Genomic DNA, 274,404 nt, shown 5'->3' with positions numbered 1-274,404 from the left:
GAAAAGACGATTTCAAAAGGCGATCTGTGAGAATCCGACCGTTGGATCATCGTATAATTGTGAAAGGACGATTTCAAAAGGCGATCCGTGAGAATCCGACCGTTGGATCATCGTATAATTGTGAAACAACGATTCCAAAAGGCGATCCGTGAGAAGCCGACCGTTGGATCATCATATAATTGTGAAAAGACGATTCAAAAGGCAATCCATGAGGGTGGTTCATTTACGATCCGAATTTTATTATTTTACATTTAATCGTGACATTCTAGCTATTCATGTATCTACTGTTGCCTCAAAGTCGGCATTTAGTACTGGTGGACGGATTGTGAGCCCGCATAGGAACCGACTTCACTCAAACACAGTGGAGGCTTTAATGTGTGCTCGTGATTGGATGTGGAGTGAGATACGAGATGCTCCTAGCACATTAGAGGATGATGTTGATGTTGATGAGGAGTCTTGCCATGATATTGATGATGATCTTACTCTGCTTCAGAGGATGCAGGGCGACATTGATACACCCAGAGGAAGAGCACACTTTTCACCTTTATTTTAGTATATAGGATTTAGATATTAGAATTCTCATTTTGTAATTTTTTTCTTCTAATCATTGAAGTATATTTAGAAGATACTTATTCATTTTCATTATCTGAGTCGGTGTTGAAAAATAAATTTAATTTTATTTACTAACTTAACACTAAAGTAGAAATATTCAGATAAAAAAAAAACAATAATGTAGTGGTAGATGTTTGTAGCAAGTATAAAGAAAAAAAATTATAAATAAATAAAAAAAATTGCCCATATTGAAAACGGGTGAATGTTTGTAGTGGTAGAAAATTAGAAATATTAAGATTAAAGAAAAACAATAAAGTTGTAATAAGTATTGGTAAAAAAAAATAATAGTAGCAAGTATTTAAAAAAAAAAAAAACTGCCAATATTAAAAATGGGAAAATGGGTGGGTATGAGTTTTACCAATTTAGAAATGTATGGGTAAATACCCACACCCGCGAATTATTTGATGGGTATTACCCGCGAATTATTATTGGGTGGGTAATACCCAATGTATACAAATGCCATCCCTAAAGCCAATTTTATTGTTGCAAACTTGCAAAGTTATTCACCACCATGCATATAGGCTCTCAGCATTAGGATTCTGCTGGATTTATAAAGGGAATAGCAAAAGCAAAGTAAACTTTATGTTTTGAGTTGGTAGTTTAAAAAAAAAAGGTGTCCATTAAGTAATTGGGTATGTGTGAATAAAATTTCTCAATAAGGTATAATATTAAAAATTAGGGATTATGATGAAATAAAAGAGAATTAAAACATAACTCGAAATTAACACAGTGAAACCTTTTGATTCCATAATATATTGGATTTCATGATCCCCTGAGCCCCTCACAACACCGCACGGCACAGCCAAATGCTTCAAATGGGAAAAGAGCATATGGCCCCCTTGCCTTTAAAAGGCAATACCCCAGAAGTCCAGAACAGTCAAAACAAATCAAATCAAACACCTTCACAGAACTATTTTTGATTGATGGCCGACATCCAACAAGGATGCATCAAATCACAGAAACAGACCCCTACCCCTACCTCACCTCATCTCTCAAAGTTCAAAGACAGCAATAAAGCACCCCAAGCATCCCATCAAAATGTAGGGTTGCAAAGACATCAATAAGACAGTAACCCAGAACCAACCCCATCCAAGAACCACAAAAATATTGAAAACCCAATTATAAAAGAAATGAAAGAAAGGAAAAGCACAGAATTGAATAGGTAATTACAGCAAACCAGCTTTGACATTGTAGCCCCCTTTATGGGTCTTTTTCATCCTTTTTTTTTTTTTGGGTTCTTTTTCATCCTTTGCTTTCTACTTTTTTCAGCTGTTTCTGATCAACCCCAGATCATGACTGTGAAGTAATTGTAATTATACAACACCCTTTACACCAAACTGACAACTACTAGCTGATCACGGTTTCTCTAGCAGAATCACTTCCTGAGCTCCAATCGGCTGGTGAGAAATCTCGTGGCCTTGTAGACTTCACATTGTCTTCCTTCTCTTGCAAGATTTCGTAGATTGAACACACATCTTCCTGAGGCATAACAGTGATAACACATATTTATCAGAATCCAATCCTCATTTAATCGATACAAAACTTTTAAGTGTTAAAAAACACTCACAATTTCCAAAAGCTTCAGAGTTGGGAAGGACTTTATCTTTGCTTCCAGTCCTGCTCTCGTTAATTGGTGATCATATGCCATTATGGTGGCGGCAGCTGCTAAGACAGATGGTCGATGTTGCATTACATTTATCACTGCATTGAAGAACAGAGATAATTACATATGACTTTTCTAAACCAACCAAGAGAGTTAATCGAATAAGAACCAATGATAGATTGTTCATGGGAATTAAGTAATACCTCGGGTAAGATAGATGAGGAATCCTTCAATGATATTGTATTTTGTTTCTAGTGGATATTCCTTGTTGAAGTGGAACCTTTTGATGAAGTAATCAATAAAAGCAAATGGAGTTATTGGATCCATCCTCCATTTTAATGTGGACAACACCGCAAGCTCCATTTGGCTAATCCATCTCCTTTCAATTATGCAATCTTCAACTTTATACTCTGATAGTAATGGATTTCTTTGCTCCTCCATTTTTGCAGCCAAAGATAAGCAAGCCACAGAAAGTGTTCTGAGCCAAGTTGTTTTATTGCCCTGCAAAACTTAACCTTGAATAACTATCACATTACTTCCATAAAAGATTTATACTTTTGCTGGAATAATAATTAAGAAAACTACCTTGAAGGACCGCTTGGAAATGAACTGGTCAAAGTACATAATGGATAAAAATGCTGTTCGGAATTGAAATCCATGAACCGCTCTGTTCTGAATCAAAGACCAAATAAATTGAAGCATTAATCAATATATCTAGTAGTACTTTCCATCAAATATATAAGAAATGGTTTGAGACTAACTAACTTTGAGAATCCATTTAATGGCTTGCAACCGGTCATCTCTGAACTCAATCCATTTGACAAATCCTTCATCATTATTTTTGAATCCAAAATCAATCTCCTTCTCAAGTAAAACTCTAACGTGCTCTTCTTGCAATGCAGGATCATAGTAGATGTCAATGGTATTATGCGATGTGTCGTCATCGACCACCTCTGACTTACTTGCCAAAAAGGCAGGATTTTCTTCGCAAGAAAAGTCGGTTAAGAAATGATCGCCTTCCATGGTTTTCTGTTCAAGATATATATACTTTCTCAGATATTACATCCACACAGAGAATCTAGAGGAAGAAGAATCAGATATAGCCTTATGAATGCGAGATTTGGAGAGAGAAAACAGGGCTGACCACCAGGACTGAATAGATAGTTGAAACAGAGAGAAATGTGGAGGTGGAGGTGGAGGTGGAGGTGGAGACGAAAGAAAGAAGTGGGGAGATAGTTTAGCAAGAGAAATGACACCGTTTTAACGGTTATGGATTCGATAAAGGAAACTGGCGTTTGTTTTGTTGGGTATTATCGTGTGAGTGAAATTGTGGTAATCAAAGACTTAAGTTTGACTGAGAAAGAGGACCTTTTGTTGAAGGGCACGAGGCCACAGAACCTGAAAGTCTCTCATGGGCTCCGTACACGGGGCTGTAGCTGTACCCGATCGGGCATAGGGATGGTAATGGGGCGGGTTGGGGATGGGGATCACAATACCATCCCCATCTCTGGGGTCATTTTATACCCCCATCCCCGCCCCAATCCCCAATAAAAATATATTGGGGATTCCCCGTCCCCATCCCCATTGGGGACTAAACCTCCAAATCCGCCCCAAATCCCCAATAAGAATTTAATAAATAAAATAATTTTTTCTCATATTGTCTTTTTTAAAATCAAAATCTACAACAAATAAATTTAAAATATGATTAAATTCATAAATCATAATTTAGTAAGTGCAAAAGTCAAAACACCATTAAAGTAAAAGTATAGTCATTAAAGTAAAGTAGTAAATGTATATATTTGTGATTTATATTATAAAAAATAAATTAAAAATTATATATAAGTTAAATATATGTATATATTATTAGGGCGGGTTTGGGGATGGGGATCACAATACCATCCCCGCCCCATCCCCAATCTTAGATAGCGGGGATTGGGGATCTCCATCCCCATTCCCCATTTGTCCCCGAATTTTCCCCCCATTAGGGGCTGGTATCCAATGGAGCTCCGCCCCGCTGGGGATTTTTGTCATCCCTAATCGGGCACATATATGATTGGAGACTTCATCAATTATTATTATTATTATTTTCGAAATTTTGTTGAAGAAAATTTTTAAAAAAAATCCAGATTGTGATACTTTTCTCAGAAGTGGAACCTTGAATAGATCATTATAAGTTGTTAAGACGCGAGTAACAAAGACTCGTATGAGCATGGTTATTAACTATTAAGCCGTAAAAGGGTGATTTAATTTGTTTTATAATTTAGATGCGTGATAATTCATTAACGTAGTTAGACCCACACAGATATTTGGAGTTCTACAGTTGCTCAAAGTGGTTTGTGTTTGTTATAGTTGATTATCAACTAGACCTCAACAAGCAAGGAGTCGAGAACTGTTGTTGGTGCTTTGAAAAATTCTGACACAGAACACCCCACAAAACACCAAGTGCTGGAATTTCAGTGCGCATAGTATCAAGTCAGGAGGAGCTAGGGTATGAATGAGCTGTGATTCGCAATGGTTTCATTGACCCAAATCCCCTATTCAAACTTGCTGCTACAGACATTATAAGAGAATGCCGGTGTGCTGACACGGGTGCTTGCCATTTGCCACAAAACCGGACTCTGTTTGCTATGATCTTGAGTAAAGCTGTCGTGCCACATCTTTCATTTGGCCAGCTAATAAGATATTATCATTAGATAGGTGTATACGTATTCTACGTAGTTCAATAATAAGTTAAATGTTACACATGACATAAGTGTCTCATTTAAGATTGTTCTCTAAGAAGTGCCATTAAATTTAGCAGCGGATAGAGATCAAGTATGGGTTTCTCAATAGTCTTTTGTGGGACTTTGGAATTGATTGCATTATGGGGTCTGTTGGCAACCATATATCAAGGAGCAGTATCCGACAAGAAGATGAATATACAACAAGCACTAGGGCTTCTCGTGCTGTATGATTCAAGCTTTCACTCATGGACCCTTTGCCCTGTGTCACATACATCGTCTAGACATTACATTTCAAGGTCGCATTGCCTTAAAATTCAGCTATCTACTCAATGATTCTGCCACTACTGCTCATGTGCTTGGCTGGGCTGGTCTCTATTTATAGTCCGGTTTACCGAATTTGTTCCCTCCTAGCATCCCCATTTTTGAGCCCATGTCCACCGTTGTACACACGTATTTCAATGTTGAAGACTCTGGAGAATAATGAATCCATACTTAAGCTAACACAAAATGAAAAGATCAAACAATGATAAGTTAGATGTAATCTATGAAGTATCAAGTGAATGATGTTTATTTCAATAATTGTAATAGTTTATCTGTATTATTAATATTTTTTTTTTTTTATAACAATTTTAAGTTTTTAACAAAGTAATTCAATGAATCTTCACGAAGATGTCTTTATAAAATCAGTCATTTATAAAGTCAACACTTTTATTATGAATTCTTAACATTTTGTAACACTTTGCAAGCCGCAAGGATTAACCAAGAAGTAAGTTCGATTGAATCTTCTCTCACTTTCTAGTTTGGAATAGATAGACGGCCTTCATTTCCATGTCTAATCCAAGCGAAGCTACCAACTTCCCGGAAAGTTCAAGACTTTCCAGTTTGATTCAACCACGCCTCTGTTCCACCGCTTCCTCCAATCACGTATCCCCTTCAAAATCCACGTGTCTCATTCCTAACCGCACCAATCTCCCAACTGCCACGTGCCCCTCCACGCCCAAAAAAATAACCTAGTCCTTCACGCCCAAAAAATCCCCGCACTACTTACCAAAAAAAATAAAATTCCCCCCCACTGACGCGTGCCCGCCATCCACCACCTACCGCCAAAACCACTATCGGACTATCGCTTCCAATCAACGGTCGGCGATCGGCCACGTAATACACCACACGATTCCGTAGAGTAGATATCCGAATATTCCATACCACCCAATAAACTTCGAATAAACATTAAGACCGTGTAGATTGAAATTCATCACATGTTGTTGTTCGAGCCTGTCTCGTCTCATACGTAACAACCCCTCCTCTCCTTGTTCCCCAATTTCGTACTCCAGCCTCTATTTTTACCCTAAATTTCTCCGATCCAAATCTTTTAATGGCTAAATTGTCCCTACGATTTTCAGATTCATCGAACTTCAATCTCATACCCAATCGATTCGATTCTGCCGCCTCCGATCTCATACCTTGTTCTCGGAAAACCTCTCGTTCTCAGATTCTTAGTCGGCCTTGTAGCTCTTTTTGACATAGCTCGGAATTTAGTCTCTTACATTTTCGACAAACTTCGAGGACCTCACAGAAGTTCCAGATGGGGAAGCGTGAGTCATTTTTCTTCTCTCTGACCTTCTCTGTGGTTAATTAGGGTTTCATTGATTCTGCCGATTTTGCTTTTGTTTTTGTTTAATTGCTTGATTTGATTGTAGTTTGGACGCTTCATATCTCAAATTTGTGTTCAATTTCACTAGTTTTGAATTTATTGCTGATTGAATTGGTTGCCGGAGTTCAATTTTGCTTGTTGCTATAGAATTGTGGTGGTTGAGTTTAGTTTGATTGGGCAGGGAATAATCAACGTAAGAATGCGGCGGTGATGTTGGATAGCGATGACGATAATAGTAGCGTGAGTTCAACGTCGACGATGCGCTCTGACCTTGTGTTTGCGCCAGGAAATGATGAAGTGCAAGTCGACAAGGATAGCTTGCTTGACCAAGCTCTCGATGCTCTCTATGAGAAGAGGTACCAATTTTTTTAGCATTTCATTTTCTATCATTAATGTTTGTGTTATTTGGCTGGTGATAATTAGATTAAGGGTGACAAAGCTGGTTACGTTGTTCCCGGTTTTGCTTATACATGGTACTTTGTGTATGAAGGGGTTCCACTAGGGAAAAAGCTCTGGCTTCAATTGTGGAAGCGTTTAATAGCAGCTTGCAGCATGAGTTTGTGGAAAAGAAGTAAGTACCTGTGTTGGATTGTTTGCTGACACAATGTTGATTTATATCTGCTGGATTGTTATAGACTTTTCAGGTCCTATAAACTTAATTTGTTTATCCTCAGATTTGCCACTTTATTGCATCAGTGTCTGAATTGCATTAAGAAGGGTTCGTCTAAAGAGATATGCTTGGCATCTCATGTGATTGGTCAGTCCCTTTAGCCCCTTTTGATCTGTGCTCAGTCTCAAACATGTTCTAGTTATCAAGTTCAGTTTTCAATCTTTTCTTCTGTTTATAGGATTGCTGGCTTTGACTGTTGGTTGTGGGGACAATGCTAATGAAATGCTTGAAGAATCCTTACCTGTGATTTCGCAGGCTTTCAAATCTGGATCTGAATCCACAAAGACAATAGCGGTATCTATGATCTCTTTAGGCTTTAATTGTAAGGAATTTCTAGTGTGGAATTTTCCATTTTAGTGAAGAAAGAATTTGGTTTATGATTGCAGTTGCTGGAGTGTTTAGCTATCATCACTTTCGTTGGTGGTAATGACCCAGAGCAAACAGAAAAATCAATGCAAGTTATGTGGCAAGTGGTTCATCCAAAACTGAAATCAAACGTATGTGTATTTATGTTCCAGTCTTTATGTTTTATTTTTCATAGAGTAGTTCTCAGTGGGAGCTTGTTTATCCATTGTTGTTTATGTATTGGATGAATAAAGTATCATGATTTGATTTTTCTCCCATCTCTTTCTTTTCAGGTGGTTGCAGTTAAACCTTCAGCGGCTGTAATAACTACGATGGTGTTTGCATGGTCCTTTCTTCTTACCACTGTAGATGGATGGAAATTTAATCCCAAAGATTGGCAGGAGTGAGTACAATCTCAGTCTTAGGTTGATGTTATTATTCGATACTATATTTAAGGATTCTTAGACAATTCATTCTCTTTACAACATCCAATCTACATTCCAATTTATGATATAGATTTTGATCACTGTCAACACTCTGCAACAAAATTGGAAGGCCTGTATAGTGTGGACACAATTATTGGATAGATACTATTAATGGTTCCTGATTAAGCCGTCTAAACAGACCCCTTTCTTTTGTGGTTAAAAATGCAGGTCCATATCATATTTGTCTAGTCTTCTAGACAAGGATGACCGCTCTGTGCGGATAGCTGCTGGTGAAGCTCTGGCATTAATTTTTGAAATAGGAAGCTTAGAGAAGTTCTCTGTTGGCACAAAAAGTTCTGATGATGGCTCAACTGAAGAAGGAAATAAGCCTCGAGAGTATGTACATATACAAGGATTGAAAGCAAAGATTATTAATCAAGCCAGAGACCTTTCAGCTGAGGCAGGTGGCAAAAGTGCTGCTAAGAAAGATCTTACCAACCAGCGGAACATGTTTCGGGATATCTTGGAATACTTTGAGGTGCTTCTTCATTTTTTTTGTTTTTTTTTTCATTTACTGTAGATGGATATAATATGCTCATCCTGTATGGTGACCATATTCTTCAATATCAGGATGATTATTCTCCTGAAATTTCAATTAAGATCGGTAGTGATTCACTACAGACATCAACATGGTCGCAGCTGATACAGGTCCCTTCTTCTCGTCCCTCTTTTCTTATATCAACTTTTTGCTTCCAGACTTCTATTTGCTTGATAGTTTCAACTCATTGATGCTTTTCCAATTTTCAACTCATTGATGCTTTTCCAATTTGGAAATTACTGTAGTTGAACTTTTTGAAGCACTTTCTTGGAGGAGGGTTTATAAAGCACATGCAGGTTGGTTTTGTTGCCTATTGATACAGCTTCCTTTTCATTCTTTCTATGACATTCATTCATATCTGTTGTCGAGTAATCTGTTCAGCTAAGCAAATGCTAATGAGATAAATCTAATTTTTGGAAACAGGAAAACGAACTCCTTCAGGATGTCTTAGGGTTCACTCCAAAGAAAAAGTGTGTGGATTTTGAAAATCGTCTATCTGGTAGTGAAAAGGTTTGTTATAATCCAGTAGGAATCATTCTGTATCGGCTGTATTGTGGTTTAATGGATCTGCTACTAATTTTATATTCTTAAGCTTTTTGGTTGGTGTTCTTCCTGTTAATAATATATGTGGTTGCTTTTTACAGAGGATGTTTAGGTCACCAAACTCAGCTCTCAACAAAGCAAGGACCCAGCAACTTAATAAGCAGAGGATGTTATCGGCGGTATGTTTTCGTCACTGCTAGAATACATGCTTTATGCCTGTGCTTGAACACCTGCATTGATGTTCCTTGGATGATCTATACAAACACATCTGACGTCCAGTTTTAGGGTGCACATATCTATGCTAGTGGTTACTTGTACTTTGTTTCTTAGTTTTGTTTCTCTGTTTTCTCAGGGTAAAAATATTGGCCGCTTTGCAGCTAATGTGGGGGATGATGTGTAGTTCTGGATGGTGGAAGCCTGGAATTATTCTGGTCAGAAAATTTAGATAGCATCTCATTAAAATTAGTCTGTGGGTAAGTTATACACCATGATTTGTGACATTAAAGATTTTGTATGGAGAAGTCCAAAATTAAATTGAATGGTTATTTTTTGTGCACAACATGGTGCGTGTGTTGGTTCATCCCTTTGATCTTTGAATAGTTTGAGAAGTAGCTGTTAACATTTGCAGGAGCCTTTGAGAAAATAAAAATAAATTGTACATTTGGCGAAGTTTTATTTGCCAGTATAAGCTTCTCATGAGAAAATATGGACACAGCCCACAAGGAATTGGGACACCAACCGGCCCAGAATGAGGGCTGGGTAGTAGAGCTAACGATAGGACAGGTGGGTTTAGGCGAGTCTCTCATCAGAGCTATGCCCCTAGGTGGGCCGAATTTAGGCCGAGAACATTTTACATTAGATTGAAGGCTGGGCCAGACCAAGAACCCAATTAGGGACGGTTTGGGTCAGGCCGGGTTTAGGCCCAGAAAGTGTCCAGTATAGTGAACGTTTGGGCCAAGTGGGCAGGGTTTAGGTTCAGAAACCGTCCAATCAGATCAAAATTTTTGACCTAGTGGGCCGGATACAGGCCCAGAACGTGTAAGAGCGAAGTTTGGGCTAAGGGGGCTGGGTTTAGCCCTAGAAAGTGGCTTTGTGGAGGGAAGGTTAAAAGGGCTGCGGCACAAGAAACTAATAAATAGAATCAGAGCCCATAGGGCCGTGGCACAAGAAACTAATACAAAGAATCAGAGCCCAAAGCTCTAGGAACACAAACACCAGCTAAATCATACAGCAAACATTGTGAAAATTGAGCCGAAGGGGCATTCAGCAAACAATGTGAAAATTGTGCCGAAGGGGCATTAAGTGTACTCACTTTAAGCAGCGAATGCTATCTTTAGCGACGACATCTGCAACTGTTTTTCTCTCTGTTTGAGAAAGAAAAGAACAGTCGGAGCTCAGGGCAAAGGCAAAAAAAACAGAAAAACACAAATCCTAACTGAAAGCAACGCTTTCAAACAGAAAGATAAAATGTGAAACTCTTTCAAACAGAAGAATAAAAAGTATAACTATTTGAAACAGAAAAATATTTACTTTTTTCAAACAAAACCAAGAAAACAAGACTACTACAGCCAGTTGACAAGCTACTGCTTTTTGTGCAACTTTTGGAAACAGTTGATATATCAAAATCTGATCCTTTGTATATTATGTAGTTGTGGGATTCCTGAGAATTTTGTCAATATTACCTCGCGACTTGCATTTTGCAGGGAATTACAATCTCAGTATAAAAGAAGAGAAACCAACCTAGAGGCGCCCCCGAGACGGTCTCATGCTATTATCAGAGTAGCTCTATCTAGAGACCACGCAAACTAGAAAAGTGCTTATTCATGGCTCGGTCCTTCCTGTAATTATTACTCCTCCCTCCTCCCCCACCTCTCCTCCCTCTTCCCCTCTGATTCCCTACATTTTCTCTTCCTTCTACTTCAGAAACACTAGTTTGCTTGTTATCTTGCTCCTCACCTGAGTCACCTTGACTTCTTTCTCCTCCTCCTCTTCCCCGGCCTCTGGAATTCCGAATGTACCCTCTCCCTCTCCCTTCTGTCCGAGAATTATCAAAGTGCTTATCTTGCTCCTCACTTGAGTCGCCTTGACTTCTTTCACCTCCTCCTCTTCCCAGGCCTCTGGAATTCCGAATGTACCCTCTCCCTCTGCCTTCTGTCTGAGAAAAGTGCTTATCTTGCTCCTCAATTCTCCTTTCTCCTCCTCCTCCTCCTCCTCTGCCCCAGCCCCTGGAATTCTGATTATACCCTTTCCCTCTACCTTCACTCTGAGAAATATCTACATGACTATCTTGCTGCTCAGAGTACTCTGTCAGCTTCTTAACTGCACCAAGTGGAAGATTGCCGCCACGACCAAGACCATGAATCAGTTCTTTTTGTGCTTCAGTAATTAACGATGCCTCACCCACATTTGCAACTGCAACTGAACCTGCTACTTTGTAACTATAATTCTTGCCATCTTTGACATAATATTGGGGATTCCGTCTGGAACCCCATTTTGAACTAGTAGCATTCTGAGATGAACTTTCAGTTCGTGTCTCCCAAGGTTTCCCAATATTTGAACTGCTTTTTTCACCGAACGACTCAATTTCCCCTGCTCCTGAATCCGCAACACTCAGTCCTAGATCATCAAAAGAGTCATCATACTCATCTTCATACTCAAATTGCGAAACAAGGGCAGCAGTTTTTGCTGAATACTTTTCGTTTTTGTCATCAAGTGTATCAGAATCAGGCAAGTCAGCTTTAGACTTCCTAACAAATCTTCCCTGTGAAGATGATGATGAAACTGAAGGGACCCCATTTTGTTGAACCCTAATGGCAGCCACTGTATTAGTAGTGGTGGATGCTGTAGGTTCAACTAGTATTCCTTTCCCTTTATCATTCCTACTAACAGTAGCACTTCTGGGTTTTGGTATTGTCTCTAATTTAGTATCTAAGGACAGCAGGTCTTCATGAAGAGTTCCTTCAAGAATCATTTGAATCACTTCCTCGGGATTCTGGTTGTATGCTTCAAGACAGGCAGCTAAGAACCCTTTTCCATAATCAGGGAAGAGATCCTTCACTTGACTAATCTTGGACTCCTTAATTGCAACATCTTCATCCACCGCTACCTTGTTTGTTAAAGGGGTTGTTGCATTGGTGTGCAACTTACCAATGACCTTCTGAGTACACAGCAGTATTCCAGACACATACCCCAACTGCTCATCATCCATGATTATCCATCCTGCATGAACAAAGCTGAAAAAATATAATTTCCTTCTTCAAGCACTTGGTTGATGAGGTAAATCTAGTATGGTAGGTAAGTTCTATCTAAAAAGATTTGTGCATCAATTCAACTCAAACAGGAAAATTTACTACGAAGCTTCAATTTCAGCACTTTTATTCCCAGATGTTCTCAATATCTAGAAACGGACTACAAGATATAAAAGGAGGATATAAAAAGGCGGACAACAAATACATATTATATATTCCTCCATATTTTTTCAGGTTTAAAATTTATTAAGTATTCTGTCCTATCTATACATTTCCCAAGAACTATTGTTATTACTGACATCTATCACCTATCACCTATTTTCTTTTTCGTTTTCTTCTAAGCAATTATCACCTATTTATTCAAAACCAATGTACCTTATGATATGTACCCAACGTCTACATTTATACATCTATAACCTAGCAATTGGAAAATTTCAGCTCAGTACCTACAAGTAAATCAAGCTGTAAAAGCATATAATTGCTTACCGTGATTTTGTAAATTCTCCACTTTGCCCATAATATTGAAGTTCTTCTCAACATTTTGAAGAAATGTTTCCCTATTCTGGTTTTCTTGAGCACATACTGAAATTCCATTAATCTCTCTCAACAGTTGAACCAAAATGTCCGCTCTAATATAAGGATCCTCTAGTTTAGCTGGGAACATCTCTGCAGCAGCAGGAATGGAGAGATTATCTTTGAATACCTCATCACTTAGATAGCATGAGTCCAACAGTTTCCATCCAAACTTGACAATTCTCATTGATAACATCTTCAAACTTATAGCAACATTTGACACCATTTTATGTTCTCCAGCTGCCAAAATTATTTGGAACCCACGCTGCAAAGATGGAAGTAATGAATCATGCAACCTTGCTAGAGTGCTTAGTAATTCCTCGTTCCCATAACTGCATACACATAGAACAAAATTTACTACTTCAAACATGCTGAAATCCTTATCAGATACTCGACCGTGAACAGCCAAACTAGTTTAAGACACCTGATTGTGAACCCAACAAGCCAATTCCATGGGATAACTCAAATTCCCCATGCATCTACAGGAACTTACTGCAGACTGCACCTACTACTATTCTTTCTCAGACCAAAAGTTTTGAAAATCCAATACCAAACAAGGTACCTTATCTCAACAGGGCACAAGAAGAATATTGCGGATGGTTTGTATGCAGTTAGAAAAGCATCCATGGATACAATTGCATCGTTTATGAAGTCCATAACCTACCAAAAAAGAAGACAATATCTCAGTTCAAGTACCAGAGCAACCAACCATCAGATGTCCAAAAGTAGGAAACATAAATAGCAAGGATCCACAAGAAATAGAAGAGATCCGATGTCCATAGTGTAGCTATAAACTTGTTTAAATAGAACTTCCATATATAACATTGCATGTTACATTTATACAGTATGAAGCATGATACATCCAGTAAATGCCACTCTTTACTGAAAAATCTCTTGAACAAGTTGGAAGAAAAGAATTAAGATATTAATCGGAGAGGGATAAAGGAATTGATTGATCAATAAAACAAGACAAAGCAACTTACCTCCAGTAAATCAGCAAGAAGACGGCTGGATCCGTGTTCTCCAGGATTTCCAGACAGAAAAAGGGCCTGTGCATGATATTAGGAAAATCCTTTCTGTCATGTATCCAAAATGCAAGCAAAACACCTTATTGAAAATTTACTTACAAATCCAACCACAAAAATAAAAATAACAAAAGAACTATCAAATTGATAGACAGACAATTTGGATCAGCCTACGTGTCCTGACTCCTTTAAGTGGTCATTCGTAAAAACCAATGACCAACCCTTAGGCTGCAATTATATTTGGGGCTATTGCATGGAACGTAAATTAAAAAAATATGAATTGTGGTATAATTGGATTTTGGAAGACTACCTCTAATGCCGTGCTACTACGTTGATACATTGTTTGTACAATGCTCAGAAAATGTGATGCCACAGCAGTCAAATTGTCACGGATTGTAGCATGGGCTGTCACTGCATTGCCAACCTGAAAGACATGATAAAATGAGAAAGGGTAAGAGAGTGTGTAGCAAAGATATAGGCCACTATTTATAAAAAAATGCTTACCAGCACTCTCGTCAAATCTTCATTTTCATGACTATATATAGCACATATGTCGAGCAACTTAGGCAAGTCAAGCAACTTCTTCTCCTGCAAAAGAGCTACATATGGAATTAGTGAATAAGTATTATCAGGACACAATATAAGTGACAATAAGACAGTAAACAACACCCTCAGTCATTGAACAAGTGATCGCATTGATTGCCAGTATGAAACAAGTACACCTCGAAGTACTCACAAACTGTACCGTCTCCTTGATAAATTACCTGGTGTGTATTTCTATTAGACCGCATCTCCTAGAAGCAGGAAATCGATAGAGTAATACACTATATGAATTATTATGTCAATGGAACTGTAACACTATTACATCATTTATAATTTTACAGAGACGAGAGACACACCTTCATGGTCTTTAGGACTGAGACTATCAGCAGCCCGAGCACCAGGATCCCTGCTAGAAGATCTGCAATAGGATGAAAAATATGAAAAACAACATACCAGTGTGATTTCAATATACCAGTGATAGATTACAAAGCTGAAGCTAAACTTACATTCGATACAATACCATAAAAACGCGGCGGCTCAGTTCTAATTCCCCTACAATGACCCCTGCCACCATGTCCTTGGCTCCGCGATGAGGGAAATCATACCACCTGCTACGAAACTGTAGGAAGCTCTCCAAAAATTCATGCAGGGAAGTATCACTAGCCACTGACAGTAATGAGAACCGAGAATAACAGCAGCCAGAGATCAATAAACAGAAATGAAATGCTAACACTTGTTTCATCAAATTGTGATAAGACGACTCCATCATTACCTTGTCTCCAAAATTCCTTAGGGTTTAGCTTGAGCAATCGAGAAAGCTCTCTATTGAGAAGATCGACGACTCTCTGAGACTCCACGGCGTCCAATCCACCTTCGTCGGCGCCGAGGCCAGCGGCAACAGCCTCATCTTGGGGCAAGTAATTCACGAAATTGCCCTTGGTCGACACCCACTCGCCTCTCTCTCCCATCCGAACCCTACTACTTGTACTACTGCTACTCGCCGGCGGCGCAGAAGCAGCGACGCTTGAAGCTTCGGCATTGGACGGCTGGGACAGCGATTGCCGGAGGGAGGCGGAGAGCGTGGGATTTGGGGATTTAGGGCTTCTGGGACGATTCTGGTCTTGATTTTTGGGGACGAAGACCTTTTGGGTTTTGGTGAAACCCTTGCTTCCTCCGGCTTGCCTATTAGTGTTGCCCTGAGGGTTCCGGTGACTCGACATGGCCTAGAAGATCCCGATCGAATTTCAAGAGCTGAGAGGAGGAGGAGGAGGAGGAGTGAGATTTTTTATGTATTGGTTTTCCTTTCCTGCACTGACTTCCTCGGGGTTCAGGTTAGCCTCTTCTTTTGGGCTTCAGCGTTCTCGGGCCTTAACAACATTAATGTGATTTGTGTGGCCCATTCTGCATCCTCAGCTTTGCCCATGCATACTAGCAAAGCTAACGATGCTCGTACTAATGCAAGCAAGGTTAAAACTTTCAATTGAAAGATGTCTTAATTCCATGTTTTACCAATAATCCTCTTTTATAGGGTAAAATTTACTTTTCCAAATGCCATATAATCCTCTTACAATTTATTAGAAAAATGGGAAAACAGTCAATTATTAACTAGAATAGTAAAAGAACTGGGTTGCACGACCAAAGGAAAGGAACTGGGTTAGGGGCTTAAAACCTTAAAAAGAAAAAAAGGGAGTGTACATTCAACAAACCACTTTATGCTTAAACCGCAAAAGCTCCACATGATTTTTATGCTGGTTTCTGTACTGTGTATGATATAGAAATAAATCTCTTGCCTGCATTTCCCTCAAACCAGAGCAGCAGAAAACTGAAACTCAACTACAATAAAAAGCATAACAATTAGTTTCTTTTTTCATTGGACTACCACTGCAAACACAGAATACCCACCCATATCCTAAACTCAGATCATACCCACTCAAAATTCGTTTCTTTAGGTAATATTAAAGCAATGAGGCAATCAGGTTGACAAGGCGCAATAGAGAGCATAGAGCAAGTCTCTTCCGAGTATGGAAGTATGAAGAGAAGTCTGGCCCACATGGAATTCACCGCTGGGATCTTGATCACTCCAGAGCAGTCCCTCTGCTTCAAGTATGACAAGAAATCCTGAAACTGAAGAGCAGTATTGTAAGACTTGAGATGTTTCCAAAGTTTAGGGCTTCAGTTTCAACAGATTAACATGTGTCAACTACACTTTGTGTTCTGTAGTATACATGTACAATATATAATTATGAAGCTCAAAGATCTTCATCTTACAACATGACTTGCCATTCACTGCTCAGATAACTGAATGACTGACATTTAGAAAGGCACGCTCGAAATTGCTCGAGTCTCAAGATGTAAAGATTGGGATGTTTACTTACTTAGATTGCACTGAGATTATAAATTAGTTTTTGCTTCATATATCTAAATCTTGAACTATTTATGCATAAGTTATGTAATTCAGTTAAGAGATTATTCATAGCAACACTTCATCAGTTATGTAATTCAGTTAAATAGTACAATCACTTTATCAAGGTAATAGTTAGAGAAATCTCTAAGGGAAAAAAATCAGCTGCCATCCTACAGAGCTACAAGACCAAAAATGAGAAGAGAGGAACTTACCCCTTTCTGATCAGCTGCAGAAGATGGGATCAATCGACACACTTCCCTCTGCAACAAATATTAAAGAAAAGACGGTGCAGAAATTTCAGAAAGGGAAAGAAGAAAATAATTAAATGTTAATATGAAGAAACTTGGTCTGCCATCAATTAAGTCGGTTAGTATAGAAAGGGGATTAATTTTTCTCCTTTTGAAATGTACCAGTCCAAGGTAAATTACTGAACTTTCCCATTTTCTTCTCCACAAGTCCATTAGTCTGATACAATTTTAAACTGAATTGTTGTATTTTCATTCAGTTGGATCAAGCTCTATAAGCCATTAGTATCAAAAATCTAGTTAACATGGATTTCCCACATTGTTTTACCATATATTATCTATCGTGTCGGTCAAAAGTATTGTGTTGGTCATCTTATAAAAAGTGTGTATTTAAGTAGTCCAAGAAGATGGGGACAGAATACAAATTACCATATGAGAGAGAGAGAGAGAGAGAGAGAGAGCAGCATAAAAATATTCAAGAACTTACCTTATGTGGTGGGGTGCTAGTAAATGTTGACTTCACATGCCGAAAATCTGTACGCTTGGTCATGTCTAACTTAAGAGGCCATCTGCAACAATGAGACATAAAATTTATTAACAGATATCCGTATATTTGCAATCATTACTGAAATCCAGAAAGCAAACTAGGTAAAATAAAAGAGGTGATTCCTTACTCTATAGGTTCAGAAGTGGCATTGGAATATTTGCAAATATCAGAATCCACTCTATATGCATTAACTGTACTGTAATGAACACCACTCTTACACAATGTTCCCTGCCACTGATATTGTGAGGGTTGTCCAGAAGTTTCCACAACAGATGGTTCTGAAACAGCCACAGGAGGGGAGGGGAACAAGGTGGAGGGGGAACAAAAGGTGGCTGTGATTGAGGCAAAGGCGGTGGGGGTGGGGACAACGGAGGTGGCATTTCAGGTAGAGGAGGTGGCAGAGATGATAATGGTGGTGGTGCTATGGGTACTGAAAACATACGGTCAAATTGCTGCACTGGAGCTCCCTGTATTTGTGCAAGTGGAGTCACAGAAGCAGGAATGAAGGGAGGTACAATAGCATTACCATGAAAATTGTTGGGGACTACACCTGGTGAGATTGGGTTCAAAGGACGATTGTGACTTGAACCCCGTGGATCCCAAGAACTATTTGGAGGGAGGTAAACAGGTCGCATAAATGGAGATGAGGAAATTTGTGGAGGAGGTGGAGCTGAGGGTATCTGTGTTGGTACAGGAATGCATGGAATGCTCCCTGGTGCAGAATGCAGCTCCATTCCAGGTTTTGAATACAACCACCTAGGTTCATTGGCATGAGAAGCAACGTGACCACCTAGAGTAAAATCATTGAATAAATTCCATTAGTATCAAAGGAAATAGAGGACATTAATTTCAATGAAAGTTATATGAAAAGGTGATCACCTCCTTGTGTAGAATTCACAGCTAAGTTACTGTCATAACCATCAACTCTTCTGGTGCCAGCTTCAAGCATCTCCGTAGAGCCAGTGACAGCTCTGTTTGACTGAAACATATATCCACTTTGTACCGAATTCCCCTGATTCTCAGATTTTACTCTAGGGGATACAAGCTCCATTGAGTGGCTCTCATGCTTTACTGCAAATGGGGTAGCAGCAGTATTAGACATGTTTCCCTGGTTGCTTCTGATGTCAACATGGGTAGGGGTAGGTACAGATCTGGCACCATCAATGTGAGATACTACATTAAGTGATCCAGCACCATATGGTGTCCTGTGGTTACTCCTTTCCTTGCGATGCTGTCTGAGATGTGCCATCACAGCAGCAGCTTCTTCAGGAGTATCAAATTCCATCAGTACCGCACCTTCATTGCTGAAATCAGTGACCGAGTATGGAGTCTTGCGAAGCACCTTCCTTGATTCGTGAAGAATCTCATCCTTGGCCCATTGACTTGAAACATTTCCAACATAAACATGACAACTAGAACCAACTGCAACACCATTCATAGCACCTCTAGTTCCCAGTCCTGTATCCATAAACTTTATGCACCAAGGAAAATGCCTGCGCGTATATTCACGAGCCTTTATGGCATCAAGAATGTTTCTATACTCAACTACGGCAAATCCTTTATGAGGAAAGAAAAAAAAATGTTCCATGGCACCAAACCTCTCTAACTGAAACCTTACATGGGCTTCAGATACATCAGAACCAAAAAAGCCCAGCCAGAGCTGTTTAGAAGCTGAGAAAATGTCCATGGCTGCAATATCCCCATCAGAATACCAAACAATTTGAGTCTTGGGGGACACATATGACGACACAGGATGACATTTGGGAGATTCAAAAGAACTGTTTGCACCTCCACTTGAAGATCTCATGGAAGGTGAACCAAAATCCAAATTTGTATCTTTGTTCTTCTCAATATGAAAGTGGTTTCTCCCATCAAACGAATTACTCCTGAAGCTTAATGGAGACCTTGTGACAGGTGAAGGCATCTGGTGGTTCACTACGTCCCTGGGCATGGAAGACCTGCCATGTGACATATCTCCATGCTCCCTAATCTCAAAGTCCATGGGCCTTGCACCGCCACTATCCTGATTGGAACCCGTTGAGTGACTATTAGCTTCAAGAGGCATTACAGAGCTACGAGCTTTCATATGTTGACCTGACACTCTATCAGAATAAACATCACTGCCAGTTTCATGTAGGTTAGAGAACCTAGACACCAGATATGGTCGATTGATAAATCTCGATGGATCAGAATCATCCTCATCACTGTCTGCTCGATTACCTTCTACGTCCATTACATCTATAAAAGATTTAAAGGCACCCTCCAAAGCAGATTTAAAATCTGAAATAGATGGCAATCTACATAACTTCTTATATTTTGAGAGCATCCAACCTTGCAATAATGGATCTTTACTAAGAACCTGCATGTTTAGAAAAAGACAAGCTCAAACTACTAGTCAACAGGAAAATAAAAAGGAGTTGAATGCCTTATCTTCAAGCAAATACTTGAGATTTTTTCATCAATGATCAGCAAGAAATACAGGGGATAATCTATATACAAATGTGAAAACCCCCTATTAACAGGTGTCTACTCCTAAATACAAATCCTTCTATGTGTTTCTTGGTTTAAAATTTCCCTGGCAATACATCAACTAATTTGAACTCAACAAGCCCTTTAATATTATTGTATTGAACTTCACTCTGGTTACAATTTTAGAAACACAAATGGAAACAAGAAAACATGTGAATTCATTATTATGTACCAATGTGCTACTATCAAACACAAAAGCAGATCTATCGCTGCAAAACTAACAAGAAAATGTGACTGATTTTTTCTTCAATAGCTAGCAAATGTTAAAGAGTTATATGTACATTCTCACAAATCAAGCTACTACAGTTCAGAATCCAATGCACCATAATATATATAGCAGACATCCATTCAACTGAAGGGAAACAAGGAATTACCAGTCCTAACAAGCAGCTATTTGAAACTGAAATCGTATCTTCAAAGACGTTGTTTCCATCTGATGCTAGCTGCTCAGAGCTAATATCATTGCCTCTGTTGCTTGTTTCAACAAAAGTTGTACTTGTTTTAGATTCATCACTAGTTTTGCTCAAATGATGCCCGCCATCCTTATCGAGTTTGCTTGTTATTTGACTTAGAAAATACTGCCCTTTAAGAACTCCCTCTGATGAGGTGGATTTCAAGAGTTCAAAGCAGGCTGCAAGTGAGTCTTTAGGATAACAAAAGAAAATCCACAGTAAACAAAGAGCACGTAACTGGGATAACTTAGTCACCGAAGATTCATTTCCATCAGAAAACTTCTCCTTTAGCTGAAGAAAGATATCAGCAGAACCTTGCATTCTCACAGTCTCTTTACCAACAATCAGAAAGACATCCTTCCCCTCAAAGGACGATATAAAGAAGGTAAGCACATTCTGAAAAACGCCGGAGCAAATACCACGAATGACAGAGGATGTTGACGCCACCGAGGAAGCAGTGCAACAAATATCCGATAGACCAAGAATACAGGATTTCGCAGTCTGGAATGCAAAGCCATTAGTATCCTCTCCTCTATTTATCAGCCCCGCACTCCAGTTATGCATATTGACAACAACTCTTGCCGCGGCTTCAAGAGCAGTGGGGCATTTCGAAGCATATCTAGGAATGAGATCAGCCACAATGCGTTGTACACTCGTACAACCTGTGAAGTTAGCCTGATGATTAACACAGTGAACACAAAAATTTACAATCTAACACTATGAAGGTCACTTATCAATCTCAATTTCTTTCAGTAAAAACCTAAATCATGAAAACTCGCTGATACTGAACTGAGAATTATCACTATCCCCTTTCTTTCTTTCTTTCTTTTTGATAAGAATTATCACTATCTTCTTTAATAGAAAAGAAATTAATGGAAACAATCAGGGGCAAAAGAGTAAAACTGAAACTGACCTCTGGAGGCGGTGATGAGGGAGAGATAGGCTTGCTCAAGATCGGCGGTGAGAGCAGTGTCCTTCTTGGAGAGGCAGAACTTAATCCGCTTATAGCAGTCGTAAACGCCTCGAATCTCGTCGCGGTGTCTACGTTTCCTGAGAATTTCGTCCTGGGAGAGAGATTCTGGAGCTGCCGCGCTCAGCCGTTGGGCTAGGGATTGTGGCGGTGGTGGCGGAGATGGTGGCGGCGATGAGGATGGTGGCTCTGCTTCGGCTTCGTGCAGCCTTCGCTTCTTCGGGGGCTGCTCTGCGGAGGCCATGGAGGGAGAGAGACGGCGTCGTTCTGAGGATTTATCAAATAGCGACGACTGAGGTCGGCCGGTTCGGACTGCACCTTCTGAATAATTACTAATCCCCCATTGGTAAGGACTGTCCTACGTGGCTTTATTATTTTGTTGAAATTGTTTTTTGTGTAGAAATGAGGAAAGAAAGAAAAACATTTTTTTTCTTTTAGTAAGTGGAGCAAGAAGTAAACTTATCATTTTTGAATCAAAAATAATAATAATTATACTTAGAATTTAGTCTGAGGTATAAAGAATGATGGGTAATAATTACACTAGTAATATCACTTGATTCAGCTTCATTACTAAGTTAGACTTGTCATAATTTTCTCTTAATTTTTTGAGTTCGTTATTGGTATCTTTTTTATGTTCTCACTTGTCTGACAGTTAAAAGGTATTAACTAAAAAAGCTTGAATGAACAAGCAAGAAGTATCCAATGACCAATTGGAAGTGCACAAAAATAACCCCAATAAAAAGATTTAAAGTTAATTGGATCCCATGCTCGATCTTCCGTTTTGAAATATCAAATACAATAGTAATGATTAGGAAAAAAAAATACTTTGAAGCCTCAATTAATCGTAGTAGGGCTAGCCCCTGAGCCGGCTGCCTCTCATCTAAGAAGAATGATAGTAACTTAGTGGTTATACAAAAAACAATTTACTTATTTATTGAAGAATAATTCTACAATCTTGACATGAGAATTTGAGGATATCATGCCTAAATATAGAAAACCTTTACGTCAAAAAATTCAGTCTATTTATCATCGCCAATTTAAAGGTGAAAAACGAAATTAACTCATTAGCAAAAAGAATTACTCCAAACTTTAAAGTAAGATAGATGTGCATTTAAAGAATATGACGAACTCGAATCTTTGGTACATCCGCTTAGACACAAATTTTTTCTTGTTCTCTCATGTACTTAGAACTAGTAACTAGACTATAACTATAAGCATATATGGAACTTCGTTCAAATTGTTTGGCTCCAAAATCAGTTGGCTTGCAAACTGTCTCTTTTGAGCGTGTGCGCAGGTGTGCCAGCACCGTGGGGTGCAGTCGTCGGCGGAGTCCCTTGACCTGACTTCTTCTTCAAGCGTTGTGGACGAGGAGAGCACCAACCTCGCCACAAGGTTCTTCTCTAGCCTTCTAAGAAAGGACTTCTTGCCTTACGGATAAGGACTTTGGATGTGATCTCTTAGCGTCACCGAATCGATACTCAACGTTGTAGGCTGAGCAGAGCAACCACTGGGAAGTTTGGAGAAAGCACGGGTTTTGCTAAAGCGTGACTTTAGCTTCGCTGGGTTGCGAGGGCGTTACCCTTGCTTCGCTGGTTGTATCGGTGGCAGTGGTACTGGCAGTCGGCTCGCGAGGAGACTAGGACTAGAAGTACGGTCGCCGGGTTGATATGGTGATGCTGACAGTCAGCTCGCGGGGAGACTAGGACTGGCGTGCGGTCACCGGGTTTCAACGAGGTTGAAGGTTTGCTCCGGGGAGGCTTTGTAATCGCTGGGATTGATTGATTTGAGAGAGGTCCTTCTTTTGTCCTTGAAACCTAGTATTTATAACTAGGGTTTCGACTGCTCCTTGCCATAGAAGGATTATTGATTGAAGTTTCCTATTCAATCTCTGCTACTTGACTCCAATAAGGTTTCGTTTTCCTTATGGATTACGGAATGGGCGAAGCTGTAACCCAAACCCAAGCAGGCTTATTTTTGGGCCACAGGCCGAATGCTAAATCCACCAAAAGATCTTGCCAAAATTACTTTTGGGCTCAAACACAAATCATTATTAAACATTTTTTTCATATTTTTTTTATGCTGTTATATGATAAACAAAGATACCTTACTATTACTAATTCTTCCTCATGTTTGATTTTTCCATCTCTAATGACCAACCATTGTAAAGTCGAAGATGCATGTTTGCACATACATTTTTTCATAACCGCGTATTAATAAACAATTAGAGGGAATAGCTGGAAAGCCTGCAGGCAGCTGATGACATCCAACGAACATATGATTTAAGATTTTTTTTTTTTTTTAAGTATGATTTTAGATCCTTATCAGATCAAAAGATTATCATACCCAATATTAGATGCTCTCAAATATAAGTATAGATATATTTGACCATATAATTATTGATTAATTTGTATTTGGTTCCCAAGGGTCTTCTCTGTAAAGTCCATAGCCAAGAGTACATCATGGTGCATTTAGAATCAGAGATCAGACGTGTTCATATATTAAATAACTGAGGATTCTCCTCGTGATAGAAACTGGAGCTTATTTAATTCAACTCATTACAAGTTAGGAATTTAAATTAATATACATTTAATTCTTTTTTTGTTCTTCTCTGCTATATATTGATAATTATCAATTAGAAAGGGAATGGGAAAAAAAAAATACAGCATCTTGTTGCTGTGTCATAGAAGTGGAGACATCTTATGCAGGTCGAGACCGATATCCATTCCGTTATAAGCAATAGGAGCATACATCCACATGTCATCGGAGCTCAAAAGCTGCATATATGCACGAATCCAAAATCAGTAACTATTGAAGCAAGAAAACAAGTTTAGATTTATTAAAAAAAAATTGTTGCACTAAGTCTCACCTTGATCTGGAGCTGTAAAAACTTGACATAATGGACTGCCTCTTCCAGCATTGTGCTGATGTCAACCTTTGTTCCATTAGGGACAAGATTCTGCAAGACTCTCAATCGCTCGTTGATTCTCTCCCTTCGTTTCTGCAAGATTCGAATCGAAACAAGATTTGTGAGAAACTTTACGTATACACGTGTTTTTGTTTTTGCAAGATTTGAGATGAAATGTGTAATAACGTACCCTAGCATAGAGACTCTGGGGATCAGTAGCAGACCCTCTATTGGCTCTTGTCTTGCCATTCAAGTTAAGGGCTGATGATGATTTGGGGTCTGAAATTTCTCCTGCCCCATTGGTTTCTTGAGAAGCATTGTCATCCTCAGAGCTGTTATAAGAGCTAGAGCTCTGTCTGTCCACTCCTGTGTTACTCTCGTCTTCATCTTTCACCTTCAGATCTGAGTTAGCCTTTTGGCCCTTCTTTGACCTCGCATTGCTCTTCTTAGTTTTCTGTAGCAATAATTGAGAAAGTTGACAATTAGAACCACAGCTTCATAAACAGAACCAATATATATAAGTCATTGATTATAAAAACTTCGAATGATCAATGCTTACATCTTTCGACAAACGGGGTTTCTTCTTTGGATTACTCTCAGATGCATCTTTAGTGTTGGATTTCTCTGCCGCCGCATCATGCATCCTCTTGAGTTGCAGTTCCTTTGGTGGTTGACTGTCATCTGAAAAGCCCATTCTGCCACTGCCGGAATATTCAGTGTTACAGACAGCTCCTTCCATCCCAATGTCACTAAATGAGGGGATGAATGACCCAAAATTGCTCTCAGTATTACCAGTCATAGAAACATCAACGGATGTAGAGATGTCATTACTCATTGGGGTATGGCAAGAGTTACCACCAAAGTAGTAATTCTCCGGGTTCAGAATGGCAGTAAAAATGCCACTGCTAGCACTATAACCAGAATTATTTTCTTGAGGAAGATAGTGCATATTAGAGCTGAGAGAGTCTAAAGAATGAAAGAAGCTCTGATTGAACCTGTTCAATCCCATTTCATCACCAGCTTCAGGATTGGGGAAAAGGGTGGTTGGGGTTTCAAAATTGAATCCCTCATTGTGTTGGAAAGGAAATGAACCTTCCTGACCAAGAAAATGCGGTGTGAAATCTAGCTCTTGATCTTCGTTAGAGAACAATCTGCTGAAGCACTCCCATTGATCTCCCTCAGCAAAAACACCAAGAGACTCCATTAATATGTATGAGTGTGTATGTGTATAGTGCTATAAGCCTATGGGTGTGAGAAGCTCGATTAATTGCACTGAGGACAAGCAAAGGACTGGACACATATATATACCCAATTAGCACCCCAGAAGCCCTACACAGGAATGTTAGCAAGTGATTGACTTCATTTCTTAATTCCCTAAAGCCCTAATCATTGATGATGGGGGAAGGTCCTCATTCTCTGCAACTGATTTCAGGAGTCCACTGTGGGGCCCTCATACCTTGCAAGTCACAACTCAGAGATGGGTCCCATTTGGCCCAGTTCATGCAATGATAGTATTAAAATAAGCAGAAACCTTCAATGAGATTAAAACACCTAAGACCAGTTGAAGCTCCCATAATTATGAGGGAAAACTGGAAAAGGGTCTAAACCAAATGATTGAAGGTCAGTTAACCGTGATTAGCGTTAATCTTTAAAATGTGATAATGTTGTTAATAACAAAGGCTAGCTGATTGGTCAGGAACAAAGGCTAGCTGATTAAGACGGATGGACTTCGAGTACACAGCATGCGCAAAGATGAAGATTAAAACACTGGCATTGTGTTGGAACTGTGAGAACGTGGATGGTCTAATTGAATAAATTAAAGGCTGAGGAATTGTTTTGGAATAAAGAAAATGATGGGAGAGGTCGGCAACATCGTGGGGCTGAGTCTGACATTTGTTTAAGCTCCGACAAGGTAACCGCAAAACTCGTTCTTGGTCTTCTTCCTCAAGACCTTAACCTAACAATTGTTTCGGATCCGAGCTCTGCAACTCAAGAGTATCAACCATTAACAATTATACAATCCGAGAAGGTTAAATATCTTGTAAGTACTGTTTACAACTCATCTATAGTACCATATTCTATGTATTTAAAAAGTCAGTCCTCCCATATAATAGAATTATCATTTGCCCTAGGCCAATGGCGGATCCAGGATTGGAACCTTGGACGGGCTGGATTTCTTAAACAAAAAAAAAAAAAAATTATATATATATATATATATATTATGGAGAATCTCGACAGTGCGAGAGAATTTTATAAATTTAAAAAAAATGTACATCTAGTCAGGGGGGGACGTAGTGAGCCTTACCCCTCAAATGCATATCTATACAAAAATAAAAAACAAAATCAACAACAAAATAAACGTGCAATGCAATACAAGAACCTAAACTAACTAAATCTAACTGTACGAGTTCCACAAGCTTCAAACTCTTTGATCACCGATTCATTGTCAATAGATTCAGCATATTCCTTCTCAATGTGAAGGACCATACAATCACCAAGAAACTCATCCTCCATCTTGTTTCTAAGTTTATTCTTAATGATGTTCATAGCTGAAAATGCCCTTTCAGTGGTCGCCGTAGAAACAGGAATAGTCAAAACTAGACAAATCAATCTATAAAGCATAGGGAAAAATTATGACTTCCTTGTTTGAACCAACATTCTGCACAAATCAGAAATGGATTCCAAATTCTGGAACTTTGGATCACTACGCATATCCTTCTCATAATATGCACACTCTAATTCTAGAGCAAACATTTCACTATCAACAAAATCTTCAGGATAATACTTCTTTGCAAGATTGCATGCACCTTCAGTTTTAAAATTACTGAAGTTATCACGAGGATCCAAGGTTGAACTAAGTATAAGAAGTTCAGATGTTTGGTCTAAGAATCTTCTATTCAACTCACTCAACTGAAAATCAACTAAAGCATTGAAGACATCTATATGGTAATGATGCTCAACTGTAATGAAATCTCTTTGTTGGCAACGACGATCTGTACCATCCTTATAACGAGCATTCATATCATGCATATCAATATCATGTTTTTCACAAAAAGTTTCAACATTTCTTACCAAGTCATCCCAGCCTTCTTCTCTCATCTCTTGAAGAAATGATTTTGTACGTCCAACAAACTTCATAACATGTACGAAGTCAAGAGATTTTCGTTGCAATGTCTGACAAAGAACTTCAGTAATTTTCATCAATTTGTGCATTAGAAGCAAGCAGAACACAAAATCAAAAGACCTCATAGCTTTAAGAACAGCCACAGCTTCTCCTTGCAATTCCAAGGGTCCTTGATCAATCATATAATTAAGACTTTTTTTTGGTTGAACTAAACAATTCAATCAAACTCTTAATTGAACGAAAATGTGAGCTCCAACGTGTAGCAGCAGCTCGTTGCAAAGTACAAACTTGATTAGCACCAGTACCTGTTTGAAGTTGGCCACAAGCTACCAAATCTGCAATTTCTTCCTCTCTCACAGCTTTTAATGCAGAATGACGCTTAGCAGAAGAATCAACAAAATTCACAATTAAACTTAAAGTTGAAAAAAATTGCCAAATCTCCGGCACCCTTTTAGCTGTAGCATTCAATGACAATTGCAAGCGGTGAGCAAAACAATGCACATAATAAGCATAAGGACACTCTTCAAGAAACAATGCTTGTAACCCATTATAAATACCTCTCATATTGCTAGCACCATCATATCCTTGACCACGCATATTTCTCACTTGAAGATTGTACATAGTAAGTACTTTAGAAATCTCATCTTTAAGAGTTTGTGAGGTAGTGTTAGGAACACTCACAATCTTAAAAAATCATTCTCGAATAATACCTTGACAATCAACAAACCTCAAAATAATGGCCATTTGTTCCTTACTAGATATATCTACTGCTTCATCAACAAGAATACAATATTTGGAATCTCCAACTTCTTCACGTATCTTGTTCCTCACTTTATTACCAAGAATATTTAGAAGTTGCTTTTGAATTGATGGACTAATGTACTTGGCATTTCCGGGAGCATTTCCCAAAACAACTCTCTCAACCTCAATACTCATTCTTGAAAAAGACACTACTAGAATAATGCTAATAGACATCATGTCTTTAAAATCAGTTAGGATTTCAACTGATGTAAATTGTGTTTATAACATCGGTTCTAAAAAATCTGATTTCTATAAAATAATTAACATCGGTTCTTATGCTGAACTGATGTCTATACTTTTCAAACAAAATTTTAAAAAAACGCGGAAATGTACTAAGTCAAAAATTAAGGAAGCGGGAGCAAAATTTTAACTCCCTCCCAACACTTAGTCTTTCCACGACTGATTGACTAGCTAGGTTTTCCTCTATTTTTCCCCACACCGGCGGCGATACAGAAACACCGCGACCGATCGTCCTCTTTCACCCACACCACGACCGATCGTCCTCTTTCCCTACACCGCACCGATCGTCCTCTTTCCCTACACCGCGATCGTCCTCTTTCCCCAGTCCAGTAACCGACGACCTCTTTCGCCTTCTCTGGCTCCGATGGCTTGATTTCCTCCTCCTTGGCCGCCTCCTTCTCTCTCATCTCTCGTCTGAAATCCAGCGAATCTCCCAATTGCTGAGATCGAGAAGCCGAAGCCGGAGCTGCAGTGGCCGTCTGTCCTTTCTCTTTCCACGGGCCTCCCCTTCTCAGCCCCTCTCTTCGACCGTCGAGGCAGCGACGGCCATCGCTCTCATCGACGGTAATTTGCTTGAATCTATAGTTTTCTGGGTTTGTGATTTCATAAATTTGATTCATGCTTGTGCTCTCTTTAATTCTGATTCAATTTTCGTTACCCATATAACGGTTGGAAATAAGATTAGACTTTTGTATTTTTCTGAATGTGATTTTAGGCACTTCTGAGGCAATCACGGCTATTAAGGAGCAAGAGAAGCAAATTAACGATTTTAGACAACATTGGTGGGATTATAAGACCTTCAAGGTACTTATCTAAGCTTCGACTAGTACTGAGTTGCTGGATTTTCAGTCCAGTGAACTTTAATAAGATATTTGGTGCTGTGTTTCAGATTGACGTTGTTATTGGGTCCACCGAGCTCCGGCAAGACGACGCTACTATTGGGAGTATTGGCTCTCGCCGGACGCCTTGGAACTGGTCTTCAGGTAGTGGTTTATCTTGCATACTCATGACCAAGGGATCTTACTGGTTGGCCCTTCCGTTTTTAATTCATTGTATGAAAAAGTTTATGGGGAAGCTTGAATATGAAAGCTCCATCTTACTCAATCAAAGTTTAGTTTCTCTGCAAATGTACGGGGCAGGATCTTACTGATCTTTGTACCACTTTCTTTTCCTTCTATTGTTGTTTTGGTTGCCGAAAATGTTGAAATCAGATATTATGTCGAAAGAAAATTTATCAATTTTCAAGAAACTACTAATATCCTAACTTGGTTCTTTGGACAGCTCTGAGAGGATTGGATCTGTGGACTGGCTTTTTTCACCTTGAGGCAAATTAAAGCTCCCACTAATAACTTTGATCCTGTAAACAACATTGGGGAAGGCAGTTTTGGTTGTGTCGACAAGGTACTGTAGTTTTCATTTACCATCTCTGATTATAGGCCTTGATTTCATAATGATTGAAAATTGAATAACCTGTTTAATGCAGGGCATCTTATTGGATGGCATTACAATTGCAGTTATAAAGAGAAAATCATTTAATTAAACAGTAATTTTCGTTCTTTACTCAGAAATCAAGCAAATTAGAGAAAATGAGAAAGAGAGTGGTTTTGGTTTTTGATTGATTAGTCAAACACAAGCTTGGCACTCGGCCTTTGAAAACATAAATTTTGATATTGTCAGCTTTGTTGTTTCTAATTCAGCTAAGCAACTAGAAATGATTTGAATTAAGGTGTTTATATATGTATGGGGGATTTTGTGTTTGAGAATCCAGAGGATACTTTGCAGTCATGGCACATTGATGGTTATAGTTTTAAATGTTCATGGGTGAATCAACTTTTCTATTTCAAAAGTTCAGATTAACTATTTTCGCTGTTTGTTAAGTTTCTTAAACAATATGGTTTTGATATGGACTGTATGGATAGTGGAGATTGGATATGAGCAAGCAGATTAAGATACAATTTGCAGGACACTATTTCACATTGCATTGTTTAAATAAACTCAACTATTCTTAACATGACAAAAAATTTTTGGCAAACTTCAGTAGTAGTTGTCTTAATAACCATGTGTTTATGGTTCATTTTACTGTGACTTTTCTAACCTCAATTTGACATTTCACAGGTCTATCCAAATTCATGGACTGCAATTTACGTACCTTTGGACAATGTGGGAACGTGGAATGTGAGATATGCGAATTGAGCCCGACAGTACTTAGGCAGTCCTGCAAATTTAACTTTTCTCAATCATTTACTTTTAATATTTCTGTTTAGGATGATCTTAGCATATCATGAAGACCAATGCTGTGATAAGGGTTCTCTCATGCAATGTAATTTGGAATCAAGGTAGTTACATCTGTCTCTTACATATATTTATAAATTGTTTGTTACTTAACTCTAGTGTTTTTTATAAGCTCAGTGCAACTTCATTCTATTTTTATTCTTATTTTTTTAAGCGTGTTATTGGGGCTGTACTGTAAGTCATGAGCTTATCTGAGTACTTTACTGGTTAGTGCTGCTTCTCAAATCTCAACTATATGTAGGATAGCAGTGCATTTAATTTTAGGAAGTCCCAGCTATGATGCATTAGCCAAACATATTACTTCTATGCACATCAAACATATTTTTTGTGCCTCCTTGATATGTTGATATGTATTACTGTGGATATTTACTGGGGATTTTTGGCAGGAAAATTATTGGCAGGATATTTGTCTACTTATTGGTGTACCATAGAGTCCTATCGATCTCTTTAAGGGTTTGCATGTGTTTACTTACACATGTTATTGATCTGACTATTGTGTACTGGCCGGCTGCAGGGTTGGAGAGGTGTGGAAAGAGTTGCAGGTTGAGATGGATAAACTATTTGAGACCAGAACTTAAGAGAGGCTGAAATCTGAGAACCACACACAATGAAAGGAAGACATTGAAGATCAGCAGCTCTCCACTTGTTAATAGTTTCCAAAGTTAGTGATAGGTAAACAATTTTACTAGTTTTTGTTCAAGTGTTTGAGACTGAGAGGAATTTATAGTACTTGCATTGATCTTTTCCCCTTTGACGTATATGTTATAATAATGTTATAACAATTCAGACTTTAAAAATAAAAAACAATTCCATTTAGCTTAGCTTGGATAGTACTGTACCTCATCTCAACGGAATTTATGCTTCTGAAGGATGGTTCATGAGGTTGATGGAGGGAAACAGGCAATTTGTCACAAGAGACCCAGAAAAGGCTCACTTATTTTATCTTCCTTACAGCATGCGCCAATTGGAGTTGAAGCTTTATGTACCTGGTTCACATCAAATTAAACCACTGGCAATATTCCTCAGAGACTATGTGAACATGATTGCTGGGAAGTATCCTTTCTGGAATCGCACACATGGGACAAATCATTTTCTTGTTGCTTGCCATGACTGGGTTGGTAATCTTTGATCCTTGTTATTTCCTTGTTACTGTCCCACGAAGAGTACCAAATTCCTGATGATCTGTTGTACTGTTTTGTATGTCTTTAAATATTATGTGTGGATTGTAGTAATTGATCTAGAAAGTTGAAATACAAAATTAGCATTTTTTTTTCCCATCTTTTATTGCATATGTTCCTTGAAATTCTCACTTTATGGTCTGATTAGAAATGTCTGTTTGTAATTTGAGAATGATTTTAAAATTAAATATCATTCAGCCTATAGCTGTTTCATATGAAGAGCAACATATACAAGTTCATGCAGCTGTTATACAGTTGTTTCATGGTTAGTGTCCCGAGTTCTTTGAACTGAAACATGGATGAATATTTTCTGGGATGACGGGGTTGGATGCCAAACTGAAAATTCTTACTGCAGGTATGCTTTTAATGATAAATTTAAACCCAGTTTGTCTTTCTGCCTAAGTTTATGTAGAGTATGGTTTCCTGTTTCTTTTAAGTTTTGTTTTGGATTCTGATTTTGGGTCTTTTTGATGCAGCAAATCTGATATAATTAAAGAGCATAAAGGTGAGGCTAGGGGCGATTAAGAAGAAGAGGAACGCTGTGCTGAAGTATCTGAAGAATAATGTTGCTGTTCTTCTCAAGCCTTCATATTAATGTATATGGAGGGTTACGTTTCATGGCTCATTAGTTTTAATGTATATGATGTGTCAATTTTATCATTGTTTTGCTTGGCCTTAATAGAAATTAATACATTCCCTAATATTTAAAGTACATTTGAATTTCATGTTATTTGTGGATCAACTTTCTAGTACCAAATACAGCAGGAAAGGGATATGAAAAAAACATCAGTTACTTATGAAGAACTGATGTCAGAAAACACAAATTACATCAGTTTGAAAACAAAAACTGATGTCAGAAAAGAGAAAATACATCAGTTTGGAAACCAAAACCGATGTCAAGAATGAGAAAATACATCAGTTACCAAACAAAAACCGATGTCTAGCATTACTATGAACATCGATATATAAACAAAAATGATGTCTAGTATAAATATAGACATCAACATATAAACAAAAACCGATGTCTAGCATTACTATGGACATCGATATATAAACAAAACCGATGTCTAGATTACTATGGACATCGATATATAAACAAAAACCGATGTCTGGTATAACAATGGACATCGATATATAAACAAAACCGATGTGTAAAATAAGTATGGACATCGATATATAAAGAAAAACCGATGTCTAGAATAACTATGGACATCGATATATAAACAAAACCGATGTCTAGCATAAATATGGACATCAGTTCAAACTATACTATAGAATATAGATTGAATGTCTAGTGAAATATTATGTACCAAACACACGAAAAGCTTATGAACCACAAGAAAAAATTTATGAGAACCGATGTCTAAAATATTATTAGACATCGTTTCTAAATCAGAAACGATGTTAAAATGGATAATTGTATTGTTAGACCTATATTTCATTAAGCATCTAATGCCAAAATATGAAGGTTTGGCAATAGCTAAACACACCAAAATGGTGATCACATTAATGTTTTTACATCGGTTCTGGACCTTAAACCGATGTCTCGTTGTAAAATAGACATCAGTTGTGAACCGATGTCTTAGTTTTGGCGATCTTTAACATCGCCCACTAAGACATCGGATTTTTTTTTTTTTAACATCAGTTGTGAACTGATGTCTATGAACTTTATCCTAGTAGTGAGATTTTATGACTTCTCTAAAATATCCCGCATTCAATGAGTTTTCAGTTTCATCATGGCCTCTAAAAGCAGCTCCTTGATTAGCTAGCAATCTTACACTTTCTATTGAAGCCTTAAGCCTCAATCGATTGTCCTCTATATCCTTACTAGATTTTGATTGAAAAATTGTTTCAATTTGTTTGGTAGGATTTCTTAATAAATCCCATTTTTGCATTGCAGCATGATGGGGAGAATTAAGGCCTCCTACATGCTTCGTCAACACATTATCACCACCACAAACCCTCTTCCAAGCCTTAAACCCATCAACAGTGAATGCTGTATGCTGAGAATCTTCAGTGTCAAATAGAAAACAAGGGAAGCAATACGCCCTATCAAGAGCAATTGAATATTCAAGCCATGGATTGTCCTTGAACCAAGAAAACTGAAATCTACGTTGTTGACTCCCTTGTTCAGTGAATGGAAATTCTAACTCAGGTTGAAATGGACCCAATAAAGCATAGGTTTTTCGAATACTATCACGCTCATTGACTGGATATTTCCATATGGCACAACGTAATACAGGATCACGTTCAAGAGCGTTGATATTATTTTGTGGTTTAGGAATGGAAGGTTGGGTTTCAACATCAATATTTGGAGAGGATATGGAAGGTTCAGAAACCACATTTGAACTTGAAGACTCAACATTTGTTCTTTTAAACCATAAGTCAATGAATTTTGATCGCTTCGCTTTTGGCTCATGATTTGACATTTTACTCTAACACCTATAAATTAAGAAATTAACTTTGAATTAACTACTTTTCATAATAACTAATTTAACAAAAATAAAAAACCACAATATAAATTATATGCACTAATGCACAATGAACTGAAAAGAAAACCCACTGAGGCACTGACCTGTTTGCTGCAGAAACTCAATTGCTGCAGAAACCCACTAATGCCATATTTGCTGCAGAAACTCATATTTGCTGCAGAAACTCAATTGCACAATTTTAAGTAAACCTACTGAGGCACTGACCTGTTTAAGTATTGAAATCAAATAAGCAATTAAACCCACAACAATTGCACATTTGCACAGCAGAAACTCATATTTGCATTTAAACAATTAAACCCAACACATCACATTTAAGTCGAGGGAACTGCAAAAGTGCAGAACCCAGAAATTGCAGAACCCAGAAATTGCATAACCAAGAAGACGGAGAGAAATCAGAGCTGCATACCAGATTTAAGTCGAGTGAACTGCAGAAGTGCAGAACCCCGAAATTGCAGAACCCAGAAATTGCAGACCAAGAAGACGGAGAGAAATCAGAGCTGCATACCAGATTTCCAGACCAAGAGACAACCTTCATTCTTCAATCCATGAAATCATCAATCCAATACAACCTACGAAATTGAATTTCACATCAATCCTTAACCCTAGAAATTGCCCCAAATTGGATTGATTCAATTAAACAAAATCTTACATTCAATTAAACGAAATTGATGTCTTGATCTCTGAGACTTGAAGTGGAGAAGCCGAGCTCTGCTAGAGTTTAGAGGAGGAGGACTGGAGGAGGCGACGAACTGGAGAAGGAATCGAATACGAATTGGAGAGGTCGACTGAACTGGACGACTGGAGTTGGGAGTGGGTTTAGGACGGGACGGGCTTGAGCTGGACCATACCTAATAAAAAAATAATAAAAAGTATATATCTAATTTTTTTTTTAGGCCCAAAATTTTCGGACGGGCTGGAGCCCGCCCAAGTCAGTATGTAGATCCGCCAGTGCCCTAGGCAGTACAATCACAAAGGAAGGCAATAACACGCCCTCAATACACCAGTCTTAGCTTGCCAAGTTATTTATTTCTCTGTTTCTTTAAGGCATATCATCAAGCATCACTCGCCCTTACAGTCTCTATTCATTTTCGGGTTTCATTTTCTTGGAGTATTTGTTGGGTATATATTGTTTCTCCTTGAACATATTAAGTATCACGCCTCTACATTCTAAAACCATAATACTAAACAAGATTTCACCCGATAATGGTACAATTAACGGCTAGGTTGTCAGGATTGTCAAATAAGAAAACATTTTTCTCCCGAGTAATGCTAAAGGGACCACATGCAAATCATAATTTGTAATAACCAATGCATCCCACAACTCTTCAAGTATACATCATTTAATCAGCTAGCATAATCCAAATAATTAACTATGATCGATCCTATAGCATTATTATTAGCATCATATCCTTGATCCAAGAGCTTAAATTAACATGTGCTCTGTTCACGTAGTAGATCGAACAGAGTAATCAATAAACAGCAACCCAAAATGGATTCTGCAATTTACACACAACGATATGTTGGGATTCGACTAGTTGTATAGGCTTTACTGCTATAACATTAATTTGCTTGCATGTGTGTCGTTCGATGCAATCCCTCTAGCCTAATATAGAGCCATAATAAACACGTACGTACCCAACTGTCGTTTCTGTATTCTGCCGAGTCTTGCGGTTTCAGTCTATATTAGTTCCCACGCGTCAGAAAGAGATTATTTTTGCAAGTTTTCTAATCATATTATGTACTCCATCTGTTCCACGAAAGTTCGATAAGGTCTTCGTTGTTATTCATTGTTTGCAAAATTTGGCACCGGCCATTGCACGACCTTTGGAAGAACAAAAGAAAACCATAAAAACACAGCAAAGGAATAAAATCTATACGAGGCATATTTCGAGCTCCCTTAAAATCTGATTTTATTCCTTAACTGAAGAAATGAAACTCTGGCTAATACATTCATCGCCTCTTCGCACGATTTTAGGGTTAGTTTAGGGTTTGGGGCTCTGCGATTTCTGCATTGTAATAGGAAATGACAACTCATCCATATACATACCAAACTCAAGGAAAATTCTGTAATACATACTCGTATGTCATACACACATTTATAAATGTGACAATAAATTTGTTGTCAGAGTTATAAAGTTGAGTCATATTTTGTGTCATTTTAGTTTTATTAGTAGTAATTACACCACTTATGACTTTGTTACTTGTTTTGAACAAATTCGTTGTTAATGTCGTAATTTTTGTTTAATTATATGTAAATAGTGTAAATGAATATGGTAATTTTGTTCTCAATGTTGTCATTTTGATTCATATAAGTTGTAATTTTTGTTCAAATAAATGTAAAATGAGTGTATGATAAACATCACAGTACCATACCTTTGTCTCCCAAACTCAAACTAAACTAAATTAAGTTCATGGTTTTGTCTCAACCACCTACCTCAAGCCACGTGACCCTTTTCATAACCATAACTTCATTTTTTTTTTTTTTATCAATACCATAACTTCATTTTGATTGTCATTAGGTTTGCAAGACAAATGCATGCATAAGCTTTCTTATTTGTACGTGTAAACCCAGTCGACTTAATAGGTACATTTATATGATGGATATTTTACTATATTTCGGAACATGGTAGAAATTTTCGATAGAAGTATTGGAGATATGTAATGTCAAACTAGCTTGTATATAAGTTTTATCGATTCTGTAATCAGTTAGAAGCTAGCCACAAGGATAATGAAGAATCAGCGACCTAAACAGCACTTTTAATGACCTAAACCCTAATGTCCCTCACCTACTTAGCACCGACCCTTCTAAACTAATCACTAAAAGATAAGCCTCGTTGGCTTAAAGCATTGCTTTCTTACTTCTATGCTGAACTAGCTTTCGCGCATTAACTATAGCATTTAGAAGTCATAAACTGCAACCACGTAGACTAAACTAAACTAATCTCATGGTTTGGACTCTCGAGCCACGTGAATTACGTGATTCTTTTGGTAGCCATACTTCCATTTGCTCGATATTAATCTTACGAAAGACTAATAATGTTGAAGAATTCACGAGCTCTCTGATTTATCGTAAGCTTGATAATGTTAAAGAGAGAGACTAAAATGTTGATTGAGAAACTAATATATATTGTTTTCCGTTCGATCTTATTTTTTCTTCTTTAATTTCATAAGATGGTTGATTCGAATTTAAAACCTCATAAAGTTATTTATTTTGATCACACACATGTGTGTGTCTATATATATATATATATATATATATATATATATATATGAGGATTATATACGTACCTCCCAAACAAAACAAAAAAGTCAAGAAAAAGAGAGTTAGACGTCAACACTTGAGCCCTACACCTAATCACATTATTAAGGAATATATGATGCCCTAATCCCTTTAAACTAATCACATAGAGCAAGCGAGTACTATAATCATTTTTCTATATGATCTTTCCCACATTAACTATATATAGAATTTCTGGAAAGAAACATCTCATATTTATATTGGAATAATTGTGATTTGTGAGTAGCATATATATGAGTTAATATGATTTCATGAACTGTACATCAAGGACTCAGATATATATAATTTATTTTGGTTTTTCTATGACACACTTGTTTATTTTTAATTTCAGTATTAATCGAAACATTTGAAGTGTTTTCACGCCTTCATGGAGATCAAAAAATTATTTGATTGGTTCCAGCGTCCACGTCAGAATAAAGTCAGAAAGAATGTACACAAGGAATAGTTTAATGTTGGCTGGTTGACTCCCATGCATCATACCATTAATTAAACCTATTGGTGGTTTCTCCAAACGTGTAAGTCCAAAGCATTGCACATCGCTTCTCAATTATGTAAGAGATGCACCAGAACAGTTTCTTAATCTTGCTTCTTTATCTTAACATGTCATGGTTATGATTTCCCCCATCTAATTTGCATTGATTGAGCACTTTATTAAGAATACGAAGAGCATTTTGCCAATGAGGCAGGAATATATATTATTCAGCCAGTCTCTAATGAATTAGATTAGCTGGTTAAGTGTTTCACTTGCTTTCGCATAAATTTTAATTAAAGAGTTTATGAATTATAGAAGCATTTCATAATAAAAACAAGTTGATGCAACGGAGTCATTTCAGCCCAGACTTTTCATTATTTTTCACAGTTGCATTATATATAGCGAGGCCCGATCACAGGCGGACGTTCGCACTATCACTAAAGTGCAGACGTCGACATTGCAGCATCTTTCAGGCTGCAACAGTGGCCGGGGCTTGTTGGACGGAGGCCAGAGGTATCCCAAACCGCTTCTAGGCAGTGATCGAGGTCGGAGGAGATCGAGGTTGAAGATTCTGGGCAGCGACCTCACCTACAACTGCAAGGTTATGGGCAGCACTGCAACCTGGTCACCGACGACTCCACCCGACTGCAACTAGACTGATCCGTCCAACCCCTGGCCTTTTTCAGGCAAGCAGCGCTACACCATCGCAACCTCAGCAGAGCAGAAGCATCGATGTCTGCACTATAGCGATAGTGTGTGTTAGGATGTGATGAGAATTAATTAGGAAAGGCAAGTCCTAGTTGGACTTGGTTAGTATTCCTAATTGGACATGGTTGATGTCAAAGTTTATTCCTATCAGGAATAGGATCTTTTCTCCTGTACAAGAATGTTTGGTTTTCCTACTACCAATTGGATTATAATTGGGGTGCCTATATATAGAGGGCATAGGTAGTAAACCCAAGGTATGGTCGGTGCATGCGATCATCAACAAGAGAGTGTATATCCCTTGGGTAAAGGAGCAGAGATGTCAAGAGTGAATACAACTCTTGGGTGAGAGTGAGTTCTTGGGAAATTCTATGAGTGTGGGTGTACAAGGGTTATGGGTTTGGGTTATGGTGATTTAGCTCAATTGTATCTTGTACTGTAATTATTCTCATAGTGAAGAACAGGTATCTCTCGGGAGGACGTAGGCATAGATTTATGCTGAACCTCGTTAAATCTTGGTGTTCTCTTATTGCTTGTCTTGTGGTTTGTTACTTTTCTATCGGTCTACTCTGTGACCCTTAACGGGAGGGATTCTAATTTCCTTAACAATGCGGACGTCCGATTCTGAACGGCTTCCTATATATATATTATATATACACACACACAAGGAAGTATAAAGTATGTTGAAAGGTACACGGTGAAAAGTTTTCTCCTTTGTAAAAAATATTTGATGTGTTTCAGAACATCACCAAATAGCTGAGCAGAACTGCATACAAAATAAGTGCTTTCCATTTTCGATATCGCGAGATTAAAAACAGGAAAGCAAAGAAAACTAGACAATACTAGATGAGGTCATAATAGCTAGAATTGACCACTTAATTGCCACAACAGAAACGAGGCACATCAGAAAAGAAAGATAACCAACTCCCAGAAGAGACCAAGGTTGGCAATAGCAGATGCTATCGCATTGCATATTATCTAAACATGCTTCAACTCACAACCCCAATTTCTGTAAGGGAGGTTCTAATAGACTGATGAGTTCGTCCCTCCTACTTGGAGGTGAAATACCACGTGGTGAATCATCACATGAGGAAAGCATGAGAAACTATTGCTTTGGTGAATGGTGATCCATTAATTGAAGAAGGCTATATCTACACGGTAGAGATATAGGATGGAGCAGGAATTTGTTGAAATGAAGAAACAAAGTCATGGCAGTAAGGTGGTGGGTGCCCTCTTTGAATAAGAAAGAGACATGGGTTAGAGCACCCACTACTTAATGACGAAATTGTGTTATCTCAGTGGTTAGAGCACCCACTAACTAATGACAAAGTAATGGGTTCGAGTCACCATGGGGGTAGGAGTGAAATCTTTTGATCCTCTTTAAAGAAAGAAAAAAAATAAAAAATAAAAAAAAGAATAAGGAAGAGACATGCAATTAATATTGCATGAAAACATTGAACGTGAAATATGGAGGCTAGGGCTTAAAAGTTTTTGATGTTTTCACACCACAACATGCCATGAAGCAATGTCGATATATATAATGTCATTAGATACGAGAACAAAGGCTTCCGAGCTTGTCTAATCAAGGTATCCAAACTCATTCAAGTATTTGAGAGTTTGATAAAGTCAGGGAGTTTGTGGAGTCCACCATTTGTGAGTAGAGACAATTGCTACACTTGGTGAGAGAGATTTGGAGAAAAAATGCTTCAATTAAGTGAGAGAGAGACAGAGAATACATTTTGAGATAATATCAAGAGAGAGAGTTTTACCATTGAAAAATTATAACATGGTCTCGAATTATGGTACACGTGGTGATTCGAGTTGATGTCATTTGTCCACATAATTTATAGTAATTTTTTATTGGTTATCGTAATTTAATTTTTTTTTCACCCCTCTGTAATATCCCCACTAAATTCAAATAATATGATTGGCATAAACCATCACATGACAATGCCACGTGGTAGTCCGAGACTATAGAGTAATTACTCTTTACCACTTTTGTGAAGTTTAGTCACACTGTGAGATTGTTCATTAGGGTTGGGCACGAGCTAGGCTCGACTGAGGACCTGCTGAGCTCAAGACCAGACATAAAAATTCAGGCCGGGTTCTGTTTGTGTAGTTAACAAGGAAGGGACCGACTACAACCCGAACCGCGAAAGATTAGGCCAATTTTATCATGTTTTTAGTCCAATCTGTTACAGAAAAGACAGTTCAATTTGTACTAATCAGCGTCTTTCTCGAGGAACATGGTGGAGAGGCAATTTCCGCCTTTGACTTTTTGAAGGTGTAGACATGTTGAGTCACTAATTACTTATGCATTTATGCCCCAAAACTATATCAATTGATGTGTCTTCCATGCTATTTCACCCCCTTTAATTCATTTCCTTTTATTTGTAGGAATCCATGCATTGAGAAGAAAATGATCAAATGGGCTTTGAAATGTGGAGATTTTAAGTTAGAAGAAGAAGATATGGAATTTGGGCGAAAAACACAAATTGGATTTTCCTGCAACTTTTCCGGCGACGTTTCCGGCCAACTTTCCAACGAGCCGCCACTCATGGAGGACCTTTTTTCCAGCCAAGGAGGACCATGGTTGTGAGAATCTCCCACCATTTGAAATTCAAACATCTCTCTACACCTTGTCTAGTTGTCCTTTTTGTCACCTTATAATTTTGGGACCATTTGGGGGACACAATGGTGTAAGGGCATCTCTTGCAATCTTGGGGCCAAAGGGACATAGATGATCAAAAGAGGCCAAGAACCTTATCTTCATCATCTCTTCAACCATTCATCAATTCTAACTTCATTTGAGCTCCATCTTCTCTCCACAACTCCACCCCCCTCATATCCAAACACCAAAACTCCATCTCCACCACTTCCACCACCTATCAATTCCACAATCATCTCACCACTACAAACCATCAGTAGCTACTCAAGGATTCATCATATCTACACCATTAAGGAGTTTGAGGATCAAGAAGGAGGAGACAACCACCACAACATCACACCATAACATGGAGACCCATCTCTACCACCACTTCCACTACCGTCAATAGTCACTTCTCACTCTCTATCTCTCTGTAATTACTTGATGTCTTGTAGTATGTTAAAGCTTGTTTATTTAGTTATGAGTAAGTAGTATGTTAAAGCTTGTTTATTTAGTTATGAGTAAGTAGTGAACTTGTTGGGGCTAGGGTTGAAAGCCCTAGCCAACCTTGCTTGTAATTGATGTTTTGTTTATGATTTGATGAAATTCATGTTGTCACCTTCATAGGCTATATCAAAAGTTGAATGCATTTAGTTAGACCTAATCAATTTGAGTTAATGTGTTTGCAAAGACATGAAGTTTTTGCTAGAAATTGATTACCTTTAGGCAAAAAAAATCATGAAAGCACATCATGTGTGCGTGTGAGGGTAGTGAGCTAAAATAACCTAGAGATGGGATTGGTTTGCTTGCTTGGTTACCTAAACTCTAAGCTTTATGCATTTAGGGACAAAAGATTGAAACCTATCCGGTAATTGAATTTGTCTCTAGGTAGTTAGCTCTATACTTATCCGGTTAGAGTTAATAAAATGAAAGGAGCTTAGGCCTTAGTAGTCTTATCCAGATGCTAATAAGGTAATTGGACAATAGGTTTAGCATCATTCATATTAAATTGCATTGTTGCATCAATGGAGGTTAGTGGTAGAAAATTCAAACCCTAACTCTCATCCATTTTTCTACGACCTTAGCTAAACTGGTCTTAGTTTACCTTCTTTGCATTTAGTTTAGTCAATCAACCAGTTACTCAAACAAACAAACAAACATTCACTATCCATTTGTGCATAACATCATTCACTTGCCATAACCTGTAATGAGCTTTGGTTTTGTGAACTTGTAAATTGTTCTTTCTATTTTTCCTTAAGTTTTCTCTAGCTAGAAAAGGATTTGCCAATCCTCGTGGATTCAACATCCTTACTTAATCTAGGCCATATTCTATAACTTGGCCCTTATACTTGAGGGTGGCTTTAATGCTAACAAGACATATTTGACTCGATCCAACTTGAATGCACACCCAATCTTGCCATCCTCAAGCTGCTGGAACATGTGGATCCATGAGCGGAGGCGACGAAGGAGATGGTCAATTGATCGGCGATGGGTGGTGGTGGTGAGGCCAAGACGACTTCCTCTTGAAATTGCTCAAAGGCTCACTCAAATGCGCTGCGCTACGATGCATTGGGAGAGACGGCGAGGAGGCCCAAAACGTGTCAGAGATTTCGTCCGCCGGAAACGCTGAATCATAGCCGGTGCGGTGTGTCTTCGTCTCTCCGAAAAGAAAGATAGAAGTAGAGATGTGGTGCGGTCTTGTGGATGAGTGAAAGTGTAAAACTGAGAAAGTGAAATGAAGTCTATTTATATGAGAGAGGGGTAAGGTGTGGATGTGCCAAGAGTCAGGTTTTTCGGATTTTGCAAAATATAAAATTAAAGATTCAAACCAGACCCTTTTTTTTGTTAGACCTGAACCGAACAAAAAAACAATCCTTAACAGGAAAAACCAAACCGAACTAGCTGATACATGCCGGTTTTTCAGTCTTCCGATCAATCTTTTTTGCCCTACCCTACTTGTAATTCCATTATTTTACAATTTAAAAAGAGAAAAATACTACTGCTCCGAGGAAGTAAGCACATTTATCGAATCTTGTCAATATTGTGTCTTCTTTTATTTATCTATTGCTATTTTCACAAGTCACACAAGGTGAAAAAAATTAGATTCTAAGATGGCTTTGTATTACGACGGCTTCTTTCCCACCACAGACAGGCAGACAACCATAAGCTACTACCAAGGATGACAATGAGGAACATGAGGTAAAAGTAAAACCTGCATGGTAGCAATAAAACTTAAGCCTATGAAAAACCCCAAAGCTCGACTAATTGAAAGATTCTTATATAGGGCAAACGTACCACGTGGCGGTGAGGCATCCCAATCAAACTCCAAAAAATTTTAATTATGTTCCGAAACGAGGATAATATAAAATACTCAAAACACCTCATTGCATGTTCACTGATTGGACAGCCCTACCAGCCACGCGGTACGTTTGCTCTATGTAAAAATTTCTCATGATAACAAGGCACTCATAGAACCCACCCACTGTCCCTCTGGACTTTGATTGCCCAATCACATTCTAACACCGAAAAAGAGAGACAGAAAGCTCCTTTGAGTAAAAACTCATGTACCCATCTGTTAACAAGTAATTTCTCAGTGATCATTATCCCATTATGTAATGATATATAAGCAACAACTATGTTCTGCTCAGCAACCACCTAAACAAGTAAAAAGTCAGCATAATCACTTCGTAGTAATATTACGGTTATTAGCACACTTACAAAAGCAATAACAGAAAAACGAGTTACTTATTTATGCTCAATACATGCCATCTACCAAGTTTTCTCAGCTCTTCAACCATCAAGTGTAAACAAATCCTTTATAATCAGCCATAGGTGCAGCCCTGCTAAAAATCTCTTTTGAAACTCTACAGCTCCAATAAAAGCTTCAAAGAATCCAAGAACTCAAATGGCAAAGAGCATCAATTCCATCACAATCATGCTCCAGGTGCATTGACAAGAACAAATAACGGATTGTCTCCCAATCGTTCCCGACCCTGAAACACGCCATACAAGAAAATCAGCACTTAATTAATGAAGAAAGTAAGCATCAAGAATGAATAAAATATGCGTCTTCTTGTTACTTGTAGGGGTAATGATATAAAACAAATTACAAAGTAGCTTGATGGCCAACAACATCAACTTTGGAGTAATGATACAGGATCAATGTTCAGTTTTCTATAATATACACAATGCAAGAGCCAGAACATGATGTTAGAAAATTCTACTAGTTACTTCCTGAAAATCATCCACTTCGGTCTATAATAAGCGCAGAGGAAAGCCATAATAATTTGTCTGCAACTAAATGCTGAATAGTAAGGGAGCCTCAATTATCCCAAAAATAATCAAGGATGAGTGTTTCTAGTACTGTGCGTGCAAAGTCATATTGATACCTTTAGCTCTGGCAGTGCAATTACACAGGCACACTCAACCACCTTCACCCCAACACGTTCTGCAACAAGAAATCAAGACTTTGAGTCACAAAACATGAATCTTTTAGCTACAAATTTGTAACATTACACTGCTATGTTACACAAACCAGCTAATGGGTGTGGCAGTATGACTTAAAAGGATATCAGAACAGTGCATTATAATTCCCATTATCACCATGCTGTCACACCCTTGTCTCTTAATAAGTTGTTATCAAATTCAAACAAATGAAGGCTGTTGAATCAAAAGATGGTTCCATTCTTCCACAAGTCTTAAATGAGAGTAATTTTAAATCGTAACGCCTTGGTTTACTTTCCTTTCTGTCTGGTAGACATGCAAGTAATGAGGCAAACTTTTGTGCTGAAAATCTCACTTTAAGTCAATATTTTTTAATTGCTTGTGCGCCCAACTATCTAATACTAATAGCCACCCCTTCTCCCCACACTGGTTTTTGGCCCCTCATTTTTGTAAGACAAGTAGACAACTAGGTTCCCACTTGACATAGGAGGAAAAGAATTGTAGGGCTGAGACCATTTGTTAGAAATAATAGCAGGCGATAAACAATTTAAAATAAAATAAAACTCATGCTTTGATACACACCAAGTAGCCTGATTGCAGCACCCAAAGTTCCTCCAGTTGCAATGAGATCATCAATGATCAAGGCACGTTCTCCTGCTTCTACAGCTCCCACATGCATTTCCATCGTGTCTGTTCCATACTCCAAAGAGTACTCTTCAGAAATAACCTTCCCTGGCACAATCAAAATATAAGCATTATACGTAATTGCGAGAATTATAGTCATTGAAAGCACCAAATGCTTGCTGGGTAAATAATATATATCTAGCACATTAAGAATCACATTGTTGTGATTTCATCAACAATTAGTGATTAAAACACCACAAGATATAAGAGCAATGCTTATGCAAAAAAAAAAAATAATAATAATAATAAATAAATAAAATTTACACATGTTTTAAGTATTTGTTGATATTTATTCACTGTATTGTTTTGAAACCGAGATAAATCTAGCTTTTGATGCCCAGGTATTTCTTATGCACAGGTCAGATTTAACTACTTTCTCCTATTTTTGTCTCCAAAGTTGAAACAGGGCCTTATTAGACCTAGATTACAAAGATAAGTGGCTATTGAGCTCGTAGTGTCATTCATATGGTTTGAAAATGTTGCTGTTCTCCTTGTATTATCAAGAGTGAAAGGAAACTGCATCCCAAGAACATAACTACTCACTTCCCCTTCATCATAATTTCACAATTAAAGTGGCCTATATTTCCATTGCATAGCTGAAAGGTAACCTTAGTTGAATCAGGCTGAACAAAGAATCTTATCATAGATATTTTCGGTCAGACTTTATTTAAAACACTCTATGCCCGTAATTCATTGACGAATTTTTTTCTTCTCTTCATGGAGCTAAAGTGGAATAATAAGTTATCCCGCTCTGCCAGTAAGTCAGTTGCTAAGCAAGGTTTCACTAGTGCACATGACCTTCTGAAAGCAAAGGAAACTAGTGGGATTTGAGAGGGAAAGAAAAGAAAAGTGTGAATCAACATACCAGGCAACTTATTCGGCTTTCTCATAGGTACAAATTTAGCCCCAATGGCCAATGCAATAGGAGGGCCAAAAATAAAACCTCTAGCTTCAATACCTGCATAATGCCATCCATAAAACTCAAGATAATAAACATCGACCAAAATACAGTAGATACACCAAACATAGCCACTAAAACCGTAACAACCCCCTAAACTACGATTGTGAGACATCCCATGCAACAATGCTAAATACTAAAATTTGGATTTGGTTGAACTGCAAACAACCAACTAACTTTTCTTCTAAAATGATAAACTTACAGTAGAATCTCATAAACTAACATAGGTCTTGCCACAACTCAAGTGGCTAACCAAAACTGAGTGAATGAACTACTGATTCAAGTAAAAAATACGTAAACTAGCTACAAGTGAAAGATCATGTTGTAAGATTTAAGTTACCTGCAACAACAGAGATTTCTTTGTCTTTGTACCTCTCAACAAACAAATCAATGGTATCCTTGAAAGCCTGGGTATCCAGAAGTAAGGTAGTAATATCTTGGAACATAATCCCTGCCATAAAAACCACAATGAATCCTCTATTTCACAACCAAAAGTCCATTAAAACCCAAAACTACCCAGTACCCAGATTACAAATTGGATCATACTCAACTATTAACCCAAAACCGATCAAACCCACCAAATGAAAAGACCAGTCTTCTTCTTCTTTTTTTTTTGAATAAGAAAAGACCAGTCTTACTTGCATCTAAAAAAACCAAACTAAAATGTTGAACAAAAATGAGAACAAAGAAAGAGATTAAGAGTACCTGGCTTGGGAAAGTCGGGTATGACTCTGATTGCAGAGGCAATTTTCGCTAGGCGATGATCTTGAGCGTCTTCGGCGGCCATCTCTTGAAATTTCAGAGAGTCACTATCACTCACTAAACCACACAATTAGACACAAGCGCAAAAATAGAGAGGCCTATAAACTACACTGGACTCTGAAATTGCTTTTAGTTTTATTTGATAAATTAAAAAACACCCACCAACCCCAAAATAAATTTCATGACCAAATTGCCCATTGCTATTTTTCCCGGAATTTCTTTCCCTACTATAACCCTCCAAAATTTTCTCAACAAAAAAAAGGAAAAAAAGGATTTTTCTCTAAAATCTCCAACACATCTATAATCAAACATGATACACACAATCAATCAATAGCAGAGCTCACCGGTGCAGCGAGGAGAAGCGAGGGTGGACCGGTAATTTGGGAATGCAACTAAGGGAGAATGAGATTTGGTTTTAAACGGAGTTGCTGCGACAGTGGGAGAGGTGGTGCTGGTGATGAAGGATGGCGAGGAAGCCAACGAGTTTGACCAGAGACGAATTGAGACGGTGGTGCGCAGCAGCATCATTAGGTCCTACTCGATCGGCTGAAATATTGAAATTAAGAAGGGTGGTGGTGCAGTGTAAGAAAGTGGGAGATAGATCGTGGCGGGTAAAATTTAGGGTCACGCAAGTTGGACACGATGATCGCAGGGGCATTTTGGTCTATTTGATAACTACCTAAACTGTGCAAAGAGATTTTTTTAGGTTAACTACATGGAATAAAGTGAGCTGGAAAAAGATGAAAAGCGTGTGGATCAACTATCACAATAGTTGGGCGGTTTTTGTTTACACCTTTTTTTTTTTAAGGGAAAAAAACAGGTCTTAATAGGTGCAATTGGCCTGTTCTTATGTCACGCCCTAATTCTTTTTCTTCTTGTTCATGATGGCCCATGTCATGCCTCCTTAATTTCTCTCAAGAGACAAGACGTCGTGATTCATGTTGGACCTTTTTTTTTTTTGGGATACAAATTCTTGTGAGATAATCATGATATTTACCATAAGTGGAGGATTAGTAGGAGCTGGTGAAAGCAATAGCTCGAACTAAACCATTTATTGAAACATTAAGGGACTCGAAAGTCTCTAGGCGATTTGTTGTTATGGCGAAGGGCAATAATTTCGAGCAATTGTCTTAAGGAAGACTAAAACATGCCGATTAAGAAAGATAACATACCAAATGGCACTTCAGCGAAAATTTTCTAAATCCGCCACTAGAACGCAATCCTAGTTCATCTTTGTTTGGGCCTCAAATGTTCTGGATCATTGGGCTTAGTTGACCTCTACATAAAAAAATAAAAAAAAGATCATCATAAGCCAATTTTTGACTGAATTGTCCAATTGCCCACTAGGCCCAAAACCCACAAGGAGGTCACTGCACTGACGTGTGCAAAGACGAAACTGCATATGCCGCCTTTTTTTGTGAATGTGAACGTATCCAAACGACCTGCTGCTTCCTGCAAACTTCTTCTTCCAAAATCCAAATGCAAAGCTCACGGAATCAGATACTTCCAACCACACTCCACGACTTCTCTTCTCTTATATTTATCAGTTCGTATATTTTTTCTTTCTTTATTTTCCCATCAGCTTCTCACTGCTTATCGGTCATAAATAAAATCATTAATTTAATCATACGTATTTATTTTTCATTGGAATACCAAGTCCAAGGAATAAAGTAACCTCACATGTTTTTCATTTCCATTTCGTCTTCTTCTTAGGGGGGAGTACCTGGAGGGCTATACATGTATTACTTATAATATGAAAAATGAAACCGTGCGTGTTATGGAAGGTACAGGCGGATTAAGTAGAATAGTAGAAGTATTAGTACCATGTAAACTGCGTGCTAAAATTAGTTGACGGAATCCTATATTCGTATGTAAGCAATGACTTCAGATATGTATATATGCGTACTCATCGGCTAATTCCGAATTCTATCTTGTCTCGAAACCTAGCTTGCTTCTCTTTTATTCTCTTGTTGATCATCATATTCTCAATAATGAAAAATAAAACTCACAAGTATCTTTAAATAGTTGCTAAGTAGCATCTCTTAACAACATGCAAATTGCTATACAAAGCTAAGCTAGATATAAACCGGCGCCGTATATACCATGACATATGTTGCTTCCAACTCAAGAAATGTTGTGCTTTCTTATATCCGTTTTCCTCATCTTTAACCCAAAATAACACATTCGTTAGATCCTATAATTTTTCTTATTTGAATTTGGTGCATAATGTACCTTTTACTATAGCTTAGCTCAATGGATATAGGCAGAATATTTAACTCAAAAACTAGCTAAAGACTAAAAAGAGTGTGCACAGAAAACAAGGTAAAATTTAAGGGTGATGATTTTTAATCTCCACTTTGTCATATATTATATCACTTATACTTATTTTTGTATAATTCAAAGTGGACCGCAAGGGATAAACCTGAGTGCCTAAATCAATCAATCTCTAAATCACTTTTTTATGAGGATCTTAAAAGGAAAACTACAGTAATCATCCATCCAAACTGTGAATTAGTGAAATCAATATTCAAGCTATCTCTCACTGTTTTCAATTTTTGTTTTTGTATATATAAAAATCATTATAAATTATCAGGATTCACTATCGGAGAGCATGTTGTTGCTTATAATAATTTGAGTGGCAAAAAGACAGCAATTGTCTCTAACAAAGCGAGAGAGAATCCTGTCATCGAAAAAAAAAAAGTGAGAGAGAATCTTGAGAGGCCATATGGCAGCTCCTTCTTGTCCTTTTGGACGGGGTGAAGTGTCAGTTTTGAATCCTATGCAAGTCCACGTAATTCCTTAGGGGATAAGGCTTCCACTCTTTTCCAGTAAACAAGCCATCCCTTTTGAACGTAATCGGTGAATCACTCTCACCCAATTCAAACACAAGCACAGTAAAACTTCCAAATTACAGCATAACATAATTAATATCAGACATTTGTTCCCAATTTACCACAACTATTAAAAGTCAGGCTCAGGCTCATTCATATATGTTGACCACGTCCTGAACAGATTAGGTCAAATTCCATCAGATATTGACCCCGAAGACTAAATAATAATCTGATTTACTGATTACAGTAAATTATGGGCTTGGTAAAAATTAAACAAAAATCTCGGCGTTGATAGCAGCAACTAGTCAGCAGACAGCAATACCCCCAAACTTTGCCTTTGATTACTTCACTGATGATCTGTGATTAGATCAGTCGGCGGGGGGCACGCGTCGTTTCCGAAGATGCTGAAGCATATGTTCCTCTCATCTTTCTAGCTAATTAACGAAAGCCAGCCATAGAAGAAAAGCCAGCCAACCCTCTGAATGGAGAGTCAAACGGATAAGAAGAAGACGTAGAAGAAGGAAGAAGAAATCAACTTGAACAGTTTTTAATGCACGATGACTAGTACAACTGAACTCTCTCCTACTTCGAAGAACCACTCGCTCTTTCTAGAAGTATCAAGTGTGATCATACAAATATCGTCAATCTATATTTGGAGGTGTGACGCAATCGTGAAAGCAAATGTATAGTTAGTGAAAGACCTTTCAATTTTGGGTGAGGCTGCGAAAACGTGTGCATTGAATTTGAGCACAGTAATGGGTATGATTTTATTCATCACAATTAGCAAACTAACTGTTTAGCAATATTTAATGTGATTAACTTATTGAACAACAATAACAAAAATTAACGTGATTACAGATTTTTTTTTTTTTGTCAAACAACGTGATTACAGATGAGTTGTGTACATCATTATTGTTTACAATTTATTAATATATGTTTTAGCTGCAAACTTTTATAGAAGACTCTCGAGTTTGGTTTAAAAATTATGTGTAAGAAAAATAAATTATCTAATTCAATGGCAGTGCTTAATTTTGAATGAAAGTATTTTATATTAGACTAATTTGATTTGAAAACTCAAGTCACTAAAGGCAAACATAAGCAAATGGTGTGCCTAATATTAGGCTGCCCAAACTACCCCACTCCCTCTCAAGTCTCAACCACTAGTTTGAAGCACAGTATCCTCCACCACCACTAACCCAAACCTCCCATGTGATCATCGACATGGCTAAGCTTGCCCTTAATTATCCAATAGAATACTTTAACACATTCATGCATGACGTAACAGTATACCCAACTCCGCCAAAAGAAAAAGAAAATCCCAACCGACTATACAGCGTGTGAAGTGAGCTAAGGAAAAGTCCCTGTGATTCCTGTGAATCAGTGAAAGTTTGAGATCACAAAACGCCGGTGGCTCCGCGTGAAACATCTATAGCGTAAAATAGTAAAATTTTAGAATAAAAAATCGTTAAATTTATTGTAATTGACAATATAGTCTATGAAATTGTTTAATGTTACGAAAAAAATTAACTAATTAAACGACTCACAACGCTGAAATTTTGATCGTTCGAAGAATTATAAAACACTCTAACTGGGCTGCTACTGTACTTGGAAAAAAAAAAAACACTCGGCTGCTAGTCTGTTACTGTATTATATCAGCTATTGGAATCAGAGCCGGCTGTGGACTGACGACCGGACCGCGTTTATTTGGAAAAATGCATTAGATTTGACTTTGAAGATGTCTATGGTCTGGGCCCCAGGAACTTTTGTTTTGAGTTAAAAAGGGTGAAAACCCACCCTCTAATAACACTTCCACTCTTTGACCGACTTCGTTTTTTTTGGTCATCCTTGGCCACCAAGAAAAGTAAAACGTGGCATACAGCCGCATACTCACTAACTTTGGTAAGTCTTTAATTTCGTAATATAGGAAAAATAATAATTGTTTAATAGTACACTTGGCCAAGGAGGACACTGCTACTACTTTCCTACCACTTGTCACGCAACTTCCAACTCTCCTCCCTTATAAACACCCCATTCTCTCCATTTCTCCTCACTCTCACTCAAACCAATCCATCCTCCCTCCTCTCTCTCTCTGTCTCTCTCCCTCTCTCTCATTCACAGAATACTCGACACTATTATCTCTCTCTCTCTCTCTCTCTCTCTCAGTGTTTTCAACAAGCAAACCAATTTCACTAGCAATTTGTTATGGCCCTCGAAGCTCTTAACTCTCCGACTGCCGCCGGCCAAGGCTTCCACTACGACGAGCCCAAGCTCCAGTACTCGGAGCCATGGACCAAGCGCAAGCGCTCCAAGCGTCCACGAAGCGTAGAGCAGACTCAAGTCTCTGAGGAGGAGTATCTCGCTCTCTGCCTCATCATGCTCGCTCGCGGTGGTCACAGCGGAGGACCCATCACCGCCGCCGCTTCACACCGCAGTCAGTCTCCGGTTCCAAGTGTTTCTCCTGTCATTGAACAGGCCACGTCAGCACCGGCCAAGGAGAATCAGCTGCTCAGTTACAAGTGCTCTGTTTGTGACAAGTCTTTTCCCTCGTACCAGGCTCTGGGTGGACACAAGGCCAGCCACAGGAAGGGCTCTTCCGCCGTCACCGGAGGCGAAGGACCCTCCACGTCATCCACCACCACCACCACATCCGCCGCCACCGTCTCCAACGCCTCCGGTAGGTCCCACGAGTGCTCCATCTGCCACAAGTCTTTCCCCACCGGCCAGGCCTTGGGCGGACACAAGCGGTGCCACTACGAGGGCGGCGCCACCGCCACCAGGTCCGCCGCAACCACCAGCGCCGTGACCACCTCGGAGGGAGTGGGGTCTACCACTCACACCGTCAGCCAGAGCCACCAACACCGCGAAGCGTTTGATCTGAACTTACCGGCCTTCCCGGAGCCGTTGTCAAGGAATTTCTTCCTCTCCGGCGACGACGAGGTGGAGAGCCCACATCCGACGAAGAAGCCCCGTCTATTCATGACCCCTAAAGTTGAGATATCACTCAATTAGGGCCGGTCACGATGACGACACCTATAGAAATTAATTAGGAAATTATAATTTTCATTATTATTAGCGTGTATTTTTCTTTTTTTGGTTGGAATTCAATTTGTTTGTTATGTACATACTATTATTTAGCTTCCTATTGAAGTACTTGGAAATTCAATTGATTTTTTTCCTACATCAAAAAAGACCAATTCATTAATTTCGCTTTTCTCATTACATAATTTCCGCATTATACAAATACGACTAGCATGGTCATCAATGTCGCCGAGAAACCGCGGCGAGTTGGAGTTCACTCCATCGACATGTTGGTGACATTTCACGAAGACAGTGCAGGCCAAAGTGCGTGTTATGTTTTCGATCTCTTTAGTAACCGACTAACTGAAAAATGGTACAGAGCACACTTCTTTTAGTAGTAGTACCCACACCGGCACACCGAGTGGCATTGTCCAGCTACAACCCATGAGGTTCACGCGATATTTACAAGTCGGCGATTTTTTCTTTTTTTCATTTTCTTAATTTCGATTCAGAATATTGGCTAGTGTGAATCGGATAAGAAGATAGGTTCGGGCATTATTTTGGTTTTGTGTTCGCGTGTGGAACTGGTGGGAATAGATTTGGGAGGACAGGTGTGCTTACTTGAGCTCGATCAATTTAGGGTTTGGTTTTGAGCCAGATGCTTTGCACCGGGACAGCCTGACACGTGTAACGGTACGGCCGTCTAAAATGACACGAACCAGTAAACCACCGCCAATGCAACACGGAACGCTGAGGAACGTTCACCATGTGTTAAAAAGGTAAATTGCATGCCACGCTTCATCTCCATCTTTCTCTACTCCGTTCCAAATATTCTCCTACTCGATTCCATTGCCTGTGAGTTTTATATGTTCGAATGTTCGATTAACTGATCCAAGTAAAAAAATTTAACCTTTAGGTGAAAGGGAAGCTTAATTGCAAAGTAACCAGTGGGAAACATTCTCTATTCTTCTGGTATATTGTATTGTGTTCTTACTGGGGCGACCTGGCGATTCTGGTAAGAGTAGTCAATGTTGATATTAGTTCTTGAAAAGTCTAGATACAGCTCGACGAGACTGACCTTTTCTACAACTGAGGTAGTCAACAGCGGGGGGTTGCATATGCAAAACTAAGATATAACAGAGAAGGTTCTCTGAGCTTAGCTGACTAGCCCTAGCTCCCTGTAATGTAATGTAATGTTCTGAGAAATTTAAGCAAAAGATTTACGCGGTTTAGGAGAAGTTTTTGGACAAATGAAAGGAAAATGTACGTAGAGCAAGTTTCCAATATTGAGGAGTAACTTTCGGTAAAGATTACTTGAGTAACATGATCAAGGCAAATAAAGTTGCTTGCATGGAACATGAACATTTTTAGGTGAAAGAGGAATTTAAGAAGAAGAAGAAAAATCAAGAATGATAAGTAGGTAAGACAAGTAACATTTGCGTGTACGTATAGGAGAATGTAATATTTAACATCTATAACCCTGGATGCATCCTTCCGAAATTCAGGGGATTAAGTTGGACATTGAACATAGATAAGCTTGTTTCAAGGCTTTAGGCAATGCTATGACCACGTAATAGAATACGCTGAGTCTCACATTAGATATATGCAAGTTGGTCCCAACATGATACTATGGTGAGGGATATTATCATCCATTTTTATTGTAAATTTTTTTATTCTTCTCATGTTTGGAGCTAAAACAACACTTAGTCGATCAACGATTTAATTTTCATACAAAACGGAATAAATTTAACTAAAATTGTGACAATTGGTGTGAATTTAAATATCAACCACTACACCACTATATTTCAATTTGGAATTTAGTTCGCCTGCACCTTCCTGTAATCGTTTTGGTGAAATTGTGAAAAGATTCCACGCACCTTGGATATTTGATACTAAACAATAAAGAAGTCAGTCAACTCTTTTTTTTTTTGGGTGGCCAAAAGTCAGTCAACTAGCTGAGCTAGTATTATTCAGCAAGTATGCACACTTGAAGAGTCTGTAACCGCGTAGGAATGGGATTGCATAGACTCGATCATCCTCTCACAAAGTCTTGACCGTGGCCAATGTACTGGGGCGGAAGGCACGCATGCAATTACCCTTTAGTACATTTCATACCTCACAAGTTCACATTTTGGCACTAAAATACACTAATTAACTTGTTAATTAATTGAATTCTAACCTTATCATAGTGTTATCATCCATATCATGCGCATTTTATCAGTACTATTGTAAACTACTTTTAGTTAACGTATTGTATCCATCAGCAAAACAAAGCACAAGTACCCCACATCTCCAAAAGGTTTAAAGCCATTCTACCTCTCTCTCATCTGTTCCTATCCCACTTAACAGTCCTCACTATTAGAGATTACATTACATATAGTACTGGCATGGCAACACCGGTATTAGGTCCTTGTCCAATCCATCACGCAATCAAGAGAGCTAACTGTTTAATTAAGTTTATATGGAACTCCAATAGATAATACTAAGCTAACTACTAGCTAGAGTAGACTGATGAGTTATTAGTTGGTCGGCAACTAATTTTGCAACTATAGAGATAAAAGTAGACCCCTTGGCCTTTCTATGATAATGGCTTAAGCAACCAGAGACTGATCAATCCCTACATATACAACAGCTAAACAAATAATGCCCACCTAATCAGTTAATGCTGCCTACATACAGTGGAAATTTGATCGACCACACTAATCTGCAGACCAGTCATTTTAACTATATGTATGTGGTACACTACCAACCAAAATTAATGGACGACATGTGCAGTGCTCATATTACATGCAAACTCCGGAAAAAAATTTCTTAATATGCATATATGTATATATATAAATCTAAACATTATGCTGCTTATTTCTAAAACGAACACAAAATCTAAATTATGAGTACGATCTCACTACTTATTTTCTATAAGGATACTTGGGGTGGACGTATTCAAACTGCAGCCAAAGAACTGATTCTTCGAAGAAGCTTCTGGTGGTCAGGTTCTGTGTATCACTCGACTCTACAGTTGGGTGCTTGGTTCTTATTCGGTAGGCAGAGCTAGCACACCAAATCCCACCACAACTCCAAAACCCTAAACCAGTTTCTTTGCAAGTTGGGAACTCTGTCGACCACAATTCACTACTGGCTTTACTACCTAATGCTTTTCCGAAATGACAAATTAGCTACACCTTCGCCTTCTATCTACGTTTTTTTTAACCGACCTGGACCACTGATACGTAGTGGCTTATGCTCGATGAGTTGCATGCCAACATTTTTAATGGAAATGGAGCTTTCATCTTTGACATGACACGTGGCTTCCCCAGCCACCACCTAAAATGCTTCCCCACTTATGAGTGAAGCTCCATGCCCCGTACGGTAGCTATATGCTATGTTTGTTCTATTCTATATTACTGCTGCGCTCTTGTGTGAGTTGTGTGTCACCGGATTATACTAATTTAGCGTATACGGCGATCATTTGGAAGAAGAAGACATTACACATGCTTAGTATTGTACAATAGATAATGATGGTGGTAGATATGATCAAGAAGATTAATAAGTTTATCGTGCTTATTGTTTTTTCACATGTAATCCATATGGTGGTGGTTGTTGAAATCTACTGGGTTAATATTTAAGGACTGCGACAGGCATTACTGTCGGCCGCAATGAAAAACATGGAACTGGTGTCAAATTCTCCATTATCTATTTATGAGGTCCAAGTTCCAGTCCAGAGCAGTTGGTGGGAAATATAATTCTTTTGCATAACGCGGCCCGGTCCATATTAGCCCAATCCATAAAACCAAGGCTGGGTCCATTGTCTGCAAAACCCCAGCAAGCAAAGATTTTCAAGTTGGTCAAAGCCCAATTCAAAATTTCAAAGAAAAATAAAAGTAAAATTACAACCCTCAAAATTAGACTATAGACAATTAGACAAGGACCAAACCTAATGGCCCTTCTCTTCTCTTTCTTTCTAGGAAGCAGGCTCTAGTTGATTCTTTCAAGTACACACACAGAATTAAAAAAAACTTGGGCATCAAGTATCATTTCCAGTGAGCTTCCCTAGGTCCATTGCGGTCACAAGTATTGAGGAATTGTGAAAGAAACCACATATCCCACTTTGTAACCTTCCTAACAATCCTGTGGCAAAAAAGGACTCTTTCATAAACAAAAGCCCTTGTTGTGTGGTTATAAACCTTCTAAATTTAGACACTTGCAATTAATTTAAAACTCAATTATTCTTGTAAGAAACTCCCCTTAATATATTGCTTATGAGCTAAGCATTTTAGTCTTTGGCGAATACAGACTTTGAGAAAAATATCACAAGTGTCTTCATCTAATCTAATCTTAATTTCACTTTCTTTTTTTCTAATAATAATATTGCAAGTGTGATTAAAACTATATGCATGATTAGTAGATTCATCGAACGCACAATTTATAATCTAATAATTCAGAACAAACTCTACTCTTGACAAATACTGTTCACTAAAAAAATATAGAAAACCTGAAATTTAATTTTCTTTCGGTTTCGTTTACGTACACATTTTTGCATCTAATAAATAATTCATGTAAGTTTAAATCAACCTAAAACCTCTAGGGTAAACGAATAGCACCTGGATTATATAAGTCACGTTAACACTGTAACAGACTTGGTTCACAGTCTATGAGTCTAGTAATGTGAACCCTAACAGCTGCGCCGAGTTCGTAATGCGCACCCAAACCCAACCCCCAAGATTTGAGTCCAAAAACCAGCTTAAAAGCAAGAGAATCCAACGGCCAAAACCCCGAAAAGTCCCGCGATTCAACGGCTGGATCGAGGTCGCGGAAACACGGAGCCGCTCTGTCTCGCCCAGAGTTTGGAAGATATTCCCTCGACAAGACAAACCCACCCTCACGTGGGTCCCCCAGAAAAAAAAGTCCCCACCGTCTAAAATCACAACCGCTTAAACTCAACCATGGTTAACTCCACCTTGCTCTCCACGCTCTATACTCTCTACTTCTCCAGTCTCTTCCATTCTATTTTCGCTTCATTCCCTGGATTACTAACCCAAGTTTCCAGAGCACACACTCTCTCTCTCTCTCCTCTCTCTTACTCTCTTTCTCTCTCAAACAAAGCCAAAGCCAAATCAATAAAGAGGATAAGTCAAAGATATAATTGATCACTGACCGGAGAGAGATCGGACGGTAAAGATGAGCTGCAATGGTTGCCGAGTCCTCCGAAAGGGGTGCAGTGAGACATGCATACTGAGGTCGTGCCTCCGTTTGATCGATTGTCCCGAATCCCAAGGCAACGCCACCTTGTTCCTCGCCAAGTTTTTCGGCCGCAGCGATCTCTTGTCCTTCATCTCCGCCGTGCCTGAAAATCAACGCCCTGGTAGTTTATTATTTTTCTTTTTTCTTTCAAAAATTTAAGAAGAAATCGAGAATAATGTGGAGAAATGAATTTGATTTTGCCTTTTTTTGTTTCGTTTGTTAGCTCTTTTTCAGTCTCTGCTTTTCGAAGCATGCGGCCGTACGGTGAATCCGGTGAGCGGAGCGGTGGGGCTTCTGTCAAGCGGGAACTGGCACGTGTGCCACGCGGCGGTCCAGGCGGTGTTATCCGGCGGCGTTTTAAGGCCGTTACCGGCGATTTCGACGCCAAAGCTGGAAGAATCCTCCGTCACTTTCGATAGAGGCGCATGCGGAATACAAGACCTCCACTACACATCCGTACCGTCCATGTTCTACGACGACGTGGAACGTAGCCAGCCGTTGGATGTGGCGCTGTCGCTGAAGCCGAATCTCGCGGCCGCGGCGGCCGGTGGAAGAGGACGAGCGAGGGGGAGGAGTTGCGCGATCGAGCGATCAATGAGAGATACGGTGTCGTTTAATTCCGAAGATTCGATCATGACTACGAGCGCCGGCGGTGGTGATTCGAACGGCGATCGCAAGCTTCTGAATCTTTTTGTTTGAGCAACTCAGATTCTGTGGAAAGCTATAACGTCATCATATATAGAGTGAGAGAGAGAGAGAGAGTTATTTTGTTGAGCTATGATAACAGTGGTTAATCAAACTGGTAAGGTCTAGAAGAGAGTAATGTAATAAGAGGGAAAATGGTAATCGGAGCCCTTCAGTTTTCTTTTTCTTTTTTTTGGTTGAATTTTCCGGTGAAACTCTCTCTTCAATTTTTATTTTCAACTTTTTTCGTTTATTTTACGTTGGGAGTTGTTGATAATGATGATGACGTGTCGTGATTGTCTGACGTGTCGTGATTGTCTGTTTCCTATAGGGCCTTGGCAGTTACTAGTGTTTGTCCTGGCCGTACATCGTCCAAATAGGGCGTCTGAGAATTACATTACATTACACTAGTCATGATCACCTGGTTACCTACTGACCAAATATTATTTGGTCAGTCACCGTTCGATTGACATCGGACGGTTGACAGCTAAGTGATGAAATCTGAGATGAGAGCTGTCAACCGTCTGATCTCAATCGAACGGTGACTGACCAAGTGATATTTGGTCAGTAGGTGACCATGTAAACGGGGCCGTACATTACACTGGTTTTGAGTGGTAGCTGTAGATGGAGACGCATTGTGTACTGTTGTTTGTACATTATCCGTTGGATTAAATTACCATCATAAGATTGACTCTTGTGGTGCTTTATCCTAATCCTTTGAATTTGGGATGGGTTTACATTAGTGGGAGAACTTGTGGAAGTAGGTAAACTTTCATAATTTGCAAATATCTAAGAAGCACTGATACAGGTACAAGTATCTGGATATGATAGGATCAGATACGTGGATATACGACAAATCTTAAATCTAATAGGATACGGGTACATGAATAATTCATCAATTATATATATATATATATATATATAGAAAAACTCAACAACAACAACAAAAATACATAAACAAAGTACTAATTTATACTCAATTCAGAATTCAGAAGCCAACATATTCACCGATTGAAATGTGTACACACAAGCAATCTCCATGTATCTTTCAATACCAAGTATTTAAACTCCGGATATATATATATTATATATATAGAACTTTGCTCAGGTGCCGATATCCGCACCGAAGCAAAAAGGTACGGATTTGACATTTTTTCCCACTTTCCAAACATATTTTCACATCTTAACCGTTCAATTTTTAGTTCCTAATGTATAGATCATCTCTACAAAATTTCAGCCAATTTGGTGATCGGTAAGGTATTCAAAACTGCAATTTACACGAACGGACCAAATCTGTCGAACCGGAACCGTTCGTATTTATAATGGTAAATTGCAGTTTTGGATGCCTTAACGATCACCAAATTGGCTGAAATTTTGCAGAGATGATCTATACATTAGGATCTAAAAACTGAACGGCTAAGATGTGAAAATATGATCGGAAAGTGGAGAAAAACTGGAAATCCGCACTGAAGCAAAGCGTGCGGATGTCTGCACCCAAGAAGGGCCGTATGTATATATATATATATATATATATATATATATATATATATATACAGATCCTATCCAGAGCGGAGCTCCGCTTTGAAAATTAACGTGTGAAGTTCGAGTTTTGGGTCACTTTTCGATCGCATATCCACATCTCGACCGTTCAGTTTTTAGGTACTAGTGTATAGATCATCTCTGCAAATTTTCAGCCAAATTGATGATCGTTAAGGTATCTAACTCGCTTAAACCAATGGACGAACTGAATCTGTCAACCTGAACCGTACTAGCTTTAAGGAAGTTATCAATGCCTTAATGATCATCATTTTAGCTGAAAATTTGCAGAGATTATCTATACACTAGTACCTAAAAACTAAACGGTCGAGATGTGGATATGCCACCGAAAAGTGACCAAAAACTTGAACTTCACACGTTAATTTCAAAGCGGAGCTCTGCTCTGGATATGATCTATATATATATATATATATATATATAACGTACTTGAAGCAAAAAACAAATATGAGAAGAAACTCCAAGCTTTAAGCAAATCGGCTGTAGAACAAACATACCCAAATTGAAGCATTCAACTGATTGAAGAACAAATATGAGAAGAAGACTAGAAGTTGCAAAATAAATGTACCCAAAGCGAATCGAAGAAGAGAAGAGCAGCTGAGCAGAAGAGAAGAGACGAAGAGCAGGAGAAATCGGCTAGAAACTGAAGCTCCAAGCTTCAAGCGAATAGAAGAAGAGAAGTCTTGAGCCGAGAAGGTTGCGACTTGCGAAGAAGAACAGACGAAAAGAGATGAAGAGCAGGAGAAATCTAAGATTAGGTCTCTGTCCATGATCTGGGTTTGTTTGTTTTTTTTTTTTTTTAAAGGGTAAAAAGTCAGTATTACCCCTATGTATCCGATTTATTTACATACTTACGTATCGACATAGGATACAGACGCATCCAAATCTGAATACGCGTATCGTACCCGGATCCCGAATCGGTACGAGATACGAAGCCAATTTCATGTAGCCGTGCATCATAGGCAAATATACTCAAAGGAGTGTTTTACTTTAAGGTTCCGTTTGGTTCATCCATGAACATCTTAAGAAAGTTATTTCTTTATATTTTCATCGAGAAGGGAAATTAAGATTCCTACTAATTTATTTGGTAATAGTAAGGAATAGAATCAATAACTAATAATACAATATAATGAAAGAAAAATGGTTTGTTTATATGATTATTTTAGTCATACAAATATTGTAATAAATACTAAAAAATGTAGTTAATGTTGGAAAATGATTCCTTAAGAGAATTAAATGATTCATTTTTCTCCTTATTTTTTTCTTGCAAGAGGAACCATTTTCCTAACCTTGCACTTATCAAATATGGGAAAGTAAGCTTTCTCTTTCCTGAGCTTAAAATCCGTGAAACAAATATGGTGCATGTGTGACTATAATTTGTAATCTCGTGTCAAAGAAAATGGTTGATGAAGAGAGTTTTATTCATCACAAAATTACAATGAACTTCAACTTCTTAGTGCGATGTCATAACATTGTCAAATACTTATAACGATACAATAAGTCTCATTAAATAATGAAATAGATGTACAATTTAGATATAATGTCAAACAATTGACAGTTCATCTACATATTATACCACAAGTTTGAATGTAATTAGTGACCATCTCACTTAGAAATTAAAATATTTGAAACGAAAAGTGGTCATACATACGAGTGATTATTGTATAGTTTGGGACTATCATGTATCATTGTGGTTTTGATCTCTAGGACCCCAACACATGCATGTGGACCAATTACCATCAAGGCAAGGCACAAAGACTAATAAGATTATCCGAGACCTCAAGATTGTCTCGAGTCCATGGACATGTGATTGTAGTCAAGGACTTCTAAATAAGTTTTCCATACTTCTTCCTCTGTATCTACAGCATTTATAATATCAGCATAGATATAGAAACCCTATTTATTGGTCAGAGACACTCTTTAATTTTTGATCTGCTAGCTTGTACTTAGCAAGCTACGATGATGGAACAAATCACTGATGACCCCTTAAGTTCTGGGCAAGTGCATCGACCCAGTTTCACATGAATGCAGTAAGTTGCAGTGATAAACGCATCCCTACACTGTACAGATTACAGTAAAGGCATTTGTTTTATTGAGGTCATCGATAGCCATAGTGGAACCAAATTCCAGGCAAAACACTAGGGTTCAAAAAGGCACATGAAGTATTTGACCCAATTGTCTCATGGTGGCCAAGCAAAAAAAGCACGAAGGGAATTCATAGACCGAGAATTGAAGCATATGGAAAATGAAAGATGTGGGTCCCGGCCTAAATTGTTACTTTCCGAATCGGAAAAGGTAGAGATGGATGGTGCGGTGCACGTCAGCCCCATCCACGGCCACAGTGCTCCTCCATAGGAAGTGGGTTCCACGGCATCGCCACCACCCAAAATGCCCTTTTTTTTCTTTCTTTTTTATTTCTTTGTTGCTTTTTCGTAACATAGTAGAATGACGTTGCAATTGCAAGGGCAAAAGGCAAACACTTTGTAACACTTGTTTCTAATCCATTCGCTTCGCCTCGCCGCGTCTCTCAAAGATGCTGTGGGTCCCTCCTCTTCCACTACTACTACTACTAATTAACTTGAGAAATTCTTAGATCCCAATCAAAATTAATTAATTTTTTTTTACAGATCTCGAAATTAATTTTTTTTTTTAAATAAAGCAACATATTCAAAACACTCTTCACTCTCCTGCAAATGTCCTACCGCCACGTGGTATGGCTGTCCTATCTAAGAATCTCTCAATTAACTTAACCATGGTTGCCGCTGCGACTGCGATTTGCTGCTTTAATTTAAGATGCACCTGTGCGATTTGCAAATCTTGGGAGAAATTTAGAAGGCACCTTTTGTCATGCTAAAAACAATCAATATATAAAGATAGATTAGTTTCGCGTAACGATATGCGTATTGGCGCTAGGGCTTAGATAATTGGATGCAAAGCGGTTTAAAAATCAACCACTCAGATGACGATGAAGTAGGTCAGGAATGAACCAACTAAGCACTTCCAACTCTTCCAATGTAAACCAAAACTAGGTTGTCATTATTCTTAAAGATTGTTGCTACAGTATGAACATGAAGCATTGTCTAACCTAGTTTGGTATGACATAGTGTAGATAGGACGAAGGAGGTTAAAATCTCTGTAAGAAAATTCCGAGAAATCCATGTATTAGAAATCAATTCTCAAGTTCTAACTTTGTTGACTAAGCAATGGATCAGAGACTGGAGGCAGTCCTTCCTCACCCCATATTACTCATTCAATAGTTAGAAACCCATGATCTGTTTCCTAGAATATAAACAGAAGGTAAATTGTATGAACACCCATATATAAACATAACTTACATAAACTATCGGACCAAACTAAGTTAAAACCATTGCTACTGATATATTTACATATATATTCCATAGACTTATGGAAGAAGTAGAGGTATACAAATTAATTTGATGTTTGACTACACAATTTCCTGCTACCTATGACGCACGTAATATCAGTTGTTCCGCGTACCTCAAACAAAGGCCTAATTTTGCACCCTGCTGGTTTTCATAAGCCACCACCAAAACCAACCAATTCAATCTCTCTTGTTATCCCTTCGGCTTCTTTGAGGATTCGAAGGTAAAAATGAATAAAGGAAAAAGAATCTGATGTGATGTGATGTTAGCTGTTTAGGCAGTCATACCATATAGCTTTACACTTCTGCTGTGAGGCTTGAAGGTACACGTTCTTGTTGTAGAATATGTGTTCTCAGGCTACATTCCTCAACCTGCTCAGAAAAAGCAATCTTTGTAGATAAGTTAAACTATAATGAGAAAAAGAACAAGAATGTCCTGTAGCAGAATAAGAAAGTTGCACCACTCAACCTTTGCCCTATAATGATAAATTAAACCTCCTCTCCCACAATTAGGCGAAATTTCAGGGTCCTTGTGTTTCAGTTATGATGCTTATGAAGGTGTAATGATTAGTTAGCAATCTGAGGTAAAATTTTCAGTTCGCAGAAGCACAAGTAATATGCTCATACCCCTATTATATTCTTCTATCTGATAGTTTATATCAAGTGGATGGAGATAAGGTCAAGAGGAATATGAAAGAAGGGCCAAAAAAACACAATAATGGTTCTTCCACCGTTAATGTCACATCTACCACTTTGCCTTTTCCCACAACCCACAATCAAGATCTCACTGCAGAATTTATGCATGATTAGCTAGGGCAAGATCACCATCAAAAGAATCAGGAAAAAAAAAACAAAGCTGGTGTGAGGTGTTCTACTTCCTATCAATAGTTTGATTTAGATCTTAAACTGAAACCAATTAACAACAAATACCTGCATGGCTGCAACTGTTGACAATAGATCCCTGCATTGACCAAGCAAAGCATGCTCCTTGACACTTACATTTGCAAGTTCATCCGCCAAAGAGTTCACCTCCCCAACCTATCAGATACAGATGTTTTCAGATCAGTGGCAAAACAAAACTTTCCAAAAGAACATTCAATAGTTGGTCATTAAGGACTTAACACATTGCCATAGATGTGTATTGGCTGCTCTCACAATCAAAGAGGATGTACTAAGAGAGACATAAAACATTTTACACATAAATCGCTTCATGTTTATGGCCACTGACAGAAAAGATTTTGATAAATGAGAAGCTAGAGATCCCTTAGTGATCCTTATTCCTTGATATTTCATTTTATGAAACTCTAAAAGCCCGAACAGGCTGGGTAGTTTCTGAAGTACTCAATTTGGTTGTTGTAGAAGCCACAGTAGCTCAATGGTCACTCTTTAGTCTTTGGAACTCAATTGTATCATCTCACACTACTAGTACTACCAATGCAAGATTTCTTTTCAATCAAGACAACTCTCGGAAGGACTCCAATTGTAGACTGTAGATGTTCTCAAAGAGAGGACCAGTCCTGATAGCCTTTTACTCATTTAACAACCTAATAGTAACTACCCATACAACCATCATCTTCAAGGAAAAACCCCAGTAGGACACTACTAGTAACTACCAACGCAAGATTTCTTTTCAATCAAGACAACCAGAAGGACTCCAATTGTAGACTGTAGATGTTCTCAAAGTGAGGACCAGTCCAGCCTTTTACTCATTTAACAACCCACTAGTAACTACCCATACAACTATCATCTTCAAGGAAAAACCCAGTAGGACTCTAATTGTAGAATGAGGAAGGCCCAACAAGTCCTAAAGATGGCCTTGCATCATGTTAACAACCACCTGTCCACGCTCTATTAAGGTCCTGAGACAAGTAGAGATCTAATAACCATGAAGATGGCAAGGATATAAAGTTTGAGAAAAATCACCTTCGATAATAATAAGCATATTGATGATGCCATTGCCTGCATCACATCAACTGCGGAAGAAATAGCATCCTTCACATTGTGGACATCTGCCTGTACCAATAAAGAATTGGAAAATAAACTGTCACTAGCTATAGGGACAAGCAGGTAAAGAAAGAGGTATGAGAAAGGCACATACCCTTGCTCCATCAACCACTGGAAGACGGAGTGTGCTAGCCCTCAAGGCTTCGATGGCACCGGACAAGGAATTAGAGTAATCCCGATCCATAAGTGAACACTCTTCCAAATATATCATCTGCACCCATGAACCAAAATAAAATTAAAACTTAAGCGTCAATAAAGTACATTGCAAACAAACCACCTTATTCAACAGCAATGCATGACTTCCAGTACAAAAAGTAACATAGAATCTCACAAGGAGAATAAAAAAGAAGATTTCAAGCACCTTATTCAACAGTACAAGCAGTCGCAGACGAAATTTCAAGCCAATGAGATATTGGAGAATAAAAAAGAAGAAGAAAAAACACAGAACTACAGTATTCCTCTACTTAATAATCTAGTAATCCACTTCAGATTGCAAGCCCAGTCCCTCATGGTCAGAAAAAGAAAAACCCAGAGAAATGGGAGGGAGGTGTGAGAGTTGACTGCATGCAAAACTTGGACCAAATGATATTTAAATACCAGAACTTAACAAACCGCTCACATGACAACAAATAGGAAACATTCAAGCAATATCAGGCAAAAGATTCAAACAACTGGAATAAGAACGCGGTCACTGGTCAGAGATCTTACTTGCCCCTGGAGGATGGAAGTTAGCTTCAAATTTTGCCTCAGCAGTTGTAACTCAGTTCTTTTGGCTCTAACAGATTCCCGGAGTTTTGAAGTTGTTACCCACGCATTGTATAAACTTCTCTGATGAAAAGCAGGAATTCCAGTAAGACAACAAAAATTTCAGCTAAAGGATTGATTTATTGAAACAGAAAAATCCAACATCTATAACATAAGTTGTATATCTGCTAAACATTCAAATTTAACACAAACCCGAGCGTTTAAAGGGGTAGTGAGTATCCACAATATTTTAGAATCCTTTCCAACCCAAAATTTTACTGACTATCATCCACTCATAAGTCATAACTATTTCAATTTTCACATGGACGAGGGCGCTAGTATGATAAAAGAAACACAACAAGAGCCTAATACTCTCCCATAGAAATACGCAAAAATACAATGCAGTATCTGACCCGACTATGTCAAACCTGAATCATCGTGTAAACGACCTATCAATATTCAATTATTTTCATGTAAACAAGCTATCAAGCATTCAAGCCAACCCACCCTACAGGTACTCATATCTTATATCTGCAGCCAGATACATTCATTAAATCAGAGCTTTTAGAAGGAAACAGAAAATTAAAATTTTGCCTAGCGACATATATCAAACACTTCTTTATGCAAGAATATGCCTCACATAATAACATATCATTTAATGACAGAGAAAGAAGAAAGCAGAATTGCCTTAAATTCCCTCAGTATTGAAGCATATACTAGTTTTCACAAACCACACAATACACTTCTTTATGCAAGAATATGCTTCACATGATAACCTATTATTTAATGACAGAGAAAGAAGAAAGCAGAATTGCCTTAAATTCCCTCAGCATTGAAGCATATACAAGTTTCCACAAACCACACAACACTAACCTAGTTTCGGTTACAAATCTATATGTACTAGTCCAATTTTGACCATTTCAGAAATAACTGACACTACTGTTATAACAAAACTGAAAGGGGTGCCATAGCAAATAAGTTGCCAAAAACCTGAACTGCAGCCAGACGAATTGCAAAGATAATCATATACAAGAAGCAGAAAAGCATTCAAAGATTCCCATATAAATCAAGGCATAGAGAAACAAGAAAAATATAATGTACAAACTTATGCCATCCAATCTAAGAGAAACATAATAGTTGTATATGTCAAGACAATGGGGCTTAAGTCCAGGAGTCATACCTCTGCATTGGATCTCTGTGCGGCTAGTGCAGCATTAGCTCTTGCATTCACAAAACGCCACTGCAACAGCCGGTTATGTAAGAGCCTCACCACATGTGCATCAACTATCCGATTCTCCCCAACCTTCCCTCTTCGAACATCAGCGGCAAAACTTAAAACCGAAGGCATGTTGCTCAAGTTACTACTTGGCGTAGCTGACACTCCATTCCTTACACGAGAAGGGCTCACTCCCCTCAAAGGGGATGATACAGATGGCCGGCTGAGCTTACTTGGCGATGCAGGCCTAGCAGCTCCACGACTTGGGGATAACTGGCCTCTGCTATTCAAAACACCTCTAGGAGATGACACAGGACTATCAATAGATAATCTATTGGCCTCGTTAACCTTCGGAGAGGCCACAGTTCTTGTTCCATTAGCCTTATACTCGGACTGTCTGCGCAAGAGATTGTTAGTCTCTTGCCAAAACCTCGCCTGAACCACTATCCCTCTAGGACGTGGCGCTTGCCCAACAGCAGCAGAGCAATTAGTGCCACCTCCACCGAGCTCGTGAGGCCCCGAATTGGAACTACCAGAAGACACACTATCAGTATCAGAGGATGCCACAGCTTCAGACTGTGTAACTCTAGCTTCATCAACAGGCTCAGTAGCTTTCACAGAACCCAAATTGCATGAACTAGACCTCAGTCTCCCATCAAGATCATTCCCCAGCGAATTTTGCAATGCCCTAACCACATTGGAACCAGATCCATTCACTTTCTTCCTCTCCACCGTACAATCCAAGCTCCTGGTCATACAAGTGTCCGGCCTCAACCTCGCCGGCCACCGGTACTGCTCCATCGGCCTCGAATTCTCACTCTGATCCGGCCTCGCCGGCGTCGAAGCCTTCCTCCGCTCCGGCGTGCCTTTCCTCGCAGTCGGAGACGGCGCTCGCTTCGCTTTACTCACCTGGAGCGAGTACGACTCGCCCTGAAACGAAACCGATAGACTCCTCGTCGAAGTGGCCAGCAGCTTCTGAGCCGCCGACATTTCACCGCCGCCGGCAGCTCCACTCCCGGTCCTCAAATCCAAAGAATTAGGTCTCGGAGTGACCGGTCTCCTCCTCTCCACCGACTGCGACCGCCTCAGCGTCTGCGGCGTCGGCATCGGACTCGCCGCCCCAGTCCTTGAGACGGCCGGCGAGGGGCACCGTTTCGAATTGGCACAAGTAGACGAAGCCGCGGAGGCGGAGGAAGAAGACGACATGTAGCGGGACGTGACTTCTCGAGACTTGAGGCGGCGAGGAACGACACCATTTTCGGGGTCGGAGGGTAGTAGCGGAGGCCTGGTACCGTTCTGAGGACGACCGGAGGCGGCGGCTTTGGGGTTCAATGTCGTCGAAACAGCAGCTACCATCGCAGAAACTCAGAATTCGATTCAAATCTCATCCTCCAAAAACCCTAATCCCTCTGGAAAAAAATTACTAAATTCCAACAACTTCCACTGCAGACTCCAATTCTAGTGTGTAGCTCTCTCACTCCTCTGTAAAATAAAATGAATAAAAATAAAGCAGGAGCGGAAAAGAGAAAAGTGAAGTCTGAGAGTGTGTGGTGCTTTTGGAAAGAAAGAGCAAGGTGATCGGGTTTAGGGATATATGACCGTTACGACTAAGCCGGCAAGAGACGCCGAGATTTGGGAGCGTAACTGTCGTACTAGCCACCCCGTGTTTGGGCTTTGCAAAAGAACCATTTAAATAAACTTATTAATTTATATATTTTTTTTGTTTTTCTTTTCCGTTTTAGTGTTAATTGATTTGTTGGTTCATCTGTTTTTGAATTTTTCTTTGTTTGATACTTTGATTTGTACACGCTGGGTTTTGGGTGATGGGCACCATGGTATTTATTATTAATAAAAAACTATTACTTGCGCGGCTGGGGGTGTTTTGGTAAATGTAAATAGTGTAGTGAGTTGCGTTGGTGGGGCTAGCTTGGTTACACGTGGCGACGAGTGTTCTTTTCTTACCAAGAGAGAAGAAGGATCGGAATGTTGAATCTTCGAAGAGACGTTACGCGAATCCATTTTTCGATACCAGCTATTCGGAGTTGACCGTTTTAGTTGTCCAAAATCTCTATTTCTAGCTTTTGGATTTTTTTTCTTTTTTTGAGGAAAGAGCTTTTGGATTTTATGATCACTTAATCTATTTTTCTAATCATTATTAATTTTGATGCTTTGTATTATGAATCATTGAATTGGAGTACTGCGATGTGTTAATCATTTTAAGTCTTTCTTTATTTTTTTTCACTAAATTTTTATTGAGTATTTGATCAAAAAAAAAAATTATTGAGTAAAAAATTAGAATTCTCTTATTGTTTCAAAATATTGTAGAGTTTTGAATTAAATTACTTTGATGAATTCATTGAAAGTGTTACTATGTTTTCACGCACTCGTATTTCAAGTTTAATCAGTAGTTTTATCAAAAAATATATCTAATGATTGATAAATATGAAATATTATTGTATTACAATTAAATCTAGCAAATTAACTACTTCAAACTTAAATTTGATATATTTTAAGTTTTTAACTAAAACTTGTAATTAGTATGATTACATTTTTCAATCATAAATACCTTTTAATTGCACATTAGAATAAATTTTCACCACATTTTATTTTATGGCTCTCTCTGGCTTAATAAATTATAGTGACATCTCAAGTATAGAGCTTTCAATGTTGTGCCACTTACAAAAGGGCCTTTTCTTTTCTTTTTCGATTGTGTTACAGGTGGGTGTTATCATAGGCTTGCTTCTCGGTCAGTCTTCATTACCATATCAGTTCTCACTAATTTTGGTTTTTCCAGTATTTCCAAAAGAGAAGGTGAATTATGAAAGGAGATGTCACCAATAATTTGAATCTTATAAAAGTGAAAAGGACAATTACACTCTGCTTTGTGTTTTAGTAACTCTAACTACTCCCTTTGAGTTTATCTTAAGTCACACTATATATTGCATCTTTTTATGCACCAAGCAAAGGATTAGACAATAGATACAACCACCTTCCCTACTCTTGTTAAATTATGTATCTAATTATGATCACTTATATGCCTCTAAATTAACTTTGATTATGTCAATCAGCATTCACCATTTTAAGTAATATATAATACGTTTGAGGCATTTTTTAAATCTAGATTATGATGTAATCACTCACAATTAATTATGCGGATGATTCAGGAGAATTTACCCTAAGATATCTAGCTAGTTGTAGTTTTTATAACAAGTAGCTAGTCAATCAATTAACTCACCTTTAAAGGACTTAACAATGTCAATCTTCAATGTTGTTTAAGAGAACACTATTTGGTGTATAAAGATGGCAATTGACCTTAATATAAAACAAAAAACATGTGTCATAGTTTCACATTAAATTAGCAGTATTAACTTAGTAATTTCTGACTTTATTACTGAAAAATAAAAAGAGAGGTCACTTCCACTCTAAATCCTAAATCCTAAACCTAGCTACTTGCATGTGTGGCATTATAATAAAGATGACATATTTCTATTAAAGATTTATATATGTAACTTTATTTGATGTCATTTTTTTTGTCCACATGCCAAATAACGAGTAATTTCACATTGCTTTTTATCCCAAGTGAAGCTGTTTTAAACTTGGACTTCACTTCCACTCTAAACCCAGCAGGAAGTTTTCACTGCTGTAACTGCAGAAACTATACTGCAAGGCATATGTGCTTGCTTCAAATTTCAATATTTCCACAGCCACAGTATGAACCATTTAATTCACTCAATTATGAATATATCTTACTTCGTCGTAATTTCAATTTGTGGTAGCTCCTTGGTTCAAGCAACCTGGTTACATCAATCTTTCCTTTTTCGATCGCTTATCGAACACTCTAGTGTACGTATGAGCCTAATATATCTTGCTAGCCATGAGAACTAGATCGAGCTGGGGCATCTCTAAAACTAAAAGTCCTAAAGACAGTAACACATGAAAGCATATGAAGAATGATTTACAGGACCACTCCCAATTCAATAAGGTCCCTAAACCTTTTATCATAAACTTTCATATTGGAGCTAATTTTATATATACAGAAGGAAAAAAGATAGAGAGAAATAAATAAGAGGAGAGAGACATAATGATGAACAATAGGGTAGCTATATTATATGCAAAGCAAAGCAAGCATTTGATAATTAATAGAGAAGAGAACGAATGGAGAAATGATGAAAAACTTGCCTAGTAATATGGATGAAGACACAAAAGCTCAACTGGGCGATTGATCATCATCGATCATATCCCTGGCCTAGCCTCCAACTCCTAGTTGTTCATTCTCGATGCATATATGAATTGATTGCTGAGAAAAAGAATAGGTCCCCCTGAATAAATGGGATTCTGAATTTAATTACCATCCACAATATTATTTCTTATTCTGAGTTTGAGAAAATGGAGGAGTAGATCGAAAAACAGAGAGCATCTAAATAATTTTCTGGGATGCTCCGCCCCGGTGTTGTGCTGTTGTGCATGTACTGTCTGCTTCTGCCCCCAGGTCCCTCAATTTTACCTCCGCTTGGCTTTGGACATGTGGCTGTTTTATAGGGTCCCACGTCGCCTTCTCTTTGTTGCACTGTAAGTCTCTACGTGAAGCTTTGGGGTACGTTCTATTCCATATGACGAGGGCTTGATTTGGACACATTGCGATATTATTTCCAAGTCGTGAAAAACTAGGATCTATATGATAAGATTTAGATGTAAACTTAATGACTGAATACTCGTTAGTTTACAAAAAATTAAATACATATTTCATAAATATTTAGAATGTGCTCAGACAACTCCAGATTGATAAAAAGTACAATCTATATGATTAAACTTAATGCATGTATGCTACAATTTTTAAATAGTAAGATGATTGACCTTCTATAGCTCTCAACAGTCTAGAATGTGTTAAGACGACTTTCGATAACCAGTTTGTAAGTGCATAGTATAAACCATAGCTGCAATATCGCCAAGATTAAACATGTCGTTGGACTACAGATCAAATTGATGCAAGTATGCTACAATTTCCGAACTGTAAATTGATTGGCCTACTCTAGCCTCTATGCACATAAACGTAAAAGAGCAGTTAAGACGTACAAATGATATTGAAAATTTGGTATTGCAAGGTTTTCAGAAATTTCTCGAAACCCTGATACTGATTGAATATCCACACTTTAATAGGATGAAAGCCAAAGCAACACTATTATTAGTTTCTCGCATTAACTCCCAAGAGCGACATTCCTACAAACCATTAGAAATCACTCTCATTCATACAAGTTACAGCACTACTAGAAACCTACCAACCTACATTACAGTTCAGCATTACAGCCCTACATCGAGATGAAGTACAGCTTAATTTCTTGACAAATGCTGGCAAATTTGAACTTATTCGGAGTCGGAACGCGTAAGACTTGGTGATTAACTTGATAATCACGACATGATTACTAAGCTTGATTTACTTAACAACTTAGTATTAATAATGCTTCTAAGCTTGATCATGGTAGGCCACCACGCCACGTTGAAAGTTACACAATTAGTTTATCTTGAGGAGGCGAATGATACAGATTTTGCTTTGCTTGGTCCTGTGGCTAGCTTTAATCACTGGCTACAATTTCTTTTTCCAGTGTTTGCAAAGCCAGAAAAGGAGGAGGGTGAGTAGGGAGTAGGGACAACCATTTTTCTTTTGCATCTCTTATCGTGATCTTGACCCTTTCAATCTTTTCTGCCACTTTGCCTCCTAATTCATCCCATAAAGTGAATTTTATAATCTGGGTACTTAATACTTGGTTTAATGAACAACCATAACTAAGTATGGAGTAGAAAAGAGGTTCAGAAAAGGTTTGGGACCATATATAAAATGAGCATCCAAGTTTCACGAACCAGAAATCTTTAGGACCATTATTTAACATTTTGCCTGCAGAAATCTTTGGGATAAAATTAACGATGAAATGCAGATATAGATCAACAATTCAATATCCCAGAGATTCATGCCTCATAGGAAGGCACAAGAAACTCATATGAATATGATCACAACTCGTAAACACGCATAAAAGGGATTACATGCTTCACAGTACGTACTAGTCTGTATTGTCTGCACGGGCATTATACACATAACTAAAATGCATAGAAGCTAATTACTTGTTAAAAGTTAAACAACGACCGGATTGCAGTTAACATCGAGATTAATCCACACTGGAGGAACAAGGTTTGAGCTTGTTAAGGAGAACCACTTGGACTGGGAGAACGAGGAGGCGAAGGCTTTGGATTTGGAATATATGGGATTATAGGTGCGCTGTGCTCGATGGGTCCAGGTTTAATGGAAGCTTTTGAACTTGGAGAAGGATCGATGGGGCGGTAATCATCCAGTTCTACATTGCCTGTGTGCCTGCTGTGCCTGTGATTGTATCCGCTGATCACCTGTAGTTTTTGGAAAGAAATACAAATTACCATGATGTAAAACAATCCTGTCATTGAGTTTCATAACAACTTGTTTTGATATATGTGGGGCTTATGCTGAAGCTATGTAGTGTTCAGATTTCTAATCCAGTACTTAGCATTGCTAAAAGCCTCAAAAGAGCTTTTAGTAGCATTTGGCAGAGATAACTAAACGTGCATTCTGGGTCATGATAGCAGTTTTTAATGTTTCTTGGCTTTACTTTTATAAGTGCCAAAAGTCTAAAAACACTATAGCTAGTAGCATTTGGCAGAAATAACTACAAGTGCTTCCTGGGTTCTGAGAGAGCATGTGCTTCTGCAAGAAGTACTTTCAAGTGTATTTACAGGAAGCACTTGTTCTCTAACAAGCCTATGACAAAAGTGCTCCAAGCAGAAGTGCAATTGAGCACTGTCAAATTGGCTCTATCAAAAGAACTTGGAACAATGACAGTCAATTACAGTTTATGTACCTGGAGCCTCCTGCTTGTACTTATCATTTTCAAACCATCACCGTGGTGGTTGACAAGCATATCTGAAAAAATAAACATGAAGTGATTGTAGTTTCAGCATTTTTGATATTCTGTTTGATTCTAGATCAACCCAAAATGTGATATATCAACTTTTACATACGCTTCATCAATGACTGACAGATCAACTCCAACAGTAGAAATAAATGCAAACCGAATTGTATGTATTATTGGCAAACCGAATTCTATAGAAACATCAATGTAGAAATATCTCAAAATAAAATTGGCATTTTACTAGAAGAAAAATCAGGACAGGATAGAGATATATTGGCTCTGCCACTAATCTAACTCAGCAAGTCAGACCAATATGTACTGGCTTAATCACCAAGATCAGTAAGTGAAAATTATCACCAATGACAATTTAGATCAAAAAAGGAGAAAATTGCTAGCTCCAAAGTAAAAAAATTCAGCAGATCATGCTTGGAACGGTTGCTGTTTTATCCAGGCAATAAGAGAAAAGAACAAATCTATTTAGTTCTGAGCCATTTTTGGATTGTCCCACACAAATGTGGCCTATAATTAACATTTGGGAAATTCCAAAGGAACCAAACAATTTTCTTTCCTATTATAAACAGGTGCAAGAAAAGGCCAAACTCAATCCATCAAGCAATCACATAAAATGGACATATTATACACTGAAATTTATCAGGAAAAAAGTTCCAAGAATCATTAATTACCTGGAAATAAGGAGGCTTTTCTGCTGCTAGAGACACCAAGGAACATTAGCACCAAAAGCAAAACCCCCCACAACCCAGAAACCTTCTTCATAATGCAGAAAATATCAGTAACACTAGCACCAAAGATTTTGCTTTTAAGGATTTTCAGACATTCCCTTCAAGAAACAAAACCCAGGAAAGAGTTATTATAATGGAGCAGGAAAGAGAGAACCGCCGGCGTTCCGGACCAGGCCAACAAAGTCAACCAGTATTTCCGGGGAGATATGTTGAGTCAGGGACTAGCAACTTAAGAAGAGCCGTCTCGCATTTTGTAGTGTGTATATGTTGAAAAATTATTGTTTTTTTCTTTTTTGTTGGGATTTTAATTTTACGCGGTGGTATAGTGGGATGATAATAAAGAAGGTGCATGTGGGTTTCACAGAGCCTTCATTAGTGCTGCTGCTGCTCATTAAGTGCTTCATTTAGTGTTGCATGCAGACCCAGTGCGGAATGAAGAAACCCCAGTGTTATAGGTTGCCGTGGAATGTGAGCTTTTGGGCACGTCGGTTGCATATGGCAGAGCGCCATTTTCTGCGCGCATATCAATTTAATAGTTTGAGCCAACGAAGACCAACATGGGGGTGTAGCTCATATGGTAGAGCGCTCGCTTCGCATGCGAGAGGCACGGGGTTCGATTCCCCGCACCTCCATTTTTGTGCTATACGATAATTCCAATATGGGGGACAACCGGACACTGTGCAAACTCCAAACCCAATTTTTGTCTTTTTTGAAACGCTAAACCTTTTTTTTCTTTAAACATCTACAAGATTACTACCACTCAAGCCAATTCCAGGGGGGTTCAACTTTCAATTTGTGGTATGTATGGTGCGTATTTTATTTTTTGAGACCATGAACATTTTTTGACGTTTTACTGCCACTACTAGAAAAACTAGCCAATGCACATAGATGAAGTCCACACAGATATTCACACGGGTAGAAATCTGTGTGAGAAACACTACAATACATACAAATGTCTGTGTGAAAACTATATTTACACAGTCATCCATGTGAAAAAAATTCTAAAAGTGGGACCGCAAAACATTCACACAGATATCCGTGTGAAATTAAAATTGACACACAAAAATTTGTGTGAATTGTATTTCAAAATAAAACTAAAACAAATTAAATACATAAAATTTAATAAATATATTTGATTTCACACAAATATCTGTGTGAATTTTTTTTTTTCTGCAAATTTCAGTATTTCCTCATTATCTCATAATTGAACACCTCTCTCTCTCTCTCTCTTTGGGGAATTTTTTTTCCCGCAAATTTCAATATTCCTCATTATTTAACTTCAATTTATCAACTTCCTAACTTCTTTTGAATTTTTGAATTTGATTGTTTTTCTCTTTAAAGCATGAGTGGATAGAGTTTAGGTTTTTTATTTTTTATTTTTATGATTGAGTTTAGGTTGGTATATATTATTTGATAAAGAGCTTCATACTTCCTTCTTATCGTTTACTGCTTAGGTTGGTATATATTATCGTTTACTAGTGGCTAAGAAGGGGCTGTAAACAATTGTTGCCAAAGAGGGAAATATCTCTTTGGCTCCTTCAAATTCTGCCGAACAGAGACTCAAAAACTAGGTTGCAGACTATCAAATGCACTTCCAGTCCCTATTTCCATTTCTTCTCTTTTCACTCCAATCACCTATTCCCAGTCTGCCTCTCTCTCCCAACCCCTCCTTTCTCAACCCCCACCGCCAGACTCCTCATCTCCTCCGTCACCACCGCAAGTAAGAGCTATGAGAAGAAAAAAAAGGAGAACTGATGGAAAATGCTCAGATCTCTCTCTCCCTCAGTTAACCTCATATATGAACTCGTGATGCCAAATCCCCAGGTAACATGGGTTTCAATTTTATCTCTTTAATAACTCTTGTAGATCTGCCTGATATTGTTGGTTGTTATAGGATCTTTCAAACCCAGCAGAAAATTGAGCCAAGAAGTTTTGATATTTCTCAACAAATTAAACACACTGTAAGTCTCTCTTTCTCCATCTCTCCCCAATTTACAGTATTGTGATTGCCTTCCTAGATTTTCTGCACTTCTTACTACTTCTCTGATTCAGATTTGTTATTTTTCCCGATTTGGTGCTTGTAGAAGAATCCGTAACAGATCGAAATCAAACCCACTCACTTCGGTTCTGCTTCTAGATTTTGTCAATTTCCTGCTTTTTGGGTACTAGATTTCCGGTCTCGGAAACTTGTATATCAGCTCATGCATTACAGACCTGCGAGTATATCTGTTTTGCTTCTTCTGTGAGATTAGTGTTTGAATCGGACGAGTTGGCTCTGCCCCATGGATTTGGTGGTATTAAGGAATTCAAATGGATCGGAGATTTGGTGGTATTGGTGACAGGAGATGTAGTGGTATTGGGAATTAAAAGGACAATAAATTGAGGGACCAAAAAATAAATATGTAACTGTAAATAATTTAATAAAATTCAATCAAATATATTATATTTGGTACACACGGATCTTTTTGGTCATGGGATATAATTGATGGAGTTGTGATTTAAGTGGGACCCATTAAATGCATTCACACGGATTCAAAAAATCTGTGTGCAAGTAGTATTAGCAACACCAGTAATACGTACGGATTTTTTATCCGTCGTTGTACCGTGTATATTGACACATTCACACGGATGAATCCGTGTGTGATGGGGGGTTTTTCTAGTAGTGTGCATTCCCTCCTGATACAGGAGAATCCGTGTGTGATGGGGGGTTTTTCTAGTAGTGTGCATTCCCTCCTGATACAGGAGAATCCGTGTGTGATGGGGGGTTTTTCTAGTAGTGTGCATTCCCTCCTGATACAGATTACAGTTTCTGAATGGATTTCTGGGCGAGGATAAAGATGGGATACACACACTTTAATCATACTTCGCTCTCATGAGTGTGCCCTTAAACAATGGACTGCCGAAATAAGATTTCCAGTGTTGTTACACTGCCAAAGTGCCAAACTATGGACCAACATCTTCAACAAGAGCCATTCAAAAGCAAATTACACATCAAGCATAGCTCTACAAGCTTACTAATGAATTAATTGAGCCATTCAACAGCAAATTACACATCAAGCTTAGCAACATAAGCTTACTAATGAATTAATTGGACTATAGTAGAAACGTTAATGGTGAATCAGAAGAGATTCAAAGAAAGGTGGTTCCAGCCAAAGATTAGTCTAAGTTACGTGCCAATCCTCACAAGTACTAAAACAGAGTCTTTTACCCAGACATAAAAATATTGCCGCACGGTTCAAATATGAGAATACCATTTAATCAAAGATGGATTTGGCAAATAAACCAAAAAGCTTGATATCAAAATGTTAACATTGGCCCAGTCAAGAACTAATTGCAAAAATTCAGATATACTACATTATGGTCTTGAAAAAGAAACTAAGTAAATGTAATCGCTCCAAACTCCATATCTCGAACAACTTCATGGCCAATGTAGCAGTAGATCAGATGCCCTCACCATTTAACGGTACTGCAGTGAAAATGATTCATCAATATCCATCCATCCGAAGAATCAATAAAAAAAATGACAGATGAAATCAAAGGGCAATAATATTAAACAGGCTGTTCTCTCTATTCTAATTTAATCTATCTTGGGAAAAGGGGACACTTCAGATGCCTGAGTGGCATGCAAAACAAGGGCCAAATCCAAAGAGTACAGGTTTCACACTAAAACAGAATAATCAAGAAGCTCCTTGCAATGCAATTTCTGTTAGGGACAGAAATAATTTACCTTGATGAAGCCAATTTCCTTTGCATTGCTACGGAAGCACTGCCTGCAGCACATCAGTCCGTACTTCCTGATCAACCCATGAGGGTTCCCACACACTCGGCTGTCCAAAGCAATCAAATAGACTCTTATGTCAGAGGTACAAAAACAAAGAAAATTGGTAGCAACTAAAGTATCCTCACTAGGAGGTAAACACTCAAAGATAGAAAGGTATCACAGAACCGTAAACAACAAAGAAAGAAGTACGCAACCTAGCCTTGTGAAATCCATTGTGTCATTATACCAAGTTAGCAAACACGCATTTTAAGTTAATACAATCAAACTCCTATAGTATGACCGAAACTTAAATGCCTAGTAATGTAAAGGATTGCACTAGTGAATATTTGGTCAGAAGACAACATGATTTTTGTCAACAGTGTATAGCATGTATAATCTAACTGTCAAAATGGAAACACTGACCACTTGCACAAAACTAACTACATTACATAATGAAGCATAATCCCAAACCATCGTCACCAAATCAAAATCCATGATCAGCTAGGGAGATTGATTAAAACTTAAATGCTTGGTCTTACTGATAATATTTTAACAGTAACGAAATACAAGATTCAAAAATAATAAAGCACAGAATCACAGAAAATACTGATTAGGCAGATCTCAAACAATTCCAGGGAATTAGAAGGACAAAGATTTGCCGGGAAATTCATACCAAGTGCGAGAACCAGGGCCGTAAGACTTGGGATGCGAGTTCCAGACGTTCGAGTGTCCCATCTTTGAATCTCTGAGAAAGCCGCCTTCAACTCACAGCAGCCGCAAGGAGACACTGAATGTCCAAAACCCTAGTTCATTTTGTGAAGCATTGTATGTTTTTTATAGGTCTTGCAGCGAAACGCGTCGTTTCAATGAGTTTTGCCGCCAGCATGGGTTGGGCTCTGCAGCACGACTCTTTGTAAATCAGGCCCAACTTGATAGATTTCTTTTAAACTTGAGTATGGTTCGGGTTGGGTAAATTATGAACAAGTTCAAGTTTGAGTCAGACTTGGCTTGATTGATTTAACTCATTTTTAAGAACTATTCACGAAACTTATCTAAAAACAAATAGTAAAGGAAAAAAGATTTAGAATTGCAGTTTGTAGATACAATTGTAACAAACCGTCAAGACCTGAAGTCTAAAATTTTGTGATTAAAAAATCAAGTTCTATTGTTCTTTATTGATATTATTGCTATTTATTTTATTTATATAATCTGCTATGTTTTTGTTTGAACTTAGCTTTGCTAACATTTTTTTTTTTTCAATGGAAAAAATTATTAGGAAGGTCTCTCTAAATTTTGCCTTAGGCCTCACTTTGTCACGGGACAGCCCTGAAGCCGCATAATAATATTTATGACGAAACCCTAAGCTGAGGATGAAGATAACATTGATTCCATGACTGTTATGGTAGGAGGTACTGATGCCCCTGGCCGATCCTGATTTTGATCTATCTATTTTGTAATTGCTCGTGGTTGATTGTTATTATTATGTGCCTATTATTACCGGTTCAAGTACTCTATAAATCTATGTTGCTTGTCTGATGTATGGGTTTAGAAATCAGCTAGCTAGGCATCAGTTTGGAATGTCATTTTGCATTTTCGTTCTATCTAAAACCAATATATGTATGAGGTACTACTGATTTGTAGTTGTTTTTTCTGGGACATTTTCGTTGGTGTGATTGATAGCGGGAAACGTGTGAGAGGTTACTAGAGTTGATCAATTTTTATTCGTGTAAGAGGTTGCATTTAGCCAATGTTATACATTAAAATAGTAGTGCAAAAGCTTCTGTCAGCATGAACAGAATCCTGTAAATTTGGCATCAGGAAAATAAACCATTCCAGAACAGCATGTAGATCAACGTGTACGTGCAGTATCCTTCATTATATGTATTATCCTTAATAACAAAATGCCCTTTTATTTCAAGCACGAGATACAAGTTACAAACCTGGATTGACGCTCAACATTTACAGAGACAATAGTACTAGTGGAAAAGAGTCAAACTTACCCCTCAAAATTTTGTAGAGAAAGTATGGATATACATATACACATAAGATTAAGCTTAGTGATTTGATCCCTATACCGGAAGAAGAGACGGCCGACTGACTGACGACTCAAACCGTTTTGATATCTACATATATACGGACGGCTGATTTGATTTGATTCAACAAGCACGGCACATAAGTGGTGTGCGTTTAACCCAATCCAAGAAATTGCAAGAAGGCATCTTCTTCTTCTTCTTCCTTGAGCTTTTTCCCAATCGAATAGTCTCTGGCTCATTTTTGTTGAGTATGTTCCACATCACACGCACGTCCTCATACTCGCAAGCCTTCACATCGTGTCGCAGCTTCGGTAGCCCTATACACACACAAAACTCAATCTCATTTTCCATGCCATAATAATCATAGATCATCAAAGTAACTTAGCAATGGAGATCGTAACTCACCGGTTTTTCGGAGTCCGACGCGGGTGGCGACCCGGTTAAAAGCTCTCCGCATCGGAAACTTCATCTTACGCCACAACGCCATTGATCCGAATCACGAGCTTTGCTTGATAAGAAGCACTTGTAAAAGGAACCACGTACAGAAGAAGCTAGCTGATGATGGAGCAAGTGCTCAATCTTTCTCTCTCTCCTTTGGGAGAGTAGCTTCTTCTTCGTATGGTCCCCCTATCAACGATTTCTGATTTCTCTGTCTGGTCTGGAGAGAAATGAAAAAGAAATCAGAAATCGTTAAAAAAAAATCTGACTTGCTCTCCCGTCTCGCTTAAACTTCAGCTTACTTGATCCCATGATGCGATCACGCAGTCTGGGGTCGACACGTGGCGGTTTGGCTATTGGGTTGCGTCCGGATCCAACGCTCATGTTTCGCGTTTGATTGCGATGGTACGTACCGAGTCTGGGAAAAAAAAGAATTCACGCGTACGTTTCGTGGGCCAATCTTATTGGCAGTTTAGACTTCAGAGTCTTGGAATCGTACGGCCATGTTAAGATATTATTCCTCGATAATACATATACGGGCCTGCTCGCACATGGGTCTGTTTGTGTGGACCCTGGACTTGGTTTCATAGCCCATGAGATATTTCAGGGGGGTGATTATTGCCGTCTCACATTTTGATTTTTCTCTATTTTAGAGAAAAATTTTACTCTAACAAATTCTCAATAAGTCTATGACTATCCCTATCTTAGAGATAGTGTGGAAAGAGAAAACAAAATTCCTAAATTTACAGCAATCTCTAAAATTTTAAAGAAAAATTATTGAGATTTTAGAAATTACTGCAAAATAAAGAATTTGTTGGAATTTGAGAATAAAAACTATGGAAAGTTTTGACATTTGCTTCCCTATAATACAAAACTTATAGAAAATATAAAAATTATAGAAAAGTTGTTGGAGTCGCTCTTAAGAACACTGTTCTCTCCAAGTTTCCGACTTGCTTTAGATACATCAGGTAGCACAGTTTTATATTCATGGATAAACTAGATTAGCTAATATCGAGTAAATCTTCAACTATAGTGAACCTACTCCTCCATAAATGCCTATTTATGTTCACCTATTTGTGATTAGAGGTGAGTTTCTAACGAGGACTATTAAAATAAGGACTTTAAGAGGACTTTTTAATCAATGGTTGTGAGATTTATTTTTTATTTTATTCACATTTCAGCAAATCAACCGTTAGATGTTTATATTCATGAGAAGATTATTTATGCAAATTGTCATCCAAATTGAAAATCGTTAAGACATTCATAATCGTGATTTTTCATTTATTAACATGAAATGTTCAACTTTGACAAATTTGGTTTGTGCATTAATTTGATATAGTTTGGTACCTTAAAGATTAACAACTTGAAAGAAAATCTCTGGAAATGATATACTCATGCATATCTAAACATTTAAAGGTTTATTTGCTAAAATATAATAAAAAAGTGGGTCCCACAACCACTGATTAGAGAGTTCTCATGAAGTTCTCTGCATGGAGTAGTGGCCTATCCATCCTCGATGGAGACTTTACACGGTTGTGGTTCGTCGAGGCCACAACGGGCGTGCCTCAAAGATGGTGATGTGAGTCGTGCTAGGTCTTTGCCAACTCTATTGCATTTGGCCGCGCGATGGGTTTTGAGCAGATAAGATCGGTAGGGTGGATCTGGTTGCTGTGGGACTGTTGTCGAGTTGTTAGAGGGCAAGGTTGATTCTTTCTGATGAGGGACAATGGCCTAACGATCAGGCTTTCTCCAGCAGGAGGAGTTTGTTTAAGGACTTGCAAATCGATTCGGATTTGAGGGGCTCTCTAGATCGATCGATGGACATCTCTTCCTTGTTTGATTTCTTCCAAGCTATGTTGATGGCACGATAGTTTGGCTCAAGAGGGGTTGGTGCTTGGGTGCCCACTTACTTGGATGTCCAGAGCATTCCATATAGATCAGTGCTCCAGTGCCCAAAGCATTTCCAGATGGCATGGGTTTTTGCTGTGTCTGCTTTGTCAAATTTCACTTTGAATTTAGGTCAGATTTGGATATGAATTTAAGACCTAGCTCTCACCCAAATTTGGATATTGGATTTGAGACAGCTGCTCATTTTGTTCTTGTATTGGTTATGGTTCTAAGGAGTTTGTCTGCTAACGTCCAAGTTTCTGACATCCTTGCTTGCTTTCTATCTCTTGGTGAGTAGATCACCTCTCTTAGGTGATCATATTACTGGTTAGGCCGTTAGGGTTACAGTTGCTATTATTTTTACATAGCTCGAGTGACATATGTAATGCAGCGATGTCTTTCGGCATCAAGCCACATCTTAATTATCTTTTATTTTAGATGCGTTTGTGCATCTTGTCATGTTTTTTTTTTTTCAATGTTATTGCATCGTCATATATAATCATTAATTTCATTTAATACAGTGTCATATTTCCATAAAAAGTACATTAGAAAAAAAATGATACGTCAACTCACGATTACTCGAACTAGTTTAACAAGCAAAAGTGCCCAATTAAAACTTTTCCGTATCCTTTTTTATTACCCAGTAGTAAATCGGGGAAAAGGCTCGAGCATCAGACGAGATACCCTTCCTCTCTCTTATAAACGAGTCCGTTTGAAATTGGATTCCGGGAATATCACCAAAATAAAACCAACTTGTATTAAAAATGACATAATCTCAATTAAGAAAATCCGCGGTTGCTCTGCTAGGGCAACGTGGGTTTTGCCGCCATCCTCCACCGGAATCTTCAAAGAATCAAGGTCAAATCCGGTAGCCATGTCTAGGGCTCGAGTCTACGCCGACGTCAACGTTCAGCGCCCTAGAGATTACTGGGATTACGAATCTTTCGTCCTTCAATGGGGGTAAACATAACCTCCTTCCTCTGTTTCAATTGAATCGTTCCTTCATTGTTTTTCTTATCTGTATTATGAATCTTCAATTGAACCTTCTTGTTTTAATTGCTGGGTTAGGGTCATAAATTGAAGCTTTATGATTGCTTTTATGCTTATATTGGTTTCAATGTAAGCATTTGGGATTGCTGAATCAGATCAACTTGTTAATGGTGTTCCTTAAGAATCCAGCTAGAACATGTAATGATATGGATTGTTGCGGGCCTGAGGCTGAATATTATGTTATTGAATATCAATAGTAACGTAATTGTACTGTATTGAATATCAATAGGATTTCTTAGAATTTGTTTGTAATGTCTTTGTTAAGGTGGTTTCTCCTAACTCTTCTTATTATGCTCAGTGTTCAAGATGAATATGAGGTTGTTCGGAAGGTTGGAAGAGGAAAGTACAGTGAGGTCTTCGAGGGTATAAATGTCACCAACAATGAAAAATGCGTGATCAAGATCCTTAAACCAGTCAAGAAAAAGAAGGTGTGTGATTTTTTTTTAAGCTGTATAAATCCTACAGGTATCCATGTGGTGTTTATATGTCTGCCGTATGTGTGTGTGTGTGTGTCAGAGCAAGGTTTTTACCTTTCTGATGTATTGTTACCAAAACATTGGTAAGTAATAATAATTTTTTGGTATTCATGCAGATTAAAAGGGAGATAAAAATATTACAGAATCTTTGTGGAGGTCCAAATATTGTGAAGCTGCTTGATATTGTCAGGGATGAGCTCTCAAAAACTCCTAGTTTAATCTTTGAACATGTCAACAGTACAGATTTCAAAGTGTTGTACCCCACACTGACAGATTACGACATTCGCTACTATATATATGAACTTCTCAAGGTTTCTCTTATCTGCTCCTCTTGCTACATATTCATTGTTTTTTCTATCTACTCTCATCCCCTTCCCTCTTTTTATACTTTGATAATTCTGCTGATGTGTAGAGCATAAATAAAATGGTCTGAGTGTAAAATATCTATTAGCCGCAACTTGTGAATGAACTGCCAGAGATTTCCATACTGAAATGGAGTAATGGACAGATGAACGTAGTTATTGATTAGTTGAGCATTGTGCATATATTTTTACTATGCATAAGGATTACTATGTTATTGGCTGAATATGGTATAACTATGAATGGATTGGTTGATTCCAGTTCATATGAATATATATGAATATGATATATATATGATATATATTCTAAGTTGAAGAGTCTTTTCTTATTCTGGGAACTTTAAGTGCATGGTGGTACAATCAGATTTTTGAAATTGGGGTTACGGATCCTTGGTGTCATCACTGGTTGATATTTGGTATTGTGCCGTTGGACTTGTTCTCTATGTGGAATCTAACCTATGGTTTGGAATATTTTGATCTACTCTTCAATGCATGTTCTTTTAGTTGCAGCAATATTTCTTTTACTTGGAACAATTATCATCATTCTCAGTTCTACTGAATTAGCTGATGCATTCTTCTAATTCAAAAGTGGTCTCGTAATTGCAGGCATTGGATTACTGTCATTCCCAGGGCATAATGCATCGAGATGTGAAGCCTCACAACGTTATGATTGATCACGAGTTGCGGAAACTTCGCCTGATTGATTGGGGTCTTGCTGAATTCTACCATCCTGGCAAAGAATACAATGTCCGAGTAGCTTCAAGGTAGAATTCAATCAAATCCATGAAAATTAGTTTCTCATTAGACTTCTGAAAGACAATATGACTCTGTCTTATAGGGTTTGGATTTGGTTTGGGTTGTATCAACCCATTCCACCCAAACTTTGGAAACTTCGGCAAGAATCTCTGTTAAGTTGAGTAAACCAAGGACATAATTTCTTAACCTGAATAATAGTTGTAGGGATTGTTTACATGGACATGTGCAGTTATTCGTATAAGCTGTAATCAGATTGCAGTTGCTGGGAAGTTAAGTTACTAACCAAAGAGTCAATTTTGCCTGCTGGCGAAAGAGTTTCTAGTTTAAAGATGAACTCTTGTGTTGTTGACTTGCAGATTCTATGTTTTCTTTGAAAAAATTTGACAGATTCAAATGCTGTTTATCAGGCACTATAAAGGGCCTGAGCTCCTTGTTGATTTGCAAGACTATGACTATTCATTAGACATGTGGAGCCTTGGCTGTATGTTTGCAGGAATGGTAAGGGTCATGTTGCCCCGATCTTACTGTGTATCCAAGTTTCTTCTGTTCACCATGATGGATTTCTCTAAACAAAGTATTCTCTTTTCTTGCAGATTTTTCGCAAGGAACAATTCTTTTATGGTCATGACAACCAGGACCAGCTAGTGAAAATCGCTAAGGTAACTTTTGTTTGATCCGTGGCTCAAAGATTTTAATCGTTCACATATATGTGCTTAATGTATCTCAACTTGTCAAAATTGGTTTTGTGTTGCATGATTTAAAAGTCGCCAGAAGATTGTTTAGAATTTTCCTTTGTTATTATTTGGTTTCTTGTGAAACTTTTAAATACTTGAGTAGTTCAACCCATATTGTTGCGACAAGCTAAAATTTTGGCAGAGTTCTCTATATTGTTCTACGTATATAGAGAAGTCAGCATCTGTTGATTGGATCAGAACATTCATTTTAATATGGTTGCAACACTGTAATTTCATAAATAGTCAGAAATAGTAGTGAACTTATGTAGATGAGTTGTTCTTCAGGTTCTTGGAACGGACGAGTTACATGCATACTTGACTAAATATCATCTTGTGCTTGAACCTCAGCTCGAGGCTCTTGTTGGAAGGTATACTTGTCATCTTTATCTTGCAACTGCAATCTAAAATGATCATACCGTGTATTTCCATAGTTTGACAAAATCCAAGGAGTCAAGTGAAGAAAAAGTTGTCTCTAGCAAGATACTGATATGTTATCCCTCTTTTCTTTGGTTTCTCTTTGAATTCTGATTCAGTCACAGCAGGAAGCCGTGGCAAAGATTTATTACTCCAGACAATCGGCATCTTGTTTCTTCAGAGGCAAGTCCATTAAAAATCATCCTCCCAGATTTTTAGAAGATTTACCTTATATTCAGCTGTTGAATTCGTATCTCTTTAGTGATTCTTTGGTCTTTTTTATGACATCCCCAGGCCATCGATTTTCTAGACAAGCTTCTTCGATATGATCATCAGGACAGGCTTACTGCAAGAGAAGCAATGGTATTAGTTAAGATTTGGCTGCTGTTTTTTTGTCATTCCCTTTCTTTTACCTTCCTGTGTTTTAATAAGTGCACACACGCTTACGCATATACACAATTATTTAGATACATAATATTGAATATTGTGATAATATATGTTTATGTTCAGTGGCCGTTCAATGTTACAAAAATTACAAGTTTTGCTAATTCCATGTTTCAGGCACATCCATACTTCTCAGAAGTGAGAAGCGCAGAAATTAGCCGGATGCAGTAACACCAAACTCCTGGAGAATCCTTGGATAAACAAACTTGTATCTATGCAGGAAGTGCCTGGCCATTACATGATATTACTTACCTAGCTTAGGTTCACCGCACCTAAACTTTCCTTATTTATTTTTTAACTGCTTGTATTCCTACTTATTTCGAGTGTGTACAGTAACTTCACTCGTTCAATTCTTTGAATGATTTTTGGGTTTGGATCCGTATATGTGTGCTGTAAATGCTGAAATAAGGAGCTTTTATGACTAAAGGATAGAGATGTTGCTGTTTGGCATAACTGCCTCCCCATTTCCGTGTCTCAAGCGTTCCAGTTGGATCAGCTGGGTGGGGGAGTAGCGAGGGGCTTTGTTTTGCAGTTTGTTTTCCCTGTTTTTGTTTAGTCATCAAACAAAGAATAAGGAGCTTTATGCCTTTAGCCCCCGGAATCTCTGCTTATTGTAATTGACTTGGAACTTACCCAGAAAGCAATGTGGCTTGGAATGGCTTATCTCTCCAGGAGAAGAAGGGTGGCACCGAAGAAAGATAACCATTTGATTGTTTCAAACATCTAGTTGCTATGGTTTGCATATTTTACATTAGGGATTCTGTTTATTCCGTCTGTTATTACTAAATTTCAAGTATAATCAGATTAAGAAACATTCACATATATAACAAATTACACAGAGAGCGTTATGCAGACGAAATCCATTAATCAAAGGATCTTTATGCAGAACATCCTCGGAGGTAATCCGAGTATGATTACAAGAGGTGATGTTAAACACATTTCAGCTACATGTTGTTTCCCTCTCGGGATTGAATTATTTCACTTTTGAAGATGTGGAAAACATGCATAAACATCAGATTTGGGATGCTTTGCCTCTGCATGTTCCCTGCACTTGACCTCAGTTGTGGTGCAGATAAAAGCCTGCATGCATACCTTGCACTGCAATCAAATCAACCACCATCTCAAATTCTCAATCGCATCAGAACCCCATAAGCAAAACATGAAACCACCAAAATGAAATCTTACTCAATCGATAAGATGAGAAGAGGGATTTTACCTGGATTGTCATTGCTTTCTTGTTCGAGTCAAGCTGGCTTCCTGCGCACCAAGAATGAACAAATTAGTTGGTGACCTAGAAATGACTTACCGAGAAAGCAAAGAAACTGAGCTCAAGAACACCAAAGCTGAAAGGGCATGAGGTACCTTTAGCAGGTTTTTGCTTCTCCAAGTTTCTCAGACGAGCTGTCTTCGACTTCTGACCGTTGCCTCCACCCATTTGTTCTCCTCCTCTTGTTCTTTGAAGATTTCCAGCTAACTAGAGACGGATCAGATACAGACCTAGAGTTTTAAGAATGTCAAAGAGGCTGTGACGATAAGAGGGACATATATAATACAATCCTCATCAGTTAGGTGCGAAATATTGGAGCCACGAAAGAAATGCAGATATCAGATCTAACCTGTTTCACACTCTGAAGAGACGATGCTTTCAGCTAGATCAGCTAGCCTAGCTAGTCTAACAAATCTATACCACATATGGTGCTAAGCTAGCACATTATTTATACTTGCACAGCTGTAGCTCACAACAATTTGTGGTAGTTGCATTTGCTTTATTACTTGTACCAGATAAAGTCATAAAACCTAGCACAATCTTAAAGTGGTGGAGCCACGCCGCCACCACCACCCCAGACAGTGGTAGAGCAATAAATGGCTCGAAGGAAAGGAACCATCATCCTTTGTCTTTGTGGCCTGCACAAGTCATATGCACAATGCTCTTTTTCTTCAAGAATCGTTGCAATGAATTTAGTTGGGTATGCGATATTCCAATTTTTCACTTGTTATATTCAAAAGGAAAACTTAAAACAGTGGCCCTAGTAGCAGTAGCACAAATGGTAATTGACGAATTGAACTTTGGCCCATGGGAAAAACACGAATATTTTCTCCAACGATGGTCATAATACACACAGAATTGCGCAACTTGGGGAATAAATTTGGTTAGTGATTGATATTATCTCATTAATATACCGTTAATTGATCGAAATTTGGCCGTAGAGACCATTGTTTAGGGTTTAGGCTGACTTATGCAAGATGGGTTTCGAGGGATAACCGGATAAGCATGCAAGTAGAATTTGGCGGTAAAAACTTATTCACCACAATCAATTTGGATCGGGCTACATCTACTCATGGATTATCAGTTTTCACTATGATAATGTGGATATAAAGGTGGGTTTTTAGTTTTTCACTTGTGGCCTTGGGTCTCGTGAATATTATGTGATGTAGAGCGTAGAGACCAAGGTATGTCGTCACTCCTCGTAACCACAACCTGTTAGTCGCCTCAACCGTTGCCGGCTTGCCGCCACGCCCCACAACACCAACCAAATTCGATTTTCTTGTATAGCACGTTTTTTTTTTAGTGAAAACACCTTTATTCACTATGATATTCTATGAAGATTACATAATAAGAGAATAACCAATGGTGGATATAAATTTCTCACTCTCCTCCTTAAAATCAATCTCAGTTACGGGTCGGTCATCAATATGACATCCATGAGCAAAACGGGTCCAACCCCTAACCACTTTAATCACTTCTTTTTTCGAGCTACAAAATGAGACAAATATTGAGAGTTACGGTAAATTCTCACTGCCAACACGAAAGACAACCATGCCACCCTCTTCAACACTATGTCTTTAAATAGCCAGACCACATGCAAGGATAAACCACCGTTATATTGACAAAAAGAAGGCCACCGATAATACCACATGTAGTCCTCAAAAATAATGTCAAAACAATGACTCATCAATCAACCCAATCCAAGAGTCACCATACCTCTTCGTAACCAATCTCAAGAAGAAAATTACCACCTTTAACACCATGATCCAAAACCACCGAACCATGTGTATGTAGGATCTTTTCCTCATTACCTTGACCACAAAAAAAATACATAAATTCCATGAAATTGATACCATAACCATAGCACCATCATAGTACTAGGACCCCTAAATCCTAAGAGTTTGAAAGGACTAAAACAACTTAAAGAAAAAACTGAACCAAAAAATCAAATCCTAATAGAACCAGCAAAGAAGGAAACAATCACCATTTGTAGAAAAGTCGTCGTTAGACCGCAAAGAGCCACCGCCACCGGATTGTTATTTGCAACAATCACTTTCTCCTGCACTAGATCTGATATCGCACCCCATGACGAAAACACGATGAGATATCCACCACCATCCCAACCAAACCTGCCACCAACAACCCAGCCCCTCACCGTCGAAACCCTACCAAAACCCCTTCGCTGACCATAACACAAAACAAACCTAGAGCAGGAGATCAACAAATCAATCTTCCTAGCTAGCGAGGAAAACTCCAATCAAACATGCTATCGACGCCCCTCGAAACAGATAGTCATCGATCACAATTTCTTCTTCTCCATCATGACAAAACCATCAATCACCCATCCGGCAGCAACCACCACGCATCGGTGAGGTCAGAGGCCCGTGCCGGCATTAGGGCGCCACCCAACATAAAGAAAACTGAAAAAATCAAGACTTTTGTGAAATAGTAAGGTCACCGATAAAGACGGAGGGAATTTTCCTCTCTTAGTTTTAACATTACCTTGTTCACTACATCTTGAGTTATGATCTTGTTTTTCTATCTCGTATTTTCCATTGTTACTTTTTTAATTTTATTTGGAGAATAGCCCCATATGATTGAAGTTGATTCCAACCGAAAAAACTTAAAAGGAATCAAATTAACCATTAACGAGATATTGACCAAAACCAAAATAATATAATTGAATTGTCTATAGTGCTTCAAAGTATTGAAATTTTAGAGTCCGAACCCGTTAGATAAAATCATTAAGAGAGACACACTACAAACATTTGCAATCTAACCATTCTTGATTCTGAAATTTCAATACATCGATATCTCAATATTTCGGACTACTGTTCAAGGGATTGGATATCATTTTCCATAAGTACCATGATATTTAAGGTTAAACCATGAGAACTTTGTCACCCGATTGGTTGATTCTTTGAGTAAAGAAAAAGAGCTCGATTCTTTGAGTGGCTGCAGAGCCCTCCAAGCATACTAGACCGCTAACGTCCAAATCTCCACGTGGCCGATTACGACTTGCAGAAATGCACATGCCTCCATGCACCGCCGTCACTCAATTACAGAACCTGGAATCCAAAACGCAAACCAAAAAAATAAACATCGCAGAAGACAAAATTGACCAAAAAAGAAAGACAAAAAAGCGCAAGCGTTCAATTACCGAACGAAACGTGTCGAACAGAAAAAGTGACGCCGTGTGCAAAGAGGGAAAAAAATAAAAAATAAAAAATATCAGAATATGCTTTGGCTCGGCTCTGCAAATACCCCTTTTCTCTCTGCTAATCCTTTTGATTATTATAACCTCTGTGTTTCTCTTTTGTCTATAAGCTATTATATTCGTCTCCAAACGCTTTTCAATTTCTGTTGGTTTGTTTTGATCGTTCAAATTCGTTATCTGTGATTTGGACTTGTGGTGATTTGATATGGAGCTCGTTCAGGACTTGGTTTGGACCGCCTCGGTGGCCCTGATCCTCTCTTTCTTCGTCGCCAAGCTCGTCGCGATCGCCATGGCGGACCGCGAACCGGAATCGGAGTTCAAGGTCAGTGAGAGTGTCGGCGATGGAGTCGTTATGGAGGAGGTGATATTCGAAGAGAGGCTGAGAGTCGAAGAGGTTTATCAGAGCCAGAGGAGGGTTGAATTCGCCGCAGAAGTGAAGGAGGTTGATCGATTCGAAAGTAAACCGGTTCGTCCGGTCGAGGAAGTCGTCGAATCGGTTCAGCACAGTCAGGGAGGAGAAGAGTCAGCGGCCGTTGAAATTGCAAAGAAATCCGACGACGGCGAGAAGGTGTCGGTTGAGAAACCGAATGACTCTGATCGTCAACGTGGCCGAGATGAGGATCAGGAAATTTCGGAGAATATACTACGGGAAGAAATTGATACGCAATCAGCACCAAACGACGTCGTTACAGCACATTGCAGTGAAGCAGAGGGAAAGATCGAAGCGGTTGAGGTGAAATCGGAAAATTACAGCGATGAAGATGACTGGGAAGGGATTGAGAAGAGTGAGCTGGATGAAGGTTATGCTGCGGCGGTGAAATCTTAGGGAGGATGATTGGCTCCTAGGGCTTTGCTGTTAATCTCAGGCTTCGACCCTTCACACTTCACAGCGTGCAAAGTGGTATAAGAAATTCCTGTTATCCTCACTCTGTTATATATAATTGATTTGTGTAGCTATTCATATGTTTCTGTGTGCTTGTTTACTGCTCTCAATTCTGAAATGATGGAGATAAAAGCTAGTGAAAACAGGAAAGGTAATGTGAACCAAGGTATACAACAAAATTGCCATTCTTTAAGAAGAAAATGTGAATAATGCAGGCAGCGCATGAACCGATATAGCATTACTAGATGAACTAGGTGGTATATTATTTGCTAATGAAATGTGAGAACAAATGTTGTCCAAGCAAAATCTTGGAGAGGTTCTATATAAGGTTAGATGAGAAATAGGTGCCTCTTCGTGCATTTTTGCTTTTGCTTCTTATAGGTTATCGACTTATTGCAGTGTGTATGCCAGAAATTAGTTACGATAGTAGCTTGCATTTTATTAGTTGTGGTATCTTTCAGAAACTTTGTTCTGTTTTACATTGTTGACTGATAACTGAGTAGGAGCAACTAACCAAATGCACCAGTTTGGGTACTAAATTGTTTATTGAGTTTGGATTGTCTCAAAGAGTCAAGCTAGTTTGGAGTTCTGCAAAAAATTTAAGTTGGTTTAGCACATTCCTCTTGGTAATCTTTTTGGCTTTTCCTTGCTACACTTTCTTATCTTGTAAGTCCCCAGTTCTTCATAAATTATGCCTCCATACCTCAAGGATCTTTGCTACAGGATATAAAGAATCTAGCATCCCCTGAATTTTACGTTCTCATTATATTGAAAGAGTCTCCAGCTCCAAGGAGCAGGATTAGTAATATACAGTACTATGAGCAGGTTATAAGTTTGTTTGGTCCAGAAAATTTCAAGACATTGGATTACTGGTGATCCACATCTTGATCGTCCTAACCAGTAACCACAGGTTCAATTCTCCTGAGATTGATTAGCTTTAGTATAATTTAATAAGAGTAATGATCGGCCTCCTAGGAGACTAGAATGAGAGTGTCTTAAACAACTGAAGTGGTAGTTCTATACAACTAGAGTGTAAGGCTGCTTTTGAAATTGTTAAGAGAATCAAAGGAAAAGGGTCTGTGATCCAGAAGACAGGGTGCACAAAGTGAATGCTTAAACATCCCAATCGAGGTCACCACATTCCAAGATGTTCTGTTATCTCTTTCCCTTTGTATGTATCCTCTGAGACACAAGGGAATCATGCTCCAACAGCCTGAGAACTCAACAAATCAGAGATTTTCTGAGTTACCAATGCCCCCACTCATTTCAAGTGTTGTAACTATAGTCTTTTGTTCTATGCATTTATAGTTGTCATCTATCTCACTTGGCACTGTCATTTCCTTCTGGTAGAAGTTTATCCGTTGACATATCTTTTTAAAGTTCTTTAGTTGAACTGTCTCTGCAATTTGTTACATAAGGCGATGCTTATATTAAAGAATGCTTAAGAGAGTTGTACAGTTACGACAAAAAATGGTTGTTGTTCAGACAATGGGTGGCATGTAAGGTTCATTAACTGTGCAATTTACAGGATATATTCAAGTTTTGAACTGTAAGAAAAGTTTGTAGTCTCTGTTATTGAAGGCCTTTGCTATCTCTGTAGTCTGTGCTTAAACATCACAGCTATGCACAGAGATACAAACCAAGTAAGCTATATTACATGTAACTTCAAAAATCATCTTCCAAATTCCCTTTCCTGCTTTTCCTTTCCATATTCGTTTATGCGAACACGACTTATGCTGAAAGCAGGGCAATGAATTTGTATGCAGAAGAGATACGTTTTTAAGTCAAGCACACTGGAAGTGCATAATTCTCATCTCTGCTATATAGTTTTTTTTTGGTCAATTAAGCCGGGGGGATGTTTGGTCCAGGATATGAAACTTGTGGATTACGTTAATATACATGATTACGTGTTCATGGCTGAAGTATGAACTCACTAAGCAGGCTTTGGTACTTGTCAATGCATGAGTGAAATCGTTTAATTTTTGTTTTATATGTAGATTAACAGAACAATTGCACCATTACAGAACATAAATTAATTCATTTTATTGACATGATAAACTGGAAAAGTCATCTTATTCTAGAGAAGATCTTCCTGGACCTAGTTTTTCCTCCCATCATGATCATATCCTCCACCGCCGCCACCACCACCACCACCATACCCTGGACCTGACCCCACGCCCGAGCCCCCCCTTGTCCACTTCCTCCACTACCATTGCCAAAGCCACCACCTCCTCCACCACCTCCACTGCCAAAGCCGCCACCATTACCGAATCCACCACCCCCACTGCCATTGCCAACTCCGCCACCATTTCCATAACCACCACCCAATCCACCACCATTACCAGATCCACCCCCATAACCAGCACCGCCTCCAAAGCCACTGCCACCATCACCACCATTTCCTATACCACCCCCACTGCCAAATCCCCCACTACCACCAGAGCCGAAACCAGAACCGCCCCCATAACCACCAGCTGTCAGTTCTTCGTAGGTAGTCTCTTTACCGCGCCAACTCTGGAGCCCCTTGTCCAGTTCATCTCTATTATAAGACCCTCCCCCGAAACCACCAGCTGTCATTTCTCCATATGTAGTCTCTTTACCGTGCCAATTCTGGAGCCCCTTGTTCAAGTCATTCCCCTTATCTCTCAGAGACCTCCCCGTGGCTTCAACAGATACAAAACTAACCAGCCCCATCGCCAAGAAAATGAGACTCCATGAAACCTCCCTCCTTCCCATGACTTCTCCCGTCACCTTCAAAGAGAGACATGCTTAAGTCAATAATATGAAATACAGAGAGGAAGAGAGAGAGAGAACTACTCACCACTATATGGATCTGTAATGTCTTTAGCCTTCCTTTCTTCTGACTGTGAAGGATCTTGATAGCCGAGAGACCTTTAACCGAAAATGCAAGCTCTACATATGTGCTTTATATATATATATATATATAGGCGGTCCTGAAATCTGAGCTTGGTAAGAGGGAGCAACCCTAAATTTATAATGTGCTACTTTGTTAGGCCCTTGGGGTTCTAAGAGCCGAGCACGAGATTGGCGGGAAGGCATGCTTGCGTGATTAGATGGGAAGCCAATTCTGGTGCGGGGGGAGCTTTGCATGACCGCAGCGCTAACTTGCTGCATGATCTTGCTGCCGCTTGATTTTAAAGAGCTCATGACTAACGCATGTTGGGCTTGGCAAGGGTCATAGCATATTTCTTCCGATTTAGTATGCAATGGGCTCTTGGTCATTCCATATTATTCCTCTTTTATTCCTTTTTCTTTTGTAGTAAGGGCTGGTGATTGCTCATGATTGTATTTATTTATAAACTTTTTTTTTATTTTATTTTATCAAATTATAAACTTCTTAACTTTTTAACGATAATTTGCAATTAAATCTATTTTTAACCATAACTGATTTTAAAGGCTTAAATACTAATAACTGTTAGTTGAAATTATAAATCTTTCTCATACACCGAATCACCGACCTAATGATTGAAATAAAAATCTTCATCAGTACTTATTATGAATATTTTTATTGGAATTTTAATAACAAATAATTTGATTTTGTATGTAACTCCGAAAATTATTCAGTCCACTAATAATGGAAGTTCACTAACGGGTCAACCATCACTAAAATGGGTGATTCCTTTGCCATTGACTTCGTATCTATCTTGTCTATAACTTTTATAACTGGAGCCTAGTCCAATATCAACGAGGAATGAAAAAAATTATCTCGAAAGGTTTTCCGTTAAAGTTTGTCAATTATGTTTTCTCTCTCCACAAATTGATGTTGTGGGAAAAATGTCTATTTACCTAAATTTAAACTACACTAACCCCACTTACCTAAACATCTTATGAGATTGCTCACTTACCCAATAAATTACATATGTTTTTTCCTAATACCCAATTAAGTTTTATTTATTTATTTATTATTTTTTGTTTATTTTTAGGACAATTTTGCCCTCTCTCTCTTTATCACTGAGAGAGAGAGAGAAGCCATCGAAGACTTCGCGGGACTCCCGTCACTGACCGCCGGAATCTGGTGAGTTCCGAGTCGCTTCCTTAGATAAGAATAAGGTGAGTTCTTCTTTGAGAAGTCCTAAGGGCCTATGAAAGCCTAAGACGCGAGTTAGAAGTCTTAGCCTTTTTCTTTTCGTTCTACCCGGACAATTCTTCTACATAGCTATATAAGAGTCTTCTATCTTTCATGCTAGTTATTTATGTCAAAGAAGACGTTAAAGCAAGCTTTTGACAATGAAGTTGCATGACCCTAGAAACCAGCCCTTCGAGCCAAAAGCTACCTCTTTGGGGATCTTCGACAATCTCTGGACAAGTGATCGAAATCCGGCGTCCTCTTTTATTGCCCTCCAGTACAAATTTATTGGGTTTTATTGGGGGTAATAAAAGTTTCTTGTGACCTATAAGATCTCCGACGATCTTTTTAGGAATCTTAGGCAATCTGTGACCGGATCGAGTGCCGTTTTATTGCCTTTAATAATTTTTTTTTTTTTTTGGGGGGGGGGGTAATAAGAGTCTCTGGCGATCTCTGGGGTGATCTATAAGATCTCCGACGACTTCTTTGTGGACCTCCGACAACTTCTAGCCTGTGACCTGATTCCCACGGTCAGTGACCTAATTCCATCAAAGTCTCCAACGACTTTTTAATTATTCGGAGGGCAAACTTGCTTTTTACATATAAATGGGGTAAGGGGGCACACAAATCTTTTAGTGGAGTAAGTGGGCATTTGTTTGACCAAATTTGGGCATTTGGTCAAGAGCCTATTGCTGTGCGCGGTTGATGGCGTTGGAACTCCAAGAAAAAAAAAAAAAAAGCAACACTATCCAAGTGATGGTGGAGCTCGAGGTGGCCGGAGGAGGAAGAACCCGGCTACAAATTGTTTTGTTTTCTCTTCTTCGATATGCCGCCGTAGGGTTTTATTCATATACATGGTTGGTGGCATTGGATCCTGAGGAAGAGAGGAAACCAACCCAAGTGGCTGCGGAGAAAGAACCTGGTTGCAATCCGTTTGGATTCTCTCCTTCGATACGCCACATGGGCAGTTATGGAGGGTGATAGAGCTCGGGCAGCAATTAGACTGGGCTGGACGGTCCTAAATTGAGACCGGTTTCATGATCGAAGGCGGGGGAAAGAGCAGAGCCGGATCACCTATTTTAATGACGGTTGACCCACTGATAAACTTCCGCTGTCAATCGATAGACCAAATACACTCCGATATAACTCATGCGATTGTTTATGATGGTCACGTAGGAATTGAAAACGCGAAGTGACAATCTCACCATGTTATTAGTGGATCCTATGAGGGCTCTTTCAACGGTGCCTCTAATAATAGTTCACGAAAATTTATATTCTCAAACTCTCAAATAATACCATTCATGTAGGTACACCAAAAGGATTGGGGCCTAGGGTACTATGGCATTTTTTTCTTTGTATTCTTCCATTTTCCCATAGCTGGTCTGAAGGTCCAGTGAAAATGGCAATCAACTCGGTGCTGTGTCCATTCGTTGTAGTCGACATGCCTTATTATTATAGCGACAACAACACCAGCTTCACATTCTAAATCTCCATCAGTAAATTACATCATGTCTATTTCAGTTCCCTTTCCCCCAAGTCATACGATTTGGATTGGGATGGAGTCCAGAGAAGTCTACTTATCTGGTTACTCAAACAGGGTCGGCCTTGAAATTCAAAAGCATGGGACAGAAAGTCCATTAGACTAAAATAAAGTTCAATTTTTAAAGACATTAATTATATAACAATTATTAAAGAATGTATATAAGTCGGAGACCTTCGGAAAACAAATTCCCAAGGCGGCCGCCTCACCGCGCAACCCTCATGGCGCCATGAAAACACTTTTATTCAATATAAACACATCACACACATTGGTTGGAATATAATTGAGAGGAGATTAGCTATCAATATTGATAGTGTTCCGTTGTAATCAGGAAACAGCATTCAACATACATACAAAAGAAATTAAGTGAGTGACTTGACTTGTTAAGAACACCTTTGAAATCATTTTGGCCTGTTTAGGTGAGAGAAAATGACATTTGAGCTGCAATCTCATCATAATTATTGTTATTGCTATGCATGTGGCGGTTGCTTCATCCATCAGCCACAGCCCCATTTTCAGTACCATTATGTAATTAAGAAATTAGACCATCACTTAAGTAAAGCTTTTACTTGGAATAATTGCATTGCATGTAGACGTTTTTATAATAATTGTGAACGGTCCATGAAATTTAATTTGGGGGTTTTCCCAAATTAATAAGCAGAAACCGACATGCCAAATTGGCTGAAACAATTGAGGGGTCACAGAAACAAGATTCCGTAACCGACCAACTTTTAGTAGATTGGAGATTCTTGAAGAACTGTATAAGCATCTCTAGCTAGCTTTGCTCTCTGTCACAAACTAGTTCTATCTTTGTTTTTGCTGTTGTTGTTTCTCCTTCACTCACTTGGAAATCAATCATATCTCATCTACAGGCAAGCTATATCATTGCTTTCACACGTTCTTGATTGGTTTGGCCAGAGTATTGACACTAGCAAATCCGTTTTTATCGCCCATTTTGTTGGATCTCTTATGCGTTATTGGTGATCATGTTATTCTAAAGAAAAATATAGGATTGTGTTTCTCATTTTCTTTTAATACTTCTTCTTTGAGGAGTTTGTTTTGCCAAAAGAGTGTATGTATTTACACAAATCGACACTGTAGTATTATGCGCTTGCTTTTTCTTTATGTTTCTTGAAAATATAAAATTTACATAATACTTATTTGGAAGTAAAAGTTATGAAATATGTGCAAGTAATTTTCAAAGCTTTTAAGTTTAGGATTTTCACAAGCCTTAAGAGCATCTCCAACAGTGATAGCTATCTTGATAGCTAAAAGTAGCTAAAATTGGAATATAGCTAGTTGAATATTGAGTTATGCTCCAGCAAATACCTAAATCTCAAGTTAAATTTAACTTTTAGTTAAATTCTCTCTCCTCTCTAGCTAAATATAGCTAGGTCTTTTAGGGAAAGCTAAATTTAGCTTTTGTTTAGCTAGTCTGCTGGAGATCAAACTTAGTCTAAAACTAGTTAAATTTCAAATTTTTTTTGAAATAAGTATTCTGTTGGAGATGCTCTAATCAATTATTCAATGATTGTTTTATTTTTTAAAACAATAAAAACTAATTCATAAAAAGATCTTGTACCTTAAATTAAAGAGAAAATCTATAAAATTACAAAGGTCAGAGATGAGATTCTATATGTTTACCAAAAGCTTCCACTCAACAATTATTAGTAGTGGTAGGGTACCTTCCAGCTAATTGCAACCAAGTAGCAAATAGACTTGGGACTGTGGGAGGAAAGATACAACTCATGCAAGTCTTTTTCTTCCTTTCGTTCATGGTTACACATAAATTATGCTTAATAAACATTATCTCAATCAAATTATTCAATGCTCTTATCAACCTTCGATTAGATCATAGTTCAGTTCACACCAAAATAATCTGATAATAGATTGCATGTCCATGCAAGCTCAGATTCCACGGCCAATATCACTCCATCTCGGTAATTGGTGCATGACTCATCTGAATAAAATTTCCTGGTGAGACTAGAAAAGTTGAAGCCACGATTGTCATCCTCAGCGATTGGCACCATGATAAATGGCTAAGCTAATATTAGTGGGACTTCCACTAAAACTTTCGGTTCAATCAAAAGATTAGTTAAGAAAAAACAAAAAGGTTTAAATATATATTGGATTCAGAAATGCCCGGCCATTTTCAATACGTACAGGGTAGAGAAAGTGATAGAATTCGAACTCTGAACCTTAGATTTAGCGATATGCTTTCCACTAACGGATTCTTCCTCGAAGTTTCTTACTTCCTCTCCTTCCACCCAAACAAATGTTTAGGGGAAGATGAGTCCTTGCCTTCTGAAACACAGTAACAGGTCTATTGTTGAGTAGAGTTTCCAATAATTTTTTCACAATTAGATATTAACTTATAGGAAGTTGCAATTTCGCAAGCAACAGCAAATTCCTAAAACCAGATAAAGTTATGGTGCCAGTTTCTATTGATGTGGATTATGAAATGACAATGACCTGCATAAATGTTGCACAAAGTAACTGCATAGTGAAGATTTTAGGTAGAGGAAGCGTATAGAACACCCCAACCCTTTTCACAAGGCTTTAAATCCATTGCCAGATATGTAATACCCATCCGAAATGTTAGTTTTCAGTTTTCACCAAGTTTAGCACAAATCCACCCACAACAGAATAATGGCAATTGATCATTAATGATTGAAATAAGCATCATTTAGTAATTTACCAGCCTTCTTTTTATGTGTAATCATAGTACCACCAATTATGTAGGTCCCCGTCCATTTTCAGACCTGAAAAATGAGTACAAGAATCAAATTTGCTATTATAAGAGGGTGGTTAAAAAGAAGAGCAAAACTTTGCCAAAAAAAAAGAAGAAGAGCAAAACAACAAGAAAAATCTTGTACCATATAATTGTGCCCCAAGTGGAGAATATTTAAATAGAGAAGTATTTCTAAGAATCTCTCAGTGCCTATATGTGAATTTCACTTCCGTCGGCACTAAGAAATTTGTTCCTGAAACTCATAAGCTCAGGTTTGAACAAGATGAAGAAGGCATCGAAATCCGTGCTGCTGGTAACGCTTATGGTTCTGGTTATCACTCACAACTGTGAGGTGGTAGCAGAAGAGAGTGAGCATGTGAAAAAGACGTACATCATTCACATGGACAAGTCCCAAATACCCGCGAGTTTCGACGACGACCATGTCAACTGGTACGGCTCGTCGTTGAAAGCGGTCTCCGATTCAGCTGACATGCTTTACACGTACAAGACTGTCATCCATGGCTACTCAACAAGGCTAACTGCCGAGGAAGCTGAGCAGCTCGAAAAGCAGCCAGGAATTCTCTCTGTCCTGCCGGAAAGGAGGTACGAGCTTCACACAACTAGGACTCCGGAGTTTCTAGGACTACGCAAAAGCGAAGCTGTGTTACCGGCTTCGGATAAGATGGGTGAGGTGATCATCGGAGTAGTGGACACCGGCGTGTGGCCGGAGCTCAAAAGCTACGACGACACTGGTTTTGGACCAGTGCCGACTGGCTGGAAAGGGTCGTGCCAGCAGGGAAAGACATTCAACTCTTCGAGCTGCAACAAAAAGCTGATTGGTGCTGCGTTTTTCTCAAACGGGTACGAAGCAGCGTTTGGACCTGTTGATGAAAACGTAGAATCAAAGTCACCGAGAGATGACGATGGCCATGGAACTCACACCTCAACAACTGCGGCGGGGTCTGTTGTTACAGGAGCTAGCTTCCTTGGTTATGCTCCAGGGACAGCTAGGGGTATGGCGCCGCAAGCTCGAGTGGCCACATATAAGGCTTGCTGGCTTGGAGGGTGTTTCGGTTCTGATATCATAGCTGCAATGGAGAAGGCGGTTGAGGATGGGGTTGATGTTTTGTCTTTGTCTATTGGTGGATCGCAGTCTGATTATTATAGAGACACAGTTGCCATTGGAGCTTTCTCTGCCGCGGCGCAGGGTATTCTAGTATCGTGTTCGGCTGGAAATGGTGGACCTGAAGCGGGAAGCTTGTCCAATGTTGCGCCTTGGATAACTACTGTGGGCGCTGGAACATTGGACAGGGACTTCCCGGCTTATGTCAGCCTTGGAAATGCAAAGAAATTTAGAGGTATATCTCTATACAGGGGAACGGCCTTGTCTAGTGGATTGATTCCACTTGTTGATGCTCGCAATGTGAGCAGTTCGAGTGGTGATCTGTGCAGTCCCGGCAGTCTGATTCCGGCAAAGGTTGCCGGGAAGATTGTGGTATGTGACCGAGGGGGAACTCCGAGGGTTCAAAAGAGTCTGGTGGTGAAAAAGGCTGGTGGTGTGGGAATGATTTTGACCAATACCGAAACATATGGTGAAGAGCTTGTTGCTGATGCATATTTCTTGCCTACAGCAGCAGTTGGCCAGAAAGCTGGTGACGCAATAAAGAGCTATATTGCATCCGATTCTAATCCAACAGCAACAATTTCTCTTGGAGAAACGGAGGTAGGCGTCCAACCTTCACCAGTAGTGGCTGCGTTTAGCTCTAGAGGACCGAATTCTGTCACTCCAGAAGTACTCAAACCAGACTTGATAGCACCAGGAATGAACATCCTAGCTGGGTGGACTGGCGCAGTTGGACCAACTGGACTTCCTGAAGACAAGAGGAGTGTGGTCTTCAACATCATTTCAGGTACATCCATGTCGTGTCCACACGTGAGTGGGCTCGCAGCCCTTGTCAAGGCGGCTCACCCAGACTGGAGCCCTGCGGCCATTAAGTCTGCCCTCATGACCACAGCCTATTCTAACTACAAAACTGGAGAAACAATCGAAGATGTTTCTACTGGAAGTGCTGCAACACCTTTCGATTATGGGGCTGGGCATGTGGATCCAGTGGCAGCTCTTGACCCTGGCCTTGTCTACGATCTTGCTGTTGAGGACTACCTAAGTTTCCTCTGTGCCTTGAATTATTCCGCTTCTAAGATCAAGCAAACCACTACGAAGGACTTCACCTGTGACTCAAGCAAGAAATACAGCCTCGGAAATTTGAATTACCCGTCCTTTTCTCTTGCTCTAGATACATCTTCAGGCCAAGGGGGTGGTACTGGTGCATCAACCACTTTAAAGTACACAAGGACTCTGACCAATGTGGGTGCCCCGGCAACATACAAGGTCTCAATGTCCTCACTGACCAGATCAGTGAAGATGTCCGTAGAACCAGAATCACTGAGTTTCAGTGATGCGTATGAGAAGAAGACATACACTGTGACTTTTGTTGCTAGCTCTTTGCCATCCGGTACAGCCAGCTTTGGTCGCTTGGAATGGTCTGATGGGAAACACATAGTAGGTAGTCCTATTGCTTACACCTGGATATAAATTAACATTCAAGACCTGATCTAACTCCGGATCAGGTGTTTTAAGGTTCCTGCATAAAACCAACTGTATATCTTTGCATAAATTGTGATTTTGTCTGGTAACTCTCTTGGTATCCCAACAGCCGAGCAAGTATAGCCAGTTAATGTATTTCTTAATTCAGTGTTGAAATTAAAGGAGGAAACAACAGATGGCAAATAAAATTGATTGTACACAAAACTGTACAATGAATTGATATGTATGCTACTGTTGTACTCATATAACTAAGCTATCTAATCTGATCATTTTCGAATTCTAGTAAGAGCACACAAGTTCTTTTATTTTTATTTTTATGTTTAGTTGCCACAGATAAATCACTCCATTATTGGATGATCTCATTACTCTGTACCAGTGTCTCACTGTTTCACTTCCTCTATATTGTGTCTAAACCCGAACAGCGAATAAAGTTTCCCTAAATTTCTAAAACACAGCCATTTGCAGCATGCATCTAAATGATGTTTTGGTCACCACAACCTGTGGCTGTAATGTAGCCATCTTCCTATATATAATTAAACTTCAACAGGCATTTTCATACCACCACCTACACAGGGATGTTCTATTTTGTATAGTTTTGTTCTCAGATGGATAAACCTCAGATTCTGAGGAATCAAGAAAAAATAAGGGAACTTGTCAGACACTCATACAATGAAATCCTCACAAAAATAATATCACCTAATATTGATTGAATAAGGGAGCTGGGCAGTCACTGTAAACTTTATTAAAGCAACACATTCAAATGCATTGCATTTCTTGGTACAAGACTACCAGATATTAAGCCAGAGCAGAGACAAGAGTTACCTCTTTTACTGCTAAAGTGCTAATACTCTTCCAAGTTTCTTCAGTACTCATAGCATTGAGAGAGATAGAGGAATACATATTATTCCTCACCATATTTTGTTCGTTTTTATCTATTTTTGAAAAAATGAAAAGAAGAAAAAAAAATTCAGATCCCCTCCTTGGTTAGCTAATTTGAAGATGAAAAAAAAAAAACACTGGTAAAGAGCCTAAAATTCAGGAAAATAAGGGGATTTCAGTGAAGGCAAAGATGGCCAGAAACAAAAATTGTGTGACACTATGATTAAATCCAATTCAGATGTTAATGTTGACCATAATAATCGGATCCCAGCACGTTTTCCAATTGGATCTCTGATTTTTAACTTTATCTTTAATACCAAAATGGAAATATGCGTTCCATTGGGCATGTGAGTTTCATTGGTCCGGAAAAGAAGTATAATTGATCCAAAGAACTCAGTTCCATGTGAGTATTCAATTCCATTGTCGTTATATTTACTATACAAAATATACTAACAGAAGTTAGAAGAAAACTCCTCTGTTGCTTGAAACTCAAAAGCTCATGCTGGTATGCCACAAGTCGAGAAGATGAGGAATGTAACTCTAATACTTATGGTTCAGCTTTCCTCTAACTTCTGCGTTATAGCAGAAGAGAGAGATCAGCAAATGAAGGAAACTTACATCATTCAGACGGAAAATACCAGCAAGCTTTGACAATGACCATTATCATTGGTATGACTCATCTTTGAAAGCAGTATCGGCTTCAGCAGACATGCTTTACATGTACCAAAATGTAGTTCACGGCTTCTCCACCAGGCTTACGACTTACGAGTGAGGAAGCTGAGCCGCTTGAAAAGCAGTCGGGAATTCTTTCTGTTCTTCCTGAGATGAGATATGAGCTTCATACAACTCGGACACCGGAGTTTCTTCGATTAACAGGACAATATGAAGCTGTCTTCCCAGCATCAGGCAATGTGAGTAAGGTGGTCATCGGACTTGTAGACACTGGTGTATGGCCTGAGAGCAAAAGCTACAATGACAAGGGTCTTGCACCTGTGCCAAGGAGCTGGAAAGGGCAGTGCGAGGAGGTTCAGGACTTCAACTCCTCAAGCTGCAACAGGAAACTGATTGGCGCCAGGTTTTTCTCAAAAGGGTATGAAGCAGCACTTGGACCCATGAATGAAAAGTTAGAATCAAGATCACCACGAGATGATGATGGCCATGGAACTCACACCTCCAGCATTGCAGCTGGATCCCCTGTTCCAGGAGCTAGCCTCTTTGGTTACGCGTTAGGGACAACACGGGGAATGGCTGCACAAGCTCGTGTTGCCATATATAAGGCATGCTGGCTTGGAGGTTGTTTCGGCTCTGATGTTCCAGCCGTAATGGACAAGGCTATTAAAGATGGTGTCAACATTTTATCCTTGTCTTTGTCTTTTCCGGGAGCGCAATATGAGGATTTCTCCACAGACAATCAGACATTGTTGCTATTGGAGCTTTTTCTGCCATGGCCAAGGGAGTATTTGTGTCATGTTCAGCCGGAAATGATGGGCCAATTTCCTATACCTCATCCAACAATGCACCTTGCTGGATAACCACTGTGGGTGCTGGAACACTAGACCAGGACTTTGCCAGCTTATTTTAGTCTTGGAAATGGAAAGAAATACAAAGGTATAGCACTTGACCGCGGTACAGTATTACATCCCCTTGTTTATGCTCCTAATGCAAGTAACTCCACAAGTGGTGATCAATGTTCTCCTAACAGTTTGATTCCTGAGATGGTCGCTGGGAAAATTGTGGTATGCGATCAGGGAGGAAGTAGGGTCAGAAAGAGCGTGGTGGTAAAAAAGGCTGGTGGGGTAGGGATGATTATGGCAAACATTGAAGGTTATGGAGAAGAACTTGTAGCCGACCCATATCTCTTGCCAACTGCATTGGTTGGCAAGAAAGCTGGTGATGCAATAAAAAGATATATTGCCTCGCATGCTAATCCGGAAGCCACATTGGTTTTCAGAAAGACTCAGTTGGGTATCAAGCCCTCACCGGTGGTGGCAGCATTCAGCTCTAGAGGACCCAATCCAGTCGCTACATCCCTACTCAAGCTAGACTTAATAGCACCAGGGGTTAATATTCTAGCTGGGTGGACTGGTGCAGATGGACCAACTGGACTACCTGAAGACAAAAAGACGGTTGGCTACAACATCATTTCAGGTACATCCATGTCATGCCCTCATGTGAGCGGGCTTGCCGCCCTTCTCAAGGCCGCTCACCCAAAATGGAGCCCTGCTGCCATTAAATCTGCTCTCATGACCACATCCTATACAAGAAGAAATGGAAAACCAATCAAAGATGTTGCTACTGGAAAGCCTGCAACACCATTTGATTATGGAGCGGGGCACGTGAACTGTTAGGAATTTGACCTAAATTTCCTTTTGCGGAAGCAGACAAGTGCAAAACAATAAAGATAAATGATCGAGAAAACAAACACGAACTTGTTAACGAGGTACTGCAAAGAACTTTGCCTACGTCCCCGGGCTGCTTGGGTTTCACTATAGGAGAAGAATACACGAATAAGAATACAAGAGTCTCTCACAAGAAGTTCTCACCAACTCTCAAGACCTCACTTGCTCTCTCTGTTTAATGCTTCAAAGACTTGATCTACTACTACAACCTATGCCCCTTTTATAGATATCTAACCAGACCCTATAAGACATTGGAAACCTATTCCCAATAGACATAGAAACCATTACCAAGTAGGATTATGTAAGCAGGTAGGAAACAATCAAAACTCCTCTTTGATCAAGGATTAACAAATCCTTATCCTATGTGGAATCGGATCCACACACCCAACAATCTTCCACTTGGAGCCAATTGACTCCAATTGGATCAAAACATCTATGATCATGTCATGAGTCCTTTAACTTATTTGATTACTTTCCATAAGCACTACAACAATTTGGTATCATTCAAAGACCATTTTCTCTCCTTTCAAAAAAAGACCATTGTCTTACTGATCCAAAATTTCTTTTGTTTTGTTTTGTTTTCCTCTATATTGCACCAAAACAAGAATAGACACACTATGTTTCCCTTTGATGGAGCCATCTTCTCCATATACATCAACTTTGCTCAGGCACCTTCTTATCAACAACAAAGGCAGGAATGCTATTTTGCAAGAGACCAAGAGTCCCCCACCCATTCCCAAACTTGTTTTCCTAAACAATCCGTAACAGCTTAGACAAAAAAATCTATTACAGCCAAGGGAACTGCTTGGATTAACTCGAATTCTGGAGCTCTAGCAAAACTATAACTGAAAGGTTAAAATGCTGATGCCAAAAAAAAAAAAGGTATATTCCATTGTGGCTCCATTTGTTAACAAAACATTACTGAGAGTCTAAAAAGAGGCACACACAAAAAAAAAAAAAAAAAAAAAAAAAAAAAAAAAAAAAACCAACAACTCAGAAGCTCATGCTGATGAAAGTACCTCTTTTCATTTAAGAGGTTGATGCATACGGACATGAATGGAGCATAACCAGATTCAGATCTTCCATGAGTTCCAATTTTCTTCATGTTTTTTTTGGTTGGCGCACTCAAGTTCTCCAAGTTGTATTCATATAACTAGTGCTAGATGCTCATCATTTTTGAAGCACAGTAATAGGCAATAGGGCCATTCATTCTTTCTTTTGTTAAAAAAAAATTAAAAAAAAAATAAATAAATAAAGAAGGAAAAAAAAAAACTCTGATCAAGGATTCAATATTGGACCATCATGGTGATGAACTGATGATGATCTTGCCATGACCCCATAATTTTCATCAAGGCCTAATACAATTTGATTTACTACAGTGATTCTCTTCCTTATTTTGCAACCAAAACCATAACAGTTAATGCAGTCTCCCAGAAAACACATGCGTTTACAGCGAGCATCTAAATGATGATGTTCTGATCACCAGCAAATCGAACTGATGCTCAAATTGTGAATGTGAATGATTAGAATTCAGACTCAGTACTCAATAATTGGTTTATGACCAGGATCCATTAGATTAATACAAAGTTTAGCCAAAAGATTATACTTAAAGCTTGAGGATGAACTAGTTTACAAATTTCTCATGTTACGAGTGAGAATCAAATCTGCCACGGACTATTAAATTTCTTCACGTTTTATTGGTTGGCACATTTAAAATAGGTGGGCTGAAATCATAAAATTTTAATGTTAAAACTGGAAATGTGGGATTTTGGTACGTGAGGTTTTATTGGTCCAAAAAGAATCTTTAAGTGCCACGTGAGTCTTCACCCCATTGTCGATGATCCATTTCCTAAGCAAAACTCTACTAAAAATAGGAAGGGAAAAAATGAAGAAGAAGAAGTTATAAGAAAGTTCCAATATTGCTTGAAACTCAGAAGCTCATCATGGCACGAGTCAAGAAGATGATAAGTAGGTTGTCCTATACTCCTATTGCTATCATCTGGATTTAGTTTAACCAACATTGTTCAATCAGATCTTAATCCAGATAATGGGCATCATGGCTCTATGAATAAATTTAAGGTTGTTCTTTTCTGTTTTATTCTGGTTTTTTGTCTTACTAACAAATCAACTGTATTTAAAACAAGTACGATGAAGCTCACCGCAAACTAAGGTAAGAAAAAGGAATCTAGCCAAACATTCTCAGAAATTGCACATGTATATATCTGATAGGCTGCAATTGCTTATGCCAATAATGTCAGGTTCCAGTGAGCACAAGGAGTTATGAGAAGCAGCAATTGTAATATACATTTAGCAGGGATAATGCAAATATCAAGAAACCAATCAAGAAAGGTAAAGTTACAATGACAAAAGCTAAAAATAAAAACTAGGATCCAAGTATCATTCTGAATCCTCCAAGGACTGACATACAGGGAGGTAATATGTATCAAGCTGCCAATACTTCTGTTTGACACCCTCCCAAACTTGTTCTCCTAAGCAATCCTTAACAGGCAAGGGAATGAACTGTGTAGAATAACCCAAACTCTGAAGCTCTAGCTGAACTATGTGACAGTAAACTACATGGAAGAATGCATTACCTCCACAAAGTCCATTGAAGAAAGAGTAGATTCCCCCGGGCTTCAGCAATACCGGAAGTTGCTGGTGAAACTCTCTCAGGTCATCATAATACTCTCCATACGTATCAAAGAAAATCCCTGCACAAAACAAACCCAACATTACATTTCAAACCTCGAAATTGAAAGGTCACACACTCATTTCCACATTCACTCACCATCAAAAGTCGGAAGTTCATGCACAACATCCTGCCACCGGCCACAAATTATAGTCACATTTTCCTTCTTATCCCAACCGTCATCAAGCATACGCTGGAAAACATTAGGGTGAGCCTCAACGATAGTATGCGAAGCAGGGGAGTATTTCTGAATGGCAGTGTCCACCAGACCCATCCCAAATCCAATATTCAGTATATGACCCCCATTTGAGCACACAGCTTTCGCATGCGCCTCCATTAATGGATTCTCCCAAGCCATCATCACCGCCTTATTTTCGGCATCCATCAACTTATCCTCACTAAAGCTCACTCTATCCTCCAAGTAATCATCATTCCACTCCCCATTGTTATTTTCTCTCCTAGCAATCGTTCCCAGTACCAACTCAGCTTGAATCCCTAATTCAACAAAACAAAATCAACGATTTTCGCTTCGAATAAAATCAAAATCAGACTCATTTCTTTCTATGTGAATCGCTCACCGGCATTGAGGAGGAGCTCGTAGGCTTCCTCGTGACCGGCGTTCATGGCCAAATCGCCGGCGGAGATATTGGAAGGGTTGAGAGCGTTCCAGGGGGCACCAGCTTCCAGAAGGGCCTTCACTGCGGCGGCGTGGCCAAGCTGGGCTGCGTGCATAAGCGGAGTGAGGCCTTCGCCGTCGAAGTACGACACGTCGGCTCCGGAGTCTATTAGAGTTTTGAGCTTCTCGGCGTCGCCGTTCTTCGCCGCCTCGCATAGTTGCTTGCCGCCTTCTTCCATTCTGTTAGTGTGCGTATGTGTTTCAGTGTAAACCCTTGAGCGTGGTTTATCAACTGGCGAAAAATTGGAATTACCTCCGCCGGAGTGTTTGATATTACGCGAATAACCCAAATTTTTCTGAAATTTGGGATTCATGGAACATTTTCCTTTTATGTATTACATTATTACTTAGGAGATGATATTGAAACTCATTTTTCTTCTCAATAGTAATTATATTATAATAAAAATAATGAGTGTGAATATACCCGTTTTAAATAGAAATAGGCAAAATCTTCAGTGGTACACGACTACTTATTACATAACATAAAACGTCCCAAGTTTATAGCTAATAAAAAACACATCGCTTTCAAAGGAAATCTAGATTGTTAAATACTCACGCCAAGCACGCAATTATGATACGCACATAATTAACACTTCTAAGAGGACTGATAGAAGATATTATGCTAGTACATACTCAAAACGAAAATAAAATTAAGTATGGACAAACTCCATATCCTTGAAACGAGGCCTAAAGGCCCAATATCAAAGAGGAACAACAAAGACCTAGCTATACAGCCTCACCATGACGTCAGGATGTCATCCTCCCTAGTAAAATATGGTGATCTCGATTGCCGACAAGTCGAGGAAATAACCAGTAACCTTGTACTCAAGCTCCGGTGCTAAAGTAATCACCACCTGGAGTTAGGGACGACCTTCGAACTGGACCAATATGTCTGTCGTCTGTACCCTCTACCACCACCAAGCACGCAATTAGAGGAAACAATGACCTCACTCACTTTCACTCTGCTCACCTTAGAGAAACACTGCGTAGGAAACCGTATGAACTCAATTGTGAACGCCAAAATGATGCTCGACGGCAAAGCGTCAACATGTAGAAGGCACAATGATTTCCAACGTCAAGCATTGCCTAGATTGAAGCCAAACATTCCTGACGTCAATTAAAAATCTCATCGAGCTTTCTCTTTTTCAAAAACACTAATTTCAATGATAACAGTTCAGTTAGTTCTTAGTTAATGTGGTTTAAAACTATACCTTCAATATAACAATTTGATCCAACTAACCAACAAATTATAACTCACTGGAATTGAAACGGCAACTTGAATTTTGAGAAGTTAGAATAATTCACCAAAAGAAGAAAAATCAGATGGGTTTTTTTTTTTTTTGAAATAAAATGGTTTAGTTTTTTGATAACTAGAATCTTGAATCATGGCAACAATCCACCGAACCCTCCCAACGGAACGGCGCCAGTCAATCAAGTTTGATTCGCAAAAACAGCTCACTGTTGTTCGCACTCACCTTCCAGACAGTTGCCAACTTGCCAAGCCCATAATAATGCCGCCATTGCAGTGGTCAATAGTACTCGCCATCGCCATCAATATCACTATCACTCCCTTATTAATCCCCCAATTTTGACCCGCACCCCTAAACCGCATATACTTGACCCACCACACGACGTCGTTTCGGTCGTAGAAACTCACGTGTTCGCAGACTTCCCAATAAACCCGCGACAAGCTTCAACTCGTTAAAACAGAAAAAGAAAAGGGGAAGAAATGGTTTTTGGATTTTTAGCTTCTCTCCCAAACCACCTTCTTCTTCGTCTTCTTTCTCCTGCCAACTCCAAATAACGGCATCTCTCCCTCCACGACGTCGTTTCTCTAATTTGTCTATTTCATATTTGAACTGTCAATTTTTTGGAGTCAAAATTCCATTTCCAATTTGAAAATATTTTAAGCTATGGTTTCCGTTAGTATTTATCCATAGATTACACGAGTTTAGTTTGTTAAATTTGTGGGTGTATTTGATTATACGAATCGCGGTGGTGGTTCAGAAATGGCGTCGAGTTTTGATCGGTGGGAGAAGGATCCCTATTTCTCGGCGGCCGAGCAAGTTCAAGAATCTGCCGACAGGTACCATTTCTTATTCTCCCTTCAAGCTTTTCTCTAGGGTTCTAATTGTGCGTACATGAAATTTTCCAATTACTAATTTGATTTGAATTTAGGAAAATATCAGGGGATCTTTTTTTTTTCGTGTTCGGCCCAATTATTTGAATTTCTGTGATTTACAAATTAAGATTCCTAAATTGCTTCAGCTCCTGCAATTTTTGGAAATAGTTCTGGTTGTGTTATTGTTGTTCATTTCCAATGTGTTTGCTAGTGATATTTGAATTGGGGTTTTTTTGTGAGCAACTGTTCTTTGTAGTGCAATGTGTAACGACTGCAGAAAATGGCATTCAGCTTGGTTCTGGGTTGTTATTGATTTGTTAGTATTTTTGTTGATGTGGTTTTGAAGGATGGAATCTACATTTAGAACATGGATTCACGCCAAGAAAGACAGTTCCAGTATGTGGAATCCGGAGGAACTCTGCAGGGATCTCCGCACTACTCTTGGAACTACCAAATGGCAGGTCCTCCTTCTCACTCTCTCTCCTTCCACCTCTGTCTACTTCTCCCAGCTGTGGATCTTGGAGTGACTAATCGATCAATTATTTTAATTTGAAATGCAGTTAGATGAGTTTGCACGAGCAGTCAGGGCAAGTTATGCTAGAGGCCCAAGTGAAGACGCAAGAGACAGGCACCGCGAATTCATTGTTGCTATGGAGGACCAGATTTCTAAAGTTGAAAATGCATTACGGGAATCTGCCTTTTCTGAGGGCAAGACTTCTCTGCCTTGGGTGCGTTTGGACGAAGGAGAGTGTAACGAACTAGCTTCTTTTCTTTCTGGACTGACTGCTTCTCAAGAGAAAGTTCTTGCTAAGAGTAAGGATATTGAAAACCTACGAGTGACCGATAGAGAATCAGCACCAGATTGTTCAAAGAACTCATGCGGTTCAGGAGGTTCCCGGGAGGCTGGGGAGGAGAAGTTACATGGGCATAGGAGGACAGCTAGTGCTAGTGCTGATATTGGTTTCTGGAAGATTGCGGTCTATGATGATGGTCACTTACCATCCTCGTCTTCTATGATGATTGAACAACCTGTGCGAAAGATACCCAGTTTCTCTGGGTTTATTAGTTCCATGGAATCTGCATCGAAGTTGAAGTGGTCAAAGAATGGTTTTAGGAAGTGGAAGGCAGTGGACCGTCATGAAGACACTGATGCTGCATTGTTACCATCTACTCAGTTGACTAAGGTGTGTGTGCTTTGGTGCTTGGATTTAATTTACTCTTGGAACTTCACTTTTCTTTTATGTGTTACTAAAGAAAACTCTTCGTTTTGATTTAGGGCATTGATGCTTGCTATGAAAGAAGCAAGAGCTGTTTGGATAGTGATTGCTATGATAAACAATTATATGGCTGGTATGGAGCTATACAGAGACAACTTCAACGATCTCAGTACTATGTGCAGTATAGTTGGCCTGCTCATGTAGCTTTTTGGATTGTTCTTCTCCTTTGCTTGATTTGTAAGTTTCACTGAGCCCTGACAATTTCATGTTTTCACATGCCCAGCATATGTATTTTGAGATGCAATACTTGAAAAGTCAGTCTTGTCTTAAATATAAGTATGGTCTGCTTAGATATGTTGCTTATCCATGTAATTCATCTTTTACTGCCTATTCCTTTGATGTATGCGTATTTTGTTTCTTGCCCCCCCTTCCCTCTATCTGCCATTTCCTTTGATGGATATTCATGAGTTTGCTTTCTTTGTGCTGATTACTCTCTCTTTGCAGTTTTGATTGCATTCCATGCAATCTGAGGATGCGACCCTCTCCTCAGTTTTTGGTAGCTCGTGGAAGCAGGAGGAGAAATGGGTCTCAGTTCATTGAAAAACTCTATATATGTTGTCAGAGATGGAGATAGAGGTAGGAAATATTGTCTATTGAACGGAATATGTTCATACATGAAGTGCCAAACGGCAAACACCACCTGGAACCTTCAAAGAATCCCTCGTCTGTTTTTGTTTGTTGTTTTCCTGTATCATCTCTTACTCTTGATTTCTTTGATGAAGGGTAAGTTCTGTTGTAATATAGTACGAACAATATCAAAAATACTGTGCCAAGTTTGTAAGCCAAATGACGATAGCTCAGCTCCACTGGATCTTGTAATATAATCTCTTTACTGTAGGCACTTCTTTTGTAGTGGTACTAATTGTGTAGTATGTGAAAGTTCAGATTTCCTACACTTGATGTTATATAACCAAGGCTCACTTGTGCATGTGGATGGAATGAGCATGAATAGAATCTTATTAGTTCAGGTGTTACTCTCCGCTTTATATTTATTTTCATCTTTGTTGGACGTAAAAATTGTTACCTTGTACAGACGTTGAATCTTTCAGCAGCCTAATAACAGACACGAAATTATGGTAGAACTGTGGTAGCAATAGTTAATCTTTGTTTGTTAGTCTAGATCCTCTTTAGTTCTAAATTTATGATGAAGAATGAACCTTTTATCATGAAGAGTGATAATTATGACGCAAATAAATTTTACTTGAGATCTCTCTCTGAAAATCAAATGAATACTGAACACCAAGAGAATCTCCATTCTCCAGCTTTATTCTTTCTCTACATGGACAAACCGAGTGCAAATTGGATTAAATACATGCTAGTTGACAATCTTCGAAGTCACAGTGGCTTCTGCTGACATTAAAACTGCAACTTCAGGGGTGCTGACATTATCAATTCAGTCACAAAAATGCAACATTCACCGAGCTGAGGTTATGAACTCGGTCACCTACTGCCAAATTAGCTTAGTTGAGGCTATTGCGAAGCATGAACGTCCTGATTGATTTTCTGTTCTTGATCCTTTTTGCCGACCTCTATACCGTGAAATGTGACCCCAGATGAATGATACTGACTACCATATGCAGTGCCAAAGCCCCATCCAAGACCCAGTCCAACACCACAGCCTCCACCTTCCAAACAAAATATGCCACATCAATGATATAAACACCATCTTATCTACTTGACATAGATACGATACTTTTGGAAATTTAACTTTAAGATTCCAGTTTGACTAAAAGGGTATACCTACACCAAGACCCAAGATATTCAAAGGTGTGCCTGTAGCAAAGAAACAATTTAAATTAGCAAATGCTCGGGATATACAAGCGAATCAAGAAATATATGATCCCAAAAGTTGTTAACTACAATGTGTCCAATGCAATTGGGAAACAAGCTCTTGCAGTTCTAAAGCTAAGTATGAAAAAACAAAAACACTGCCGCAAAGGGATGAATGAAATGTGCATAAGATAAGCCTACTATTCCTCTACTCCCCGAAGTTCTCAAATCCTAATATTCATTTTAGTCGCAGACTTGCAGTACCTGCCTACAAGAAAAACCAACACCACTGACCTCACAACCATCCTAAATAAGCCTCTAGTTACAGTGACCTAATTCTCTTATTCCCAAACGAGCGTCAACTAATGCTAGTCCAACCTACATTTTGACAGTTCTTCAAGTAAAGGAAGAACCAGCAAAAGCTAGGACCAAGAAGACATCATCAGCTAAAAATTCTTGAAATAAACTGATATCCCACAACCCTCCGGTTCTTTAAAGATAGCATCGATTCTACCTCCCAATGACCACAAGAGATGACATAGTCTTCAACCTCTGGCATATTGATTACATCGTTTCCCTTGTGGCTGACACAATCTGTAGCTAGATAGAAATACCCAATTAATCTAACAAGCCGCAATGAAATTTTACACCAAACTGTTTGGAATCCTTCTAAATTTACTGTGGTTGCTCCCGAAACTAGTTAACGACAATCATGACCCCTTAATTTCCAATCAGATAAACTCAGACTATGCAACTAAAATGTTTCAAGCACAGTGAACAAGCCAATCAATCGTGAAATCAAACAGAAACGATAGAAAAGCAAGAAACAAACAAGTAAATAGAGGAGGAAGAACTAACCTCCAAAACCCCATCCAACCCCAAAACCGCAGCCAACGCCGAATCCTAGAGAGAAAAATCGAATTGGTCAGAAGGGTCACAGCGCAAACAATATAGATGAGAACCCCAAGAAGCTTTTTCAAATCATACCAAATCCAACCCCGGCTCCACTAAAGTTGGTAATCACCATTTCTGCTTCTGTAAATTGCAGGCGGGTGATATCAAACCTTCAACAACGGCTCCAGGGATCCGGTTCCGATTGAAATACGGTCTGCTGCTGACTCTGCTCTCTCATTTTTGCTTTGCCAAAGAGATAACCCGTGGGCAATGGAATTACGAAAATGACCCTGGTCCATTGCTAGGATTGGACCAAACCCACTTTTCATCTCAACAAAATTGGGCCAACCCCGTTATAGTTCAATAGAATTGGACAGAATCCATTTTTTTTTTATTTTTTTTTTGGGGCCCCTTCCTTTTACTTCAAATATTTTATTATTATTCTCCCGCCACCAACCCGATGAGAAAAAAAGAAATTCAAAACCAAAAGAGACAAATCTCAGCTAGCTACCATCATAACATGAGTACTAATGTAGATTACATAATTCACAATTTGACATGAGGTGTTATTTTTAATTCATGCATGATTAAGAAGACAAAGATAACTTTGCCAGATAAAACGAAAACCATGAACAATTTTATATTTAATTACTATGAACTCTTCAACAATGTCATGGCTGACGCGCGGCGGCATAAACCTGCAAGTTAATTAAAAAGGAAGCAGCAGAACAGCGAAGACTCAAAAATCATGAGCTGGTGGTGGGCTGGAGCTATTGGCGCTGCCAAGGTAACAATAATTTCTATGTATATGTATACTGATAGATAGTCTCTCAGTAAACCCAATTAACCAAATTTTAAATCAAAATTATTTTGCAGAAAAAGTATGAAGAAGTAGAAGCGCCACGAACACCAAAGAGCGTGGGGTTAGTGATCGGTGTGACAGGCCAAGTGGGCAACAGCCTGGCCGAAATCCTACCAGTCTCAGACACACCCGGCGGTCCATGGAAGGTCTACGGCGTCGCGCGCCGTCCCCGGCCAAACTGGGACATCAACTACCCGGTAGAGTACGTCCGGTGCGACATCTCCGACGCCGAAGACGTCAAAACCAAGCTTTCTCCGTTGACTGACGTCACCCACATCTTCTACGTCACCTGGACGAGCCGGTCCTCCGAGGCCGAGAATTGCTCCGTCAACGGCGCCATGCTGCGCAACGTTTTGAGCTCCGTCATCCCGAACGCGCCGAATCTCCTCCACGTGTGCCTCCTCACCGGGACCAAGCACTACGACGGGCCGTTCGACGCGTACGGAAAGGTCCAGATGCACGACGCGCCATCGACGGAAGATCTGCCAAGGTTGAATGTCCCTCTCTTCTATTACACTCTGGAGGACGTGTTGTATGAAGAGGCGGGGAAGAACGAAAACGTGACCTGGTCCGTTCACCGACCGGGACTCATATTCGGGTTGTCGCCTTATAGCATGAGCAGTACAGTGAGCATGATGTGCTCGTACGCCGCCATATGCAAGCAAGAGGGGTTGCCGTTGAGGTTTCCGGGGAGGAGAGAGGGTTGGGAATCGTATTCGGAGGCTTCGGATGCGGATCTGATAGCGGAGCAGCAAATCTGGGCGGCGGTTGACCCGTACGCGCGGAACGAAGCGTTTAACATCAACAACGGGGACGTGTTCAAGTGGAAGCATATGTGGAAGGTGTTGGCGGAGCAGTATGACATTGAGGAGTATGGCTTTGATGAGGGTTTCAGCTTGGTGGAGATGATGAAGGATAAGGGTGGCGTGTGGGATGAGATAGTGAGGGAGAATCAGCTGCGGCCGACGAAGTTGGAGGAGGTGGGGATGTGGGAGCTTGTGGAGATTGTGTTGGGTGGAGGAGCCGAGTTGTCTAGCATGAACAAGAGTAAGGAGCATGGGTTTGTGGGATTCAGAAACTCTAGGAATTCCTTCGTTGCTTGGATTGATAAAGCAAAGGCTTATAAGATTGTGCCTTGATGGAATTGATTTCTTATGTTTCTTACTGGTATGTGATCAAATATCCACTTTCAAGAGCTGGTTGAAGACTTGAAATGTAGAAAAGAAGATACTATATATCCCATTTGCTCACTTTGGTCACTGTGTCTCGTTTAAAAGTGTAGAGAGTGTCCACATATATAAGAATGAAATGAAATTCGTTTAATAAAGTTGGAGGAGCTTATTTATTATGTGACTAATTCATTTTTTATGATTCACTTAAAACTTTAAAAGTTTAAGAGAGTTTTTAAACATTCAGAGTGAAACGTGTTTAATAAATTTGTACAAAATAATTACATATGTTTCAATATATGTGAGAAAAGCCTTTGCTGACTACATTTTTGTTGAGAAATATTATTATTTTTAAATATTTTTGATTGAATATATTTTAGTTATTTGCTTTGCAGGAAGGTGTGAAAATGGCAGAGCTTCTGAACCATAATCTTGTTATTTTGAGATTGATTGTGCAATATTGGTTTAGGCTATGCAACAAGAAGAAAGAGATTTTTCTATGACGAGTTTTATTTTAGAAGATGTGGAAACTATTGTCAGAGACAGCCTGGTTATAGAGTTATTTATTCTCCACATGAGGCTCGAGTATAATCATAACTCTTATTTTGATAAACAAAAATAGAAAGTTCATGTCTCGACCTAGCAGAGCTCTGCTAGGGTTGGGAGAGCGCCGCCTTCGGGTTTGGCCTCTCTGTACCTCTCTCCATCATGTATGGAGTACAACTACGGCGTCTCTTTTGGGATCGCCCAAATCAAGGCACGGTTTTGCCGTGTCTTCTCTTTCGTAGGTTTCTCCTGCGCCATCATGGCTCATAGGACTGGGGACCTGGTCTTTTCTGGAGCGATTGCCTTGTGCGGTGTAGGACTGTGCAGTCAGGTTATGGTGGCTCGTCTAGGCCACGGCATGCGAGACTCAAAGGATCTGAGGTGCAGGCAGATCTGGTTCAAGCATGGCAGCTGCGATTGACGGGTTGGGTTTTGCACGGGTCGGGTCAGATTCTGTTCAAGTCCCTTCATGGTTGATTTCCGGCTGACCGACGTATACTGGTATGGGGGCAAAGTCAACCTGCCATTCCAATTCCGTTTTGCTCGTCTGTTTTCCAGGTTGACGACGTTGGGCTCGGTCTTTTGGTCCCTCGTCATCGGTTGGATGGAGGCACGGTGAGGCTACGCTTTGGAATTACAGTCAGCTTCTTTCGGGCTTTTGGCAGTTTTCGACGTCGGCACAGCTTGTGTAACGTCCCGTATCTCAATTACCCGTTTACTAGTCATTTGGACGGTAAACGACCTTTATTTTCACTTTTACTATCGTTTCAGTACGTTTAGTGGCCCTAAAAGTCGACTTTTTGTTCGGGTCAAAATTTGAGAAAATTTCCTTCATGAAAGTTGTAGGGGACGTTAAACTGAGCGCGTGCATATGTGGTGCGTAAAAATCGGAGTTCGTATGCGAAAGTTATGAGCGAAATAAGGAAGTTACTGTTCATGGTAAATTTATATATATATTGAAATTTTACTGTGGTAGGTTTCCAAAACCGGAAACCCACCCTTTCTCTCTCTTTCCCTTTCGGCCTCTATCTTCCTCCTCTCAATTCCAGGCCGTCCGGCCGCCTGGGGACGGGTCACCAATCATCACCGGCGCGCCTACGCCCCCTCTTCACGCTAGTACCCGTGAGTCACGCCAATTTGGCCGGAGGAACGAGAATCGACGGCGAGAAGCAAACTGTAGCAGATTGGGGTTTTCCGGCAATTCTTTCGTTTCCGGCCGTCTCCGGCCACCAAACCGGCGTCGAAGGCTCGGTTTTCAACGGAGATCATTTCCCCTAAGGCCTTGCATTCCAATTTGCCGTGTAGAGGCAGAATCGACAACCTAGGGTTCTTGAATTTCTGGGTTTTCTTCACCGGTTGATTTCGACTGTTTCAAGGTAAAATTAGATTGTGTTGTAGTTGAGAAAAAGATTGGGCGTGTTGAGTAGTTGTTGCTGCTGAAATTTGGTGGCCATCGGAGGTGGTGGCCGTCGGCGCGTGGGGCCCACGCGCCGTCACTGTAGGTTGCGCGTGGAGGCGCGTAGGGGTGCTTTTTAATTTCAATTTTTAGCTTATTAAATTCTATAATTGTTGTAGAGGTTAAATATGTGATTTTGGTTAATTTTGGGAGAAGTTTGACATGGATTATAAATTTCCGAAGTTTGGGAGTTTTGGTTGTTGAATTGTGGGAATCTGACCTTCGGATTTCCCTTGTTCCGATATGGAATACATTAATCGACAGATGGATATTAATGGTGAAGTTTGATTGGGTGTGGAAGAGGATTGGAGAAGTTGAGGTTATGGGTTTTGAGATTAATTATTGATTATCGTAAATATTTATCAAATTGTTGTTTACGGATTATATTTGTGTACAGGACGTGATACCGACCTATCGCTCGACGAGGATCCTTACGCTTGGATACCACGTTAGCCGTATATCGTGAGTGGACTTTTATTTTTTAAAGAATGATGCATGCATATATATTTAATTGTTTCTGAGTTGATTATTTTAATTATCCATTTACTTTTTTGAGCATATGATTATTTTCGGAAATGGATTTGACTATTTGTTTATTTGAGGAGTTTATGGCGTGCGGGGTCACGTCATTAGAATGCTCATTTTTCCCTCATATTTATTTTTTAATGAGATTTTAGAAAGATTTTCGAAATGTGATTCGATGAAGTTAATACTTATTTATTTATTTATTGACTTCGGTTTTGGCATTGGGAATGCCTTGTTGGTGATTTTGGAAATTGATTTTTTGTTCCGGTTTACGAATATTACTATTTCTTCCTATTTATTTTGAATTGAGATACTCTTGGCGTGTGGGACACGTCGTTAAAAATTCTTTTACGAGATATGGGGAAGCCTTATGTATTTGTGGATTTACTTGGTTTTTCGGATTTCCTTTGCCATACTTTGGGTGACTTATCATTGCTAGCTTTGATCTTCCGCCTTTGTGGCGAGGTGATGGGATCACCGAAGCCCTCCGCCTTTGTGGCGCTGGTTATTGTCTATGTGACAGTAATTCTGAAGCCCAGTATCCTATCGCTACACATAGTGGCGTAAGGGTATATTACGGGAGTAATGGGAGTACTTTAGCCTCGGAGGCTATCACCCGAGCCTGGGAGGCTCACTCGTATGGCTATCGTCTTCCCCTACTCATCATACTATTTTCGACTAGCGGGGCTAGTCCGATTTTTTTTTAGCCAGCGGGGCTGGTTTTGTTTCCTTGAGTATCGGAGTTTCAACCTTTTATTTTAATCGTTTATGACTAGCGGGGCTAGTCGGTTTTGATGAACGAAACTCCTCTTGTTTTATTTTCGTTAATCATTGCATGCATCGGGATTTGTTAAAGATTTAAATGTGGGAAAGTATAAAATTCCTTTTGGTTAAATTGTTTATTTTTGTCCACTCACGCTAACGTTTTTATATACTTTTCCCTGGGCCATTCGGTTTCAAATGCCCAGTTCGCAGTGTAGCTGTTCGGCTTTAGGAGTTGAGGCTTAGCACCATCGCTGTCATCTATCCCTCGTAGGTTACTTGCTAACCTACTATGTGTATCGTTGTTCTTTTGGTTCTAGATTGCTCTGATAACCTTGAGTATTTTGTATTAATATTGTAACATTTGACTTGGTTGTAATTTGAGTTAATTGGATAATTTGATACTCTAAATTGTGAAGTTGTGCGGTTTTGGGAGCAGGGTGGCTCCAGGAGTTTTGGGAGGGTTGTTTAGAAGTGAAATTGAAATTCTACAGGTTTTGGGTTGCCCATTTTTAAGGGAGGTTATGCCGAAATTTTTGGTAAACCTTCTTTAAAGGTGGGTCCCGCGGGGCCACTTCGGATTCCAGGGTGGAATCCGGGGCGAACCCTGTCAGCTTGGGTGCAGGTGTCTGGGGTGGCAAAGTCAACGGTTTTGTTGACTTGGTTGCCAAGGTTAACCCTAAGTGGTGTTGGGCTTTGCTTTGGTTTTCTGATTTGGGCTTTGGACTTAATGGAATGACTAGGGTTGCAGCATGTGGTCCATGTGGGTCTATTCAGTTTTGGATCTAGATTTGGGATCCCGATGGCTTCTTTATTAAAATTTGGGATCTAGGACGGTTTTTGTCTAGATACCTAATTTTTTATTAGGATCAGTACCCGCGAGGAACTGACGGGATTATTGGTCTGAGGTTGTCAGCAAGTGTACTGATGGATTCTGTAGAAATTTTATTATCAGTTTCTTATTAGTTTACTCTCCCCTGAGCTTCACTCAATAGGTGGAGTGATATTGTGTTTAGCGGTGTCTCTTTCTGACGGTCCCACAGGGGCGGGTTACTGTGTAATATTGCTTTTTCCATATTGAATAAAAATTTCTGACCTCCTTCAACTCAAAAAAAAAAAAAAAAAGGCTCCACGTGAGGCCAATAAGGTAGCTATCATATTGTAGCAAATCAAACTTTGTGTAATAGTGATAGTCAAAGTTAGTTTGATATTGCCCCCAAATTTATAATTAATGTCATTCTAATTTTAAATAAAATGGCTAATTTAGTTATTGTAGCTCATTTAAAAGCCTAATGAGAATTCTCTAAATGAACCCATATTTCCCTAGATTGGTGTAGAATCATAGACTAATTTAGAACTTATCGAGAATAAAATAAGGGAAAATGATAATTTACCTAATTTTAGGGTTAATTAACCCCACTTATCCAAACACTCTAAGAGATTGTCAACTTACCTAATATTTTATATATATTTTGCCCTAATACCCAATTAAGTATTTTTTATTACTTTTTATTTATTTTTAGGACAGTTTTGCCCTCTCATTATTTGTCACTTAGAGAGAGAAGTCATCAGAGACCTTGCCAGACATCGGTGACCTGTGGCCGGCGCGGACTCTGGCTACCGATGACCGTAATCCTGCAGCAGGTCACCGGAATCCCGAATCCCGCTATCTGACTGATGATCGGATTCCGGCGTCTGATTTTATTGCCCCCTAATAATACTCAGTAATCATATTATTGCCTCATAATAATCATATTATTGCCCCAATAATCATATTATTACCCTCCAATAATCATATTATTACCCTCCAATAATCATATTATTGCCCTCCAGTGAATTGCATAACCTCCTAAAACCAAAATGAATACACTACAGGTATAATTGATCAATTTATATGTTCAATTCTACATGTTCACTTTTTTTTTTTTCCTTCCCCATTATTGGAGCTCACAGTTTACCAAAAATAAATAAAAATTGGGCCACCCAGAAAAATGCTCTGGGCACCCACTGGAGTGTGAGACCGGTTCGTTTTTTCGCCGGTGCTTCCCCGACGGCAGTTTGGAGGTTGTGACTGGAGCCTATGCTTCAGCTTCTCGAAGACAATGACAAGGCTGCGACCCTCGTCTTCATTTTCCACCTCTGCCGTCTCGCCCCTCCAAAACGAACACGATCTCGGACCCGACCCAGACTTAAATTCGAACTCCGACTACGTCTCCAGCATTACTCCCGTTCCTCACTAATTCCGATCTCATTTTGGCGACTCAGGACCTCAACTTCGCCGTGGTCTCTGGTCTTTGTGCCGACGACCACTGAGCCAACATGCTGCCAATCGAGATTGAGGCCAACGGCAACAGCCACGTGTTCGAGTTCTTCATGTTGATTCAGGACATGCCCACTGGCGAGACTGCTTCTGACGGAGCGATTCGATTTCACCATGAATGAGATGAGAGAGAGTCGTGCTGTGGATGGAGAGAGAGAGAGTCTAAGGGGAGTATTTGTTAATTAAAATGAGGGTAATACTGTCAATAGATGTTAGATTGGGTAAATAAGAGTAAAAAACTCATAGTGGAGTGAGTGGACAATTTTTAGGCTCAAATTGGGTAACTGTTCACAGTGACGTGGATACAATATCAATTATTTTTGATATTTTATCGAGAAAAAAATAAAAACCAAGATAAGGCTGCGGGGATATTCCGCGCGAAAAGACAATTTTACCCGCCAGTCGGACAGTCCAGATGGTCACCAGGTCACAGTCGTGACTGTTGCAAATCGAAGCGGAAGGGAGAGCGAACAGCCTTATTCAACAAAGTTTGGGGGCACAAGTCACGACTGACAGTTGGATTCAGATTTTATCTGCCCTCATCTCATCTACCGGCCTTTCTCATCCCCTCACTCTCTCCACTCCTTATCTTCCTCCTTTGCTCTCCTCCTCCGACGATTTCCCAGAAACCATGAGCTGGTGGTGGGCCGGAGCCGTTGGCGCTGCCAAGGCAAGCATTCCCAATCCCTTATCCGTCTCTCTTTCTTTTGATTGATCCTAATTAACGTTTTTGATGATTTATTTTGCAGAGAAAATTAGTAGAAGATGAAGGGCCGCGAACCCCGCAGAGCGTGGGGTTAGTGATCGGCGTGACGGGAATAGTCGGCAACAGCCTCGCCGAGATCCTCCCTCTCTCCGACACCCCCGGCGGTCCATGGAAGGTCTACGGCGTCGCCCGCCGTCCCCGGCCCAACTGGAACGCCGATCACCCCGTCGAGTACATCCAGTGCGACGTCTCCGACACCGAGGACGCCAAGGCCAAGCTCACGCCGTTGAGGGACGTCACTCACCTCTTCTACGTCACCTGGTCCAGCCGATCCACCGAGGCCGAGAATTGCGAGGCCAACGCCGTGATGCTGCGCAACGTCTTGAGCTCCGTGATCCCAAACGCGCCGAATCTGAAGCACATATGCCTCCAGACCGGCGGCAAACACTACATCGGGCCGTTCGAGTCGTGGGGGAAGATCGAGCCGCACGACACGCCGTTCACAGAGGATCTGCCCCGGTTGAGCTACCAGAATTTCTACTACACACTCGAAGATATATTGTTCGAAGAGGTGGAGAAGAAAGAGGAGCTGACTTGGTCGGTGCACCGACCCGACACCATTTTCGGGTTTTCGCCTTATAGCTTGATGAACATTGTAGGCACCCTCTGTGTGTATGCTGCTATATGCAAACATGAGGGTTTGCCACTGAGATTTCCGGGAACCAAAGAGGCGTGGAATTGCTTGTCGGCAGCTTCGGATGCGGATTTGATAGCGGAGCAGCAGATATGGGCTGCAGTGGATCCTTATGCTCGAAACGAAGCCTTCAATATCAACAATGCGGATGTGTTCAGGTGGAAGCATTTCTGGAAGGTGTTGGCTGAGAATTTCGGGATAGAGGAATTCGGGTTTGAGGAGAAGGGGGAGAGGTTAAGCTTGGAGAAGTTGATGGAGGGGAAGAATGGAGTGTGGGAGGAGATAGTGAAGGAGAATCAGCTGCTGCCGACGAAGCTGGAGGAGGTTGGAGTGTGGTGGTTTGTGGATACTGTGTTTAGTGGGGAAAATAAGTTTGGTTGTATGAACAAGAGTAAAGAGCATGGGTTTGTGGGGTTTAGGAACTCCAGGAATTCCTTTGTTACTTGGATTGATAAAATGAAAGCTTACAAGCTTGTGCCTTGATGATGATGGTGGTGGTGGTGGTGGTTTTGGAATTGAAGATTTGCTTGTTCTGGAAGCTTACAAGTGTGTGCCTATTGCTGTTACCAATTTAAAATAGATTGCCATTGAAGAAGTTTATTGTGGTTTTGTACTTTTGTTATTCTGGTTCTACATGAATTCAATAATTAAAGATCAGAGCCATAGAATTGGTTTTTAGCTACATGAATACAAATTTAAGGTATGTATATTGTATGCGACTTTCTTGTAGTGATTGGATATATGCTTAGAAATGAAATAAGAAAGATGAATGTGTCCATTTGCACCAAACCAAAACGCCCTGGATCCCATTTAATCTGCAATTATACCTCCACCATGTAAACCGACAACCAGATATTCAAAGAAAAGCAGAACGACATTTCACATTTGCTGAATATACTAAACTGAGACTGGCGCTTATCACAGAAGTACAGCTTCTACGGCACAATCTTGTGAGCTTTCATTTTTTCAATCCACGATGCGAATGACTTTTCGGAATTCCTGAACCCCAAAAAGCCATGCTCCTTGCTCTTATTCATACTATATTTACAAGAGTAGTTGTCAAACATAATTAGCTATAATGAGCCACACTTATGATACCGTCAGTGGTACCAACTCCTACTAACAGAGTGACCTACGGAAACACAGCCAAGCAGGCTACCGCCTGAGCCCGGCTTACCCCTAGATTACCGCTAACGCGCCGCGCCAAGATAACAGCAAAAGCTCCAGAAGCTGGGAACCGAAGCATATCAGTCCCACATCGAAAACATATAAGATGTCGGCCTCTTCCCTACCTATAAAAAGTTCTTTCATCTCTCCTCATTAAATACGCATTTACTACTTATCTACTGTTATTCTGTCAACATAAATACATTGGCTAACTTAGGCATCAGAGAAGAGAAGACCACCTAATGCGGTCTCTCTCTGACGCCCTTTGTATTTTACTTGACAGGTAGCGGAAGTATCGATTACACCATAAGTAGTGGTCCACCCATCGGATCAGCGTTAACCAAGGTTTAACCACCGCTAAATCTTAGACATCAACACATACTGTCCAACACAGGCATGTTACCCAAAACCAAGTCACCAAACCGCCAAACTGCAACCTCCTCTAACTTGGTGGGTTGCAGCTGATTCTTCCTCACTATCTCTTCCCACACACCACCTTTGTCCTTCATCATCTCCACCAAGCTCAACTTCTCACCATTCTCATCAAAACCATACTCCTCAATCCCAAATTCCTCAGCCAACACCTTCCAAAGTTTCTTCCACCTAAACACATCCCCATTATTGATGTTAAACGCTTCGTTTTTGGCATTTGGATCCACCGCTGCCATATATGCTGCTCCGCAATCAGATCTGCATCAGCAGCCACCGCGTAAGATTCTCAAACTTCTTTGCTGCCTGTAAATCACAATGGTTTCCCCTCGTGCTTACATATTGATGCATAAACACAAAGAGCGCCAATTATTTTCATCAAGCTATAAGAGACTCGAACGGCCCAACATAGTGTTTGCTCCCAGTTTGGAGGCAGATGTGACGGAGATTCGGAGCCACTGGGATAATGACCTGTAGCACATTCCGGAACATAGCACCGTTGGCCTCACAATTCTCAATTTCAGTGGCTTTATTGGTCCATGTCACGTAAAAGATGTGCGTGACATCGGTTAACGGGGAGAGTTCGAATTTGGTGTCTTCTGGGTCTGAGATATTGCAGTGGATGTAGTCAACAGGATGGTCAGTGTTCCAATTTGGGCGCGGACGGCATGCAACACCATAGACCTTCCATGGACCGCCGGGAGTATCTGCGAGTGGAAGAATCTCAATTAGGCTGTTGCCTACTATTCCCGTTACATCGATCATTAGCGCAACACTCTCCATGATAAGGAGAAGATTCTTTTTTATCCTTCAGAAATTGCAGCTCATGTAGTAGGGTTCTATCAAAATCTTTATTCTTCTTCAACTCCTGCAACAAATATAGATGAAATATGCTATGTTATTCCTTCATTGGTCACAAATGCTGAGAATGATTTGCTTATAGCAATCCCTACTGCAGAAGAAATTAAAAATGTTGTCTTTGCTATGGATGCTTCTAATGCACCAGGCCTGGATGGGTTTCCAGGTTCTTTTTATCAAGTTGTTGGGATGTTGTCAGTTGCGATGTGGTTGCATATGTGAGACCGTTTTTCATGCAAAATTGGATGTTTCCTAACATGAATTGTAATTTCTTGATTCTCATTCCAAAAGTTCAGGATGCTCATGAAGTTAATTATCAATTTTAATTAATGGCTCTCCTCAAGGTTTTTTCTCTTGTTCTCGTGGGGTTAGACAAGGGGACCCTCTTTCTCCTCTTTTATTTTGTCTTGCCGAAGAAGCTCTTAGCTGTGGCTTATCCATGTTACTTCGCACTAGTCGGTTGAAGCCCATATCTTTTCCAAGGAGCTGCATCCCCCCCCCCCCCTCTCATGTACTATATGCAGATGATCTTGTTGTTTTTTGTTGTGGGGATAAATTTTCTCTCAGCCACTTGTGGAAGTTCTGTGATCATTATAGTGAAGCTTCTGGTCAATATATTAATGCACAGAAAAGTACCTTATATCTTGGAGCCTAGTATCATCATAGGCAGGCATCAATTCAGCGAATATTGGGCTTTCGTGTAGGTAGGTTGCCTTTTATTTATTTGGGTGTCCCAGTTTTTTGTGGCAAACCTCGAAAGTGTCATCTTCAAGTTATTGCGGATAAAGCAAAAGCAAGGCTTATGGGTTGGCAAGGGCGGCTTATTTCTATGGCTGGCTGTAATCAACTTGTGCAATCAGTTTTTCAGAGCATGTTGCTTCATAGTTTTTCTGTGTATCAAGGGCCTGTGTATCTTGTCAAGAAATTAATATCATGGGCACATAACTTTATTTGGTCCGGTAACATTGGGACTCGAAAGATAGTCACTATTCCTTGGACTCAAGTCTGTGTCTCAAAGCAAGGAGGGTTTGGTATTTGCACTTTATCCTCTCTTAATTCAGCTGCTATTTTGAAGTTTGCTTGAGACTCTTTTACCTCTTCTTCTCAATGGGGAGAATATGTGCGGTCTAGATATTCAATTTTGTATAATTGCAAATTGGTTAATCGTAAGTCTTCAATTTGGCTAGGCTTCCGATCAATTGCTTCTCATTTTGTTCACAATTGTCGATGATTGATTGGGAATGGTAAATTTGTGCCATTTTGGAAGGATAAATGGTTTCAAGCTCCTAATTGGAAACCTTGGATATCTCAAATTGGTCCCATTTTAGCAATCTTCAGGTTACAGATTTTATTTCACATCATTCTCGGCAACTTCCTCCTTTCTTTTGTCACACTTTTTCAGGATTGGCTATACATATTTCAGATATTGTTCTCCCTCTTACTAATGAGTCAGATATGCTTATTTGGGAGCCTTCTTCCTTTGGTGAGCTATCTTTCTCAGCCGGTTATGAATTTTTTAGGCATCATCTAAGTATAAAGGATTGGGCTTCTAATTTATGGCGGTCTTTCATCCCCCCTCGTCACTCTTTCTTGGTTTGGAGAATCCTATTTGATCGGTTACCTACCGATGATCGAGCGAAAATAGGTGAGATTCCTGTTGTGTCCATTTATCAGTTATGCTTTTCTTTTGCGGAATCATCCTTACATTTATTTTTACACTGCCCTTTTGCCCAACGGGTTTGGAGATGGTTGGCTGCTTAATTCAGTACTTCTTTTTCTTCTGTTGACTCTATGTTGGACTTTTGAGTTAGCTATTGTCGTAAGCCTTTCTCTTCTCAGCTCTTTAATTTGTGGCTAGCAGCTAGCATGTTTACTTTTATGGCAATATGGAAGGCTCGGAATAGGCTCAGGTTTGATAATCGGCCCCCTATCTTTTCTACTATGTGTTGTTCAATTTTGGCATGGATTCGTCAAATTAGTCTGTTTACTCCTAATCACTGTAAGGGTGTTTTGTGTTGGGTTTCCAGCCCATGAGTCTTTCCTAAGACAATTATGAGAATTGTTTACTCAGTAGGTTTTGGATTCCTACTGATGAATGGAGTTCCAATAAGGAAGGAAAATCCTTATTGATGTAGGATTACCTGTAATCCTTGTTGATTACAGAGAAGGAGAAGACATAATTGCCTACCACCAATAGGAATAAGTTTCCTAATCGGTGAAGAAAGCTGATATCCTTATGGCTATATAAGGAGGGGTTCTGCTCTTAGTTTTGCATCACAAAGATAGAGAGCAAATTGTATTCCATTCTCAGAGTTAGAGAGTGAGAGAGGGCAAAGAAGAGAGAGATAGGAAGAGAAGAGAGAGTCCTTGTTTTCTTATTCTTTCTGGTTGTACCCATTATAAATATAATGGAAGATCATTTTTCTGCCCAGTGGACGTAGGCAAAAGTTTTGCTAAACTACCTTAAATCTATGTCCTTGTGCTCGTATCGTTGTGGTTGTTTCTCTTGGTGTGCTGTGCTTATTTGTGTTTTCGACTTCACATATTGACCGATTCTCAGCATTTTGGATGCCCAATTATTGTCTTCTCTTGGAATTGCTCCTAAACTCGGTAAGGCTCCCAAAGTTCACCATGTTTTTTGGAAATGGCCAATTTTTCCTTGGATCAAAGTAAACACTGATGGTTTGTCGAACCGGAACCGTTCGTATTCACTGTTGTATATTGCAGTTTTCAATGCCTTAACGATCACCAATTTGGTTGAAATTTTGTAGAGATGATCTATACATTAGGACCTAAAAACTGAACAGTTAAAATCTAAATGTGTGATCAGAAAGGGGGGAAAATGAAAATCCGTAGCTAACCCTTAGGTACGGACGTCCGCAACCAAGAACCCCTGTATATATATATATATATATAACATTCAAATGTTTAAAATATATTTTAGAGTTATAATTTAGACTTGACGGATTTGAGACGGTTGATGTCACATCGATGAATAGTAAAGAATTTAGGTCTAAAATTTAGCCCCAAAGCTATTTTTAGCCATTTCGGTTAGAGATGGCCTTAGATTTCAGTTCCTAAAAGTCAAAAGTTTACTGCATACTGCTACCAGAAAAAGAAGCTATTAGCTATAGCTAGTATATATATTGTGCATACTGATATTGTGTAGAGCTATAGAGATTTTGTCCCTAGATATTGCTTCTGGATGTTTATCTGCCTAACCCATCCATGTTGTAATGGTATTTAGTAAGTTAGTAATAAGTAAATATGGGTACAACTTCTCTCCTTTTCAAGTCTTTTAAACTTGTGTTTAATCAAATATGCTTAAGTGATCCTCCCTCCTATTTCTTAAATTTATGACACGAGAGATTGTCATAATCTCACTATTAGTAATATATGAATTATATAGAAGCCGCTTCAAGTGACGAACTTAAAAATTCTTGACCCAATTTAAATATATATATATATATATATATGTGTGTGTGTGTGTGTGTGTGTGTGTGTTTGACTTTGAAAAACTGTAAAAAAGAGTTGAGAGAATTTTATTGTGAAAGCTGAGGGTGGTTTTGAAATTGAAGCTTGCTTGTTGTGAAAGCTTACAAGTTTGTACCTATTGTTGTTACTAGTTTATAATAGATTGCCATTGGAGAAGTTTATTGTGGTTTTGTTATTTTGGTTCTACATGAATTCAATGATTAAAGATCAGAGCCATAGAGCTACATGAATACAAATTTGGGGTATGTATAATGTATTGTGCAAGACTCTCCTGTAATGATTGGACATGTGCTTAGAAATGAAATAAGAACGATGAGTGTGTCCATTTGCACAAAACCGAAAGGGCCCTGAGATTCAGGCATCTGGAATTATACCTACACCATGTCACCAACAACAGAAAGACATTTCACATTCGTTGAAAGTACTAAACTGAGACCGGCTTTGTTATTTTGTTGTACCATATCTTACAAGCTACCTGTACAGGGTATGATCCGTCCCTCCAGTTCTGGCTTATCACAGTTCAGCTTCTACGGCACAATCTTGTGAGCTTTCATTTTTTCAATCCACGATGCGAATGACTTTTCGGAATTCCTGAACCCCAAAAAGCCATGCTCTTTGCTCTTATTCATACTGTCCAACACGGGCATCATACCCAAAACAAGGTCAGCAAACCACCAAACCCCAACCTCCTGCAATTTGGTGGGCTGCAGTTGATTCTTCCTCACTATCTCTTCCCACACACCACTTTTGTCCTTCATCTCATCCACCAAGCTCAACTTCTCACCCTTCTCCTCAAAACCATACTCCTCAATCCCAAATTCCTCAGCCAACACCTTCCAAAGTTTCTTCCACCTAAACACATCCCCATTGTTGATGTTAAAGGCTTCGTTTTTGGCATTTGGATCCACCGCGGCCCATATATGCTGCTCCGCAATCAGATCTGCATCCGAAGCCACCGCGTAATATTCCCAAGCTTCTTTGCTGCCTGGAAATAGCAGTGGTTTCCCCTCGTGCTTACATATTGAAGCATAAACACAAAGAGTGCCAATTATGTTCATCAAGCTATACGGGGAAAACCCGAATATATGATTGGGCCGGTGCACCGACCAAGTCAGGCCCTCTTTCTTGTTAGCCTCTTCGAAAAGGATGTCCTCTAGGGTGTAGTAGAAATTGGGCACATCAAGTCTAGGCAACTCCTCCGTGAAAGGCTGATCATGGGCTTGGATCTTACCAAGAGATTCGAACGGCCCAACATAGTGTTTGGTTCCAGTTTGGAGGCTGATGTGGCGGAGATTTGGAGCCGCTGGGATAACGACACGTAGCACGTTGCGGAGCATAGCACCATTGGCCTCGCAATTCTCAATCTCAGTGGCTTTACTGGTCCATGTCACGTAGAAGATGTGTGTGACATCGATTAACCGGGAGAGCTTGGTTTTGGTGTCTTCTGGGTCTGAGATATCGCACTGGATATAGTCAACGGGATGGTCAGCATTCCAATTTGGGCGCGGACGACGTGCAACACCGTACACCTTCCATGGACCGCCGGGCGTGTCCGCGAGTGGAAGAATCTCAGCTAGGCTGTTGCCTACTATGCCCGTCACACCGATCACTAGCGCAACACTTTCGGTGTCATCTTCTGTTAATTTCTTTTAATAGTTTTCCAGAATCATAAACATATTTAGTAAGAAATATATTATACAAAGATATATAAATCAGACAAAACTTCTTTAGGAGTCTTATTTTTTTAGTTCCAAATACTTTCCTCCATGGTGAAAATTAGGAACATAAATTTAATACAAGCAGGAGAAATGTAAGAGCTTTATAAATGGCAAGAGGGCTAATTCTTTTAAATTTTCCTTTTTTTAAAAAAAAATTCTTTTAAGTTCTTTCTTGTAAATTCGGGGAACATAATTCTAATATTTGAAGGATAAAATGGAAAAGAAAAAAAAAAATCAAAATAGAGTATAGAATGAGTGAAATTATTGACAAAGAATTTGCCGCATGATTCTTACCCTAACAGCGCCAACAGCTCCAGCCCGCCACCAGCTCATTTTAGGGATAATCGGTGAAGGTCTTGATCAAGATACCAAAGATTTAAACTCACTGGATGAGATCGAGTCGAGAGTAGTGTTTCATAGAGTCATTTTCTTCTTCTGCTGCAATTCTTATAGGGACATCGATCGGTTCGCTGTAGATCTAGATCTATCTTCACACATGACGCAAGCTGTGACATATATATCTTGTAAGTACTTAGAAGGCGGTGCTATAGTCAATCAGTCATTCAAATTCAATTTATCCACCTATCCATGATAGTCAAAAGTTGCTTTGGTAATTTCAGGAACTTTCTGGTTAGGTTAAGATTACTGAGAGTAACTTATTCACAGCTTTCTTATCAACCGAAATCTCTTGCAATTTCAGGCTCAGTGGAAATCAGGATGCTCAACGTTTGGTTCCGTGTGCTGCAAGCCAAATGCCGAGGCGACTGGGATCATGAGCCCCTCATTAGGTGTTTGTAAGTTGCCTCAACTGAATGCTTTTGATTTTCATAATTTCATTTGATTGAAGGAAACTGAATCTCTACATTGTTTCGCCTATTTGAAGAAAATGTAGACAAATCACATGTAACAATTAATCATGTTGACTATATTCTTGATGTTTAAAATTTAGAGGGGAATTAGGGAACGTTCATGAAGCAGATCACAACCAGACTTTTGTTGATGGTAAGTGTTTGAGCTTGTTGGCAATTTGGCATTAGGGAACGAGTTCAGAAATTAGATTCCAATCAAATTAGGAGTATTGAATTTGAATTTGAATTTGGATTGTCAGGTTTCAGTTACTAAAAGTCAAAAGTTTACAGCAGTACTGCTACATTGCTATCAGAAAATATATCTAGAGCTAGTATATGGTGTAGAGCTATAGAGATTTTGTCTGTAATTGCTTGTGGGTGTTAATCTGCCTAACTCATCCACATTGTAACGGTATTTAGTAATGTTCCACCTGAATATGGATAGTACTACAGCTTCTTTCCTTTCCATTTCTTTTCAAAATTTGTTTAATCAAATATGGTTGAGTGGCATGGTGCTCCCTCCTCTTTCTTAAAGTTCTCTCTTGTCATAATCTCAAAATTAGTAAAACAAGATTTGTAGAAGCTGCTCTAAGTGATGAACTTAAAAAATTTCGACGCAAATTTTTCGTATTTTTCGACTTTTATAAATCCTAAAAAAGAATCAAGTTAAAAAATTTCAGGTCCGTCAAATTTAGAATTACTTAAAAATCATAATTTGAGAGTGAAAATATTGCAATAAGAAAAATAAGAATATATAATTTTGGCAAAAAAATAAAGTGTGCTTAATTATAATTTTGGACCAAAAAAAAAAATTCTACCCTTTTGCTTTTTGAATGATACTCTAAGTATCACGCGCGTAGTTTACTAGTGCAACGCTAGCTTAATCCAACAGGCTTAATTAGCACATATATATCACTTAAGACTCAACATAATATATATGATACCATCTTTACATCCTTCTTGTCCTTTCCTGCTTCCTTCTGCTACAATATGCAGTGCTACTTCCTTCCTTTACCATATTATGCATTAAAGGCTCTTCTAAAATAGTGGACAGACCTGAAAAAGACACGGCCAAAAGTGAGTGAATTATACTTGCTCAGAGAGAGAAAACCCTAAAAAAGTTGCATACTGTCACGCATGCCATGTTAGAATGAAAAGAAGAAACCAAACCAAAGCAGTATCAAAGTCATTTGAATTTCAAAAACGCATCATTCATATCTTGTACTGTGTATCTTAGTAATTGATATAATATGCGAGTATGAAACTTACATTTACCTTTGTTCTCCATCAGAATCTTCATCATTTCATCATGGTTTTCTTGCTGATTATGATTGCCACCTTCATTGTTACCCTTATTACCTTCTGATTCTTGTACCTTTTTCACTTGACTGGTAGCCATGGTGGACCGGGCAGTGGCGAAAATCCATGTAGCGTCCATCTGTTTGCTGATCATCCGTGCTGCATAGTACGGAATCTTAACCCTCTGGCTACTCTTCTCAGACTTGATACACCCATTGATGAACATGACACAGTCCATCAAGCTTTCTCTGGTCAACCCTTTCATGTCATAAGCCTGTGACCTTCTCCACAGACTTTTCCCATGAGAGTTTGCTGGACTTGACAAGCAAAGAGCTCTGGTGGTGTCTCTAATGGCGGAATCTGGATCCCTAAGCAGCAATTGACACTGAGCTCTATTGCTATAGAGTACCATTCTCTCTTTCCTCAGCCTTATTGGGCACAAAGCTAATGCCTCAGAGTACTTAATTAGAGCTTCCTCTACTTCCCCTTCACAAAACAGATGATTTGCTTCTTGTTTTATCAAATCCACCAAAACCCTTCTTTCTTCCCATATTTCTCCGGACAACAAGACTCTTTCTTTCTTACTCCTCTCTATTAAACTCCATAGCTCTTCTAAAGCTTCGTTCTTGTTTGATTTTCTCTGCTTGTAATCGAAAAGAAGTGTTTTTGCGATTGTTTCCCCTAAGTTTGATCTATGATCTCCAAGGCTTCTGAGTTCAACCAAATCAATGAGAAACAAAGCAGAAATATCAATAACGTTGTACCTTGTATCTGCGTCTTTGAGAAGAAGCAAAAGGCAATCAATTCCCATGTACTGCCAATCATCTGAAGACCTTGACAAATTACACAGGCGCTCTATGACCTCTTTCGATTCAGCTACTTTTCTCCTCCCGTATTTACTGTAACACAAAATTCTAATGAGTCCAATCCCAGCCGGAGAAGCTTGGTTAGCCAATAACCCACCCCACATCCCACACAACTCTCTCAAAAACTCTTGCTTGCAAATAAGTTTCAAAGCCAGAGGCCTTTGTTTGCAAGCAAAGCAATTTAATATGTATAGAGACCAGCACTGGAGTTGACTAGCCCATTCCTCAGCCTTGGAGTTCTCCATCTCTAAACCTCCAATACCTCTCGTTACCAAATCACAGTGGTATTTTAGTCTTTTGCTCTTATCCGTCACTCCCACAAAGCTAGCATACACCACATTAACACATGTAGAAGCTAGTTCCATGGCTAACCTCACCATCTCCTCTTCGTAATCCGCAACGAGCTTGAAAGTCTTCTCGTAGCTCGCGAGGTGCCCGAGGGCTCGAACAGCCACCCGCTGCTCGACCCAACTCATCTTCCCTCTCAGAAGCTCGAGCAGCGGCGGAATCACTCCCGACTCGGCAGCTATTTTTGCGAACTCGACTCGGTTCATGGTGTAAGATCCGATGACGTGAGCTGCGTAGTAAGGGATGTATATGTTCTGGTGTTTTTGGAGCCAACGACTACTCTGATCTTTGATGCCTTTGTGGATTAGTCTTGCCATGCACTCAAAGATGCCGAGGTTTGGGAACTCTTGGTCGTCAGGGTGAGTCATAGCAATGTGCCATAAGCTGCTCAGCACCAGAACATTTTCTTGGTCGTCTCTGAGAGGCATTTGCTTGAAACAGGTTGCTAGAGTGGCTCTCCTCTTGAAGGAATCTGGTTCTTTCATTGCGCAGAAGAAACAAAACTGAGTGGTGCAACCACCATGTTCCTTCTCTTTTTTGCTCATGAAGTCCATGATTGAGGGACAAAAGGTTTGAGTTCGGGGGGATGGATTTGAGTAGGGTTTGAGATTATGGAGAAAAATAAGTGGGAAAGGAACAGGTTAAAAAGGTGAGAGGTGGGCGAGGGTTTGAGCTTTGGTGACATTAACGGCGCATGTATAAATAGGATTTAAAATCTCGTACTTTTGAAGCAACTCTTACTTTTGAACTCGCTGTGCCTTATTTTCAAGATAGGTTAATACCTCATGATCATAAAGTAGTCTGGAAAAAATTAGTGTATGACTGTCGCATGTTATTTGTTTGTTATGCACAATGATTTCTATATTTGAATTGAGAATGTAAGACTTATCTGATCTAATTAATTTGAAATGTTTTTCTGAAATAATCAAGAATTTGTCTGGGACAGAAAATCAACTTACATGTCATCAACAATCCTAATTTATGTCTCTACCCTCATTTATTTACATCCGAATGGAAAACCAATATCAAGAGAATTTAGCTATAATTGTTGGAAGCCAGTTTATAATCTTAATCTGGCTGAGTAACATATTTTCAAACTGCATGTTACCAACTATATTTTAAATTGCTCGTTAATGGGAGTATTATATATTTTTCCTTTCTCCCATGCTAAACTTCATGCTTCCCAGATTGAAAAGCAAGTGGTCCTCACTTCTTCATTCTACATGTTTTTTCTGTGTAAACCTTATTTTGTGCAAACTGAACAAAGGTTTACGTAAGCAAGACAGTCGATCCTCAAAATCTAACCAAATAGTATGCATCCAATAAACGTAAACCCTTGTTCATAACAGATAGCAAGAAATCTGCTTTTCTTTGCACATTATTTGACATGATCATCATGTTGTCTGCTTGAACTAGGTAGATGTTTCTTTCAGCTTTTCCTTGGTCAACAGGTCTAATGCTACTCTACTCCTCCTCTTGATCAAAAGCTACTCTAAAAGCCAAAACCCATCTCATATTCTCCTATTTTCTGACTTATAATAATGCAGCGAATGTGCGCATTGTGATTACAGATATATTTCTTGCTAAATGGAGTTGAAGGATCAGTTCAGTGCTTCTTTAACCTGCACAAGCACAATGTGGTTGTGGTGTTGTGGTCCCTTGTTCAAACTCCTAAACTTGATGTCCTTGAAACATATATTAAATCCATAACTAGAAAATTAATGCTTTAAATTATAAGCTGTGATAAGGATAGAACTATAGAAGTGGTATATGTACAGATGAAAAACAGAGTTTAGTACAAATGGTGGAGGTCTCAAGAATATGCGGCTACTATATAGCATACTATACAGAGATAATAGAAAGCATGAAAACCTGAAAAGAGCAGAGAGTTTAATCTTGACTACAAATGGTAATTGGGAATTAAAAAATACGCTTCTATGACTCATGTACCTAACTATGAATATGCCTAGTATATTGCCTGTTGGTACAATTGGCGTGGATATTAGATGCATTGGTTCCTAAGCTCATGATGATGAAGACTAAGCAGATCATAATCTAAAGGCAAGCACCATACTATATGCGTGCGATTGAGACTTTGAGTCAGAGAATGAAAGACGTATTCAATCATCCACTGAATATTTACAAATTCAGACCCTTGTTTGGTGTGCAAATTGGATTGGATTATTGGATATGCAATGGATGTGGTGCAGGTTATATTGACAAAAATCTTTAATTATTCATCAAAAAATAATAAAGGAATGGAGTTGCATGTCATGAGAGACAGTATACTTAGGCTTAAACAAAGATTAAGCTGGGCATGCATATAGTCTGTAGTCCAAATCCTCAACTTATTATTCTTAGCTCTGCGGTCTTGAGTTACTGTTGGTTTGCATCTTCATCCATCATGTTTGCACTCAATTCAGCATACTTTGCAAGACCATTCTGCACAAGCTCCAACCCCAAGTTCCCCATTGGGGTGGTAATACACGTACTGGCCCTATCAGACTCAAACAACCAGCTGTGGATTAGTTCCACACCTTTCTAGAACGATATGCACATATCTGTTCAACACACCCACTTCTGTGAAATGTTCAGCTTCTGCTGCATATAACTCTTGATCAGCAATAACAGGTACTACATATTCTTTTGTTGTTATTTCATTAGGTGGTGCAATTGGATTACCAAGAATAGGTTCATCAGTTTCTTCTGTTTCCAAACTAGGCCGTCTTTCTTAACTTCTCATATAAAAACTCACTTTCAAGAGGGTTTAGCTATGATTTTACCTCATTAGTTTCTAGCTTTTGAAGTCTAATGAATGCTTTTTAATCTAAATGTGTTGATGAGTCTGTGTGAGTACATATCTGGCCTAGAGTAGTGAAGGACATATAAGAAGCAATGAGCAGGAATGAGGATGTTACCAACTATATTATAAACTGCTGATTTATGGAAGTAGTATACATTTTTCCTTTCTCCCATGCTAAACTAGCTTCATGCTTCCCACATTGAAAAGCAAGTGGTCCTCACAAGTCTCTTACCTTCTTCATTCTTCATTTTTTTCCTTGTGTAAACCTGAGTTGTACAAACAAACAAGACAGTAGATCCTCAATATCTAGCAAATAGTATCCAAGCAATCTATGTAAACACTTCTTCAAGGAAAAAAAAAAAAAGCATAGTATTTGACATGATCATCATGTTGTCGGCTTGAACTAGCTACATGTTTATTTCCTTTTTCCTTTTTCAACAGTCATAATGCTACTCTAATACTCCTCTAGATCACTCAAAAAGCCAAAATCCACTTCTATTTATTCTTCTACTTTCTGGCTTATAATAGTGCAGCAAAATACATTGTGATTACAGATAGATTTCTTGCCAAATGGAGGTGAAGGACCACTGCTAGCTTGGAAATGGTATATGTTCAGTTCAGTGACTCATTAACCCTGCAGAAGCAGAAATGTGGTTGTGGTCCCTCACTTGAACCTTCAAACAACTATTAAATCCACATATAAATAGCAAATTAATGCTGTAAAGTGAGATAAAGAAGTGATATATGTGCAGATCAAAAACAGAGTTAGTACAACTGGTGGAGGTCTCAAGAATATGTGGCTACTATATAAACATACTCTATTAGATCATGGAAAGCATGAAAACTTTAAAAGAGCACATTTGGAGAGTTCAATCTTCTCTAGAAATGGTAGCTGGGGTTAAATAAAACACTTCTGCCACTACATGACTGTGCTTGGTAATTGTTAAGTATGTATTAGGGATGCAAAGATAACATGATGATAATGTGCTTAGTTTATTGCTTGTTCATATTGGCGTGGATAGTAGATCCTTGGTTTCAAAGCTCATGATGGTGCAGATTGCAGACTGAATCTAGATGCACCATATTATACTGGATTGAGACTTTGAGAGAAGGACACACATTCAATCTGAAAAGGTCTGTTTGGTTAGACTGGATATGCAGCTCATTAGATTGAAGGAAGAAAAACTGAAATCAGAGGGAAAAAATTGAACTCATATTTTGCCATTATAGATACAATGTATTTTGTAACAGAAACTGAAAGATAGTAGTTGAGAAAACAGTTAAGTTATCAATCCATCTTTATTTGAATCAAAATTTGATATAAGAGTGATATATAGTAGTTGTGACGGAAATTAGTTTCCATCACTAGTATAACATATTCATCACTTGCCAGCAGCCTTTCTTGCAGGAGGAGCTCTGTTCTCATGATGATCAGACTCGTAATAATCATGCCACATTCCCTGGCGGAAGGTTTGTGCTTTTTCCTGGAACTCTCTCAAGGTACGAGACTTCCAAGACCTCTTCTGGTTATCTAGACTAGCAAGTCCATTCTGAAGCATGGCAGCATTTATACTGTCATCATTATCTTCTACCGCGAAGAGAGTTACCATAAGAGCTGGTCCGGTTCCCTGGCCTTTAGCAAATTTTCCTCCGGAAATATCCCTTCCCTCAATCACGGCCGTGAACTCTTTGTCCAATGTGCACTCACTCAAATACTCTCCTGCTTCTTGACCAAACTCATCCTCCAAGCTTGGGACAGTAACATGTGCAAGGCTGCATAGCTGAGCAAGACCAGGTGCAGAGGCAGCAGAAGTGTTAAGAGGCCGTAACTGACTGTAAGGGACAGCCTCTTGATTACCATAGTCAATGTAGAACACTTCAAACTTGTCTTTTCGCGCATTGACAATCCTAGCTCGGTTCCAAGAATTATCTGCACTAAACTGAGCAAGGACAATGTCACCCTCCCTAGGATTAAAAGCGTCACTTCCAGAAGGAGCTTCTTCAAGGTTCAAAGAAGTAAGCTGTTGCTGAATAGAGGCACTCTTCTCGTCCCCAACTGTCTGCACATAAAATTTACCTCTATCCAAAACTTCTGTAATCACTACCTTTAGTTCTTTCTGTTTGTTGGGTTTTCCTTCAAAATTTTCCCAAATTTTCAGCTTCTTCGTTTTTGCATTTTTCATAGCTCGTTCAAGAAGGTGGCCATCTTGGACCTTGTCACTGCCACCAAAGGGAATATATTTGGCAAGGCCAGCTTCAACGAGGGTAATTGACACATTGGTCCCCGACTCCCATAGAGTTCCCAAGAAAGTTCCGTTTCTATCAACAGTCTCCACTTCAATCTCAACATCCCTCTGCATTAATCTTCGCCTCATTACTGCAATTGCTTCATCCGAATAGGGCTCATCGCGACCGGGACATCTCACACCGGAGAGAGAGAAGGAAATGCTGCACGTCTCCTTGGGAATGTATAGTTTAAAACGATGACCGCTGAGGACATATTCCACAACTGCAGAAACTCTCCTACTTCGCTGCAAGGATGGCAAGACGTCTCTTGCTTTCTTGGCCGTTGCCATTGTCAAGTCTGTCATGTGCACAACGGGGGCCTCCTTGGAAGAATGTAGTCCTTTCTTTCCAGCAATAGCGCCTGATTCGGCAGCAAGAAGGGCATCATAGTATCTTGATCTCTCCTCAAAATCTCGGTGTTTGATAACAGTGCCGAAGCCAGATGCAACCACAAGCTCAGCAACGTTTTCCTTAGCCTGGTTGCTTTTATCTTCCCCCTCAGCCTTAATAAAGACTGATCCGAAATCTATTACTCTGGAAGAATCTGCATCTGCTTGGCTGACCTTCCTTGAATACTCCATTTGAACATTCACTTGGCGTCCAATAAGGCGTGTCCTCAGCAACTCCTTGGCTTCACGTGCATATGCAGCAGGCTCATCACCTCTACGAGGATTTCCCATCTTCGGACACCAAATACTCGAAAGATTGACTCTCCGCTCTCCAGAATCATTAGCCACAATGACACATTCCCCACTTACAACCTCCACAACTATTCCTGTGAAATTCTGGTCATGAATTGGCTTGGAATTTGTAGCTGGGGGTACAAAGTGTGTCCAAATCCCCAGCTTGTTTTTCTTAGCTTCAAGCTCTGCAGTCTTGAGCCGCCGGCTTGCATCTTCATCCATCACTTTCGCGCTCCATGGTACATATTTAGCATAACCATTCTCCACAAGCTCCAGGCCCAAGTCCTTTTCGGAGTCTCCATCGGGGTAATACACAGAGCCTATCAGACGGCTGAACTTATCAACACCTTCCAGAACAATATGCACATCTCTATTCAACACACGAGACTCCGTGAAAAACTTGGCTTCTAGTGCGAAAGGATAAGCATTAGGTCCAATGTAGGGCGCCTGAGTTCCTGCAACAATGACACGGACAAACTGAAACTCCGGAAGCAAGTGAGCCTGAACAATACTGCCCTCATCAACCTGCTCGACAATAGCTTCTATGGGCTTGCCCTTGTTTGCAGCCAACAGAGTCTTCATGGTCTCTAAGTTGAGTTGGGGAGGTAGAGTCCTAATGGATGCCTCCGCCGCACCTGGAACCGTGCTCCAGCGACCAAGACCTTTATTAAAGGCTTGATCCATGTGAAACTGCAGCTCACAATTGTAAGGAGTTGTGCTCGGTGACGTGACAGCTGCCCACCCTTTTTGAACAACAAGGGCTGCAACATTATTGTTTTCAAGGAAAACAGAGCCAACGCCCTGCTCAATGCTGAAAACCACCTCCTTTCCGATGCAGAGCTTCCTCAGATACTCTCTGCTGTCCCATGCAAAAGGCTCATCATCAGTACTGCGATCTTTACTGGCCAGTTTGGGAGCACGAACTGATAACAAAGTAATACTTCTTTCCTGTAGGATTCCGGTCTTGTCTGACTGAAGGGCCTGGATGACAAGGGAATCGCCTGAAGGAACAGCCTTGACTCTGCCCCTATACCATTGTGATGCCATTGGTGTTGACTACTGTTTGTTTCCAACTCAGAGAAGATTGTGAGTATTGTGATGCCTGGATCCAAGTATTTATAGGAGGTGGTGTGACTTGAGAATTGTAATTTCTAGTTCGTCATGGAAACCTTGGAAGAGAAGGCAAACTCAACCAAGGTAATATGCTTGTTCCTTTCCTGGTCCTATTAGAATAACTCACTATGTTGAAACGTTCCAGATTAACGTCCCAATATAATCAGTTCTAAACTCCTATTTGGATACATACTCGGAGCTAGGGTATAGGGAGTCCTTGAAAGTTGAGGATTCTTTCTATCTTGTTATTGGAAACTTGGAAGACAAGGCAAACCCACTAAATGGTGTGGTTGTTCCTTCGTTTCATGATACTTGTGAGATTGAGAATCTGAGATTTACTTCCAGATTCTTCACTACAAAAATTACTCCTTTTTCTTAGTGGAATCCAAATCTGAGGAGGATTATTATTATTATTTTTTTTTCGTTAACACTTCATGAAGAAATACTTTGGGCCAAAATTTCGGAATGGGAATATAAAATTAAATAAATAGATATAAAACTGTGTGTGCAAATATAGAACGGGAATGCTAACCTCAAATGTGGTTAATTTGCTGCGATGGTGACTCAGCGTTGCTTGAATGGTCTCCACCCACATGGGATACGGTGACGGTGGCTGTTCGATGGGTCTCAATCTGACTCTTACATCACCGCCGATTGATCTGCCGTCCCAATTCCCTCCATTTTTCAGATTCAGTGACGGTGGTAACTGCAGTGAGAACTGCAGTCTTCTCAAAAAAAAAAAAAATCCTATTATGGACCGTAGTTTGGATCAGTGATGTGGGCCTGAGCAGTGGGCTAGGTCAATTATCGCAATGCAGTAATATTTTTTATTTTCATGCCAATGCATTAACTTCATGTGCCTCTAGTTACTTCGAGTTAGAAGCTCAATGCGCAGATCCTATTCCAATTTGGCGTAAGAACGTACTTGAAACGTAATTATTTGCCTTCAGTCAATTTCAGTAGTCTAAACAGATTTAAAAGGTAAAAAAAAGAGACAATTCAAGTCCAACAAGAAGATACAATTTCTGCACTAACAAACTGCCCTATAAGTCTATAACAATTGAGATCATAGCATAAATGAACAGAATGCAAAAACTTGAAATCAAGATTTCTTGCCTTCATAGCAGGAATTCAAATTTCAACATAAGATCTTCAAGTACCATAGTGAAGGCATTCACAGATATACAAGAATCTTAAGAGAAGTGTTTCCATGGAATCCTCATCTCAGTATACTGAATTACTGATTGATTCTGAATGAGCTCCCTTAGACAGCTCAACCATCCCACCAAAAACCCCACCCTGACTCCAGAATAGCTTCCAGTTAGGTACAAAAATTTTCCAGCACCCGAGAAAATCTACAGATCACAACTGTCCTCTATGTACAAGGTTGACGTACACTGATCCAACACGAGTTCTGCATTGCGACCCAGCTTTTAACTTATCAACCTACCTTTGAATCTTTGATATTGTCAGTCCAATACAACTACAGACCTTTCAAATTTGTGCCTTCGTCCTTCTAAACATCCATGTTTCCCATTTTCCACACAATATTACTGACGTTGGCGTCATGAGACTTTTCGAGTGCAGCAACTTTGGAACGATATGCAGCTGCTGCCATGGTGTTCTTTATGGCCTGACCCTGAGGCAGCTCACTGGTTTCACTCATAGAAGAAAATCTTAGCTCAGCAGGGGGGATAAAACAGTCTACTGACAACCCAGGGACATTGAATGCCACTTCCTCAATTGTCCAAGCTTCTTCCATCCTAGTCTTAGTATGGCTCATTGCAGTTTCTCCAAACCTGAAAAGAGTAACTACTGAACGCCCTGAGTGAGCAATCATAATTCCCTCCACAGGCCTATAATCATCAAGGAATGAATTGATTGTGGTCTCCCAGTACACAGCATCACCCCCATGGTTCTGAATGCGGGTCAAATGAGAATCTTCCAAGTGTATAAGAAGACCTGTTTTCTGGCTGAAGTAGCCAAATAAAACATGCCTTATGATCTCTGCAGGCCCTTCACTCCTAGCTTTCAAAGTTAAAGGATCTGTGCAAAGCTTGAGGATGAAGCAATCCTCGCCATTGATCTTCTTTTCACCAATGCATCTTGAGTTGGTAAACATGCTAGCAGTGGTTCTCGGGTCAAGTCCCTATAAAAGAAATTGAGTAGGCAAAGTAATTATATATTATGCATGTCAAAAGCAATCTCAGCTGAACAAACAGTGGATGACAAAAAGACCAGAACTTTAATTACCTGAAGTGCACGCCGCAAGGGTCTAACAGGCCCTTTAGCAGTGTGTGCACCAAGCCATGGCGTGTGCCTCCAGACAAGCTTTCCATTGCAGCCAGCATGAACCTTGCTGCCACCAATGGCCAGTTCCACATACCACATATCTGGATGCATCTGCCACAGGACAAATCCACCTGAATCTGCCGCTTTGGAGGAATTGCGGTTCTTCACGACCTTGCCAGCTGTCTCAAATTCAGAAGCTACCATCTTAACCTTTCCCATAGCATAAGCATTGTGAATCGAGTTCTGAAGCTTTTGACCCCCGGACGCTGCTGTATATTGCTGCAATATATACTGAGCAGACGAAGTTTCCTGCAACAGCGTTCCACAAAATCAGGGTATAATCAAACTGGAAATGAATCTTCAGACACTAGGTATCAAAAACTTAGATTACACATTACAACGCAACACCTATAAAAGGCATAAAATTCAGCAATTCCAGCAGCAGTTACTTCCTCCCATACATTCTACAAGCACTATTACTTGTCTAAAAGAAAAAAAAAAGTCAAACAGAAATCGACAACTGCAAATGGGTTCAATTTTTGATTTTCAAGAGGGGTATGTGAGTAAAAATGAAAAAAGAGGACACGCAGTGCTCGATTCCGATGAGGTTTGCTTCTTTTACCATCGTTTCTTTTTTTACTTTTTCCTTTGGTAACAATCAAACCCAGCATGCGTGAAACTAAAGCAACTCACTTTGAACAAAATCTCCAGGAAACAATCAACACTCCCACCAACTTTCATAGATCAACATAAACATGCATGACCATTTTGTTGATCTGAGGCATTAAACTTCATAACTCCCAAATTTCATAAATAAATTTATACCCAAATTTGGACCATAATACTTCTCAACAAGTAGAAGAAAAAAAAGAGACTTAGATTGCAGTAAATATGACGCATGAAAAACTGAGAGGGACTTACAATGGGGGTGTCCTTAATACTGAGATGAGGGAAGGGATCGACTGTGCTAACGTGCACAGGTCCCAAGGGTGCACCCAAAACCCCAAGCAAGAGCCTCAGATCCGACCTCTTGTACGCCGACGAGGAGCACGCAACGGCGGGAGCCCTGCACAGCTGGCCCTTCATCCAGTGGCCCCACTTGCCCTCCATCTTGGAATCATCCTCGCCGTCCGTCCCATCCGGGCCTTCCTTCAACGGCGACAGCGCCTCCGCCGGCGGCCTCAGCCCCCCGGATCTCGCGACCATGAGCTGCTCCGCCACGTGGTGCCTCCTCCTGCGACGCAGCAGAGCCGACATTGGGGACCCACTCCTCGCCGGACTCTTCGACCTCGACCTCGACCTCGACGGTGACAGACCCCTCACCACATCCTCCTTCAGCGCCGAAAAGAACCCCTGCTTCCTCTCCATTTTACGACTCTGCCACTGAACTGAACTGAAGATTTGGGCTCTCAGGAAAACGAGAAACAAGAAGAGCAAAAGTGATGGGTTGTGGGTTTTGAAGCAATGGAAAGCAAAAGTGATGAGAGACAGTGAGAACAAAGCTAGGCTTGGTTGATACAAACTAAAGCAGAGAGCTTTTTGATTTTTGAGGACCGAGAGAGAGAGAGAGAGAGCAGGAGAGAAAAACAAAAAATGATTAAAGAAATGAGAGAAAAATTTGCCGCGAGAGACAAGCACAGTGAGGACAGAGCTGCCTGAATTCTTCCAAGTCTGCGCCTCTCTTTTTTTTCTTTCCTGATTCTGCGCCTCTCCTTTTCTTTTTTCTTTCCTTTCTATTTATTTAAGTCTCCATCACACATTCCGATCAAAAAAAAAAAAAAGTCTCCATCACACAATAGAATTTATTTATGACCAATCGCAATTACGAAAATTCTCCTCACAAAACACAAAGAAGATCTCAGCCTTAAATACGCTCTCTCTTTGCTTACAATACATGCAAAGGAGATAACTTTCTTTTATAATGTCTAAATACATGAAGAAAAATGATGCATTTAGTATGTTTTGGTAGCTTAGTCTATAAGTTTGATTTATCTAAAATGGCATATGACTTGAGCAAAATTTAATTAGGCGGTGCATTATTCTCGACATTTATTACTGTTGTCGAATAGTGGATACTGGAACTCGAAATTTAGTACGGAATCGTAAATGAGATATACTGATAGCTATTTTTTTGAAAATACTGATAGCTAATGAAGCAAGGTAACCGATCAATTATAGTAAAAACAAGGTAAAACTAATTAAGGCCACAACTTTAGCAAGCATCTAATGCAAATTAATCTTTAATTTGGTGAGGAGAATTGGGATGTATTTCACTCTCAGTTTCACTTTATCTTTTTTTCTTTGTTTAGGTGGTGGATTGGCCAACCGGCCAAGAAAGGAGCAGGGTTGGTCATATCGACCTTTCTCATTTGGTGCCTTCTTCTTCCTGGGGACAATAGACCCTAGCTTCTAGTGTTGTAGGGTTGCTACAATACGACGACGCTCTGACCATCATTTTCTTTCAAAACCTTTTTGATTTCTGAAGATTGAAACTGGGAGATTGGGTGAAAAATCTTTCTCGTGACCTATAATATAGAATGGCAGAGACGGGGGCTGTTGGGTTTGGCGCCATTTTAACAACGGTCAAGTGTGTCTTGGGGTACGGTCAACACGGCAATTCATGATCAGATCTTTTAGTCGTTGGCTTCTTGTTGATATTGGAATTTAAAAAGAAGAATAAAAGAAAGAAATAGATAAGAGAGATCGATGATGAACACAATTGATGTCTGTTCTATTTTATTATGAGCGTGCTGCGTGCTTTGCTAATTAGCATGATTCCAAAAACAAAGAATGCGTATCTATCATGATGAGAATTGAGAAGTGTTGTTTAACGAAAATTAATGACCCATCCAAGATCATTATAAGGTGCAAAAGTTTTGGTTGCTCAAGCTAAACCTTTTGCCAAGGATCATGGTGAGAAAACAGAGCCTTCCATGCCTAATTATACTATTTGGTAATTTGGTTCGCAGGTTGATTGCTTAAGAATATGGTAAAAAATCAATCTTTTACTATTTTTTTCCAAGTCTTTTGTGTTGGGTAACATACGTAATCTTGAAGGGAAAAAAGTCAAAAATTACACAACGAAAAATTGAAATTTACAATTTTGTTTGGATGTATTTATTTTGTATTAAGAAAACAATTCATTTTATTATGTAGATCATACTAAATTAAAATATTTTAATATGAAAATATAACCGCAGATTACGTAAAATCTAAATAACAACTATGTGAACTTATTCTCAATATAAATAAGGGATTGATACCCCTCATCATTTAAAGCATTTAGTTCACATTTAGGTTTTTAATTTGGAATCATTATTTCTTGTATGGTTAATTACCAAACCATAAGAAATATAAACCCCGATTGAAAATTCAGTTACATAGGATGGACCATTGATATGAGTAGGGTATGGATACAAAGACAAATCGTGGTGGTTGGAGAGTTGAAAGCCCTCGTCAAGTCTTGGTTCTTCAATTCATGGGACCGTTTGATAGATTTTCTCGGTCCATCTCATGCATTGATAGACCGGAGAAGCTAGCCATGACTAATATCTTTCAAACTTGATGCATACATGGTTTAGTAATTTGTCGTGTGCCCTTATCTATATAGAGCTTTTTCACCTCAAAATATATCAAGTTTTTACTGCATGTGGTTGATGTTGGTGAAGTGGTGAATTATCTTACCCAAGCCAGGGTTTGGTTTTATGCTCGTATGGTTTCTTATTCCAATAAAATTGTGGGATCATAACCATCTACATTGAGTAATCACTAATAATGATATAGTATATGTTTGACAGAATGTGATGATTTAAATTTAACGTATTTCAATTTTTTCAATACAGATGCGAATAACTGTCTCACTCAAACTTTTCGAGCTTAAAGTGATTTATTTTATGTATGACAGTTACAACTCAACCCATTGCCACTCCTATCGACTCCCCAAGTCATCCCTATCTTGAGTATCTTCTTCTTTTTTCCTGGTTAATTGCAAATTTACCGAGTTGATTGGGAGCCTATCCTAATTACAAAGATTTGACTTATCATAAGTTGGAGGACCTTATCATAAATTTATAGTCGTTGATTGGTTTGATAGCGACAATAGCAAAGTGTTCTCCACTTAGATATGATTCTAAAAGAGCACCCACCACTTGAAAGTTGAAACACATGCTTCGTGAGCACTCAATCACGTCGCCAATCACGGACCTAAAACTTCATTCATTTTCTGTTATTCTAATTAAACTTCTCAATTAATTCTATAGTTTAAGTTGAAAGTTGAAACCACTGACTTTGGCTTCGAAGGCATTTCCGCTTTAAACGCATTGATTGGGAACTAGAAATTCTGTTCTCCTGTAACATATCACATACGTAATTGGCATTGATGTTTCTCCGATCCGTTTTGTTTGGAAATGTCAATCAAATGTTCTACCAGGGGAAGCAAAAGGAAATGACTAGCGTGTGAATAGTCGAGCTTTGTTTCGATAGGATGTGGTTTTCTTAGTTTGTTCAGTTTGGTAAAGTCTCGATCACTAAGCACACTTCTACACCCCTTAGTTAGAAGGGTCCCTCAACTGATATGGATGGGTACCAAACCACAGAATTCGTTCTATAATCTTTTGAAGCATCCAATGATCCAATGTTGATTCTAGACGGCTGGTGTGTTCGTACTTCGTACAGACATTTGATCAATTCTGGCTTGCAACTCCAAAGCAAGAACACAGGTTTCACCAGTTCATTACGAGGCTACAGTTAAAATAAAGCAAGATTGAAAACACACAAAATAACAGCAACAAGTCCGAGACCAAGGTTTCATTATCAGAGATTCTACTGGAACTCCTATTAGTTATGGACTTCTGGTTCAAATAATTTAGGAAGCCAGGTCTTTAGTTGTGAGGCTCATGCCTTTGATTGCCTTGCCTCATTGACTGTCTAAATGGGAGTCGCTCAGTTCCTCGGAGAGTTTCGACCTTAGTCAACATTCTTCGATCTGCTTAGAGATTCATTCCAACACATTTCGTTCAAACATGTGTTCCGAGAGACAAATTTTGTGGCCGATGCTCTTGCTCTTCAGATAGGACATCGATCAACATGTGTGAGATAATGCTTTCCCCCTCAGTGTTCTCAATGCTTTCTTCTAAGAAAACAAAGAAAGAAAAAGTCCAAAACCATGTATTCAACACTACCTAGCCTCACTGCATGTAGTCTGCATCCAATGAAGGACATAGAAGAATTTTAAAGTCAGGTTTTTAAATAATCATTGATTCCCAAAACCTTCTTAGTTCCAATAAAAATCAGTAATTGGGGATTGTATCTTAGATGGATTACAACTTTTTAAGCTTGTTCATGAAGAAACCTTCGGTCCAAGTTTCAATCTTCTTCCCTGATGCACTAATATCTTGTTTTAAGATTGCATTCATTCTCACATTTTTTAATGGAACCCACAGCAATGAAATATTCAATGTTGTAGATCTTGTTAAACACAGTAGAGAGCTGTTTAAAGTGATTGCCAGCAAGTGCTTAATTGGAAAATTAAGGAGAGTGTGCAGCTAGTTCCACATCCGGAACAAGGTAAAGCACGGGTCAAACTGCTTATTATAAAAGTGCTAGGGTTGGGATTCACTAACCATGATCCTTCAGGCAGAAACGGGATGTGATGAGTGGTCAATACTTGCATCGTGCGAGATGGGTGTCCGCTCATGCCTGGTTACGACAATTGGGCACCCTCATCTTAACCATCTGATCCCAATTTTTTAAATCAGTTTAAATTTAATTTTTTTTCTCCTCTTCAAAATTAGAATTAAATTAAAATTAAGTGAATTCTTTTTAAACATATAATTAATTGTTGAATCAAACTCATAAATTTATGGGAAAGACTTTTGGTTCTGGGAAATTAGAATTAAAAAAAGAACAAAAACAAAGAGATTGAAATGGAATGTTGGTGAACCTCAAAATTTCCCTCCGAGGAAACTTGTGGACTGGGCCCAGAATGATTCAGAAAATACATTTTTCTCTTTTGGGCTCCATACAAATCTCCAGATCATGAGAAACCACCAAACGAGTTATGGACAGTTTATTTCCAAGACATAAGTGACTCAAATTCATATAATCATTAAAGCCCAAATATGAATAGTAAAGCTCAATATGGTTTTATTTGAAAGAGCCATTTTCTATCCCAAAACCCAAATTGGAGCACCAACATCTTCCAAATTTGGGTATTTGGGTGGTAGAATCATTCCCTTCAGTCTTTCACTCTCACATGGAAGCTGTGGCAAACTGGCAACGAAAGCAACCTTCCACCATTGTTCTCAATATGCAAACATGAGTTTGGAAAATGAAATTGATTTTTTGAATTGAACTTTTTCTTTCTTTTCAATCTTGTCATGGAAATGACACACTAAAACTTAGCTGGAATTGGAGCCAGATATCAATCACCCAAAGATTTGAGTAGTGTGTGATTTTTTTTTTTGGCTACACCTCCATTGATATTTTATTAAATAAGAAAAGAAAAAATACAACCAACGAGAATGAGACATAAGACCTAACTCTTTAAGAAAGAAACAAGAATAACTGAATAACTATACCAATAAAAAAATAAGAGATCGGACAAACGTGAGGGAAACCAGGTATCTGTACCGATCAAGAATAACAAGATTGTGTGATCTTGTTAATAACCCAAACAATAACCAAAATTTTTTTGGTAATGAATATAATACTTTTTCTTTAAAGCAGATGGATGGTGTTTAATTAGCCCTAGTTGGCTAGTTGGGCCATTGTGTGAGTGGGCAAGATTAATAAACTTTCCCCAGGAGAGGCCTTATCTTGGTTAATGGTTTGGACTTTAGCATCTTCAGGTATCAATTTAATTTGATAATGATGCATGCCTTGCCTTAAGAGCATAGACCACTTGGCCCACACGTTTTAAAAACCGTGTAGATGAGGTACGTAATAAACCACCAACTTCCGTATATCCATATATCTTCCTTGCAAGTTACAAAACATCATTCACTCATATCTAAAATTGGTTTCGTGCTAAGACGTGTGATTCTGATTCACAGTGTGATCATATATGTATGTCGAATATCAAGAGATCGAACGTGTTCTATTATTTTGCATTGCAATATTTATGGGTCAACCTCATGCCAACTAAGTTTGCGACTTGCTTTAACCACAAATCCATTAAGACTTTAGTCGACCAACTAATCCTCATTATTAAACAAACTTTAATCACAAGTTGATCTATAATTTAACGGTTCACATTTCCGTTAAAGATGCTATTAGGGCTGGCAAGAAGTTTGGCTTGCTGTGAGGGTAATAGCCTAATGGGGAAGTGAAGTTTTTACATGACAGAGCATACTACATTTTTAAAAGTAAAAAAACGAAACGGGGCCGACCAACCCAAGTATCCAACCTCCTTAGATGGACGGTACCATATGAGCATTGCGTATTTGCACTAAAGCAATGGTAGCTTGAAGCCTTTTCTTTTTCTATCTTGAACTTTGGAGAGTGAGTGCTTTGAGTCCATAGTTTCTTATAATGCTAATTAACAATGTTCATGTTCAGCTAGGATTACGAGATTGGAAATTTAACACGTCTTCTAGTTTTAGTTCTACGTATTTGTAACAATATACCAATCTAGACACAAATTATAAGGTACTCTAGAATCACCACATAATCATGTAAGCTAATTAGTTTTTATAGGTTTCTCTGCCTAATCGGTGTGATAAAATTCAGATATTAGATTACAAGGAGCATGTGTGATCATCATGTGTTTAATACACGTTCTTGAATGTTATTAACTTGGATTAAGTACTATGTTATTGATGTTATGTTGTGGTCAGAAACTACAAAATAATTTCTTATACCTAAAAATAAATAAATTATTGGAAAATTAACCTCCGATCATTTATTAATAAATGGATGTAATACGAAAGTAAAATGCGTCATAAATAATAATAATGAATGTCATCAAATTGTGATACATAGTAGCCTTCTTTTATTTATTTTGGCTATACCGTGGAGCCCCATTTAGTTAAACTTATGCTTCATATTGCATGCACCAACTTAATTAATGTTTTAGCATGGATGTTACAATTTTCAGTCTTAATCGAAAAATTGATGATTAACAAGTGTCCCGTTTAATCAAAAAAGGTAGCCCTCCAATTTAATTGTATCACTCATGATCTTTGTAAAGCAAATCCACGTACACTTAATTTACAGCCTGTATTCTGCTGTAATGAAATATTTTCTTTGAAGGTATAGCCTCCCTAAAATTTTTGGTAATGCTTATAATCTACGTACTAGTGGATAGTAATTTATTAATCTCCATAGTAATAACACATCCCTAACCCTCTACCTACCACGCTAGCGTAGCTCACTATAAATACCTTCTCACTCTAACCTCTATAACACACACCCAAAACGTTTCAGAAACCGGCCAGTTCTACACTTGGTGCTGTTCCGTTCATCTCCATCCAACTATCTCTTGTCGTTCTCCGTGAAAATGAAGCTCGTCGTCGCAACATTCATGCTTGTTTGCCTTGTTCTCGGCTCATCTGTGTTTGAGACCACAATGGCTGGTTCACGTAAGCTTCTTTCTTAGCTTATCATCTTGATATTGTTTCCTTAATTTGTTTCGAGATCTCTTTGTTTTCGACGCTGTGGATTGTGTTCTTGACTACAGTTTGGTTTGATGTGCAGCTTTCTGCGACTCAAAGTGTGGGGTGAGATGTTCGAAAGCTGGATACATGGATCGGTGCTTGAAGTACTGTGGAATATGCTGCGAGAAATGCAACTGCGTTCCTTCTGGGACTTACGGAAACAAGGACGAATGCCCTTGCTACAGGGACCTCAAGAACTCCAAGGGAAACCCCAAGTGCCCTTAATCTCCGACAACAAACAACTTCATCCATGGTGGTTGCTTTTATCTGTGGTGTTGGTATATCTATATTTGTGTACTCGGTTACTAGCTCGGACCCGTAAAAGAAAATATTAACAAAAGTTAATGCACATAGAGCTATATAAGTAGTTTAATTATTTCATTCCGGTGTGAATAAGCGGAGGTCCGTACCGTTATATGTTATGAATTTCACTGTTTCAGGCTTGTTGTAGCCAGCTGTTCTCTTTCGATCTTTTTTTAATTTTTAATTTTTTAAATTTCGGTTTGGTTTCTGTTCGGAACTCTAATCCAAGACCAACTCTAATTGTTCAAGCGAATGAAGCAGTATGCCAGTTTCTAAGCAGTAATTAGTAATAACTAGCAAGCCTAGATGAGATGTTCCACTAAGTCAGGCTTCTTAAAAGTTCATATCTCGTACGTATAGAGCAGGACCATCTGGTAGTTGCTTTGTTTTGGTTTTGTTCGACATTGAACTGATTGAAGCATGAAAGATCTGCCTTCCTAGCTAGGACAATACTACAATTGACTGAAAAAGAATCAGGTTAGTACTATCCAGCTGTTTTAAATATGAAAAGAAAAAAACAAAATTTAGGTGGATGGGACTGGGATTTTACCGTCTAAGGACAAAATATAACACATATATCAGTTAGTTTATATAGGAATAGTTATGGTAAAAGAGACTGCATAAAATCTTTGTCAAAAAACCCTAGCGTGCCTCCGCGACCTACTCTCTTCTTCAATTGACCTTCTAGCTCGTCCGACTACGCTGCCATGCCGAGTGGGCCTCTGGCTTTGCCGGTATGAGCCGTGTGGTCGGACGGGACTAGTTTTTTTCTAGGATGCACCTAGATGTGTTCATGACCTGGATCTGGTTTGGTGATCATCGATTTCGATTTGGTTACGGGCTGGCGAGGGGATCAGGAGATTTTGGCTACTGCAGGAAGCATGAGGGGTGCAATCTAATGGGATCTCGATTTGCCAGAGTATATGCTCAAATGCAGATGGGGTGGCTGTGTGGATTGGTTATGGTGACGAGATGAGTCTGGTTCGGCTGGGTTGATGTGCGTTGGTGGGGTGGTCACTCGGCATGCGACTGAGACGGTGACTTCGATTAGTGGCTACTTCGACTGCGTTTTTGGCTAGTGGTGCTGGTGCTTTGCTCGTCGCCAAGGTTCTGGGCTAATCCTGGTGGTTGGGTTTGGGTGGTTGGGTTTGGGTGCTTGGGCTTTGTCCTTGGCCAGTGTGATGTCCCGGAAATTCATATTTATTTTCCGAGGATTATCCAGAATCTAAATTGTGATTATTGGACGGTTTTGTGGCTCGTGGATGGAGCGGAAGTGTTTCGGGCGAATAATTATTAGAAGAATATGGTTTTAGGGGGGTTGCAAAGGTTGACTTTTTATTCGTTGGAATTCTCCGAAACCTTTCTTCACGAAAGTTGTAGAACGCGTCAATACGAGTTCATGGACATGTGGAACGCGAAAATCGGAGCTCGTATGAAGAAGTTATGGCTTTCAGGAAAAGTTTCCGTTTTAGTATAAATAGAGGATTTCCGGAAATTATTTCATAATTCCAAGTTTCCTTTTCCAGAAACTCTCTTCCTCTCTCTTCTCTCTCGACTGATACCTTTAGTATCGAAGAAACCCGGCTGACCTGACCCGAACTCGGACGATCCGACCCGGCTTTTCCGACGACCTCTTCCGGTGAAACCTTCCAGATCGGTTCGTCGTTGTCGTCCGCTCCTCCCTGTGGTGTCCTCTAGCGGCGATTCGCGGTGGTAACAACGCTAGAAGACAGCGAAGTTTGGTGTATTCGGACCCGGTCGGAAAACCCAGTTCCCGCGACGTCGTGACTTCATGCTTCCTGTTGTGAGTTTATGGAAGCCTTCCTGATCGATCTATGGTGTTTGTTTGAATCGATTTACGTGGAAATCGGTTGAACTCAGATTTAGCAAAAATCCAAATCTTGTGAGGTAGTTTTCGACCCTTTATGCTTGTTTTCTTACTTCGAGCTAGTTATGAAAATTCACAAGCATGCTTAGATGAACAGCTTTGATGTTGGGAGTTTTGTAAAATATTGAGTTTTGGCAGGCGGCGGTGCGCCACCGCCTGTGGTGGCGTTCTGGTGGCTTTCCGGCCATGTAGGGAACTGTTTTTGGTATTATATATGTTCTACTTGTTGATACGAGCGTTTCAATATATAATATGAAAATTTTGGAGCTCGTATGAATTTGTTATGATTTTTACGGTTTCATACCGGTCAATTTATTCGATCCGTGAGGATTTGAGCTTCCGATCGACTTGTGGTTGAGACATATCGATCGTGGAAGTATTCCGGAGACTTTGGGAGGTCTCGGATGTGGTTTCACCTCTATTGGCGTCACTTTAGGAATTTTAGTTCGATTTAGGGTTTCGAACGTTATTCCTTGTGTTTCAGTGATTGAATCAAGGTTGTACTTTCCTTAGGTACTTGACGAAGTATCCTTGGACGGTTGTTTTGCAGTTTGGCTGCTTTGTTCTTTATTGAAGACGCAGCGAGAGTTTCGAGGTGAGTAATCTCACAAGGTTCATTTACGAACGGAATTACCATTATTGTTTTAGCGTTAATTGTTTAACTGCAAACTATAGTTGGTATTAGTAGGCATTCCTGAGCGAATAACTACGTCTATATATATATATATATATATATATATATATATATATATACGTGAAATATATATATTCTTGTGAATGATGTGTGATGAATAATATGCATGATGGTGCTCATATTATTGTTGAAGGTGACTTTTGAAGAAACAATATTGTGGAAAAATATGTTTTCTATTGTTTGAAAATTATTAAGTTTGATGTTACATTTTTGAGTCAGGCGTAACTCATTTTAACTGTATTGGTCCTTGTACCAAGAGCCACAGATGGTGAGCAGGGATAGGGAAAGCCGAAACTAGATGTTTGTAACGTTTTTAGGTCGGGTGTGACTTACTTAACGGTTGATTCTAAGACCACATAGGGTCTGAAGATCATATGTCACAGATGGTAACCGAGGTAAGGAATTGGGGAATCACGCCTTTGGCCGGACGAGTGGCTACGTTCAGTTAGAGATCTAGTCTATTGCCATTGTACATCATGGGGGGTAGCGGAGAGCTATCTGATGCTGATGAGTACGTGTTTTAAAAGGTAGTTTAGGGGATTCTTTCTTTTAAATATCCGGGGAGGACGTGCGTATCATATTTAATTGTCAGAGATTTAATTATTATGATTTTGTCACGGGGTGACTTCTGTTGGTTTGAGAATGTGTTTTAAAAGGGAGTTTCGGGGATTCTTTCTTTTGAATGTCCGGGGAGGACGTGTGTATCATATTCTATTTGTTAGGTTAATGATAGATATGATTGATGTGCGTAGATGTTTTGTCCAGGTTGGATCGATTTGTTGTTGTGTTCAGGTTGGATCGATTTATCATATTGAATTGTTAGGTTAATGATTATATGATTTGGGTCACGAGGTGACTCGTGTTGTTTTCTTTTGGGAAAAGAATGTATTGTGTTGATTTGAGAATGTGTTTTAAAAGGGAGTTTCAGGGGTTCTTTCTTTTAATTGTCCGGGGAGGACATGTGTATCATATTCTATTTGTTAGGTTAACGATAGATATGATTGATATGCGTTGATGTTTTGTCCATGTTGGACCAATTTGTTGTTGTATCCAGGTTGGATCGATTTATCAATTTGAATTGTTAGGTTAATGATTATATGATTTGGGTCACGGGTTGACTCGTGTTGTTTTCTTTTGGGAAAAGAATGTGTTGTGTTAAGAAACAAATTTTGTTGGCTTTGCCATTGTATGACTTCCTCTATGTAGTAAACTCTGAGGAATACTTACGTTTTATTTTGTTGTTGCCAATTTAATTCGTAAGTTGTGTAATATGTGACTTTGTGGAGCGGGTCAATATTAGAATTGTGGGTTCAGGGCATCAGTATGTACTTAGTTTAATGAGAAAAAGTTTTCAGGTATTTTGTATTGATGGCTGAACGATGACGTGTGTATAATTATGGGGTTATATATCGATTTTTATTTATGTTGGACCTCTTGTTTTAGTTTTCTTGCCTAGCCTTTCTAGTGGACTTAGGGGTTTCTGCCTATTCTAGCTTTTTCTCTAGTTTAGCCTGTCACATGGATTTTGATTTTTTTTCTGCTTAATTCTTAGTTTCTCTAGTTGTACACCAATTAAGGTCTTTAGGCGACTAGATTTACTATTTTAGGGGAGTTAAGTTGTGAGGGTTTGGGTCATTTGATTTTTAGGCTCGAATAAGTGAGCTCATTTTGTTTACAATGAGGGTTACTTGTCATACTACTTGACGGCTTATGCCATTTATGATTTTGGTGTGAGACAGCATATGTTGTACGTGCCTTTTGGTTATGGATAAATTAATGAAATTATCCTTTCCTCAAGAAAAAAAAAAAAACATATCAGTTGGGTAAAAGTAAGTAATTAAGTTTCTTGTAACAATTACCAGATGAAATGTATCACATCATCATATCATATCTGAGTAATGAAATGATAATGAGATATGCAAAGTTACAGATAGAACTAACAACATTTATTTATAGGACCCATGTCATCAATGTCATGATAATAAGGTTTGAAATTCCTGACTTTAAATTTACGAAATTTTTGATAAATTTTTTGAAAAAGATTGACAAATATTGATACATAAAAATAATCACTCAAATATTAATAAAATTAAATTATGAAAACTTAGATAATTTTAGAAAAATATAAACCTTTAGTACCAAAACATGCAACTGATGTCGTCTCATGTTGTTCTTGAATTGTTACATCAAATACATCAAATGTTTTGCTTGTAGGACGATGATGATAATTCTAACTAACAAATAAGAAATACATGCTGTTCTGTAACCAAAGAAAGTAAGATGCCGTTAGACTTAGAACCAATCCAATGAGTTTAGTCCACGGTCAATGAAGATTTTAATTAAGAATGATCGTAGCAGTGACCTAAAGTTCTTCACAGAAATAAAAAAATAAAAAAGAGCATTGACCTAAAGAACCGTGCTATAGCATTGACCTATTGATTTAACAATGTTGCTGGCTCCAGCAGTGGTAGCTATTTATAAATAATATACTATATTTTTTCGAATCATAAACTGACATGTAGACAAAAGAGGAGAGAGAAATTTAACTTTTGATTTAGATATTTTTTTTTTGAAAGGATTTGATTTTATTAGATAACAAAGCCATGAATAAACAGGCCAGAGTCTAACAAAACTTACATAAGAAGAGCCGGAACAAACCGGATGTCCTATCTAAGTCACACCTAAACTCATTAAAGTCTAAATGGTTGCTCGCTGAAACAGCAAGCCAACAAACTAAGCAAGAATAAACTCACTTCCTAAGGCAAAATCATTCATCTAGTCTAATCTGCCAGCACTCAATTGTGGTACACATATCAACTAGAAACATCTTAGAAAAGCATATAGAAATCACTCCTGCTTGAGAAGGCTTGAAGTTCAGAATGTCTTGAAATTTTTGATATCTTAAGCAAGCACCTGCTCTTTCCCCTTAGGGTTAGAGCTTGTACTTACCTCAGACTCATCAGCAGCCAACAACCTCGGCATCAGGTTGGTCTTCTTGCTCTTCATCTTGTCAGATTCTCCATCTTTTTTTGCATTCTTCCCTTTTCCTGCTGTCCCATATGGTAGTTTGTTGACACTACCAATTGGGCGTCTCCTCTTCCTCTTAGGCTGTTCGATAGTATTGGAAGGTCCCTCTAGTAATCCCATGTTCACTGCATCCAGATTGTTCTTGCCAATAGCAAGACTCAAACGGAGTTTTTTAGGAGAGATTGTTACCTCATCATCTTCCCGAATCCTACGTAGTCCGATGATTGGGTTCTCATTGAGTCTTGGTTCAGGCAGTTCCCGAACCTGTACCTGCCTCTTGTGTCGTCGCATGTTCATCACCGATTGAGGAATAAGAGCTTCTGGTATACTCCTTGGCACCTGAGCTTTGAATATTAGGGTTTGGTTATTGATCACCACCCTAGTAGAATGAGGGTTCAGTACAGGTTGTTCCCGCATGACAGCTAAGGCCGTGGGTGGTGCTACTGCCCCCATCGGTGTATCATTGTCTTCAACTAGTTCCGGCCCGGAGCAGGGGAGGCCAACATGAGTAACCAATCCACAAGTGCCGCAGCGACCGAAAATCTTGTCATACCTAAACTGGACTTCATCTTCTACCCAGAATCGACGACGGAACAACAGAGGTTTCACATAGTCGATCTCAACCCGAATACGCATGACTCGATTCCTGAATGCCGGACGATCAATTTCCTTGAGGTCACCAATCGTGTTGCCAATGAGGCGCATAATGCGCTCCGATCTGAATGCCGGTGGTATTCCTTGTAGCGTCATCCAGTACGATGACTTTGTGAGGGGTACATCCACCGCCGAGCTGACACCGTCATACAATGAAAGGGCTATCGGAGCTCTGTTATAGCCCCATGGTCCGCCTTTCCAGACACGATCTACATCAGATGGGTCTGTGAAGGAGAGCAAAACTCTATCATCTTCTCCGACTTCCTCCACCCGGAGGTTGCCATTAATCCTCCATGCAGCTCGAAACATGCCTAGGAATGATCTGCGAGAGTATTCCCTTGTCGTAAGGAGTTTGCCAATCATGAACGCTTCAGGTTGTCTCAATCCCTTGGATGGGCGCAGATCCACCGGTTTCTTCCCGTCAGCCAGGGCTAGGGAGGAGGCCAGGTGAGCTGCCATTGCATCGATCGTTGTCATTGACGTGACAAAGAGAATAAGCTACGCAAGAGGCTAAAAAAACCCTAACCCTAGGTTAGAGAGAGCGGCTGCGACTTGTTACTTTTGCTTTAGATATGCATAATTCTCTAGCTAAATATAGCTAGCCAATTTCGCTAAAACTAAATTTAACTTAGCTATAGCTAGTCTGTTGGAGTTAAATTTTGCTTTAAAAATAATTATATATAACTACAATTTGAATTTAACTAGTCTGTTGGAGATGCCCTTACATTGGTAGTTTCAAGCTTTCTGATTACAAAATGGACGCAAATAACTAGGGGAAAAACAGTTTTAAAAAAAAAAAAAAAAAAAAAAGGTAAAGTTGAATCTGTGATCTCTTCTTTTGGTTCAATAGAAGGGTCACTAAGGCCTTGGGACACCTAAAACAAATTCACCACCCTCACTGTTTATCACTTGTTCTTCAGAACTTACACCGTGAAGTGACAGAATCAAGGATCATCTGTATTATGTTACCTATTCGCCTTTCCACTTTCCTATACTGTACACTGAATGTACAGTTAATGAGTCACCGAGGGATTGTGCATTTAATCTCCCCATCAGCTTCACTGCACCCATATGTACAGTTCCAAAGCTAAGTCTACGACTCTAAAGCAGTATCTCCGCAGAGAAATTCTAACTGCTCCCCAAAATAAAGAGTTTCATTTAAGGGGCTGAAGTTCTTGCTCTGCAACAACCGCACCAACAACGCCATCAACAGGCTCATAAGTCATGCCCTGTCGCGATCTGTATCTCCAAACCAACCATGTCCCTAATGCTAATAGTCCAAGAACCGAGGCAACTGAAACTCCAACTGCCACCATCCAAGAATGTTGCTCCCACCATGACCTGCAATTCTCCGGAACAATCCAATTATAAGAATGAAAATCATTTGCACAAAATCATTTGTAGCAAACTTCCAACAATTTATACTTCCAATTAATGCTAGAACCAGATGAGTGAGAAGCAATTGTGAAGTGAATGGAAAATAAAAGGAAAAAAGAAAATAACATACCGCTTTATTTGAGGTTCAACTTTCAATTTGACCAGCTGATAACTCCCAAATTTATGGGGAAGCTGCATCTGATGTTCCCTTAAGCGCCGAATTATGTTCTGAAATCAACAAGAATTAGGTTAACACTATAGTCAGCAGATGGAAAAGGCTCCAATTGCAGCGCATGTACTACTGCAACAGAATAGTAAATACCATTGCTTTGGTAGTAGTAAAGCTATTGGCAGATTCATCAGGTACGATAGTCCACTTAATGAGTAAATCATTTCCTGAAATAGTGTAGTTCCTCAAGTGAACCTGAAAAAGAAATTGTGTTGCCAATGCGAATTTAATCCAAGATATACAAGAGCAAAGAATATTAAGTGATACTAGCAGACTAAAGAGTAAGGACACAATAGTAGGAATCAATTGAGTTATAGTAGGTTAAGGATGAAGATAAATGATCCTAAAATTAAGTTTCTATTGGTCCAATGATAAGAGTAAGGGTCAAACACACAGCATAAAGAAAAACTTGATTTGTTTATTTTTAATATTGTTATATCTCCTCAAGGGAGGTTTAAAACATTTTGTCTTGTTTAATTAGAAACGGCTAGACTGAATTCTGGAAGTTATAGTTGAGCTTATGTATACTTCACTATTAAGATGCTGCATTGTTAGGGAACCAGGACCCCTCAGCCCCCATGAAGAAGCACCTTCCTAAGACAGCAAGTGGCAATAAAATGGGAAGAATGGAAGTACCTGACAGGATGATGGGGACTAAAATCTACTTCATGCACATTAAACTTTAAATCAAAAGATAAAACAGCTCAACCCTACCTGAGAAATATCGACTTCCAGCTCATGGGCAATAGACTCTGCGAGTTCTGTGAAGTTGGGTTTCATAGAGTTGCTGATGTTGAGCATCATATCGAAACTTATCTGCCCTATTTGAAGTTCACCTACATATCAAATGTTTCTGAATTGCCAAAGTTGCTGAGGGAAAAGTATACTCAAATGCATGACAATTGAGGTTATCCTCTATACATATGTGTGTGTCTGTGTGTATTAAAGGTCATATCATTTCATGATACCAGAACAGAATTACTTAACGTGCTCAAAAGAATCTTGGCTTCAACTACCTAATCGTAAAGGAGTCGACCTAACAGATACCAAATTCAGGACCAAACAATTATAAGTCCAGTACTAACAACTCAAGTAAAAATGATGGTTTGAACCAAAGCTAACTGGGGTCATATTGGACTCCAAATCAAGGGCAAAGATAATTACAGATCAGCTAAAGTGGCACTTTTGAGAAATAAACAAATTGATGGCACAATCAGCACCTTGAAAATTTAGTGGTAGTAGTAACCACCATGATTCTTGAACCCAGTGTGTTGGATCATGTATGCATACTACCTTATTGCTTCCATGAAATTAGTACACAAAAGACTAAGCTTGAACAGACATAACATAACAACAATCTTTTTCACATTAACAGATGCAACTATCTTCTCCATTTATCATATAATGCAGCTCTTCATATTCTGGCCTTTGGAACCTAGGAGTAACTAATCGCTCAATCTACCTGGAAGATCAGTTTGAGGCAATCCAGCTGGGGCGATGTCAGGAGCAATCCCTCCACTCATATTCCCGTCGTTAGAAGATGGGGCCTGAGCATTCTCATGATTTAAACTCTTCCATAGTTCAGAACAATTGGTTTTCCAAAAGCCAATCTTATTGTCCGCTCGATCGTATGTCACAAGGGTATTACGTACAAGAATTCCTGTCCAATCCAACAAACATAAAGTAAGCTACAACACTGGTTCAAAGCATTTGTTATTACAATATGTACAAAACACATTGCTCACATAAGAATGTAAATATATATATATATATATATATATATATAGAGAGAGAGAGAGAGAGAGAGAGAGAGAAAGGAATCTCACATACCTCCTAAAAGAGTGGTTGAATCCCCATTTTCAAAAATTCCCAGGCAATAAGCCCCGCTAACCTTCGTATGCTTTTGAGAGTAACAATGGCACAAAAAACACAGAAAAACCAATAAATCAAACATTATATGTTCATTAAAGACCATAAAGATCAGGCAAATGAGTTGTGTGCAACATGATGAGTTTAAAGCAGAAAACGAGAAGGTGATGCATGTGAGATGAAAGTACAATAGTTATAAATGTGCAGAAAAGCAGATACTTGTACTAAGTTTCCTTATTAAAACAATTTTAATGATTAGAGTAAGTTTGACATTTTCTAAATGATTTTCTACATGATGATTGACAAAGAGAGTTCAAAATATTATAGATAAAGAAACAGAAATTAGATATTCAACAAACAAAGGCCTCAAAAACCATTTTCAAGCACATTTTCCATTAAATAAGTCTTTCATGATTTCCCAAAGACATGCTCAAGTAAAATACTAATCAAATTACCGGAAACAAATAGTTCTCGGGAGACAGTGAAAACTTCTGTCCCTTGCTGAATATCATATCAACCTGTGGAAAAACTTTTGATAGTTGGGTGACATCCCTAAAACACAATTCAATGTTAAACTTTTAGATTTAAGGGAAGAAAAAAAAAACTTTCAGTAAATAAAGGTACATAACTTGATGTGAATATCCTAGAGGATTACCTTCCAGCACCTGAAAAACAGATATCTTTATAATTTGGGTCAGGACCATGGACTTGTTTGAGGAAATGAGTTTCCTTCATAATCTGCACATTACCAAAAGAAAAACATACCACACTTAATTGTTGAAAGCCTGTTTACAATACAGATGGACTGCAAAGTGAATAACCTCATTTGAATTTGTTCCTCAAGTTATTGGTTTAAGTTTTTATACTTAGTTAACAATAAAACACCTTTTTTTTTTCCTTTAAAAAAAAAAAAATCAGGAACCAAACTTAAACTTTTCAATAGGTATCTAAAAGAAGCTTGACTTTAGATAATACAAAGAGAATCACCAAAAAACAAAAAAAACACAGAGACATGAGGAAACTGAAAAGATTAAGTCTTACAGCATCCTTAAATGCAATAAAAGCATCCTTTGGAAAGTATGCATATGTCGTTCCACTATCCAAGACAGTTCCATGCTTTTCATCAAACACCTTCGGGTTTAACTTCAAAGCCTTTCCAGCCACATGTATCTCCTTCAGTTCAATATTGTAATATGGACTGTTGCCCCAAAACTAAAGTGTATGTGTGAGATGAACAAAACACATTACTCGGTAAAACAAACTAAATTAAAGGCATTATAAAAGTATGTACCTGCGAAAGGGATCAGAATGGGTAAACACCATATCCGGGGGGGATTTAATCCCACCTAGAACCATAGCACCCCCACCTACACCCATTCCTCCATAACACAATGAAAATGAATCACTAATAACACCCTTATCAACAAGCTGGTCCATGACGCTAAGCTGACCACGACCCAAACCCATTATGCCGTCGGCACGTTGGCTGTAAAGATCACCGGTTTCAATATTCTCGCAACCAAAAACAGCACGCTGGGGCACAAGTGCACTCTCATTGCCAAAAGAAATGACATCCTCACCAAGCACACCACTGCTGGAGCTCTGCTCAGCATAGCGCCTCTCATAAGTGCATTGGTTTCCTTTATCGTCACAGTTGCAATTGATATTACACTTTACAGGTTGGTACGTGCTAGATAAATCGGGTTGAAACCTAGGGTCCTGCATAGCAACAATTGCTCAGCTTGCACGCATATGAACTAATACTAATAATATCAAACATTCGAACAAAGCGAAACTAAATTAGAGCTTTAACACACAAGTTGAATAAACCCTGGACCAATTGAAGGAAATCTAGCTAAGTCAAGCATGGAAATGAAGCCGAACCTGATGGTTACCGCAGGCTTCACAGTCAGAGCAAGGCACATAAGTGACAGTACTCCCCGTATCCACAATCAGAGCGAACATCTGAGGCGGTGTCCCAATCCACAGCCGCGTCGTGTAGTACCTGATTCCAATTCCAAGTTCCACAACCTTCAATTCACTACCATTACAAATACCCAAGCTGAAAAATTGAGGAGAGAGAGTCAAACCCGTTGGTAAGGAGATCATCGTGGAGCCTCATGTGCGCGTTCGGCTCCGATCTCTGGAGACGCCGACCGTCGAAGGCTCGCCGGTGGTGGCGAGCGTCGTCGGGGGAGGAGAGATGGAGAGGAAGGATCATCGGACGGCGTTGATCATCGGCGGTTGAAGCAAACGCGCCACAAAAATTGAGTAGGACGGAGCAAATTAGAAGGAGGACCACCAACCTCCGAGGAGCCATGAGGTTCCGATTTGAAGTCCGGAGAGGACCTTGGAGAGAAAAGTCCTCAGTCTGCTCCCACGATTTGAGAAAACAAGGAATTTTTCATTTTTCATTTTTATTTTTTTGTTTGTTTTTGTTTATATAGCTTTCGGCCTTTTGGGGACTGGAATTTGCGGCGGGTTCTGTTTCGGTTGAATTTAAGATTGCCCAATCTGGTAGCGCCACGTCAGCTTGATAACAGTTAAAAATTAAAGTCTCGGAATTTGAATACTGTACTTTCATGTATTGTTGACCAAAATATATAAAAGAGAATATCCTTTCATATTTGGGAAGTTCATCGATCGATGAAAATTATTCTATACACTGACATTGCAAATGATCCAACATAAGTAAAATGATCTCAACCTTTGATATTAATATTCAATATTTTTATTAATAACCTAAGAGTGTATTTAATATAATCTAACCATCTATTTATATCGGTGCGAGTGTACGTCAGTGCACTGAATCCTCCCCCATTCATCAATGGCCAAAAGGAGGAGACTACCATGTATTTTGTTGACCAAATACAAGAGAAAATGCGAAACTTTGAGTAGTTAATCAAAAGCCAAAAGGAGCCAATAACAAGTACAAAGAAAGGGAACTGATACAGCTGATACAAAACACATTATAACAAAACTAGTAATGCTACTGCCATTTAAGATATAAAATAAATCAAATCGAGAGAGATGCCTGGGATAATAGTTGGCAATAGAGATTTTCTTTGGCAAAGAAGTTAGCAGTATCAACTTAAGCATAGCTGCCTGTAAATTGTCTCAAGAAAGAAAAGGATAGCGCGTTTCAGTCCCAGGACGCTCTCTCTGGTTCACATAGGCCTGCTGTAACTTGAGGGAGATTCGATCATCTCCATAATTGTCGTCAATATCTATTTGTCCCCGCCTCCAAGCATTCCCATCATTTCTTTAGCTGAACCCATTGAACCCATTTGCTTCATCAAGTTCTGTAAGCCACCCATGCCACCAATCTGCTTCAACATCTGGGGAGGTAGGACTTTGCTCATTTGCTGTGCATTAAAGTTTTGGTTTAGTGGACTGATACCACCCTTCTTAGGAATCTTAATTCCTTTCATTTTGCTCCATATTTTAGCAAGGCGCTTGTACTCTTCAAACATCTCCATCACTTCTCTTACCAGACGACCAGAACCTCGTGCTATTCGCACTATACGAGACTCAGTAATGATTTTTGTATTTGTGCTGTCCAACTCTTCATTTGTCATCGAGTCCATCATGGTCATGTACCGCTTGATTTTGGCCTGGCTTTCCTTATCATTACCTTTTGGCATTAGCTCAGCACCTGGAAGCATTGAAGTCAGCTGGCTAAGTGGGCCCATTTGAAGCAAGTTCTGAAACTGCTCATACATAATCCTCAGCGTGAAGGTCCCTTCTGAAAGCTTTTGCAGAAGCTCTGGCTGGTTGTCAAGTTTAGGAACAACTTCCTGAATCTTGTCCATAAATCCAGACCAGTCACCCATGCCTAATAGACGGCTGACAAAGGCCTTAACATCAAACCCTTCAAACTCATCCATATGCTCTCCTGTTCCAATAAATATAACAGGACTCTTTGTTGCTGCAACAGCACTAAGAGCACCACCTCCCTTTGCATGACCATCCATTTTGGTAACAATAACAGCTCCAACTGCAGCACTTTGCTTAAATGCTAGAGCTTGATCAAACGCGGCCTGACCAATACTGCTATCCATAACAAATACAACAAGGTCTGGTTTCGTCGCTTCAGCCACCTGACGCATCTCTTCAAAAAGAGCAGCTTCCTGTTTGTGACGCCCACTGGTATCAACAATTATAAGATCGCAATTCTCCTTCTTAAAAGTCTCCACTCCTTCCACCGCAATTTTGACAGGGTCCGACTCCATATAGCTTCCATAAAACGGAATCTTTGCCTTGGTAGCATTCTGCTTCAACTGATCAAATGCACCAGCTCGGAAAGTATCAGCGCACACCAGGGCAGGTTTCCAACCTTTCTTCTGATGATAATATGCATATTTTGTGCAAGTTGTAGTCTTTCCAGACCCTGAACATATATCAATATTTATAATTGAAAACAAAAAAAGCGCAGTTGCAATCAACACCAAACAGCAAACAGAATACAAAGATTCGGCATGCTTGGAACATTTCATAAGAACAAGGACAGCATAAGACAAGCTACACCAGAAAAAACATTTCGAGCAACACCAACAATCACAACATATCTCCCCAATACACATCTAGTTCAAATCAGATTGAAACACAATTTCACCGGCCAACGAAAACATTACCTTGCAAACCAACAAACATGACCACACTCGGTTTTCCTTTCTTCGGAGTGAAAGAGGGTTTCCCTGGATCAAGCATTTTGCAGAGCTCATTAAAAATAGCATTCTGGATGATCCTACGCTTGTTGTGACCGGCAGCGAGATCCTCCAAATTGACGATCTTCTTGATATTGGTCTGCATATCGCGGACGAGCTTGAATTGCACATCGGATTGGAGAAGAGCGCGTGTGATCTCGTTGAGGCACTCGTTCAGGACCTTCTCGTCGATCACGGTGGCGTTGCTCATCTGCTGGAGAGCACGGGAGATGCTCCCTCCTAATTCCGCTAACACCATCTTGGCTGATTAGGGAACAAGGATTCGAGATGGGTTTGGGTTGGGATGGGGGGAACGGGTCGATTGAGAATTGGGAGAACGAGGGTTAGGGTTTTGGTGAATTGAGAAATTGGGGATTGTTCTTCGTTCTTAGTGATTGACTCGGGCAGGAAGTTGGCATATATCTGGTGGTCCACACATTTCGTTTTTGTTTTGCCTTTGTTTTGTTTTGTTTCATTTATTATTACAAGGAATCCCCAAGGTAAAACCGTAAAAGAAAACAATCCTCACAAATTTTTTATTTTTTTAATTGGAAGATCAACTCTTATCTTGCTAATTCTTATATAAAAAGAAATAAATAAATAAAATACTCTGTGGTCATCTATTGATAGCGGTATAAGAAATATAAAAAATGCATCATAAAACAAATATTCGACTAATCATGTATGATGAATAATATCATATTGCAAGACTAAAGAAGCCGCAAAGATGTGTAATATTGTTATTACACATCTGGATCCAAGCCTTCTAAAGTTCGAGTAATCTCTATGAGTTATTTTAAGATGTTTCTAGTTGTTATTTGTATTACAAGTGTGTGCTGGCAGATTAGACTAGATGAATGATTTTTTCCTTAGAATAGCGAGGTTGTTCTTGCTTGTTTAGGCTTGCTTTCCAGCGAGCGTCTCTTTAGACTTTAATGAGTTTACTCATGGCTTAACTAGGGTTTATCCGGTTTGTTCCGAGTTATCTTATATAAATTCTGTTAGACTCTGGCCTGTTTTCATGGCTTGATTACTAATGAAATCAATTCCTATTAAAAAAAAAAAGATGTGTAATATTGTATATGTATATGTTTTCCCAAATGATTGGTATGTACAAAACATTTGTTGATGAATAGCCGTCAGTCTAGGTGCACTTACATTTATTTTCACTAGTCTTATACCAGTGCGATGTACGTGTTATTATAATAGGAGGAGAAAGTGAAAGTTTCTTTTCTTTTACTTTTTCAATTTTATGTTTTTTCATTTGACCATAATAACTTTCTTTTAGATCATCTTTTTTATTTTCTTTTTATTTCAAAGAGTATTATGGGCATTTCAAAAGTTAGTGAAACCTTTGATACTAACCTTGACTTCCCATTATAGTAGTAGAGATATGTATAGAACGCATTTGTCAAAAAAAGAGTGGTCAATATAGGTATAGAACACAATTGCCGACAAAAAATCGTTTTGTATGGAAGCTAAATTATTTACTACCATCTGAAATTGATAAGCTTATACGTGGGGCTTGAGATTAGCACTTCTTTTAATTTAGAAATTTTATCGCATTTACATATTTCAAAGTGAAAGGCTTGACGTCCTATTTCAAAAAAAAAAAAAAAAAAAAAAAAAAAAAAAAAAAACCGATTTCTATCAACACTGAACAGGAGGCAGGAAAAAAGATGAAATTAGAAACAATTTCAACATGGTTATTGGCTTATTGCCTTGTAGTACAACAATCAACAGCGGGAAGATTACAGAACTCTACAGTTTAATAACAGACATTGTATCATCCCTTTCTCAAGTGAACCCCCTTGATATGCCAAAACTAAGTTACCTCCTATGCAGCCGCTGATTATCCAGTACAATATTTCCGTTTCCAAATGAACACATCCTTCCATCCCTAGAAAATTACTTCAGAACCAGTATCCTACAAAGTACTGATACAAACAGGACAGTTAGAAAATCAACCATCGAAATTGAAGTTTTAAATAGGACAGAGAAACAGCAACAGCAAATACCTCATAGTTGTACATATCTAGCTGTCTACATACGTCGCAAGTTCCTTTCACGCCAAGCAAGCACCCTTTTTCCATATTGATTGCTGAGCAGAGCTGGGGTGTAATGTTGAACCAGACTCAGCAGAAACTTATGGGTGAGACCCTGCGACATCAAAGCCAACCCGTTAAGAGTTTAGTTGAATCTAGACTTCAGATATAACGGGAACTATTATAGATCAATCGCACACTGGGAATGTTAAGGTTACAAAATATAGTATCATGGGCCTCTCCAGCCATTGACAATAGCTTTGCGTCAAACTGTTGTAGATGATAACTTTGAAAATTTGAGGAAAAAAATATTAAATTTCACCAAGCATTGAAATCTGCTATAGATGTGAGGATGAACCCCCCAAAGTTGACGGTCATGATTTCAAGTAATTTGAGCTTGGACAAATCGCTAGTGAAATTTTACTAATGTAGTTATCCTTTACTGAGTATATATCATAAAGTCATCTGAAAATCATGGTGAGTATAATGAATAGAGATTATCGTTGGTTAGTTGGAGAGGCAGAAAGAGACCATTCTACCTAAGCATTTATCAGGATTTTAGAATTAATGTGTATCTACCCAACACAATAAACACAGTAAAGCTTTGGAAGATCTAACCTTGGAAACTGACAATGCCGTCTGGAAGACATAATTTCCGAAAGGATGCATAAGAAGCATTGAAAGATTTGGGCTTCTACACAACTCTCTAATAATTTCTGCAGACTGCTCTTCTCCCGACTCTAACAAGCACTTCTCCACAACATTACTACCATACTTGCTGCAGGAGAGAAACATATAATTCCCTTGAAACTGTCTCAGAAGATTTGATGTGACTTGTGGTGCCCTCAACCCGAGTAAATGTTGCAGCACATAGTTGCTAAGGAATGAAAAGAAAATATCACATTGAATTAAAATCATCAGAGTAAAGGTCATGATCAAACTGCAAGAGAAGTATTGATATAGTTTCATAGGAACAAACCCATAACGATCCTGCGCCAGGATTAATGCATCTTCTATTATCGCAGCAATTAGACGTCCTTTTGTTTCTCCATAACAGTAATCAACACACTGCTGTAGCACGCAACAACCAACCTTATCTTTTGCAATTCCAATACAGTTGTCGATCACCACATTCAGAAGACACTGCCAATAAAATTCAGTAAATAATTAGTACCCAATGCTTTGTATTCAGAGAAGCAGACTGAAGGACTAGTAATAAATGCTCAAAAGCTGATGGTGTTTGCAACATACAAAGATTGGTGCTTGTTGAGCACCAAACCTTTTATAAGCATCTGAGCATGATCTTCATCACGCATCTCAGCTCACAAATGATGAGACAAAATTCAAAATGCACAACTTTGAGATGAATGTATGACCATCATTAAATGAAAAACGACCAATAATGGCCAAACACGTACTATGTGATGTATAGTTTACCTGTACAATAACTACAAAGACAAAGACAGTGACCAATACGGCATCATGCAATAGCCGACTAATTCCAGTTATATGGATGATATGTTTCCTGCTTTCAAGTCTAATAGGCTAAACTTCCAGAATTTTCACTCAAGCTGTGGATCTTCTTAAGCTCATCATTTAAAAATATCAAGAGAAAGAACTCAACAGGGAATGTTGCTCAGCACCAGCCATCAGGGATGGAGCTAGAAATCAGGAATTACAGGACCTCCTAGAGCTGATTGGACTCGAGACAACAACAAAACCTACATATATAGAGCATATAGCAACTCTTCATTAAACTTAGAACATATGTCACATATGATATACAGGCTGGTTGCTAAATCTGAAGCAATTCCTTGCCAAGATTTATGTTTGCGAACTATAAAGAATATTGTGATGTATTCCAGAGACTTCATCAATTTCCATGTGAAAGGAAATTAAAAATCAACCGTAATCACATTGAGAATGTGTAACATATGGACAGCGACGATTAGTGAAGTGCTAAGTATAGGCCTCAGTACGTAACTAGAATGAAAAAAACACAACCATTTGCAAGCAGGCCGATTATAATTGATGGTTATGAAAATGTCAATCATCAACTCCGAAATACAACATGTAAGAGCAATATAAACAAAACTGCCTAAATTGACATAACATTACCCTTTTGTGTTCATCCGAAAAGTTCTTCAAGCAATATTCCATGATATGTTGACCATTGATGTTCATACTCAGGTCAACAGCACCACAGCTTAGAGCACTCACAAAGACAGAGATTTGCTCTCGGGTAGTGATTTTCTTCAACAGTTTCAGAACAGAGCGAGTCCTGCCACAAGTCCGAAAAGCCTATTAGGGTACCAATCTAACAACAATCACCAACATCATACACAAAACAAGAAGAAAGGCACTGATCATACCCACGGCTATGAAGGCAAAGAGTAATAAAATGGAACGGATTCTTGGTCCACCTTAACAGAATCTGTGTCCTCTGCTCCTCACTACAAACCTCCACAAGCTTCTGAACAACATAGTTGCCATAAGGGTCCAGAATCAAATGGGCCACATGGTCTACAACCTCTTCAAATATCATATCAGTGAACTCTTTCGGCTCATCCTCCATAGCTCTCTGAAAGAACCGACACCCGTATTGGTCCATGGACAAAGAAGCAATCTTTCCACGCAAATCAGCCACAGATAAGCTGTTGAGTGGTTCTTGGGACCAATCAGATGGTTTATGTAAACTAGAACCAAACCCACCTAAGCCATGATCAGTATCTGAGCCAACCCAGCAATCTTCAAGACCCAAATGACCGAAATCCCCACCATCAAAACCACCCGGCATGAGTTCATTGCGGCGTGATGGGTATTTCGGCGCCGACCCAGAACTGTAATCGGCGCCGGAAAACGGCGGCGGCTGGTTGAAGGATGAGACATTCAGGCGAGAGAAAGCAGCTTCTAGGGATTGATCATGGGGAATAGGGTTCTGCGACGTCGTATCGGTAAAGTATCGGAAACCCTCCATTGTTTCTGAAACGGAGAGAAAACTGGCTTCTGATCGAGTAGGGGGATATAGTGTGAAAGGGTTTCTGAGGTTTGGTTGGGTTTGGTTTCTGGGTTTAATGAGGAGTTATATATATATATATATGAGGGGGGTTTTGCTTTTTTGGGAATTTTGGTATTGGTTGAGTGTGGCAGGGAAGAAAAGCTTAAGACTGATGAGACTGATGAGGGAGAGAGAGAGAGAGAGGGAGTTTGAGTTTGCATGCAATTTAAGCGACGCAGCGTTCTTCTTTCTCTAAATGTCTCAATTCGCATTTATTAAATTTTTCTTTTTTAGATAAAAACCATATCAAATTTTCAATGCGCGTTGTGGTTGGGCTTCTTAAGTACGCTTTTTGTTTCGACCCGAAAAAACAGAAGAAGTAGAGGCTTCTCAGGGACTAGTGATGCAGATCGATGTCGTCCAGTGAGATTGTTACGCGTGTCGTTCATGGTGCTGGGGTGGTAAAAATATTGAATAAATTTGGTACGTGCACATTGAATTTGATAATAAATTTTGTTCACCTATGCCATGTGACAGCTGGTATAGCAAAACTTTATTTATTTAAAAATAGAGACTGTGGTGAGAACTTTAAAATAAAGATTCAATCAAGACTTTTAAATCAATGGTTGAATGAGTGGTCCCAACAATTTTAATTAAAATATTGATTTTACAACACACATGTAATTCAATTATTGATTTTTCGTCCTTATGAAATCCTCATTTCAAGGTCCTCATTAAAGCTTCATCATTTATTTAAGATATTGGAGTACGCATCACGTGAACCGTGAAATCTAAGGAAAGTAACAATAAAATCAATTTTTGAAACGCGTGTAGTAACTTTTCAACTTAATTTTTCAATGAAGACTTTTAAATCAATGGTTGAATGTGTGGTTTCCGTTTTAGTTGAAATATTAATTATACAACACACAAGTCATCCAATTGTCGATTGTTTGTCCTCATGAAGTTCTCATTTTAATATCCTCATTAAAACCTCACTATTTATTTAAAATAGTAGGGGACACATCATGTGAACCGTGAAATCGGTCTTTGAAACGCGTCTAATTAGTTTTCAACTTTTCTTCTTTAGTAAGCTGACTCTATTATTCTTATTGATTAAGTAGTGTTATGTTGACCAAAAATTATTGTCGTTCATCATTGATGTATATTAACTTATTAAGTGTTTTAATCACAACTCGTAGATATTGTATTTAATTGTACGATCTATAATCTTTCTGTCATCACGGTTTTTTTTTTTAGAAATAGATAACTTCATTAATTTATCCATAGCTAGAAGGCACATACATACATCAAATGTTGTTTCATACCAACTGTACTAGATTGCACAAACAGCCAAACAAATGACAAGTGACCCTCATTGTAGAATACGCACACTTATTAAAGTGTCTAACCAAATGAGAAAAAACCCAAAATTATCTAAGCTCTTGCTTTAGCAACTCTACCTGCCTAGAGACCTCAATTGGTGTACGAGTAGAGGAGCTAACTTACATAGCATCAGACTCTAAAACAAAGGTAGACACAGAAACAGGCCAGCCCACACCAAACACATCAAGAGGTCCAGCCCAAACCAAAAAAAAGGAGGTGAAGTGGGCTAAACTACAAAGCCCAACCCACTACCCCACCCTCGTCCCAGCACTAGACCAGCATGAAACCAGAACCCTAACGGGTTCACCGGAGCCGCCGCTGCTGCCGAGTTAGTCCAGTGGCCGCCCTATCCGAACAGCCATGGCCTCCATACCGCACACCAACGTGCTGGTATTCCGCCGCTCCAAATACACGACCTCCTCCAAGTCAAGGATCCGCTCGCCTCCTCCGGAAGACTAGCGCAGCTCTCGGCTCTCAACACTACCGCCACACGACGATCAGAACTGGTCTCCTCAACAAGGGTCTTCTGCTATCTCTCACCCAAAGCCGAGTCTAAAAACAAATCCGAATCCGAGTTCGATCTCTACCACCGACACCACCACACAAGTCGTTGTCACTGGGTCCTCGACGCCGGAGCGTCGTTGTCACTGCGGGAGGATCCTCAGAGCCGCCGCCGAACTTCTACACAAAACCTAGGGTTTCGGGCTGGGTGCTTCGAGAAAACGGGAGCTCTTAATTTCTGTCATCACGGTTAAAACGCTACTCATGAAGTCTATATCCGTCTACTTTTTCACTTGTGAAAGGGCGAACGAAGGGAAGACAGAAATTATGACGCGTTTCAAAGAACTCAAATCTTCAAACTTCACTTACTAAGGTCTAAGAGTAGACGTGTATATTTACATATTATTTGTTAAGCAAATTTGGATAACAAATTCATGAATAAGTTATTAGATTGAAGAATCAGTTCCTTCAGTGTTTCAATCAATGAGCAAAGTCGTGTGCTTGAGATGAATACAAACACCTTATTTTGCTGTTGATACTTACTGAGGTCCAAAACACCTTCAAAACTCCAATCCAAGACCCTCTACAGTACTTTTGAAGGAATGAAGGATAGAGTGTGTCATACTCCGGCTTTTTCCATCACTATATTTGCTTTTTCAGTAGGTCCGAGTCATCCGACAATGGTAATACCTAAAAGTATGCCATACTCTGGTACTATTCCAATAGCTCATTGATACCAAGCTACGTCCTCTGGGGAGGAACAACATTGACCAGTTTCGCTATGGTACAGGAAAACTACTACCTCAAGAATAACAAAGCACGAAAGCAATTTATTCTATCTTTCTAAAATTCAAAAAAAGGGAGTCAGAAACTACATGTTTTACAGTGAAAGTAATACATTTTGCATGTTGCAATGATGCTTTGTCCCTCCTCACAAAATCCATGTATGATAACTATGTAAAGTGTTTCCATTGTCTAAATTTGTACACTCACTTTAGCATATGCACCGCAGCACCAAGGTTAAAGGCAGTTATGTTGAAAGAATGCTTCACTCCTGAAAGAGTACATCAAAGACCCTCGAGCCTAACTGGCTTGCTGTGATAACAGCAGCATGTTCGATATTCAGAGTTTCTTCAAATGACAAGGTTTTGGTTTAAGTATCTGTATCGGCAAATTTCTTGTATACTGAATTGAAATAAGTGGAAGGAAGGGCACCGCTGCGTAATACCAGATATATAATAAACGCTATATATGCAGCCGTACCACTACAGACCACAACACCAAACAGAAGTCCATTAACTTCAGCAATGAAGAAATCCAGCAGTAGATAACCATTGATTACCATCACCAAAACAGCCACCGTCCATGCCACTTTCTGCAGTTCATAATTTGGAAAACAAAAACAAAAAAGTTAGCTAAAAAGCTTTTCTCACTATTTTCATTTCTTATAAAATTTATAAGTCAACTCATCCGAACCACAGACTAACACAGATCGGATGAACAGATCTTGTCAACCACATGTTTTACTTTTCTAGTTCCAAGACCGAGCACATCATTCCATGTTTAAGATTACTATCCTTTCAAAGGTTTACTGTGCAAAATTGGGTCCTGATAGCCATTAAACCATATGCATTTGCTAAATAACAATAAGACCAACAAGACAGAATAATAAGCTAACAGCTTACTTCGAGTAGAGGTCCAATCTTGAAGACCCCCATGATCTGCTCCTTCGACACCAAAGTGAGAAGTGGTATAAGAGCAAAAGGAATCTGAACCGACTGAAGTACATTAAGCCACTCATTTAAAACATCCAGCGACCCCTCAGATGTATTAAAGATAATTGCCACAATTATAGTAGGCACAATAGCAAAACTCCTTGTGATCAATGCCCTCAGCCACTTCTTCAAACGAAGATTAAGGAAGCCTCCCATGATAAACTGCCCAGCATATGTCCCAGTTATAGTGCTACTTTGTCCAGCTGCCAATAACCCAACACCCCAGATATAAAGAATTGGATAAAGCCCCCCTCCATACTTCTCCTGAAGAAACTGACCTGCATTAACTAGTCCTATACTATCAGCTTGTTTAGTACCATAAAATCCCTTGGCGAAAACAGTGGTCACAAACAAATTGATGACGAAGGAGATAAAAAGTGCAATTGATGACTCAATTGAATAGTAGTTCAGTGCCTCTTGAACCCGTCCTTTCTTGTGAGGATCAATATTTCTTGACTGGACTAAAGCAGAGTGCAAAAATACATTGTGTGGCATAATGACGCAACCCACAACTCCCACAGCCTGCCGAATTGTTCTTGAGCTAAGTCTTGGGACCAGAATACCTGCAAGGAGCAGGGAGTTCATAAATACCTATCAGTACACAACTGATGACATATCAGTACTGATACTCAGCATTAACTTTCATAACAAGTACAAGTTTTACCGATTAAAAGTTCTTTTCCACTTGGTTTTGTGTCAACAAACATCCAGGCAAACGATAAAGCCATAGTTGCAATGAGAACCGCAAAAACACCTTCCAACTTCCTCACCCCATAGTTCTCAAGAATTAAAAGAAGGAAACTGTTACATGAAAGAGACAACAAAAATTTCTAGTTAATAGAGAGTTATCCCTAGATTTTTATCAAACCAAAGAATTAATTATCCCTCAATGGCCAATTTCTCATGTCCAACCACCAAGGATGAAGAGAGAAAACTGTCCATCAAAACATCAATTACCGCTGAAGTTGTCAAAGCCATTAAGGCCTCGTTTGGTTCGTGGAAAGTAAGCATCAGGACTTGATCATTTCTTGCATTTGGGATGCAAAAAGAAAGGAAATACTTTCCAGAAGGAAGGGAAGATAAGAGGGAAAGTGGTTCCAAATTTCGTAATATATTTCTTTATGTTACCAAACAACGGAATGGAAAGTTCTTGGGAAATTTCATTTCCCTTCCCATGGGAAAGACAAAGGAATTACTTTCCTTTCCGCAAACCAAACGAGGCCTAAAATCACCAGCCAAAATTCATTGTAGCTAAGAGTTTAACTAGTTGAGTTTGAACTGAAAGTTAGCACAACAACATACATGTAATTGACTCAAAAATAAAAAATAAAAAAATAGTTGCTTTAGGTGAAGATGCTGAAGTCAACACACTGGAATTTTACTCCAGTTCAATGCATTGAGCTAAGTTGATGTGCAAACAAACAGCCCAAGTTACAATCAACACAAAAGCAGCTAATTTTGAATCTAATCAAAAGTCAAACTCGGGAAACATTACGGCAAACGAATTCATGTAAGGGCAGACATTATAAAATCCAGAAATTTCCAAATCAAAATGAAGTAAATACAAACCAATCCAAACCAAAAATGAAGTAAATACAAACAAATCCAAATCAAAAATGAGGTAAAATACGAACCAATCCGACGCCGTAATGAGCACTCCGGCCCAGAGCGGAAAAAAGCCATTGCTGAGAATCTGAATAGCAATGGCACTCCCAATGACCTCCTGAATATCCGCCCCAATCAACGCCAGCTCAGCCATGAACCAGAGCACCAGCCCGGCCCACTTGGGATACTCGTCGCGGCAGAGCTCCGCCAGGTGCCGGCCGGTGGCGACTCCGAGGCGGGCCGAGAGCAGCTGGACCAGCAGGCCCATGGCGGTGGCCCACATTAACAGCCACAGCAAAGAGTAGCCGGCGATCGCTCCCGCCTGGAGATCCCCTTCTAAATTCCCCGGATCCAAAAACGCTATGCTCATCAGGAACCCCGGGCCTGTGAACAGCCAGAGCTTCTTCCAGGAGAAGGGCGGCGGGACCTGAGTCGAATCGTCGTCGTCGTCGTCGGCGGCCGAGTCGGCGTCGACGATCAGGATCTTCTCCCGCGACTCGTACGCCACCTCATCGTCGACATCGGAGGACGAGGATTGCGGACGCAATAAGCGGCTGGCTTCTTCTTCGTCGTCCTCCTTGGCATGTTGACTGAGCTGGTCGTCTTGGCGCAATTGGGCGCTCATTTGGACGGAAAACGATGCCGTGTTTCCGCCGTGGTTTTTAAAATATTGGGTTGGGTTGGGGTGGACTCGACTGTAGATAGTGTTGTTTACAACAAACTAACCAAACGCCAGATTTGAGAGAGAGCGAGACTGTCGCTTACGTTGCCTTTTATACCTGCGGTAATGGTGTTTTCGCCCAATAAATGATTGCCATGTCATAAATGGGGTGTGCTTTTGCGGATATTAACATGTTATCATAAGTCTTAATTACAGATGACTTATGCAGCGGCGGTGTAAGCCAACTAGTGATTCTAGTAGATCTGAACCGCTGATATTTATATGTAACTTTTTTAATAATAAAAAAATATATTTAATGTTATCAAACTGTCCATTCATATTGGGGCCTATGAAGAAAAGTTTAGTAGATTTTGAGGATACAATAATGTCTTTCTTTGAAATTATTGATTTTTCACAATTAACTAATTTCGACTAATTCTCTACGCAACTATAAAAGGACTAAGGAAGTAATATATTAGGAAAGTAGATATCTGTTAAGCTCATGAATCATGATCATCTAACATTTCCTATAGTATCCATCGTCATTAGTTAGCCCAGATTTGTATATATAAATAAGCATATCTAATTTTCATTTTCTTTCCCTGTACGTCACTTGGATGAAATATTATACATACCAAACAAACTATGAGTTTCGAAAGTTGAGTTGCTTGAAATCTCTTAGCACCTCTTTTTACATTCATAAGATATGGGAAAACATCACAAATGGTGTATGAACTTTAGGCATTTCTACACTTTGGTGTACCAACTTTCATAACTATCAGAATGATGTATCAAGTTTGCTCCAATCTTTCATTTTAGTATACGCCGTTAAGTTTTCAGTTATCTTTACAAAAAAAAAAAAATGACAAAACTAAAAGAAAGATAACTGAATTTTTTATTTTTTTTTTGACAAAGATAACGGAAAATTTAACGGTGTACACCAAAATGAAAGATTGGAGCAAACTTGATACACCATTCTGATAGTTATGAAAGTTTGTACACCAAAGTGTAGAAATGTCTAAAATTTATATACCATATGTGAAGATATCCCTAAAGATAATGAACAGAATGTAGAACAAACAAGCACCATTCTTTTGGTTAATGGGTTATGATGCATGCCATTTGGCCCTGCAGTACACAAAGCATAGATGCACCAGTAACATGTCGACTCAATCCTCACTCGCACCGTTCACTCGATCACAACGAAAATTCTACAGTGTTTCATAGTTATCCCAAAATGAGTATGTACCAAACTAGCCACACACATTTATGGAAAGTTGGAAACAAAGTATTGGAAACCCTCATCGAATCTCATACCATAATAAAGAGTTCAGATATGATGTAACAACCACATTCCCCTTCTCTATGTTTATTTGATTCTCTTGCATGCGCCTACTGTTTTTTGCTTCTTAATCTCTGAATGGATTTTGCTTTCCTTCAGTCCTTGATATTCTTAGACAAAGACCAGAGCTGTGAAAGTAGGGCTAGCATTATCGGGCGTGGCCTGCACTTCGCTAGTAAGGCTTGAGCTTTAGGCACGGTGAGGCCAGCCCCTTCGCTCATGTCCACCATTTCTTCACCATTTCTCTTCCACTCGAAACACTGGATCAGTGACCCTAAGGCCAGCCCTACGATTCTGGTCGCTAACCCTTCGCCGGGACAGCCCCTTCTTCCTGTCCCAAATGGCAGCAACTTGAAACCGTTTGCTTCCTTCTGTGGAGTTAAAAATCTCTCTGGCTTGAACTGCTCTGGCTGCTCCCACAATTTGGGATCATCCTGTATGGCCCACATGTTCACCAACAGCATTGTGCCACGTGGGACATGGTAGCCTCCCAGTGTACACTCTTGTGATGACTCATGGGGTACTAGAAGTGGGGCTGCTGGGTACATTCTGAGGGTCTCGTTTATGATGCCATGGAGATAGGGAAGGTTGGCAAGGTCTGCTTCCTCTATGAGCCTGGTTTGCCCAATTTGGACATCAATTTCTGTCTGTGCTTTTGCTAGGGCTTCTGGGTTGTTGAGCAAAAGTGAAAAGCCCCATTCCATGGTTCCAGCTGAGGTTTCTGTTCCTGCTGATAACATCACCTGTAACAATTGGGGAAAAAGCCCAAAGAACTCAACCATTTAATCTAATATTTTGAAATGTAAATTTACATAGTTATCTTGTCATACGGTAATATCAATGTAACCAAACATCAAGTAGAGCTGTTTAAAACACTAAATAGAGGGAGAGTGGGTACCCCTATAGGCAGTTGGTCTACCTTTGATGTACTGATACGTTAATGTATCATAGAATTTTTCATTTTCCCATATGTAAACTAGTTTTGAGTGAGGAAGCTTACTTGCATCAGGCCTCTTATGATTTCATCAGTGTAGTATTCAGGTTCAGTTTCTTGCAGTGACAGCAACACATCCACCATGGTCTTGCTCCTCTGTTCAGAAACAGAGCCACTCTGCCCTCTTCTATGTTCTTCAATCAAATCTTGCATGAACTTGTCCCTCTTCTTTTGCAATATCAACAACTTTTTTTCAAGCCCATTTGATCCAACATATTTCAAAACTGGTACAAAATCTCCAATGTTAGTAGCTCCACTCAATTGAAATGTCTCTACCACAATCTGTTCAAACCTCTTAGCTTCCTCCAATCCTGTCCTGCCTTCCTCATAGTATCTTTTTCCAGCAATCATCCTCATGATAACATTAAGAGTCAGCTGAAAAAACGTCGACTTCATGTCCACAATGTAAAACTCACCACCAATGGAACCTCGGAAAAGGCGTAAAATCAATGATCTGACTTCATCTGCACGTATTCCATGAAACATCTGAAGGCGGTGAGATGACAATAGCTCAAGGGAAGCTATGCGCCTCAAGTTGCGCCAGTGAGAGCCATAAGAGGCCCAGACAAGGGTGGTGTATTTATATCCTAGGTGTTTTCCGGCAAGCAGCCCGGGGCGGTTAGCAAAAGCAATGTCATTTTTGGTGAAGCATTCCTCAGCTGCAGAAGGAGAAGATACAATGACGACAGGGCGGGAGCCGCACTTGATGTACAAGATTGATCCATATTTGTTGGCTAATTTTGCAAGTGTTCTGTGGAGGGGTTTCTTGATGAGGCAGAGATGACCTATGATAGGGAAAGATAGAGAAGGGCTTGGTGGGAGTCTTTTGTTATTTTTCTGCAAGTAGTTCTTGAGGAGAAGATAAATAATGAGGAGCAAAATGTAGTAATGGAATGAGGTTTCCATGGCTATGTTGATCTCTGCAACTCTGAAGCTGATGTACTTCATTTTATAAGATCAATAGTACTGGTAATCTATTGTTTAATAGTAAATTAGTATTAATAATAGCTATACAAGGGAACTGTACAAAAGCAGTGGTACAATCTAAAAAGACAGCCGATTGAGATTTGTAAATGTGGCCTAGCCAAATCACATATGAAAATCCCAAGTAGATGTACCAAAACAAGAAGATCCAAGTAGTATCAGCTGGGCATAATCTGACAATTTATTAACTAGAAGACTTCAGGTATAATCATCTGAAGAATCTTTCTAACCTAGCCACACATACTGATCGCATTGTTTAGGTATTCGAATTTCAGGGTTAATTAAAGACATTATCTACCATACAAATTTCATATCAGCATGAGAAGAACATACAGTGATCTGAGTTAACAGCTGAAGCATACCAGTGAGATGTTAAACTGAATTTCATAACTAATCTTTGAATATCCCCACAAAAGAGGTTCTTGCTTTCTCTTCTTAACAAAACTAGTTAGGCGAAACTATGCACAACTCCAAGCAGTTGAAGTTTCAAAGACTTGACACATTCTCCATTCTCTCAATGAACAAGTATCTAAAATAAGCATAACATGGTCATCTGATGACTCAGCTTTCCCTTAATCTCAGTTTGGCGCCCACTTCAGTGCAGCTTGATCCGAGAAAGTAACTTCATGCGGCTTATTGAGAAATTAGGGAGCAGATCCGGGTATAAGAGCTTCTAGGCACTCATTCTCTATAGATACTATATTAAATGTCTCTTTCGTGACAAAGAAAATTCCTCTAAAACATAATAATCACACAAATTCACAATCAAAGACCGCAGCTTTAAAATTAGGAGTTAAACAATCTTCTCACTTTATTAATGAGCCTTCTACAAATTGGACACACCTTACTCTCCCCATCCATGATCCTGAAAGATTCAATTTCGCTAAAGTCACTGAAAGAATTACATTAGGAAAAAGAAAAGATTAAAATCTTTCAGTATGTACCTCTGAGCACAGTCATAGCAGGTAGCACAGTGACCACAAGGAACAAAGAAGCAGTTCCGCTGCTCATCATAACAAATCACGCATAGCTTCTCATCATATAATTCCTCTGAGGAGCTACTCGAAGCTCCTGAATCATCATCTTCTTCATTTGTACCATATGTTTGTGGAACTGTCTTGCGTGGCACTATAGGGTAAGTCTCATTAATTTCTTGTCTTGTGTCTTCTACTACAGTACTACTCTCAGCATCACAGGCGCCAAGGTATTTCAATATTAGAAAGATCATGACCACTATAAACCCTGAAAGTTGGACACAAATGAAACCATCCATAAAAATGAGTGTTCGAAGATGCATCAATGAAAAAGAGTTTTGTTTCTGATGTTTGTACCTAAAATTCCAATATATGTTATCACACGAGCCACAAAAGAAAGCTCGATGTACCATCCAAGAAGATCCCCCTGCGATGAGCTGTTGGTTAAATTGGCCCAAATCATTAAACCAGGTGAGATATTAGCTTGGGATCAAGGCTTACATTGTTAGGTGTGGTCAGTATGACATAATGAGTATTGGGGAATATAAGCCTGAGCTGGCACGAAGAAGCCTTATTTTCTGTCGAGCAGATGGCCTTAGCATTCGTAGTATCATGCATCTTCGATGAAACATTTACATTCATCTGTATGATTATGCTTTTAGGATTTGTGTTTATGATGTCAAGGTAGTACCTGTCATCTTCCTCAATGCTATATTCAGCTTCTTTACCTGAACAAATACTGATATAGTCATTTCCACATTTATGAGTAGTGTTTTCATTCCCTTTGAACAATTCTGTTTCCAAGCTATCTCATTGTATAACAAAAGCTTTGAGAAAATATAACTAGTTACCAATTTTGGATTCATTAAAGGCATTCACAAAACTTGTTTGTTTCGGCTGCAGTACTTCTAATTTCCGTTCCCCTGACAATATGTGCATAGATTTTGTTATAAAATAAGTCCAAAACTTAAATAAATGCGGCCATAAACGAAAGTATATTGGAAAACTGAAAATACCTTTAAGCATGACAACTTGGAGTTGATTTACATGAGCAGGGTGAGCTTCCAATCTCATGGATATCCTTGAACCCTTGTTTAACCAGAAAGAAAATCCCTGGGGAAAAAAAAAAAAAAACAAGAAGATGATTTCAACCTCTCTGTCGATTATGATCGATAATTTGGAAGAAATGCACAATGTGGGAACTGGGAATTAGAATATAAATAACAAAAGAGTAAGAATGTTCATTTGTTACCTTGCGACTATAGGTCTTAATAATCAAATAGTCAGACACACTCCAATTAGCTTGGTGGCTCAACTCAGGCTCTTCAGAAAAAGCATAGAGAGAAACCCCTTTCTTATCAACATCTCTCACTACAACTTGTTGTACAAAAACAGAACTAGCCCTCATCAAGCGCGAGGAGCTTGGGCCAAGCTCCATACGGTTGTCTCCATAATAACCATATCGAATGCTCACCGAAACTGCAAAAACAAAGAGTGAAATGGTTTGTTTCAGATCAAAGGGTCAGTGGAAGAGAAATTGGCATAGAAGACGCAAAATTATCGTGTACATGCCACATATCCAAAGGGTGAAAGGAGTAAGTAGGCGAGCCCAAGTCTCTTGCCACCGCTGAGGGCCAACCGGAGTCGAATGCGCCCACGTAGGTCGATACATTGTGTCTTCAGAAGGATTCCAAATCGCACAGAGCTGGAGTGGGTGAGGATTGTTAGAGAGAGCTACTGGGGGTGGAAGAACAAGAAGAAGAGGAAGACTAGTAGCTTTGTGTTTGGGAGTTTGGTTAGTTATTCCACCAGCTCAACTAACCGTTTTTCAGTCTAGTTGGCGGAAAATTTGAATGGCTAGTTTATTTGAATGTTAGGTGTCAGTTATTTTCTGGGTTCACATACTAACACTTACCAACACATAGTAATATCAATCCCCATAAATCTTGTTTATTCAACAATTTATCAATTTAAAAATGTACCCAAAAAATAAAAAAACAATCTTACCAAGTTTAACTATATGTCAATTTGGATGTGTGACAGATTTGGAAAGCAGCTGTATGTTGTTAGATTATTAGATAGCATCACTAGATTTGACCATTTCTCCTTCTACTATGGATAAGTTGACTTTTTCACAAACTATAAAATAACCCAACTATGAGAAATTGACTGTTTGATCCTATATAATGCACATTAGCTTCATCGTTGCAGACTTGAACAGAATCCATGGAAACTTCAATGTACTACTACATTTTGCTCTTCATTGTCTTCCTTTTCCTCAAGAACTATTTGCAGAAAACTAACAGTCAACTCCCACCATGCCCTGGTCCATCTCTACCCTTTATAGGCCATCTCTACCTCTTCCAAAAACCCTTACATAAAACACTAGCAAAACTCTCTGATAAATATGGTCCAATTGTATACATCAAATTTGGCTCCCGCCCTGTCATTCTTGTATCCTCCCCATCTGCAGTCGAGGAATGCTTCACAAAGCATGACGTTGCCTTTGCAAACCGTCCAAAGCTGCTTGCCGGAAAATACCTTGGTTATAACTATACCACAGTTACCTGGGCTTCTTATGGCTCTCATTGGCGCAACTTGAGACGTATTTCTTCCCTTGAATTATTGTCATCCAACCGCCTTCAGATGCTTCAGGGCATACGTGCAGATGAAGTCAGGTCACTCATTTGCCGGCTTTTTAGAGGGTCTAATGGTGGTGAGTTTCAGAGTTTAGAGATTAAGTCAACATTTTTTCAGCTAACTCTCAATGTTATGATGAGGATGGTAACTGGGAAGAGATGCTATGGGGAAGATATAGCCGATTTGGAGGAAGCTAAAAGGTTTCAACAAATAATAAAATATCCCAGTATTGATGGTTACGTTTTTCCCTTAAAAGAAAGGTTGACTTCTTGATCGTATGATATGAAGTACATCCGCCTCATTATTATAACAGACTTCACCATACCCATCTCCATGGAAACTTCAACCTACTACTTCATCTTGTTCTTCATCATCTTTCTTTTTCTTAAGAACAATTTGCAGAGAATTAACAAAAGATTCCCACCAAGCCCCGGTCTCTGTCTCCCCATAAAAAAACCTCTATATAGAACACTTGCAGAGTTGTCCGACAAATATGGTCCAATTCTTTACGTTAGATATGGCTCACGGCCTGTTATTCTTGTATCCTCCCCTTCTGCAGCTGAGGAATGCTTCACCAAGCACGACGTCGCTTTTGCAAATCGTCCAAAGCTGCTTGCTGGCAAATACCTTGGCTATAACTATACCACTATTAGCTGGGCTTCTTATGGCTCTCACTGGCACAACTTGAGACGCATAGCTTCCGTTAAATTATTGTCATCCAACAGCCTTCAGATGTTTCATGGTATATGTGCAGATGAAGTCAGGTCACTCATTTGCCGGTTTACTCGAGGCTGTAATGGCAATGAGTTTCAGAGTTTGGACATGTAGTCAACATTTTTTCAGCTAACTCTCAATGTTTCTTTGAGGATGGTAGCTGGAAAGAGATACTATGGGGAAGATATAGCAGATTTGGGAGGAAGCTAAAAGGTTTCAACAAATTGTAGCAGAGTCAATTCAATTGACTGGAGTTACCAACATTGGAGATTTCATACCAGTTTTGAACTATGTGGGAGTAAGTAGACTTGAGAAGAAGTTGGTGATATTGCAGAAGAAGAAGGATAAGTTCCTGCAAGATTTGATCAATCAACATAGACAAAAGCAGAGTGACTCTGCTTCTGAACAGATGAGCAAGACAATGGTGGATGTCTTGTTGTCACTGCAAGGAACTGAACCTGAATACCATACCGATGAAATCATAAGGGGCATGATGCATGTAAGCTATCTAACCACACGCTAAAATCCAAGGTCAACTGCAATAATTTTCAGCTTAATAAAATTACTGTTTTTTTTTGGCTGGTAAGGCAGAGACTAGCTTTCAAAAAATGAACGAAATTTTAGGAGAGGCTTCTAAACATAATGTATGTTGTTTTGTTTTTATTGAAGATATTTGCAAATACCTGTGTAGTAATAAGGTGTTTTCCAATCAAGTAGATTCATGTATGCAAATCTATAATTCACAATATGAAACAAACTTGAAATTGAAATACCTTAAAAGAAAGAAATGCCCAAGAAGTTTAAATGTGGCACACCATAGTTCTGTGATCCAGAGCTTTACAACCTCACACTACAATCTCCTCATCAGACTAGAGATTCAAATTCACACAGAAATGATGGCGTGGCTCAGTTACTCTAGTTATCAACCTACCATCCAATAAGTCAATCCAAAGGAAATGTCGATGTAGCAACAAATCGTCTAAGAAAGAAAATAAAAATTGAAACTTTGGACGACTAGGCAGGCCCTCTGCACTTCAATATTTCAAGAAACGGGAGCAATGTGGTGGATGTTAACCAGACTTTATATCATCAAATCCCAAACATATCAACCAGGAAATCGCTATGATATGATATTTTCTATGACTCCTTTTTTCTATTAGGAATTTTCTATTAGACTTTGGAATTAATGCGCATGCATATATAGTCGACTAATACTAGCCTGACATTTGTCACATTATCAAATAGCAGCACCTTCGCTTACTAATAAGATAACCCATTATTGAAGCATATCCTCGTTGAAGCGTTGTCCTCGTCGTTGCAGACATCAACAGATCCATCACCATGGAAACTTCAACCTACTCCTACATCTTGCTCTTCATCATCTTTCTTTTCCTCAAGAGTTATTTGCAGAAAATTAAGAAAAGACTCCCACCAAGCCCTTCTCCTTCCCTTCCCATCATAGGTCATCTCTACCTATTTAAGAAACCTCTCCACAGAACACTCGCAAAACTAACCGACAAATATGGTCCAATTTTATACCTTCAATTTGGATCCCGCCCGGTTGTTGTTGTATCCTCTCCTTCTGCAGTTGAGGAATGTTTCACCAAAAACGATGTCACTTTCGCAAACCGTCCAAAGCTGCTTGCCGGCAAGCACTTTGGATGCAACTATACTGCGATTGTCTGGGCTTCCTATGGCCCTCACTGGCGCAACTTGAGACGCATAGCTTCCCTTGAGCTATTGTCATCCAGCCGCCTTCAGATGTTTCATGGCATACGTGCAGATGAAGTTAGGTCACTAATTTGCAAGCTTTTTCGAGGGTATAATGGTGGTGAACTGCGGAGTTTAGATATGAAGTCAACGTTTTTCGAGCTTACTCTTAATGTTTTGATGAGGGTGATTGCTGGGAAGAGATACTATGGTGAAGACATCGCAGGGTCCAGCGAAGCTAAGAGTTTTGAACAAATTGTGAAAGAGACTTTTCAATTGAGTGGGGCTAACAATATTGGAGATTTCTTGCCAGTTTTAAAGTACCTTGGATCAGGTGGCCTTGAAAAAAAGATGTTGAAATTACAGGAGAAGAGGGATAAGTTCATGCAATATTTGATTGAAGAACACAGAAAAGTGCAGAGTGGCTCTGTTTCTGAACAGAAGAGCCAGACCATGGTGGATGTCTTGTTGTCACTGCAAGCAACTGAACCTGAATATTATACTGATAAAATCATAAGAGGCATCATGCAAGTAAGCTCTCTCAACCAGAACAACTGCAGTATGAAAGATTTTTTTTTTAACTGATCAGCCTAAATTAGAATGTTATTTCACTTTTGTCTTTAGCTCGAGCTCTAGAAAACTAGTTGCATATTATGCAAATTCACAGATTTTTGCACTATTGTACCCAGAACATGTTAACAGCAGGAACAGACACCACGGCTGGAACCATGGAATGGGCTCTATCACTATTGCTCAACAACCCAGAAGCCCTTGCAAAGGCACAGACAGAAATTGATAACAAAATTGGGCAAAGCAGGCTAATTGAGGAATCAGACCTATCTAATCTACCCTATCTCCATTGCATCATAAACGAGACCCTCAGAATGTACCCAGCAGCCGCACTTCTTCCCCCACACGAGTCATCAGAGGACTGCACCGTGGGAGGCTTCAATGTTCCTCGTGGAACAATGCTGTTGGTGAACGCATGGGCCATACATCATGATCCTAAGTTGTGGGAAGAGCCTGAACAATTTAAGCCAGAGAGGTTCCAAAATGCACAAAAAGAAAGAGATGTTTTCATGTACTTGCCATTTGGGACAGGAAGAAGAGGCTGTCCTGGGGAAGGGTTAGCCAACCGGATGGTAGGGCTGGCCTTAGGGTCAGTCATTCAGTGTTTTGAGTGGGAGAGAAGTGGTGAGGAGATGGTGGACATGACTGAAGGGACTGGCGTCTCAATGCCTAAAGCTCACCCTTTGCTAGCAAAATGCAGGCCACGCCCAACGATGCTGGCCTTACTTTCTCAACTCTAACAATCTATATCTCCTTGGTTTTCTGGGCCTCTTATTTCCAGTCTAAATATACATGTTGTTTTCAGATGCTATTATATCTGTTCAAGCTTGGTTTTGCATTATGTATACGAGGCATTTTAGAATATGTCTGGTTGACATGTTATCATTACTTGTAGTTTTCTCTGTTGATTCACACTGCTTCTGTTACAAATCTTGAGGGGCAATAGGTTTTGATTTGAGATTTTAGACTGACTTGATATCGATTCATAAATCATAATTAATTGGTTAATTTCAAAGGCAGGCATCTGAAAATTATGTAAAAATGATTGCTAAACCGATAAATTGAACAAATAACAGGTTTCAAAGGTATTTGTTTTGTAGAGTCAAATGAGGCCGGAATAACTAACCAGCAAGTGATGTAAAGAGTGACCAATCATTCCCCTTCGTCTAGGGCTCTTGTTGAGATTTTAGTTTCAGCCTTTCCACCATGGCCTTCGATCTCTTCCAACCCATGATTATAATCAATAAGCAAAGCAGACTCTCTTCCTATACAATCTCATGATAGTTTTCTTGGTTGAAAATATTATTAGGCAGCATCATTTTCCGGAATTCATCGTTTGCCAAATCAAAAGCAATAATGGCTAGTCCTTGCGTGAATTCATGGACAATCCAATGAAGTGTCTCGTTCAAAAGAACTTCCTGGTACATCTTATGCGGGACGAACATGAGAGGGGGATTCAATCTTTCTCCAAACGCCAGCAATCAATGAGTATAATATCTTCGGGTAACTCTACCGTCATGGCAAGTGAACTATGCGCAGGTTGTGGTTGTGATCCTCGACGCAGCACGATACCCATCGCCCATGAGTGCTGCTGCGATGCGGGGTTCGTTTTCACGGCGATCAATTCGAGAGGGAGAACTGTTTCTCAGAGACCCAAAGGCATGGTTTAATACAGCGGCAGAAAGTGAAGAACGTCGCTCTGGACCTACATTTCCTTCCCATTTGATTGGGCTCGTTGCATTTTCGGTCCATGTTTCTCATTTCCTTTATTTATTTATTTTTGTATTTTAAATTTCACAACTTCAAAACTTAAACAAATTTAACTAATGTGTGCGTGAGATTGGTAGGATGAGATTAAAAACTAAAACAAAAGATTTTTTTTAATAAACATGACTTTTATTAATACACATGTTAAAATAGTCATTACATACTCTGCCACTGCTATCTATAAATAAAGGGTTTTTGTCCATTTATCCTATTTTTAGGGATTTTTTTTCCTACTAACCCCATTAAGTTTTTTTAATTCCCTCTTATACAATACACTCTAAGGAAGTCTTCCCTAATACCCCATTAAGATTTTTTTTTGTTTTTAATTTTTTTTTAATACCATTTTACCCCTCATCCCTTTGTTACTTAGAGAGAGAAAAAAACCATAGGAGACTTCGCCGGAGCCGGTCACCGGAATCCGGTCAACTTTGGCCAGAATCCGGTCACCAGCCTCCGGATTCCGGCCACCAGCCGCCACCAATCGGATTTTTTTGAAAACCTCTATTGCCCCCAAACCTCTATTGCCCCCCAATAGACGTCTATTGCTTCCCAATAGAATTTTCCGTCTATTGCCCCCAATAGAACTTTCGGTTGTGAGAATATAAACTAATCTCCCCAAATTTAGACAAATAAAACTTTGATTAAAGAAAAAAACAAAGAGATTATATCAATTTAAAAACGTCTATTGTCCTTCAATAGATTTCTATTGCCCCCCAATAGACAATCAAAAAAAAATTTCTTTCCTTCTGTCCCATTACTTAAAAAAAAAAAAAAAAAAAAAAAATTGAACGACTGCTTCGGAGCCCAACCCGGACCGAACTCCCGTCCTGTGGGCTGTGACGAACTGAAGAATCTGGTCGGTCTGTGGGCGAGATGAAGGCGACGAAGGTCGTTCTCGAACGAATGGTGAAACCGATCTGGGCAAGAGGAGCGACGGCGGTCTTTGGCTGAAGACGAAGCCGGAAATCGATCTGAGCAAGAGGAGAGCGACGGTGACCTTTGGCTGAGAACAAAGCCGGAATCGATCCTGGCGCTTGGAGCTTCAGAGGTCTGATGACGACCCTGGCGTGGCGGCGGAGCTTCGGAGGTGTTCTTCACGTGGCGACCGTGCTCGGAATTGGAGGTGCGGTCGATGTCGACGGCGATGGAGTGAGGAAGATAACACCGGCGTGAGGGGTGATGTCGCCGGCGGTCGTTGACTCCAACTCCGCCCAATCCCCGTCACTATCCTCGTTCTCGACCACAAACCTCCATCCACGGGTCACCGACGTCGGACCTCCTCGATGAGAGATGCCGGCCTCGTTGGGGAGAGAGAGAGAGGGGAGGGGAGGGGAGGGAAGGAGAGAAAGAGAGATCGATGTAATTATTTAATTTAGCTGAGGGCAAAACTGTCATTTTTCATTAAAAATGGTAAGTGAGAATAAAAATTTGTTGCTGGGCCAAGTGAGATACTTTTTGTCAATTTTGGTGCTTTTGGTCAAGGACCCATAAATAAATCAAAAAGTTGCAATGATATCACGATGGTACATAGGAATAGACCATTTATATTCGAACTAAATGCTCACTTATTAAAAGCAAGTCTATAACTATGAAAAAAATAGGGTGTTTCTAAATGTACCCAACAAAAATCTAACTATACCCAGCAACATAATTTTTGTCCCTTATTTCCAATAGTACCCTCTATTTTAATAAATTAAAAATAAAAAAATAAATACAAACAATAGTAACTACACGTCCAATAGGAAGAAAAAGGCTTTCCATCATCTCTTATTATTCTTCTTCTCTCTCTATATTCTCTTCTTTTTTTCGTTATTCTTTTTCTTTGATCCTGGAGACAGTCCAGATCAGAAAGCAATCTACTCTTAGCTAGCAACTTGGATCACTCCACTTCTATCTCTCACCTCTCATTTTTACAGTCATAGTATCATATGTTGTTATTGATTCATTTTTCTAACTGATAATCTGTATACAAACTAATGAATTGATAACAAGATAGGTAAATTCTCAGATGTTTAAATTCAAATGAGTGAGCAACATTTATCTAAAATTTCATATGAAGAACCAATTTCACCCAAAAAGAAGAAGAAAAAAGCATCAGCAAAAATAGAAACCTTTATACGAGGCCTTGAAAAAGATTAAATAAGATCCTCCCTCCCTTCAATGAAGAAGGCTTTGAGGGTGTGACAGCGATTAGCCAATGAGAAATATGGGGAGGAAGAGACGACTCACGACTCATGAGTCACGACGGCGGGGTACATGTTTCCTCTTCTTCTTTTTTTAATTTATTTTATTTAGATAAGGGGTAAAAATGGAAAATTAAGAACAAAAATTGTGTTGCTGGGTATACAAAAAAATTTGTCGGGTACAAATAGCAACACCCAAAAAATATGACATGGTATAGGCATAGTTCAAACGAAAAAAAAAAAAAAAAAATCTTTCTTCTTACCCTACAAGCTAAGGTTAGAGCAAGTCCATCCGTTGAGCTTGACCGGTCAAGACTATTCACTACTTTTTTGCCTTGTATTTCCACTATTGAGGTTGGCTGGTCAGACACTGTTCACAAAATGTCAAAAATGGTCACTTTCGTAGTCAAGAATGGTCACTTTCGTACTTTCATATCCCTAAAATATTAAATAACTTTATATATCTTTCTAACTGTGAGGGATAAGTCAAAATTTAAATAAATAATTAATAATTTTTTTTTATTATTTTCATGAACTAACTACCCACTTTTAGACGGATAACCACCCACTTCTCCACACCCATAAGATGTGAACAGTTTTTAGTGTTATTTATATTTAATTGTATTTAAATCTAGTTATGAGTCTTATCCCTAATTAAATATTTCAAATTATCAGGCGGCGTCTTTATTGGATACAAGAAAATAGAAGAAACATAAATGACATGCAGGGTATCGTCTCAACCCTCTTGCCCTCTCCTTTAGAAAAAAATTCTACAAAACCATAAAAACCAAATAAGTCTATCTTAGATTTCGAAGTTAGGCAGCTGCCTAGACTCGACCCCCCTAAATCCGCCCTGTTCACACTACAATCTCCTCATCAGAATAGTTATTCAAATTCAAACAGAAATGATGGTGTGGTTCAGTTACTCTAGTTATCAACCTACCATCCAATAAGTCAATACAAAGGAAATGTGGATGTAGCAACAAATCGTCTAAAAAAGAAAATAAAAATTGAAACTTTGGACGACTAGGCAGGCCCTCTGCACTAATATTTCCAGAAACGGGAAGAATGTGGTGGATGTTGTTTATACTTTATACTATCAGATCCCAAACATAGCAGTCAGGAAATCGATTTGCTATGATATTTTCTATTATTCCTTCTTTCTGTTAGGAATTTTCTATTAGACTTTGGAAGTATCGCGCATGGCATAGTGGACTAATTCTAGCAGATCTGACCTCTGTCACATTAACAAATAGCAGCACCTTCACTTACTAATAAAATAACCCATTATTGAAGCATTATCCTCGTTGGAGCATTGTCCTCGTTGTTGCAGACATCAACAGATCCATCACCATGGAAACTTCAACCTACTCCTACATCTTGCTCTTCATCATCTTTCTTTTCCTCAAGGGTTATTTGCAGAAAAATAAGAAGAGATTGCCACCAAGCCCTGCTCTCTCTCTCCCCATAATAGGCCATCTCTATCTTTTTAAGAAACCCCTCCATAGAACACTTGCAAAGTTATCCGACAAATATGGTCCAATTGTATACATCAAATTTGGCTCCCGCCCTGTCATTCTTGTATCCTCCCCTTCTGCAGCTGAGGAATGCTTCACCAAGCACGACGTCGCTTTTGCAAACCGTCCAAAGCTGCTTGCCGGCAAACACCTTGGGTATAACTATACTACAGTTACCTGGGCTTCTTATGGCTCCCACTGGCGCAAATTAAGACGCATAGCTTCCCTTGAACTATTGTCATCCAGCAGCCTTCAGATGTTTCATGGCATACGTGCAGATGAAATCAGGTCACTCGTTTGCCAGCTTTTTCGAGGCTGTAATGGTGGTGAGTTTCAGGGTGTAGAGATGAAGTCAAAGTTTTTTCAGCTAACACTTAATGTTATAATGAGAATGGTTGCTGGGAAAAGATACTATGGGGAAGATATAGCAGATTTGGAGGAAGCTAAAATGTTTCAACAAATTGTTACAGAGGGGTTTCAATTGACTGGGGTTACTAACGTTGGAGATTTCATACCAGTTTTAAACCACGTAGGAGTAAGCAAGCTTGAGAAGAAGTTGATAATATTGCATAAGAAGAGGGATAAGTTCCTGCAAGATTTGATTGATCAACATAGAAAAATGCAGAGCGACTCTGCTTTGGAAAAGAGAAGCAAGACCATGGTGGATGTCATGTTGTCACTGCAAGGAACTGAAGCCGAATACTATACTGATGAAATCATAAGGGGCATGATGCATGTAAGTTCTCTAAGCCAAACTCTAAAGTCCAAGGTCAAGTATAGTTTCCAGCTTGAACATTATACTTTATGAATTGGTAAGGGAGAATCCGACTTTTACCTAAATGAAATTTATTCAAAAAGTTCTTTATCACAGTATTCATCTTGTTTTTTGCATCTATTTTCAAGCTTAAGAACTCTGCAAATACCTGTGTAGCAACTAGCAACTATGTGTTTCCCTAATCTTTAGTTTAAGCTCTCAACTAGAAATTACACTGCTCTAGAAACTTAGCTACATGCAAATTTATACCTCAAAATATGAAATTAGTTGGTCTAAGGCATTTTTTACCAGGTTATGTTAACAGCAGGAACAGACACCTCAGCTGGAACCATGGAATGGGCTCTATCACTATTGCTCAACAACCCTCAAGCACTTGCAAAGGCCCAGACTGAAATTGATAACCACATTGGAGAAGGCAGACTAATTAAGGAGTCAGACCTTGCCAAGCTTCCCTATCTTAGTAGCATCATATATGAGACCCTCCGAATGTACCCAGCAGCCCCACTTCTGGCGCCCCATGAGGCATCGGATGACTGCACCGTGGCTGGCTTCCATGTTCCACGTGGAACAATGCTGTTGGTGAACGCATGGGCCATACAGAATGATCCTAAGTTGTGGGCAGAACCTGAACAATTTAAGCCAGAGAGGTTCCAAAATGTACAAGGAGAAAGAGATGGTTTCATGTGGTTGCCATTTGGGACCGGAAGGAGAGGCTGTCCTGGTGAAGGCTTAGCAAACCGGATTGTAGGGCTGGCCTTAGGGTCACTGATTCAGTGCTTTGAGTGGGAGAGACCTAGTGAGGAAATGATTGATATGAGTATAGGTACTGGGCTCACCATGCCTAAAGCTCAACCGTTACTAGCAAAATGCAGGCCACGCCCAACAATGCTGGCCTTACTTTCTCAACTCTAAGCATATCTATTGGCTTTCTGGGCTTGTTATTTCTACTATTCCAGTCAGACAGATATGCACATTGTTTTTCGAATGCAATTATTCTTTGATATTTATGTTTGGTAATGTATTTAATGCACCATTCATATAACACAGTGTATCGTTCACAACTTCACATAGACCAAAAAGAAAATATCAAATTATCAACAGAAGAAGAAAATTGGATCAGGCATTTTAGCATATACCTGGGGGGCATCTTGTGCGTACAGGACTACAGGTAGCTTTCTATGTTGAATTCTCTAATGACTTGCAATTCCAAAAGAAAGGCTCAGACCCACAAGCTGCTAGCATCCAGTTACATAAACATCATGTCCTTCAAGCCAACATCGCATTCTCCAAGTCCTGAATGAATAGAAAACAAGGAAATTAGTCGAATTCCAAATATTACAGAACATGAAATGTGTAAATGCAGAAGCTTCTCAACAGTAACCAAACTACCTCAAGTTTTCAAACAGGTAAATCTTCTAGGACAGTATAAATTGACAACGCTTCTTGTTGATGCAACAACAGTAGGAGATTATTTCCAGAACCCCACGCAGGTAAGCATTTTGGATTGTGATTCTAGTAAACTAATGACATTATATCGAAGAACCCTTATATAAAAGTACTATAAAAACTTTTAAAATCTAGCATTTTTTTTAATAAAATCTTTTAAAATCCGTATACTTTTAAAGCAAATGGAGTAGCTAGTTGGTATTTTTTAGAATACATGTCTTATGTAGAGATTCCTGATATTATTTCAGGACATACTCTAGATGCTTATTGTAATCAGGGGTTTAGGCTTAATGTTCCCCCTTGTATTTAACAGTTTCATTAATCGAGACTTGAGGACAGCCGCACCAGCCTTTTATTAAAAAATAATTAGATAAAATATTGTCAGATTTGAATGGATTAAGATTCAAAATTATTGAATACACCAAAATTTAGAAAGACCTTTTAAAATTTCAATTGAATACCCATGGAATTTCAATTGAATACCCATGGAATTTTAAAATATTAAAAGAACCTTATACACTCTGAAATGAATACATCACCTATGAGTGCTGCTTCGATTCGGGGTTCGTTTTCACGGCAACCAATTTGAGAGGGAGAACTAAGAAACAAGAGTGAAGGCATGGTTTAATATAGTGGCAGAAAGTGAAGAACGTCGTTGTGGACCTAGATTCCTTCCTTTTGGATTGGACTAATAGCATTTTCGGTCCATGTTTTTTTTTTTTTTTTTTTTTTTTCATTTTTAGTATCTTAAATTAAACTTCAAAATTATAAAAATTTAATTAATTTTTGAAAAATAAATTCATTGAATCAGTTAAGAATTACGATCATTTCGAATATCATCTCTTATAATTTTGGGAGCTGTGACAACTAGAGCTAAGATAGAAGTATAGAACAACCAATAAGATGTACTACACCAACAAAGTGTCATTTTACAATAAACCATTGCTCTGAAATAGTTGTAGAGAAAATAACAAAAGCTGATGTTAAATCTTCAACCTCCTCAGGATAATTATTAACAATAAAACTATTATCATGACCTTGAGATTTGTATATCAAACCATCAGAATTTGCAATCCGAGCATGCAGAAAATTGGCAAACCAATCAACTCTAAACTCATGCCAGTCTATAACACACTGCTCGCCAAGACACGCAATTATGGTACTCACAGTGTGATAACGCTAAGACTCTTTATAGAATATAGAAATGATCAATCTACCCCAACATAGAAACAACACGCCCAAAACAAGAACTGAATTGAGCAAAGTATTCAACAAAATGCCTCCGGGGTCCCAAATCCAAATTGTTGGAGAGATCAATCCCAACAACTTGGCTCTACTTTGGGCCCAAAACCAGCCCAAACACCAAACTGCCTGCTATGGACAACTCGACTTTGGGCGTAGGTGCGGTTGACCACCACCACCACCAGCCCTAGCCACACCTTCGGCGCCGACAAAGCCGCCACTATCAGAACCGTTCACTGTTGTCTGCAACATAGTTCACACGCACCCGATCCACCACCAACGTGGGCCCTGCACCACCGGTACCAGCACCTGCCTCCCACCAATAAGCCTTGGCCTCCGATTCCATTCGTAAGCCATAGCCACCGAATCTACCAACCCACCGAAAAATAGCGCCGATCAACCTCACCAAAATTCGAGATCAAGTATCGAAATGAGATCGAGATTCTATCACTGCTCACTTGTCTCCCCGTCAGAAGACAAACCTAACACGCTTGGCCGAGGCCGATGCAGGACATAGTCGGCGTGACCACCGTTGTCGTTCTCGAAACTCTAGGGCTATGGGTCAATTCTTATATTCTCCATCTTTCCTAAATAATATAATTTTTGTGGAACATATTTCGATAAATTTTAACTAATGTTTGCGTGTGATGATGTGATTAAAAACTAAAACCAAGGATGAGAACGTATTGTTTGTTTGTGCCTTTGTGGTTAGCGCAAAAAGGCGATTTGGAATATCTTTAAAAAGGCTAGTTAATAGTTGAGGTGTATGAGTGAGTCGTCTACTAATATATATTTAATCCCTTCAATACATTCAACTTTGATTTCATGAATATGTTAAACAACAAATTATGGAGGTGTATGATTTTTCTACTAATATAGTTGTATAACCACATGTTATTACCGTAAATTAGTGATAATTAAGAACAAAGAGATATGTCTATCTGGAAATTAATTGATATATTTTATTGTGTTTGTATATAGATTCAACTTCCTCTAAACGTAGATGAACTTGTTACTGCAATATAAAGTAATGCTACTTAATCCACTTGTCCGAACCCACAAGTTGAGATCCGAAATTTGTTAAGTTTCGAACTACCTTCTTCCCTTCATGCATGAGATCCATTATCCATAATAGAACATTAGTCTTTTTGAGGGGAACGGAATCAGGTTCCATTAAAATAACGACGTCACTGCATCAAGCTAGAGGGTTTCAGAAAAACCACTCAGAATACAAGTACAAGCACAATATCGACTGTCAAAGTAGCCAAAGCACTTCTTACCAAAAAAAACTAAAAACCTAAAGGAACTGCAAGGAAAAAACTCCCTAACCCTAAAAGAGCGGAGCTCACTTATTCAAAGAAAAAACAACCTACGCCTACACAATTTTCGATCTAGCCCAGGTAGGCTACATTGTTGCAACCAGGCAAGTAGTGGCCCATTGGCCTATAACCCAACATCCACCCACATCCCCTCAGAACGAGATGCAGCGCCGGCCATCAAGGGAGCCTTTGCCGGTCACCAATCTGGCAGCTGTCCCTTATCCTCCACCATCTCCAAGATCAGAAGAAGAAACTCCTTAGACCCTGACCTGGGGAGCAAACAACGATCATACCACCTTCTTCAGAGTCGCCGCCTCATAACAGACCCCCACCCATGAGAAGGCCAATTGCCGCACGCCCACGATCAACGCTTGAGCACTAGAGCCGCACCACCCATATGAAAACTTGGATCGAGCTACTGCTAGAAACCAGATCGCCGCCTCCGTAGAGAAACCCCTGCAGCCAAATGCAAACCCACCGATCCGCATTGCTGCCTCGCCTAACGTCTCACACCGCCCTCACCTGGAGCCCGTCGATGCCTAGTCAGGGGAATGAGGGTTCACCGCCGCCACAAAAACGAAACCCTAGGTTTCGTACTCCCAAGGTCACTCCAAGATGCTCGGAGGCCTCCTGTGACATAAAGGATCAACATTTAATAGAACATGTGATGTAAAACAGATGGCGGTCCAATTTCAAGAACAATTGGATCGTGCTAAAGGTGGAAACCGAAAAGTGACTAGTAGACGTGAAATGGGCCTCCGGAGTCCGATTGGGACGCACTTTAGCTTTTCGGAAAGGGAATCGCGCCAGAAATCAAACTCGTCGCTATGCCACGACGTGTGACCTTTTTCGGGCTTTCGGGCTCGTTTAGGGCCTCAAAACTGCATTTTTCTATTTTACCCGTTTTTGGTTTTCTTAGTTAATTTTGGGTTGTTTTCGTTTTTATCCATGGGCCTTAGGGTTTCGTTGTTAGTCGCCCTAGGGTACTTTTCTCTTATTTATGCAGCCGCTTGCGGCTGCAGAACGCATCTTTCATCTTTTATCAATTAAATTGAGATTATTCTCTTTTATCTCTGGTGGACTCCAGAATCTTTTGCTTAGGTTTATTGCTGGTAAACCTAGTTATCAATCCGACTGCGTCAGGTGGTATCAAAGCAGGTCTTCCCTGTCTCTTTTATTTGCCTTCGTAGCAATGGGTGAAGTCACGAAATCAGATATTGAAGCTCTTACAGCAGCGTTTACCGCTGCCATCAATTCCATGAATAATCAGATCAGAGAAATTCGTGGATTGTTGGGTGAGAGGAACAACAACAACCACAACAACAATAATCAGCGTAGAGATGGGGAAGGAGGCCAGCGAGTTAGGGCTCCACGTGGTGAAGTTGTTGATAATACATCAGAATCTGAACCTGAAGAAGAAATTTTACAACATGAACAACATGGACAAGCTGACCAGGATTACAAAGTCAAGGCCGAAATTCCTTTCTTTTCGGGCAATTTGGGTGTAGAAGATTATTTGGATTGGCAGCTTCAGGTGGACAGATTCTTTGAGATTATGGAAGTGCCTGAACACAAGCAAGTTAAGCATGTAGCCTGGAGATTGAAGAGTACTGCAGCAGTATGGTGGGATAAGTTGCAGAACACTCGAAGGAAGCAGAGGAAGCAGGGTGTTAGAACATGGCGAAGAATGAAGCAGTTGATGATGGAAAGGTTCTTGCCAGATGATTATGAGTAGATTCTATATAGGCTGTATATTGAATGTGTCCAGGGAACTAGGACGGTGGCTGATTATACGGCTGAGTTCTTACGCTATTCAGAGCGTAACGAATTAGGAGAAACTGAAGGCCAGAAGGTGGCTCGCTATATCAGTGGGCTGAAGCCTTCCATTCAGGAGAGAATTGGGTTACAAACTGTTCATACTATGGCCGAAGTTACAAACCTAGCATTGAAAGCAGAGTTGTTGGAGAAACCTTCACGAGCTTCTTCTTTCCAAAGGTATAACTACCAAAGGAGTGCAGATTTGGTTAATGCCTCAACTGCCAAGGGTACAACTACACTGCAGAGAGCAGAAAACGCCTTTAAAGCTTCTAATCCCCCTTTTAAAGGCGCGGGCAGTTCTAACAATTCTAGTGGTGCTCAAAATAGAGCCCCGAATCAGAGGTTTAATAATCCTTATGCTAGACCTACAGGAGATGTCTGTTATCGATGCAACAAGCCTGGGCATAGATCTAATGTGTGTCCTGAGAGGAGACAAACTGCCCTTATAGATGATTATGATGAGGATGAAGAAGAAGTTGGAAGAGATGGCGATTATGATGGGGCTGAGTTTGCGGAGGAGGAATCTCCTGAGAAGATTAATATTGTGTTGCAGCGGGTTCTACTATGTCCTAAAGATGAAGGGCAGCAGCGCAATATTTTCAGGTCACTTTGTTCCATTAATAACAAAGTGTGCAATTTAATTGTGGATAATGGAAGCTGCGAAAATTTTGTGGCCAAGAAACTGGTGGAATATTTGCAGTTACCTACGCAACCTCATGAGACACCTTATTCCCTCGGGTGGGTCAAGAAAGGTCCACAAGTTCAAGTTGTTGAATCCTGCAAAGTCCCGGTAACCATTGGTAAGCATTATAAAGATGAAGTTTTATGCGACATTATTGATATGGATGCTTGTCATATTTTGTTTGGACGACCTTGGCAATTTGATGTGGATGTGACTTATAAAGGCAGGGACAATGTGATGTTGTTTATGTGGAATAACCATAAAATTGCTATGGCTCCTGTGTGTCAATTTGAGAAGTCTGGTGTGAAGAAAGTGGAGAGTTTCCTGACCTTGTCTAGCAGTGAACTTGAGATGGAGAGGGCCTTTAAAGAATCTGAGGTTTTTTGTCCAGTGGTGATAAAAGGGTTGTTGTCTGCAGAAAAGGAAGAAGTGGTGATCCCCAAGGAAGTGCAGAACATATTGGGGGCATTTGAAGAGCTGATCTCGGATGAGTTGCCTAACGAGCTGCCACCTATGAGAGACATTCAATATCAGATTGATTTGGTGCCTGGAGCTAGCTTGCCCAATCTGCCACATTACCGAATGAGTCCCAAGGAGAATGAGATTTTGAGAGAGCAGATTGAAGATTTGTTGAAAAAGGGGTTCATTCGAGAAAGTATGAGTCCTTGTGCAGTTCCAGTCCTCCTTGTTCCTAAGAAGGGCAATCAATGGCGGATGTGTGTTGATAGCAGGGCCATTAATAAGATAACTGTGAAGTACAGGTTCCCTATTCCTCGTTTGGAAGACATGCTTGATGAGCTAGAGGGTTCCAAAGTGTTTACCAAGATAGACCTTCGAAGTGGATATCACCAGATTCGAATCAAGCCAGGAGATGAATGGAAGACAGCTTTTAAGAGCAAGGATGGCTTGTACGAGTGGATGGTTATGCCATTCGGATTGTCTAATGCACCCAGCACTTTTATGAGGCTTATGAACCAGGTTTTCGCCCTTTTATAGGTTCCTTTGTAGTAGTGTATTTTGATGATATACTGATATATAGCAGGACCAAAGAAGAACATCTGGTGCACTTGAAGCAGGTTTTGGTAGCTTTACAGGAGAATAAATTGTATATCAACCTAAAAAAATGTACATTCTGCACCAGCAAGTTATTATTTCTGGGATTTGTGGTTGGAGAAGAAGGCATTCAGGTTGATGAAGAGAAGGTACGGGCTATAAGAGAACGGCCAACTCCAAAGACAGCTTTTGAGGTGCGGAGCTTTCATGGTTTAGCTACCTTCTACAGGAGGTTTGTGAAGAATTTCAGTACCATTACTGCCCCTATTACTGAATGTTTGAAGAAAGGCAAATTCCAGTGGGGAGAGGAACAAGAGAAGAGTTTTGCCTTGATCAAAGAAAAGCTTTGTACTGCACCAGTTCTCGCTCTTCCTAATTTTGATAAGGTTTTTGAGGTTGAATGTGATGCTAGTGGCGTGGGAGTAGGTGCTGTGTTGTCACAAGAGAAGAAACCAGTAGCATTCTTTAGTGAAAAGCTGAGTGAAGCTTGCCAGAAATGGAGTACTTATGATCAAGAATTTTATGCAGTGTTCCGAGCATTGAGACAATGGGAGCACTACCTGATTCAGAGAGAATTTGTACTGTTCACGGATCATCAAGCCTTGAAGTACCTTAATAGTCAGAAAACTGTGAATAAGATGCATGCCAGGTGGGTGAGTTTTCTGCAGAAATTTCCTTTTGTGATTCAACATAAATCTGGTACTCTTAATAGGGTGGCAGATGCTTTGAGTAGGAGGGCTTCCTTGCTGGTCACCTTAGCTCAGGAGATTGTGGGGTTTGAGCTCTTGAAGGAGTTGTATGAGGAAGATACTGATTTTAAGGAGATCTGGACCAAATGCAGTAGCAATAATGCAGTTGCAGATTTTTATGTGAATGAAGGGTATTTATTCAAAGGCAATCGGTTATGTATCCCTAGTTCTTCATTGCGAGAAAAACTGATTAGAGATCTGCATGGAGGGGGTTTGAGTGGGCACTTGGGCCGAGACAAAACTATTGCTAGCCTTGAAGAGAGGTATTTCTGGCCACAGTTGAAGAAGGACGCAGGAACTATCGTAAGGAAGTGCTACACCTGCCAGGTCTCTAAGGGTCAGTCTCAAAACACAGGTCTTTATCTACCTTTACCTGTTCCTGATGATATTTGGCAGGACCTTGCTATGGATTTTGTGTTGGGACTACCCCGTACCCAAAGGGGAGTGGATTCAGTGTTTGTGGTAGTTGACAGGTTCTCTAAGATGGTGCATTTCATCGCATGTAAGAAGACTGCTGATGCTTCTAATATAGCTAAACTGTTCTTCAGAGAAGTGGTTTGTTTGCATGGAGTACCCAAGTCCATTACATCTGACAGAGACACCAAGTTCCTTAGCCATTTCTGGATTACCTTGTGGAGGATGTTTGGAACAATTTTGAACCGTAGCAGCACAGCTCATCCTCAAACTGATGGACAGACAGAGGTTACTAATAGAACCTTGGGTAACATGGTTCGGAGTGTTTGTGGAGATAGGCCCAAACAATGGGATTATGCTTTACCATAGGTGGAGTTTGCTTATAACAGTGCTGTGCATAGTGCAACAGGGAAGTCCCCATTCTCCTTAGTTTATACTGCTGTTCCTCGACATGTGGTGGATTTGGTAAAGCTTCCTAAAGTTCCTGGTGTTAGTGTTGCTGCTGAAAGCCTGGCCAAGGATGTGCAGTTTGTTCGAGAATCAACTAAGGCCAAATTGGAACAAACTAATGCCAAGTATAAAGCTGCAGCTGACAAGCATCGGCGAGTTAAAGTGTTCCAGGAAGGTGATGACGTGATGGTGTTCCTGAGGAAGGAGAGATTCCCTGTTGGTACCTATAACAAGTTGAAGCCCAGAAAATATGGTCCTTTTAAGGTGGTGAAGAAGATCAATGATAATGCTTATGTTGTTGCACTTCCAGATTCAATGGGCATTTCTAACACTTTCAATGTTGCTGATCTGCATGAGTTTCGTGAAGATGAGGCTCTTTATCCTGAAGAGAACTCGGGGTCGAGTTCTTCGGAGGTGGAGGAGACTGATGTAGAATAGATGGCGGTCCAATTTCAAGAACAATTGGATCGTGCTAAAGGTGGAAACCGAAAAGTGACTAGTAGACGTGAAATGGGCCTCCGGAGTCCGATTGGGACGCACTTTAGCTTTTCGGAAAGGGAATCGCGCCAGAAATCAAACTCGTCGCTATGCCACGACGTGTGACCTTTTTCGGGCTTTCGGGCTCGTTTAGGGCCTCAAAACTGCATTTTTCTATTTTACCCGTTTTTGGTTTTCTTAGTTAATTTTGGGTTGTTTTCGTTTTTATCCATGGGCCTTAGGGTTTCGTTGTTAGTCGCCCTAGGGTACTTTTCTCTTATTTATGCAGCCGCTTGCGGCTGCAGAACGCATCTTTCATCTTTTATCAATTAAATTGAGATTATTCTCTTTTATCTCTGGTGGACTCCAGAATCTTTTGCTTAGGTTTATTGCTGGTAAACCTAGTTATCAATCCGACTGCGTCAACATGCGTCTTGGTTCTCTCTTTATTAATTAGTGAAATGATTGTGTAATTTGGTTAATTTTGGTGCAAGCAGGGAAAATAGAAAATGGAATAATCAAGAGTCTATTACATAGTCACCTACAAGATAAACCAACATTTGTTGTTGCATTATCTCGCATTGATCTGAATTTATATTTTAAGATATGTGAAAATTAAATAAAAAGTTAAGAAAATAAACCAAATTAAAATCTTCAATTCCAAAATTCCTTACCAGAATTTGACTTATATATGCTCAATCGGTTTTGTACAAGAAAATTAGAAATCACTAGCAGAAAAATAAACCTAATTATGTAAAAGCATGCAAAGCTTCAAAATCACAGCTAAGCAAAACATAATGAATGTTCTAACCTTGAAAATTGAACACTGCCACCCTGTCTTCTTTATTCTCTTGGATAGAGATAGTAAGACCAAACAAATGGCGGGTCAATGAAAACAAAACACCCAAACGGGGCGGGAACAGTGTTTTGCTAAATTTCAATCTAATCTAAACTCACCCAAAACCAAATTTTCAAATCAGCCCCAAATCATCAATACCTGACGCTCCAAAATTCGAACCCAAAATTTTTAACAGCAAAATTAATCAAAAGCGCCAAACCACCTGAGATTTCAAAGCAAAATTCAACCTGGCGCTCTCATTTCCCATCCTCTATACAAATCACCTCTCACTCAAACACACACTGCTTTCTCTCTCTCAGAGTCACTCGAAGACCTCAAAGCCTTAGACAAGCGCAATGGCTTCTTTCACTGTGGCCGAGAAATGCGCTCCGATTACGCGCGCCGCGGCGAAGAGGAGGGCGGCGGCGGCCTTGGCCGAGGAGCAGCAGCTGGCGACTAAGAAGCGCGCCGTGCTCGGAGATCTCACCAACTTTGCAAACGTCGTCGTTTTGGCCTCAAAAAACCCCAATTCCGATTCTGCGCTAAAGAAACCCAAACGGAGAGCTGTGCTGGAACGTGACAATGATGACCCACGGCTTTGTGGGCCTTATGCTTCTGATATCTATTCCTATCTTCGCAGAGTGGAGGTAAAAAGATTGTTGCTTTGCTTATTTCTCTTACTTACATGATTTGAATTGGAATGATATGATACTGTTCGATTCAAGCTGGATAGTGAGCATGGTGTTTTGGGTTCTATGGGTAATGGGTTTGATTTGGTATTAGGAATTGGCTATAAAGTATGTGACTTTATGGGTTTAAGTTTGATTCTGGGTAGATGCTATTATGGAGATTTAGTTAAGTAAAGGGTATTGGGATTGATTGGGTAATGTGATTATTCTTTGTTTTATACTTTTGGATTTATAATTTGGGGTTCTGTTCAATAATGAGTTCTGTGTTCAATTTGGTGATCGGGTTTTGCTTAAAGCTGATATCTTTTGCGTTTAATTTTGATTATCTAACTGGGAATTAGGCTTACCTATTATGGATTGTTGTTTAGGTGGAACCAAAAAGGAGGCCATTGCCTGATTACATGGAGAGAATTCAGAAGGATGCTATTAATGCTAATATGAGAGGGGTTCTTGTGGATTGGTTGGTGGAGGTTGCAGATGAATTTAAACTTCTTCCAGACACTCTTCATCTATCTATTTCCTATGTTGATAAATATTTGTCGATGAATGTGATCAATAAGCAGAATCTCCAGCTATTGGGAGTTGCTTCAATGTTCATTGCCTCGTAAGTCTATGTTCTGTTAGAATTGTTTCTGAGTTTGCGTACCTGTTGTTGTCTAATTACACAAGAGTTATGCTAATGTTTTTCTTATTTTATGATTAATAGAAAGTATGAGGAGATTAATCCTCCACATGTGGATGACCTTATAGACATGACAGAAAATACATGCAGTAAAGCAGAGGTATTTGCTTTATTCTCTCCCTTTCTGCATTGGATAGATACCTGAGGCTTTGTACTGAAGTATGTTATGGTTTTGTTGTTCTTAAGGTGATCAAGATGGAGGCTGATATCCTCAAATCCCTCAAATTTGAAATGGGGAATCCTACTGTTCGGACCTTCTTAAGGTGAGGACTGTGCGGACAGCTAAATCTCTTCTATGGTTGGTTATTGAAGTTACTTTAACTTAACATGTTTAAACCTCCGTAACTGATCAATGTTCATTTTACATAATGTTTCTACAGAAAGTTTACGGATGTTGCTCAAGGGAATTATACAGTAAGCTCTCTCTCTATCTCTCTTGAATGCACATGTGAATTAGCCAAGTTGTTAATCTTTGATATTGACTGCTTGCCTGTTTTGTGTTGTCTACAGACTCCCAATTTGCAATTTGAGTTCTTGGTTTCCTACCTTTCAGAGTTAAGCTTGTTGGATTACAAATGTGTGAAATTCCTGCCTTCTATGGTAGCTTCATCAGTTGTTTTCCTTGCAAGATTAATGATTAGATCAAAGATGAATCCTTGGGTAAGAGTTTCGAATTTATACATGCTGATCTTATCTCTGAGTATGAAGGCAATCACTTAACTCAGTTAACTGTATTTATTTCAGTGTTCAACATTGCAACAATATACTGGATACATTGCAGCTGATTTGAAAGATTGTGTTCTTGTCCTTCATGACTTGTACTTGGGTAGAAGAGGAGGATTGTTACAAGTTGTGCGAGAGAAGTACAGACAGCATGAGGTATTCTATCAGAAATGTGATTTTGACATATTATTTTCCTTATTTGAGATTTGAAAAGCCTAATTGTAGTGCTCTTGCTTTGACAGTTCAAATATGTGGCAAACCTTCCCTGCCCTCCAGAGCTACCAGCTCCTTTGTTTGATAATGTGAAGGCATGATAGATGAGATTAGCATTTGGGTTTATGTTGAAGCAATGAGAATGGCTGTTGTGGAAGGGCTCTCCGAATATGTTGGAAAGATCTGGCTAAAGGTTTACTGAGTAATCTCAGTTATTGGAGGGTTACTTTGAAGGATGTTGACAGATGCGGATGGGGTATCAACTTCCATCTGTTTAGGATGATCTTGAAGGTTTCCACTCTTCCATGGAACTCTATTCCAGGTTAGCATAGGAATAACTTTCCTTTAAACTGCTTATGAGTGATTCGATTTATGGTTCAAAACTTAAACTCTGAATAACCTGTCCCAGGGTATGGAGTGGCGGTAAAAAAATGAGCCAACTCAGAGAGGTACCTATGCAGATGTAGGGCTCAATCCAATTAAGTCCGTAGTGTCTACCAATTTCACCATATCCCCCTTGCCAACTCAAGTTCTCGGGGTTATGGAATGGGATGTAACTCCAGCGTACTCAAATAGAAAATGGATAACCTACGCTGCTATGTTGCCTTGATAGAGCTACAAATGCAACAATTGAGTTGCAGAGTTGAAGTACTTGCCCTTTTCCAACTGATACAGCCAGTGGCTCTCCTCAGTCTAGATTCAATCCGTGATTGAACTTATTGTAGAATGTTAGTGATTGTTTAAGCTGTTGGGCAGTGGGGAATGCACTGCATGTTTATGGATTTGGTAATGTCACATTACATATAAGTGAGCTGAATTCAAATTCACAACTTGCGAGTTGTATTGTCTTTGTATCAAGTATTTTCACTCCAGTGTTCTTAACCTTCCATTGCCTTGTACATTAAATAGAGGGAGGTAGATTTGTGGTGATTGGAGTATCTTCCTACTTGTTTTAGAGAAACTCTAATGAAATCAAGTTTATCATTGTTTGATACCAAGCATATGAAAGTTCCATTTATATTATGTGCGACTTTCATGAATTTACCCAGGACTAAAGTATTGAATATTGAGGAAATAGATATTTTGATGGAAATATCGAGGAAATTTCGATCTAAGTAAATTTTTGAAAAAAAATGATGGAAAATTTAGAAAGTAACATGGAAATCATTAATGAATTTTCATGAAATGTTTACATGATCAGTTACTTATAGCATTTCAAAAAAAATGGTTAATAAACTTTTTTTTTTTTGATCAGGTAGTTAGCTGTTTTAGTAACTCACACACCCATGCAGAGGTATTCCAGCTCCAGGACACCTGCACCGACATTGCAGCGAAAGCCAGGCAAAACCAAACTAATCCACTACACCGCAGACGCACGAACCCAAAGGGTCCCTCAAATCTGCTGGCCACGGGATGGAGCTGAGATTCGAACGCTAGACTTAGGGGTTCTAGACTAGGCCGTTCGACCAACACACCACACCACGTGGTTATGTTTGATAAACTTAATTGTATAATGATTGTAGTAATTTGGAGTATAATAAGATACACTGACATGACAAAGATATGAAATTATATATGAGAAATCTCAAAAATAACTTAAATAGGAGATTAGGAGAGTTGATTATTAATTAAAATAATATTTTATAATTAAATAGATATGTTAAAAAAAACATCGGTCTTCAAATATGCATAAAAAGAATTAGAAAATGGTCCATAGAAATACATAGAAAAGTTTATTTATTTATTTTTTAAATAGAGCCAAATGTTTACTAATTAGAAAATTAGATAACTAGAAGATTTATAAGCATACAAGGAAAATACTCAAAAAACGATACATGACCCTATAAATTTTTAAAGTTTTCCTCTTTAGATGTTATTTAGTATAGTTGGTTTGGATAAGGACTCTGGCTAGTTTTCACGAGCCACATATCACGAGAGGTGGCGATAATCTTGGAATTTCGCGATATTATCGTGAAAATTTCGAATATTTCCTGAAATATCACAAAATTTCGAAAATTTCTCACGAAATTCTCTAGGTAAGTCAAAGATATATTGAGACCCTAAAAAAACAAAAATTTCGAGGATATTATCAATTTTTCAGTCTTTGGAATGTACATTCATGTCTATGTCTAGTGAGGGTAATGGTGTCTAAACCCCCACTAATATAAATGAGGTTAATGAGTGTATTCTCAAGTGAGGTTAAGCACACTGCACACTTAAAGTTGTGGTATGATTTTTCTATCATGTGAGAATTTAATTACAAACTTTCTATTAAAATAAAAAATTTGTTCGGGTCATGATTTTTCATCCAAAATTAGAGACTATTGCACACGTTTTCTAGCCAAAATTGCATGTTTCATTTTCTTACCAAAATATGTTCACCTCTAAACTCATTCACTCATTGAAAACGTCTAAAAGGAAAAAACAAGAGCCGCAGTCGTCCGGCAAGATTGTATGCCCGGTCTGACGGCATGCCCTCTCGACTGGGTCGTCGGATGGGTTAGAATGGACCTTGTGTCCGATGTTCATAGGTCCAGTTGGGGTATTGGCTGCAGAATGATGGCTTTACTGTTCGGGGCGATAAGCGGACTTGCCGGCTGATGACTGGAAGGCGGGGTCGGCATTGTCTTGCCCTAAGGAAGAGCGCAAATGGATTGGTGGATGCTTCGAGGTGGTGTCGCGTGTTCGGAGATCACCTACAGGTGATGGCTGGACGTTGGCATCGTCGAGAACCACTGGGTTTAGATCGGATCTGTTAGACCCGATTTGGTTCAGATCGGATCTGTTAGACACTTAGACCCGATTTGGTTTGGGCTATATGGCTTCGACCTGAGGGGCGGCGAGGCTAGATGGCTCGACGACAGTCGCGGTGGCGCTGCTGCTAGTGGTGGGACGACATGGGAGGCGCCAGTGGGATGCATGGTTTCTGATTTCTGCACCCAATTGCTTCGATTTGGGCCTGTTGGAGGTCGGGTCTGGGCTTTGTCCCTTGGCCCATTTATCTTTTCTGTTTTGTCTTATTTTTACTTATTTTTAGTTAAACGTGGCTCTATGCCGACAATACGTCCCTACCACTTTTGGTTAGGGCGACGTGGGTTTTGTCCCGGTATGCACACTTAGTGTGCCTTGTCTAGCCGAGCGAGGCGGCAAGCTATTTGCTTGTTCAAATAGAAGCAACCTCCTAGTGGTAGGATGAAATTGAGTGTCGTCGGATTTATTTACGTGCGGCAACATAGTGGGAAAGCTGTGCTATTTGTAATGATGCTTCTTTATAATAGAGTTATCTTTCAGGTATGTCACTGCTATATTAAAGCAAATGGAGTAGCCATTTGTGCACTTTTTGCTAATTGGTGCTTGTTAAAATACATAAATTTTGTGGAGAGTCTTGATATTATTTCAAGATGTTCTCTCTATGCTTATTATAATATGAGGTTTAGGCTCTACGCCCCCCCCTTGTATTCAGCAATTTCACTCATCATAATTTTTAAGTAATTTTAGAATTGACGAAACTAAAAAAATATTGACCATATATATATATATTTTTTTTTTACAATTTTTCAAAGTCTATAAATTGAGACAATAAAAAAAAATCACGTCGACATTTTTGTGATTCATCACTTGAAGCATACCCCAAAACCTCTTAACATTGCACCACTGAATCCCCAAAGTAACATTGCTAGTTGTAAGATGTGCATATACTAGTACGATACTAAATTATTATTTTTTAGCTAATAGCTACTGATAAAAATTTGTTTTGATATAATTATGCATGACTGAATGAGTTTGCATAATAGTAGTATTTTAACGATTTTCAGAAAATTTGTACATCGATGACGGTGATTTATTTTAAGAGACATGGGAAAGTGTGTCCATAAATAGAAAAATAACAATTTCCCAATGGCGGAAGTTTTGTCTCTGTAGCCTGATGGAGGTAAAGCCCAGGCGGGAAAACTGGTCTTTTTCTGAAATTTTAGTACCAATTTCAAATCAAAACCACCCCAAAATTTTGCAGACACTAAAAGCGAACCTAAAACTCAAAAACCAAAAACCAAAAAATTTACATTAAACCAAAAAGCGCCAAATCCATGACTTTTCAAACAAGTTCAACACCCCGCTCCCAAAATTTCAGACCCACTACAAATCCCCATCTCACCTCTCACACTCACTCACCTCAACCATTTCCAACCCAAGCAGAACAGCCACAGTGAGTGAAAGCCAAAAGCTTTAGCGACTTTAAGCGCAATGGCTCTTACCACCGTGGCTGAGAAATGCGAAGCTCCGATCACTCGCGCGGCGGCGAAGCGGAGAGCTCAGTCCGTTTTGGTCGAGGACAAGCAGTGGGCCACCAAGAAAAGGGCCGTGCTTGGAGAGATTACCAGATTGACAAACGCCGTCGATAACGTCATTGATTTGGTCAACAACATTCGTGGGGTTGCGCCGCCGCAGAAACCCAAATTGGAAACCAAGAAGAAGGCTGTGAAGGCGGCGCGTGACGATGAGGACCCTCAGCTTTGTGGGGCCTATGCTGCTGACATTTATGCCTATCTCCGCCGTATGGAGGTAAAGATCGAGCCTTTGCTTCTTTCTCTGATATGAATTGGGTATTGAAATTCGAGTATAAAGCAATTGAATTTGTGATTTTGGGGCTTAGTGCAATAATGGGTTTGGTCTAATTCTTTTGGGGATGGATCTGGATTAGTGGTTTTGTTGTTTTGTCAATCAATTTGGGTGTTTTGGTTATAATGGAAATGTGTTGGTGCTTAGGTGGAACCGAAGAGAAGGCCATTGTCTGATTACATGGAGAAGATTCAGAAGGATTCTATCAATGCGAATATGAGAGGTGTTCTTGTGGATTGGTTAGTGGAGGTTGCAGATGAATATGAGCTCCTTCCGGAGACTCTTCATCTCGCTGTGTCTTATGTTGATAAGTATCTCTCCATGAATGTGGTGTTAAGGAGTGAGCTTCAGCTGGTCGGAGTGGCCTCGATCTTCATTGCCTCGTAAGTTTGCGATTACTCTAATTCTGTTTATTAGCTGGTGTTGTGTAATTACTAGTAGAATGACTCTGATGGTTTCGTGATTAATTAATAGGAAGTATGAAGAGATTGATCCTCCAAATGTGGATGAGCTTTCTGACATTACTGAAAATACATTCACTAAACAACAGGTATTTGATCTTTTCTTTGCGGCTGAATCTCTGTTAATCAATTATCATGTCCTTTTGCACCTCATATATAGGAGTCATACTAATTGTAATGTTATGGTGATTACAATTATGGTGATTGTATAGGTGATCAAGATGGAGGCTGATATACTACTATCTCTGAAATTTGAAATGGGAAATCCCAATGTTCGTACATTCTTGAGGTAATTATGGTTCTGACAATCATACCCTCATTTCTGGTTGGCTGTTATAGTTGCTCAACAAGCCTAAAACTTTGACTGATTGTTGCTCATTTGACATATTTTTTGGCAGAAAATTCATTGATCTTGCCCAAGAGAGTTACTACAAAGTAAGTTTCCCTTTTACCGCTCTTACATAATTGGATTTGCCAAGTTGATACAATCTGATATTGACTGCTTTGCTCTTCTTTGTTTTCTGCAGAATCCTAATTTGCAGTTTGAGTCTTTGATTTACTACCTCACAGATCTAAGTTTGGTGGATTACAAACTTGTGAAGTTCTTGCCTTCTATTATAGCAGCATCGGCTGTATTTCTAGCGAGAGTTATTATTACTAGATCAAAAATGAATCCTTGGGTATGTGTTTGATAATTTACTTATCATATTTCTGCTGGTCTCTATGTATGAAGGGCAATTACTAAATTGTATTCATTTCAGTGTCCAGCATTGCAAGAATATACTGGTTATAAGGCAGTGGATTTGAGAGAATGTGTTCTTATAATTCACGACTTGTACTTGGGTAGACGTGGCGGATCTTTGGTAGCTGTACGAGATAAATACAAACAAATTAAGGTATGTCTATCATAGTGTTTGATTCTTAAACCCATTTTTGAGAAATGAAATCATGGTCTTAATGGAGTCATTTTCTTTTGACAGTTAAAATGTGTGGCAAAAATGCATTGCCCTTCACAGTTACCACATTCCTTGTTTGAAGCTGTGAAAGCATGAAAGATTTTTGTGGCAAGGGCTTGTCCAATATTATTGGAAGATCTGGCTTTAGAGTATGCAAAATGTCAAGCTGCCTAACTGTGAAGGCTGATAGAGTGACCAAAGCTGTTGGTGGAGATGGGGATAATGAACTTCAATCTGCCTTCAGACCATCTTGAAGGGTTCCACAATTCCACGAAATTTCTGCCAGCTTAGCACCAGATTGACATTCTGTATTTTGGACTACTGATGAGCTGCTCCTATACATTTCCTTTAGCTAACTCTGATTTATATGTGAATTTCTGGGTATGTTTCAGTAGTGGAACAAGTGAGCCTACGCAAACAAAAACAGTCAGTGGCACCCATTACATGCCATCTCCCATTGACAAAAGCTGTGGACAATAATGCTCTTAAGTTATAGTTATTATTAGATTTAATGTGATTTTGTAGGCTGTTTCATAGGTTTCATAGGTATGGGTGACTGGGTTTATTCATGTAGTGAACTCACATGCAGAGAGCTGAATGCAAATTTGCAAGTTATCTCTATATTCCTGCATGTTTAGTTTCTCTGCAATGTTTAATTTAGAACTGAAAATGCTGTATACTTGCTTACGGATCTCAATTCTCAACCTCTCTGAATGCCTTGTAAATATATAGCTTCTATTGTGCCTTTCTTAGGAAGTATAAATTTTTCCTTAGAAATTCCGGAAAACAGAAGTGGGATTTGAAACTTTCTAGAGCATTATACTCTGCCTGTGACATCGAAGTCCTAGAAGTTACACATGGTAGAGTGAATTTGGTTAACAAGAATGCTAATAAAAGAGAGTAATATTGTTGAGACTTTTGTAATCCAGAAAACAAAGCAAGTCTTGTTTAGAAGGACATTGATGCTTGTATGAGGTATAACCTTAGGAAGGAGAGTCGGTAAAATGAGAAAAAGATAAATCATTAGTAAAGGCCAAAAATCTAATGCAATCTTTGATTCATCAATATTTTATCAAGTTTGTTTAATATGGTTAAGAGTGTATTAAACATATCAAGCAACTTCAAAAGCGAAGTGAAATGGCAAAAGAGTGAGTTGGGGAACAAGTATTGAAAGTTTTTTTTTTAGAAATAAGTATTGAATGTTGAAAGAACTAAGATGGAGGAAAAGTTAAAGGGCTAAATTGGAAGTTAAAAAAAGTGAGGTTACTTGAATGAAAACATTAACACAAATATGTCATCTGGCTTATGTCTACATTATGATCAATTATGGAAGGAAAGAAGTAATTTTTTTCTAGAAGAGAACGCTAAGTTTTTCTATATTGATTTTGGGTTTTTGATTGAAATTAACTCATTGCTAGTGCAACTCAGTTGCTAGCTTTTAAATTGAAACTCTTACTAAACTAAATCTATTAAATTATACATAAACGTAGGATTTTGATGTTTATGTAATATTCATTTTCTGTGAGTTTGATGAACTTACTCGACCTAAATTCAAGTTCATAAACGCATTCATTTGACCACACTGAGTATCTTCTAAAATTTGTTTGATTTTCTTGAATTCTTCAACTTTGCATGAATTCTTCAACTTTGCAAAAGAATCTCAAAATGGAGGGGTCGGGAGAAATGGTAAATAAATTTCTAAAAATGGGCCAGATTATGTTAATGCATGTTTTAGGACGTGGGTGCATATTATGTGTAGTAAAGGGTAGGAAAGAAATTGGCACTGGTACCAAAATGGCAAAACGTGAGCGCTGTTTGAGGGCGAATACGAATTCCAATTCAAAAAATTTGAACCAAATTCAGAAATGAACCGCCGGTTTGGTGTCAACCCAAACTTAAAAAACAAGAGAGAGAGAGAGAGAGAGAGGAGAGAGAGGAAAAAGCAAGAGCGCCAAACCCTTGTGTTTCAAAATGGCGCCCTCAAAACCTCGCTTACAAAACCCTCTCGTTTAACGCGTCTCTCTCTCTCTCTCTCTCTCTCTCTCTCTCTCTCAATCTCATACCCAGTACTACTACTCCATGGCGGAGAAAGAGAACTGCGTCCGCGTCACGCGCGCCATGAAACGGAAGGCAGAAGCCTCCGCCGTCGACCAAACGCCTCCCAGGAAGCGCGTCGTACTGGGCGAGCTCCCCAACCTCCAAAACGCCGTCGTACCTGCCAATGAGGGTTCTCGGGTTGAGCCCCACAAGCGGAAATCCAGAACTAAATCCCGGCGGGCGGCGAAGAAAGCGCTGCCTATCCCGGAAACCGCGCCGGAGGTTGAAACGACGCCGTCGGATCCCCAAATGTGCGAGCCTTATTCACGTGACATATACGAGTATCTTCACAAGCTCGAGGTACTGTACATTTCTGAAATTGATTGAAAATTTGGGAGATGGGTAGTGTTAATTTTGATGGGTTTGGTTTGAATTGGAGTGGGTATTGGCATTAGGGTTCTTAGGGTTTATTTCAATTGGGACTATGATTAGGGGTGGGTTTTGGAGTAATTGGGGTGGGGCTAATGGTGGTAATGGGTTTGAATTCAGGTGGATCCAAATAGAAGACCTTTGCCTGATTACTTGGCAAAGGTTCAGAAGGATATCACTGCTAATATGAGAGGAGTCTTGGTGGACTGGTTGGTGGAAGTTGCTGAGGAATACAAGCTCCTTTCTGATACTCTCTACCTCACCGTTTCGTATGTTGATAGGTTCCTTTCTTTCAATGCTCTCAATCGGAAAATGCTTCAGTTGCTTGGTGTTTCTTCAATGCTCATTGCCTCGTAAGTCCCAAATCAATGCAACTTGAGAATGTTTACGTTTAATTGTCAAAATCATATGGATCATGTTGGTGATCGTATTGTTTATGTGGTTGATAGGAAGTATGAAGAGATCACACCTCCACATGTGGAAGAATTGTGTTACATTACAGATAATACATACACCAAGGAAGAGGTGAGTTTCATAATTGTGTTTTCTGTTCTCCCGCGATTCTATAATGTAGTGCTTTGGATTGATACATCTTGTGATTGAATAGGTGTGCAAAATGGAGGCTGATATACTTAAGGCTTTGAAGTTTGAATTGGGGAATCCTACTATAAAGACAATCTTAAGGTATGGAGTGAGGTGGTGTTTCTATATTTCCTTCTTGCTTTGCATTTATTATGCTGAGTTTGATAACGCCTTGGACTCATTTATGTTCCTTCTCATTTGGTTTTGCAGGAGATTCAATAGAGTTGCTGAAGAGGGCAACAAAGTAAGTTAAATCTCTCTGACATGTAAATGTGCTTAACACATGGATTACATTTGGGTAGCTAATTAATTGTGTTGTGCATTCTACAGGATCCTGATCTGCATTTTGAATTTCTGGGCTACTACCTTGCAGAGCTAAGTTTGTTAGACTACAACTGTGTCAAATTTTTGCCTTCTTTGGTGGCTGCGTCTGTTGTATTTCTTACAAGATTTATCATCCAGCCAAGGATGCATCCATGGGTAAGATCTTGTTAAAAACTTTACAACAGTAATTGACAAGTATGGAAGGCAATTAATGACTAATTTGCTTTCTCAGACTTTGTCGCTGCAACAATATTCAGGATACAAACCATCTGACTTGAGGGAATGTGTCCTTATCATACATGACTTGTATCTGGGTAGAAGAGGAGGGTCATTGCAAGCTATAAGAGAGAAGTACAAAAGACATAAGGTATTTAGGTTTAATGTTTATCTTCTGATTTTGGTTTCAATTCCCACTCTATTGGTACTGATACAAATGATCATGTTTATGGAAACAGTTCAAATTTGTGGCAGTGATGCCTTCTCCTCCAGAGGTACCAGCGTACTATTTTGAAGATCTTATAGAATGACTTGGAAGTGACCTCAAAGTTTGATAGAGATGATTCTCTTTATCGTTAGAACTTAGAAGATCAAGTCTTACCTGCAAGATCAGTGTGGAAGGGTTTCTATGAATTGAGTTTGTGAAGATCTGCTCTGGTGCTTTTGCTTGCTTCTGTAATCTATGCTTGGATTTATTTCTGTAGGATAACAAAGGTTTTGCTTACATTGTCCCCTTACTTGCATTTAGGTTTTAGTTATTACTTGTTAGATGACTTGTTTTGCGGAGAGTTTGTTTAGCAGATTGATTAGATGAATGCAGTTGGGGAAGTTGATTTGTTATCCTCTTGTTTTCAATTGCTGTAGATGTCATGCCTATAAATAAATTGCAGTTTGTCATATTAATCTTCTTTTGGTTCTATTCTCAAAAATAGAAAAACACACTAACTGACAAGATATTTATCAGCAAACGTCTAAGAAGTAAAAACTGTTATAATGACAATTTTGTCAACAAATTAGTTTTTTGCCGGGGACAATTTGTTGGCAATGACAAGGGTCTCATAAATGAAAAACACTTGTACCCAATAAGGTATCCAAAAAAACACTGGGGGCAAAACGTCGCCAATAAAGCAATCGAAATGGAATCTCTAATGGCAATATAGGAAAATTGGATATTAAACTTTCATACTCTCAGGCTCTCAGCAAGGTGCAACTATGCAGTATGCACTACACAACTTGTCCCCAAAACCTTGATTTGGATAGTATATACGAAACAAGAAAGCTTTTCATTGTCATCTATAATAATGGGAAGCCACCAATTGAAAGAAAATGTTCTACATTCGGAAATCCACAACACATACATTATTGTTAGCGAAACAAGCAGCTATCTTATCGCCGTCTTTGTTCCAACAAACTTCGAATATTCCACCATTTCCAGTGTATGTTTTTACGATTCTGCCTTCCTTCACAGACCATATGTGCATGCATTTGTCCATAGATCCACTGGCCAAGTACTCACCATTAGGGCTGAATGCAACAGAGTATACCGGATCCCTAGGTATTTGGAACTAAACTGTCAGTATATCACAAAAATCAACCACCATTACAACGCAATTATATAAAGAATCTTAAATACCTTTACCTGTGGCCATATAAGCTGTAGATAAGTGTCCCTAGTTCCACATCCCATAGTTTTATGCGTGAATCAAAGGAAGCGCTGGTCCAAAGTGAAAATATGGGAGCATTAAGGAATGTATAAGGAAGCAGTAATCACTAGCCTATTGGCCTAATTGTAAGGATCTCTCTCGAACATACTGGTCTGTGCTACCCTTAAATACATAATGTATCATATATAAGTGACCATAAATGCAAAAAGATATTATTCAACACCCCAAAACCATGTCATACAAGTGGGATTAAACGAACAAGACGGTATGTGCCCCATTTCCAAACATTTAAGAAGAAGCAGCGCATTTACCTTGCTAGCACTAATTGTTGATTTGGATTATGTGAGCCAGGTCCTGTAGGACTCCACCGGATGGTATATATCTCCTACAAAGATGCCTCCATAGTATTACAATCTGGGATTTATATACCACAAACTCACAGATGGAAAACCAACGAGTACCTTAACATGTTCCTTCAAATCATGCAAACATTTGTCTTGCTTCATACTCCATATCTGAAAAAAGATACTCGAGTTTCTAATCCCTTTCACGCAATAAAGAGAAGTCGTGAAATGAACTGTTCTAGATCATGGAGATTGGTAAGGTGTAGAATTAACATTCCACTGTTGATTCAAATCTCGAAAAGAAGAGTACCATATCTCAAATACCTAATTATTCAACAAAAGCAGCGATTATAAATTATGCGCTACCTTTGCTGTATGATCATCAGAGCAAGAAGCCAATAATGAGCCGGTTGGATCCCACTTAATAGCATTAACTTCACCCTGAAAAAGTAAAACTTGAGAAAGTTTGGACAAAAATCATGCAGCATCATGGATATCCTGGTTAGATTTACCAACTCACAAGTTGCTTGTCTTTAAGCATATATAATTGGATATATATAAATATCCCGAGATAAGCTAAGGATGTTTAATCAGTCCAGACTGTAGCAATCAATGAATTTTAGCCAGACATTGATAGAAAGTGAAACAGAATATAGGTTATAATGCACATAAGACAGGATGCAACTAGTAATTTGGATTAGTATTGACAATACACATAATAGATAAGGCGAGTATATTGAATTCTCAATATTCACTTGCCAGCCATCACCAAGGATGTTAACTCATGCCCCTTGTGTTTACACATTGACAACTGACCAAACGTATCATGACTCATTAACAATTCGTTTTAATATACTGAACCTAAGAATGCACAAAGCCATTGAACACATGATATGGTAACTAAACAAGCACAAACCTGATGGCCTAAGAAAGTTTTAATTGGTTGGTTCTCTCCAACCTTGCAAACATGTATCGTACCATCAGTAGAGCATGTTGCAAAAGAAGTATTGTCTCGCCAATCAACATCCAGAGTTGGAGCTGAAAAATATTTTTGACTTGATTAACACTATACGGAAGTTGAAATTTATCAGACGCACACACTCAAAACAATGCTGTACCTGAATGAAATTCAAACTGTTGTTTCCATTCGCCAGTCTTTATGTCCCACACAATTGCAGTTTTATCCACACTTCCACTCAGAAGATAATCACCTTCTTTGTTCCACTTCAGAGAAAAGATTGGCCCTTTATGTCTGATCAAAGTAGTCATTAACTCTCCTATATGAAAATCCTGCCAGTAATTAAAAAATAAACTAATGATAACAAAAACCTAGGCTGACATTACCAGTCAGTAAATTTTAGCCACAAGCATGTGGAAGATTAAGATAATAACTCACCGTCTCTACCCCATATTCTTGCTTGCCCATCATAGGAACCTGTTGCTAGTAACGTTCCATCATCCTATAAAATGATAAATGCTTTAGCAAATACAGAGAGAGAGAGTCATGCCACAGTTTTCAACTGCAAATGCTTAAACACTCACATTCCAATCAAGTGTAGTCACATCCTTGCTTTTCTCATTGGCTCTCCCTTTGAAATGCTTTAACACACGTGCAGGTTCATTTTGAATGCTAGATCTACAACTTCCACTGGCAATGTTCCAAATTCGAGCTGTTGAATCCCCAGAACTATACAAGGGATTACAGACGAGAAATGTCAAAAATAAGATCTTCCATGTCTGTGGACCTCCTTTCATATCACAAACCAAGGTCTCAATGTAGTAATCTAGCCGACAATGAAAGACAATATACTCACCCAGATGCAAGAAGCGAACCAGATGGACTCCATGCGCAAGCAAAAACCTGTCAAAAATTGAGGAACAAGTTCATGGATCCATACTCGACCAATTATATACATGAGAGAAATGTAAAATGCAGGGACATAGTCCAAACCTCTGAGGTATGCCCTTCTAGAACTATGACATCACTACTAGGAATTTCACCAGGCACGAACGTTGAGCTGGGGGACGTCTGCATTGGCTCCACCCCTGTTTAACACATGCACAGACAATTCGAATCCTTACAATCTGAAGAAAACGAATAAAATGACTACCGCAAATTACCTCCACCAGTTCCATTTTCTTCAGGCTCCACCTTCTCCATCTCACTTCGATCCTGATTCGACTTCCCCTGCTCCCTATCCTTCTCCGACTTATCGTCTCGAATCTCTTCTTCTTTTCTCTCCACCACCTCTACTTCCCTTTCGCTTTCTTGCTTGGACTCATTGTTAGCAGCATTCATCCTATCCTTATTTTCCCTAACAATTTTCTGCAATTGATACGCATCTTTTGTGATAAAATCCAACGGTTGCAGGAACGAAAAGTCATCCTCCATATCCGCATCACTCTGTAAATCTAACACACACATCAAATCCATCTCCAAACTTCAAAATCCAAAACCAAAGTACTGATTACTCAAAGCTGTTACTCACACCATTGCCTAAGTCCGCCTCCAGCTCAAGAAACTGAAGGCCTTTCTGGAGAAACGTAACAAGTGCACCAGGCGGAACTAGGTTACCATCAACCGTGCTCTTGTTGATCCCCGCCTCGAATCCGAAAGCATAAGCTGAATGTGTGAAGCCTGTACCAGATTGAACAAACTAATTACAAGAGTTTCCGGAAATTGCAACGATGCATTGGGGAAGCGGAAGGGAACCTGATTCATGGAGGTAACGGAAGACCAGGTAGTTCAATTCGGTGGAGTTGATGGAGATCATCGTCGTCAATGTTGAAACCCTAGGGTCCCGGTGACGGAGTTAGAGAGAGAAAGCCTGAATCCGCCGTTTACTTGTTGTTGAGTTAATGGAGTGGAGTTTAACTCCGGCGGTTAGGACTGTGAATAAGAAAGAGGAGCGTATCTGGCGCGGGTCAGTGGCTATTAGTTTAAGTTGAGTGGCGGCAGCCGGCTGGGATTTTTATGGCCTTGGGCTCTCCGGGATGGTGCTCGGTTCTCGACCCGGAGCAATTTCTGCAGGCCCAGACTGGAATTTGGGCCTTGTGAAGTGAGTTTGGGGTCTTTTTGCCTGTCCTTTTCTATTCTCTTAATTTCTATGTGTGCGCCTCTAGCCTTCATATTTGCTATTTGAACCTTCCTTAATATTTTTGTACATCAAATTTCTAATTTTGTACATCACTTCCCAACTATTGATGGAAAGCAAGATATTGATGGCTGGGAAGATGAACTCTGATCAAATTCTCCAGGGAAAATGAAATCAGTTCGTCTGACATGAACTAACTTTAAGAAACTAACAATATTAATTATGAATATGTGGTTAGCAACCTCCACCATAAAATCAAATTGAAATAACTGCAAAAGCCAAATGAAATGCTAACTACCCTACAAAAGATTCCGATCAACTTAGAGTAAGTCCACCCATGGGTCACCAGGTCACTTATTATTCATTGTTTTTTATGTGTATTTTCACTCTATAGGTCACGGGCACAGTGTATTTCGTGTCCTGAGTCACTTTCTTCCTCACCCTGCAAGTTGACCTGGTGACCTAGGTATTATTGGAAACTGTGCCCATTATCTAAATAGTGGAAATTAACACTAAAAAGCAGTGAATAGTAGGTAATCCGGTGACCCAACGGGTGAATTTACTCTTAGCAGCATTTTATGAGTAGCACGACACATACAAGATGAGGAGAGAAAGAAAGAGAATCAGGATATGCAACGGGAAAGGAATGAGGCAGGGAAATTGAAATTGATTTTTTTTTTTTTTCAATTTTACTTAAAAATAAAACTGAGATTAAATTTAAAAAATAAAAAGTCTAAACAACAAATTTAGAGGTTTGACTAGAACATATGATATGATTTTGGACAATAAAATCATAAAGGACAAGAAAATCATATTTATAGTTTGGCATGGACTACCATGGGTGAATAAAGCTCTGAGTTTAGCTTAGTAGTGATGGAGAGTTGAGAATGTTTCAGGAGTTTGACTTCGCTTTTGCTTGATTCAACGACTTGCTAGTATATAGACCAGTAGATTCTTTACGATGATGAAAAGCACGTGGTTTGGACCAATTATTCAATTTTGTTGATAATCTCTTTTCTAATACAGTGAGTACTTCACTTTATATACGTTCTTAAAATTTTTGACCATATAATTTTTAAATTTAAGATTGGGGCCTTACTCAAAATTCTTCTCTTTTAAAAAAACCTAAAAGAATCTAATATCTCCGAGGATCTAGTGTCAAGATTGTCGCTTTGTCTCAAGTATTGAAGACGTTCGCTTTTTTCAGTCTTCATGCATGGCTACTCGTATCAAATCATATCATATCATATCATCTGCAAAGTGAGAAGAATCCATGCAGTACAGGCACAGCACAGCTCCACCGGTGACGGTGGCGTATAAGACAATGAAAAGGTCACTTGGATCTTGAGTAAATGGCATGTAACTTCATTCATCGGGAACCCTAAAAAAAAAGAAGGAAAAAGAACATTGGGAACGCTCACGCCCAGTCGCTAAACCCACGCATGATTTGACCACTCGAACCCGTCTCTACTTTACATAGATGTATTCCTTTACGTCTCGTCCTAATTAAGATAATTTGGCAATTAACATTTTTGTTCAAAAAAAAAAAAAAAAAAAACTTGTATTCCCATTTTTGTATCAAAACATGGAGAAGAAAAACTGGGAAAGTTCCTTTTAGGCGAGGTGTAAAAAGGAAGGGAGTTTTTTGGCCTAACGTGAGTTGTAGGGCTAGGCTACAACGCGGTCTAGCTTCCGAAGACGACAAGCAATACCTAGACAAAGAAAAAAGCACCAGAGCCAAGATGTGTATATTATGCCATAGATAGGGCTTGGACAGACCCAGACCCAGAGTTCCCTTGAAAAGAAAGCCAGAGAAAAAGCAAAATGTGAGAAAAAGAGTTCTCGTGAAACACAAAAAATAATATATATTTGCAAATTCTTCAAAAGCAAAGGGAAAATGTTAGTGTTCGTCTCGTGCGAAGTGTCCCTTGTTTGCAGGGTGTACTCAATGCCCCCACCACCACCTTTTAATGACCTTTTCCCTTTCTTCCACACCTTGCCAAAGCTCACAAAGCCATACAGCTTTTCCATGCGGTTTCCTCTTTCATTCTCCAATTACAAAATGGAGTTGCAGCGGAGATTAATAGTGCTGGTGTTTCTTGCACTGGTAGTCTCCGGCTATAAAGAAAATTCGACAACAACACCACCAGTTAGTGTTCATGATCAGCTGCAGTACTCGTCGCGAAATCTGGAAGCAAAGCAAAAGGTAAACGAGGAGAAGAAGCGCCTAAGGCACCACTACTCATTTGAAGCCTTCTTTGCAAACAAGAGGAAAGTTCCAAACGCTTCGGACCCGCTCCATAATCGTTGAAGCTAGCAAGCCATCTCCACCCATGCAGCAGCAACGACCTCGTTTGGAAATGTGGAAGTAGTAGGTCGGTTCTGTGGATGCATATATATGCTCAAAGGTTTCTGCATTATGCCGATGATCAATGTTTTGGGGTTGTGACTTGTGAGCGTAATGCGTTCGGGGTTTAGATGGGTTCTTTGGATCTATTTTCTAGTTTGTATACCAAATTAATATATGTAAATTGATTGTTCATTATCCAAAAAGGCTAAATTTGAAAGCTATTGTTCCATTTCTATCATTTTTCAATTCTTCCGATTTTGATCATCTTGATGTACAGTTCATGTTCTCATCAACTGTTCATATTAGTGTAATGTTCTTTTAGGCCATGTTTGGTTGACTGGAAAGGAAAGGATCACTTTCCTTTCCTTTGGGAAAGTGTTTCCGGAGGGGGGAGGAGGGAACCAAAATCCTCCACTTTTTCCTTTCCTTTGGGAAAGTGTTTCCCTTCCTCGGCTGTCCCCAAATGCAGGAAAGGAAATACTTTCATTTCCCAATGCCCATTTTCCGTGAAACAAACATGGCCTTAGTAGTCCGGTTTTCCTTTCCTAGCCTTCTTCTACCAAAAAGAAAAGAGCCTAGAAACTGTTATACCACTCTCACATTATTAGCAACGATCAGTGAAAGCAAACCGTGGAAAGCCTCTTTTGAGGCTTTGACCATTGAGACCACGAAAAAAAAGGAATGGATCACGAAAAAAAAGGAATGAAAGAGAATCTGTGACTCGTAGAGATTCCAACTGCAAACTTGCCTTTCCATGCACTCTACAGTTTTACTAACACAAAACCCCAAGTGATTTGGGCTTCTTCAGCTGAAATTCTCATGCTGCATTTGTTGGTCCATTGGGGCTCATAATAAGGCCCAAAGGATTTTTTTTTTTTTTTTTTTTTTTTTTTTGTGTTTTGAACTTTTGATCATCAAGAAAAGCAACTAAAACCTCTGATCTTCAGGTCAAGCTTGGCCCAGAACACTAGGATGAGTCTAACTTAGACTGCTACGTACACACAGCCTTTGCTTCGGTGAGAAGGTCCTTCCTTTATATTAGCAAAAGATTCCCAGTGAATAAAGAAATACCAAGAACATGGAAGTGATCAAACTAAACTGCAATGAATCATTTTGAAAAAATGGGAGATCCCTTATCGAACAGTTTAGCTCTCTTCGTCTTTGCCCTGCTTCTCATCAAGCTTTTCATAACCAATAATAGATCACAAAAGTACAAGAATCTACCCCCAAGCCCTCCTTGCCTTCCTATTATCGGTCACCTCCATCTTCTCAGACAACCGATTCACCGGACCCTCGAATCACTCTCCGCAAAATACGGCAGAATCCAACTACTCCGATGGGGTTCACGGAGAGTAATCTTGGCCTTCTCACCATCGATAGTGGAAGAGTGTTTCACTAAGCACGACATTGTCTTCTCCAATCGCCCGCTCTTGCTCGCTGGAAAACACTTCCACTACAACTACACAACCGTTGTCGTAGCTCCCTACGGCGACTTATGGCGCAACCTCCGCTGTGTCATGACCCTCGAGATCTTCTCCTCGTCTCGTGTGGCCATGTTTTCAAGTATTAGACAAGGAGATGTCCGATTTTTACTCGATCAAATCTCGAAGAGTTGCAGTTTCGGTATGACAAAGGTTGAGCTCAAGTCCAAATGTATCCATCTTCCGTTCAATGTAATGACGATGATGATTCTGGGAAAGCGGTATTATGGCGAACACGTTGGACATGCTGAGGAGGCCAAGAACTTTCGAGAAGCTGTTACGGATGCCATAGAATTGAACTCATCGGCAAATTTGGGGGACTTTTTGCCATTTTTACAGTGGGGTGATGTATCAGGGTTGGAGAAGAAGATGGTGAGCGTGATGGCCAAGATGGACAGTTTCTTGCAGGCTATGGTTTCGGATTGTAGCGAAATTTTGTCTCTAATTGTGATCAAAACAAGGGAGGAGGAGGGGTCAGGAAGTTACTGGTCGATGATGTAGGACGAGAATGGGCATGGTTTAGTCAGAAAACAATAAAAGTAATTAAAGAAGCGGCCTAGAATCAAGAAGAGTGATTGAAAAATAGGTAACTCACGCGTAATGAGGTTACTAGCCGCTAGAATATTCAAGAAGATTTAGTTTTGGACTTTTCGGGTTACTCGTGCAAAAAGTTAGATCTTAATTGTGAATCAGATTGGGATCAACTTTTAGTTAGAATGTCCGTTTGAAATGCATGATACATTTTCAGAATGGGAACGACGAGATCTTCAAGACTCACTTTAGTGAGCTCTAACAGATTTTGGCCAAAATATATAGTTTTAATTATCCGATTCGAGATTTAATATTTTTAGGCTAGTTTTACATTCTTGTTAGGATTTTTTTTTTTTTTTTAGGTTTTTGGTTTTCTTTTTAATTTGAATTCTCTAGGATTCCTTGCTAAATTATGATTATGATTAGATTATGACTTGGATGCCTATATAAGCATCATCGTGCTATGTATGAAGATCAGTTTTATCATATCAAATTAATAAAAATGAGAGTTTTTTTTTCTCAAATTCTCTACTTGACTCCAGATTTATCTTTTTAGAGTTTATTGCTTGTAAACCCAGGTTACTTCTGACTGCATCAGGTGGTGTTAGGCTGGGTTTATAAGCAATAAACCCTAAAAAGATAAATATGGAGTCCAACAGAAAATTTGAGAAAAAAACTCTCTTTTTATTAATTTAATATGATAAAACTGATCTTCATACATAGCACGATGGTGCTTATATAGGCATCCAAGTCATAATCTAATCATAATCATAATCTAGCAAGGAATCCTAGAGAATTCAAATTAAAAAGGAAACTGAAAACCTAAAAATAAAAAGAATCCTAACAAGAATGTAAAATTAGCCTAAAAATATTAAATCCTGAATCGGATAATTAAAACGATATATTTTGGCCTAAATCTATTAGGGCTTACTAAAGTGAGTATTGAAGATCTCGTTGTTCCCATCATGTGTTTCAAACGAACATTCTGGCCAAAAGTTGATCCCAATCCGATTCATAATTAAGACCTGACTTTTGGCATGAGTAACCTGAAAAGTCCAAAACCAAATCTTCTTGAATATTCTAGCGGCTAGTAACTTCATTACGCGTGCGTGAGTTACCTATTTTCCAATCACTATTCTTGATTCTAGGCCGCTTCTTTACTTTTATAGTTTTCCTGCTAAACCATGCTCATTCTCGTCCTACATCATTCTCCTCCACTATGAAAGAAATCGCCATTGAGTTTCTCTTGAGTAAAAGACAAGAATAGGTAGACAAGAAACCTGATAAAAAATTAGACACTTGAACCTAAGGGTTATTGGTCTGATCGCCTGCATACTCTGATGGCACAATCATGAACCCAACGCTAAAGATGAGTTTGTCATATGCATTTTGACTCTCATAGGCAACCTTAGTATATTCTTCTTGGTTCTCAAGGTTGCATTATTGAATGACATCTGGTTCTGAATAATTTATTTTAGGCTTCAAGACTTCATCATTATTAATAACCATGTCGACATGAACATTTTCTTCTTTAACCTCCTCTTGGTCATCATGGATGATTCCTTGTGGAGCTTCTTCCATTAGAAATTCTTCTGGCTTTTTTTTTTTTCAGATAAACTATTAATCTCAACCGGCAAGGAAAACTCTTTGGACTTTAACTTCTTCGATCTCAAAATCATAGGAGGGTAATTCTTGATCGAAAAATCTATAGGCAGAAAATTTTCGCTTAGAAGACCTTTCATCTTGCTCCATGTCCGAACACGCTCTTTTCCTTGACTCTGACGAGAACTCTGCAACTAGTCCCACCAATAAGCAGCATCTTTCTTCAGCTTCCAAGAAACCATCTTAGCCTGCTTGTATTCTGGAACCTCCATGATCTCAAAGAATCTATCCACTTCAACCTGCCAATCCAGAAAATCCTTCACGCTCATCTAACCCGAAAAGTAAGGAATATCAGCCTTCGTTATGAGATCCTCGGAATCATAATTACTATCACCTCGACCACCACGCGGAGCACGTTGTTCTTCCCCGCCTTTGTTACGGTTGCTGTTGTTGTTCCTTCCTTCCAACAATCCACGAAATTCTGCTATTTTAGCGTTCATGACAGTCATCTGAGCAATCATTTGAGCGGTAAGGGCATCCAAATCTGCTCTTGTAACTGAAGCACGTTCATCAACCATTGCTACAAAGGTAAATAAAAGAGATAGGGAAGACTTGCTCTGATACCACCTGACGCAGTCGGAAGTAACCTGGGTTTACAAGCAATAAACCCTAATTAAAAAGATAAAGAGTTTTTCCCCTCAGACGGGTCAAAACTTTCATGAACCGGACAGAATGATACTCAATCTTTCAAAGTGACCAAAATGGTACCTGAACTTTCAAAATGTGGCCAAATGGATACCTCCGTTAAATTTTTGTCACTTTACCGTTAGTGTAGCCCATGTGCCGCGCATGTGACTGAAAATTAAGGTAAAAAGACCATAATACCCCTAAATTTATGATCTGATATATTTCCACCCTCTCTCACAGTCTACCTATAATTTTCCCTCCAAATATTCCCGCCAAACATATATCTTTTTTTTTTTTTTCTCTTCTTCTTCCCTTTTTCCTGAGAATAATCATGTACCTATTTTCTATACAACTGAACATATCATTTGAGATGACCTCTGCAATTTCTTAGAAGAAAACAACTTCAAATTCTGTACAGAAAAATGAAATATAATTTCAGTAATGATGCCATACCTGGATTGCTCCTTAGCAATTCTTTCCTCTACGATGCAAGCTTATTGTATAGAAAATAGGTACATGATTATTCTCAGGAAAAAGGGAAGAAGAAGAGGAAAAAAAAAAAGATATATGTTTGGCGGGAATATTTGGAGGGAAAATTAGAGGTAGACTATGAGAGAGGGTGGAAATATATCAAATCATAAATTTAGGGATATTATGGTCTTTTTACCTTAATTTTCAGTCACATGCGCGGCACATGGGCTACACTAACGGTAAAGTGACGAAAATTTAACGGAGGTATCCATTTGGCCACATTTTGAAAGTTCAGGTACCATTTTGGTCACTTTGAAAGATTGGGTATCATTCTGTCCGGTTCATGAAAGTTTTGACCGGTCTGAGGGGAAAAACTCAAAGATAAATCTGGAGTCCACAAGAAAATTTGACAAAAAGCTCTCATTTTTAGTAATTTGATATGATAAAACTGATCTTCATACATAGCACGATGATGCTTATATAGGCATCCAAGTCATAATCTAATCATAATCATAATCTAGCAAGGAAACCTAGAGAATTCAAATTAAAAGGGAAACTGAAAACCTAAAAATAAAAAGAATCCTAACAAGAATGTAAAACTAGCCTAAAAATATTAAATTCCGAATCAGATAATTAAAATGATATATTTTGGCCTAAATCTGTTACGGCTCACTAAAGTGAGTCTTGAAGATCTCGTCATTTCCATTATGGAAAGGTATCATGCGTTTCAAACGGACATTCTAGTTAAAAGTTGATTCAAATCTGATTCACAATTAAGACCTGACTTTTTGCACGTGTGACCCGAAAAGTTCAAAACCAAATCTTCTTGAATATTTTAGCGGCTAGTAACCTCATTATGCATGAGTTACCTATTTTCCAATCACTCTTCTTGATTTTAGGCCGCTTCTTTACTTTTATGGTTTTCCGGCTAAACCATGCCCATTCTTGTCCTACATCACGATAACTTATTGCTTCAGCAAACAGAACCCGAGCTCTACACTGACGAGATCATCAACGGCATCATTCTAGTAATGATTTCATAAAACTTGTAAATTGTTAATTATATACTGAATTAGAGGTAATTAGTGGTGTGTTGTATAGTGGTACACAATTAATATTGAAATTTGGAGTCAAGAATCATTCGATTAGATGATTTGTTCAAGATGCACCGGAAACAATTACTAATCTAACTACTCAAATACTCTACAACATTATACACTGTTGGTATAATTCATCATAGAGACCAAAATGCTTAATGACCCCTTAAAATAGGGAAGGGTGGTATGAAAATTTGGCTACTAATCTTGTACTACTATTGTAGGCATTGTTGGTAGTTGGGACTGAGACTGATTCAACGACATTAGAATGGGCAATGTCACTATTGCTGAACCATCCAAATCAGTTGGATCAAGTCAGAGCTGAGATTGACTTCAAGGTCGGACAAGGGCGTCTGTTGCACGAGCAAGACTTGCCAAATCTGAATTACTTACAAAATGTGATCAATGAGACACTGCACTTGTGTGACGACCTAAAATTTTTAACATTTTCTAAAAAAATAAGTTTAATTTTAATTATTGTGCTAAACTATTTGTTTAAACATTATTATTTATAGATAATTTTACTTGTTTTCTTTTGGGTTTAAGTAATTAGAGTAGCCCAAAGCTTTTGGCCAAAACTCAAACCCAAAGTAACTTAACAGCCTATAGAACGACTTTCACAACAAAACCAAATCAAACAAACGTCTAAACTCAAAGCATTATCCCATCTCTTCATCGGCTTCCTCACCCCCAGATTCTTCTCCATCTGATACACCAACCACCGCCTTAGGAAAGTACAAAGGACATAGCCGCCGCCATGGGTAAGTTGGAGGTGTCAACAGCCTTGGAAATCAAGTTTCAGATTGGTGATTCCCCAAAGCTGTGAAGCTAGAGCTGGAACCTTAGAATCAAGAGCTGGAACTCTAGAAATCTGGAGGTAGCGAGTCTAGTACCTCTATGGGTAAGATTTTAATTAGAATATCCAATTTTTCTTCTGTTAGACCTATCTTGCTTTCTACGTTTTCACCTCCTTTCCAGACACTATAAATAGGTTGAACCATCTATGCATTCCATACAGTTTTCACCTCCTTTCCAGACACTATAAATAGGCTGAACCATCTATGCATTCCATACAGTTTCATGAGTTGCTAGATATATAGACAAACAAGGGGGAGAGAGAGAGAGAGTTTTGGTATCTTAGAAGTGGTGAAGTAAAAACTCAGGTATGATTCTTTTTTTACTGATTTGATAGTTCTTTGTTGGTTTTGATGGATAATTCAATTTGAAAATTGGGTTATGTTCATAGGCTATTATAAGACCTGGGGATTCATGATGGTAGAAGAAGTTACAATAGAGATGAAGTTCAGTTAGGAATAAAGTTGTTGTTACTAGAACAAAACTAATTATTTTCTCATCTTCTATTTTGATTTCACTAGTTTTCTGGAAAAAAAGTTTTTATCTTTGGTCTTTGAATTTAGGGTCCTTGACCAAAAGCACCAAAATGAATAAAAATTATCCCACTTACCCCAGCAACAGATTTTTAATCATACTTACCCAATTTAAAATGGAAAGACAAATTTACCCTCTATCTAATTAATAAATTACATGCCACACTCTCTCTCTTCTGTGCAGGCACGATACTCTCTCTCTCTCTCTCTCTCTCTCTCTCTCTCTCTCTCTCTCTCTCTCTCTCTCTCTCTCTCTCTCTCTCTCTCTCTCTCTCTCTCTCTCTCTCTCTCTCTCTCTCTCTCTCTCCCTCCCAATGGCTTTGGTGAAGCCCCATTCTCTCTCACCTCTCTCTTCCAACTCCTGCCATGCCCTCACCCTCAACAACTCCCACTTCCGCACTTTTTTCTTCACCGGAAAACCCTTCCGACTGCCGGAAACTTCACTGATTTCGAGCCGGAGACGCCGGCGAGTGCAGGCAGTGGCTTCACTGGGAGGTTTGTTGGGCCGGATTTTCAAAGGGACTTACACTGGTGAGTCCACCAGGCAGCAGTGCGCTCAGACTGTGTCTCTCATCAATGGCTTGGAAGCTCAGATGTCTAAGCTTTCCGATTCCGAGCTCAGGGAGAAAATTCTGCAGTTTCAACAACGTGCCAAGCAGGGCGAGTCCTTGGACTCTCTTTTACTTGTCAGTAGTTTCTTTCTCGAATTTACCGTGTTTTCTTATATTTTTATTGCCTGGTGTTTTGTCTACAGAAACCATGACAGGTATTTTTCATAAAAGAATTCAGTTTCAAAAACATGACACTGCATAATGCAAAGAAGATTTGTTGTATAGTATCTCTTAACTTCACATATGGGGTACAACATTTTTACCTCTTTCAACGTTATGGGTTTTGATTCCCTATTGTGGGCACACATGCGAAGAAGGTACACTTGTATACAAATAAACCATATCATATATATGCATGAGTGATAGTACAAAAACTTGTTATCTCATCATATAAATGACTAGAAGAGACTAGAGCTTAAATGTGACAGTAGATTTTTATGGGGTAGATAAGGCAATAGACGTCTATTGGGGGCCAATAGACGTCTATTGTGGGGCAATAGATATTTTCAATTGATGTAATCTCCTCTTTTTTTTTTCTTTAATCAACATTTTATTTGTCTAAATTTAAGGAAATTAGTTCCAATTCCGGCGACCGAAAGTTCTATTGGAGGGCAATAGACGTCTATTGGGGGGCAATACATGGCTGATAGTCGTCTATTAGGGGGCAATAGACCAAAAGTTCTATTGGGGGGCAATACATGGTTGATAGACGTCTATTGGGGGGCAATAAACGTCTATTGAGGGGCAATAGACATCTATTGCCACTCTATTGGGGGGCAATAGAGGTCTATTGCTCCTCTTTTGGAGGGCAATAGAGGTTTTCAGAAAAATTCGGTGGGCGGCGGCCGGTGACTGGAATCCGGCCAAAATTGACCGGAATCCGGCGACCGGTGACCGGATTCTGGCGGCCGGTGACGGGCTCCGGCGAAGTCTCCTATGGTTTCTCTCTCTTCCATTTTCTCTCTCTTTCTCTAAGTAACAAAGGGGTGAGGGGTAAAATGGTATTAAAAAAATTAAAAACAAAAAAAAAAAAATCTTAATGGGGTATTAGGAAAGACTCCTTAGAGTGTATTGGGTAAAAGGGAATTAAAAAAACTTAAAAAATCCCTAAAAATGGGGTAAATGGACAAAATCCCTTGAATTTATCCAAATTAGAATTTGAAATCACTTTGTATTTGGTTTGTTGTTTTTCCTTTAGTCATTAGAGTTTTTGGAAAACATAGATTAATAGAATCTGACTTGAGATGAGTCCAGAACCAAGTAGGAAACATATGCAGTTTTAAAGTTGAATTTAGAAAACCTTCACTCATCCTTTAAAGCCTTGTTGAAAGTGTGGTTTCTTTTATTTGACACTTTAGAAAGTCTATTTTCAGTATTGAAAGTTTTACACAAATTGGAGTTGTAGAAAGTACATTAAAACATAAGAGGTTAGCACACAGTAGCAGTTTCTGCAGAAAAACGTGGGACTGTAGCTGAACTTTAAAAATTCATAACTAATTCTAGAATTTTTTTTTCAGGTGATTCAAATTCCGAGAGTTTCTTTAGGATGTCAGCTACAAATCGTTAGATGACCTTGAAAACAGATTTGTACAGTTTTTAAAGTTAATGTGACTGAGTCAGAAAACTGCAGTATTTCTGCTTGTCGAGTAAAAAACCTGTTTTGGTTAAAATAACTCACTACCTAGATTTTCTTAATATTTTAGCTGAGTTTTGTTTTAATTCTTTGTGTGTGGAACTAATAAATTCTATTCTTGCAATAGGAACTTGTTTTCATCCGGATACTTACCGAGAAAATCGATCGAGGTAGGGAAAAAACTTGGGGAGCCTCTATGTTTGCATTGGATGGTTGTTACATGATTGTATTGGATGGTTGTTTACATGATTGTATGCATTTATGTCCTCTGTTTCTGTTTGTTTGGAGTGGCTGAATAGTCAATACACTTACTTATTCAAAGTATATGATGCATCAATAAGACATGAAGTATAAGGGTGGTGATGATAATGTGAATATGTTGTTGGAATAAGTATGTTGGTTTATCTTTTGCGTAGTTGAGTATATAACCTCAGCAGGTACCAGATCTCAGGTATGCCCAATTGGGTATGCCCACTTGTTAATGTGCACTTAGTATAGGATATTGAAAGGGTAATTCGGGACTGGCGAAAGGGGAATGGACAAGATAACTAGCAAAAGAGGGTTAGGGGGATTGACTTTGGATGGGGGTTAGTTCAGATTGTTGAATACTCTGAGTCACCTTCGTGGTAAAATACATGGTATGAGACATGTAGGCTCGATTTATTTTGCAATGTGGGTTATCGGGAATAGATAGTAGTTGCATCCATTCATTATTACTATTTTAACTATGATTTTCAAAGAGGTTTATTTCTCCTACTGGGCAATGTATATATGCTCACCCCTTTTATCATTTTTGCAGGTGACAAATAAATAAGTTTGAAGTTATTTTACTACAAGGGTGTTTTTAATAATGTAATATACATGTGTGTTATTGCTAATCATGCTTAATTGGGTTCCTAGACAAGAACTTGGAATATAGTTGTCCTTTTTTGTAACTGTTGGTGTAAACCCCTCTTGTAATAAAGGTTGTGTTTCAATTTCGGAAACTTGTCTAGTATCGTTCTTTTCCAATTATTCGTATTTCAATTTTGGAAATTTATTTCCATGATTGGAGTATGAGTTGCATCTCAAAAAAAAAAAAAAAAAAAAAAGGGATGTGACAACTTGTACCCTCCTGTTCCACTTTTAGGCTTCGTTTGTTTCGCGGATTTGAGGACTTAGGAAAGGAAAGTTATTCATTTCCTTTGTTTGGTAACCATAAAGTCCGGAAATGCTTTTCTGACATAGGGGAAAGTTGGGGGTAAACTCATTCAACTCAAACTTCAGATTGAGTTTCCCCTCCCATTTTCCAGCATTAATTGCAATAATTTTGGACAATAATACCCTAGCATTAATTGCTTGAGTACCCTTGGTAGTGTTGAAAATTCATTCCAGGTTTTTTTTAATTTTAAAATAGAAGGGTATTATTGAAACATTGATATATTTTTACTTTCCTTTCCTGCACCAACCAAACATCGGAAGGGAAATCAAATTATCTTTCCTGAATGCTTTCCCTGCTTTACCAAATACAGGAAATGAAATCTGACTGGAACTTTAGTTTGCCTTCCCCACGGGAAAGACAAGGGAATCGATTTCCCTTTCGTGAACCAAACGAGGCCTTAGGGGTTCGTGAAGCCTCAGAGAATTGTGTAGTAGGCGGCTTTGATGTGCCTTGTGGTGCGATGATGGTGATAAACGCATGCATGGGCTATTCATAGGGACCCTGAGTTGTGGAATGTGCCAACAAAATTTAAGCCGGAGAGATTTGAAGGATGGAGTGGCGAAGGTGCTCAAGAATATAAGCTAATTCCATTTGGCGGTGGAAGACGAGGTTGTTCGGGGGCTGGCCTAGCCAACCGGTGTATTGGACTGGTACTAGGAAGCTTAATTCAGTCATTTTGAGTGGGAGAGTATTAGTGAAGAAAAGGTGGACATGAGTGAAGGTTTAGGCCTTACCATGCCCAAGATCAAGCCACTGGAAGCCTTGTGCAAACCACGCCCTTAGATGCAGAGGCTTTAATATGGAAATTAGGACATGAAAATCGAACAAACTCAAAATCATTCATACGTGTGTCGTAATTTGTTACTGAACAATACTCATATCATACAATTCAATCATTGTCTAAGAGAAATGTATATAATGGTTTAATAAGGTAGAAATGTCTTGTAATAATAGCAGTATATTTCTTTCCTTTAGTACATTCTTAGAGGTAAGACATTTTCTACCCAATATCAGAGTCCTGTGTCGAAATGCCTTGATAGCCTATGGCATCAATTTTTGTAAATACAAAGACAAACAAATCGTGCCTCAACATAATTCCAAAATTGTGGATTGGCGAATCTTCCAGATATCTTAAATGCATCATTACTCAATTGCCGGTCACCCGATATCAATAAAAAAATGGCAAGAAATGGTCTACTTAATCAAGTAGAAATGTGGAAGTGTTTATATAAAGGACCAAAGATAATCTCCTCAAAAAAAAAAAAAAAGACCAAAGATAATGATATACTGAATGTCTGATCACGTTTAGTCCATTTTCCAGACTTACCAAAAAGAACCAACCTTTCAAACAAAATGGGAGATTCACTATGGTTCAGTGCTTTAGCTTTCATCATCTTCATCACTCTCATATACAAGCTCTTCATATCCAATAGACAAAAATACCACAACCTTCCCCCAAGCCCGCTCTCACTTCCAATCATCGGCCACCTCCATCTCCTAAAACAGCCAGCTCACCGAACCCTCCAAGCTCTCTCGGAAAACTACGGCAAAGTCCTCCTCCTCCGGTGGGGCTCACGTAAAGTCCTCCTCCTCACCACCCCTTCCGCCGCAGAAGAATGCTTCACCAAAAACGACATCGTCTTCACCAATCGCCCCCGCTTGTTGGGCGGGAAAGACTTCCACTACGATTACACGACCGTCTCCTTCGCACCCTACGGCGACCTCTGGCGCAACATCCGCCGCGTCATGACGCTCGAGCTCTTCTCTTCCTCTCGCCTCCCGGCGTTTCAAACAGTCAGACAGGAAGAAGTCCGGGTGGTGCTGGATCAGATCATGAGGAGAAGCAGCAACGATAATGGGATGAGAAAGGTGGATCTAAAGACCAAGTTCTTGGAACTCTCGTTCAATGCGATGACGATGACGATGGTGGGGAGGAGGTTCTACGGCGAAGATGTGGTGGACCAGGCCGAGGCTAAGAATCTCAGGGAGGTCATTAGGGAAGGTGTGGAGCTATCTGCATCGACAAACTTGGGGGACTTTTTGCCGTTCATGCAGTGGATGGATGTTACCGGATTGGAGAAGAAGATGGTGGGGTTGATGCGGAGGATGGACAAGTTCTTGCAGGGTTTGCTCGACGAGCGTCGGAAAATCATGGCAGTCGAGTCTGACGGTATAGATCAGGTTAAGAGTAAGTTGATGATTGATAACTTATTGTCACTGCAAGAAACAGAACAGAAATACTACACCGACGATATCATCAAGGGCATCATTATGGTACGTAACTGGCTTTCATTAATTTCTTCTCTGAAACGTAGTGGTGGTGAGAAACTTGAATTCCCACCTTTGACCATCTTTATTTACCTACCGCATGCAAGTCATTAATCAAACTTGATCCAAAGGCTAGGAAATTGACAACATCTCTTCACCATTCATTGGTTGTTTAAGTCTAGTTGTTCAATTTTTTTCAAACTTTTTCTCAAACCAATTGTAACCAATTGGAAGTCACAATAACTGTGGAGAACGCGCCTCACGCGCGGAGAAAAAGGAGAGAGAGAGAGAGCGTCTTCGAGAGAGAGAGAGCGCCTCTCCCGGCCGAACGCCGCCGGCTCCCTGCCGTTTGCGTTCCGGTCCGGGAGAGGAAGTTTTTCCCGGGCTAGAGGCATGGATCTCTGGCGGAGGACGGTGGAAGGTGGTTTGACGTTGGATGGGGCAAATCGGGTGAGATCTCCTTCCCTTGGGTCATGGGTGAGATCTGACAAGGAACAGCGAAGGGGTGATTGCCAGCGGCTGTTCCTGGCGTCACGGATGGTTCAGGGTGTACGGAGGTGGCTGGGGCTTCGATCCCAGGGCAGGGACGAGCTCAGAGATGGTTCGCCCCTTTCTGGGCTTCAATCTCGGACATCGACCAGGTTTGGGGGTGGCCGGCTTTGTGGTGCGGCGATGTGGTGGCGTAGGAATACGTTGCTGGAACGTGGTGGTGCAAGGCGGGCGGTATGGTGACGATGGAGAATGCTGGCAGCAAGTTTGGAGGAGGGCGGCGATAGTTCCTTGCGGGAAGTGGAGGTTGGGCCGGGCCGCCGTGTTTGGTCAATTTTTTATTAGGATTTTAGTTTCAGGTTTTTGGTTAGGTCAAATAAAACGTCCCTACTCAATTGAGCTAGGGTTTGGAGGTTTTGGTCGTGTTGTGGAGCCATCTATATGGTGTTACTCCTGGGAACAATATGGTAGAATTTTGATGCTGTTTGGTTATCAACGGAAAGGTGGATTTCCCTTGCACGTGGTCTGGCGGTTTATGGACACGGTGTGGAAGAGGGTGGAGTGGTTCGTCTGGCTGTTGGTGACGAGGTCGTATCGTGACACTCGGGATTGGTTATCTTTCTTTGTAGCCTGGGGTGATAGGCGTAAAAATTGGTTAGGGGTTGGACCTTTTCGGTTCATGGATGTTACTATTAGTGACGGACCCATAACTATGGATCTTGGTAGGAATATGTGTCGTGGTGTTGATACCACAACCGATTATTCCAATGCTTTGTAATTCTTTTGGTTATTAATGGATTCTATCTTTTCTCAAAAAAAAAAAAAAGTCTAGTTGTTCAAATATCCTTGTCATGAGTCATGTCGTGCATAAATTTGGATGGGTAGATAGATGCTACACAATTATGGTATTAAATGTTGAGATAGGGTTAGATTATTTTGCCGGCAGCTGTCTGAATCCCATATTCTGCACCGGCCAAACCCAAGAAGGAATAATCGAAATTATGCATATAGAAATGTAGCTCCAAAGGTACGTAAGAGACAATTATAATTAGGGATACTAATTAAACATGTTTGACCTAGCAAATTTTCAATATCTTATGTGTTATACTCAAGATAATTAATTTGATTCAGCTATATGTAACAGTAGGTGGTACATCATAGTCATGTACCATATGCAACACTAGATGATTAATTTGATTACCATATTCATGATTTGATAATGTGTTTTGCATTTTTATTCTTTATGAGGGATTTTGATCTCATGTCCTCCCATTTGATGTTGCTCTCTCTTTCATTTAATAAATTTTTCTTTGCAAAATGCAAAATGCAAAAAAAAAAAAAAACAGTAGCTGCTACAACATTCAATAAGACACTTAAAGCATTTGTCTATAATTCTAGTTCATTCTCTTATAGAGACCATAATTAATATGGACAAACACGAGTCCTCAATGCTACTGGCGCGGGGCAATGATTTAATATTGCTCAAAGCAGGAAATTTTCTTTTCTTTTGGAACTATACTTACGGTAACATCATTTACTCGAATCTATCTGTTGTGAATCCTGTTAATGTTAATAGTAGATATAAACATGTCTAATTACACATGAGCAAAGCTAGCTAGTAAAGCATGCATCAAAATCGCTACTAACTGCTTTAAGTGTAGGTATTGCTGGTGGCGGGGACTGACACGGCATCAACGACAATGGAATGGGCAATGGCGCTATTGCTAAACCATCCAGAAAGGATGAACAAAGTACGAGCTGAGATAGACGCAAAGGTTGGAGAAGATCGTCTATTGAATGAGCAAGACTTGCCGAAGTTGAATTACTTGCAAAATGTGATCATGGAGGCACTTCGCTTGCACCCACCTGTTCCGCTCCTAGTGCCTCGTGAAGCTCCCGAAGATTGTGTGGTTGGGGGATTCGATGTTCCACGTGGCACGATGCTAATGATTAATGCATGGGCCATTCACAGAGACCCCGAGTTTTGGGAGGACCCGACAGAATTCAAGCCGGAGAGGTTTGAGGGATGGAGCGGTGAAGGTGGCGAGGGATATAAGGTAGTCCCGTTCGGTGCTGGAAGACGAGGTTGTCCCGGGGATGTTCTAGCCAAACGGTTTATTGCATTGGCACTAGGAACCTTGGTTCAGTCGTTTGAGTGGGGGAGGATTAGTGAAGAGAAAGTGGACATGAGTGAAGGGTTGGGTCTTACAATGCCAAGGATCCATCCCTTGGAGGCTTTGTGCAAACCACGCCCTGTTATTGAGGCTTCAATGTAAACGTACCACGAGAAAGTCCCATTTAAAGGCCGAAATGCTAAATTCTACGTACATGTGTCCTGCATAACCTGTAATTTCTATTATGTATGAATAAAACTACGTTAAGAGCTTTTATTTAATTAGAGCGAATTAACTTCTATTTAGGTACTCCACTGAGTTATTAAGCTATAGTGTCGGGAGAAGAAGATGGTGAGCAGGATGGCCAAGATGGACATTTTCTTGCAAGGCCACGGTTTCGGATCTTCGCGAAACTTTGTCACCAAATTGTGATCAAAATAAGGGAGGAGAGGTCAGGAAGATACTGCTCGATAACTTACTGCTGCTTCAGCAAACAGAACCAGAGCTCTACACTGACGAGATCATCAAAGGCATAATTCTAGTAATGGTTTCATAAAATTCCGGAATTATATACTGAATTAGACGAAATTAGTGGGAGGTTGTATAGTGCTATACAATATTGAAATTTCGGAGTCAAGAATCAATGGATTAGATGATTTGTTCAAGACACACTGGAAACAATTACTTAATCTAACGAATCAAATCCTCCATAGCACTATAGACTGCTGGTTATAATTCATCATAGGGACCAAAACGCTTCATGGCCCTTAAATGGGGAAGGCTGGTGTGAAAATTTGCCTCCTGTTCAAGTAAATTCAGAATATGTGTCTAGCCTAAACTCTAGGTTACTTGACCTAGTAGTAATAGGGTTATCTAATCTTGGAGAATCTTAGAGATATTCAATCAATGTAATATTACGTTTTCTTTTACAACTCTGGTTCTATGCCTTTGAATCCTCTATATAAAGAGAAGACTCCTATTATCAATGAAAGTATGACTCAATTCTCTCCCAATTTCAGTTTTCCTTAAACACCTCCTAATTTGTATACTATATATTGTAGGCGTTGTTGGTAACCGGGACCGAGACTGATTCAACGACATTAGAATGGGCAATGTCACCATTGTTGAACCATCCTGATCAGTTGGATCAAATCAGAGCTAAGATTGACTTCAAGGTCGGACAAGGGCGTCTATTGGATGAGCAAGATTTGCCAAATCTGCATTACTTACAAATTGTGATCAATGAGACACTGCGCTTCTACCCTCCCGTTATGCTTTTAGGGGTTCTTGATGTGTGTAGTAGGAAGCTTTGATGTGCCTTGTGGTGTGTTGGTGGTGATAAACGCATGGGCTATTCATAGGGACCTTAAGTCGTGGAATGAGTCAACAAAATTTAAGCCGAAAAATTTTGAAGGATGGAGTGGTGAATGTCCTCAAGGATATATGCTAATTCCATTTGGTGGTGAAAGGCGAGGTTGTCCAGATGGCTGGCCTAGCCAACTGGGTTATTGGACTGGTGCTAGGAAGCTTGATTCAGTCATTTGAATGGGAGAGGACTAAAGTGGACATGAGTGAGGGTTTAGGCCTTACCATGCCCAAGATCAGGCCATTGGAAGCCTTGTGCAAGCCACGCCTTTTGATGCAGAGGTTTTAATGTGGAAATTAGGACATGAAAATCGAATAAACCCAAAAATCCAAAATCATTCATACATGTGTTGTAACTTGTATCTGAATAATACTTTTATCATAAAATAATTTTTCTTGTCTAAGAGATATGTATATTATGGTTTAGTATTTTTTTTCTCTTGAAATAAAAGGCTGGGGCGCGGCTGCCCTCCAGCCTTGATTAATGAAACTGTCAAATACAGGGGGGGGACGACATTGAGCCTAAACCCCTGATTACAATAAGCATACAGAGAACGTTATGAAATAATAACGGGATTCTCTACCAAATAAATGTACTCAACCAGGCACCAACTAGCAAAGAGTGCACCATTAGCTACTTTATTTGTTTTGACATAACGGAAAGATAACTCGATATGTAATCCAATTACGACGTAGCATAATTACCATAAGCACAACTTTCCCTACTATATTGTCATTTGAAAGTAAATCTGACGACACTTAGTTTCAACCTGCAATAGGAGGTCCATTTAACAATGGATTGTCACCTCGCTAGGCCAGATAAGACGTACACTTAGAGTGCATACACTGGCATTTAGCCCAACTAACCCTATAGATACCTGCAGGCAGAGCCAGCTCTGAACGTGTGCAACAAAGGCGACAACACAGGGCCCCAAATTTCAGAGGGCCCCAATTTATTTATTTATTTTTTAATGTTTTATGTTTACATAAATAAATATTAAAAATTAGGGCCCCAAAACCAACATATACTCTTGTCTTCTTTCTGCGTTCACATGCCTTGATTGAGACTTGAGAGGGCCAAATTATTTTTTTATGGCTTTGTTTTAAATAAATAACTATTAAAAATTAAAACCCCATCCGGCCAAAACTTATCCTCTCCTTTTTTTTTTTGCATTATGTCTCTCTCCCCTTCTCAATTCCATCCGACCAAAACTTATCCTCTCCTTTTTTTTTTTTTTTTTTGCGTTCTGTCTCTCTCCCCTCCTCAATTGAGTAAATTCCATCCGATTCTCATCGACCTTAGTACCTCACTACTTAGCCGCTCACTCTCAGGTATGATTCTTTGATTTGTTATTTACAAATAAATTAATGTTTGCTTTAGTATTCCTAATGGTTTGATTTAATTTTCAAATTGTAAAGGTCGTGGCTATCTAGCAATTTTCTGGAATTCTGGAAATTGAGAAAATTAGAGGAGGAGCTGTGAGCAAACTCAGAGTCTCATCTCAGTCATCTGAATATTTGATCTTCAAGGAATCAAGTTCTCTTATTTACATTGATTTACTTCAATTTTCTGGGAATATTTTTGCATCGTTGTGTTAAAATTTAGAAGCATGCCTCCTAAAAGAAAATGTTTATCTGGATATGCAAAACGTTTAAAGAAGAAAAAAGATGCAGAGTTGGTTCAATCTTTATGGGGAAGTCTTGATAGGTTCATTACTTGAGAACCATAAGGTTTGGGTGAAGATTTAGTCAATGAAGAGGCAGAAGACACATTGAGAGGGAAGATAATGTAGAAGAGCACACTAATAGGGAAAATAATGTGGAAGAGCACACTAATGACAATGATAATGTATTGGATCATGGTGAAAATGAGAATGACGAGGGACATGATGATAATGTGAATGATGCGGATGTGACTCCCATGAACATTTTTTTTCCAAGAACTTGGGATAGCTTGGATAAAAAGTTGATAGATTTGCTGGTAGAAAAGAGTCCTCTTAGAGATCTTTCAATAGAAAATGGCCCTCAAGACAAGTTCAATAGACATTTCAGTTCAAAGTTTTACACTCAGTTTTTAGGAAATGGAGAGAAATATGACAGAGAGTGGCTAGTGTACTCAAAGGAACTTGATAAGGTCTTTTGTTTTTGCTGCAAGTTGTTTAAAAGGAGGCCAATGCAGCTAAGAAGGTAAGGAGATAAATTTTCAAATGAATATCAATCAACACTACTGAAAGAACGTATTATTTTGAGGGTTTTAGATCAAGCATCTTTTTGTAATATTTTTTGCTGCAAACTTTACACTTGTATTGACTATTTAGCCTCTGTTGTAGGCTCATCTAATGTTGGCTATTTGATTTTATATTGAGAGTTTGTTCAAGTATAAATTTCATGTAAGAATAAAGCTTGGAGTGCCACATTTAAAGTTTTCGCACAGGGCCTCCGAAAAGTTTGAGACGGCCCTGCCTGCAGGGACTTATTACACGCCAACGGCGAGACAACACTAACAAAAAATAATAAGGGAAACTAAAAACATAAATAAAGTTACTAGCCCAAGTCAGGGCCAAGAGGACGGCCCAAGCCCAAGCAGTACTCTCGGCAGCAAGTAGATCACAGGCTGCCAGCTAACCTTGGCCCAATCCCACCACCGCCGACAACAACCTTGGCCGGATCGCCGTCAACCTCACTCCATTCCCGCCGCGTCGTGGAGAAGCACCGCCCTTTCAAATGGTTTATTGCATTGGCACTAGGAACCTTGGTTCAGTCGTTGAGTGGGAGAGGATTAGTGAAGAGAAAGTGGACATGAGTGAAGGTTGGGTCTTTCAATGCCAAGAGGATCCATCCCTTGGAGGCTTTGTGCAAAAACCACGCCCTGTTCAATGTAAACATACAACGAGAAAGTCCCATTTAAAGGCTGAAATATATTCTAAATCCTACGTACGTATGTCCTGCATAAATTGTAATTTCTATTATGTGTGAATAAAACTACGTACGTTAAGAATTTTTATTTATGTGGAGCACTCTTTCGTTAAGTTAATTACTCCACTAAGTTATTAAGTTATGGTGTCGGGAAACGAAAGAATAGTACCTTCACCAAATCAAGTTAGATAAGCTTACAAATCTATGCAATTTACTCTCTAGTAAACATTGTGTTGTTACTTATATGACAATTAATATCTAGATATACCATGACAATATATCTATAGTACGGTTACCCTGGCCTATTTGTTAGATATATATTGCTTGAGATTGATACGTACGTAGTTGAACATGCATATCCATGTCCAGAAAAGCTTTGACAACGTATGCGTTTTGGATCCACAAAGTACTAATGAGGTAGCTGTCTTGGCAAAAGATCAGAATAAAAGAAAACCAAGCATAAACATGCATGATTTGAATGCATTTAAAGCGCAGCATGCGTATGATGGTGTCAAAGGGCTTGACTATATAGCTATATATATATCCTTTAGTTTGCAGGCACCGAAATCTTCAGCAAGAAGGAATGAAAGAAGTCAGAAGTACTGAAGCTTATCGATTGGGATGGACTGAAGGCCGACGCGGGGTTACCGGTTCTGCTGGCATAGAAGTTATTGCTTTTGTCTGCGGCAGTGCCACTTGGTTCGCGCATGTATACGGCTATATGTTACGTGTAATAAGGATTCATCCATGTGATACTATACCCGTTCGCCTCGTGGTTAGCGGAAAGGACATCACATTTTCGGCCTTTCTGATGTGTGTGTGTGTCTATATATATATATATATATATGAAATTAGAGTTCATAGTTTTCTATGCCAGTGTTTGGTGAGGTTAGAAAAACACTTAGAAAGTTGATACGTAATGTGAAAAAAACGTTCGAGGAGAAAAAGTGAAACCCTTCAGCAGTGCCGGCCTTGAGCCTAGGCGAAGCAGGCCCAGGCCTAGGGCCTCAAAGAAAATTTTAGGTTGGCCTGCAATGAAAAAATAAAAATAAAAAAAAGATATGAAGAGTTGTGCGCTGTTACACGCAAACGAGTGACAACTCCTCTCTTTCTCAAATCTCAATTTAGCCTTTGTTAAAGTCAAGACGTTCATAGTTGAAACTTGAATTCAAATATTCAATCTGCAACTTCGGGCATCAAAATCAAAAGGAAATTAAGAGATTGGAGAAGGAGAGTAGGAGACCAAAACCAAGAAGGAGAAGGGCAGAAGCCGACTAAGAGACTAGGAGAGGGTCAGTTGAAAAAGTTGAATTTAGGGATTGAAGAGTTGAATTTATATTTTGTCTTCTAGAAAGGCAAAAAAGTAAGATCTTTGAAGCTTTCTTTTATGTTTTAAAGAAATTTTAGCTTTTTCCTTTTCTATTTGCATTTCTAATGCTCTTGCATCCATTCAATACAAGTACTATTTAGTTTTTTGCTATATGCCTGAGGCTTTTTATATATGATTGTAATGAATTCATTGTAAATTTAATGAAAAAGATATGGTTGGAAAACTTGATTATGTAAATTGAATTAGTACCTTTGCATCTAAAAATGCAATGGGTGTGGCTATTGCCACCATACCATTTTCATTGTTCACCCTTCTTGCTCATTATACCCTACATATTAAATTCAATTATTATATTTACTTATTTAACCCAATTCTCTTTCCAGACATATCCACATATCCAATTAGAGAATTTTTTTTAACGAAAATCTCTTATTTAATTTATACCAATAAAAAAACTAAAATATATTAAAGTTTTCTAATAAAATTATAATCTGATTTGCTTCCATTTTTTTAATTATTTTCCTTTCAGTTTCAATGTTCATCTATTTTAATTCATATTAAAAGATTAGTAACTTAACAACTATGAATAATGAATAAGAGATTGATTGATTGATTTTTTTTTTTTTGTGTTTTACAAAGGGTATTACAAAGATGATGAAGTTAACACTAATAATTTTGTGAATTGAACCACGAATTACAATGAGGAGGCAACAAAAAGATTTAAATTTTTTTTTAATAAATTCAAATTTGGTGGAGAAGATGAAGATTAATGTTATTCAATGAAAAATTAAGTAGTCTTTATATTTAATTAATTAGTTATGTATTTAATTTCCATACATATTAGGAATTTGAAAAATTTGTGTATTTATTAGTCATTTTACACTTGGGTAATATAGTCTTTCAATAATTCAAATGTTTGTAGGGATAACTAAGAAAATGGTTGGGCGGCAATAGCCGCACCCAATGCAAGACGAGTCATATACTTTAAAATTGGGATATTGATTTCTTCTTCTTTTGTAAAGTTTTGATCATTTGGTACTATTCTTTGAAATTTTAATTTTAATTTTTTTTTTCCGGGGCCTCAAAATGTTTTTCGCCTTGAGCCTCTAAACTCACAGGGCCGGCCCTGCCCTTCAAGTATAAAATGATGAGAAAATTCTTTTCAAAAAAAAAAATGATGAGAAATATAAACTCATAATATTAAGTTTGTATTAGAAAAAATTCACCCACATATTTTTTTTTCTAATCTACACCCAATTCACATAATTGAATCTTCCTTATAGAGTATATGTCTATAAATAAGTTTTTCCTCTTTTTTTAATTTGACTATTTAGCCCTTCTGATTAAATATGATGTAATCTAAATAAGATATTCCTTGATTGTTTATGAAATTCTCAAAATCTAAGTTAGAGCTCCATTTTTTGGGGAGCCTCATACTGAAACCCTAGGTTTCGTGTAGCAGAGCCACAACAACCCAACGAGTTTTTTGACTGCTGATACGCTCAAACCAAGCATATAATTTAACCGTATAAGATGTCATCGTTAGTATATAGTAAAAAGGGATCGTTCTATTCCGGGGACTGAGGGTACACCTGTCATTGTAAGACAAATAAATAATTAAAGTAAAATAAAGTAAATTATTTAGAAAAATAAAATAAAGTATATACAAATTTACGAAATAAGGAGGGTTTTTAAGATTTGGTTTCCGAAAATTAAAAGAATCAAAACAAATAAAACTATACAAACACAAGTACAAGAATGAAACATAAGAAACAAAGATCAAAACCAATTCCATAATCAAATTCGATTCAACCCTACAATTGTTCTTCCAAGTCATGAGAAAGAAGTTGATCATGTAAAACATTTGAAGCAAATGATTTTCCAGTTTTTACTTTCCTTGCTAATTAATCTAAGTGAAAGCACCTAAATCAATCCTATCAAACATGCAATCAAAGTCTAGAAAGCTAGCTAATCATAACATGTTCAACGCAATACACATAGAGAAAGGCTATCAACTTAAGTGAACAACTTAGTATGAAAAAGTTCATCTAATTGCAATCCTTTTCAATTAAACTCGATTCTTGTTCAAAACCTTTACTATTTTTGATTCAAGTTACAAAACTATTAGGTGAATCACAAACTTAAATCTAGCATCAATTACATGCATATATCCTAAGTTGGCCACCAAAGAACATAACATATAAAAGTTTTCTGTAAAGCAAATTTAATTGAACAATCTCACAAAAGCAACTTAGAATCACAATTATAGGAATCGAAAAATACATTCAATCATAAGAAATTCAGAATTAAACTTTGTTCAAATATTATTGTCAACTAGAAACAATTCCAACGAAATCAAACAAGGTTACAAAGAAAGAGGTTGAATTACACCATGAGATGGAGGTGAGGATGGAGGGTTGACGTCTGGATGCTTGAATCTTGAAAGCAAGTCTTCAAGGTGGAGGATGGATGATGATGCTCACGGCTCCTTCTTCTTCTTCTTCTTCCTTGCTTGAAACCGTGGATTGCACTAGAGGGTAGAGAGAGAGCTTGACGTTATGGAGAGAATTTTCTGAATTATGGGGTGTGTGGAGTGTTGAACTCTTAACGTCAAGAATAGGGGAGTATATATAGGGGACGGCCAAGGCTCTCCAAGCATTCAGAAAATTCCACATAGCTTCGACCAATCATAGAGTGCCATGTCACCTTTGGTGTGTCATCCATCCAATCAAAACTCTCCAAAATAAGTTTATAATCCCTTAATATATATTTGCCGAAATATCTATGAATTAAATATGATTTATTTCCGTATTTTCGGCCAAAATTCCTTTAGGGAATGTAGGTATGAACTTAGACTTGTTTTGAGCATTCACCCTTCCTTAAAACTCTCCAAACCTTATCTCCAACGTCACCCTTGATTTCCTCTTGAGAATTTCACATTAACTTCCTTATTTCCACGGCAAAATCAGTTTTAATTCTCCAAGAATATCTTTTATTTGTTGCACACACTCCTCCTTTCCTTAAAACTCTCCCTTGATTTCCTCCAAGGCATATCATTCCTTGTGTGGCGCCAATCTCCTTGATTTTTCACGTTACTTCCTTCTTTTCCTCTTGGTATTTTATGGCAACAACACAATTAACTCCTCCAAGAATATTTCCTCCCTTAAAACTCTCCCTAAAAAATCTCCAAGGCATATCTTCAATTATATTTCTGATTTTCAACGTTGTCTCATTCTTTTCCTCTTTGTATTTCACGGCAAACACATATAAATCCTCCAAAAATATCTCTCATGCGTCACAAACCCAAAATCCAATGGGCTTTCTTCATTTGCCGAAAATCCACATTAATCTAGAAGATTCTTGGGCCTCCATGCCATCTTCAAGCCATGATGTCTCCTAGTGCCTCCAGGAATCTTCCTCCAACATCAATTTCCTTTATTTTTCCGCTCATGCTTCCTTGTTTTCTCAGGAGTCTTGCTTTGACAAAGTTTCCTTTTCTGAACAGGGTTTCCTGGTTGAAACAGGATTTCCTGGTTGGACCAGGAAAACTTCATTTCTTCGTTTCAGCTCATTTATGCAGTCCTTGAGCTCCCTCCAACGTTCTCCAGTTTTTCTTTCCTTTTTTGAGCTTATTGAGCTTATTCCAGTTTGTTTGCTCCAAGGACCTGAAAATAGAAACTATTACTAAAAATGGAAACTTTCTAAAAATAGTAACTTTCCTAAACAAGAAAGATTCATTTAAGGAAATAACTAAGTAAATATGAGGGAATAACAATTAAAACGTCGCATTAAAATGCTCCTATCAACTGCTTAAGGGCTTCTCTTGCGTTGGTTCTTGTAGGTAAGCGCATCTGGGATTGACGCACGGTGATTACTCGCTGTCGACGTCGATCGAGTTCTGGGATTGGATTGAAGTTAGCCTTGAACGGTGATCCTCGTGCATCTGTGCAGTCGCAGCGGCGACGTGGGTTTGCAGTGGTGCTCAGATCAGTGCAGCGATTTTGGTTGTGAAGCCTTGGTCCGGGTTTGGAGCTGGACTCGGTTTTGGCGGTGACTGATTTGATCGCCCCTAACCCAGGTTCGGATCTGAATCTTCCAATGGCTGAAGGGCAAGGCAGACCGCCGGAAGTGTTGTCATGGCAAAGGCAGTTTTCGTCGTGGTAGTAGCGGCTCCAACGAGTTCACTAGGGCTCTGGTGCTCTCCGGTCTGAATTGCAGTGTGAGGGCAGTGGGAATTGGGCTGCGCTTCTGGGTCTAAGCCCACTTTCCCTCCTTTCTCTAATTTGGGTTGGAGTTGGGCCGAGCTCTTGGTGGGCTTGTTATGGGCTGGGATTCAACATGAATTTAAAAAACGAGGCTATTCACTGCATTGACGAGTGGAGGGGTACACCAAGATGGTCTCTAGTCCCTAAGCTAATCAAGGCAGATGCGGAGAGTTAGGGTTGTGTTAGAATAAATTTAGTTTTTGTGATTTTCTTTTGGATTTTAGTTTTTTATAACTTCCTTTTGGATGTTAGCTTGACTCTTTGTGCAGTTAGTTGAGCAGTGAATGTAATGGGTGAATTTTGGATTCCCTAGATTGGCCTTGTAAGAGCATCTTTAACAGACTCTATTTTGGCTCCTTAGCTATTTTGGAGAGTATGTTTAGCTTTTTATATATTTTAGCAATTGCATCAGACTCCTAAGTGGCTCTCCATTATAACTTTTAGTTATCTCGCTCCTAAATATAGAGAGAGCGAGATGAGGCTCTCTATAATTTAAAACATTCCTTTTGGGTTATTTTATGTAACTTATAAATATATTTAAACTATTGAATCTCTATTTAAAAAATAATATAAACTCAAAATTAGCTAAAATAGAGAGCACTGATACAGACATATTTCTAAAGTGGCTAGCCAAAATGACTTTTTAGTAATTTTGGCTAAAATTTGACTCAAAAATGGCTAGCATTGCTAAAAATGCTCTAAGGTCGTATGATCTTTTGATCATAGGAATATATATTCCTTTCCCCTAAAAAAAAAAAAAAACTTCCTTAATTGTAGTCGGATGTTTATTATTTTTTGAAGGGGCCGTGACCATTTACACAATTTTAGGATAAAAATTGTCTACTTACTCCACTAAGAGTTTTTCACTCCCATTTATCCAATTTAATATTTAATGACAGTTGTACTCTTAATTTTATTAATTAATTACATGTGCCTTGGCTCTCTCCACTCTCCCCGATCTGCTCTCTCTCTCTCTCTCATCCCCCCCCCCCTCTCTCTCTCTCTCTCTAACCAATGGCTTCTCTAAAAAGAGCCTATGCATTACAGATCTACGGCCAACGCCGCACCAAACACAGCCTATCTTCCCCTCTGCCGGTCCCAGCACTCCACAACACCACCACCCGCCCATCCAGAATGGAGAGATGCCGGGATCCAAACCAGAAACCAAAGCGCCGCCATCAACCGACCCCTCAAGCCAAAGATATCGTCGTGCCCTCCACTAGTGGCGTTGGGTTCCAGTCAAGATCCGGTAACAGTCCAGATCCCCTCCGATCCCTTCCCACTACCATGCCTCTGCCGCAACAGCAGCCACCGCCGTTCGCAAATGAGTTCGAAGAAAATCTCCTCCCGACCCTTGTCTCCAGGCACCAGAAGTCGCCGTCACACTAAAACATGCCCTGACCACTCCTGCATCGGCCTCACACTCCGGTGGCCAGAGATTTTTTTTTTTTGGTATACTAAGATTTTTTTAAATTTTTAAATTTTTTTTTTGTATATGTAATGTATTCATTTTGTTAGAATATGATCATGTGATTAAGTGGCTTCACAATGAGTATGCTATGTGTGAGGAGATATACCATAACACTGGTACATCAAGACACACTTGAACAAGGAAATTCACGTATCCTGAAAGGGTACATGAATACTGATAATTATAATGAAGGGGTATAACTATTAATTAGTTACCCCTGTTCACTCAAGATGTATAATGGCTGAGGTCTATAAATAGAACCTCAGCCCTTTGCATTGTCACTACAATTCAGTAATTTGATTTCCCTTGTTGTGTCTAGATTAAAAACACCATACCATTGTGATCAACAGTCTGACGACGCCAATCACAACGATCCTTTCCTATATTTTCCAACAGTGGCATCAGAGCAGTTCTAGTGATGCAAGGGAAATCAAATCGCAATTCATACAAATACAGTCCACAAAGACAGCATTCAAACAATTACGGTTGGTTCAAAAGAGAATCAAACCTGAGAGGAAGAGTAAGTTTCAGACCTTGCAAGATTCATTCTTGTCGTCTGAATACTGAGTACAAAAATAGTTTGGGATCGCGCTACAACGACAACAACGGACCCAAATGTTTCAATCTTCCAGGCCCGCCGTGGTGTAATCGCCCGTACCAGGAACCCTGTTTCAACAAGAACCATCGCAAACAGGCATCTTTTCAACAGAAAGAGGCGTCGTTCAAAAGAAAAGAAGAAGCATTCAATCTGGGTCCGAAAGACAACCATTCGAAGCATTTGGGTTCGGATTCAACTTACTTCAAATCGTTTCGTCTGGACTCGACGCCGGTTTTTGACGAGAATCTTCGTATTCACCAGACCCAAAGGCCGACGGATCTATCATTAAATCAATACATCTCGCCTCGTCAATTCTATAGAACTCCAATCTACAAGAACGACGAGTCGAATTGGTCTCCCATTCGCCCATCAGAACCAGATTCATCGGCACCAAGAAAGATACCAGAAGTGAAAACTCAAGACAATTTCACTTCTTTCTTCTATTATCAACCTGACCTTTCACGGAATTTGGGTGAGAATTTGGTTGAGGATCAAAACTTTGATGGGTATTCGATTTGGGGCAATAAGTTGGGAATAAGTGGAGCAAGCGATGGGCAGAAGTTTGATTGCACAAAGGTTTAATTCATCTTGTGCTCAGTAAGTACTTTACAATTAAGTACACATATTATATATAATATAAGTAATATAAACGTATAGTAGATAAGTAATATATATATATATATATATATATTTACATATATAAGACATATTCAAACGTACAGCATTACAAGTACAGTTGTACTACAAATTGTATTATTGTGGTATTATTGTGGTTTTTATTATTAGAATTGTGAGTCATGGCCAGTAAATGCAAAGCAGAAAATACAAAGATAGAGAGGCTCAATAATATCAATCATCGCATATGGAAAAGAAGAATCACCTATCTACTTACCCATGAGAAAACGTTATATACGTTAAAAACTGAGAGGCCTCCCGTCGCTTCTCGGAATTATATTAAATGGGAAGAAGATAATGCATTAGCTATTGCTATGATTCTCAATCATATGGAAGATGATTTGATTCCTCTCTATGAAGGATATGAGACCGCCAAAGAAATCATGAATGTGTTGGATGAAAAATACGGGCCTAAATCTCAAAAATACATTCAATTGTTGATTGAGAAATATAACAACACTCGTATGAACGAAAATGATGATATGGTGGATCATATTACCAAAATGGAGGTATTAGCAAAGGACTTGTCTAATGCTGGTCATCCTATTCCTGATCAAATGCAAGTTTCTACACTTCTCAATAGTCTTCCCAAATCATGGGATCATGTGGTGACTTCTTTGACCTATGGTCAAAAAGAGTTGTCCATGAATAATTTGCCTGCTATGTTAGCAGTTGAAGAAGTGAGAATGAATAAGAGGAAAAAAGAAAATAATAGAGGCAACCTCCTAATAGCCGTGGACTCACAAAAGCATAAACCGCAATATAACAATAATAATAAAAGGAAAAATCATAGTCTCCACAAGACCAGCAACAAGAAGAATTTCAAGTTCAAAAGAAAAAAATATGGGTGTTACTTCTGTGGGGAAATTGGTCACATTAGATCAAAATGTCCCAGACGTCAAAGGACCAATGACAAGCCTAAGGAATTAATTTTGACAGTCTCTGAAGCACTCATAGCAGAATGTGAAGAACAATGGTGTGTCGACTCCGGAGCTACAAGACATGTTTGCAAGGACAAAACCTTTTTCATCAACAACAACGAAAAGGCACAAGGAGATCATCGTCTATACATGGGAAACAATACTTACATAGATGTTCTTGGAGAAGGAGATTGCAAGCTTCCGTGTAATGGCACAAATGTGATTCTCAAAAATGTCTTATATGCACCCACCATTAGAAGAAATCTTATTTCTGTTGCTATGCTTGAAAAGAAGGGTTTTGAAGTGAGATTCAAAAATGGTGTAGTCACTATTGGTAAGGAAGGTCGAATAGTACTCAAGGGTACTAGAATCAATGATATGTACACAATTATTATTATTAGTAATAAAAATATTTCTTCAGAGTATATTTTTGTCTCTACTTCAAATACAACTTTATTATGGCATTTGAGATTAGGACACATAAACAAAAATAAATTGCTCAGAATGAGCAAAATTGGAATGTTACCTCAAGTAAATTTGAATGATTTTGAAATATGTGAATCATGTATCAAAGGAAAAATGTCTAGAAAATCATTTTCTAAACATTGGCAATCTTCTGATCTACTTGATGTTATACATTCGGATTTATGTGGACCTATGAGAACTAAGACTCATAGAGGAATGGAATACTTTATTACTTTCATCGATGATTATTCTCGTTATGGGTATGTCTACTTCTTGAAACAAAAATTGGATGCCTTGGAAAAATTCAAGGAATTTAAGAAAGAAGTAGAAACTCAATTAGGAAGACCCATAAAATCTCTTAATAGTGATAGAGGTGGTGAATATGAAGCCTTTGATGAATTCTGCAAAGAACATGGCATAAGACACAATTATACCATGCCATATACACCACAACAAAATGGCATTGCAGAAAGAAGAAATAGAACCCTAATGAAGATGACAAGATCAATGATGTCCCATGCAGACTTGCCTCTTCATTTTTGGGGGAAGCGCTATCCACTGCTTCATACATACTGAATAGAGTAAATACAAAGGCTAAACCATTAACACCATATGAATTATGGCATGGAAGAAAACCAGATTTGTCAAACTTAAAAATTTGGGGTTGCAAGGCACATGTTTTGATTCCAAAACCACTTCGAAATAAGTTAAATTCTAAGACTTTGGAATGTAAATTCATTGGATATCCGGAAAATAGTATAGGTTATCGTTTTTATCACCAGGATAAAGGGTTGATAGAAAGCAGAGATGCTGTTTTTATAGAAACTACTGATGTGATTACACAAATTCAAGAATCTGATCTAGAAATGAATCCGGATGACTTTGATCATGACCAACTTGGTGATCATGCCATTGTTCATGATCAAGTGGGAGATATAGATATAGATATTGGTGATCATAACAATAGCATGGATATAGATGATCAAAATAATATAGATATAGATATTGGTGATCATAACAATGGCATGGATATAGATGATCAAAATAATATTGATATTATGTCATTTGATCCTGATAGCAATGCACAAAACAGTGGGAGACGAAAAAGAAAAAGGGAACCATCTAAAAGATTGAAGGATCATTATGTTTTCAATCTTGAAGAGTTAGATGAATTAGTGGGAGACCCAAGAACATTTAAAGAAGCAATGGATGGATCTGATTCACAACAATGGCAAGAAGCCATGAATGAGGAAATAGATTCCATCAAGAAAAATGAAGTTTGGGAACTAGTTAATCTACCTATTGGAAGGAAGCCCATTGGTTGCAAATGGATACTTCGGAAAAAGTTTAAAGCTGATGGTACTCTAGATAGAAACAAAGCCCGTTTAGTGGCCAAAGGTTATACGCAAAAACCTGGCATAGATTTTGTCGATACATATTCTCCGGTTGCAAAGTTTCAATCTATTAGAATACTCATGGCAATTATTGCAAGAATGGATTTAGAACTCCACCAACTAGATGTCAAAACAGCTTTTCTTAATGGAGATTTAAAGGAAGACATCTATATGGTTCAACCAGAAGGATTTCATGTAAATAGACATGAAAACAAAGTCTATAAATTAAAGAAATCATTGTATGGACTTAAACAGTCATCTAGACAATGGTATTTAAAGTTCCACCAAGCTATCCTTGATGGTTATCAAATGAACAGACTAGATCACTGTGTATATACTTGGAAGTGCCAAGACAAGTTTTGTCTCTTGTCTCTGTATGTAGATGATATCTTGCTTGCTGGAAATTGCATGGATATGATTACTAAAACAAAATCATATTTAGGTTCCAAGTTTGAGATGAAAGATATGGGAGAAGCTTCCTATGTCTTGGGAATAAAAATCACTAGAGATAGAAATTCCAAACTAATCTACTTAGACCAAGAGAACTATTTGGATAAGATCTTTAAAAGATTCAATATGATAGAATGCAACCCAGTTAGTACACCCAAGAGACAAGAAGAAGAAATAAATTATATGAAAAATGTTCCATATGCTCAAGCTGTGGGTAGCTTGATGTATGCAATGACGAGTACTAGACCAGACATTTGTCATGCTGTTGGATTATTAGTTAGCAGATATCAATCTAATCCTGGCAAAGAACATTGGCAAGCCGTTAAAAGAATTATGAGATATCTGAAAGGCACTCAAGATATGAAACTTTGTTTTGGAATAAGTGATTTAAATTTGATTTGTTATAGTGATGCAGATTTTGCTGGAGACTTGAATAACAGAAAGTCTACGAGCGGTAACATCATTTTATTTGGTGGAGCGGCTGTTTCTTGGCTAAGTAAGAAACAGAAATGTGTTGCAAAATCAACTATGGAGGCTGAATATATTTCTTGTAGCACATTGGTAAGTACTGCAATATGGGCCAAACGTTTCATAGATTATATGAATATAGATATACCTAAAAAGGCTGTTGATGTGTTTTGTGATAATAAGTCCGCCATCTACCTGATTAAAAATGGAGCAAATAGTTTCAAAGGAAAACACATTGACGTAAAATATCATTATATACAAGATATAGTTGAAAGAGGTGAAGTAAAGGTCGACTACATACCCTCTAAACAAATGGTGGCTGATCCTATGACCAAAGGGTTAACTCTGGAAAAATTCAGAGAGCATGTTTGTAAAATGGGTTTAAAGTCATCTAGATGTGATCAAGCATGCTGGTAAGCATCATTGTAGTATTTTAGGGACGCCTAAAGTGACAATTGATACGACTCTATCTGATTAAAATTGGTCGAAAATTAGATAGAGGGCACTAATCAAGAAACGAAATTATAACAAATCTTCTTGTCTGTAAACTCCACTTTGAGGCAACATGAATGAATTTGTATAATATTCAGGTTAGCGCGGATTTTTAAAGTCACTATTGATATTAGGTGTGGATGGTTAAAATTCCTAATATATGAGAATGGTGCCAACTTATTAAATGAGATAAGTTGTGGTCAGATGGAAAATGATTCAGAAGTGTGCACACGTGGTAAATGAAATCATTATCTGACGTTTGGAAAGTCCCGGGTAATCAAATATATGATACTCAGAATGGATATCCAAAGTAAATTAGGATGGATAGTTTAAGGTGTTTGCGATGAAACAAGCAACACTTAGTAAAAACATCCAGAACCTAGAAGCCTTTAGAAACTTGAATCATCATGATCAAGTGGGAGATGTTAGAATATGATCATGTGATTAAGTGGCTTCACAATGAGTATGCTATGTGTGAGGAGATATACCATAACACTGGTACATCAAGACACACTTGAACAAGAAAATTCACGTATCCTGAAAGGGTACATGAATACTGATAATTATAATGAAGGGGTATAACTATTAATTAGTTACCCCTGTTCACTCAAGAGGTACAATGGCTGAGGTCTATAAATAGAACCTCAGCCTTTTGCATTGTCACTACAATTCAGTAATTTGATTTCCCTTGTTGTGTCTAGATTAAAGACACCATACCATTGTGATCAACAGTCTGACGACGCCAATCACAACGATCCTTTCCTATATTTTCCTACACATTTTGGTTCATTTGAGGGCAATAATATGATTATTGGAGGGTACTAATATGATTATTGGGGCAATAATATGATTATTAGGAGGCAATAATATGATTATTGGGTGGCAATAATATAATTATTGGAGGACAATAATATGATAATAAATTGATCAATTGTGCCTGTAGTGTGTTCATTTTGGTTTTGGGATTTCATACAATTCACTTGACGGCAATAATATGATTATTGGAGGCAATAAAATGATTTTTGGGAGGCAATAATATGATTATTGAGGGGCAATAATATGATTACTAGGGGGCAATAATATGATTACTGGGTATCATTGGGGGGTAATAAAATCAGACGCAGAAATCCGGTCACAGGTCCGGTAGCCGGATTCTGGATTCCGGTCACCAATCGGCGGATTCCGGTAACCGGTCCCCTGATTCCGGTAATCGATGGCAGGATTTCGATCACCGGTCGCCGGATTCTCGTCACCGATCGCCGGAGTCCGCTGCCGGCCACTAGTCACAGGAGCACAGCATGGTGGAGGATGACTTTTCTCTCTAAGTGAGAAAGAAAGAGAGGGCAAAAAAGTCCTAAAAATAAATAAAAAGAATTTAAAAAGAATTAATTGGGTAGTAGGGAAATAATCCCTTAGAGTGTTTTGGGTAAATGGGGTTAAAAAACTGTTAGTGGAGCAAGTAGGCAATTTTGTTGTTAAAATTGGGTAAATGATCATTTTCCCTTTTTTGAATTTGAATTATGATATCAGTTATGACTTATAACCACAAATTTGAAACTTATTACAATCGATTTAATTCTTAATTCTTCCCTTATTATAAACGAATAATTGCCCTTTATTTCTTCATTTATGATGTGAGCTATATATTTGCTTCTTCTTTTTTTGTTAGTAAATATGTATGCTTATAATCAGAGTGTGTTATATTCGTTTTATGTAGATATTTATCTTTTTCAACGTGGTTAGATGTTCTCTCACTAAGGCTGCGCCTAAACTATTGGTGGGAGTACTCTTTACCCATTCATGGGCTTGTAAAATCTATTGAGAGAGAAAAAAAATTAAACACGACAGCGATGACAAAATCCATGTTCATTAGCATGAACTCTAAAAAATAAAATAAAAATCACAAATACCTATTGATCAGGAGGAATTAACTTACACTAAATCAGATATGCATACATATTCAAAATACATATAGTTTGGGTATCTACCTAACAATTTGGTATTATGAATAATCACCTATCTAGCATAAACCCTAAAAACCAAAACACAAATTATAAATACCTATTGTAGAAGAATTAACTTACACCGAATCAGATATGCATACTTATTCAAATACTTATAATTTGGGTATCTACCTAACAATAGGGTATTATATATAAATTATCTCCTATCTAGGTATTGATTCATACTCCTTAAATCAAGGGTCTGATTATGTTATAGGAGATATATGTGGGCATCAGTTTCATCTATGATATCTATGGGCATCTATGACGTATGATACAACAAACCCTGAATTATACTCTTATATATTTTAGAAGTCGACTTTTCTCTCTGCTAGGGTTTTTTCTCTAGCGGGGGAACTAATCGAGTATGGCGGCAGAGGAGACTATTGTGCATCTGGTTGGGGGAGAGGAGGCAATCTAAGATCCTTTCTTCTATGTTTGTGGCCGATTGCATTCCCAGAAACAGCTCTTGTTGCTGTCGTTTTCGGCGGCAATCTCTGGCATATGGGGTTTGAAGGAATGCGTGTAGATCCAGGAGGAGAATGAAGGGATTTATGTCTTCCAGTTCAAGGAACAAGAGACGAAGGATCACATCCTCAATGGTGGACCTTGGTTCTTCAACAACTTGATGCTTATCTTAGCGGATTATGACGGGATCCAGGATCTGACAGAGGTTCCATTGAACTCTCTGGTTGTTTGGGTGGCGGTGAAAGGGCTATGCATGGCTATGTGCAATGAGGGTGCCATAGCCCTACTGGGGAACACCTTGGGAGTATTTGTGAGCTGTGATCAAGGGGCGTTGCAGAGGAAAAGAACCAGTGCAACGAGTTTGGATTGTGCATGACGTTCGCCGACGAATATGGGCTCGACGTACGTATTCTTTCTCCACGGCGGTGGCAGTCGAACTGGAGCTGAGGTATGAGAAGTGCCACGGTATATGTAGGGGCTATGGTCTTTTCGACCATGGAGTGGGTGGCTGCGATGGCATGTTGACGGCGGTGGCTTCCGATTTTCCATCGATGGAGGTTACGATGGTGCCGGTTGACGGGGTCAGAGATGGGTCTTCCAGCCTGTCTGAGGAGGTGCTAGAGATCGGGATGGCTCAGGTTTGTACGGAAGGTGGGGAGGAGACTAGCTTGGCGGTTGAGCTAGGGTCGGGGTCTGCTACTGCTCCGGGTTTCTCGGCGGGAAATCCTAATTTCAAATTAGGGTTCTCAGTTGGGCTGGGCTGTAACATCCCGTATTTTCACTTACCCGTTTACTAGTCATTTGGACGGTAAACGACAACTGCTCTTACTTTTTACCCTAATTCGGTATTTTAGTGGCCATAAAAGTTGACTTTTTGTTCGGGTCAAAATTTGAGGAAAGGTTCTTCATGAAAGTTGTAGGGGACGTTAAACCGAGCGCGTGCATATGTGGTGCGTAAAAATCGGACTTAGTATACGAGAGTTATGGCAAAAAATGTGAAGTTACTGTTCATGGTAATTTTTGATTAAAATAGGAATTTACCCAGGGTAGGTGTCCATTTTTCCGGAAACCCACCCTTCCTCTTCTCTCTCCTCTCCCCCGACCTCTCTTTTCTCCGGTTCGGCCATTTTTCTTCTCCCTTTCGATTTGCCACTTTCCGGCCACCAACCGGCGTGCCACCGGTCATCAGAGGAGCGCCTCCTCCCTCCGATCACCCTAGTAACCTTGGTTTTCGACGATTTGACTGGAAAAGCACGAATCGAAGCAAAATCCCCTCCGGCTGCAATTTGAGGTTTTTGCCGATTTCCGGCGGTTTCGGCCACCTCCGGTCCCCATCTCGCCGTCGAAGGTTCGGTTTTCATCACTGATCATTTCCCCTATGGCCTTGTATCACGATTTATTGTGTAGATGCCGAATCGACGAATTGAAATTCTAGGGTTCTTGGGGATTTCTGGGTTTTGTGCATTGATCGATTTCGGCCATTTTTAATTGTTATTTGGGAATGTTGTAGTTGAGAAGTTGAATCAGTGTGTTGAGTAGGTGCCGCTGTCAAATTTTGGTGTCCATTGGAGTTGGTGGCAGTGGTGGCGGCGCCGCCACTGTGGGCGGCTGTAACGGCGGCTAGGGTAGCTTTTTAATTTCAATTTCTGGCTAGTTAAATTCTATAATTATCATAGAGCTTGTATGTGAAGTTTGGTGAATTTTGGAGGAGTTTGGAATTGTTTGTGAATTTCTGAAATTTGGAGTTTTGTGATTGAATTGTGGGAAATCCGGCCGTTGGATCTCCCTCGTTTTCGTTGTGGAATATATAAATTGAGGAATTGGTGTTGTGGAAGAGGTTTGGGGTGAATTTGAGAAGTAATGGAGATAGAGATTTTCGGATTTCGTTTAAGTTCGTAATTATTTTATCGGATTGCCGTTTACGGAAATATAATTGTGTACAGGGCAATGTCACGAGCTACGGTTAGATGAAGGAACTCGTTTGCGTGGTTGCCCAATAGTACTGTGAGTGGACTTTTATTTTTAAATATTGATGCATGCATTTATTTTCTTAAATAATGCTCTAGTTTTAATCATATTACTTATTGAGCAAATGATTTGATTTTCGGAAATTCGATCTCGGTTTATCTCGTGGATTGGCTGTCGATAATGAGTTTCAAAGGTTGATTATGATTTATAATATTATTTGACAAATTGCTTATTTCCGAGGTAATTTTCCGGAATTAAGTATATTTCTAATCACCGAGTTAAGCTCCTGGAAGATTTTTAAGATGAGTTTCAATGGAATTGGATATTCTCAATTGTTTATTGACTTTTGGTTTTGGCATCGGGAATGCCTAATTAAGGATTTTGGATTTGGTTGGCTTCTTGGAGACTTTGAGAGATTTTTGAAAATGGGATTTACCTATTCTAATTTCCGGTTTTGGTTACGGATTTGAGAATATCTGGGCGTGTGGGACACGCCGTCGATTTATTCCTATTTCTCACTTATCCATTTTGAGATTTAGAGTAATCTTGGCGTGCGGGGTCATGTCGTTGAATACATGGTTTCTATCTCGTGAGAAATATGGGGAAGCTACATGGATTTACTGGTTTTCGATGATTTTTCCTCACCATACGCGGGTTATGTTATTAGGTCTCCTCCTCACTGACTTTGTGTTGGTGAGTGGCAGTTGAGGTAGCTTGTTCTCCTCCTCACCTACTTTGTGTTGGTGAGTGGCAGTAGAGGTGATTTATTCTCCTCCTCACGTGGGTGGCAGTCGAGGTCATTTGGTCTCCTCCTCGCACAATCTATGTGTGAGTGGCAGTTGAGGGTAGGTAGAGCCTGAGAGGCTCCATTTCCCGTATGGTGATATCTCTTCCTTATATCTTACCATTTCTCGACTAGTGGGGCCTAGTCTGATTTCCGTGTAACCAGCGGGGCTGGTTTTATCCTGTCGAGTATCGGAGTTTCGATCTTTCCTCTCCATTGTTTGTGACTAGCGGGGCTAATCGGTTTTTCTTGAGCAGGGCTTCTCGTGAATTGTTTCTGAATCGTTACATGCATCGAGAGTTTTTAAGGAAATATATATATGGGAAAGTATAAAATCCACTTGGTTTAAAAATTGTTTATTTTTGTCCACTCACGCTAACGTATTTTATGTACTTTCCCCTGGGCCCTTCGGTTTCAAATGCCCAGTTTGCAGGCGAATTGGTTGAGGTCGGGCGTACACGGAGTTGAGGCATAGTCAACAGCATGGCTTCCGCATCTGTCGTTGAATTAGGTTTTCCTCTTATACCTTTCTGTTAGAATTGCTCTGATTACTTATGGGATTTATGATATTTGAGTTGGGATGCGTGTTTTGTGAATTGGAGACTGATGTTGATTTGGGGAGCAGGGTGGCTCCAGGAGCATAAGGATGAATTGATTGAGGAGTGTAAATGTTTTCTACAGGTTTGGGTAGCCCATTTTAGGGGAACTTCCGCCAAATTTTTGGTAGAATTTCTTCTAAGGTGGGCCCCGCAGGGTCACTTCGGATTTCAAGGTGAAATCTGGGGCGGGTCCTGTCACGGGCTGCAGCGGGCTTGGGTCTAGGATGGATCTGGTTGTAGACCCGGATCTTGTTGGGTCTGGAAGTGCAAGTGGGTTGCTGGGGTCTGAGGCAGTGGGCGTGGAGCTTGGACTTTTATTTGAGGGTAGTTTGGTGAGGCGTGAACTTGATGGGCATGCATATGTTATTGGGCCTACAACTGCTATTGGGCCTGCTGCAGCAGGAAGCACTGCTTTGGGTGTGTACAAATGTCGCCAAGGTGAGTGGAGCTTGGAGAAGCGGCTAAAGCCTAACTTGACGGTGATACCTCTTGAATTTCATCTTAGTGAACTTATGGATGTCCTGGTTACTATTGGGAAGACTCCGAAGAAGAAGGGTCGCAAGAACAAGCCCAAGGGTCATGATGGAGAATTGGATAGTAGGAAGACCAACCTAAGGCCGAGGTTGTTAGATGCTATAGACTCTGATGCAGGTACTAATTTCGACCCTGAGGGGAAGGAGGAAGTACTTGTTTAAGGTTCAATCAACACAAGATATTCTGGACTCAAGCTTTTGCAGTAGGGGTAATTTATATATGCTTTTCTAAGACGTTTCTAGTTGATATTTGTACCACAATTGCGTGCTTGGCAGATTAGACTAGATGAATATATTTTTTCCTTAGAGGGCGAGATTATTCTTGCATAGTCTTAGGCTTGTTTGTTTAGCGAGCATCCCTTTAGACCTTAATGAGTTTAGTCGTGGCTTAAATAGGTTTATCCAGTTTGTCCCGGAACCTGATGTAAGTTCTATTAGACTCTAGCATGTTTTTTGGTTTGATTATTAATAAAAGAGTAGTGCTAGAGACACCAAATATTTATACCAAATTCATATACCGAATGATGTGGCAGGTGCCAACTCATCAAAAAAATTGCTAACATAGACTTTCTCTACTAATTTTTTCTTTATCAAAAAATTAAAAATTAAGAAAACCTAAAACCATTGCAAAGTCCCATATATGGCCGCCATCCTCATCGAGAGGAGATCATCTACCATCAGACGTAGATCTAGTTGGTTGGGTGAGGCTTTTTTCTCCATTTTCAATGTTTCACTCATTTCACTCACCTTATTCACCTGTCTTGCATGATATTTTTGGAGGACCTTTTTCTTCCAATAATACTATTGGGGCCTATTAATCAACACTCCTTAGGTACCCCCAGACTCTAGATGACAAAGCAACAAGGATCCTCCATCAACAAATATGGTCAGGCCAATAGCCAATAAGTCACAATTAACTGCAGACATAACACGATCCCCAATTGTTGGCACTGAATATAGCCCAATGTCCAATTGATTCTTTAATTCAAATTTTTAAAGTTCAAATGTCTCGAGGAAATCATGAAAAGAGAGGGAGTAAAAGAAGGAGAAATGAACTTTGGTAAGTTTGGATGGCTTTTAATTAATTCATTAATTCATTTGACAACAAAGGCAAAAGTTTTAGCACTTTTTCATTCTCCGGTTAGGAAGGTGAAGCAAGAGTGGATGCAAGAATAGCGGAGCATGACTGGATGCTCAAATGTATAAGGAAGAAGAAAATTAATGGTCTAGGTTTAATCTTATCTTTTTTTTTATTTTTTATTTTTTTATATTTTTTTTAAGGAGAAGCATAAAATTGTATTATTTCCATATCATCACTATCTTAGAACCAAAATTGATGACATAGCAGGTGCCACATCATTTGATAATGAGTTTTGGTATAATTTTTTGGGATCTCAAGTATTTTCCTTAATGAAATCAACCCTATTCAAAAAAAATCTATGATGTATGATTTGCTTGTGGCATCTTTCGTAATTTTTAACAAAAACATGTTTTATTATTTGTTCTAATTAATAGGTTTTTTTTATTATTTTGAAATGAATCTAATTAATAGGTTTGGGTGTACTTTAAAAGAATCTTATGAGTGTGTTTAATCTAATATGTCATTAGCAAATTTTCGGTGTATAATAAAATTTCTCTAAAATGATTCATTTTTCCTCATTTTTTTGTTCTCTTTCTACAACATAACATAAAAAATGATTGAATTTTCTTCCACACTCAATAAGTTAGGTAGAAAAATAAAAAAGAAAGAGAATTTGATGTAAAGTAATTCATTTTTCTTCATTATTATTTCTCTTTTCGGTAAGAAACTCTAACTCAACATATAGAAAAATATAGAAAATTTCGCAATCAATAAGTTAGGTAGAAACATAAAAGAGGAAAAGAGAATTTGGTGTACAATGATTCAATTTTCCTCATTAATTAGTTTCCTTTTATGTAAGAAACTATTACTGAACATCAGTGGTGAACATTTTCGTACTGAACATATAGACAAATCAATTTGTTGAAATTTCAGCGCGCATGCACATGAACAAAGGACCATTGGGGAATGCCAGAGAGTAAGACTATACATGAATGTGAGCTAGCTAGCCAGGGACCATTACATATTTTACAAATCCTGGTTTGATTTCGACTAGATGAATTAGTCCCCCAAGTAATCTATAGCATCACTTGCCCGCCGCTTGGAAAGTCGTCATCAAAACTACAGACGGTAGTCGCGCGTCACCACCCTTTTGGGTAAACTAGGCCATTTGATCTCATGAATGACAATGATCTCCTCCAGCCAGATACAAAGATAACTATCGACTACCCTATAAAACTGGGATCAAGCTCTTTTTGAACCAACCAACCAATCACTTTAGTCATGGAAGAATTTCTCTGGTTATTCAAGAGCGTAGCGTTCTTTTTCATTATGTTTGTGTGCAAGTTCATCACACAAAAGTATGGGGCAAGTAACCCTACAGAAGTCCTCCCACCGAGCCCACCTTCAATCCCTATCATAGGCCATCTCCACTTGCTCAGAAACAAGAAAGAACCTCTTCACCGGACTTTCCATAAACTCTCTCAAAAATACGGCCCCGTTCTGTTTCTCCGGTTGGGGTTTCGTAACCTGCTCGTAGTCTCCTCACCGTCTGCGGTCGAAGAATGCTTCACTAAGAACGACGTCGTCTTTGCAAACCGTCCGCGTTCTCTTGCCGGAAAGCACCTGAATTACAACTACAAGTCGCTGATATGGGCTCCTTATGGTGATTATTGGCGCACCCTGCGACGCCTCACCACCTTGGAGCTCTTCTCCACAAAGCAGCTCAGCATGCTCATTGAATTCCGGAAGGAGGAGGTTCGTGTTTTGCTGAAGGAGCTGGTTAAAGACTTCGGTACCAGCGGTTGGGCGAAGGTGGAGTTGAGACACAGACTCAAGAAGTTGAGTTTCAACGTCCTGATGCAGATGATAGCGGGGAAGAGGTATTATAGTGAAGAAGAGGCGGACCAGGAAGCGAAGCGGTTTAGGGAGTTGATGAAGGAATTGTTGCAGATTCATGGGTTCTCAAATCTTAATGATTTTTTCCCGGTTCTTCAGTTGGTGGATTTTCAAGGGGTGGAGAAGAGGATGATGGAGTTGATGAAGAAGATGGATGGATTTTTTCAAAGCTTGATCGACGAGCAAAGGAGGATGGGGAGTGATGGGCTTTGTATTGAGGGAAAGCCTACGTTGATCAATATAATGCTCTCTTTGCAACAGCAAGATCCTGAGTTCTATACTGACGAAACCATGAAAGGTGTTATAACTGTAAGTACATATATATATGATAGTCCCCTCTTGGCCTCTTCAGTACTACAGCTTTAGGTCTTAAATGAATTCTCTAAATTTACATTCAAGAAATCAAAAAACGATACCTTACAGGAGTGAGTAGACATTCCATTATGAAAGGTTATATGGCATATATGAGCATCCTATATTTTACGTTTTTTTTTTTTCAACTAATCTAGTAATTAAAATATGTGGAATATATATGTCATACAAAATTGTATGGTCGAATTTTTGGTGATATATAGGGAGTCCAAATGATTTTCTTGCAATAAAATATGTTGTCCATCATATTTTTATTTGTGTATTTATTGTTTTTGTTGGAATACATCATACAGAAGTTATATGGTCGATTTTTTGGTGATACAACAGGAAGTCTAAATGGTTTTCTCGTTGTATTTATTTTTTTTTTTTTTGAGAATTTTGTATTTAATGTTTTTTGGTAGTATTATGGTTGATTTTTCATGATCACTTCTCCAAATATGTGTAGACAATACTACGTGCCGGGACTGAATCAGCATCAACGGCCGTGGAATGGACAATGTCACTTCTTCTCAACCATCCAAATGAAATGGAAAAGGCTCGAGCTGAAATCGAAGCTAATGTTGGACAAGACCGACTATTGGATGAAGCAGATTTGCCGAAACTAGAATACCTACAGAAAATATACACAGAGTCCATAAGGTTATTTCCACCTGCTCCACTTCTTGTGCCACACGAGTCATCCGAGGCATGCACGATCAGTGGTTTCCATGTACCTCGTGGCACGCAGCTATTGGTCAACGCTTGGAGCATTCATAGAGATCCAGACCTGTGGGAGAATCCAACAAAATTTATGCCGGAGCGATTTGAAAGCGGAATGAGTAGTACTGAAGGATTTAAGATGATTCCTTTTGGCGTTGGGAGACGAGCTTGTTCTGGAGCTCCCCTAGGAAAAAGACTAATGGGGATGGTATTGGGAGCCTTGATTCAATGCTTTGAATGGGAGAAGATAAAAGGGGAAGAGATTGACATGGCAGAAGGATTATTTCAGTCCATGTCAAAAGCTGAGCCCTTCAAGGCCCTCTGCAAACCACGCCATGATGCGCAAATCTGGTGTTGATCTAACATATACGAGTCTCCTATTTGAATTACATCTCAAAAATAATAATTGTAATATGGGCATCGTTCTATTAGCTGGCTAAAACATAATAACACATGAAGCTGCTAGAGACTTCACCTTTTATGCTGCCTCAATTGATAGATATAGCATGACAATATGACATGTTCAAGTCAATGAAACAACCGCAATAAGTTCGTTTGAATCTTCCAACTCGATCATTACTCATTGATAGGAGGAAATAAACTGATTGATAGATTTGGAATGGCTATGTTATGAAGCAATCAAAGGCTATAAAGGTGAGAAAATAAAAGCCATAAAGGAGACTCCCTCTCCTAAAACTTAATCGTTTCTCCATATATGCCCCATATATAGAATAGTGAAGATTGGGAGGGGGTGGAACTGTGATATTGTCATCATTTGTACTCTAAAGTTTTTGCACAATAGAGTACGTTACTCCGTAAAAAACTTACTTAAATTTGTGCTAAAGATGTCAAGATATAATTTTTCATACAAAAAACAAACGAGTAAAAAACATTTTCAGTTTTCAACATTATGTCTATTTTCATCATTATAACGACGTCAATTTTCATTATTATAACGACGTCAATTATAACAACATTATGTCTATTTTCATCCATTTTCAACTATGTCAATTTTCAACATAGTGTCACATCCACGACCAAACAATTAATACTATTTTTTATAACGACGTCCATTTTAAAACTCAATTTACTAAACACTTGACTATGTTTCTCTACAGCTGATTATTTCAACAGCTGAGTATCGTAACAGCAATTAACAGCAATACCCAAAACATCAGTTTGCCCATCATATGCACTCGAAACAATTTGTGAAAGGTTTTTGAAGAGGCCCATCCCTTTCAATGGAATAGAAAGAGAAGAAGCCCAATTGGAGATCCACAGTCATAAAGAAGAGGCCCAGTACCAGGCCCAATATGAACCTTACCTATAAACCCTTAATTTCGAAGGTTGAAGAAGATAAAATAAGAAGATAAAGGTAAAGCATCAACACATATCAATCTCAGCTCTCACTGTCCAGCGTCCACAATCAGAGAGAGAAAGTAATAACTTCTAAGGTAACCCATCCCTTTACCTTTTTAATCTCTCCTATATCTTCACCACACACACTCCATTCCAATCTCACATTTGAATCCTTCCTCACTTCTTTTTTTTTTTTTTTTCCAGCAGAGTCCCCAAATTGAAATTGAAATTTCAGCTCAAAATGTCAGACGCCGAGAGCACCCTGGAAGCCGTCGATTCCCAAGAGCCACCCAAGCAGCAGGAATCACAGGATCGGAAGCCCAGCTCCGGCGCCGCCTATAGCCTTTGGCCGCCGACTGACCGCACCCGCAACGCCGTCGTCGACCGTCTCATCGAGACCCTCAGCACTCCCTCCCCGCTCTCCAGACGATACGGCACCTTGTCCGCCGACGAGGCCAACGAGGAGTCCCGCCGAATCGAGCAAGACGCCTTCGCCGCCGCCGGGGGATCCGCCGCCACGGAGGTCAGCGGCGAGAACGGGATGAAGATCCTGCAGATCTACTCCAAGGAGATCAGCAAGCGCATGCTCGAGGTCGTCAAGGCTAAGAACGCCGCTGCTTCTGCTGCTGAAAACGGCGCGTCCGAGACCGCCGAGACTGGTAGCACCGCCGCCGCCGACGATGCCGCCGCCGTTCCCAGTGAGGATGTCAAGACTGAGACTGAGTCAACCTGATCTGCGTCAGTGTTAGGCATTTCTAGCTTTAATATTAGTATTAAGATCTATTTCGTACTGATTGTGGATTTCTTATGATGCCTACTCTATTATAACAATCTATCACAGAGTTTAAATATTTAGGTATTGTCGCAATGCGCTTCCATTTTCTCCGTTTTATATGATGTGGTGGTTTGGTGTTGGGTATCAATCTGCTTTGTTACGAGATGCTTGTGCTAAAACAACATAATGAAAGGGATGCATTCGCAATTGCAAATTTTGAAAGTTATATAACTACTGCTACTGTCTTTTTTTAGTGTTTCTGTTTTAGTGCTTAGCCTAAATTACAATGCTGAATCAAATAATCTGTTGGTATGTGGTTATATTACAAGAATATTGGGGGAGGAACAAGAAGAACGTTCCCTGATCTTATGTTCTTTGGATAGCAACGCTTTTGAATGTGCGAGTTTGGGATGTCTCGAGTGTTGCTTCATTGTTTTTTTATTAGATCATAACCAATTAGAGTTATGCATGATGATGATCATATGAGGTTAGCTTGTTATCAGTATGGTAGGGTTGCAATGGTAAAAGAGGCTCAAATCAAGTTAAGCTTTTTGGTCAAAAGGGATATTGGCCAATGTCCCTCGAAGCATTCTTATACAGTTCTATTTCTTGTTCATGCATGTTAAAACTGGTCTGTGTTGATGCTTCTCTACTTTTGTATCCCATTATGCTCTATCAGTTGTAGGTGATTGGGAAAGGAAAGGTGATTGGTGTTTTCATGGTTTGCTGGAATTCCACCTTCATTTTGTGTTGAGCTAATTTTTATCTTTTTGTCATTTTATAGTGCAAATTCTTCAGTTTCTGCGCAAATGCATGTAATTTCCAGTCCTGCTTTTTGATTGCTTCTATATTATTATGAGGAGGTAATAAAAGTAGGTGATTCATCAACACGTCTAAGCTCTGCACTAGTTTGAGTTTGTCTGGTGGGTTGAGTCATTTGATAGTGTATATCGATTTTTCTTGATGTGCAAGTGCTACATTCTGCATGCTTACTTTCAAATTTGAGTACCTTCTGTTTTTTCTTGAAAGTACAGTGGTTAAGCAGGATTGTTCAAGTGAATGACATGACATGCATTGTATGATTTGTATCTGCATTATAGGCTTTAGATTTTAGATATTTCATTTGTGTATTGTGATTATCCTATCCCTTCCTCTTTCATCCTTCTAATTTATCCTTTTGTATCTTTTGCATTATCTCTTGTACATCTCTACTAATGTATCCAAGAGCCAGTAGCGATTTGAAGTTTTGTTGTGCTTCCCTGGGTTCCTTGGCATGAAGGTATTTAATTCCAATAGTGGAGTTGGTATAGTCTGGTCGTTGTCTTAGCACGCCAGCGTCATTTTCAGACAACTTTGACGGTAGTTATCCATCCACAGCACTCGGTCGTTTGGGTTGTTGATTCTCGGTTCTGGTCTTCTGGACTCTCTGTTTTTTTCTCGTGGAAACTTGACAGTGTTAATATTTTTTTTCTCATAATGGGAGTTGGACTGAATAAGTGGCATATTGTTAGATTTGCAAATTGCAATGCTTTTATACATTTGCAACAAATTATGTTATATATACGCTTTTTTCCAACCTCGTGAGAATTAACTTCAGAAGTTTTTCTCTATAGGACAAAAAACTAAAATTTTGAGGTCATTCCTGTCCAAAATTGTGAGATTATGGTACATGGTGTTTTGGCTAAAATAGCATGTTTTTATTTTTTCATCAAAATCTTTGAACTCTCAAATCATAATTCTTAAACGATTCTAGAGTTTATGGAACTCAAAAATCTAAATGTTCAACCCTATTTTTTTTTACAATTTTTCAAATTGAAAAATTGAGACAATCGTACATAAAATTAAGTCAAGATTTTTGTGGTATGTTACTTAAAGCAGCTCCTAAACTCATATCTTACCAATGGTGTGATTACAAAAAGGACTTGAATCGAATTAACTATAAAAAGTATGAATCAAACAACATAAAATCTGAAAATTAAAATATAAGTTTGATCATAGGTACGAATAAATTAATAGCATAAAAGTATTCTGAATCCCAATTGGGAATTTCCAAACTACATGGTCAACTCCTGAACATTTTTCCCTTCACTTACAGAAACTTCAAACTTAGATTTAGAGACTTGTTATTTTGTTTTTGATCAATTGATGACGCTCATTATTTAGCAGTAATTACGCCCACTTGATTAAGTGCAACCTCTCTCTATTCCGACAAATCATAACACAAGTTACGCCACGATGAAGAGAAAAGGGAGTGAGTGAACAAACAAACCGAAAGCGTAGCCACAACTTGGTTTCTCTCAACCAATAAATCTTCTGACTGACTTGCACACATCCTCCTTTTCTATGTTATCGTATCATGAGTTCATGACCAATCTCCACTATAATATAATGGTTTCAATTTGCGCGTCTAAATTCTTGATGATCTTTTATGAACTGATTGATGAATTAATAGGGCAGCGAAGGAGGAAAGGGAAGAAAAGTAGAAAACTGTGTTCATGAGAGTGTAGGAGACTTAAGGGGAAATGACTATAAGGACTTTAACTGGTGCAGGTATGAACTGGACCAAGTAATTAAGAGTGAAGAACAAGAAAACAGTAAGGTAAAAACTATCA

The 274,404-nt window shown here is 39.1% G+C and overlaps 45 protein-coding genes, 4 long non-coding RNA genes, 2 other non-coding genes and 2 pseudogenes across 67 annotated transcripts; 26 read left to right on the top strand and 27 right to left on the bottom strand.

Annotated features, from left to right (window-relative positions):
• Nucleotides 1-1,418: 1,418 nt before the first annotated feature.
• On the bottom strand, nt 1,419-3,399 carry LOC112169025 (cyclin-D5-2). The gene is made up of 5 exons (XM_024305959.2): nt 2,981-3,399; nt 2,801-2,887; nt 2,419-2,716; nt 2,180-2,313; nt 1,419-2,091 (listed from the first exon to the last, which is right to left on the bottom strand). Exons 1-5 carry the CDS (start codon nt 3,236-3,238, stop codon nt 1,960-1,962), a joined length of 909 nt encoding a protein of 302 aa, XP_024161727.1. The 5' UTR covers nt 3,239-3,399; the 3' UTR covers nt 1,419-1,959.
• A 2,769-nt stretch (nt 3,400-6,168) lies between these two features.
• LOC112170023 (interferon-related developmental regulator 1) lies at nt 6,169-9,750 on the top strand. The gene is made up of 13 exons (XM_024307165.2): nt 6,169-6,530; nt 6,771-6,945; nt 7,080-7,160; nt 7,264-7,346; nt 7,438-7,553; nt 7,646-7,756; nt 7,898-8,007; nt 8,258-8,567; nt 8,660-8,737; nt 8,873-8,923; nt 9,051-9,137; nt 9,272-9,349; nt 9,523-9,750. Exons 1-13 carry the CDS (start codon nt 6,521-6,523, stop codon nt 9,568-9,570), a joined length of 1,338 nt encoding a protein of 445 aa, XP_024162933.1. The 5' UTR covers nt 6,169-6,520; the 3' UTR covers nt 9,571-9,750.
• Nucleotides 9,751-10,633: 883 nt separating this feature from the next.
• On the bottom strand, nt 10,634-22,041 carry LOC112170025. Its single transcript, XM_024307167.2, is given in 18 exon segments — nt 10,634-12,389; nt 12,905-13,323; nt 13,554-13,651; nt 13,975-14,040; nt 14,327-14,440; nt 14,521-14,615; nt 14,916-14,977; nt 15,066-15,225; nt 15,332-15,782; nt 16,262-16,289; nt 16,490-16,683; nt 17,176-17,223; nt 17,696-17,777; nt 17,883-18,061; nt 18,064-18,545; nt 18,635-20,114; nt 20,659-21,398; nt 21,650-22,041. Coding segments are annotated over 18 exon segments (6,429 nt in total). The 5' UTR covers nt 21,951-22,041; the 3' UTR covers nt 10,634-10,959.
• Nucleotides 22,042-24,191: 2,150 nt separating this feature from the next.
• On the bottom strand, nt 24,192-35,601 carry LOC112169027 (transcription factor RSL2). Of its 3 annotated transcripts, none has more exons than XM_040507636.1 (7): nt 35,388-35,601; nt 35,145-35,307; nt 34,822-34,942; nt 25,171-25,312; nt 24,802-25,065; nt 24,573-24,704; nt 24,192-24,480 (listed from the first exon to the last, which is right to left on the bottom strand). In XM_040507636.1, the coding sequence occupies exons 4-7, from the start codon at nt 25,303-25,305 to the stop codon at nt 24,385-24,387; spliced, it is 627 nt and encodes a 208-aa protein (XP_040363570.1). In that variant the 5' UTR covers nt 25,306-25,312; nt 34,822-34,942; nt 35,145-35,307; nt 35,388-35,601; the 3' UTR covers nt 24,192-24,384. The 3 variants fall into 3 exon arrangements, with proteins under 3 accessions (XP_040363570.1, XP_040363571.1, XP_024161731.1); XM_040507637.1 differs by having other exon boundaries at nt 34,822-34,892; XM_024305963.2 differs by lacking the exons at nt 34,822-34,942; nt 35,145-35,307; nt 35,388-35,601 and having other exon boundaries at nt 25,171-26,070.
• Nucleotides 26,997-28,671, bottom strand: LOC112171814. Its single transcript, XM_024308934.1, has 5 exons — nt 28,446-28,671; nt 28,293-28,379; nt 28,041-28,190; nt 27,268-27,886; nt 26,997-27,222 (listed from the first exon to the last, which is right to left on the bottom strand). Exons 1-5 carry the CDS (start codon nt 28,669-28,671, stop codon nt 26,997-26,999), a joined length of 1,308 nt encoding a protein of 435 aa, XP_024164702.1.
• Nucleotides 31,079-33,117, top strand: LOC112169540. Of its 2 annotated transcripts, none has more exons than XR_005801079.1 (3): nt 31,079-31,740; nt 32,023-32,601; nt 32,723-33,117. It is a non-coding gene; the product is annotated as an uncharacterized LOC112169540 (long non-coding RNA). The 2 variants fall into 2 exon arrangements; XR_005801078.1 differs by having other exon boundaries at nt 31,091-31,740; nt 31,938-32,601; nt 32,723-33,086.
• Nucleotides 33,920-34,675, bottom strand: LOC112171813. Its single transcript, XM_024308933.1, has one exon. The coding sequence runs from the start codon at nt 34,673-34,675 to the stop codon at nt 33,920-33,922; it is 756 nt and encodes a 251-aa protein (XP_024164701.1).
• An 8,915-nt stretch (nt 35,602-44,516) lies between the features above and the next one.
• On the bottom strand, nt 44,517-48,312 carry LOC112173060 (adenine phosphoribosyltransferase 1). The gene is made up of 7 exons (XM_024310604.2): nt 48,053-48,312; nt 47,652-47,765; nt 47,287-47,397; nt 46,854-46,946; nt 45,887-46,036; nt 45,250-45,308; nt 44,517-44,853 (listed from the first exon to the last, which is right to left on the bottom strand). The coding sequence occupies exons 1-7, from the start codon at nt 48,234-48,236 to the stop codon at nt 44,794-44,796; spliced, it is 771 nt and encodes a 256-aa protein (XP_024166372.1). The 5' UTR covers nt 48,237-48,312; the 3' UTR covers nt 44,517-44,793.
• A 4,269-nt stretch (nt 48,313-52,581) lies between these two features.
• On the top strand, nt 52,582-53,717 carry LOC112172545 (zinc finger protein ZAT10). Its single transcript, XM_024309936.2, has one exon. The coding sequence runs from the start codon at nt 52,742-52,744 to the stop codon at nt 53,546-53,548; it is 807 nt and encodes a 268-aa protein (XP_024165704.1). The 5' UTR covers nt 52,582-52,741; the 3' UTR covers nt 53,549-53,717.
• Nucleotides 53,718-58,573: 4,856 nt separating this feature from the next.
• Nucleotides 58,574-59,756, top strand: LOC112168915 (LOB domain-containing protein 39). Its single transcript, XM_024305848.2, has 2 exons — nt 58,574-58,916; nt 59,019-59,756. Exons 1-2 carry the CDS (start codon nt 58,733-58,735, stop codon nt 59,492-59,494), a joined length of 660 nt encoding a protein of 219 aa, XP_024161616.1. The 5' UTR covers nt 58,574-58,732; the 3' UTR covers nt 59,495-59,756.
• A 4,564-nt stretch (nt 59,757-64,320) lies between these two features.
• Nucleotides 64,321-70,163, bottom strand: LOC112170510 (QWRF motif-containing protein 2). Of its 2 annotated transcripts, XM_040508669.1 has the most exons (7): nt 68,344-70,163; nt 67,128-67,247; nt 66,514-66,630; nt 66,339-66,428; nt 65,346-65,453; nt 64,704-64,787; nt 64,321-64,560 (listed from the first exon to the last, which is right to left on the bottom strand). In XM_040508669.1, exons 1-6 carry the CDS (start codon nt 69,733-69,735, stop codon nt 64,713-64,715), a joined length of 1,902 nt encoding a protein of 633 aa, XP_040364603.1. In that variant the 5' UTR covers nt 69,736-70,163; the 3' UTR covers nt 64,321-64,560; nt 64,704-64,712. The 2 variants fall into 2 exon arrangements, with proteins under 2 accessions (XP_040364603.1, XP_024163599.1); XM_024307831.2 differs by having other exon boundaries at nt 64,321-64,787; nt 68,344-70,160.
• A 4,109-nt stretch (nt 70,164-74,272) lies between these two features.
• On the bottom strand, nt 74,273-76,398 carry LOC112174002. The gene is made up of 3 exons (XM_024311688.2): nt 75,995-76,398; nt 75,261-75,322; nt 74,273-74,772 (listed from the first exon to the last, which is right to left on the bottom strand). The coding sequence occupies exons 1-3, from the start codon at nt 76,083-76,085 to the stop codon at nt 74,572-74,574; spliced, it is 354 nt and encodes a 117-aa protein (XP_024167456.1). The 5' UTR covers nt 76,086-76,398; the 3' UTR covers nt 74,273-74,571.
• Nucleotides 76,399-76,610: 212 nt separating this feature from the next.
• On the top strand, nt 76,611-76,683 carry TRNAA-CGC. Its single transcript has one exon. It is a non-coding gene; the product is annotated as a tRNA-Ala (tRNA).
• Nucleotides 76,684-79,238: 2,555 nt separating this feature from the next.
• Nucleotides 79,239-80,639, bottom strand: LOC112172831 (40S ribosomal protein S29). The gene is made up of 3 exons (XM_024310327.2): nt 80,485-80,639; nt 79,779-79,878; nt 79,239-79,517 (listed from the first exon to the last, which is right to left on the bottom strand). Exons 1-3 carry the CDS (start codon nt 80,544-80,546, stop codon nt 79,509-79,511), a joined length of 171 nt encoding a protein of 56 aa, XP_024166095.1. The 5' UTR covers nt 80,547-80,639; the 3' UTR covers nt 79,239-79,508.
• A 1,027-nt stretch (nt 80,640-81,666) lies between these two features.
• Nucleotides 81,667-82,550, bottom strand: LOC112173288. Its single transcript, XM_024310894.2, has 2 exons — nt 82,250-82,550; nt 81,667-82,161 (listed from the first exon to the last, which is right to left on the bottom strand). Exons 1-2 carry the CDS (start codon nt 82,329-82,331, stop codon nt 81,968-81,970), a joined length of 276 nt encoding a protein of 91 aa, XP_024166662.1. The 5' UTR covers nt 82,332-82,550; the 3' UTR covers nt 81,667-81,967.
• Nucleotides 82,551-84,833: 2,283 nt separating this feature from the next.
• On the top strand, nt 84,834-88,993 carry LOC112173189 (casein kinase II subunit alpha-2). The gene is made up of 10 exons (XM_024310772.2): nt 84,834-85,129; nt 85,518-85,647; nt 85,812-86,006; nt 86,661-86,818; nt 87,218-87,308; nt 87,404-87,469; nt 87,830-87,912; nt 88,078-88,141; nt 88,253-88,321; nt 88,520-88,993. The coding sequence occupies exons 1-10, from the start codon at nt 85,044-85,046 to the stop codon at nt 88,571-88,573; spliced, it is 996 nt and encodes a 331-aa protein (XP_024166540.1). The 5' UTR covers nt 84,834-85,043; the 3' UTR covers nt 88,574-88,993.
• Nucleotides 88,994-89,224: 231 nt separating this feature from the next.
• LOC112173191 (uncharacterized protein At2g23090) lies at nt 89,225-90,174 on the bottom strand. Of its 3 annotated transcripts, none has more exons than XM_024310773.2 (4): nt 90,019-90,174; nt 89,765-89,899; nt 89,619-89,659; nt 89,225-89,500 (listed from the first exon to the last, which is right to left on the bottom strand). In XM_024310773.2, the coding sequence occupies exons 2-4, from the start codon at nt 89,835-89,837 to the stop codon at nt 89,381-89,383; spliced, it is 234 nt and encodes a 77-aa protein (XP_024166541.1). In that variant the 5' UTR covers nt 89,838-89,899; nt 90,019-90,174; the 3' UTR covers nt 89,225-89,380. The 3 variants fall into 3 exon arrangements, with proteins under 3 accessions (XP_024166541.1, XP_024166542.1, XP_040365323.1); XM_024310774.2 differs by having other exon boundaries at nt 89,765-89,925; nt 90,019-90,164; XM_040509389.1 differs by lacking the exon at nt 90,019-90,174 and having other exon boundaries at nt 89,765-90,012.
• A 3,001-nt stretch (nt 90,175-93,175) lies between these two features.
• On the top strand, nt 93,176-93,712 carry LOC112171812 (acyl-CoA-binding domain-containing protein 3). The gene has a single exon (XM_024308932.1). The coding sequence runs from the start codon at nt 93,176-93,178 to the stop codon at nt 93,710-93,712; it is 537 nt and encodes a 178-aa protein (XP_024164700.1).
• Nucleotides 93,713-95,836: 2,124 nt separating this feature from the next.
• Nucleotides 95,837-96,728, bottom strand: LOC112172248 (glycine-rich protein 5). Its single transcript, XM_024309514.2, has 2 exons — nt 96,591-96,728; nt 95,837-96,520 (listed from the first exon to the last, which is right to left on the bottom strand). The coding sequence occupies exon 2, from the start codon at nt 96,503-96,505 to the stop codon at nt 95,837-95,839; it is 669 nt and encodes a 222-aa protein (XP_024165282.1). The 5' UTR covers nt 96,506-96,520; nt 96,591-96,728.
• Nucleotides 96,729-101,160: 4,432 nt separating this feature from the next.
• LOC112174110 (protein arginine N-methyltransferase 2) lies at nt 101,161-111,686 on the bottom strand. 2 transcript variants are annotated; one of them, XM_040509615.1, is made up of 5 exons: nt 111,278-111,686; nt 110,799-111,194; nt 110,605-110,721; nt 102,095-102,158; nt 101,161-101,700 (listed from the first exon to the last, which is right to left on the bottom strand). In XM_040509615.1, the coding sequence occupies exons 1-4, from the start codon at nt 111,552-111,554 to the stop codon at nt 102,106-102,108; spliced, it is 843 nt and encodes a 280-aa protein (XP_040365549.1). In that variant the 5' UTR covers nt 111,555-111,686; the 3' UTR covers nt 101,161-101,700; nt 102,095-102,105. The 2 variants fall into 2 exon arrangements, with proteins under 2 accessions (XP_040365549.1, XP_024167578.1); XM_024311810.2 differs by lacking the exons at nt 101,161-101,700; nt 102,095-102,158 and having other exon boundaries at nt 110,289-110,721; nt 111,278-111,685.
• On the top strand, nt 102,245-105,018 carry LOC112174109 (subtilisin-like protease SBT1.7). The gene has a single exon (XM_024311809.2). The coding sequence runs from the start codon at nt 102,411-102,413 to the stop codon at nt 104,718-104,720; it is 2,310 nt and encodes a 769-aa protein (XP_024167577.1). The 5' UTR covers nt 102,245-102,410; the 3' UTR covers nt 104,721-105,018.
• LOC112171811 lies at nt 105,777-108,246 on the top strand (annotated as a pseudogene).
• A 1,355-nt stretch (nt 111,687-113,041) lies between the features above and the next one.
• LOC112169763 lies at nt 113,042-115,688 on the top strand. Of its 2 annotated transcripts, none has more exons than XM_040508832.1 (5): nt 113,042-113,461; nt 113,819-113,958; nt 114,058-114,681; nt 114,774-114,951; nt 115,219-115,688. In XM_040508832.1, exons 2-5 carry the CDS (start codon nt 113,845-113,847, stop codon nt 115,242-115,244), a joined length of 942 nt encoding a protein of 313 aa, XP_040364766.1. In that variant the 5' UTR covers nt 113,042-113,461; nt 113,819-113,844; the 3' UTR covers nt 115,245-115,688. The 2 variants fall into 2 exon arrangements, with proteins under 2 accessions (XP_040364766.1, XP_024162584.1); XM_024306816.2 differs by having other exon boundaries at nt 113,046-113,461; nt 113,844-113,958.
• Nucleotides 115,689-115,947: 259 nt separating this feature from the next.
• Nucleotides 115,948-117,710, bottom strand: LOC112169766 (protein TRIGALACTOSYLDIACYLGLYCEROL 5, chloroplastic). The gene is made up of 4 exons (XM_024306819.2): nt 117,532-117,710; nt 117,403-117,447; nt 116,515-116,547; nt 115,948-116,399 (listed from the first exon to the last, which is right to left on the bottom strand). The coding sequence occupies exons 1-4, from the start codon at nt 117,569-117,571 to the stop codon at nt 116,245-116,247; spliced, it is 273 nt and encodes a 90-aa protein (XP_024162587.1). The 5' UTR covers nt 117,572-117,710; the 3' UTR covers nt 115,948-116,244.
• Nucleotides 117,711-118,084: 374 nt separating this feature from the next.
• LOC112169760 (3-oxo-Delta(4,5)-steroid 5-beta-reductase) lies at nt 118,085-119,709 on the top strand. Its single transcript, XM_024306814.2, has 2 exons — nt 118,085-118,225; nt 118,315-119,709. Exons 1-2 carry the CDS (start codon nt 118,187-118,189, stop codon nt 119,437-119,439), a joined length of 1,164 nt encoding a protein of 387 aa, XP_024162582.1. The 5' UTR covers nt 118,085-118,186; the 3' UTR covers nt 119,440-119,709.
• A 5,810-nt stretch (nt 119,710-125,519) lies between these two features.
• On the top strand, nt 125,520-127,242 carry LOC112169759 (3-oxo-Delta(4,5)-steroid 5-beta-reductase). The gene is made up of 2 exons (XM_024306813.2): nt 125,520-125,748; nt 125,828-127,242. The coding sequence occupies exons 1-2, from the start codon at nt 125,710-125,712 to the stop codon at nt 126,959-126,961; spliced, it is 1,173 nt and encodes a 390-aa protein (XP_024162581.1). The 5' UTR covers nt 125,520-125,709; the 3' UTR covers nt 126,962-127,242.
• LOC112169764 lies at nt 127,243-128,857 on the bottom strand (annotated as a pseudogene).
• A 3,923-nt stretch (nt 128,858-132,780) lies between these two features.
• LOC112169761 (3-oxo-Delta(4,5)-steroid 5-beta-reductase) lies at nt 132,781-134,623 on the bottom strand. The gene is made up of 2 exons (XM_024306815.2): nt 134,440-134,623; nt 132,781-134,073 (listed from the first exon to the last, which is right to left on the bottom strand). The coding sequence occupies exons 1-2, from the start codon at nt 134,476-134,478 to the stop codon at nt 132,955-132,957; spliced, it is 1,158 nt and encodes a 385-aa protein (XP_024162583.1). The 5' UTR covers nt 134,479-134,623; the 3' UTR covers nt 132,781-132,954.
• LOC112169765 lies at nt 134,548-135,459 on the top strand. The gene is made up of 2 exons (XR_005801767.1): nt 134,548-134,669; nt 134,846-135,459. It is a non-coding gene; the product is annotated as an uncharacterized LOC112169765 (long non-coding RNA).
• On the bottom strand, nt 134,561-138,329 carry LOC112169758. 4 transcript variants are annotated; one of them, XM_040508829.1, is made up of 3 exons: nt 136,263-138,329; nt 135,938-136,049; nt 134,561-134,651 (listed from the first exon to the last, which is right to left on the bottom strand). In XM_040508829.1, exons 1-2 carry the CDS (start codon nt 138,058-138,060, stop codon nt 135,943-135,945), a joined length of 1,905 nt encoding a protein of 634 aa, XP_040364763.1. In that variant the 5' UTR covers nt 138,061-138,329; the 3' UTR covers nt 134,561-134,651; nt 135,938-135,942. The 4 variants fall into 4 exon arrangements, with proteins under 4 accessions (XP_040364763.1, XP_040364764.1, XP_024162579.1 ...); XM_040508830.1 differs by having other exon boundaries at nt 136,269-138,327; XM_024306811.2 differs by lacking the exon at nt 134,561-134,651 and having other exon boundaries at nt 135,904-136,049.
• Nucleotides 138,330-141,598: 3,269 nt separating this feature from the next.
• Nucleotides 141,599-145,289, bottom strand: LOC112172613 (ribonuclease TUDOR 1). Of its 2 annotated transcripts, XM_040509128.1 has the most exons (2): nt 144,924-145,289; nt 141,599-144,134 (listed from the first exon to the last, which is right to left on the bottom strand). In XM_040509128.1, the coding sequence occupies exon 2, from the start codon at nt 143,960-143,962 to the stop codon at nt 141,692-141,694; it is 2,271 nt and encodes a 756-aa protein (XP_040365062.1). In that variant the 5' UTR covers nt 143,963-144,134; nt 144,924-145,289; the 3' UTR covers nt 141,599-141,691. The 2 variants fall into 2 exon arrangements, with proteins under 2 accessions (XP_040365062.1, XP_024165782.1); XM_024310014.2 differs by having other exon boundaries at nt 141,599-145,289.
• Nucleotides 145,290-145,475: 186 nt separating this feature from the next.
• Nucleotides 145,476-148,420, bottom strand: LOC112173526. The gene is made up of 3 exons (XM_024311160.2): nt 147,605-148,420; nt 146,645-146,992; nt 145,476-146,540 (listed from the first exon to the last, which is right to left on the bottom strand). Exons 1-3 carry the CDS (start codon nt 148,049-148,051, stop codon nt 145,908-145,910), a joined length of 1,428 nt encoding a protein of 475 aa, XP_024166928.1. The 5' UTR covers nt 148,052-148,420; the 3' UTR covers nt 145,476-145,907.
• Nucleotides 148,421-152,325: 3,905 nt separating this feature from the next.
• Nucleotides 152,326-152,424, top strand: LOC112174901. The gene has a single exon (XR_002926213.1). It is a non-coding gene; the product is annotated as a small nucleolar RNA Z279/snoR105/snoR108 (small nucleolar RNA).
• Nucleotides 152,425-155,075: 2,651 nt separating this feature from the next.
• LOC112173315 (peamaclein) lies at nt 155,076-155,803 on the top strand. Its single transcript, XM_024310927.2, has 2 exons — nt 155,076-155,262; nt 155,378-155,803. The coding sequence occupies exons 1-2, from the start codon at nt 155,181-155,183 to the stop codon at nt 155,560-155,562; spliced, it is 267 nt and encodes an 88-aa protein (XP_024166695.1). The 5' UTR covers nt 155,076-155,180; the 3' UTR covers nt 155,563-155,803.
• Nucleotides 155,804-162,839: 7,036 nt separating this feature from the next.
• Nucleotides 162,840-167,804, bottom strand: LOC112173681 (aspartic proteinase 39). 2 transcript variants are annotated; one of them, XM_040509781.1, is made up of 12 exons: nt 167,469-167,804; nt 167,263-167,383; nt 166,670-167,097; nt 166,420-166,576; nt 166,034-166,116; nt 165,834-165,930; nt 165,340-165,409; nt 164,972-165,169; nt 164,224-164,330; nt 163,603-163,704; nt 163,411-163,508; nt 162,840-163,244 (listed from the first exon to the last, which is right to left on the bottom strand). In XM_040509781.1, the coding sequence occupies exons 1-12, from the start codon at nt 167,696-167,698 to the stop codon at nt 163,058-163,060; spliced, it is 1,878 nt and encodes a 625-aa protein (XP_040365715.1). In that variant the 5' UTR covers nt 167,699-167,804; the 3' UTR covers nt 162,840-163,057. The 2 variants fall into 2 exon arrangements, with proteins under 2 accessions (XP_040365715.1, XP_024167131.1); XM_024311363.2 differs by having other exon boundaries at nt 164,224-164,345; nt 167,469-167,803.
• A 455-nt stretch (nt 167,805-168,259) lies between these two features.
• Nucleotides 168,260-170,516, bottom strand: LOC112173683 (signal recognition particle 54 kDa protein 2). Its single transcript, XM_024311364.2, has 2 exons — nt 170,013-170,516; nt 168,260-169,768 (listed from the first exon to the last, which is right to left on the bottom strand). Exons 1-2 carry the CDS (start codon nt 170,341-170,343, stop codon nt 168,606-168,608), a joined length of 1,494 nt encoding a protein of 497 aa, XP_024167132.1. The 5' UTR covers nt 170,344-170,516; the 3' UTR covers nt 168,260-168,605.
• A 1,246-nt stretch (nt 170,517-171,762) lies between these two features.
• On the bottom strand, nt 171,763-175,357 carry LOC112174758 (pumilio homolog 12). Its single transcript, XM_024312551.2, has 6 exons — nt 174,502-175,357; nt 174,248-174,410; nt 173,109-173,272; nt 172,748-173,006; nt 172,103-172,244; nt 171,763-172,021 (listed from the first exon to the last, which is right to left on the bottom strand). The coding sequence occupies exons 1-5, from the start codon at nt 175,104-175,106 to the stop codon at nt 172,128-172,130; spliced, it is 1,308 nt and encodes a 435-aa protein (XP_024168319.1). The 5' UTR covers nt 175,107-175,357; the 3' UTR covers nt 171,763-172,021; nt 172,103-172,127.
• A 2,464-nt stretch (nt 175,358-177,821) lies between these two features.
• On the bottom strand, nt 177,822-181,140 carry LOC112172123 (metal transporter Nramp2). The gene is made up of 4 exons (XM_024309316.2): nt 180,421-181,140; nt 179,451-179,587; nt 178,697-179,349; nt 177,822-178,386 (listed from the first exon to the last, which is right to left on the bottom strand). Exons 1-4 carry the CDS (start codon nt 181,014-181,016, stop codon nt 178,165-178,167), a joined length of 1,608 nt encoding a protein of 535 aa, XP_024165084.1. The 5' UTR covers nt 181,017-181,140; the 3' UTR covers nt 177,822-178,164.
• A 914-nt stretch (nt 181,141-182,054) lies between these two features.
• LOC112170026 (cytochrome P450 81Q32) lies at nt 182,055-184,398 on the bottom strand. Its single transcript, XM_024307168.2, has 2 exons — nt 183,395-184,398; nt 182,055-183,137 (listed from the first exon to the last, which is right to left on the bottom strand). Exons 1-2 carry the CDS (start codon nt 184,334-184,336, stop codon nt 182,490-182,492), a joined length of 1,590 nt encoding a protein of 529 aa, XP_024162936.1. The 5' UTR covers nt 184,337-184,398; the 3' UTR covers nt 182,055-182,489.
• Nucleotides 184,399-184,667: 269 nt separating this feature from the next.
• LOC112170028 (E3 ubiquitin-protein ligase APD2) lies at nt 184,668-187,126 on the bottom strand. The gene is made up of 8 exons (XM_024307171.2): nt 186,919-187,126; nt 186,599-186,825; nt 186,363-186,459; nt 186,198-186,269; nt 185,848-186,074; nt 185,704-185,773; nt 185,317-185,614; nt 184,668-185,237 (listed from the first exon to the last, which is right to left on the bottom strand). Exons 1-8 carry the CDS (start codon nt 187,016-187,018, stop codon nt 185,159-185,161), a joined length of 1,170 nt encoding a protein of 389 aa, XP_024162939.1. The 5' UTR covers nt 187,019-187,126; the 3' UTR covers nt 184,668-185,158.
• Nucleotides 187,127-187,459: 333 nt separating this feature from the next.
• On the top strand, nt 187,460-189,642 carry LOC112170029 (isoflavone 3'-hydroxylase). The gene has a single exon (XM_024307172.2). The coding sequence runs from the start codon at nt 187,573-187,575 to the stop codon at nt 188,257-188,259; it is 687 nt and encodes a 228-aa protein (XP_024162940.1). The 5' UTR covers nt 187,460-187,572; the 3' UTR covers nt 188,260-189,642.
• Nucleotides 189,643-189,970: 328 nt separating this feature from the next.
• Nucleotides 189,971-191,868, top strand: LOC112170027 (cytochrome P450 81Q32). Its single transcript, XM_024307170.2, has 2 exons — nt 189,971-190,941; nt 191,100-191,868. Exons 1-2 carry the CDS (start codon nt 190,042-190,044, stop codon nt 191,718-191,720), a joined length of 1,521 nt encoding a protein of 506 aa, XP_024162938.1. The 5' UTR covers nt 189,971-190,041; the 3' UTR covers nt 191,721-191,868.
• Nucleotides 191,869-194,714: 2,846 nt separating this feature from the next.
• LOC112172698 lies at nt 194,715-198,780 on the bottom strand. The gene is made up of 3 exons (XR_002925330.2): nt 198,612-198,780; nt 198,359-198,515; nt 194,715-195,300 (listed from the first exon to the last, which is right to left on the bottom strand). It is a non-coding gene; the product is annotated as an uncharacterized LOC112172698 (long non-coding RNA).
• LOC112172697 (cytochrome P450 81Q32-like) lies at nt 196,232-198,217 on the top strand. The gene is made up of 2 exons (XM_024310152.2): nt 196,232-197,183; nt 197,514-198,217. Exons 1-2 carry the CDS (start codon nt 196,284-196,286, stop codon nt 198,132-198,134), a joined length of 1,521 nt encoding a protein of 506 aa, XP_024165920.1. The 5' UTR covers nt 196,232-196,283; the 3' UTR covers nt 198,135-198,217.
• An 8,967-nt stretch (nt 198,781-207,747) lies between the features above and the next one.
• On the top strand, nt 207,748-210,972 carry LOC112172928 (cyclin-A3-2). Its single transcript, XM_024310432.2, has 9 exons — nt 207,748-208,357; nt 208,768-209,003; nt 209,106-209,181; nt 209,268-209,344; nt 209,462-209,495; nt 209,592-209,741; nt 209,826-209,960; nt 210,047-210,339; nt 210,427-210,972. Exons 1-8 carry the CDS (start codon nt 208,067-208,069, stop codon nt 210,116-210,118), a joined length of 1,071 nt encoding a protein of 356 aa, XP_024166200.1. The 5' UTR covers nt 207,748-208,066; the 3' UTR covers nt 210,119-210,339; nt 210,427-210,972.
• A 3,012-nt stretch (nt 210,973-213,984) lies between these two features.
• LOC112173485 (putative cyclin-A3-1) lies at nt 213,985-216,815 on the top strand. The gene is made up of 8 exons (XM_024311121.2): nt 213,985-214,577; nt 214,782-215,017; nt 215,109-215,184; nt 215,308-215,384; nt 215,494-215,530; nt 215,623-215,775; nt 215,857-215,991; nt 216,076-216,815. The coding sequence occupies exons 1-8, from the start codon at nt 214,260-214,262 to the stop codon at nt 216,145-216,147; spliced, it is 1,104 nt and encodes a 367-aa protein (XP_024166889.1). The 5' UTR covers nt 213,985-214,259; the 3' UTR covers nt 216,148-216,815.
• Nucleotides 216,816-217,972: 1,157 nt separating this feature from the next.
• LOC112173557 (putative cyclin-A3-1) lies at nt 217,973-220,308 on the top strand. Its single transcript, XM_024311197.2, has 8 exons — nt 217,973-218,448; nt 218,638-218,870; nt 218,967-219,042; nt 219,125-219,201; nt 219,310-219,343; nt 219,430-219,579; nt 219,656-219,790; nt 219,879-220,308. The coding sequence occupies exons 1-8, from the start codon at nt 218,131-218,133 to the stop codon at nt 219,948-219,950; spliced, it is 1,095 nt and encodes a 364-aa protein (XP_024166965.1). The 5' UTR covers nt 217,973-218,130; the 3' UTR covers nt 219,951-220,308.
• Nucleotides 220,309-220,543: 235 nt separating this feature from the next.
• On the bottom strand, nt 220,544-224,516 carry LOC112172315 (WD40 repeat-containing protein HOS15). 3 transcript variants are annotated; one of them, XM_024309602.2, is made up of 14 exons: nt 224,142-224,516; nt 223,920-224,066; nt 223,550-223,840; nt 223,380-223,474; nt 223,243-223,289; nt 222,971-223,115; nt 222,825-222,888; nt 222,547-222,705; nt 222,345-222,466; nt 221,795-221,869; nt 221,546-221,599; nt 221,396-221,469; nt 221,060-221,134; nt 220,544-220,971 (listed from the first exon to the last, which is right to left on the bottom strand). In XM_024309602.2, the coding sequence occupies exons 1-14, from the start codon at nt 224,200-224,202 to the stop codon at nt 220,752-220,754; spliced, it is 1,629 nt and encodes a 542-aa protein (XP_024165370.1). In that variant the 5' UTR covers nt 224,203-224,516; the 3' UTR covers nt 220,544-220,751. The 3 variants fall into 3 exon arrangements, with proteins under 3 accessions (XP_024165370.1, XP_024165371.1, XP_024165373.1); XM_024309603.2 differs by having other exon boundaries at nt 223,550-223,832; nt 223,918-224,066; nt 224,142-224,511; XM_024309605.2 differs by lacking the exon at nt 224,142-224,516 and having other exon boundaries at nt 223,550-223,832; nt 223,920-224,059.
• Nucleotides 224,517-227,994: 3,478 nt separating this feature from the next.
• Nucleotides 227,995-228,855, top strand: LOC112171810 (cytochrome P450 81E8). Its single transcript, XM_024308931.1, has one exon. The coding sequence runs from the start codon at nt 227,995-227,997 to the stop codon at nt 228,853-228,855; it is 861 nt and encodes a 286-aa protein (XP_024164699.1).
• Nucleotides 228,856-238,599: 9,744 nt separating this feature from the next.
• Nucleotides 238,600-242,755, top strand: LOC112173424 (cytochrome P450 81Q32). Its single transcript, XM_024311045.2, has 2 exons — nt 238,600-239,849; nt 241,994-242,755. The coding sequence occupies exons 1-2, from the start codon at nt 238,929-238,931 to the stop codon at nt 242,606-242,608; spliced, it is 1,536 nt and encodes a 511-aa protein (XP_024166813.1). The 5' UTR covers nt 238,600-238,928; the 3' UTR covers nt 242,609-242,755.
• Nucleotides 242,756-244,989: 2,234 nt separating this feature from the next.
• Nucleotides 244,990-246,172, top strand: LOC112174263. Its single transcript, XR_002925943.2, has 2 exons — nt 244,990-245,143; nt 245,231-246,172. It is a non-coding gene; the product is annotated as an uncharacterized LOC112174263 (long non-coding RNA).
• A 21,527-nt stretch (nt 246,173-267,699) lies between these two features.
• LOC112174828 (cytochrome P450 81Q32) lies at nt 267,700-270,222 on the top strand. Its single transcript, XM_024312643.2, has 2 exons — nt 267,700-268,896; nt 269,405-270,222. The coding sequence occupies exons 1-2, from the start codon at nt 267,973-267,975 to the stop codon at nt 270,014-270,016; spliced, it is 1,536 nt and encodes a 511-aa protein (XP_024168411.1). The 5' UTR covers nt 267,700-267,972; the 3' UTR covers nt 270,017-270,222.
• A 773-nt stretch (nt 270,223-270,995) lies between these two features.
• LOC112174670 (MFP1 attachment factor 1) lies at nt 270,996-272,006 on the top strand. 2 transcript variants are annotated; one of them, XM_024312467.2, is made up of 2 exons: nt 270,996-271,112; nt 271,225-272,006. In XM_024312467.2, the coding sequence occupies exon 2, from the start codon at nt 271,259-271,261 to the stop codon at nt 271,748-271,750; it is 492 nt and encodes a 163-aa protein (XP_024168235.1). In that variant the 5' UTR covers nt 270,996-271,112; nt 271,225-271,258; the 3' UTR covers nt 271,751-272,006. The 2 variants fall into 2 exon arrangements, with proteins under 2 accessions (XP_024168235.1, XP_024168237.1); XM_024312469.2 differs by having other exon boundaries at nt 271,020-271,112; nt 271,222-272,006.
• The last annotated feature ends 2,398 nt before the right edge of the window (nt 272,007-274,404 follow it).

The sequence above is a fragment of the Rosa chinensis genome, chromosome 6 (genome assembly GCF_002994745.2).
Source record: "Rosa chinensis cultivar Old Blush chromosome 6, RchiOBHm-V2, whole genome shotgun sequence".
Classification (NCBI taxonomy): Eukaryota; Viridiplantae; Streptophyta; class Magnoliopsida; order Rosales; family Rosaceae; genus Rosa; species Rosa chinensis.
This window is presented reverse-complemented; position numbering and strand designations above follow the sequence as displayed.

Coding starts and splice junctions, on each gene's coding strand:
- LOC112171810 (XM_024308931.1), top strand. CDS start 227,995: ATGGGAGATCCCTTATCGAACAGTTTAGCTCTCTTCGTCTTTGCCCTG.
- LOC112171812 (XM_024308932.1), top strand. CDS start 93,176: ATGGCGGACCGCGAACCGGAATCGGAGTTCAAGGTCAGTGAGAGTGTC.
- LOC112174109 (XM_024311809.2), top strand. CDS start 102,411: ATGAAGAAGGCATCGAAATCCGTGCTGCTGGTAACGCTTATGGTTCTG.
- LOC112169758 (XM_040508829.1), bottom strand. CDS start 138,060: ATGGACTTCATGAGCAAAAAAGAGAAGGAACATGGTGGTTGCACCACT. Junction 136,050..136,262: donor GATGGAGAACAAAGGTAAAT/GTAAGTTTCATA, acceptor TGTCTTTTTCAG/GTCTGTCCACTATTTTAGAA.
- LOC112173526 (XM_024311160.2), bottom strand. CDS start 148,051: ATGGAGAGGAAGCAGGGGTTCTTTTCGGCGCTGAAGGAGGATGTGGTG. Junction 146,993..147,604: donor GTATTAAGGACACCCCCATT/GTAAGTCCCTCT, acceptor ACGCTGTTGCAG/GAAACTTCGTCTGCTCAGTA. Junction 146,541..146,644: donor CCTTGCGGCGTGCACTTCAG/GTAATTAAAGTT, acceptor TTTCTTTTATAG/GGACTTGACCCGAGAACCAC.
- LOC112174670 (XM_024312467.2), top strand. CDS start 271,259: ATGTCAGACGCCGAGAGCACCCTGGAAGCCGTCGATTCCCAAGAGCCA.
- LOC112172315 (XM_024309602.2), bottom strand. CDS start 224,202: ATGATCTCCATCAACTCCACCGAATTGAACTACCTGGTCTTCCGTTAC. Junction 222,889..222,970: donor TGACTACACTTGATTGGAAT/GTGAGTGTTTAA, acceptor ATCATTTTATAG/GATGATGGAACGTTACTAGC. Junction 222,706..222,824: donor AAGAATATGGGGTAGAGACG/GTGAGTTATTAT, acceptor ATTTTCATATAG/GAGAGTTAATGACTACTTTG.
- LOC112172697 (XM_024310152.2), top strand. CDS start 196,284: ATGGAAACTTCAACCTACTCCTACATCTTGCTCTTCATCATCTTTCTT. Junction 197,184..197,513: donor TCATAAGGGGCATGATGCAT/GTAAGTTCTCTA, acceptor ATTTTTTACCAG/GTTATGTTAACAGCAGGAAC.
- LOC112173424 (XM_024311045.2), top strand. CDS start 238,929: ATGGGAGATTCACTATGGTTCAGTGCTTTAGCTTTCATCATCTTCATC. Junction 239,850..241,993: donor TCATCAAGGGCATCATTATG/GTACGTAACTGG, acceptor CTTTAAGTGTAG/GTATTGCTGGTGGCGGGGAC.
- LOC112172545 (XM_024309936.2), top strand. CDS start 52,742: ATGGCCCTCGAAGCTCTTAACTCTCCGACTGCCGCCGGCCAAGGCTTC.
- LOC112174828 (XM_024312643.2), top strand. CDS start 267,973: ATGGAAGAATTTCTCTGGTTATTCAAGAGCGTAGCGTTCTTTTTCATT. Junction 268,897..269,404: donor CCATGAAAGGTGTTATAACT/GTAAGTACATAT, acceptor AAATATGTGTAG/ACAATACTACGTGCCGGGAC.
- LOC112171814 (XM_024308934.1), bottom strand. CDS start 28,671: ATGAGTATTGAGGTTGAGAGAGTTGTTTTGGGAAATGCTCCCGGAAAT. Junction 28,191..28,292: donor TGGTGCTAGCAATATGAGAG/GTATTTATAATG, acceptor TGAATGCTACAG/CTAAAAGGGTGCCGGAGATT. Junction 27,887..28,040: donor TTGTGGCCAACTTCAAACAG/GTACTGGTGCTA, acceptor TGGAATTGCAAG/GAGAAGCTGTGGCTGTTCTT.
- LOC112174110 (XM_024311810.2), bottom strand. CDS start 111,554: ATGGAAGAAGGCGGCAAGCAACTATGCGAGGCGGCGAAGAACGGCGAC. Junction 111,195..111,277: donor CGAGCTCCTCCTCAATGCCG/GTGAGCGATTCA, acceptor TTGTTGAATTAG/GGATTCAAGCTGAGTTGGTA. Junction 110,722..110,798: donor TGAACTTCCGACTTTTGATG/GTGAGTGAATGT, acceptor TGTTTTGTGCAG/GGATTTTCTTTGATACGTAT.
- LOC112169027 (XM_024305963.2), bottom strand. CDS start 25,815: ATGGAGTCTCTTGGTGTTTTTGCTGAGGGAGATCAATGGGAGTGCTTC. Junction 25,066..25,170: donor AACCCCGTTTGTCGAAAGAT/GTAAGCATTGAT, acceptor TTATTGCTACAG/AAAACTAAGAAGAGCAATGC. Junction 24,481..24,572: donor TTTTACAGCTCCAGATCAAG/GTGAGACTTAGT, acceptor GCATATATGCAG/CTTTTGAGCTCCGATGACAT.
- LOC112172928 (XM_024310432.2), top strand. CDS start 208,067: ATGGCTTCTTTCACTGTGGCCGAGAAATGCGCTCCGATTACGCGCGCC. Junction 209,182..209,267: donor ATACATGCAGTAAAGCAGAG/GTATTTGCTTTA, acceptor GTTGTTCTTAAG/GTGATCAAGATGGAGGCTGA. Junction 209,345..209,461: donor ACTGTTCGGACCTTCTTAAG/GTGAGGACTGTG, acceptor ATGTTTCTACAG/AAAGTTTACGGATGTTGCTC.
- LOC112174002 (XM_024311688.2), bottom strand. CDS start 76,085: ATGAAGAAGGTTTCTGGGTTGTGGGGGGTTTTGCTTTTGGTGCTAATG. Junction 75,323..75,994: donor AAAAGCCTCCTTATTTCCAG/GTAATTAATGAT, acceptor TTATTTTTTCAG/ATATGCTTGTCAACCACCAC. Junction 74,773..75,260: donor GTACAAGCAGGAGGCTCCAG/GTACATAAACTG, acceptor CAAAAACTACAG/GTGATCAGCGGATACAATCA.
- LOC112170023 (XM_024307165.2), top strand. Junction 7,554..7,645: donor AATCCACAAAGACAATAGCG/GTATCTATGATC, acceptor TTATGATTGCAG/TTGCTGGAGTGTTTAGCTAT. Junction 9,138..9,271: donor GTCTATCTGGTAGTGAAAAG/GTTTGTTATAAT, acceptor TGCTTTTTACAG/AGGATGTTTAGGTCACCAAA.
- LOC112168915 (XM_024305848.2), top strand. CDS start 58,733: ATGAGCTGCAATGGTTGCCGAGTCCTCCGAAAGGGGTGCAGTGAGACA. Junction 58,917..59,018: donor GCCTGAAAATCAACGCCCTG/GTAGTTTATTAT, acceptor TTCGTTTGTTAG/CTCTTTTTCAGTCTCTGCTT.
- LOC112169763 (XM_024306816.2), top strand. CDS start 113,385: ATGGCGTCGAGTTTTGATCGGTGGGAGAAGGATCCCTATTTCTCGGCG. Junction 113,959..114,057: donor TTGGAACTACCAAATGGCAG/GTCCTCCTTCTC, acceptor TTTGAAATGCAG/TTAGATGAGTTTGCACGAGC. Junction 114,952..115,218: donor TCTTCTCCTTTGCTTGATTT/GTAAGTTTCACT, acceptor CTCTCTTTGCAG/TTTTGATTGCATTCCATGCA.
- LOC112174758 (XM_024312551.2), bottom strand. CDS start 175,106: ATGGAGGGTTTCCGATACTTTACCGATACGACGTCGCAGAACCCTATT. Junction 174,411..174,501: donor CTTTGCCTTCATAGCCGTGG/GTATGATCAGTG, acceptor GACTTGTGGCAG/GACTCGCTCTGTTCTGAAAC. Junction 172,245..172,747: donor CGGCATTGTCAGTTTCCAAG/GTTAGATCTTCC, acceptor TTGATGTCGCAG/GGTCTCACCCATAAGTTTCT.
- LOC112170029 (XM_024307172.2), top strand. CDS start 187,573: ATGGAAACTTCAATGTACTACTACATTTTGCTCTTCATTGTCTTCCTT.
- LOC112170026 (XM_024307168.2), bottom strand. CDS start 184,336: ATGAAGTACATCAGCTTCAGAGTTGCAGAGATCAACATAGCCATGGAA. Junction 183,138..183,394: donor TCATAAGAGGCCTGATGCAA/GTAAGCTTCCTC, acceptor CAATTGTTACAG/GTGATGTTATCAGCAGGAAC.
- LOC112170027 (XM_024307170.2), top strand. CDS start 190,042: ATGGAAACTTCAACCTACTCCTACATCTTGCTCTTCATCATCTTTCTT. Junction 190,942..191,099: donor TCATAAGAGGCATCATGCAA/GTAAGCTCTCTC, acceptor TATTGTACCCAG/AACATGTTAACAGCAGGAAC.
- LOC112173681 (XM_024311363.2), bottom strand. CDS start 167,698: ATGGCTCCTCGGAGGTTGGTGGTCCTCCTTCTAATTTGCTCCGTCCTA. Junction 166,577..166,669: donor CATTCTGATCCCTTTCGCAG/GTACATACTTTT, acceptor TTGGGGCAACAG/TCCATATTACAATATTGAAC. Junction 163,509..163,602: donor TTACTACTACCAAAGCAATG/GTATTTACTATT, acceptor TGTTGATTTCAG/AACATAATTCGGCGCTTAAG.
- LOC112173288 (XM_024310894.2), bottom strand. CDS start 82,331: ATGGCGTTGTGGCGTAAGATGAAGTTTCCGATGCGGAGAGCTTTTAAC. Junction 82,162..82,249: donor CGTCGGACTCCGAAAAACCG/GTGAGTTACGAT, acceptor GTGTGTGTATAG/GGCTACCGAAGCTGCGACAC.
- LOC112170028 (XM_024307171.2), bottom strand. CDS start 187,018: ATGTATCGACCTACGTGGGCGCATTCGACTCCGGTTGGCCCTCAGCGG. Junction 186,826..186,918: donor TTTCACCCTTTGGATATGTG/GCATGTACACGA, acceptor TTGTTTTTGCAG/TTTCGGTGAGCATTCGATAT. Junction 185,774..185,847: donor TACTGACCACACCTAACAAT/GTAAGCCTTGAT, acceptor AGCTCATCGCAG/GGGGATCTTCTTGGATGGTA.
- LOC112170510 (XM_040508669.1), bottom strand. CDS start 69,735: ATGGTAGCTGCTGTTTCGACGACATTGAACCCCAAAGCCGCCGCCTCC. Junction 67,248..68,343: donor CACAGAGATCCAATGCAGAG/GTATGACTCCTG, acceptor GCTTTTCATCAG/AGAAGTTTATACAATGCGTG. Junction 65,454..66,338: donor TATGCTTATTATTATCGAAG/GTGATTTTTCTC, acceptor TGTATCTGATAG/GTTGGGGAGGTGAACTCTTT.
- LOC112169760 (XM_024306814.2), top strand. CDS start 118,187: ATGAGCTGGTGGTGGGCTGGAGCTATTGGCGCTGCCAAG. Junction 118,226..118,314: donor GAGCTATTGGCGCTGCCAAG/GTAACAATAATT, acceptor ATTATTTTGCAG/AAAAAGTATGAAGAAGTAGA.
- LOC112169025 (XM_024305959.2), bottom strand. CDS start 3,238: ATGGAAGGCGATCATTTCTTAACCGACTTTTCTTGCGAAGAAAATCCT. Junction 2,717..2,800: donor TTTCCAAGCGGTCCTTCAAG/GTAGTTTTCTTA, acceptor TAAGTTTTGCAG/GGCAATAAAACAACTTGGCT. Junction 2,092..2,179: donor CTCTGAAGCTTTTGGAAATT/GTGAGTGTTTTT, acceptor GTTATGCCTCAG/GAAGATGTGTGTTCAATCTA.
- LOC112173060 (XM_024310604.2), bottom strand. CDS start 48,236: ATGATGCTGCTGCGCACCACCGTCTCAATTCGTCTCTGGTCAAACTCG. Junction 46,947..47,286: donor AGAAATCTCTGTTGTTGCAG/GTAACTTAAATC, acceptor GGCATTATGCAG/GTATTGAAGCTAGAGGTTTT. Junction 46,037..46,853: donor AAAGCCGAATAAGTTGCCTG/GTATGTTGATTC, acceptor TGATTGTGCCAG/GGAAGGTTATTTCTGAAGAG.
- LOC112169766 (XM_024306819.2), bottom strand. CDS start 117,571: ATGGTGATTACCAACTTTAGTGGAGCCGGGGTTGGATTTG. Junction 117,448..117,531: donor TGGAGCCGGGGTTGGATTTG/GTATGATTTGAA, acceptor TTTTCTCTCTAG/GATTCGGCGTTGGCTGCGGT. Junction 116,400..116,514: donor TATCTTGGGTCTTGGTGTAG/GTATACCCTTTT, acceptor TTTGTTTGGAAG/GTGGAGGCTGTGGTGTTGGA.
- LOC112169761 (XM_024306815.2), bottom strand. CDS start 134,478: ATGAGCTGGTGGCGGGCTGGAGCTGTTGGCGCTGTTAGG. Junction 134,074..134,439: donor GAGCTGTTGGCGCTGTTAGG/GTAAGAATCATG, acceptor AACTATTAAAAG/AAATTAACAGAAGATGACAC.
- LOC112173485 (XM_024311121.2), top strand. CDS start 214,260: ATGGCTCTTACCACCGTGGCTGAGAAATGCGAAGCTCCGATCACTCGC. Junction 215,018..215,108: donor GCCTCGATCTTCATTGCCTC/GTAAGTTTGCGA, acceptor ATTAATTAATAG/GAAGTATGAAGAGATTGATC. Junction 215,185..215,307: donor ATACATTCACTAAACAACAG/GTATTTGATCTT, acceptor GTGATTGTATAG/GTGATCAAGATGGAGGCTGA.
- LOC112169759 (XM_024306813.2), top strand. CDS start 125,710: ATGAGCTGGTGGTGGGCCGGAGCCGTTGGCGCTGCCAAG. Junction 125,749..125,827: donor GAGCCGTTGGCGCTGCCAAG/GCAAGCATTCCC, acceptor TTTATTTTGCAG/AGAAAATTAGTAGAAGATGA.
- LOC112173683 (XM_024311364.2), bottom strand. CDS start 170,343: ATGGTGTTAGCGGAATTAGGAGGGAGCATCTCCCGTGCTCTCCAGCAG. Junction 169,769..170,012: donor CATGTTTGTTGGTTTGCAAG/GTAATGTTTTCG, acceptor ATATATGTTCAG/GGTCTGGAAAGACTACAACT.
- LOC112173191 (XM_024310773.2), bottom strand. CDS start 89,837: ATGGGTGGAGGCAACGGTCAGAAGTCGAAGACAGCTCGTCTGAGAAAC. Junction 89,660..89,764: donor GAAGCAAAAACCTGCTAAAG/GTACCTCATGCC, acceptor CTTGGTGCGCAG/GAAGCCAGCTTGACTCGAAC. Junction 89,501..89,618: donor AGAAAGCAATGACAATCCAG/GTAAAATCCCTC, acceptor ATTTGATTGCAG/TGCAAGGTATGCATGCAGGC.
- LOC112173557 (XM_024311197.2), top strand. CDS start 218,131: ATGGCGGAGAAAGAGAACTGCGTCCGCGTCACGCGCGCCATGAAACGG. Junction 218,449..218,637: donor AGTATCTTCACAAGCTCGAG/GTACTGTACATT, acceptor GTTTGAATTCAG/GTGGATCCAAATAGAAGACC. Junction 219,580..219,655: donor AGCCAAGGATGCATCCATGG/GTAAGATCTTGT, acceptor TTGCTTTCTCAG/ACTTTGTCGCTGCAACAATA.
- LOC112172248 (XM_024309514.2), bottom strand. CDS start 96,505: ATGGGAAGGAGGGAGGTTTCATGGAGTCTCATTTTCTTGGCGATGGGG.
- LOC112173189 (XM_024310772.2), top strand. CDS start 85,044: ATGTCTAGGGCTCGAGTCTACGCCGACGTCAACGTTCAGCGCCCTAGA. Junction 87,309..87,403: donor GCTGTATGTTTGCAGGAATG/GTAAGGGTCATG, acceptor CTTTTCTTGCAG/ATTTTTCGCAAGGAACAATT. Junction 87,470..87,829: donor AGCTAGTGAAAATCGCTAAG/GTAACTTTTGTT, acceptor GTTGTTCTTCAG/GTTCTTGGAACGGACGAGTT.
- LOC112171813 (XM_024308933.1), bottom strand. CDS start 34,675: ATGTCAAATCATGAGCCAAAAGCGAAGCGATCAAAATTCATTGACTTA.
- LOC112172123 (XM_024309316.2), bottom strand. CDS start 181,016: ATGAGCGCCCAATTGCGCCAAGACGACCAGCTCAGTCAACATGCCAAG. Junction 179,350..179,450: donor TGGAAAAGAACTTTTAATCG/GTAAAACTTGTA, acceptor TGCTCCTTGCAG/GTATTCTGGTCCCAAGACTT. Junction 178,387..178,696: donor AGATTGGACCTCTACTCGAA/GTAAGCTGTTAG, acceptor TATGAACTGCAG/AAAGTGGCATGGACGGTGGC.
- LOC112173315 (XM_024310927.2), top strand. CDS start 155,181: ATGAAGCTCGTCGTCGCAACATTCATGCTTGTTTGCCTTGTTCTCGGC. Junction 155,263..155,377: donor GACCACAATGGCTGGTTCAC/GTAAGCTTCTTT, acceptor TTTGATGTGCAG/CTTTCTGCGACTCAAAGTGT.
- LOC112172613 (XM_024310014.2), bottom strand. CDS start 144,325: ATGGCATCACAATGGTATAGGGGCAGAGTCAAGGCTGTTCCTTCAGGC.
- LOC112172831 (XM_024310327.2), bottom strand. CDS start 80,546: ATGGGACACTCGAACGTCTGGAACTCGCATCCCAAGTCTTACGGCCCT. Junction 79,879..80,484: donor GGCCCTGGTTCTCGCACTTG/GTATGAATTTCC, acceptor TGCTTTGGACAG/CCGAGTGTGTGGGAACCCTC.